Raw genomic sequence first — 265984 nt, forward strand, 5'->3', positions numbered from 1 at the left:
ACCACTCACATAGATGGATATATCAAAAGGTCCTTTTTATAGAAGAAATGTTTTGCTACAGAAGAATGGTCAGACTGGCTTGTTAGAAGTAGTGACTTTTATGAGTACTCCCTCTTTTTACATGAATATGGATGTTAGCAGTAGAAATAAGGATTGTCACCACCTTTCAGATTGTGTTTTGCTATAACACCTTTAAATTAGAAGAACTGGAGACCCTGTGGTTTTATCTGTATCTCCATCGCTTGAAAATTGAATTACAGCTAATTTTAGAAACAAGTTAGCCAAGTGCTTGCTGCAGGACATTGGTTAAAGATAAACAAAAAAATAATGTCCTATATAAAATATCATTGGGAATGTAGGTTTAGCTACCTGAGTTTGAATAATTTCGGTCATAGCTACTTGTAGGTGAGCCTGTGGCATTCACTAGACCAGGCTGAGCTAATCAAATGAGAAGACCTTTTCTGGCCTAGACCAGAAGACTTCCTGATTAAAGAAGTGTCCTGTGTTACACAGTCCATCAAAGAGACAGCACTTGCCCAAACACAACTCCCTTGGTAGCATAATAGAAGAATATCTTGCTTTTAGACTCCATGGTGAAAATGGTTTAGCTGGCATCATGGGTTGTCCCAACAGAGTCTTTAAGATAGTTTTCATATTTCCAAATGTAAAAACCTGAAACAGTGGTGAAGGAGGTTAGTATTTATTTTTTTGGCTCAATCAGCTAACCTGAAAAGAGATGCCTGTGAAGTGAGTCAGGAAAGTAGCAAAATTCCTGGTTGTAGCTCTTGGAAATTGTTGCAGAAGCAAAGCCAGGTTATTTTGATACAGGTTGTGTTATCATCATAAATGGTCTGGAAAAAACATGTTAAGATGTGGGTCTGATTTATTCTAGGACCTAGAGTTCAACTTCAAATCCAAATCGGGATTAAAAAGGACTAGAGTATTCAGCAGGAGATTTTTGGCTTCAAATGATGGAAATAGTGAGATCTAGCTGGCTTTGGTGATAGGCCAGGTTTTTAAATCACCTTGATTTCTGCACACCTCCCTTTACAGATAATTGAAGCCATATTGTGTTACATATATGCAGCATAAATTTATATCAGTAGCATGTCTTTATCCTGAAAAATTATTTTTTTCCTGGTAACTGAAACAAAGAAGCTCCTTTTTTGGATCCCTGACATCTTCCAGCTCCTGTCAAACAATCTGGGCCTAATCTGAATTCCAGTGATGAGGAATAAGCTGATATTTTGCTTACCTTAGTGAATGAAAGGTTAATTCTGCACATCTAAGTTTTATACTGCATGCTAGTTTGTTAAAGGCATTTTACCACACAGCTGGTGAGGGATTTTCAAAAATACAAGAGAGGCCTGTATGTTATTTGTTTTAACTTTTCCTTTCAACTCTTTTTTTCATTAAGTTCCCAGATGACTGCACACTCTTGAATGCAGCAATCTGTTTAATCTAGTTTTTGCCTTTTCCTGTTTTGCTGTTTACTTTTCGTTCCATGCCAGTAGCTATTGAGGCAATACTGTGAGTCCATTATTTGTTTCAGGCATCTTGGAATATGTGTTGGCTTTGCTCTACTTATGCATGCATGAGAGAGAGAGGGAATAAACATATGTGGCCAATTAGTTAGCACACTTAAATTAATGAAGAGCAATCTATGGATCTTCTTTTTCTGAGAATTTGGAAATACTGAGAACATTTGCCATGTAGCCTTCAAAAACTTCAAAAGCAGCTGTAAGGTCACAGTCTAATACTCCCTTCTGTTCACTCGTCTTTTCTAAAAATATTTCCCAACTTAATCTTCAGTGTATGGAACAGGAGGGCAGAGGGGGAATGGCAGTGTTTACGACCAAAGTGCAAAGATGAGGAAGAAAATTAAATCCACAAAAAAGCAAATCTTTTGATCTCTGCTTCATTTTCCTCATTACGAACTTAACAGTACCAGCAGTTATGCTTTAACTAAACACTGAGTTTATGGACCCATGTCTCTGTCTACAGATAAGGGGAGGTCAAGAGGAACTAAGCTAATGCTGTCTTTGCTTTTGCAGATTTTTTCCTTGAATTGGGACACCCAAACAAGTCAGTGGGAGTCTAAACACCACCAGTGATTTGGGTGTGTTCCTCCCTGTAGTAGGTAAAATATGATCAAAGATGTCTGCTCTGGATATACACAATCCTGATAGGAAAGGGTCTCAGTAATATCACAGGTAAAGGGGCCTCTAGGATCCATGAAACTTGAAAGAAAAAAATCCACAGGAAAAACAAGAACAGCAAAATTAACCCAGCTATCAGAGTTTGGAAGGAAGGGTAAAATAGGTTTTTGTATGGTTTTTATTTTATTATGTATTTTTGGTTCTTCAATTGTGAAAACCCACAAGAGTCAAAAAAGCTGGAAAAGAAAGGAGGAGGGAGGCTGAGGAGGATGCCTCTATAGGAAAGCTGTCTCTCAAACCACCCTCCAGAGCAGGGGATAAAAACTGTTTCCAGCAAAGTTTCTGCCTCTACAAAGGAGAGACTCATTTTTTTTGTCCCATCTCTTTACCTTCATAACTAAGCTTACTGGCTCTTCCCCACTGAAGTAGTTCCTTGTCCAGTTGATAAACACATCTATCAGTTGTTAACTCTACGAAGTGATCCCACCCTCTTAATCACATTGCCACTGACCTGGCTTCACAGATTTGGTTCGTCTTCTGTAAATCCAAACAGAGGTATCGAGCTGAGCTTGCATGATGTGTCCTGACAGCCTCCCAGTGCTCAAGGGATGCCTTGAAGGGTCCTTCCAAAACACTAACCTGTCATACTTCATCCCCTAGGTGGGATGACTGAAGTCCTCTGAAAACCCATGTGTACCAAAAAGGAGTTCAGGTATGCAATGAGAAAGTCAAAGACCAGAGGTCCCAAAGAAAAAATAAAATTTCCTAGTCTGCAACTAGCACTGATATCATCTGAGGAAAACAAAAAGTATCCTCTCTTTCTGTGCTTTCTTACAAAGTGCAGAAAAATAGCCAGATTATACCATCCCTGAAACTACTGGGACATACAAACAAATAACTTGGTACTGGACATTAACGAGAACTTACATTGGGGCAATACCCAATGGGGGAAATAGCTCAAACAGGTGCGTGTATTGGAGAAGTAAGGCATGTCCCTTACCACTGTTGGTCATTTATAATTTAAACTCAAAGTACACAACTAATTCTGGACTAGTTCCAAAAATAAAAGCAAAAAAGCCCAGGTCCTGAGAAGTCAGTGTGCGGGCTCTGACTGACATTGGCTACAAACTTGCCTGGGTAACCAGCACAGAATCGAATCTGGAGTTTAGGCACAGACAGATCATTTCAAACAGTCCTGTGCTTAAGCAGCACTCTTCACCCTAGGGAAATCTCCCTTCCAAACACTTCCATCGTTCCACATGGGCTTTCTTTCAAAGTTGTTGGCTGTTCTCAGTGTTTTTTCTTCATCTTTGCTCTTTCGGAAGATTTTTGGGATGTTTAGGGAAGCTGCTGTATTCATTTTCTCAGATGTTTTGAGTTCTGAAAAGCTTTCACCTGCAAAGGATTTAGCCTGATGAGGCATTAATTACAGCTTTATTTGCAGAAGAAAGAGAACTGTATACAAAGTGAAGGATGCTGGGCTGCTTCTCAGACTCTAACATGAGCAATCCTGAATGGAGATCTGTTAAAGTGTTCTGGATATTTGCATGTCAGCAGGCAGAAAAAGCAAGCAAATGCAAATGAATGTTCCTGAAAACAGCAGTGGAAAGCAAATATTTTTTTTTTTTTACATACCCTAAAAAGACCTTGTTATAAGGATCACGGTAGCGGGAGTCCAATACCGAGAGAGAGGCACTAAACTTCCAGAGTAGGTGATGACAACTGGCCATCTCACAGCAGTGGAATCGGGACCCTTCCGTCCTTGGTCACAACCATACCCCAGGGCAGTTGGCTGTGGCACCACATCGTCACCACTTGGCAGGTGTAGCGTGGTTCATGAATACATAATAAGAGAGCAACCTTAAAGTAGCTGCACTACTGACTCTATCTAAAGTGAGATTTATAATTAGACTAACCGGTCTGGGACAGTTTGGGGGCAAGTGGAGAAAGGATATATGGAGAATTTGCCAAAAAGCAGGACAAAGATGTTGAGAAGAGTAGAGGGCTAACAGGCAGCAGAGAAACTAGCAGAGTTCTCCTCCAAAAAGGGGCAAATAATGGACAGAGGCAGCAAAGACAGAAGTACAACAGAATACACAGCTTTGCTGTCTAGAGGGACCAACTACTTACAGTGTACCTACAACAAGCTAGTTGTCCATGACCAGATTCTTCTTGCTTAGACTCCACTGAGATCTGTAGCTCAGTGTTTTAATCTAGCTTCATCTCAGCCTCCAGAAGGATTTAAGCTTTAGAAAGCTGCTCTAGGTGGAATTTAGGCTGCATAAATCTGACTGCAGGAAGCTTTGCTGGACCACAGAGTGTGTGGTTTGCACACACACGTGAGTGCATGCATGTGCTCCTCAGGGAAGTAAAAAGAAGGAACTGAGGCAGCAGACACATGACTCAGGGTGTGGGTGAGCTTGGTCATATAACCTCAGTATTGCTGGATTATCAGAAAGTTTGGATCTTTATTCTGCAGCAGCTGGGCAACGTCCCAATAGGAAATGCTGCAGGCAACATTTGTGCTTAGTGGTCAATTATCCATGGGAGCAGGTACGGGGTTAGTGACCAGGTAGGGTTTCACACCTGTCAATAGGGCAAACGCTGTAGCTGCTCAGAACTACATAGCAAGAGAGAGGAAATAATACAGCTTTTTCTGTTCTAAACCACAAGTCCCTGCATTCGAACCGATGGAGAGTTGTCTCCCTTTGGTATGGGATGTGTGCCTGGATGAGATGCGGTTCAAAGTCATGTTGCTGCATCTGCTTAACGCATCGCTGTCCTCCCCTTCCATCCATGCCTGTCTCTGGGCTGCAGCTCACCAACCCTGCCTTTGGGCCACTGCTTCTTGTGCCATTTAAATCAATCATGGATTTACCTGGCTGGAAATGGAAAAAAAAATATATATACATTATATTTATATACATCATGTGTTTTTTTTCTAGGAATGCTGCTTTTCAGCCAGATCAATTTCCTGACCTGACTCCCAGCATTGATACAAAATCCAAGAGGACCAGCACAACCGAGAGGACAGAGCACAGAGGTACCAACTAGGAGTGAGGGGCAGCAATAGCTGAGGTCTGAATTGCTGCCAAAGACTTTGCATCATGAACCTACAGCTGGAGCTGTGTTCTGGGGAAGAAAGCTCAGCCTAACCATATTTGTACTCTGAACAATGCAGAAATACCACAGGTTTAGCTGGTTTTTACCTCTGCCTTTGAACTAAAGGGCATGAATTCAGGTTTACATCTTTCACCCAAAGAAACCTTATTAAGCAGCTTTTTTCCACCAATATAATTAATCAGGAGATGGCAATAGATCACTTTGATTTCAAAACCCATTCCTCTCCTCTTCCTGGACTGTCAAGGCTCTTCCACATGCCGTGTGTTCTGGGCAGCTATAGTCTCTTGTTTTTAGCTATAGGTGACAGCAACACAGCTGCTTTGAAGTAATCCCACTAATAATGTCTGTTAGTCTCTGAAAGCAATTGGGTGTTAATAATCTTATCTTAAAGTTTGCCTGCCTAAAATTTCTTCTGCTCTCACTTTCTTAGCTTTTACTCTCTTAACCTGTGTCACAAGTGAAAAAAAACATCTGATTATTTGATTTATCCCCCGAAAAGTACTTGTTTTTCCCTTCTTTAACATTATCTTTGGGATCTTTAAATCAGTTCGCTTTAAGTGTTTTCTCCATATCCTGATTAACATAGCTAAGTTTTTGTAAGTTTTGGATGCATAAGTTACAGACCACAGGAGGTTTTGCTTTTAAATTCAGCGAAATATATTTAAAATACTCAGGTGCCATTTTTTAATTACTAAAATGGAGTCAGGAAGTCAATCAATGAATGGAACTCAGCAGTTTTCAGGATCAAGTTCAAGCTTGTAAAAAGAGATGGGTTACTAAGACTTGAAAAGAAAAAATTATCTGAAGTTCAGATCTTTCCCCAACAAGAACAACTGTAGCGCTCTCTCTTTCAAAGCGTAGCATTCTACAAGAAATGTAAAGTAAGATACGGGCATATCTTAAGCATTTGTTGAAATTAGCATTCTGTTCTCCACTGGATTTTCTTTGTGCCAGACAGAGCTATGCTTTTTTTCAAATAACTTCATCTTGGACCCAAATCCTGCAAGTGCTTACTTGATTACTCTGAATACTTCAGAATAATCTCATAACTGTCTCATATAATGAACAGTCAAGTCTATTTTGAATAAATTAATCTTGGGGCAAAGCTAAATAGAAATACACACCTCCAACACTCTGAAGGATTGATGAGCTTTTGGATTAATCTCTAGGATTTTAGGGCCAGTAAGAAGAAATTACCAATATCGATTGATTATTGCTTCCAAGTAAGTGTATGCTTTCATGAGGAATTTATGTGAATCCCATTACAGAAAAGCTGGAATCCCTATTTTATAGTTACAGAAGAATCAAAACACCAAAGGGCTAAGGGAGCGGTGTGATGACACAATAAATTTATCTTTTGGATAAGAACAGGATTAAAAAGTTCTGCCATGTAAGACCAAATATTTATGTGGTTTAAACTCTCTGCCAGTTCCAGTTTTTTAAACAATTCTGATGGATTAACCTTGAACAATCCGGCTTTATGCCAGATCAGGCACTGTCCATTGCTTCCATCCCAACTATCCATTGAATCCCAGAGTAGATGCAGGGTTAGCACAAAGGTGTCACATTGACATGAACTGTGCCGTGCACTCAGCCCAATTCAACAGACATGCCTGCTCTGGGATAAATATGCTGAGAAGAAATCTGGAAGTCCACAGATCCAGTATTACCGCTCACGTAACCGTGGCTTTACAACCTTGACTGAGATGTGGTCTGTGGTAGTGGAGACCATGTCTCTTGGGGTATTTTTGCTCTTTCCCATCCTCATCCAGCACCAAGCAGAGCTGGGAGAAACCAGAGAAGTTATAAGCATGATGGACCACAGGCTGTGAGACCCTCAGGATGTTTGTGAATTTGGCACAGTAAAAAAGGCTCAGTAGTTAAAATGGACCAGGGGAACCCAAGTGGCTTGCTGAAAGCATGGGGAGAGACACCAAGGCAGCTTGAAAAAAGGTGTGTTAGGTGGCATGGGGGCAGAACGGGTGGCATGGAAATGCAGAGGAAGTTGGACTTTTGGGGAAATCTTAAAACTATCCTTTAATTTGGGTCTCTTATGAGCATCGCCAAGTGTTTAAGAGTCTGAAAATTGACCGAAACCCAGGCACAGTGGTGCTGCCTGGCTGCAGCGAGGCCAAGTTCTTGGCCGGGGACTGACAGTCATGAGAGCTGCAAAACTGCCCTGTGAGATGTGTGGCTGTCACCAGCGAGGCAGGGTTAACCACATACCCCTGCACCACATCTGCTGGGAATCAGCTATGCAAATCTAGCAGGTAATTTAATTCAGAGAAACAGAAATACGTGCTCCTTGGTGAGGAACTGGTAAAGGGCACAACCCAAAGCACGTTGCTCTTTATGTTGCAACTCTATTTCTAAAGCTGAAGTCATGTGGGGAGAGGGGAATAAGAAACATCTGAAATACATACACAAGAACTTTGTCAATTCTTCCAAAATGTCTATTATATTTATTTAATCTTTATTGTACATGGTGTAAGATTTATATTACAACAGGAATGCCTGGCATTTTCATGGCATCTTTCCTCTGTAACAACTTTCTTTTGGAGATGACACAGCACATCTATAAATATCCATCGATTAAGACGCACACAATCATTGTGTGGGTAACGAAAGTTATTCTATTTGCTTTCCTGTCACTTCAAGATTTGTTTAAATCACATGAATCTTCAAGGCTTAAAAAAAAAAAAAGATAAAAAAAATTTAAAAACCAAACCAACAACAAAACCCCAAACAAACAAAAATAAGAGCAAAACCCACACAGCAGCAGAAACCTGTGAAGAATCCACCTGCCTTGTTATTTTAATGTGCTACAGTCATTCCTCCAGCTCTGTATCAGCTCTGCAGTCAGCCTTAAATCAGACAGAAGTTCATCTTTGACCTGTCAGGCATGGAATGACTCAGGACCTATGTGGAGACCATTCCGCATCACTGCACATCGCAGCTCTGGTCTGCCAGGGTGCACACAATAAGGCAGGAGGAGAGAGAGCTCGCAGCCTAGAGTGCCTTGGTTGGGGTGGTTGCTCCTCCCTTGGTCAAAAACAATTCCAGGTTTTGTTGATCTTTAGGGCATGCTGCTAGATCTTCACTTTGTTAAAAGAAGTGTTAAAAATGGAGAGAACTTAGGTGTGGTAGTGTGGGTGACAGAGCATGATGGAGAGGTTAAGCCTGGCTATTTATTGTAGATAAAAGAAGTAACAGAATTATAAAGTAAGCGTTATTTTTTAAATTATTCTAGCCTGAGGCACAGTTAGCTGAAGAGATTTTTTCAAAGGCCATACCAAAACATTTAAATTCTAGACTCAATTATTTATCAACATGAAATTGATAGATTATCTTGGGTATTACATTTTAAGTCTGGAAAAATTAGCAACTTGGTAAACAAGTTTTAAAATGTGACTGCTTTTGGAAGTAACATGTTATGTATTTCCATGCAGTTTTGAGGAAGCTCTAGGAAAGGTCATTGATGGAGAGGAATCTGATGTGGAGTTTTATTAAATTGTTCAATTCTTTTTTTTGAGATACACTGAAACTTGTTAATTTTGTTTTTGCATAAGGTTCTCCCACCTGGCATAAAGAATATTGTTTTATTGCAGATAAACAGAGCTTTTGAGGAGATCTGTCTCACTCCTTTGAAAATCACCATGTTTCCATGATGGACTTGTACGTGCGCACAACTGGGCATCTCCGTTCAAGAGCAGTGAGCCATTTGTGCATTTGCTGTATGCCTTATTAAACTGTTGGGGTTTTTTTTTTATTTTTAATCTCTGAAAAGCCAGACTTCTGAGCCACCAGTGTAGCTTCCTAATCACAGACATGGAAACTCCTGAACTTTAACTAGCAGTGTTATCTAAGTAGAACTTTTTCTGTTTTTCCTGGGTGCTTTTTTAAATTACTCTGCGGAAAAATCAGCAATAATGACTGTTTAAAAAGCTTATATTTAATGCCTTGCTATTGCAGAGCAAACCTGCTGAATCACTAGTAACAGTTTAATTCTAAAGCCGGCAACGTTTCTGATCGATTGCCCTGTATAAAGAAATCTCCACATTGCATCTGTATGTAATTAACAGTAGATAAGGCTGTTCTGTTTGAAGGATTTTTCTTCTTTTCATAGGATTTGCGTTGTGCCCTGACAGATTTAAAATTAATATGAATTTTTGACAAAACACTGTCTGTAGTATGCAGTATGAAGATTCCCAGTGTGCAGGGAAAAGCTTTCATGGTACTGCTAGACAAGTCAAAATAAAGAGCAGAAACTACTCAGGAATTCACTAGAAACCTTGGAGGGAGCTAGGAATAAAAACCTCCATGTGTAGTGCTTCCATTCGGCAAGAAAAATAAATATTTACTTACTAAAGCTTTTATTTCTAAATTGTCAGGTGTGGCTGCCCTTTACAGGAAAGCGGGTGCATGACTGGCAAGGAAAAAGAAAAAAAAAACAACTGGCAAAATAAATACTGTGAAGAGGAAGGAGATATAGCAGAGAGGAAAAGTACTGTGATAGAAAAGAGCAATGGGTCAGCAGAAGTTTGCTGGTATGTGCAGAAGTGACATCTGATTTTATTTTATTTTTCTTTACAGTGAGAAGAAACTATCAAGCACATTTTTAAGTCATTCCTGCTTGTATTTTCTCCCCCACTTCTTCCTTTGTAGCTTTTTTTTTTTAAAAAAAAAAAGACAAGATAAATTGCTAGTTGTAAAGAGTGCTGCAGGGGAAACACTGGGGATATAACCCCCTAATTATGAATTTCCTGAATGTGCAACATGACCAGGAGCAACTGGACAGGATTAGTGCTGTATGTTTCATCTCCAGCTGTTTCATGAATACCAATCTACAAAATCTTCCAAGAAGAACATTTTTTTTTTCCTGTGGCCTTACTTTTGACTTTAACAATGCAAGAATAGTGCTTTGTTTTCTTTAGAGCCTGAACTGAAACAAGAGCTTTCAACAAAACAAAAGCAAAGCAAACCTAACAAACCAAAGAACTGCACAGTGTTGTTAAGAAGATTTAGCTGAAATATTTGTAAAATATCAAAAGGAACATCCTTCTCATTGGCAAAAGAGGAACTAACACTGCGGAGATGCGTGATTGTGAGACAATAAATGAGAGTATTTTCTTCTGGTGCCGTGGTCAGAAATTATTGTTTTGAATAAGCACAACCGGTGTGTAATCTTCATGGCAAGCTTCTCGAGCTGGTTAAGCACCAGTGCTCTTTGGAAGCTCTTGGCAGATGGGAACTTATTTGAACTTATAAAACTAATGGAGATGAAAAAAATGTAAAAAATGCCCTGTGTAAGTCCTCAGCTTGCGAGCAGAAAAATTCTGAAAACAATGGTGCTTCTCATGGAAGACAGGGCAACAGGAACATTTTCTTTCCATGACACTTTTGTGAAGCTTAAGAAATAACTAATAGAATAAGAACCCTGACAAACGAAAACTTTTGGTGTGTCAGAAATCACATCTTGAGAATAGTGGAACTGGCACTTACGGGGCCTCTTCTAGATGCTGGTAAAGTTCCTGGGTCTTTTCTGTCTTTTATAATAGTAGAGTTTGACTGGGAATATTTATTGCTTAGTAAATAGTCTGAGAGATTCAAAGACCAAATTAAAGACTTTCCTGTTAAATGTAATAAAAGGATGTCCAATAGGTAACTGGTTTTATCACAGACTGATGTGCAATCAAAAGTTATCATGCACCCCAATAACAAGGGAGGTGGCTAATTTTTATTTCAGAATCTTGCAGTGATTAGTCCTTTGATCTTATCCCAAGAATAAGATTGTTGGGGCTTAATTTCTGCACATGTTATCGAGCATGAGAAATACTGACCTGTGTCCTAAAAAGGGAAAAAGGTCTGCTAATCAATACCATGAATACAAACTCCTCACCAAACTCCATCAGTTCATGAATGCGAAAACATGAATATATGCTCAGTGAATAACTGGCATTCATTTCCTCTAAATAAGAGAGGTACAGATAGAAATCCTGGTTCGTGCTGATGTTTACATGCCCTAGTTTTTTAAAAAGAGCGTCCTGCAGAATTTTGGATTCCCCACAGTAAAAGTGACCATTATGAACTATGCACTATGCTTACCCAGATCTTCTTGCTTGCATCAGTCTCCACAGGGCACTATCTTGAAAATCAAACACTGAAAAAAGATTGAAGGAATTCACTGTGGTTTAATTTGTACAATCTAATCTGCATTTAGATTTCATTTTTTTTCAGATAAAAGAGTGAGAGAAGACTACTGTGATCAGATAGTGCTGTACAATTTTGAGTATTGAATTGTTTAAACTGCACCAGCTTTAATGGTTTGTGATACATAAAAAGACGAGGGCCCCAAAAAGGGTTTATCAACAAGAAAGAAGTGATTGTATGGTCTCCCTTATTCTGTGGAAGGAGTAAGCTAGATGATCACAAGGGGGAGGGAGGAGAGGTGCTACATCGTTTTGTTCTGGATGTTTTTGGAAGGAGATCACCCAGTTGTTTGCCCTTCCCCTGGCAGTGAGGAATGCTCACCCACTCTCAGCCTGTGGCAGGGTCACCTGAGGGGTTTCTTGCCCAGTGTGTCCCTTTTCCTCCGTCCAAGTTGCTGCTGGCCCTGAGAGTAAGAGTTTGAACCCGGAGCTCTTGCTCTGGGTGAATGCAACCTGTTAGACACTGAGCCCTGAGCCAGCCCACCTCACAGCCACTCAGGGCTGTAATATAAGCGCATGAAGAGAAAACTCTGTGTGCTACAGGGTATTAAAAATGACTGAGGGTAGTACACCCCAGGTAAAAAACCAAAACAAATAAATTGCTCTAAGCATTCTCTGTCTACTGTCAAACAGCACTGATGCAAAGATCTCAGCCTGCCGCCCTTCAGAATACAGAACATGCAGCTTGTGGGAAGAGTAAAAGTTTAACTCAATCCCATCAGAAACCTGAGGGAAAGCATCCTGTGAGAATAAAGACCATCTCTGAAGCCTTTACGATGGTGTTTGATCTCTGAGGCCTTACCCTGCTTGTAGGGACAGTTTGTACAGGGACCTCAAAGAATTTGTCACCAAATGGGATGGGATGGCTGACAGGGATGATGGCAGAATCCGGAATTTAGAATAGGTTTGGATCCAGCCCCAGTCAACAGTGCTTAAAGTGTTGCTGTGTGATGGGTAAACAATCCCTGCTTGAAAGGAGTTCGGGGTTTCTGCCCATTCCTGGTGCATCTGCAGGTTGGGAATGACTGTCCTGGGGACATGGGTCCAAGAGAAAGACCAAAGAAGGAGACAGCATTGTCCTTTCATCCCGCTTCTCTGTGACAGGTGCACGTGGGGAGTTGGAAAAGACGCGCTTTTGTGTTTCTGATGCCAATTGTTTCCTGAATAAACAAAAAGATCCCACCGTGATAAAAGAAAAACATGTCTGTTATTGAAAAAAAAACCCACCAGACTCATCAAAACAGAAAAGTTCATGGCTTTGGTCTGTATTTATTTGGATGACGGTTTAGGTCAGTCATTTTCTGCAGGGTAATTTGTTCATCCCTTCTGTGTCACCACTTAACCTAATCCTTTTCCTTTTTCAGGGGCAAAAGATGTTTCCTCCTGGTCTGATTAATGCTCTTCCTAGATGAGCTGGCTCAGGGAGTAAACCATTAAAGAAAGAGTTTTATCTGTTATTTATGTAGGAAATTTCTGAGGAAAAGCGATCCCTGCTTCATTCTCCCCTCCCTCTTCCTCTGTGTGTGAACCATGTCCGACTCCCACCGAATGACTTAAAAGCTGCAGTTCACATCTGCTCCTCCTGTTCATCAGAGCAGAGGGGCTGAGCAGAAGGTGCTCCAAGGAGAAAGCACGCGTTTGCTCCAGGCCCAGGTTGGCTTCGCTCTATTTTTTGTCAGTTGGGCCACTTCTGCGGTTCCAGGTGAGACTGGAACTGTCCCCATGCCTCTGTTTTGGCTTTCCGAATGGGAACATGCTCAGACCCAGCCTTCCTCTGACTCATCTGATAGAAAAGCAACAAATCAGTCCTGGTTTCCTTTCCTTCCTCTCCTCCATTTCTTTTCATTTTGCTTTCTTCAGGTTTGAATTTTGTTTACTCTTCAATTTAATTTTTTTTTTGTCATTTTCCAACTCCAGTCAGTGATTTTTTTTTCCATTCTAAAGAAACACCTTCACTCCCTCTCTCTGTCCCTTTCCTCTGTCTTTTTCTTCACAAAACAGTCTACAGGGCTGAGTAAAGGCTTTACCACCCTAGTGAATAATTAATCTCATCTGACTCTGTAACTCAATCCAGGATCATCAAAAAGTCTGCGTGTTTTGGGTCATTAATAAAACAAAACATTTTTCTACTTTTAGATTTTACTCCTTACAAAAGTTTTTGCAATTAATGTTGAACAATGCTTAGTGCTGGCTGACCATTTTACATTGAAAAATCTTTCACAGGGGAAAATGCTAATTTGTTATTTTCATAGGAATTATCTATTTCAGATAATTTTCTTTTTTTTTTTTTTTTCCCTGTGTTTTCGACATTTAAATAAAAAAACCCAGCCTATTTGGGCATGATGTTTTCATTTTACTGAACTTTTCTGCCAAACCGAGTTTTCTGTAATGCGATTTTCAACACAAAGTAGAACATCAAGGGCTCCTATGGGAAAAAAATGTTTCTGCTGATATTTTAATGGAAGCTGATGAAAATACACCTGGGCTGCCTAAGACTCCATGGGGCTTTCTAATTTCTGCAAGGAAACCTTGCTCTGGTGGATAAAGTAGATCGGCCTCGGATAAAAGCTGTAGGGAAAAATAACACTGAAGAATATAACGATGGAGAGAACCCAGAGCACAAGATGTGTGGGTGATGAGCTGTTGCAGAGGAAGGTTCGCTACCCGAAGGACCAAGGCCAAATCAAAAGACCCTTCACAGTGTGGCTGTGATCTGTGGTGTGGGTGAGGCTGAGCCCTATTTTAAGCTTTTCCTGTAACTAGATTAAAGCTCTAGTCATCTTTCCCACTTTTTTTTTTTTTTGGATGCGGTTCTGAGAGGTGGATGACCACTGTGGTTCCTCAGGGCTCTCTTTCAGAGCCAGAGGAGATTTAAATAAGTCGGAGCGTTTATCTTAAACTCTGAGAAATGTTGCCTAAAAGTTCTCCTCCTTACTCCCAACCGATGGAAATGTAGGAACGATCACACCGACGGGACCAAGGGTTCTTCTAATTCGGTGTCTTGCCGTTGCAGCGACCTGCAGCACAGGTACCATACAGGGATCCCAGCCTGGACGAGCCATCTCCCCAGTCAGAAATGGCATTTTTGTGACAACAGGCTTAGTCCAGCTTCTGCCACGACGGCAGAGGCCGCTAACTGGGCAGGACGAAGGCTCGGCGGGTGATTCGTGTCTCGGGGGCGACATCTGGCAACGAGCGGCGACGCAGGAATTAGGGGGGGACGAAACGAAACCGGGAGCTCGCCGAGGGGACCGGCGGCCGGGCCAAGCCCCTGCCAGGCGGCGGAGCCGGCGCTGGGCACCCGGCGGTGCGGCACCGCCCGGCTGGGACACGGCCCCGAGCCACCTCGGCTCCCCGTCCGCCCCGCCCGGCTCCCCCCGCCCGGCGCCGGGGGACGGGGCGGAGGCGGCGGCGCGGGGCCGGCCCCGCGCGGGGCGGAGCGGCTGCTGGGCGGGGCGGGGGCAGGAGGGCTGGCGTGCCCCGCCGCCGCCCGCCTCAGCCGGCTTTTCGGCGGGAGCCTCTACTCCAGAGTGCGCGGTAGCGTGGGCCGGCCGCGGGCCCCATGTGGTGCCGACATCACTGACATGGCGGAATCCCCGCCGAGCCCTCCTGGCCCTCGCTCCAGCTAGCCGGGACTCACCGCCGCGCCCGGCCCGCCGCCCCGCACCAGCCCTCCGCCAGGTAAGGGCGCCGCGGCGTGGGGAAAGGGGTCCCGGGCGGGGAGCCCCGCGGTTCGGTTCGGTTCGGCGCGGCGCGGCGGGCAGCCCCGGGGAGCCGCGTCCTCCACCCCGCGGCGCCGCTCCCGGTCCCGGCTCTTTTGTTCGGCGGCGGGGCGGGAGCGCGGGGCGGCGGCGGGACGGGGCTGCGGCGGGACGCGGCCGCGCTCGGCGGAAAGTTTCTCTCGCTGCTCCCCTCCCCGCCCGGTCCGCGTCGCCGCGCCCCGGGGCCCCGCCGGCTCTTCCCCTCCGCGGGGAGCTCCGCGGCGGGCGGCGCCGGGCGGGCAGGCGGGAGCAGCCCCGCCGCGGCCCTGCGAGGGACCGGCGGCGGGTCGGGCCCTCCAGCACCGCCCGGTAGTCCCGAGGGGCTGCCGGCCCGGCCGCTGTCATCGCCTCCGCCCGGCCGCCCTCCCCGCGTACGGCCCGTGCGGCTCCGGGGGGAGACTCTGCGGAGCGGTCGGTGCTGGCGCCCGTGCCTGCGGGGGCCGGTGACACGCGTGGGTGCGTGCGTGGCGGCGGCTGCCCCCGCCCCGCGCCAGCTCCCCCCGGGGAGCCGTGTCCGTGGGGCGGGAGGAGGCAGCTCCGCGCCCTCCGGCCGTGCCCGGAGCGGCCCCGCTGCCGGGCAGGTGGGGAACCCGGGGCTCCTCCTCGGCCCCAGCTCCCACCCAAAACGTCTGGATCCAGGGGGCATGTTGGAGAAAAAGCTGGAGAAAGACGCGAGCGACTTCTCCCGGTCCCGTCCTCCCCGCCTGGCTCTTGGCTGAGGCGGCTTTGGGAAGGAAAACCCTGGAAACTTTTTATTTTGCTTGCCAGACACCTTTTTAAAATGGCATACTACCAGGAGACGGAATGAAAAAAAAGAAAAAAAAAAGTAATTTAAAAGCTTAACTTCTCTTAGGTTGAGACCACATCTGCATCCCTCCCCGCTGCCTTCCCCCCCTTCCCGATTCTCAGAAATGTTCTATTTGAATAAGGTTTTGGCTAAGGTTGTGCGGCTTGGAGTTAAATGTAGTGAACCATTTATCCCATCTGTGTTTGTAGAATAAAAGGTGGGGGCAAGCCTGCCTCTCTCCATATTAGTAATTTTATATTTCATTTGCATTTCTCTGTGTGAGTACCTTAAAGTACTGGCCTGACTCCTTGAAGTGGGAGTTATCACAGATGGGGAAACTGAGATATGGAAAAATCGAAGTTTCTTGTTTCGTGTCTCTTTTTGTTGTTTTGGATAGGGTTTTTTGGTGCGCTTTTTTGTTGTTGTTAATTTTATTTTTTCATTTGAACTCTGTGCTAGATCTGTGAGAACAGAATTCACGTATGCCGGTTCCCTGTGCTCTAACCGCGTTTGCTGTATCCCCCTCACCGCTTACCCTGCAGAACCCAGGGCTCAACCAGTACCTTCCTGAAAGGTGCCAAACCAGTTTAACTCGAGCTTAACAATGTGCTAGGTAATGGGATTTCAACCTTGCATACATTTAAGTCTAGAACACTGTTTCTCAACCATTTTTGCAGCTGAGCTCACTTAAAAAAGGTTGAGAGTGCCAGGCCTGGCAGTGCCTGGGTGCTTGTGCTGCTCTGGGGCTCTGCTCCATTCTGATGGGAGCTGCTGGTCTGGACGTGGATGACGCGATGTGTGCTTGGCTGGAAATCCAGATAACGGCATCGTTTCTGTAAACCTCAGGAGCCAGTGATGTGCTGTTTCCTCCGGATGGAGGCATCTTGTTCCTCTCACCTCCTCCAGCCAGAGTCTCGCCCACCTACCACCCCTGCACCTTTCTCAGCGGTAGGAGAACATGCTGCCAGTGCTACCAGTAAGAAAATGATTCTTGGCGGTGTTCCCGGGGTCATTTCGGGTCTCACACAGAGACCGTCTGTTAGTGCTTTTCTCCTGATCTTCAGCACTTCGTGGTTCCCTCTCGTTAGTTTTAAAGCAGTTGTGCTTTGTGGTTGTATTGGGACCCTGCTGTGACAGAAATGTCTGCTGCCCCAGAAGTGTCGCATATTGTTTTTCCCCGTTTATTATCTTCTAGCTAGTTTACGCTCATAATATGGCTCAGGGATGAGTCTGTATGGAAGTTAATATATTTTACAAATTTTTTTTTTTTTTGAACTATTGGGACTCATCTGGTTTGGGTTTGAGGTCAGTGCTGGGACAGCGATGAGAGGGGTTTTTCATACTGTTAGCCTGTAGTTGGCTGAAGGATAAGAAATGAAGAAAGTTAGCATCCAAAATAAGCTGACATTCTACTATAGCCAAGAAACCTGGAGCTGTAACTCCATACTGCAAGCATTTTATCTTTACTCTAGGAAAAGTTTGTAACTTCCAAACTGAAGTGAATTTATTCTGGCACTATTTTTTTTTTCCTACATATGGTATTTGGTGAACTGAAAGATGATTTCTGCATCGTACCTCTTTCTTAGCAGAGAATTTTTTTTTTCTTTTCACTTTACAGATTCCTTTAAGTTCTCTGATGAGAGAAGCAGTTAAGGGCAGTTAAACTTCTACAGTTCATAAATCTGTGCAAGAAAATATATACAGATCATGCAGCAAACTTCTGCATGTGCGCGGTTGTATTCGTGAACTTTCTAATTAGTGTAATTGGCTTTTCCCTCAAAAATGTATGTTGTCAGTCTGCTGAGCGCTAGTGCAGAAGCAAAGTTTGCCGTATGAATAAATGTTTGTAGCGTGAGGGTCTTAATTGCTACAAAATACATATAATTACATGAAAGTTCCAGACCCATACACAGCTGACTAAAACAAATTACTCTCCACAGCGCTTTTCTTCTCAAGATAGTTTGTTACTCCTCTCAAAAGGAAAGACGTGAGGGAAGATGGAGTGACCTGTGGGGAGCAGCAGAACTGGCGGTTTGGGGTGCCCTGGGAGAGCATCCCAATTCCTCCACCAGTGGTGCTGTGGTAGTGGGTGTTAAGTCTGGAAACTGAGTGTCCAAGTGCATTGGAACGGTTTTGTGCTACGCACTGCAAGTTATTGAAGTGCTGTTGGTTTGCAACAGGCTTTAGTGTACAGCAAATAAAATAAACTGCAGAAGAAGCTGGCAGACCTCTATGTAAACCTCAGTTGTGCAAAACACCAGCGAGGCAAAGCGTTTCTCAGACGTTGCACAGACGACTTGTGCCAAGGTGATCTCTGTGCCGCTGAGTGGTGGCAGTGGAGCAGTGGGGGATCCTTTAGGAACAGGAGTGTCAAAAGTCACGTTGTTTATGGCCAAGGTTTAGTGTCTCTCTGTGATCTGTCCCTGGAGGTGGAAGGTATGTGGGAAGAGGGAAGTTCTTCAAACAAGGCAGTGGAAATAGGAGATGCTGGGTACACAGCGGTAACAGGCCACCTACAGGCAGGAATGTTGGTGTCTCAACAAGCAGATAACTCCAAATATTTTCCAGTGGGGATATGGTGGTTTGCATTTTTACCAATTTATTCTAAGCACCTCTTTGCAAAATTGAAGTTTGAAGCTCCGTCTCTATTACAGACAGCCAGGAAAAAAAGCACGAACTAATTAAACATGATTAATTATGGAATTTGTAACAGTGTTGCGGAGATTAGTTCCCTTTCAAGAAATACTGTTGCAGATGTTAGATCTGTGCTCTGCTCTGAATGAAAAATGACGATGCTATTGAGCAAGTACACAAGAAAAGGGTAGTCTCTGTTAAAGTCTGTTCCTGAACAGGAATATGCCTTGGAAGTCCCAGGTAGTGCGGCTTGGAGCAAATCTTCACGGTGTTTTTAATTGGGAAAGGATGGCTTGCCTTGAGCTCAGAGGTTGAGACATACCGCTTCTCCAAAGACACGCTTTCTGCCTTTCATCTAAGGAATCCTTTGCTTACAAGTAAATTGTGGTGTTTGTTAGCAAATAACAGACCAAAAAGCCAACTACAACAGCAACTGTATAAGAAACATTCCTTATTTGTATTTTTAGTGACGACAGTTTATACTGGTGGTATGCACTGAAAGATACCATTTGGATACTCTGCTTCTTACACTGCAGCTACGTGTGTTATTTATGTAATATGAAATAACAAACAGTTCCAAAGTAATTAAGTACACACTTCATATTATTTTTTTGAAAAGGACAAAGATCGCAGCTAATACTGATATGTGGCATTTGCTCGTTCTGGCATCTGCTTCTACTTTCTCTGGAAGCTACTCAGTAGAATGACAAGATGGATTCAGGACTGGAGTTTCTACTGCTGTGTGGTGTTTTTCGGTTTTGGCTTTTTTTGTGTGTGTTTTTTTTCTTTTTTTTTTTAGATTTAGGACAACTGAAATCAAACATTTGAATCCTCTGGAGATTAAGGTGATGGGCTTGTCTGATTTCTCTGTACTGACTGAATGTATAGCTATTCTGTGGCAGCAATGCACATACCTTAAAGCATGCTTTATATGTAAGTCTCTTGTAATTGCCTTATACGTAACTATGGACACTTCTATTATTAGGTTCTTGCAAAGGACTCTAATAATAGAGCGTGTGTATGTATGTATTTAAACATATACTTCATGCTTTCAGGAATGTTTCGTATGGAATGTTTTGAAAAGAGAAAAAAGAAATTGCTCTCAAGAGGCTGTTAATAAAAACTTCACAAAGCAACAATTTTAGATGACCCTTGCCACCCTCAAAGATCCTTGGGATGTTGTGGACAGATTTCCCCACGCTTTTAATGTAAACTAGGATAATACCAAATGTGTTCTACTTAGTTTGTAGCTAGTTTTTTGGGCCTCTGTGCAGCTGTGCCAATTTTACATGGTTGTTCTCTGTTCTCTGCTCACCCACGAATGAAATGCCAACACTTATAATCTAAATCCCTGTGTTATCTTTTGCCCCAAGTATTTCTGCATGATTTTTCCATCAAGTCCAAGACTGTAGTGAAGTAAGATGGTGCGATTCTTTTCAATCTTGGGAGTAGAGACTTGTCCTGATTTGTTTCAGGCTGACCTTACCGTTTTGTAAGACTAGTTAGCTGCCAGAATTTATTCTGCTTTATAAGTTGCCTTTATTGTGGAAGTATATATGCCTATTCAGTGGCAATTTCTGTAACATAAGTGACCTTATGCTTAATGACACTTGAGCTGGTGTAGGTATGTTATTAGGTATTATGCATTGCTCTTTGCTCGTTATTTATTGATGTGGAATACTGCAGCAGAGAAAAAAATGATAGCATTTGTGGTTAATGAGAGCACTGAATAGGGTTCCTTCTGGTGAGCCTGTTTCTTGCAGACTCACATAATATCAGCTCACAGGAAGATTTGCTTTCCCCATCATCTTACTAGCAACAGTATGGCAAACAGAAGCATCACTTTATTAGAATAAATTAACAGCAGAAGTGACATGGTTGGTTGGAACTGCAGAGGTTGTGGATTATTCAGAGTGTGTAATGCCTGAACTCAAAAGCCTGAATAGTGGCTTTTGTCTGTAAGTACTGATAGAGGTGGTGAGGTTGAAAAGCAAAAGCACAGCTCGGGCTTGACTTACTTCATGATGCATGTTGCTGCACCGTGTTAGTATTTTGCCTTTCATTTGACGTTTTAGTATCAGGAGCGGCTTAGATTGAAGTGGAAAGTGGAAGAAAAATCATGCTTTTGTGACAAGATAAGGCAAATTGGGATATACCACATACCTGATCCTTCGAGATCGGTTTCAACTGAATGCAAGATTGAGACCCAGCTGAATATGTGCATGTGAGTGTTCTTCTGTCCTTCTAGTGGAAGGGTGGTTATGTGCTCAGTGTTCAGCTTTGAGTTATGTGTTTGGGTAAACTGAACAGTTAAAATGTTGGTCTTCCCCAGTTCTCAAACCACTTAACTTGTATTAATATATCATTCTTTTGTGAGTTACTCTAAAGCTCGGAGGAAATGATTTTTATCGCCTAATTCCAGTAGAAACCTTTTTATTAATTGTATTAAAATTTGAAAAAAAGGGGTAGAAAGTAAGCTGTTGTTTTTCACCAAAACATGTTAGTCCTGTTCCTCTAGTATACAATGCTGCCTTTAACTGCACTGCCTTGGAAGCTATAGCTTTTAAGGTGAGAAACTTGTTCCTATTCAGTTGCATTGACTGAAGGATGACAAAACGTTTTTTGAGGGCTGGTTTCCACTGAGTCATCCTCCAGGCTGGGCAGAGGGGCACTCGGCTGCTGTCAAATCTTCTGCTTTGGCAAGTTAACTGGGAAATTTGTTTTCCAAGCCTGCCTTGGGAAGTGGAGAACTACAAGTCTTCATTTTCTAGTGCTGGAAAGTGTTAGAAGATGTGACATCTCAAAGAAAAGAAAATGAAAGAAAGCAACTGTTTCTTACTCTGATTTTTTTTTTACAGACTTGGCTCTGCTTTAAGGAGTTTTCTCATTCCCAGGACTTCTGCTTTTCTCAGTGTCTGACTTGCCCATCCTTTCTTTAGCAAGCTTGTTCATTAGCCATCTATAGTCTCTGATACTAAGACAGGGTTTTCCTTTTAATTATATCTCCATATGATTCGTGTTCCTCTGTTGGTTGCACGGATGTTAGAGGTGATCCTCAGCCATGCAGTGAGGTTACTTGTGTTCTTGCAGTGCAGACCAGAGACTCGGGGCACAGCGTTTGGTGTTGCAGAAGAGGTGCCCTCCTGAGCCGCCAGTGCCATCTGACAATCCGTGTGTGTGGGGAGCTGAGCAGCTAGATGCACAATACTTCATTTGGCACAATGTTTTGCTCTTTGGCTTTTCTTGAATGCTTCAGATGTGGGTGAGGGAGGGGCTGCAGATCTGGGTTTGTGGCATGCTGCATTCCCTTCTGTCCTCTTCCCTTTTGCTTCATGCTCTTCTTCACGCAATGGGTGTGACGTGCGGCCTTTGCATGACTAAAAATGCAGGCATGTGGACGCAAAGCTGTTGTATGGGAGGAATGTGTCCATTCACATGGGTAGTGGGGGTGTGCCCAGCCTTACAGTCAAGGTGGCCGTGTCTGGGCTCCAAGGTGGGTACAAATGACACAGGAATGCTGTGGTATACGGTCTCCAAGTACTTCAGAAGAGTCCAAGTGGTCTGATGTGGCAGGACCATGGGACATTGCTTTTGGCTTATCGGTTGAGTCATTGTTGATGGTACCTGCCAGCCAGCTGTGCAGGGAGAGAAAACCTAAGTGTGTCTTTCAAAAGCTGGTTTGAGGAATGGGTCAGAAGTCTTCTGGCTTGTTTGGTAAGGGCGTTCGTGGATGAGGAGTGATAGGGAAGGAAATGAGAAATCGGAAATGTGGTAAGGTGACCTCATGTTTTTGATCTCATGTATGAGAGGGACCATTTGGGCACAGAGGTGGCAATGTTGGGAGGAGTTGAGCTGTGAGTGGCTTGTAGCACTGTGAATGGTCTCTGGAGACTAACCCAGGAGCAGTCTGAGCTGCAGGGTGGTTGGTGGTGTTTGTGGGCAGGAGAAAATAATCTTTAAATATAATAAAATATATATGTAAAAAATATATATAAATAATCTTTAAATTAAAAATAAGTTATAACTTTCTGTCTGTCGTCAGCTTTTACTATGTTTGATATCTGAGCATGCATATACATTGTCTCCTCTTAAATGGGTGACTTTATGTGGTTCGGAGGAGGAGAGAAGATGGCACCAGTATCACAAATAACGCCCTGTATAAACTCTGGAGTCTTAATAACATTTAAGATTCTGGATCAGTACGAAATGACTTGATAGATGAAAGACTGATCCACTGCTGGCTTTGCGCATCATGACCTTGCAGGTGTTCAGCTCTACTCTGAAAAGTTCAGACTTATTTTGTACCAGCGGGAAGTGTGTCTTAGATGTTTTGAGGATAAAGGGTTAGTTTTGTAGGAATTCAGTGAATATGTTGGTACATTCATGAGTCTAGCTTGTTTGAGATGAAAGTTTTCCGGCTCCTCCCTAATCAGAGGTTAGTGACTAAGGGTAGTATAGATGCTCTCCTGGTCTCGGGTAGTGCTGGTGAAAGGAACCCTGCTCTCAGAATAAGCAAAAGTGAAGCATAATTTTCTGATACTTTTGTGTTTCACTTACACTCACACAGGTACCTGTGGTATGTCATTAAGTAACTTTCTATTTGGATGTTGTCCTCTGAGTTTATTTGTTATAAACCTAAATTACATCGTAGTTCAGCTGCACCTCAAAACAACAACAACAGAAACCCAACAAACAAACAAAAACTTTAAAGGACCAAACCAAAATGACTTCATATTTCATGTTCTGGTTAACTTCAGATGCTGTTGAGGTAACACTGTCTCATGTTCAGAAGTCAGAAATATCCTGTGGATTTTGCCAGAAGCACAGGTAATGTCTCATTGCGTGACTTGCACTGTGCTCTGCGGCACAAAGCTCTCGCTGCCATGCTGGGAAGGTAAAGTAGGAAGCAGCCTGTGGCTCATTTGGGTTTTTTGCTGCTGTATCATGTTGTCCTATTTTGCTTTATGAAGGTCTAGAGCCATAGTCTTACAGGATTTGGTACAGAACATGTAGGTTGCATTATTGATAGCTGGCCATAACTGATACGCAAGAAACCTTATGGCTAAAGAGGGCAAAAAGGTCAAATTTTAAGGTCTTCAGCAAAGCAAAACTTCCACAGAACTTGACTTAAAATTGCAGAAAAGTTATCTGAGTTGTTAACGCTGCTCACGCTTACAGTCAGCCTTAGTGCTTGTTTCTTGTGTGTCAGCTGGTGGCAAAATTAACTTCTTTGATTCTGCTCCGCACATATTTATTTTTGCAACTCCATATTGCTTATTAACTTCACTGGTGCTTTTAATGACCGCACAAAAGATAAACATCCTCTGGGACTTTGTTAGACACACAGTGTAAATTGGTTGTTGCTGATTTAAAGCCCGTTTGTCAGGTCAGCGTGCGTTGCAAGCAGCTGTATGCCCACAGCTGCTGGGATATCTGAAATTGTTACCTAATTTAAGTGTCTCTTTTCTCCAAGCTCTCACGTGTGTGGTGTTTTATCTTTATCCTTTCCCCTCTTGGTTAACAGAGCTGGATGTGCTTGTCCAGATGTTCCAGCTGCCCCGTTCCGTGGGCAGGAAATGGTGATGGGCAGTTCTACCCAGTGCGACCAAAAGGGCCTGATCTCTTCCACAGCAGCCACCTCTGGTTTCTGGAAAAAACATACGACTCAAGTCATTCAGATGCTTCTGTAACCACAATCTATTTAACCTAGAAGGCGGCTACACTTTAGTTTTTATGCATCTGAATAGGTTGCTTCAGAGGATACATGAGAGCCACTATGTTACTATAGAGGCAGTATTTGTGGATATAAAAGCCTCAAGTTAGACATAAACCGTTTCACTTCCTTTTGGCATTTCTTGATCATGAAGTCAAACAGGATGATATTATGCTCTAAAAAGTTGCTGTAAAATTTTTCAGTTTTTCATGCCTTCTAGACTACTACTATGTGTCCCCGCTATCAGATCTGGGTCCTTTCTCATCTGTCTTAATAAATCCTTATTTCCCTGTTCCCTTCTTCCTTAGATTTTTCTAGACTACAACATATTCATTTCACTGCATCCTGAATTGTTGGGTTAGTGTAAAGGGACAGAGGTGAATAGATAAATGGTTATCTTCTGCAATGTGAGAGTTGGGAGGTAGAAAATACAGATATGTGAAGACAATGGAAATAATAATGAGGGAATAGTTTTGCAAGTAGAGCAAGTGTATTATTTGTGGCCTTGCCATAATTTAAAATTCTGTGGTGGTCTGTAAATGAAATATAAGCAAATATAATAATATGCTTTCTCATATGATTGAGTTTACTTAAGTAGTCGATAATACCACCTTCGAACAAATTTGATAGATCCTTATTACAGGCAGTGATGTGGTTTTACTGCAGCTGCGAAACTGTGGGCAGGGCCGGGGAGGGACGAGGTGCTGCTTTGTCTGGCCGTGGGTTAGCGACGTGGCAGTCGGAGACCTGTCCTTTTGCTTCGGGAGGGAGATACAAAGGTTTGGCGTGGTGCCTGGACCAGCCTCAGATGGGGAGAAGAGGTTTTTGTACTCAAGTTAGAAAGTATATGGGGATGGCAGATTGGATCTGTCAATTTTCCTCCTTTTCTGTCCTCAGGAGAGTTATTTTCCGTTAATTATATGTATATATATATTTTTTTTTTAAGTATTGTAATTATGTCTCGGTGTCCTGGCTCCATAGATCAAGCGAGGTTTAAGGACCTTCTGATGGTTCCCTGGATGGCCACACACCTGCAGAGCTGGCCCAGGGGTGCTGTCTGGGCAGAGGGCTTGTTGCTGCCCATCTGCCTGATCTTATCGCATGGCCAGTGCAAGGCAGTTTGATGGAGCTATGTGCAAAACTGAGGCAATTTAAATGAAGAAAATCTTACAAGCTGACTTCCCATAAAAATTTAGAAGAGTGCTTGACAGGTTCTTTAATGAGTATTTTATGTTAGCTATATACCAAATAAAGTGTCTCTGTTTTAGCATTTTTATACATCCCTGCTTTTCTCAGAAAAGGTTTCACAGCATTCAGCAACCTGTGCATTTTTGAGAAATGCAGAGGGATTTGGCAGGTGGAAGGGAAAAACAACTCTATCCGACTCTTCTCTCATCATATGCAAAATACACAGTTGGGAGAAAGAAGCAGAAAAATACCACTTTTATCTATTGTCTCTAGCATATTAGACAAAGATTTAACATGACCGCTGTATGTTTTTCGGCTGACATCATCTCTTCCTGACCTTTGTACTTGATATTAGCACTGAAGTTTTTTTTTAATTGGATACAGAGACATTGCTGTGCAACTACTTGCGCTGTTTGACCGAAGTGTGAGTGTGGCCTGCTAGTGGTGATACAGCCTTGAAAAAAGGGTATACACCAGAGGGTGGATCTTTATTTTGCTTTTAATAGACAGGGGAAGGGAGATTGATACTATTTTGCAAGTCTTTCCGGGACTGCTTTTGGAAAACGTGTACATTCTGATCACTTGCGTTGGTGGTAGATAGATCCGAAGTGGTAGAGTTGCAGAGGGGAGTTACAAGCATGAGTGGAAGTGTAGAAAGCCTTTCTTGTAAGATGAGATGGAGAAATATTTAACAGGAAAAAAGTTCCAATGATCTTTACTATATCTAAATTCATCAAAGGTGTAAACACTGTGAAGGCGTACAGGGCTGTTTAAGACAAAAGCCAGTGTCAGCCCATGAACTCATGGGTGCAAGCTGTCAAGAAATAAAAGCTTTTGCAGCATTTGATCCAACAGCTTAGTCCAAAACCAGTCCAGCTATCCGAACAGGAGGCATCTTATGGCAAGCAGAAAGACCTAACTAATTTTAATGTATAGTGCTTTATGCAAGGCTGTGAAAGAATCTGTGGCTATAGCATTTTCATATATGAATAAGGAGTGTACAAGTGGCAGACTGGTGTTGAGGAAACGGGAGGACAGAAAAGGACCTTCTGTCCTGGAATATCGTATGATGAAAATACTAGAGGCATTCATTGTGACAGCAAAATTTATAAACCCGATCCGTATTTTTTAATACATTGACATAATCAAAATACTTTTTTCAAGTCTGTCTCTGCTTGAGGTTGTATGTGTGTAGAGCTGTACAGTATTGGTGCAGAAACTTAGATATGGCTGCAGTCACGGTGGAATTTCACTCCTATATCCTGCTACTGATACTCATTTATATTGGTAGAAGGTGCTGATGAAACATAACTTCAGGAAAGGAGATGGGCAGCTTTCAAAGAGATCTGAACATCAGGTCAAACAATATAAGGTGCTTTCCAAAACCATTTTGTGAAAGTGGTGGATCTCTTACTGGAGTGAAGCCCGGAGGTTTGCATCCAAAACTTCACTAATGATAATCTCTAGGAAGGAGCATCTTAACTTCAGGATAATCACAAGCTTCAAAACAACATCCGAATAGAAGATAAACTTTGTTTATGCTTTGGCTTAGGGGAAAAAAAAATAACAAGATCAGTGCTTCACAAATGTGAGTTTAAATATTTGAAAATCAAAATGTCTGAATTTATATTTGCTGAGATAAAACGGAAGTTATCCTCAAATACAATGTAGCAGGTTGGTTTTGTTTCATTGTATTTTTTTTCTTTAAACAGTGAAATAAACTGGTGAACAGATGTGCAATGCCAGAGCAGAAATATTTTCAGTAATACAGAAAGGAAAATCTAAATTGGGTCACCTGCAACTTCAGAAGTGGCTGTACAAACAACAAATTACTAGTTATGCTTGCACGACTACCCTGGAAAAGGAAAAATCAGCATATAGTGAAGGCATTATCTAGCTAATTGCTTGGTAGCTACATTGAAATTGCTTTAATACTGGCCTGTGTTGTTCCCTTTCTCAGCAGAAGTGCTTTTGTCAGGCAGTAGTTAATGTTTCTTGGAAGGAGGAGGATGCAGTGAGTCCTTTAGCAGGCTTTCATCCTCTGTTCTCCTCTTGCAAGGAGTCGTCACAGGAACTTGTTGACAAAGCTGTCTTCTGTGACTGAACCAAGGTTTTGGTTTGGGTTTTTCTTTTTGTTTCAAATAGTCAGGTTTTACTTAATATATTATCAACGCTGTCTCATTTAAGCTTTTGTGATGTGCTTTCATTTCTAAGCTACTTGGGGGGGAAATTGTTTTAATTATCTTAATGCAAGAAGAACTGGGAGCTTGTTTCCATCCATCAGTGCTGGAGACTTGAAACAAAGGCCAAGCCAACTTCCAGATGGTGGCAGGTCCTGGATTCCAGCCACTGTCCAACACAATTCAGTCTATCATGTAGCTGCTTACAAAGCAGCTGTTTGCCTGCCTTATTAGCACGGACTTTGCCTTCGTTAGCAGTGGGTTGAAGGAGGAAGGTGAAGCAGGGTGGTGGGGCAGGAATAGTCCCTGTGGAGTCCACGGGCTTTGGCCAAGTCTCCTTGCCAGCGACGTAAGGTTTGGCTTGCAAGTTCTCCAGGGTTATAAAACGCCCAGCTGTTGACTTTTTAGAAGTTGTGTGACTGGGCAGCTGAGAACTTGGATGGGCTGGAGGATGAGCTGTATTGACAGAGGAACAATGGTTTCACAAGCACCCACACGTACTCCCCGCGCCCCCCTTTTGGGGCCATGGGTGTGCACTATCTGAAATCCTGTCCCTAATTAAAAATCACAATAAGCCAGTGCATTAAAAAGTGGTGTGTGTTTGGGGTTTTTTTGGGTTTTTTGTTTTTTTTTTTTTTAATTTAAAAAAGAAAAAGTCTCTGGCTGGGGAGTTGATTAAATGACTGGGAATGGCATCTCGCATTGTGACCACTTGCTCAATCGTGGTCGAGTTAGTGCAAAGTATGTCGGAGTTGATTTTTGTTCCGATGGGATTTCAGCCCAGTATGGCAGGGGAAGAATTAAGGTGGGCAGTAGGAACTAACTCCATTTGAAGGGGTGAAAGTGCTGGTGAGAAGGCAGGAGCTGGCTGGAGGAACCTGGCTGGGAATAGGGAAGGGGGAGACGGGGCAGGGGGACCATCCTTGGAGCCCAGGCAGCAGCAGCTGTCCGCGGGGTTTTATTTAATGGTGGCCGTATGTGGGTAGCTGGGTAGCGTGGTTTAGTTTCAGTCCCACCCATGATTTGTTAAGCATTTCCTAATTTAGGAAGATCTGTATGAAAAATTTTGCAGTGTAAAGCTGTAGCTGTTAATGTGGACTGCCAAACAGATCCTGTGAACTAATTAGCGTTACTGGCCAGAATGGGCTGTCAATTTCAGTAGGAAATCATTAAGTAGACATCGGTGAATAACCAGTGTGATAGTTCCTTTGCTCTCGGGAGATAGCAGAGCACCTAACAGAGGCAATGCACTTCATTATCCCCATTTTACAGCTGAGAAAACAAGACACGGAGGTGAAACAACTAGAGATACTTGTTTATTTGGGCTTGCTCCAGCTCAGGCTGGACTCGAAATCTTATTAGTGGTCTGCATGTGTCCGGGGGCTTCCCTCCCCAACACGGGACTTGACAAGCCCCCAGCAGTGCCTGTGTGTGGTTCCAGTACCTCCGAAAGTCTCTCCTGGAGAAGGAATGCTGACAGTTTAATGTGGCAAGAGAGCAATAAGTATTTGCCTTCTGTTTAGTATATCACATTGTATCTGTAGGAAATCTTTGTAAAAGGCTGACTTGTTATGTGTAAGGGAGGTGGAAATGGTTTTCTTACAAATGCCAGCTAAGTTTTTGCAAGCTAATAAAATTGTCAGGCAGTACAGCATATGCTTAATTTAGTAAGGTTATAGTACTTTTTTAGAAAGGATAAAGTTATCCTGGCTTGCTTGTAACTTATATTTCTGGTGGGCACATGAAGTCACACTTCCATAAGATGAGGAAATACTGTTCACTCCCCCATCTACTCCAGTAGCTAATCTTTGGATTTTTGTTCTTTATGTTGTGCCCAACTCTGATTTGCCTGGCTCCTGCTTCTGATCACTGGTTCTTATTTAATGTCCAACCCTTGTTGGCCCTGGGACTGTATGAATAAATCTTACACGGTGGTAGTAAATCCTGCTGGAGGGCCATGTTTTGAGCGGTGGGTACATCTGCACCCACGGTATTGCTGGTTCACAAACAGCATTATCAGCTCACAGATTAAACTGTGGTCAGTTAGCTGGCCAGCTCTTAATACGTTGACGATATTTCGTTTTGATTGTGTAGTGCTAACTCTCTTATCAGTGTTGGGTGGTACCAAGTCAAGCACTGGCTAAAGAACATACATGTGCTAACACAGCTATCTTGCCAACCAGAGGTGTAATCTTGTCCGAGGGTGTACTTGGGTTCGTTTGACAGGACCTGTTTTATATAGAACAACAATGCTGATTATGTTCATATCTTTGGATTCCTTATCACTGGAATCCTGCATTGACTTCTGATGGTTTTATCTGGAAGTAATGCCTTCCTAATGGGAGGTAATTGCACAGGTGGTCCTGTTCCCTCTCAGCTCCTGGTTCTGGATCAGCGTGGTCTCCATTCCATCCCACCACACTGGTGTGTCCTGTAGATCAGGCTTTTCCTTAAAGCTCAAATCAAAACTTAACTGCAAGATTCGAGGGCTGACTTGGCCACTGAGGTAATTCACTGTTTGATACAAGTGCATTTTTTGCCTCTTTCCAAATACTGAGTGGAAAAACTTGTTACATGCCCTTTTCCTGCATCATTAGCCCTGTTTTCACTTCTGTTTTGCAGTGGGGTTATACCACTATTAGATTTCAGTCCTTCCTAGTTTATCTTTAAAAATCAGCTCATTTTCTGTTTTCATGCGAGTCGTGATTTTTTTTTTTTTTTTTCCTGACTTGTCTTGACTGCAGTCTTGGTTTCACGCACCAGTTTTCTGTAGTTCTAGTTCACTCTCATCGCTGTCCTTCTTTCCCTCCTTTACCCCTTTTTATACTGCATTACATTTATATTATCATTGTTTTACCACGGAATCAGGATGGGCTATTTGCCAAAATTTTGCTCCTTCTTGAATGAGGGGATCATAATTTCTCTTTCATAGTTGTCTGTCTTTAAAAAAAAAAAAAGCTTACAATTGTAATGTACATAAATTTTCTTTCGAGTCAATTTTTTGTCTCAATTCTCACCAGTTTTGCGAAATGAGCATTTGTTATTTAAAACTTAAACTGCATGTACTAACTCCAAATAATCTCCCTCTAATGTTTGATTACTGAGGTGATTCAAAAGCTCTCATGGGGTGATCCTGATGGGTCCTGCGAAGATGAAACTTCCAGCTGTTGCGTGTTGAGTGTGCAGGAGTCAGGAAGATAAGAAAACACAGAGGTTTTTTTCACACATCTTATATAGGTTCTGTGTGTATGGCATAGGGAAGTTTTGTTTGCTCTTTTGAGCTAGGTTTGATTCCCTTTGTGGTGTAAATCAAATAATTCTCTAAATACATTGTAGGCAGTGGAGGAAGGAAATAGTTTCACAAGTGTTTGCCATACAGAACTTGACCTCAGTTCAGTAGTTAAACATCACGATATTAAAAAAGCAGGTGCTGCGAACCAACTCCGTGTGTAAGCTGATAGATAAAATGCTACAGATGTACCTCAAAGTGCAAATTGGTGGCCTGATTACACAGCTCTGTGTTAGTGCTGGTACTAAAAGGTCAGTCCTGCCCCCAGCTCCCTTTATTCCTTTGGCTGCTCTTGTTTTGGCTCAGTGAGTTGGACACCGGGGTTCATCTGAGCACGGATTAACTTTAGATCCGAGTTGTGTGCTTGGGCTGGTGCTGTCCCAGCAGGCAGAGGGTCACCGCGGGGTCTGGCCTGGTCTTGGGCTGGCCTCAGTCAGCCTGTCCTGAACCTGTGCTCAAACAAGCCAGCTGTGGCTTTTAAGCTGAGCCCAAACATCCAACCTGTTGGAAAGGGTCCAGAGGAGGCCACAAAAATGACCAGGGGGATGGAACACCTCTGCTGTGAAGACAGGCTGAGAGAGTTGGGGTTGTTCAGCCTGGAGAAGAGAAGGCTCTGGGAAGACTTTGTTGCAGCCTTTCCGTACTTAAGAGGGGCCAATAAAAAAGGTGGGGGCAGACTTCCTAGCAGGTCCTGTTGCAATAGGACAAGGAGTGGTGGTTTTAAACTGAAGGAGGGGAGATTCAGGCTGGACATGAAGAAATTTTTTACAACAAGGGTGGTGAAACACTGAACAGGTCGCCCAGAGAGGTGGTGGGTGCCCCATCCCTGGGGACATCCCAGGCCGAGCTGGACAGGGCTCTGAGCAACCTGGTCTGGTTGAAGATGTCCCTGCTCATGGCAGGGGCTGGACTGGATGAGCTTTGGAGGTCCCTTCCAACACAAACTGTTCTATGATCTTCCTGGTTCCACACCACCTCCCCAGCTGTGACAGCACTTTCCCCAATGGGCAGGGATGCTCCTGCTGAGGTAGGTGTGAGGGGAAAGTGTCCAGGCCAAATGGAGAAACGGTGTGTTTTGCTTTGGCTTTAGTCTTTTAGTACTTGCGCTGTTTGAAATCCGAGTGTTGGTGATCATTCTCCCTGTCTGCTAGTCTCGTCCCCTAACCACCCCCTCCCACCCTAAAGGAAAAGGGATAAGGGAAGGTAAGTGCAAAAGTGTTACAGGTAAAATCTCCTGGTTTCCTCAGTGCTCTGCCACGCGCCAGCTTTCTCTTAAGAGCTCCTGTAGCACACCTTAGCAAGTGATGTGTCAGTTAAAAGAACAGCTCGACTACCTGGCTTTGATTTAAATTACTTGTTCTCCTTCAGTGTCCATTTTAACTACCTGTCCCAATACCTTAATTTCTTCCTACTTTGAAGCTGTTTCTGCCATTTGTTTCTCTTATTTGAAGAGATGAGCTTTCCCATCCTCTGTACAAAAGGGTGTCGGGGAAACCTCTTCCCTTTTTCTCCTGAAAGGCTTGAGGTGGAGATCTTGTCTTCATATTTACTCATTGCGAAGCACGTTGCAATGAGTAACAGCCACCTAGCCTTCCCGGAACAACGTGTGCTGCGAGAGCACAAATATCCTGGATCTGCAGAAGAGCTTTCCCACAAGCAGAGGGACATCGTGGCTGCTCCCGCACACAGGGTGTCCCTGGCAGCCCCCTGACCCGCGTCTCTCCCGCCTTGTTTGAATTCTGCATTAACTCTGCGTGGTAAGAATATCTCCTAATTACTTGCTGCTAAAATTTGGCATTTAATAGCTACTTAGAGGGAGAGCTTGTATGGGAAGAGTTTATAGATAAAGGTTGGTTGTTGGTTGTTAATTAAAGTCTGTCTCTTGTCAGGGATAATTAGTGCAGCATTGGTAAGAGATAAACAAAAGTTCAGATGGAATACAGCTGAACTGTAATCTGCTTATGTTAAAGCCTGAAATAGTGTTTGACTTGAAGTGCTTGACCACAGATCTTTGACTTTTGTCCTTACTGGGGGGAGGGATAGTGAGCTTTGAAGTGCAAGCACAGCTCGAATGCCGAAATACTGAGGTATGAATGAATAACAGAAAATTGTCTATAACAGAGATATCTATATTGCGTGTTGGAAACCAGGCACTATACAGAACTGTTAGATTATTAACAGCATCTCCATTTAGTAATGTCTTGGTTGGAAATCTCAGCTTCTCAGATGCATCCAAAAAGAAGCATGCCAAGATACGGAGCAATGCTTAATGAAGTCTGTTTGGTTTTTCTACCCAAGAATGTAGCCCTTAGATCATGTTTCCCATATGTGTGTGTATATATAGAGGTCTGCCCTTAAAGCAATGGGCTTAACTTAATTGAGTTCAGCTGAGTTTATGTAGGTTCACCTATGCTATCACTACACTTACACTGTTTTTCTTCACTTGCATCATCGGAGACGTGGTTTCAGCAGTAGGCTTTGTCTTGCCGAAGGGTGGGTGAATGATTTAAATGTAGGCATGAGAGAGAGCTGGGATGCCGGACGCAGAATGGGAAGGTCTGTGTAATGCAGAAAGAATTTCAAGCATCTCTTTGGTTGATTCTGTGTTTTAGACTGCTGCTAATGTGGCTTGATGGGAACTTACATGTTGAGTGCAGCTTAAGGTTTCTTATTCCTAAAAATGGTTCTCTAAAGTCTTCCCAAAAGTCTTTTTGAATTGCCAATAATTGTACTTAAGATGAAACAACCCAAGAAAGCCCCATATTTTTGCCTTTATTATATTAATAAACCCACAGAGAATACTCCAGCATTGAATCTCTTTTACTCCTAGTGAAAAAGAGCCCTGATCCCATCCGATTAAATTTACACTTTCCTACTCAAGGACTGAATTTACCGTGCTTGGTATACTGCACTGAAAATGCATTCTTTTTGCTCACAATTGGTTTGATTTTTATAAGGAAAAACATAATTGCACAATATTTGCGAACACTGTAACAACGTTCCTCTGCAAAATGTAGTGCTGCTATTTCCAGGACACACAGAAAGACTCTGAGTGCTAGGTTTTTGTTACTGAAGTAGTGATGATGATTTACAATGAAACAAACAAACAAACAAAACCAGCTTGTCAGAAATGGACATCAGAACCATCCATTATATTTGTCGCTAAAGTTCTATGTAACTAAATTCAGAAAAACATCTGAGGGGACTCTCTGTCCTCTGAAATGCTCCATTATCTTTTTCCTTTCCCTCACCTTCCTACTGATGCTTATCTTCTGTAGAGATTATTCAGGTTAGAATAAAAACCGGAGTTGGACAAACCTATAGGTAACCTTTTCTCTGCACATCAGCATAGCTTCGTTGTTTTCAAGGTATTTGTCCCTAAAACTGTTTTTAGGCTGTTAAAATGACATGGTCAGTGATCTGATAAGCTTCAATGGCTTGTGTTTAGAGTGTACATTCATGTTTGATAATGGCAACTGATAGCGTTAGAGAAGGTTCAAGGGACAAAGAAATGCGACACACCAGTTTCTTGGCTTTAATGATTTTGGAGGTTGAGATACTGCTTTGAGAACAAAAGCTGAGGATACAGGAGAGTGTACGACTTGCATGAATATCGGAGGAAAACTCAAAAGCCTTCATTTTCTTGATGTCATGTGTTTGAATTTTGTTGCATAAAATTGTCTGTGAGGAAGCCTTAAAATCTTGTGAATTTGGTTCGAGTTTATCCGTTAAATTCGGTGACCGAAAAGATCTCATTGTACCTCACCAGACAGATTTTAACCCTTGCGTTTGTTTCTTAATTTTTTTTCTCTTCAGTATTACTCAGCAGTGGTGTTTAATTGGATTGTTCAGACTAAGTTAGGAAGTGGCATATTTTTTGTAGTTCTGTATTGTACACTTGAAGTGATGGTATATAATTAGACGCTTCATTTTGCTTCCATTTGACGTCTTTTAACTAATTAGTTACTTGGGTTGCTTTATTTCGCATTACTTTATTTTCAGTTGATTAAGTACACTTACTTAGCTTCTCTGAGGGTACAAAATTAAGAACATACTAATTGCACAACAATTTTGGCATGTGCATATTGCCTCAGTGTCACCTAAGGACAAAGACTTCTCTGCTCGCCTCGCTGGCTCCCTTCCCTCTGTGCCCCGTGGGCAGATGTGTCAGAGCAGACGCCGCGCTCCAAATTCTCTTCTTCGCTCCTACGGTCTAGTCAGAGCTTGTTGGCAGTGTCTAACATAGGTACTCGCCCTTGGACATGGCTCGATCTCAGCCTTTAAATGTTGGGAACCACTAGCTCAGTGACTTTGGAGAATCGGTGGTGGGACAGCAGGATGATCTTGAAGGAGCAGAGACCCAAAAGTATCGTGTGAATTATGTCTGGAAACCAGTGGACTTCATCTGGGAGCTCTCATGAGGTGAGGGGGCAGTCGGGGAGTAAACCATGATTGTGGGTATTGAACATCAAAGAAATAATGCTGTGGCTATAAAATATTTGAGCGTAATATTTCTAGAAACAAGTTTTCCCCCAGGCATGGAGCGGTCTGGAATAAATGTGACTTTATTATGAAATGCTTGTTCTGATTTGTGAGTAGATCGAGATGTAATTAGTTTGGATTTTGGTTTGACCATCAGTTATTGATGTGAGACACTGAGTAGGATCTAACTTGTGCCAGCTAACAGGGTAAAGCCAACAAAAGTGAGAAAAAAACACTACAATTTTACTTCTGTTGTTTCAGTGCTGACTGAAGCCTGACTGTGTCCAAGCATCTGGTGTTTGGACAAGATACATACTTCTTTCTGCAGAGTTGTTTTTCAAAGGGAATACTTACTTCTATAAAAACTGGATCTGTGGCCATAGTCGAGTAAATATCTTTAGGAGTGCCCTGCCACAAGAGGAGGTGCAGGAGGTTTCTCTTGTGAAAGTGATCATTTATCTCTTCGATCCTCTGTAGCCGTTTAAAATTATATCTGTATATTTGTATTTGGACTGTATTAATAACATTAATATACTTACGTGTGAGTTTGTGTTAAAGGTGGTGTCAAGGTACCTACCAGGCAACGGTCTTGGGTGTCGTGGTGGCCATTGGGTGTTGAATTCAGTGTTGCATTAAATCAGGTGGGGTTGGGAGAGTGCGTTAACATATATGTGCTATCGGGACATAGGGTCAGTGCCCAGGGACCTTACCTGGTAATGGGCCTTCTGTAGCCGTGTGTCTGATGTTGCAAACATAATTGACTGAAGTGAGAATATAATTTGGCTGAGGCTGCATTAAAACACTCTGGACAGCATGATCATTTATGGGGTACTAGAAATGGTAGCTGGTGTTACTTTGAAGTCTTCTACAAATGAAGCATTAGTACCCTCCAGTGAAATCACAGGTGGGGATTTGGTGTTCTTACAAAGAAAAGGGCTATTTTAATAGAGAATAGCAAAGATGTAAAGTGGAAGTACTACTTATTACCAAGGCTGAACTTGGATGTCTGTTTATGAGAAGAACAATAAATGGCACTTAAAATCCTTTAGAGAAGTGTATTTTAAAATGACCCAAGTGTCACGGCTGCAATTTTGTGCTGTCAGAATTTCTGCATTTTTTTTCTTGACATGCTTGTTTCTTTCGTTGAAAAGCCATCTTCATTCTGGGGATGGCAGCCTTGACTTTAGCTCAACTGCTCCTCTGCGTTTCTCTTTGGGTGTTGGCTGTCCTCCTCATAGGGAGGGACAGCAAGCTACTGAAGTGTCAGAGTGCCTTAAAGGGTTGAATCCTGATTTTTAACACAAGTGATTTTTAAGATTTGTCTGCTTTTGGTTAAGTGATGTAAGGTACTGACTGCTAGGAATATGTTAGGCATCAATCATTGACTTGGATATTGTTTCATGGGGCTTGAAGCTGGTCAAGCAGGGAAGAGTTGTGTAGTAAGTTATAAAGTGACTATACCGCAATATCTACATTGTGTAGTTTAGGTAATGTCATTAAAAGCTTAAGATATCTGTACAGTCACCGTTGCCTCCAAAAGCCCTATTATGAGCATGTTCTTTTGGCTCCTAGTTGGCTGCACAGGGCACCCAGCTTGGAGGTGGACTGGGTGCCAGAGGCTGCAGCCCCACGGCCCTGTCAGCCGCTTGACAACCTGTCAAACAAACTTGCTTTTACAGCCACGTGTCCCTTACCATAACTTTTGGTCTGTTCCAGTAAACTAACCTGTTGTGTAATGAGGGTGGCCGGCGGAGGTCCCTGATGTGGTCTGGAGCTGTGCTGTTTGTCCTCCCTCCCCTCCTGCCCATGCAGCTGCCTGCCGCAACCGGGATCCGGCTCTGGAATGGGACAGGATGTTTGCTTTTGTGGAGTGCAGTTGTTGAGGAAATTAAACGAAGGGAGCGCTTGAAAGGCCAAGCCACCCACATCAGATTAGGCCATTAAGATGAGGGTTGTGGGCATATTTTAAAGCAGCTTATCAGGAGAGGTTGGGGAGGATGTACTCTCGATGGCTGGCATTGCTTGGAGAGCACCGTTGCGTCTCTTTGGACTGCAATGCGGTGGCTGGGGTTGAGTACAGACAAAAGGGAAATCTTAAGGAAATCTGAAGGGGCTGGTTTATCGAAAGGCGTGAGGCTGCAGCTGCCAGAGGGGAATGTGTGGGGGCCCTTCCTGGCCAACCAAAGGCGTTAATACCCACTGACAACTGGCCTGTGCAATGACAGGTAAAGAGGAATGCACAATATTTTAAGTATCATAAAGCTGGACATCCTTTGTTTGGGATATTTCCTGTCCACAAGAATTCATTTTGCAACAATATTATTGGCAGAAAATCCACAAAATGGAAGGGAGGAGGGAAACTTGAGCATTGCAGAAGATAAGAAGCTTCTAGTTTTTCCCCATATTAAGTGAGGAAATAGGACAGCTTTGGAGATCCAAATAGTACCGATATCTTATGTAGCAGTAAACCACCAGCATGCCTAGTTGCATATTGAATAGTCATTGATTTGCATTTATTGCTAGCAACAATGTTCAGCAATTAGCCAATAGATCCTTTAAAAAAAAGAGACTTTTGCTCATCGTGATTAAAAAGGCATTTACTTCCAAGGAGGGCTGAGCCTTGGGACAGGGGTAGCCAGAGCAAAGCACTCCTGACTGACTTTCAGGCTCCGTTGCATGTTTTGTCTTTGCGTTTGTAATGAATTAAAGCCTAAATCATAAAGTAGGATTTAACTGGTGATTTGTGATCTGGTTAATCCTGTACTGAAAGTAAAGTGTACTTAGGGTGGCTGCTGCCCGCTCCCCCAGTGACTGCCGAGAAGGCTCGGAGCTTCCTGCTATGAAATACCTTTGTCAGCCGGTTTGTATATGCTTCCTTCTGTAACCTGCAGATAGAATTCACTTGATCTCATGAAAGTGGCTGCATATTCTGGGATAGCTGTTTCTAACAAAGACCTACAGCTATTAAATACAATGAGAATTTGTTGTTTACCATTTTTTTTTGTTTGTGTTTCTAGCAACAAATATTTTCATAACAGATTCAGTTTGCCCATAGACATATATCAAAGTTAGCAACATATATTTAGCAATTTAATAAAACTTACAGAAAGAAGGCAGCGTAATGAAGAGGTGAGGCATTAACAAAGTACCCCTGTTCCTATCTCCCTGTGCTAATAAGAAGAGAAGAGAAGGGAAGAGAATTTGGTAGGTGTGTGGAGTTCTTAGGCTTCTGTATTTGTAAATATGAGGATTATGGTGTGTGTTAGACATCTTAACCTGTTTTCTCTGCATCCCCAGAACCCAAGAGAAGGCTTGGAACACCTCTGCTATGAGGACAGGCTGAGAGAGCTGGGGTTGTTCAGCCTGGAGAAGGTTCCAGGGAGACCTTATACTATTGTATGATTCTAAACCAACACTGAACTTACCATGCTGAGATTGCACTTTTTGAGGCTGGAGTAACATGTTATAACAGAAATCCAAGTTGATGAGAACGTTTTAGTCGTGGTGCAAAAATTATCTGGAATCTTTGGTATGTGGCAGTGGCAGGAGCCGCGCTCCCTGGGACGCTGCTCTCTCGAAGCGAGTGTGTGTGAGGCTTTGGGGCAGGCACCCCATGCTCTGGGAGTGGAGGACACACTGTCAGCCTACAGGTTTTTGCAGCAAGTTAAGTCCAGGAAAACCAGAGGGAGAAATGGAGAAATTGACTTTTTTTTTTTTTCCTCTTTACCACTTTGCTTTACAGTCTCCAGTAATTCTTTGAACTTGCTTATTTCTGAACATGGTTTAGGCATTCTAAGGATAAGATAAATAAAGGTAATTATACCCATTATGCAGATGAACACATAATGTGTGTATATGTACATATATCACGGTTCACATGATGATCTCAAACCACTGTGATTAGATACGGGGAGAGTAAGACCCTGAATGTAGATTACAGGAGATAAAGCTGCCAGGGGAAGCTGTAAAAGTAGTTATCGTATTTATTGTACTGATGAAAAGTGGCCTGACACTATTGTGCTAAACAGAACCCACCTCTTTTGTTTTGTTTTTGAGGCCACTGGCATACCTTAAACTGCTAAAGTTTGGATCCAGCAGTGAATTTCATGCACCTGTTCTCCATCTGTGTGACTTCTCGCCACTGATTAGGTTTTTTGAGTGTGGTTTAAAAAAATCTTTTTTGTAACCACTACCTTGTATTTGGCTATCTGTTATATTAAATTTAACGTAAAGTCTAAAATAAAGACTTTATCCTTTAGTCTGCCATACCTATTTATATTTGGGATAGGGAGCTCACTTGCTTTAGTTCTACATTACCGGTTTCCCAGCAGGTTAGTAATTTGATAACAAATGTAGATCCGTGTTATCATATCAGTTATAGATCTGACAGCTGGCATATAATGCTAAACTGCACTAAATCATGTTTTTCCCATAGTGATCCTTCCTAGAGAGGGAAGAGTGACTTCTGGGAGTGGGTTTCCAGTCTATTGGCTGGTCTAAAATTTCTGTCAGTTTGCCAGCTAAGTAGCTCTGCTGTTAGATACCACCACGTTTCTGCATTTTTGGTCAGTTTTTTTGTTAATCTTCAGGAATTCTTAATCCTCTTACAAAGCATGAATGCTGAAGCATCATCCGGATAAGCAGAATGCAGTCAGTGATTGTACTATCGCTTTCTCTTTGATTTTAAGTGCTTTCTCCATATTTAACAGATAGGAGGCTCACCCACTCATGTTTATCACAAAAAGGAAATTGACTTTCCTTCTTACCAAAGTGAGTTTCCCTAATTTAATAAATTCAAGAATTGTTCAAAAAAAGCCTTCAAAGACAAATGCACTTCAGTGTGTTCTTAATAATAAACATGTTATAGACTGTTCAAATATAGGTGAGAATATCTCATTCATTACTTCTGACCAAGTACTCTCTGAGATTTCTGCACCACTAATGTATATGGATGAGAAAGAGGAAAATCAGAGCATCCACCATCTCTTCACCTACAAATTAAAACACAAGTTGTAGCAGGTTGAGCTTATGATTGAAATGATAACAAGTCTTGTTCTCTTCCTGGAACACAGAGGACACTGGGAGTGAAGTGACTTGTAATAGTGCTGAATTTCATACTGCTAATTTTGGAGTTTTTAAAGCTGTAACAGGCAATGATTACTTCTCTGTGTAGAGCTGTAGCACTAACTGTTGTGAGGAGTTGCTTTATGAAGTGTAAGGTGTCTCTGGCACCTATAGGATGGTGAGGAGGTGCGAATACACCAGCAATCTGTGATTTAGAGTATTCACATCAGGGCTTGGTGCAGCAGTGCTTAGGAACACAGGAAAAGATTGGAGAAGAATCTTACGGTTGAAGGTTCATCTGGGGCAATGGAAAAAATTAGTCAGAATTCATTAAGGATGAGGGAATTTCCTTAATGAGCATCAGGAGAAGGACAAGATGCTGAACAGCTGTTTGGTATTGGGGGTTTCCCAGCAGCACGCTCTGTTGCTTATGTACTCATCAGCAAGTTGAAACAACTCTGAACACCCAGACTGTCTTCCTGTACCATCCTGGAGTTATGATTAGGGGCTAGAGCGAGAAATGTGAGGAGTATGTTCACATGACAGAGTGTGAGCGCTTTTTTCTGCACAAGTCCATTACTATTGAGAGTCTTTATTAAAATTGTTGCGTGGATATGTCATCTTCTTCCCAAGCCCCAAGAGGAGTATGCTATGGTGTAGATACAGAATAGTATCAGTAAGTTTCACTTTTGTTTTTTTTAAACCAGATATCAGCATGTCAAATGATGGAAAAATATGTACACTCCCCCTAAAAATTAGAGAAGGTATGAACCCACTTGAATCTCTGAGACCTGTGAAGCTCTTTGCTGGAAGAACAGCTGGGGTTAATGGGTAGGCTTTTGTCACTGATTAACTGTGTTCCATATTGTTAAGGTGGGTGTCTGTATGGACTCTGCTGTGCGCTGCCGAAATGTGACTGAGTGGGGTCAGAATGTAAATATTAAAGAATTGAGATTGTACTGTACTTTCGGTGATAGTGCCTGGGTGTTCCAGCTTATTCACACAAACTAAGTGTGCCTCGATAGCGCTCCCCTGGGTGTTAAAGCAGTGGAAAAAAATCTTATTGGGTCTTGTGTCAGTTACACCATTCAGGTAAAATTGAGCACAACTAAATTTCCCTGGGAAAGGTTGTTTCTGTGCTAGTGCTGTCAGGCTGTCTACATGACTCTGCAGACCAACGCCTGGTTTTGCTGATATTCTGAAGTTTCCGCTTCCACTGTCAAAGATAAGATGCTGTCAACCCCCATTTTAATTTTGTAGATGTATTTATGTGTATATAAAAATACTCCATTTCTGTATTTGATGTGGAATTAATTCTAAAAGGGCATAAACGTAGGGTAACATTCTTTGCTTCATCAGGATTTGTGCGACTTTCTCTTGTAATGGGCAAAGTGAGGTGCAATCCAGGAAAAGCCGAAGCCTGAAGACTGTCAGGACACATGGTGATGAAGAAGCAGTTTATATTTATGCAAGATACTGTAGAAAACAGACTCTTAAAGAATTAGCTATTCTTGTAGGCTTGGTCTTTTTCTAGTTTGGACACATCCAACTAGAGTTTTGAGGGGGGATCTTCCTATATTTCTGCCACTTGCACCTTTTGTTCTCAACCGATTATTGCAGTTCTGTATTATTTGTATCTTCTCCCTAACCCTGCAAAACCACTTACCTTTTTGAAGGCTGCTCCCCTACACCCCATGTACAAACCAAGTCGAAGTCCACTTCTTGAGATTCAGGTTTGCATCTTTTTAAGATGCAAAGCTAGTTTTTTTTCTCTGCCTTTCCCAAATACTTCAATTTTTGAATTCCTGCTACAATTACAAATGAAATATTTTTGGGATAATGTGGTTTTGTTGTTGTTTGTGTTTTTTGTTGGTTTTTTTTTTTTTAGTGCTTTTTAATGCTTTCAGCCTAAGCTCACAGTAACAGCAAGCTACCATCATGTTTTCTCCTGTTTTGGAACTACAAAAAACAGTAGGGTAGGATATTTTGGATGCTATTTTGCAATTAAAAACCCAAAGAACCAGAAGCAATGGGTTGCATTTAGATTCATCCTTTTGGGGTTATTCCCAAAGGAGCCTGATGAGCAGTGTGCTCTGAACTGCAAGGTGTGTGCCGCTTGTTCTAGGTCTTAGGAGAATTCTCATCAATCTAATTATTTTTCATATGATGAAGAATTTCTGAAGTGTAAGGTTTGTTAATAATCTTTCCGTACTGCTATTGCATCTCATGTTCTGCCAACGCTGAAAGCTGTAGTATCAAAGTCAGTAGGTGAAATATTAGGAAATTTGAATTAACAAAGCTTTATAGCTTATTAATGAGTAACTCCTATAACTAGGAGTTCACAGGGTCGGGGCTGTTGCCGGCACAGGGGAGAGCATCTCACAGAATCACAGAATGTTAGGGATTGGAAGGGACCTCGAAAGATCATCTAGTCCAATCCCCCTGCCAGAGCAGGAACACCTAGGTGAGGTTACACAGGAAGGCGTCCAGGCGGGTTTTGAATGTCTCCAGAGAAGGAGAATCCACAACCTCCTCGGGCAGCCTGTTCCAGTGTTCCGTCACCCTCACTGAGAAGAAGTTTCTTCTCACATTTAAGTGGAACCTCTTGTGTTCCAGCTTGAACCCATTACCCCTTGTCTTACTGTTGGTTGTCACCGAGAAGAGCCTGGCTCCATCCTCGTGACACCCACCCTTTATATATTTATAAACATTAATGAAGTCACCCCTCAGTCTCCTCTTCTCCAAGCTAAAGAGACCCAGCTCCCTCAGCCTTTCCTCATAAGGGAGATGCTCCACTCCCTTCATCATCTTTGTGGCCCCCTGGCGATGGGCCACGTGGCCGCCTTTCAACCAGCGCTTTGGGTTTGGGGTAATTTGTTTAAGTAACGTCAGAATGCAAGAACAATAGAACTTCATTTCTCCTCCAGTCTGCATTACAAACTGTGCCCCATTGCAGGTTACAAACCCCAAAGGTTTTTCCTTTTAAACCATTTCATAGATAAACTTTGAGCTTTACAGCTGCATCATTTGGTATATTCAACATCACGGAGGCTCAGTACTTTCTCTCTAGATGGAGACTCTATGTTTTCCCATCTTAAAGAAAACAAAACCCCCTAGTACTCTGTTGCATCTAAAGATTCAGTGGTTTTGATTCCTTGGTGCTGTATTATCAGTGGAGACAAAAATCAGATACCTGTAGTAGTAGAGGCTTATTTTCTCTAAGGTGCTGGATAAAAAAACTACTCAGTTGAAAACTGAACAATTATTTGATTTTGTGTGTGTGTGTGTGGTTTCCTTTTTGTTTGAAGGTTTTAGGTTTTTGTTTGGTTTTGTTTGTTTTGTTTTGTTTTTTTAATAAATTCGTGGCTTGCTCAAATTAAGAGAAACCTTCTGAGGTAGTATACTATGTTCTTTTTCGTGAAGCAGTTCAGAAAAGCTCTGTGAAAGTGAAGGATGGGGAAACAAAACTTTAAATGAACTTTTTCCCCTGATGTTGAAAAGTTGTAGAGTGATGGGGTTTGGATGGTGGGTTTGGGGTTGACTTTTTTGTTAATCGTGCAGTTTAGGCACTTGGATCCTGTGAGCGCAATGATAATGGGCTCAGCTTTCCCTCTACGTGAGAAATGTCTCCGGCAGCCATCCAGGGGTGCTCCCTTGCAGCGGCCGCTCCGTGTGAATGCCTGTTCTTCAGTCCCGGGCAGAATGGGAGATCTCTCCGGAGCTGGTTCCCACAATAACACAATGAGCCACTTTGTCAGCGCAGCGTCAGCCCGGAGTCAGGTTAGCGGTGAATGGCGACAACGACAAAGTTTGCCTTGCACAAAGGTGTGCTGAAACCTTGTTGTAAATGGAATTTGGTATGCATGCTTTTCAAGCACTGCAGATTGATATGATAGATATCCTTTTTTTTTTTTTCTCCTTTGGAGCTTCATTAGTGGTAAAAAAAAAAAAAAAGAACCCACCTCACCCCATTGATTTCAGTAGATTCTCCACTGCACAGGAACTCTAGCAGAGATAACCAAGGTCTTTGTGATATTATTGCAGAGGGATGATTATTTGTGAGAGCAGAGCTGAAGGGGGGAGGGTATTTATTGCCGAATGTTCTGCTTATCAACCTCTAATCGTGATTAATTCTTTGGCTATTAAATAGAAGAAGAAAGCAAACAGATGAAGCGTACGCCTTATCTGACTTGCACCTTTGTGCTTTGCCTGGAGATTTTTGTGGGCATGTGCATGGGGTCACAGCCTGATCCTGGGGAGTTCAGGACTGATGCATCCCGCTAATAAAACTATTAAGAGTGCATAAAGACATACCCTAGTGCAAACGTGTGCAGGATTGGGGCCAAATTGTAGACAGGTGTAGGTCTGCATTGAAGGAGTTTGGTCATCCTCCAAGCAAATAGTTGGAATAACTTGGTATTTGCTTGAAACAGTGTTTAAGCTCATTGAATATCTTCTGTCACATTGTGAGTTTCACTTACAAATTGCTTTTGTCAGAGGCAATATAGAGTGCAGGGAACCTGAAAAGGATTGTTGGCAGATTGGGGGGTAACAGATGGAAATTTTGGAACACAGTAGATGCCGAGGGCAGTTGTTCGAGTATCCTACAGCTGTCAATGGATCAGCACCCAGAACTCTTACTGAAATGTTTCTATGAGGGTAGATTATCTCTTACATTTTTGGAATTGCATAAATTAATTTACCTTTTAAAAAAATGTTTAAAGTAGTTGCTATTTAAGGTATTTTGTGCCAGGGCAACTTTTATAATTAGACTTTAAGTGTAAAAACTTAATGTGAATTAAAAGAAAAAACAAATTGTGGGGAGGAAAAATTGACCATTGTTGTGCAAGAAGAGTTAACCTCAGCCTATTGCTGCTCAAAAGAAGTGCAATGAAATGCTGTGAGAATTGTGTGCCTGAGAACTTTTCTATTTTTGCAACTATATCACTTAATCCAATTGAAGGAGGGGAAATAAAAAGGTTTCTTGTGTACTTGTGAGTCCCTTTTATCTGTTGTGATTAATACGGAGGAAGGTGAGGAAAGAAAGATGTGCAGGCTTGGAAGGATAGGAATATAAATAGCCAAAATGACTAACTTAATTTTTAGATTGAAGAAAACACAGACACACAAGCCCAAATGGTGAGAAAGAGTTCTATACAAGTTTTCTCTGTTTCTAGCGTGCTCTTAGGCCAGCGGTGCAGGCTGTAACCGTGGTGTGTTTGCGTGTTTTAGAACCGGTTCTTGAGCAGCAGATGAATTTGCAGCTGTAATACTGTTTGCACAAGTGAGATTGCTGTTAAGTCATTGGATTAGCTCATCTGCCTGTGGCTTTGCTTAGCCATATCTAATATAAGCTTAATAAAATTATTAGGGATCTATTTAACCACTGGTGTATTTTATTCACTGAAGTCTAGCACCATTATGTTTTCACCCAAATATGACAGCCTTTGGGGCACATGGAATGAGGATGGGCCGGCTTTTCCTACACAAGTTTTCATGAGAAAACCAAGGGGGGGGAAAAAGAAAAGCAGTGATGTGAAGTTTTCCTTTGGTAAAAGACTCCTTTGTGCACCAGCTTGCTTTATGCTGGTATTTCACCAGAGCTATTATATGCTGATTAGTTGGACTTGCCTTGAAATGAGATACTCCTGTGGGATGCTGTTTCACCTGATTTCCCTGTTCTTGATGCTTGCTTCTGGTACATCTTTGAAGATAGTTGGTTATTCTGCTTTGTCCCAACATTGAGCTCGGGACTTTTTTTTTTTTTTTCTTTTCTGTAGTTTGCCTGTTCCTAAACTATAAATATTTCCTGTGAGGGGTATGCAGCTGGTTGCATTGCAAAATTGTTGTTCCTTAAAATAATGGAATTTCAAATCTTGAAAATGTGAGGTCAAATTATAGGTTTAAATAAATGCAAACTACCGAAAATCACCATATAGTTACCCTTTGGATAGCTGCCTTAGAAATCTCACGCCAGTGTGAGGAAAAACACTTAACTTTCCTTGATCCCCTATAGAATTGAATAGTGCTGATAATGCCATCTTTAGAGATGGAATGTACTAAGGACATTGAAATGTGTTGTTACTTAAAATAAAAATAAACTAGAGGGGAATAAACCCACTGAATTACTGTGGTTAAGTTTTAAGAGGATGTTTATGCTTTTCAGCCTAGTGGAGATAGGATCCAGCTACTGGTGGCCTTATTGTCAGTGAACTGGCACAGAGAACAAGCAGCAGGCATTTTATTGCCTCTTTGTAAAACACCAGTGAGCTTCATAGGTATGCATTCCCTCTAATCTGTTTTCTTTGTCATAACAGTTTTTAAAAATTGCATATATTTCATCAAAACTGTTAGAAGCAGCCCATCTGTTTGGATACTTTCAAATTAATCTACCATATTTGCAATTAAACAGAGAAAGAATGCTTTCAGGTTTCAATCGCTCTTCAGACGGATGTGATTTAACTAAACTAATGAACACACATCAGACAAGACAAATTCCAGACTGTTTGTGCCTTGACCAACCATCTGTGTGCATACCTCCAGGTACTGCTCATGTCTCAAGGGGCTTTTCTACATGAACAATTATTACCACTCCTTTTTGAATTCAAGTGGCAAGCCATGGCAAGAGTCTCTTGAAAGCACCTATATTTACCGCTCTGCTTTTCAGTGAAAATATGATTGCGTTATGTATGTTTTAATTAATCTTAAATTTCAACGTGTGCTGTACAAAATACAATAGGAGAGCGGGGTTGTGTGTAAGCACTTTCATCTCTTGCATGCAAACACCAGCATCGACAGTAATGTGCAGAAGCAGCACTTCTCATTTGGAGCCTTCCTAGTGGGTCCTGTACTCCTTCTAAATTCTTAGTGTCTGAGTGTGTGTGCATACAATTAAGTTTATGGATGTGTGTATGCATATTCTGTTTGTACATACATGCAATATTTTCCCTAGTAATTTTTCTCCGGTGGATATGGTTCAAAATATCTCTGGAAAAAGGATCCATTTTTTCAGCTGCATAATGAGCAACACTGATGTGATTTGACATACCAGACTTTGATATGATTCCTCAGTTAGACTTGTGAACTTCTGGAAAATAGCAAATGGTTCCAAGACTATTTCCTTTTATGGAATAATAATCTGTGCTGCAGGTAATGGCTGCAGCTAAACACAAAAGGATTTTCTTATTTTCATTGCATTTCACTTTATTTATTCCCTTAAGTGAGACTACTTCTAGAAATACTTGAGTCTTGTGTTTCTAAAACCACGTTTGACTTCTCGGTGGTAAGCGGGACTCCCTCTGACATGACCCATGATTCCATACGTAGTTTTTAGCCATGGCAAGACCATTTTTAGCAACTCCTGCTTCCTCTTGTCCCAGGTATAACAACACAAGTATCTGAGGGTCGATATAGCACAGTGGATGGGGGAACCTGTCTGTGTTCCAGCTAACTCTGCAGATGATGGTAGAGGGTTTGGGCTGGTTGTATTATTAGGATGTGGTTTGGAGGATGCAGATCAAATATCACAAATATTTCCTCCTCTAGTCAGAGGACTGCCAATTTCTGAACATCCTTCTTGCAGAACCTGGTTTGCTCCAGGACAAGCCTGGGGCAACAGCTGGTGGGGAGGAGAAACAGTCACATTTTAAGCGACTGCTGGTCATTAGCACAGTTAGATCATCAAAAGACTTTGACTTGTGACATCACACCTGAACTAGCCTTTCCCATCATTTTAAACTACCAAGGAAGTTGCTGATGGGTTGGATTCCTTCTCTACTCAGTGCATCAACCACTGTGCAAGAGAAGATCAGCCATTACATGTAGAATGGTAGAAGAGGGGCTCGTATACATACACCTATAAAACTGGGGTAGAAAGGAGCTCATATTAGACTATATAACCTGATTTTTTTTTTTAAAAAAAAAAGGTTCTGACCCAAGCCTCTTCTTCTCTCTGCAGCCTCAATGGGATGTGTTTTATGATTTTGAAGAATTAGTGGAGAAAACTTCTGTTTCAAGAAAGCTATATTTTGTTGGGTAATGGGTTCTGTCATCTTTGAAGCCACTCCCAATGTTGTAGCATGGAGGGTGTTGGTCTCTTCTCCCAAGTGACAAGGGATAGGACAAGACAAAATGGCCTCAAGTTGTACCAGGGAAGGTTCAGTTTGGATATTAGGAAACCTTCCTTCACAGAAAGGGTTGTCGGGCATTGGAACAGGCTGCCCAGGGCAGTGGTGGAGTCACCATCCCTGAAGGGGTCTAACAGACGTGTAGCTGAGGTTCTTAGGGACATGGCTGAGTACCAGATTTAGGTTATGATTGGACTTGATGATCTTGAGAGTCTCTTCCAGCATAAGTGATTCTATGATTCTACAACCAATGTGTTACGTAATTTTCTTCACGAGGGACTGGACACCTGTGTACCGTACATGCCAAGACTGTGTAATTTCTGTGGTTTGTTATAAAGGCAGGATAGCTTATGACTACTGATGGTGACAGTTAGACATTTATCCTAAATTTAGGAAGGGAAGCTTGAGCACCAGCAGGCCTCTGGCTTTCTCTACTAGTTGCCATTGCTGAGTAGCATTTGAGCTTAATCTCAAGGAAAGCAGTTTGAGAAATGTATGGACTGGTTCGGTGATGTGGCGGGGGCCATGGTCACAGCTGGCTCAGGAGGCGGCTGGGCCACAGACAAAGTCCTTGTCATGCCCAAGGACAAATCTTGTAGAAAATTGGAGTTTTTGTTTGCATGTTTATTAATTGTTGCTGCATGCGCTGTTTGGGCTTGTGTGTGTGTGCATGCATGTCTGTGTATGAACTTCATCATGTTGAAATTGTAAGGTGTGTTTTTTAGTCTGGAAAGAGAAAATTTTTCCTGTTTTTAAATTTTATACTATGTGTGTTTTAAATATTTTCTACAGTAATGCTAGGCTTGAAGGTGGTGTAGCCTCTTACTCTTTATACAGTACGTGCTTCTCTAATCAGTCAGAATAACCCTAAGTAAGCACTGCATGAGTGCAAACGTGTTTACTCCTGGAATTTTTTCTATATTAAATAAACCAGGATATTTGGCTCTACTAGGTATCAGAAATGTCATCTTTGTAGTACAACTTTCATAGTTCCAGATGATTCTGATAAAAAAGAAGAACATTTTGTTTAGTAGTTTTTAATGGTCAGCTGCAGAGGACTGTGTATTCAGAGCTCCTTTTGCTTTTGCCAGGTTCTCTGAATTTGTCTGCTGTAGCTGGAAAAGGTTCTTCGGCTTTGTAAAAGACAGAAGGCGGGGGGGGTGTGGAAATCACAAAAAGAAAAATGTTCTTGGCTTATCTCCCTATTGAATAGCATGGGTAGAACTTTCTAGGAAAAGTAGGACTTTGGTATCTTGATGCAGTTCGCACTGCTTTTGGAATTTCAGGAGAACTCCGACGTAACCTGTTGGGTCATATAAATTCACCATACATGGACATTGGTTTTTAGATAGTTACACTTAGTTCTTCTGTGTGTTTTAGTTTTCTTTCTAGTTCCATGTGCAGCTAATTTATGTATTAGTTATTCACATACTGAATTAATTTAATCATCTCTGAGTAGAAGACCGCAGTACTGAATTGAAAATTGAATTTGTAACAGTAACTTGCAGACATCAAAAGGCTTGGAAGTTTGGTTTGGGGAGGGAAACATGAAATTTGAATTGTTATTTCTTCTTCCTTGCTCTACAGCAAGATGGGAAGCTGTGATTTCCCGTGTTCCTGGAGGTAGCAAGACAGGGAGATGCAGCCTTTTGCTCCACGTTGGCATTGCCGTGGTCTGTCCCAGCCAAACCTAGGGAATGTAGACGCACAGGAAATATCTTTTTTAAAATTTAAATATAGTCAACTTTCTAGACAAAACCCCAAATTTGAGTTAATACCTGGGGGGGAAAAAAAAAAAAAAGGCTGAGAGTTAGTATTTGGCAGTTCATATTTTAGCTAAGGAAGAGTTCTCATATCCTGAAATGTGGCCTGGCTCTTTTGAGTCCTTGTCTGGTGTTTTCTTCCAGCAATGTTCCTGAATTTACAGGAAAAAGAAAACGCTTGTGTTCAAACCTCACCTTCTTTGTATTAATCAAGTTTGCTTACATGAGCAGCCCCTGTGGGGGGAATGCTAGGGTTTAGGAGGGGTGTGAATGCACGGTAAATAAATCTGTTCTAAGTAGGATGGATGAGCAAATAAGCTAAAAAAGTGCATGAAGCCTTTTCCAAAGGCTTTGGCTTCAGTATGAGGTCTGCCAGTGTCACAGTAGCTGCTTTAACTCCATCTCATCTAACTCTGCACAGTGTACATCTATGTGAAATACTGCTAAAAAAAAAAAAGGCCCGTGGCCAACTGTGCCATGTAGCCAGTACTGTTGCTGGCATTACCTATGGTGGGGTTGTACCAGTCCTGACAAAGGAAGTCCTTCTTATTTCTTTTTCTTCTTTCTTTTTTTTTTTTTTTCCCCTTTTAAGTGAGGCAAGTGTAGACATGGCTGTAGTGACAAACCATTAATAAAGCAAAAGGAATGCAGCTGCAAGACTTTAAATAATGACATGTAGCAAATAAATGTCAACATATTGGTTGTTGTGCCTGGAATGGAATTATTACTAGGAAAATATGTAGCTTCAAGCTACAGTCTGGCTTTTTTTCTTAAGAAAGTAGAATTGGCGTGATGCTTAAACTCCGTTAAAGCTGGAGCTTTCAGATTTGGACTAGATTAACATGTCAGTTATTTGGGGAAGGGAGCGTACTGTTTTCCATGGGTTTAAAAGAGTTCCTGTGAACATTTCATTCTTTTAAAATCATCTTAATTAAGTTTTTTATATATGAATATATATACACAGAAAAACTATAGATACGTAATTACATGTATAGCCCATGTAGTTTGAGGTACAACTGACTATTGACTAAATCAACCTGTTTGCATTGAAAGCTCTGATGCCAATCTTCTCACTGGTGCTCAGTATTGGGCTTTTTCAGTCCTTAATCCCAAGCACTTAAGAAATGGTTCAGAAACTCACATTCTCTTCTTCATAATAATTCTAAACAAACCAAACCCCAAATCGCACTGCCCCACTCCCTTCTCTCCACCTCCAAACCCCAATCCTTACGAATATTGCTTGTGGACTTGGATGTTTGTCAAAATTAAAACCTGAGACTCTGAAGTAATGAAAAGCAAAAGGCTTAGGAAAAAGCTCCAAACATTGCAAAACTTCAGGGAGAAAATGCATTGAGCAAAGCTTCTGGGCTGTTGGACAGATTTTTGTAGCCCACGTAACGGTTAGGTCAGAGCTTTGAATGTCTAAGCCAGGGAGGCTTTGGTCGCCGATGGACCCGTGCTGGATCAGAGAGTGGATCCTGCGGACTACAGGAGGATTTAGCAAGTGTTCTATTCCTTACTCCATGGCTATATGCACTGCAGGGCAGGTTATTCAGGGCAGTGGTGACAGCAGGACTAAACCACTGCCAGGCTCTGGAACAAAGCAGTCGATGCAGGCAGGGGATGGGACTTGAAACCCGGCTGTGGATGTACCGCCCTCCTCTTAACTGTGCCTCAAGCTTTCTGAGAACTTCTGTCCTGTAATTAAGTCTCAAATAAAAGGAGGGTTTTCATTTAAAGATGGATGAAAATAGATTGCCTCTGTTTACTTCTCAGTGCAGTGATGATTAGAAAAGTGGTGTTTTCACACAGATAAGAACATTTGGAAAAAGCTGTGAGAGTCATGCTAAATTTGGTACTGAGATAAATTAAAAGTGCTGGTCTTGAGATGTGTGGCTGAAGGTAACAGGGCTAAGTTTGCACATCTGAAGAACAAATGCACTTTTAGTCTTCTGGTACTACTTAGATGTGAAGGGTCAAGAACAAAGAGAGAGATGTGAGTCAGTCTGTGTGGGCACCCCATCAGTTTTAAATCACCCAAGTGGTCCTCTTCAGGAGCTGGAGTAGCAGCTCCTGGTCAGGCTGATGTTTCTGATCATTGAGTGGCTCTGCAGGTGACAGGGTTGCCATGAACTCTGGAAAAGGTCAATGAAGACAACATATTTCAGCATGATTCCTAGCTTAGTTGTTTAAACCAATATTTTTAAAATGTGAACTTAAATCCTAGCAGCACTGGGGGGCAGAGCAGGTGTGGGGTGTCAGGTCTGCAGTCCACAAAGTTGGTGGAACTGCTCCAGCCCTGGTGAGGTTGGCTCAGCCCTCAGTTCCCTCCAGAGCAGGTGAATTAAATTCCCAGTTTATGGCTCTGTGGTCAAGCACTCCATGTAAATACCTGATCCCACAACACTGTCCTTGTGAGCAGGGATTTCCCTGTTGCTCTTTGCCAAAAAATCCCCTATTTATACTCTGGTGGTCTTGTGCCAGCTGATTACTTGGCTGTTACCAGTCACCTAAGTCGCAGCATGTTTTTTTCTAACTTGAATTTGTGATGTATATGAAATGATTTGGGAGGACTTTGGCATTCTCTGGCATAAGAGGTACTAAGGAGGCTGCCCAATTAATGCTGGACCTGCAAGGTTGCTTTGCTTAGGAGTACTTGTGCAGAACTATAGCTAGATTATGTGATTAGGTCATCTATCTTATTCACTAAAGAACTGACTTATTGCCCCATGAAACAGTATGATGGTACTTTTAATGCTGAATTAAGACTTGCTTTTACAAAGCAATTCCCTGTGGTTTTAGTGATGCTTACATATCACAGCAATTAGCCGTCAAGGAGGGTGTGCTGGAAGTGGTGTGTGATTCTTCACAAACTTTCAGGTGAGATTTTCCATCCTGCTCTGTGGTTTTCTGTATAGCACAAAGTGTTTAAAGCATGGGGATGTGCTGTGCCTCCTGCTCCAGTAAAAATCTTTCTCCGTTGGATCATGATTAAGTGGAAATCAGGCGCCTGCTCTTTGTGTTACAGGTGACAGTTCTCACTGTCCACAGGGCCCTAGAAAGAAAATAAAGGTGTTTGGCTTTGAACTGTGGATATTGAGTGAAAGTGAGGTGACACTTTAATCATGCAGATGATGTATTTCCAAGAGCTGTGGTAGCAAGCAGGATGCTGATTTTTAGGAACAGAGCAAATCTCATTCTAAGTGTCTTGGAACTTGCCCATTTCAGCTGTGAGATGAGGGCTGGGCATTAAATCACGGGAATGAGTGGAAATCTGGCTAGTTGTTTTTTTGAAGTCTTGCGTGGAAACTTGACTTCCCATGCTCTTGATCTGACAGTTAAAACCTCTGTTCAATGCCTCAGTTTCCCATATGCAGCCTGTTACAAAAGCAGGTGTACTTAGGTTGCAAAACACACACAGATACCAGTGACCCTCTAAACTATAAGTGGGTTTTCCAGGGTCTTTAACTGATGCTTCTCTTGCAGGAAGCCCGTTGAGGAAAATTCTCCATGAATGTACGTCACAATGATGATGACCGACCAAATTCCGCTGGAGCTGCCACCGTTGCTGAACGGAGAAGTAGCCATGATGCCTCACATCGTGAATGGCGATGGATCACAGCAGGTCAGTCAGTTTATTTAAACCATCCATTTTCTGCAAAGCTATTTCTTGGCAACTGAGGGATTTTGAAGATCAAGAAAGTGGTTTTCCCTAGCACTGGGGAGGGCAGAGTATTTTTTTGGAAGGCAGAAATCTGCCCTTACACCGGAAACACATTAAAAGCAATGCTTTAAGTATACTGTTAAATTTAATGTGATTATTTGCATATGTGTTCATTGAAGTTAAAATGATGGATTGAAACAATGGATATAAATGCTATGGATTTGAAGGCTTTGCAGAAAGTTAGTCTCGTGATAGTATCTATGAGATTTTAAGGACTTAAAAATGCTGAGGTTGTAAAAAAGGGAAAGAAGGAAATGGAGAACTGAAGAAGAGTCCTGTGATGTCTGCTGTTCTTTGCTTATCTAAGTGTACTGATCCCAGCAGTCCCATGTATTACTCTGTGCTTCATTATAACCTTCAGAGAAGCAGAAGTGAATTTTGAGTGGGCTTTTGAAGGAAGGCAAGTTTATAGTTGCTTCCATATCTTTCTGAGAGAGGTTCTCTAACAAGGTTGATCAGTAGGTAGAATGATTATAAGACCATAAGGATGCCTTCATGTCAGGATATAGCCTGGAGGTGGAAGCTGATAAGTTGGTAGGTTCACAAACCTGTCATCTTGGGTTAATCTTTCTCTTTGTAGAACATCTACCCTAGCGATTCTTTTGTGTTATTCAGTTTGGTTCCCTCCTGATTTGAAAAATTTCAGCAAAATATTGTAATCAAGATAGAAAAAAGCTGTCCTTCACAACTCAATATAAAATGTCGTTCTGTTACTTCTCATTCCATTGATCATTTGTTCCTCCTCCTAAGCTGTGTTTTAAACTATACCATCCTCAAGAGAGAGAATAATTTCCGCTTTTCTTGTAAGCCTTTAAGTCTGTCTGCTTATCTGGGTTCTCACTACAATGCAGGATTTCATTGCTGTGATTTTTTTTTTTTTTTAAGTCATTTCTGCACGGTGTACTTCAACTTGAAAAAACAGAAAAGAAAGCTTTTAATGGCTCTGCTTACTAAGTTCAGTGTTCATATGCTTGAGCAAAGGAACAATCTTATTAATATTGGATAGGATAATTGTTCCTTAAATATGCCTTTTCTTCCTTGCAGGAAACCATTTATCAGGTTAGACTGTCCAGTGGGTCCTTTTGTATTACAGAAAGAATAAATGAAGTCTTCTGAGCCCTCCTGTGAGATGTGACTTTAAGTCCAATCTTTGAATTTTCCCATCAGTGATGACTCTGCAGCCTTGCTTGGCAGATGCCTCCACTGCCTTTAAACTATCTTATCTAATATTTTGGGAAAAAAGAATTGCTGATGTACTGGAAGTGTGTTACTCTTGCTTTTGCTGTGCTTTACAAATATGACTCAGCAGAACAGTTCTGGGCTGGGTTCCTTTGCTGCATAAATGTTTGTTGGATGATGGCTGTAGACCTCATTACCTTATCTCTTTAAGTACTTGTAGCTGGAATACCAGTTTTCGTGAGACTACCTTGGTCTCTCATCTAGAAAGCTTAGCTGCCTTAATGCTTCATCATTTTCATCCTATTTCTGAAGTTTTGGTTGACGTCCTAACTTCTTAAATGTACTGTTCTAAAATGCAATGAAACTGGAATAAATGCTTTGTTTGATCTATGCATATAGCAGCTGCAAATGGATTATGTTGTGCTCTTCATGTTATTTCTGATGTAACATAGAAGTGACTGTTGCGTGTTTGAGATTTATCCTAGTTACTTGTAAGGCAGGAGCAGTCTTTAGATTTGATTCATGTAGGAATGACTTCCTTGATAAGGATGGTTTATATTGCTCCATAAATAGGTGCTAATTTTGTGAAGGCATGTGCTTTTCCAGGGTGTAATTAACATGTCTGCTAGAAGCTGGTGGGAGCTGAGGCATGTGGAGTTTTCCACACTACGATGTGTCACAGCACACATCGTGCTCTGGAGTGGGCAGCACTTGCCTCTGATGAGATGCTCTGAGTGCACTTGCTGTCGTTCACCCTTATGTGTCACAGGACACATGAAGCCTCAGCCGTGCCAGCACAGCAGAGCCGTGCTGTAGGCTGTACCTGGCAATGCTGGACTTCAGAGAAAAGGCTGTTCTCAAAAGACCGGTTCTTATATATGTGGAAAAGAGCAGACTGGAGCTGATAAAACACCTTAGCTTTTGCAAGCAGTCAGATGGAGAGCGATGCAACAGAGAATTCTGCCAGTAAACAGTCCTGTATTGTAAGACAATTGCATAGGAACATTCATTTGTTTTATCTTCCTGGGGATAAGTGCTGCAGAGCTAGGAATGCCTCTGCCTGCTTGACAGTAATCACTCTTCTCTAGACTACCCAAAATGGCCTTTCTAGCACTGGCCTTTTTTTTTTTTTTTTTTAAAGTTTCCCACACTTCATTTCCACTACTGCTGACTGTATTTAGTGCTTTCATGTCCCTTCCAGAGCTGCTGCTTACTCTGTTTCTGCTTCTAATCCACTTGTAACTCCTGTGGGGAGTCAGGGAGTGATAATTAACCTTTTGGTCCAAGAATTTCAGTGGTTTCCTGTAGGTACTCCACTGCAAGCTCTAAAAAACTGGGAGTATAAAGTGGAGGGGCAGCTCGCTGTGCCATAGCACGTCTGTACAGAATGCCAGGCAATTTAGCTTGGGAAGTTTTATTTTGGCTTGATTTGTTCACTGCACCTGCAGTGGTGTAGCAAGTTTTCTGCTTGCCCGCTCTTTGTAAAGGTGTATTTACCGATCCCTGTTTTTTCACTGTTTGGCTCGAGCCCAGGCACTGTACATAGCTCTGTTTGTGCTAGTTCTTGTCTTTTAGGGTCACACACTTTGAATAAGGGAGGATGTGAGGAACAAGTTTTGGTACCTGCCTGTAGCACAACAAGCCTGTGTGCTGTGCAAGAGCTTGCAAGTGTTGAGCTGGCCGGGTTTATACTGCACCTGCACAGGGGCTGAGCTGAGGGATTGAGCTTTGTGCCAAAGTTTAGAGTTACTTCTTCATAATTTCTTGAAATTTTTTCTCTATATGCTTGTAGGAATGCCCTTTTAGATGGGGGGGGGGGGGATATGTACATATGTAACGCTTATTTCAAGAAGAAAAATGTTTATATTATAACTGGTACACATCAAAGATAGCTGAGCAGAGGGGCATCCATCCATGAAAAATAAAGGATGATGAAATTTCCTTCTATTTAAATATACTGAGTTTTAAAGCTGATTCAGTAGTCTTAGAGAAGGCATTTAGACTAGAATGGGTGGCAGAGGAGTTACTTTAGCAAACTGATGGCCAGCGTTTGCTATCTAGGAAGTCTCTAATATGAACTTTTCTGGAGGCATTTTAACTGAAGGATGTTGGGCCAACTGGGAAGCGGTTCTCACAAATGTGCAATGAAACAGAAATTGATAAATCTTCATTAATCTTAAAATGTCTTGCTTATCAGAGCAGTTTGTTACGCAAATTTACTAATTTTTCTGTTACACTAATTTACTAATTCCCCCAGCTGTATGAAGCATGATATATCTAAACAGAGAAAGGAAAATCTACCACAGTGGAAATGCTTAAGGCAGGGTTTTAGTACACCAAAGCAGTGCGAGGGGCTGTTTGACCTTAGCAAGGAAAAGGTTCTTATAATGTAGAAATATTTTAAAGCAAGCATTGGATTGTATTGCATCACATGGATGCACAGGTGATCTGCAGCAAAGCAGTTAGGAGATGGTGGTCTGCTCTGAAAGCGAATTTTTTTCTGTGCGCTAAAAACCTACTTGTATAAGTAAACAAACACTATACAAAATATATCATAGCACATGCCCTTGGTCCCTACCAGATCACATTGTCTGTATTTGTATGAGACTGTTTACCCACAATGTATATAATTCTATATTCCTGAACCTGAGCTTTAAGCCTGTGTTAGACTTTGCTGGCAGGTTCACTGGGCTCTTCCCCTGCTCCCAGTAGACACAAGAGTTGCATAGTAGGAACAAGGGGACATGAGTGACATGGGTTTGGCTTGTCATGAAAACTTGGTCTGGACACAGCAATTATTACCAAATTGTGTGTGTGATTATAAATATTTACAGTAACTATGCAACTTAGTAACATTAATCAGTCTTAACAAATGTGACTTTATAATAACATTCTTAAATGCAAAATAAACCAAAAAAGAAGTGTGTTATGGAGACAGCAAACTTTCTCTGACAATGCGGCAGGTAAGGCTGGGCTTTGACACCGAGTGGGTTAAACTGCTAAAGCAAACATGCAAGTACTTTTTATGGAAAATAAAAAGCCTTTGGACTGTGCTGCTGTCACAGGCTCCAGCTTTTCAGCTGTGAGGAGGCCAGGAGACTGAAACTGGTATGGGCTGTCCTCGGACCGCAGACCATACCCTCGTGGTGCTGCCAGGGCCACCGAGCGGCCGCCTGGGCTCAAAGTGACTTTTCAGGCTCGCTCTCCTCTTACTGCTCTCTCATAAATCTGGGGATGATGTGTATTGGAAGAGTCACAGGGCAATTAAAGATTGTCTGTGTGTGTTTCCATTAAAATAAAGATGTTATCTTGAGATTTACTTTTTTTATTGCTTTCCTCAGATTTTTTAATTAAAAGCTTCAGAAACAATGTGTTCTCATGAAGATCCCTTGAGTAGAAAGAAACGAGAAAAGCTGCATTCCAGGCTGCAGAATATGGTTTTGCTGTTTAGGAGGACATGGGAAAAAGAAATCTTTGAGTTAGTTTGACGTATTTAGTGTATATAAACAAAAGAAGTCACAGTGTGCCTTGATATTATTTGTGCAGGCAATCGGGACAAATCAGGTCATTGGCTGGAAAATGCCCAGTATCTAATACTGGATGTGCACTCTCTCTGGTTGCACCAGGGGAGGTTTAGGTTGGACTGTGTAATTAGGCAAGGATAATGCTGTTTTAGTTTGTCCATCATAAACAACAGCTGCTATTTTGGATATAATCTTGAGAAAGGGTTTTTAATGTGGAAGCCCAAGGAATTATTTGCAAAGCACAACTGCAGACGTGCAAACACAGGCACTTGGACTGGAGACTGACCTTTGCAATGACTCCTTGAAGTGGAATTTGTAAATCGGAGCCTTCTGATAACCAACCCTGGGATAGACACGTGCCTTGTGTAGTGAGAGGAATCCCTCTCTCACGATCAGTCTTTTATCTGCCATTAAACTCAACTCCTCACTTTAGGGAAAAGAGATTTTTTTCATCTACATCAATCTACTCAGGATATATATAATATTTTGAGCAGCTGGACCAAGTTCTTCCAAAGGTGTGATGGTGCACTAGGGCATCTGGTTTATGTTAATCAAATGTGTTAATAAATAACCTGCCTTAATGCTGCTGGTTTAGCCAGATAATGCAAATGAACTAATGAAATACTTTTATGATTCTTTGCCTCTTTGCACTCAGGTTTCTGGTTTGTTGGTTGGGCTTTTTTTTAAACTGAATGACACTGCTTTGCTCTGGGCTTCTTTTGATGGGCTTGGATAATCCACGCCTGCTCATAGCAAAAGAGCATTTAAATGCTGTCACTTAAATGTTGATTGTTTGGAGATTAGGGATGGAATGGCTTTGTGCCTCTGATCTTTTCTGAACAATTAATTGTACTCTGTATGCTGGACCAGATCCACATGTTTGCAGAAAAATTATTGTTGCAGACAAAATAATGGTTTCTGTGTGTCATTTTTCTGATTTCCAGCTTGTGCTTTAAAAATGTAGCTGGAATAATGGGTTTCTGTAGGATTACAGTAATCCTATAAGGTCATCTAGGCAATAATTATTTTATGCATTTAGCTTAAGGAATTCAGAAACACAACATTAATTCAAATTATGTCTTTCCAGATCGAATGATTAAATTCTGCCTACAGGTATCCCAGAATATAAAGACCAGACTTAAATTTAGAGAGAGTTTTCACAAAAAGATACAGATGTAGATTTTCAATTTATACCAAGGTTAATCCAGTTTTGGATTGAATTTCTAACAATGCAATGTTAACAGAAATGTGTTTAAAATATTTGAGTAAAAGTTTCACAAACAGCAACAGCATGGGGTAAATGATCACTGGTTCCCAGTGAAACTCTTCATTAAAGAAATAAATATAGATCATAAGTTTTAAAACTTTGACTATGGGCACCTGAAATTTAATAAAGATGATTATAAAGTGCACTGAACTGGGATGTGTTTTGGTGCTTCCTGGTCTTTGTAATGTTCCTATCATCTGCAGAACTGAGCAATGGGAGACTGGGGTGGTATTTTGATTATTTTAAAAAAATAGTATATTTGTTACTAAATAAATAGTTTATTACTGGTTCTGTGTGCAACTGTTGAACTGTGTGTGTATCTATGGATTTTTCTTAATGATATCTGAAGGATGAATTTTTAAAATTGCAACGGGTCAGTTCCCCTTATGCTGCAAAAAAACATTCCTGTGAACGTGAATACCTGGTATGGCTTCGTGCTGCATGCTGGAGTTTATGTGCTGTCTGCTCCTGTGTGCCAGTTGTCTAAAGATTTGTCTGTGGCTATCAGCATTTGGCCAAGTTAAACACACTGTCAAGAGTTTGGTGGTGGAACGCGAAACCATAATTCTCACCTGCATACAACTGAGTTACATCTTTATTTCAGCTCTGAAAACTTAGGTGATGCTTTAAATCTCTACTGGCTCTTGGACTCTGCTGGTACCCAAAGATGTAGCACACCAGTCTGTTCCCTCCCTGCCCCCATATTTCCTCCAAAGTAAGGATAACATAGTTGTTAGGTTGGGGAAATTTAATTTTTGAAGATCACAGTGCAATAAATGCGTTTTTCTTTTGGCAGGTCTTTTTGGTTCAAGTTAATCCAGGTGAAACCTTTACAATAAGGGCTGAGGATGGAACCTTGCAGTGCATCCAAGGTAAGAGGATACACGGGCGTGTGGATGAGTATTGCTTGCATTATGGAAAACGTCTTCTCTCATCTCTACAAAAACATGATATGCAGTTTTGGAAATACAATGAAGCACTTAAGATTGACAAGCTGCAGTCATGGCTGCTGTACATGTTACAGGACCTGAATATCTTGTAGTTAGTCATGAATTTCTTGCAAGTACAGGAGATTTCTCGCTGTTCAGTCATTTACCAACATTTATATAAATGCACATAGTGAATACAAACGAGAGATCCCAAGTTAGATTGAAAACTAGTAACAAATGAAGTGGATATCTATGGAAAAACTATTTTGTTTTCATACAGCCCTTGGGAGGGACAAAAAATGAGCAGGGGAAGTACAGACATTGCAGAGTGCTTAGAGAAGTCAGATTGGTTTTGAGCAGAATTTTTAATCTGTTCTTTAGAAGCAGAGCTGGTTAATTATGCAGTTTTGAATAAAAGCATGTAAGCAGTCATATGGTGTTTTACCTCTTGGTAAAATTGTGAAAATATGATAAATAGTGCTTGTCTTTTTTATAAGAGAGAACCCACACACAATCTTTTAACAGGTCTGAAAGGAGAAGCAACAAAAGACCTTTCAGATTGTATAATAATTACTGTGAAGAGAGTTTCTAGCTAGCAGCAAATACAGCTTTGAAGTGAAGCAGATGTTTCCCTAGGTATGACGCTGTCTACAGTAAATACGGGAAGGTTAAACCAAAATTTAAAGGCAATAGACTTTTCATAGCTGTACTGCTAATACCTTTTTCAGTGATATTTTTTTGAGCTTATGCCGTTATCTTATTTTTCTGAGAAGGGAGGTAGGTGGTGTTGCCTCCCCCATCCTTTCCAGATCTTACATTAAGCAGTGATCTCAGTGGGCTATTTGTTCAAAAACCTTTCCTAAAAAAAGTAATAGTAATTGGGGGGAAAAAAGTCAGTTTAATAATAACTGTATAGCTAGTGAGTTGCCCCTGTATTTTGACTGAATTTCAAACCTACTCAAGAAAGAGTCTTAGAGTGCATCGAATGTTAAAATTGTACTGCTCAAAAATGGCTATGCTTTTAATTAAAATTTGGATTACAAGGGACTGCTTGAGATTACCTTATCCAACCTGCTGCTGAAAGCAGGGATAGTGTTAGAGGTGGATCATGTTGTCCAGCACCTGTGGTCTCTGAGGATGGAAGTTGCTCCCATAGCAAAGAGTTTGTCCTTTGAAGTATTTGAAATTTCCCATCTTGCATTCTCTTCGTGTCTTTTCTGTGGCGCCTCATTTAAGCAGTGGGGGAGTTGGTGGTTCTTGCTTGACATTTCATCCCCATGGAAATGAGGAATTAGTAGTTGTTTGAGATAAATGGTACAGAAGCTTCCCTGAACACCATCCAGATTTATTCACTCTTGATGAGCAATAATAGCAGCAATTTAAAACTGCTTGTTACGATTTACAGCCATCGTGCTGTGTGGTAAGAAATTGGTCCACGTGGCGATTAACAGAGGAATAAAGCTGGCTTCTCCTTTCATTTGAAATGAGTGCTTTATATTGGTTAGTACATTAAAATTTTCCATTACAGATATAATTATGATACCATTTATTTATAATTTTTTCATACTCAGTGTTGTTCAGACAGGGTATTTAACCTGAATGCAACTGGAAACCTCCTGGTTCTGTATTCCCAGTCATTTGACACATTTGTGCCAATGGGGTTGGTTTGGTAATAATCGGCAATCTTTCATAAAATTGATTTAGAATTTGTAGCGTAGAATTGTCTCCTTTTTTTTGGTAGAGCTGCAGTATTGACCACCAAAGCACATGTGTTTATTTGTATACACTCTTTAAGTTTGGTCTGAAAATTCTGATATTGTTTTCATGCGGAAGCTTCAACCCCTACTTGGTTGTGAAATACTTACATTGCTGAAATGAGTACATGCTTCAAACACAGAACACCACCTGACTGTTTTGTTGCATTTTTCTTTTGGTAAAGCTCTATTCACAGTGCAATTTTGGAATGTAATAGCAATCGATCACGGAATAAACTTTAATCAGCCAGTAAATATAATAAGATTAGGATTCATGACAGTTCTGTGTTTTCTGTGCTCTGAGGTTATTGTAAAAGATGGGCTTATGTGTGCAGGGGTTTTGGGAATTACACCCCACTTTACTCCACAAAATTTACATTTGTGGATTTTTTTCCTGTGATAGAGTATTCTGTATGTTTAAAGGTTAATGTATTCCCTATACGTGGGGCAGCACTCAGAATTATCATGCATTTTCCTTTGCTGCCACGTTGCACTATGATTAGCAAGCTACAGAATAATTTTAACACCATGTTAAGGCGGCAGGAAAGTCTCTATTTGGCCAGTGTGCACACCTGGTCTGTTGGAGAAATTCAGCCTTTGAGGACAGGTGTGTATGGCACGGTCCACATGTTGAGTTATTTTAGAGAAGCATCTGAGCGGTTCCTCATGCTTTCGCTGGGACTGGTGTTAGCAAATGACTTCCAATGGCTTTGCCTCCTCCATCGCACGTGGTAAGAGAGATGCTGTGGTATGTGACTTTTGTAGCCTTCATAACAACAACCAAATAAAGGAATAAAGAAAGAGGTTGTTGGAGATTAGTTGAGATGATTTTTTTTTTTTTGGTAGTTGCTGGAAGGTGAATCAAGCAGGAACATGATGCTGCCTGTGTGGGCAGGAGGCAGCTCCCCTGCCTGCCTGGGGTGTTAAACCCTTGAGTGCATGATGAACATCAAGGCCGCACTGTAAAGCGGAAACATAAAGCACATCCTTTATTTGTGTGTGATTGGATGACCAGTCTTTGTTCCTTTAAAGCCATGTGCATATTAATGACAAAGAATTAGTGTTCTTCCTCCGAAAAATCACAGTAACCTTGGGGAGCAGGGGGGAAAACCAAAGCCCTGCTCATCCTGTGCTGCTGCCTGCCCGGGCTCGGTTTTGCGCTCTAACTGCAAAATTTGTACCTCTATGGTTGGCTAAAGCATGTCTGATTTAGAATCTGAATTCAGTATTTTTGAGAGATAAAATATGTACATGTGCTGTATCATCAGCACTTCAAAAACTGATATTTTTATATAGTTTTGACAGATAATACTTCATAAATACTTCAATGTTTTAAATACTTCATTTACTTTTTGCCTTTTTCCACTTAATTTTTCACAAACTCAGGACTTGGCTGCTGGTAGCTCTGCAAGGAAAGGACAAGGGCAAGACATGCTCACCCATTTCTTTGCTCTACTATTTCACTTTATATGAAAGATTGCTTCTAGCTGGCACTTTGGGGTTATCACACTAAATGAAATAAGGAAGCGGGGCTAACGTGGATCTGATCAGCTGCAAAGTGGCACCAAAACAACCCCATGTGTTTGAAAAACCTTTATTCTGCTTTCTGAATTTTAGAATAAAATAGATTGTGGGTGAATCTGACGTGTTTAGGAAATTCCCTTTTCCCCAGTGACCTGATGTGATAAAAATTGGAATTCCTGGTGTATTCTGTCTTAGCCCATTCTGTTGAAAATACCCTCTCGAAATTTAGCTCTAATCTTTGTTCAGTATCACAGCACTAGGCTTGGAATAGCGATGCACAAAACTTGTGTGCAAAGCAAACAAATATGCTAATGAAATTACGCTTTAATTGTAGCATTGCATGGGTGGGGGATTTTGTTTTGTTTTTCAAGTACAAGATACAGATGTGAATGGCATGGAAGGGTTGTAGCTATGCTTAAATGTGAATATTTGTGTAGTATAGAAGAATATGAATTGCATTTGGGTGGTTACATTTTGAAATGAAAACAGAGTAATAAACATACAGAGTTTACTAATAGTGATATTTGTTTCAAGTGATATTTTCAAGTGTTTTGCCATTGATGCTGAACATGAAGCACTCTTGGGCCCTTGCTTGTTCTTATCTTGTAAAACAAAGAATCCATGAATTAAATTTCAGTGCTGCTTTTTCCATAACTCTAAAAGAGAGTAAATCAAACGAAAGGCCAAGAAGAATGCTAAAAATCTAGCAGTGGTTTCTCAAATGAAAGATTTCCTGGAATTATTATTCCCTTAATTTCGTGGGTGGGCGTGGTTTGGTGTGGTAATGCAAAGGAATGGATATTAAAGGCTAAATAACTGCAGTTTTTTATAGGAAGAGTGTGTGCGTGTGTCAGTGAAATAAGGCTGTGTCTTGTCTAAGCAAACCAAAAGTCCTTACCTTTTTTTTTTCTTCTCTAGTTTGAGATCATAAATGAGGAAGTGAGTCAGGTTCTTGGAGGGAAGGAAAGAGTTGAAAATAGATGGGATGTGGTGTAAGCAAATGAGAGAGAACTGTGGCATGCTACTGGGGGGGACACAGAGGTGCCAAGATGAGGGTCGTGAAGGGCAGACATGAGGGAACTGGTCAGTGGATGTTGGATCAAACATTGGGAATGAAAGAAGCCTCAGGAGATGGAACGGAATGATAGAGGTTCAAGCTGCAATTTTGCCTGTTGCATCAGCTGCTGCCGGTGTCCCCCCCATCACTCCACAGGTGCGGAGGCAGGTGGTGGTTCCTCGTCTGTGCACCTGGTGTGGTTGCAGTCTGATGTGAAATAATAGCAGCACCCTAAATCATGTTACTTTGGAGAGGTTTCCAGGAGGCCAGAAGTACGCTTTAATCAAAGGGCAGCTCGTGACATCTGAGGGGGGAAGGTCTGTTGGGGCCTCAGGGGAGCTGCTGCCTGTGCCCTGGGGAGAGCGGGGGGGCCGGGCTGGGGCCGGGTCTGCTTTCTGTCCCTAGTATCTCCTGAATCATCGGCGTCTGGTCCTTGGTTAAGTTTAAAGAAATTAATTTATGACTGTTTTCAAGATATGCTGAAAAACATTGCATTGATCTGGAGCACAACTGTGGTGAGGAGTGTCTGAGGGACCTGGGGCTGCTCAGCCTGGAGAGCAGGAGGCTGAGGGGAGACCTGATTGCTGTCCGCAACTGCCTGAGAGGAGGGTGTAGTGTGGAGGGCGTTGGTCTCTTTTCCTGGGTGACAAGTGATAGGATGAGAGGAAATGGCCTCAAGTTGTGCCAGGAGAGGGTTAAATTGGATATCAGGAATAATTTATTCACGGAAAGGTTTGTCGGGCGTTGGAACAGGCTGCCCAGGGAAGTGGTGGAGTCACCATCCCTGGAGGGGTTTAAAAGGCACATAGACCAGGCTCTTAGGGACATGGTTTAGTTCTAGAGTTAGGTTAGGTTATGGTTGGATTTAATGAGCCTGAGGGTCTCTTCCAGCCAAAATGATTCTATGATTATACGGTCAGGACATAAAATCCTGCAAAATGAGAAGAAACAATGTCTCTTAGTGTCTGTCCTCTGCCTGATGCTGGCTGGGTGTCTATATGAGGTCAGCCACACTCCTGGGAGACAGAAGAAGGGCTTGTGGAGACACATCTGCCAGGGTGCGTGGGATGGGATGGGGCGGACATCCTTTGGCCATGTGAGGGAAGGGAGGGCTGAAATACAGGGTGAGCTCTGGTTTCCTTTCTGCTTGTTTCTGCTCTTTCCAGCTGCGTGCTGGTGTGGAGACTGGTGACATGCTACGGAAAACCTGCTGTAGGAAACACAACTTGATCGCTTTGGTCGTCAGGGTTTGGAGCGCCACAGTCCGCGTGTGGTGGTGCTTTAAAATATAGCTCTTCTTTCAATATTAAATAGCTTTTGTTTACATTTTTAAATTAAATTTTGGTTCAATTTCTTTCTCTTTTACTGCAAGGGTTTTTTTCATCCTAATAGATTTTAAAACATAATTATTACTACTCATGTACATCATTTTACTTGACTTGGGGCACTTGGTGTTTAGATTTAATATTTGAGGAGGAAGTCGGGCCTCCAATACCCATTGGCATCCTTGGTATATCAGCACATTTAAATGAGTTTTTTATTTATTAGACTTCTATTAATGGAAAAACAAGGAATTATCTGCACAAGCATCCTTCAGAACAAAACCGTGGTGGAGGGCTATAATTGGGAAGAATCCCACGTTGCTCTTTGTAATTCCAGTCTAACCAGCTCTATTGCCAGTCAGCAACATCCTTTTGAGACTTTGTCACCATCTTGTAGCTTGGGTCACCTCAGTGTGGTGGCAAGTGCAGCTCTGTAGCGCTGCCACGTCCCCAGATCGGGATTCAGTTGTGTCCATCCTGTTGGGATGTTATTTGTGGTTCCCTCCATAGTTTTTCAAAGGTACAGCTACAAACCACTAGTACTTAAGCATACAATCATAACAGATATTGTTAGCGTAGCCGTTTCTGCTTATTTTCTCTTTGTTGCCCCATTATTAAACAGAAAACAGCAGAATTTGCAGTGGAGCCTTTTAAACTCCATGTGATGACTCCACCTGTATTTCAGATAGGGACCCTTTGGCCTTTTAGTGTTTGGTCACCCTGGAAAACTGAAGTCCTGATTATGCATCATCTATTCCTTTCATTTGAAGTAAATTACTTTCACTCTTCCATGCCTTTGTGAAACTTGTGTTGAAACCTATGAGAAGAGAGTGCAAAGGGATGCTAACTCATAGTAGCTTTTTTTTTTTCCTTGTTAGTGTCAGAAACACCGATCTCTTTCATCTCATAGGTTTTGTTTTTAGCACACTATGTTAAAGTATAGGAAACCCTGTAAGAAGCCGGAAGTAAACAATAGGATGCTTTGTTTACTGTGCAAATAATCTTGGCTTTTCCATTTGAAATCTGATAATGCTAAGAATAATCATGGAAGGTTTTTTGCACGTGTGCCGATTAAATCTTGAATAAGATGCACCTGAACTGGTAGATTTGGTGTATGCAATGTCTGGTCCTTTAAAAATCCCCTTTGATTAAAATATTATGAATTGGTAGCTATTATTTAATACAACTCCCCTGATACAAGACAAAAGAAAAGAAAAAAAAAAAAAGAAACTTGACACATAACTGAATATTGATTTGGCTTAATTTTGCCAAATCCAGTAGCGTGAATGTTTTATAGCACATGCTGTGGGGAGGGAAAGGGAGAGAAATATCACTGAAACTGGAAATATTTCTGAAACGCTGAAATGTGGAGTCTCTAAGCGTTATGTAGGAGCCTTGCTAAGGGTCTGCATCCACACACGCTCTCGGAGGGATGGCCGCAGCCTTTCCCGACCCGGCAGCTCCGCCGTGCCCTGGGAAAGCTGCATCTGCCCCACCAGCGGGATGTGACCTGGCAGCACCGTGTCCCGCTGACGTGGCCTCTGCGGAGGAGACGGGCAGGGGATGGATGAATCATCGGCAGGATGAGAAATAAATTAAGACGCCAGCTATTGCAGTTTGCAAGTATGTAGAAACCAAGTGTCCCGCTTCACAGTGGAATAACATGTAAATAAGCAGAGAAGCAGTTAATGAAGTTTGTAGTTTGGTAAAAGGAAGATTTTCTTTTTGATTTGTTTGGGGGTTTTTTGTTTGTTTTGGGTTGGTTTGTGGGTTTTTTGTTTTGTTTTAGTGCCTAAGAATCTCCTGCCAGGAAATGCATTTATCTCTAGAATTAGGACAGCAGACTTTAAAGACAAACGTTAGAACATACAGTCTGGCCTATAATTTCAAACTTTTTTTGGTTTTGGACTTGTATTTGAGGTTTGTGTCTGTCCTTATGTTACTTGTGTGTGTATAGATATGTCTGAAAGGATCACTAAGTGTGGTACATTCAAACTAATTTGAGGGAGACTTGGAAAGGCAGTGTCTCATACCAACATGCTATTAATTTTTAAATGTGTCTCAGTGTCTATGGATCTTCTCCCTAAAACACACAGAGCCTATGTGAGTTAACAGCATCAGCAGGAACGCTTGAGGTGTCACTGTCAGTCCTACTCAAATGCAAATAATTCTCCAATAGTGGACCTGGTATGTTCTAATCAATGGTGTCAGGGTTTTAAAATCCAAGATCCACATTCTTTACCCAGTCTACTTGGACTACAGACATTGTGAACACCTTAGTCAGTTCTTTTAGTCTCTTTTAAGTGTGTTAGTGCAGCTATAGTTCTAAATTAGTAAAGCAATTATGTTTAGATTTTTTTAATCTGAGGCAATTACATTTGTTGGCCAGAAGAGTCAAGAAATTATTCCATCAGCCTTATTAAATTCCATTACTGTTCCTTGCAGGCAAACGTTTGGTTTCCTACACTTTTTATTCTTTATCCTCTTTGATTTTGGTTCATGTTTGGTTTGTATAGTCAGTGAAAGCTCTTCATGATGCAACAAGATTGGCAGTGTTACGATAAAGGTTAGCATTTACATAATAAAGCTAGCACAAGCTGTTGCAACCAGAAATAGCTCTTGGTAGAATTTTATCCAATGTGTCTTATCCATTTTTTTCAGTCTCCTGGAAAGGAATAAAATACGAGGAATTAGGGAGTAGGACACCAAGGATAACAAATGTACAGGTATCCTGCCCTTATTATAGTGTGAGATTTGTCTCAGATACCAGATCTGACAACTTGTGTGTTTAGTGTGACAAGCAGTGGGATGCTACTCTTAAGAGGATGCAAAGTGAATTCTGGTAATTTAAGTCCTACCTGTTCCTCTTGTTCAAAAAACCAGAAGTAACTTCTGTGGCAACTGACATTAACCTTGATTTAAAGAGAACATATTATCCAAATGAGAGGAGCAATTAACCCTCCAGGTTAGTTCTGCCACAGGCTCTTTCCACAAAGTTTGTGAATCTTGTTGCCGTCTATTTGTATCAGTAGATTTAACACATCACTTTGAGGAAGAACCTCAAGCTGAAGCAGTATAAATTTGTTGTATTTAACCAATTCTTTAGCTCAGACTTTCTAGTGGAGAAGACATTATCTTTGTAGGATCATGTTTTTTCCCAGATTCTGCTGCCTTTTAAGGACTCAAGGTGTGTATTTGGTAAGTTCGTTCTTCAAATGCGAGTGTCTGAGGCTGGGAAACCCTGATGCTGTCTGAAACAATGCTCCTCCTGCCTCTAATGAGATGCTCTCTGTGTTTTAGTAAATCAAGAACCATTTCCTTGCAGGAAAGAAATATTATATTCTCCACCAACCAGGTTCTGCCCGTTTTATAACTTTTATTAACTTCATGTGCTCCGTTGTGACTGCCCGAAATGGGCATAGTGAATGTTTTGATGATATTTATAAAAAGGCTGAGGTGGGCATTTCTTTCCGTGTAGTCAGGTTGTTAACCCAGGGAAACAGACATAAGCAGCACACTCTAAACGCAGCCTTTTCCTGAGTTGCTATTTGAGGGGTGAAGGGGGGAGTTGGAAAGAAGCTTGGTAGGTCTTTCCAAATACTTGTACATAAAACTTCAGGAACCACAGGTGAAATTCCCTCCCTGAGGGAGGCTGAAGATACACTGTGTTCACAGCTGTGGCAGCAAGGCGGATTGTCTATCAATTAATCATGAAACTGAGGTAGGAGATGTGGATCGAGGAGGTGGATGAACCACATGATCACTTAAAATCGTTACAGGGCTTTTCTTATTGTTGTGTTTCTTATTTCTAATTTTAAAACAAATCTTAACTTCGGTAAGTAAAAATAATGAATCGACTTTACATGTCTTAATGGTAAAGAATGTGAATTGGATTGTTGGTTTTGCTGAATTTGAAATTGTATTTATTTCCACCATAAAAAAAAATCTGTAGTGGTTTTTGGAGGCCGTACCTGAATCAGCTGTTGATTCTGCTGTTGTCAGATTTTTTGGGTTGGGTAGCTTTCACTCCCTTTTCACTCCCTGTAAGTTTAACCTCTGTTATATAGTATGTGCGATCATATCCTTAAGAGTCTTGTTTGTTCCTTCTGCACCAGCATTTTCTTCTAGTCACTGCAATATGGTGGGTTCCGTACCTGTGACATCAATAGATCGTTTTCTGTATCATTAATATTTTCATTAATATAGATATGAAGAATAGATGTTATTAAAAGAAACAAATCACAGAGTCAGCTTTGTAATGAAAGCATCACTGGTTTCAAAACAAAAAGGAAAGAAAAAAGCCTGCCCAACCACATTATCCAGTTTGAAATTGCATAACTCTGGACAACCTTGAAGGCTGTAGAGTACCATCTACTAGTATCAGTAATAGTTATCTAAAAAGTAAATCTAGAATCTGAATTTGCATTCTAAAGTATTTAAGGCAAATATAATCAAAACAAATGAACCTACACTGTGGGTTACTCACTTAAACACTGCAAAACTCAGTTTAAATTTTTCCTTTCTTCCTGGGTCAGAGAGCATCAAATACTACTTAAAATTCAAGCTACTCCTAGAGATGAGTGGGGGTTTTGTTTGTTTTGGTTTTTTTAATGTTCAGCACAAGACTGAATTCTCTGTCATAATATGTACAATTTCTTTTTTTATTAATGTACCCTCTGTGTGTTAAAACATTAAGCCGCGGGGTTCTGCAAATGCTTTGTTTAAAAGCTGTGTTTGATTATTGCTCACAACTTACTGACTTTCTGAATATATTATTAACAACAGTGTGGGGTGTGGGTTTTCCCCCCTCCCCCTCTGCCCCGCACTGTCTTTTTTTTGGTGGTTTTGGGTTTGGTGTTTGGTTTTTTTTTTTTGGTAAGCTTATCCCTCTTGTTTCTATTGGGGGTGTGATGGGGGATTTGAGTGTAGATGGCTCATCAGAAGCCCCACCTTCCACTCTGGGTTGCTGTTAATTCTCTGACAGTACCCACTATAAGAGGTTTTATAAAATATTCAACAACACAGAAACATGTTAACTCAGTATCCATGGGAAGTATTGCAAGTTATTAATCAGCAAGGTTTATTTTTAATTCTCCTGGCAAGCAAAGGGCTCGTGACTTCACAGGTATGGAAGAAGGAAGCTGACTAACCTGTGCAGAAACCCTGGTGAAAGGCTTTGTGTGCAGAAACCCTGGTGAAAGGCTTTGCCAGCAAAATGTATTCTTGTTATGTTATGGGAAGGCTTTGCTAGTTCCAATGCTGGCCAAGCAAGAATCTTTTATTTTAGCTAAAAATACTTGGGTTTTTCTGTCCATACAGCTCTCAAACTTTGCATAAGTAACTGTGTGGCCTGTAACTGTGTCCTGTTTATCCAAATGTCACCTTTTAAGTGATGTGCATGTTAAGTGAGGCTATACTGTGTTATTTATAAAAATCTGGCCTAAAATTCCTAGAAACTCTTATGCTTTTGATTATCGCTCCTGCTGCTGCTAAGGGTCAGTCTCTTCAAATGCCATCTTGGCTGGGTTGCTGCAGATGACCTTGGCGTAACAGTATGAAATACTATTTTTATCGCAGTAGACGATATTATCTCATCGCAATGTTTTTTTGAACGCTTCTAGCTGAATTGTTTTTTATGTTGGAGCCATGCCTGGAGAGGGGACCGAAACACAATGCCTGTCGGTCCCCATTGTGTGAGCCAGAGCCTTCCAGTTTGCTGGCGGGGCGATGGCGAGTCGGCTGGGAGCGAGAAACTACCAGGGTCTGTCCAATCCAGTTCCCAGTGCTTGTTGCCTTGAGATTGATATTAGCTCAAACTTTTTGATTTTTTTTTCTGAAACAAGTATTTGTGCATGAGTGTCCATGTATGTCTGTGTGTATATATATATTTATGTGCAAAGGTGTACATACGAATATATAAATATAAACAAATAATTATTTTTGTATTTGTGTTTATATATGGTCATTTCATCACCTTAAGGCTGTTCCTCAGCTCTCTGAAGCTGATCCAAGCGTCATTCTACTCTTGGTGGAAGTTTTCTAGGCTTTGATTACAGCACACAAATGGCAAGCAAGTGCCGTTGGGTGATTTTTTGCCTGCAGGATTTTTCACTGAGGGTTCATTAAGATTACTTAACAGCTTAGAAGTGATTTGCCTCCCTTGGGGGAGAATGGTGATATTTGGAGTGTTTATCAGTCATCTGCAAAATGGAATGAACGTAATTGGTGGCTAATTGTTCGCAAGAACTGTGAAATACAATTATGAAGAGTTAAACTGAAACCGACTGTGTTTATGAAATCTAGCATAAGAAATACTATATTAATCCTGCCTCAATACCAGGAAACGCAATTAGTATAATTAAGACTATCATATTGTAATTTTCTTGGCGACGAGATGCTTTGGCAGGCGCTTTCCTCTTCCAGTGCGTTCCTATCGTCGGTGCCTTCTGCCACCGCTGCCAAGGGAATTATAAAATCATTTTGTTTACCCCTGTCGTGGGATGCAGGAGATGCGGCTGCTGTTGAGTGCAAGAAGTGTTCAAGCTCCTGCGTTTCAGCTGCTTGGTTGTGGTGTCGTTTCATAGCTTGTAATGAAAAGTAGGTAAAATAAATAGCTTCATCTTTTTGTATTTAAGTAAACCTAAGCATGTTTAAATTGATTTTAGGAGTAGAAATCATAAATATCACCATTCTGGTAGGGAAAACTTGAGCAGTTATGGACTGGCACTCTAAAATTAGCTTTTTGTTGAGTATATATTTCTGATGGATTTGTTATGCAATGTGCCCAGGTCTGAAAAAAATTGGTATGCAACGTAGTTGTTATTGTTGCAGTTTGTATGTCACTGCTGTGAATGCATTCAATTAAAGGATAATCAGCATAATGCCTACTTTGAGTTCTTCTTAATAGTTTAATTGCTTCTCTGAGTTAAATAAACACTTTATGCTTGTTTTACAAAATTTTCCCTTGGGAGCTTGTCACATGGAAGTGTATGTGCATGTATTTATTTTTTAAATAAGAAGAACAGTCAGTTATTTAATTAAGCTTCTCCTGGAGTTCTCTTTTGGGATATTCTCTGTTCTTATGAACTGTTCGAATAACTAATGTGTCAGAATAGACTAGGTAAGAGAGTCAGTTTCCAGTTTGTCAATTGGAAAATCAATGTGCATGTTAATGTTCCAGATTATTATTCCAAGGTCATCCAGGTGTCAGTCCTTTGTGGACAAAAATACCTATACACATTTTTCTGTACTTCTTGGAATGCCCGGAGCCTGCAGAAAATAGAAGGGATAGCTACATAATATTTAAAAGTCTTCATGTCTTTGTAAAGTACCCTCACTCCAGAATACTTGTAAGGGATATTAGGTATTTTGGTTTTTTCTCCATTACCTTCTAGAAACTGCCTGCTCTGCCAGAGTACTAGAGTTCACTTCGAGTTTGTTGGAATTTGGTGCTTACAGAAGGACTGAGCAGCACGCAGTCTGGCTAGCAGGCTCCTTGGTGAGCCTGTGCCCCCTCTTCAGCAATGACATTATTTAGAACAGGAATTCGATGTTTTCCTGATAGTTTCCTAGCCAAGGAGTCTTGGCTTGCAAAATACGTTTGGGGAGGGTGCAGTTACTATATGAAGAGATTCTCCCCTTCCTGCATTTAGGGTATTGGATACGTTTCCTTCAAATGGTTTTAACTGCTGAAACAATTTATATGCTAGTTAAGATTTCATTTAAAGAAACCTGTTCTAAGTGTCTGCTAAGTGTCTGTCTTGTTTCTTACCTGGTAGTGAAATGCTTGCTGCCATTTCCAGATGTAGCTCCTGCCTCATGCTGCTGTTTTTAAATACTGTGCTAAACACTGAACCCGATGCTATTTTTGAAGCCAGTTTTGATGATAAACACTCAGTTCAAGAAGGACAGGGAACTGCTTGAGAGAGTCCAGCGCAGGGCCATGAAGATAATTAAGGGAGTGGAGCATCTCCCTTATGAGGAAAGGCTGAGGGAGCTGAGTCTCTTTAGCTTGGAGAAGAGGAGACTGAGGGGTGACCTCATTAACGTTTATAAATATGTAAGGATGAGTGTCATGAGGATGGATCCAGGCTCTACTCAGTGACAACCAATGATAGGACAAGGGGCAATGGGTGCAAACTGGAACACAGGAGGTTCCACTTAAATTTGAGAAGAAACTTCTTCAAAGTGAGGGTGACAGAGCACTGGAACAGGCTGCCCAGGGAGGTTGTGGAGTCTCCTTCTCTGGAGACATTCAAAACCCGCCTGGACGTCTTCCTGTGCAACCTCACCTGGGTGTTCCTGCTCCGGCAGGGAGATTGGACTGGATGATCTTTCGAGGTCCCTTCCAACCCCTGACATTCTGTGGTCTGTGAGGAGAGTAATCTCTCCAAGGGAGGCTGTGAATGGCTGTGCATGGGTGGTGATGCTGTGCAAATAAGGTGTTAATTATTTATGACCAGAAGGATATATAGAGAAACTTCATACTTGGCTGGGTCTTATTTCAATGGGCAGCTTTTGGTGAGTGTATAAGTAATGTCAGAATTTTTCATCAAACTCTAAGTTTAAAATGGTCTTTGGAAACTTAGTTGTATCTCAGAACATGGTAAGATATTGAAAGAACTCGTGGTGAGGCATGTGGAAGTGGTAGACGTAATAATTGTGGATGCAAATGCTAATAGTGTTTCAGCAGTTCCAATCAAGCAGAAACATTTGTTCTGCAGAACATAGGGAAGCATCCTGAGTATGTTTTTGTGTAAGCTGTGTGTTTAAAAAAGCAAAAACCACAAAAAAAATTCTTTAAAGTCTCAGTCCTGCTGACATTAGCTGGATTTTTCTCCTCCACTTGAACAGTTCCTGTGCAAGTGAGGCTGAACTCTTCAGAAAGCTGAGGTTTGTTCAAATGCTTTGCAGTTTCTTTATTGGTGTCTTGTCTTCACTTGAACTACGGCTTTTTATGTGTTCAAACAGCATAAGCTTACATTTTCCACATGGTGAGTCTAAGACTAAAATTGTTTTGTTGACAAGCACAGCAAGTTACATGAATTAGACTGAATTTCAGTTTTAAGGCCATCCCAGACACCTGAGCATCAAATTTAGGTGCTCTGGTTTGTATTGCATAATATACACAGAAAGAAAGGAATAGAAGTTAACAAGCCAATATATGGCCTTTACCAACTGCTGCTTGTTCACATAGTTATTTCTATTCTATATATAGCCAAAAAAGCTTATGCATAAAATGAGTTAAGTGAATAAGGCAGCTATTTTAGGCAGCTATTTGAGCCAGCTGCTCTGCTAGAAATACAACTATAGCTATTTTCTAACCCCAAGCTGTGTAGTTGCAGTATTCCTTCAGCACTACTGTGTCTCCTCTGCTTGCAGCTTTTTAAAGCCCTTGTTTCATCATTTTAGGAGATATATTGCGAGGACCATTTTGAGTATCCAGTGTGGAACATTATTTTTCTTGCTTTATTTTTACTTTAAGATGGATGTGCCAGGCAGGCATAGTGGTTAATCTTATCTGCCTGGGTTTAGTGAGTCAGTAAATGCAGTTTTTGCAAATGTCTGGACAATTTTAAATGGAACTTTGTATAATTAAAAATGTAATGATAATTATTAAAGCGGTAGTAATACTGTTTCAAGTACAAATGCAGTTAGAGACTGAAAAATTGCTTTTCAAGCCCTTAAAAGCTGACAGTGTGCAGTGTCACTGATAAGGAACTTGGGTCTCTTTTTAAGCTGTGTGCATGTCCCCATTGCTGTCGTAAGAGATGCTCATGTTTTCAGCAGTTCGTAGCGGAGGTTCCTCTCCCCACATTTCCCACATCAGTTCTCACTCCAAATCATTTTTTTTAAAAGCATGAATTTCTGGGCAGAGATACCAGTGAAAATTGTATTTTTTTCCTTGTTTTCATTTGATTTGGTTTGCTGGCATCCATTGACACTGTTTCAATATACAAAAGAGACTCTCAAACCTTTCTGCCCCTCTCTGATTCTTTCTCATTTTTGTATTTTAGCAGCAACTTACTAGATCTTCCAGAATCTCTAACCTATGTTCAAACCTTTCTCTTAATGATCTCTGAAAAGTGGGATGATGATTCATCTCTAGCTGTGATTGTGCATATGTTGCTTTTCATACAGCTTTCAGCTCAATTTAATGGCTACTCTGTTTTCTAGGACTCTGAAGTGCTTTTCTCTTTTGGTCTTTTTTGTACGGGCGGAAGAGGGCTAGCCTTTACTGATAAAAACAGCAGTTGTTGTGGACTTTGGAAAAGTTGTGGCTTGATACAGATGACCTGACCTGATGGACCGCTGCTGCTGATAGACGTGACCTCATGATGTCTTCTCCACCCCTCACGTCATTTCCCACTGTCTCCTTTGCCTGATGCTGGCATTTGCCTGACCTGTTACCCTGGTCAGGAAGGGAAAAAGGGAAAAAGTGAATAGTTTTTCTGTGATTTAGTCTGCTCCCACAGTCTAGAAGCAGATAGGAGGGGGAGAAGGAGGTAAGAAGGAGGAAGCAATGCGAGACTGCCAATTTAGTGGCACCAGCTCACAAACCTATTTACTCAGTCACTAAGCACTGGAGTAGGAAAATAATGTGAGTTAGGAATACAAGCCACATGTTACAAAGGTTTGATTGCAAGAAAGCCACTTGGTGATTTTTGTTCAGCTTACATAAGCTTTTAAGGGCCTGCTTGCACTGCTTGTTGGGTGTGTGTGCTGCAGGCTTTGGCCAGCCACAGGCCCTCAGCCCCTGGGCACTCCAGGAGAGCAGCCTGGGACCGTCCTGTCTTTCAGATCCTTTTTATTGTTTCTTCTGTGTACACCCTGTCCCTAAAGAAACCAGCCACTGTACTTGATGTCACCTCAGGCTTCTTTCTACTGTGAACCACACTGAACATTTGCTCAGCTGCCCAGAAAGAAGTGGGAGCTTCAGATGCCTGAGGGGGACTTGAGCAGAGAAGGTGCCAGGTAGTTCAGCTGTTGCTTCTGTCCTGTGGACAAGCTCAAGATCAAGCTCAAGCTCCAAGCTCAAGATCAGTGCATCCCGACGCGCAGGAAGTCAAGGAAGGGAGCCAGGAGACCTGCGTGGTTAAACAGGGAACTGCTGCGTAAGCTCAAGTGGAAGAGGAGGGTTTACAAATCATGGAAGGAGGGGCTGGCCACTTGGGAAGAATATAAGGCTGTTGTCAGAGGATGTAGGGAGGCAACTAGGAAAGCTAAGGCCTCCTTAGAGTTAAACCTGGCGAGAGGGGTCAAGGACAACAGGAAGAGGTTCTTCAAATACATGGCAGATAAAACTAACACCAGAGGCAATGTAGGCCCACTGATGAACGGGGTGGGTGCCCTGGTGACAGAAGATACAGATAAGGCAGAATTACTGAATGCCTTCTTTGTCTCTGTCTACTCTGCCGGAGGCTGTCCTGAGGAGCCCCGTACCCCTGAGGCCCCAGAGGAAGGCAGGGCAATGGAGGAGTCTGCCTCAGTTGATGAGGACTGGGTTAGGGAGCAATTAAGCAATCTGGACATCCATAAATCCATGGGTCCAGATGGGATGCACCCGCGGGTGCTGAGGGAGCTGGCTGAAGTCATTGCTGGACCGCTCTCCCTCATCTTTGCCAAGTCTTGGGAAACGGGAGAGGTGCCTGAGGACTGGAGGAAAGCAAATGTCACTCCGGTCTTCAAAAAGGGCAAGAAGGAGGACCCGGGCAACTATAGACCGGTCAGCCTCACCTCCATCCCTGGGAAAGTGATGGAACACCTTATCCTTGGTGCCATCTTAAGACATATCAAGGATAAGAGGGTCATCAGGGACAGTCAACATGGCTTCACCAAGGGGAAGTCGTGTTTGACCAACCTCATAGCCTTTTATGAAGACGTAACAAGGTGGATTGACGATGGCAGAGCAGTGGATGTGGTCTACCTTGACTTCAGCAAAGCATTTGACACCGTCTCCCACAGCATCCTCACGGCAAAACTGAGGAAGTGTGGACTGGATGATCGGGTAGTGAGGTGGACTGCAAACTGGCTGAAGGAGAGAAGCCAGAGAGTTGTGATCAATGGGGCGGAGTCTGGTTGGAGGCCTGTATCTAGTGGAGTGCCTCAAGGGTCAGTTCTGGGACCAATACTGTTCAATATATTCATCAATGATTTGGATGAGGGAATTGAGTGTACTATCAGCAAGTTTGCTGATGACACCAAGCTGGGAGGAGTGGCTGACATGCCAGAGGGCTGTGCTGCCATCCAGCGAGATCTGGACAGGCTAGAGAGTTGGGCGGGGAAAAATTTAGTGAAATATAACAAGGGGAAATGTAGAGTCTTGCATCTGGGCAGGAACAACCCCAGGTTCCAGTACAGGTTGGGGAAAGACCTATTAGAGAGCAGTGTAGGGGAAAGGGACCTGGGGGTCCTGGTGGACAGCAGGATGACCATGAGCCAGCACTGTGCCCTTGTGGCCAAGAAGGCCAATGGCATCCTGGGGTGTATTAGAAGGGGGGTGGTTAGTAGGTCCAGAGAGGTTCTCCTTCCCCTCTACTCTGCCCTGGTGAGACCTCATCTGGAATATTGTGTCCAGTTCTGGGCCCCTCAGTTCAAGAAGGACAGGGAACTGCTGGAGAGAGTCCAGCGCAGGGCCACAAAGATGATTAAGGGAGTGGAGCATCTCCCTTATGAGGAAAGGCTGAGGGAGCTGGGTCTCTTTAGCTTGGAGAAGAGGAGACTGAGGGGTGACCTCATCAATGTTTATAAATATATAAAGGGTGGGTGTCACGAGGATGGAGCCAGGCTCTTCTCGGTGACAACCAACAGTAAGACAAGGGGTAACGGGTTCAAGCTGGAACACAAGAGGTTCCACTTAAATGTGAGAAGAAACTTCTTCTCAGTGAGGGTGACGGACCACTGGAACAGGCTGCCCAGGGGGGTTGTGGATTCTCCTTCTCTGGAGACATTCAAAACCCGCCTGGACGCCTTCCTGTGTAACCTCACCTAGGTGTTCCTGCTCTGGCAGGGGGATTGGACTAGATGATCTTTCGAGATCCCTTCCAATCCCTAACATTCTGTGATTCTGTGATTCTGTGACAACTACTGGCAAGACTCTGCCTTTTCTTGGAGTTATCTGGGAACCACTTAGTTCATTTTCAAGGAAGATCGAACAGACTTGTCACAGACCAGTACAAAGAGGCTGTCCGTGGAGTCCCTGCTCCTCCCTGGCCCTGACTCAGGAGCTCTTTCACTAAAAGGTGCTGTGTCAGGAGACAATTCCTCCTTGGTTTCAAGAGCGATTAAAAATTCTTCCATTTAAACAGTGGTCTTTCTCTCTCTATTATTTGTCTTGTTCTTGTGTCCAAATACCAGGAGAATAACAGCTTCTTTTGGACTTAAGAGAGCTTGGCACATCTTATTGTAAATTGAGAAGAGGAACACTAGTTTGCTCTGCTCTTGGTCTTCCTGACTAGCTTGCAACTTGATCTGTGTGTTTTGTTGCTTCAGTGCACCCACTCTATGGGAAATGCTTGTGACTTCTATACCTGCAGCATTTTTCCACATGAAAAGTCAACAAGCCTGCCACCTTGACCGGCAGCTGTGACTGATAGTAGCCCAATTGGCTTAGGAGAACTTCTTCCTCAACATTTCAGATGGCATGTTTTTAATTTCTGAGCTCTTCACTGTGCTGTGGCTTGAGTTCAACAAGCAGAGATTCTTCTGATCAACTCAAATAACTAGAATTTTTAGGATTCCTGGGATGCCATAATATTGAGTACTGTGAAGTTTTTGTGGTTTGGGATTTTCTTGGTTTTGTTTTTTCGGACGTGGACATCTACGTCCCTGTGAATGGTAGAGTTGCAGGCAAACACAACTGGCCATGTACTAACTACTTTTCCTAAAGACATGGTTGTTTCTGGACAGCCTCCAAAGCTGCTTAAAATACTCAGTTTTCACAAAAGTGAAATAGTACTTGGCATCATCTTCCTGAACTGATGCTTTATTGAGATACAAGATAACTTTTCAATTGTTCTCCAAAATGTGTTTTTGCTGAAGAACCAGATGACAATGGATCATCCAATACAGTTTTTGTGTTAAGTTGCATTGCCTGCTTGAGTTTTAAACAAATTTGATCTAACTCTGCCAAATGCTTTTGAGGTTTTTGATTATATGAGTTCAAGAATTAAGATAATAGAAATCTCCTTGGTTGTCAGTGTGGATCTTCAATGACTATAGTTTAATCCTGAAAACTTTTCCTTTAGAGAATTACCTGTTTCTGGTGCTTGGTTTGTCAGGGGCTGCCTTGTAGCTCTTGTTCGGGTAACCTGTAAGCATCCATATCTCTTATCCTGTTAATGCTGGTGTTCTCAGAAGTAAGGTATCTGTAACCAAATCTTACAGAAAGTGAACTGATGTTTACGGTATAATGTCAATGAGCGTTCGTGCTATGTTCTTTATTGCTACAGGGGACGTTGATAAAACCTGCTTTCTAAAATGAGTGAAGGAGGGAAAGGCATATGTCTGTCTTTAGTGTCACTTTTGTTTCTGAAGTGGAAATAAATATCTTAAGTCACTGTACGTTTAGGCAGGGAATCCACGTATTTAGATTGCTAAAATAAGATTTTTTTTTTCTTGCATGTTCTTTTCAATACACTTACCAGGTGTTACCTGTGTTGCTGTGGCTTAAAAAGGTATGAAAAATTCTTTGCTAGTGGATTCATCTTAGGAAAGACATTGATTTATTGTATGCCAGCTGACTTGAATTATCTCTAATTGGCAGGTCATTAGTCTATTAGTCATGTTAATGGCTCAGTCTGCTAATGTTCATTCTGCATTTGTGTTCACAAAACCTTTCTTACCTTGAAGTATCCTTTCTGGCATTCACATTAAAATAAAAATACAGCCACCACCCCTGTGCTGGGTGATGCCCAGCTTCACAGGCTGACTGTGGCTGAGAGTGATATGTGGATCTGGAGATGGTAAATCTGCCTTTTTCTTGGTCTGTGAGGCAGAGAAACAACTAAATTGATGTTTAAGCATAAACACATGTACTATCTGTGCATGTATGAAGTTTTGCCCAAGAGCTTCCTGGGCATTTGTAAAGGTGCAAATTCGTCCATCAGATGTTTCTGTTTATCCTTGAACGAGAGAGCCTGAAAAAATACATCTGAACAGAAGTTTTGCATATCTGTGAATTCATTTTCCTTTCCAGTTGGCTGTTCCCCTTTCCCCTTTTAAGTTACCGCTACTGCCTGAAGGCTGGAAATCTTCTCCTTGGCCTTTAAGTGTCTTGAAACTTGATGGTTTCTTTTCAGTACAAAATACCACCATCAGCTTCATTTCACTGGTGCACATGCTTTCCTACGATGTTAACTGTTGTACTGGGTCTGCTGGAAGCCGAGGGTTTTGTTACCTGCAGACAAAGGGAGGCTCCTCCCAGGTGTCTGCCAGCAGCAGGACCCGGCTCCCCACCTGGGCTCACACACAAAGGGACTCTGTCCCTGGCTTTTTCTGTGGCTTTACAAAGTCTGAAAGCTGAGCTCTGTGGGGAAAACAGACACAAATTCCAGGTTCAGATTGCAAGGCGGGTGTTTTGAAGGGGAGCGGTGTTGCACCTGCAGCCTGGTTTAAGATGTTATCATATAGTTACCATCTCGGCAGACTTGGGGCTTAATATTTTGTGTTTGAAATAACTTCCTAAGAGGGAACATATTTGGTGTAACATCACTTTCAGATTGACAAGAGGGTGGCATGGAAAACTATAACCTTGAGCATTGAGATGTTACTCTGATTTGCAGTTAGAGTCTAGTAAGGACCGATGATAATTTATGTTCAAGCAGGGAGGGGGATTATAATATTTTCCTTTACCTAGGGCTTAAATTGGAGCATGTGGTGGTGCTAACTTCTCAGTGTTGCATGTCTTTATGCTCAGTCAGCACTAGCCTTGCTCTCAGCTTAAGCTGAATAAACAGTTGGCACATCTGTCCTTTTTGCCAGTGGGCAGTTGCCTTAATGCCAGAACACATTTTGATTTACAGTGAAAAATACATACATGGCAGGGAGAAGCAATTTCTTTGACATTCTGTGAAGCAGAAACAGCTGCATTCAACATGTTAATTTATTTTTTTTTTTAAAAGCACAGTGGCATCTCCCTTGATAATCAGAATTACAGCTGAGCATGAACAGCAGGGCATAGTTCTGTGGGGAGTCACTTAGTGAAGTGTTGCAACACAGATTATCCGACGTGAAACAGCTGTATTCATTACTAATAGAGCAATTTGACAAAACACCAACATGGATTTTTCCCACAATAACAGATGTGTTGCCACCCCCCTCCCCAGATTGCCAGCATCTGTGCGTCATGTCATACTCCTAGGTGCGGCGTTGCCATATAGCCTGCCAGAATGGATGCGTTTGTTTTAACCGTATGATGGAATAGTTCTGTTGTGACTAACTGGGATCCATTGGCTGGAAATTTGTAACAATTTGGAAGAAAATGTTTCTGCCTTCTTATTACATAATAATAATGTTTTGTGGATGCAAATGTATCTTCGTTTCCCAAGACACACCAAGCACATCTTTCTTTTTTTGTTACCGTCTGCTGTTAAACAGACAATAAAGGATTAATAATTCATTGTACCCCTCCCACGTTCTCCGTGAGAACAGTATAACTGTTGCTTAACTTGCATAAGGGAAAATATATGTTACAACAAAATAGTGAGATTCAGGACAGTGAGAATCCATTTCCCTTCTTTCTCCACCTACATAAGTCAATTTGTTATTCCATGTTTAAGTTCTCAGTAGAAACACCCATGATTACTGTGATTTGTTTACAATTAAACTAGCGTATAATAGAGGCCACCTAAATATATGAAATATAATTAGAAAGAATATTGCCTTGGGGAGGTCGTTGGCCTTTGAAGTAAGAGGAAGGGAGGAGGGAGAGCAGCAGGAACTGTGCGAGGAGCTGGGGGAGGCACACGTCTTCGGACACTTCAGAAATAGACCTTTGAATTATTTCTGTTATTTGTTAAAAATAACTAACAGTCCTCCCTGTTGAAATGCAAGGTATTGAATAGCAGAATGTGATCACAGTTACTTTTTAGAAGACAGAAGGATACTTCTCTCTGCACATCAAAGCACAGAGACAATTTCATTTCCAGTGTCCCTGCAATAGTGTTTTTCTCAGCCAACCTAACATGCTGAGACTTGTTCAATTTTTCAGATTTTTTTATTTTGAGATTTTTCAAATATTCGGTTTCCACACCTTAGAAGCAAATAACTTTTAAGACTTTGTTTTTGTATTAGGCTACCGATCATTGTCACTAAATGTTTTACTCGAAGTATATTTGTGAGAAATAAATGAAAAGCACAGAAAGTCAGAAATTGAGAATCTGAAAAATCCTGTGGGCTTTAGGAAACCAAAAATGAAGTAAATGTGAGACAGTTTTGCTTCTGGTTCACTTGTTAGGCTGATGAATGACCGAAGACTTTGTGTTTCATGTTACTTGAGGCAGTTAAATGAAAAGAGGTCAAGGTGGACATCCAGCCACCTTGGTTCCCTCCATAATGATATGGGCATCCCAAAGCGTGTGTTGGGCAACTTGAGGCATGGACGAGGATGTTCCTGGGCATCTCAGCAGCCAGAGTTTGGTGGCATGGGTCTGGATTAAGGTCTTTGCAAAGACCGAGTTTGTGTGAAGCTGGTTGAGATGCTCAGTCCTTGCTCAGCTCTTCTAAGGAGGCTCCTTTGGTGTGAGCTCAGGAGCACTGCCCGAGTGGGCGTTTGGGAAGGATGTACTATGTTTTCTAGAGTGGTAAGCATGTAAGCCGTGATACTCCATCAGCTAAACACAATATAGTTAAGGAAGAAATCTTTCACAATGAGGGTGGTGAAACACTGGCCCAGGTTGCCCAGAGAGGTGGTGGATGCCCCATCCCTGGAGACATCCCAGGCCAGGCTGGACGGGGCTCTGAGCAACCCGGTCTGGTTGAAGATGTCCCCTGCTCATGGCAGGGGGTTGGACTAGATGAGCTTTGAAGGTCCCTTCCAACACAAACTGTTCTGTGATTCTAAGGTGTAAAGAATGTTTTTGTGTCACGGGCTGGTAATTTTGGGCATCTTCACTGGCAAGTGATCGGGAATAAAAAAATCTCTTCTGAGGATCTTTTAAAATCTTGAGAGTGTGAAACAGAGGAAAACGAAAGAGCTTTCTAACGTGGACTTCTTGGTAGGCCAGCTCTTGCCGAAACAAATATATTCTGGTTACAAAGACTACAGTTTCGGGCAAACGAGGTCATGTTGCAGCCTACAAGCGATGCCTGGGAAAGTCCTAGTGGGATGCAGGGGGAGGCAGCAGGTAACGGCTTCAGCGACTCCTCCGAGATCGACAGGACAATACCCAGAGAGCTCTCAGCAGATCAAATGCACTGCCTGCTTTCATCAGGGCAGCGAGATAGCGATCGCTGTCAGCCATGCGGCTGGCACAGGAATGCCGAGAGCCTTGTCAAGAAGGGAGCCTGAAAGAAACTCTTTCAGCACGGTCATTTGTCCCTCACCTTGAACTTTTTCAGCAGATGTTAAAGTCTTAATAATGCAAATATTTGTTAATTAAAAAAAAAAAACTGACTTGATACTTGGAAATAAAATTAGGTGAAAATATTTTTCTGGGTATTCCTGCTTGCAGGTTTTATAATTTGACTTTTTAGTGTTCAGGTTGCCAGGATAACTTGCTGTGTTCCTTTAGTAATGTGTCCTTCAAACTTGTTAACTGAACCCAGGCTTCATAAACATGGCTGGGGAGAGAAAAGTACGTTGTTTCAAAACAGGACAATATCAAACAAACCATTCATTTTGAAGTTAGCAGAAGAAAATAGGGAATGTCTGCAGGTGGTCTTTCATGTTTTGGTTTGGAGACCTCTATTTTCAAGAACGAATATGAGTAAGCTGGACCAGCTGTCATGGTAAATACATACTTCAGGCAATATATCCTGCATTTGCTGAGGTGGATTAACTAATTTCTCTTGGAACTCCCTAAGAAGTGTTGTCAACATTTTGGATGTATAGAAGGCTTTGGTGGGAGAGTGTGTGCAACTGGAAAGCAGCATCTCTCTGATGATCTAACGTTCTGACGTTTGGCTGATGCAAATAAATGTATAACTATCGTTGTCTTACTGTGAGTTTATAATCTGTGAGAGTGCTCGGGAGCTTGAAGGCATCATTTTTCTTTAAAAGCATAGCTGTTTCTTTTTCAAAATTTGTTAGGGCTTTGTCTACTGCCTGTGTTTTGTTTCAGCCTTACTAATAAGATTATTTAGCTTTGACTTTTTAACTGTTCTAGAATAATGATTTTTAGAAGAGACTCTAGAAACAAAAAGTACAAATAGGAAACAAATTTCAGGTTTTATTTCATTATTCTGCCAAACTGTAGAAGGAAATGCACATAAAGTATAATATAAGAATTTAAATAATATTTGCTTGACTTGAAGCATAAACTGATAGTTTATTTAATGATAATACCAAAAATTAAGGAAACTGCACTGCAGCATTTAACTCCATTTATTTCATTACTTGTGTGGTGTTTCCCTGCATAAAGAATGTGGGATTCCTTACATACATCTCTGAAACCACCTCCTTCTTTCAAAAAGTTCAGTGAGGTTGGTTTCTACAACTCCTTCACATCTTGCCACTATATTCTGATAGTGGGTTGTGATACCAGACATTCACTTAACATTTGTGGGTTTATTTACACCTTTGATTTTTCTTTTCCTTCAGAAGCTTGTTATAACCTTAAAAAAAAACCCCACCATAGCTGCGTGCCAACAAATACTGTTAGAGACTGACCTAAGCCGTTAGACCAATAGAGTAGAAAATGAACTCGGTGGCAGAGCTCCTCAGTTTATCTGCTTCTTGGTTCAAAATTTCTTGTGTTTTGTTACTGAAAGCCAAAAAGAAAGAATGTAGCAACACTTGTAATGCTTTGTGTGCTGTGTGGGGAGGTGGATGAGCATCCTGCAAGGTCAGTTACATATGTTCAAAAGATAATATATATAATCTCCTTTTACTATACTAAACCAGTCAGCGTAAGATATTTGCAAGAGATCTTGGGGTGAGAACTCCCTTGTCCTGTAACAGTTGGTAGGGCAGGAAATGGGTGTTAAAAGGCAAGAGAAAGGTATCTTTCTATGATATGGGTTTACTTATATAGTCTGCATACATGTGCATATATTAGCATATTATATATGATGCTAGTGAAGACTTCAATGTCATGGACACTAATCACCGTGTTTAAAAAACTTTACTTGTTTGTTTAGATTTGTGCCAAGGGGTTTTGATGCCTGTGGGGATTCACCCACCTGGTGAATAGGGAAGCACAAGTTTTTGTTATCCTTTATTTGTGGAAGTAAAAGATTTACAAACATTAGTTGTGTATTGAACCCTTTTATATTCAGTCATGCATTTAGTTGAATGAGAAGTTGCTACATTCTTGTGCAAGCTCTTTGAGGAATAATCAGCAGTAATATTCAGCCTTCTGTAGTTCAAAAAAAATAGAAATAGTATTACAAGTTTTAATGGCTTCTTCTCCACTTCCTTTGTGTATTAATCCTGTTAATTTTTAATCTTCAAATCCGATTTCAACCTCAGGCTGTTCCTTGGGGTTTTGTGACAGCACTGTATAGAATTGTGTTCTTGCTTTCCAATTTCTTAGGGTGAGCAGTGAGAATTAAGGATACCTGCTCTTCATCTGGGTGATCACTGGGGAGACTGTTTATAAAAATCTTAGAAACTTTCTTATGTCTACGTCGGATGACTCCAAAAATAGTATGCACATCTCATCTGCATGCTAACGTACCGATTTGCTTGTCTGTTCAGTGCTGGTGTAGGAAATGTTGCAGACTGCTTGAAATTGGTCTTGCAGCTCATCTTTTGTGAGCCCATGAAGTCAAACAAAAAAATCTTAACTGCACCTGTGTCAATGGTTGTATTATCTTGAATGACATTGCAAAGGTATCTTTGCAGGCTGGTTCACTTCACCTGAAATTCAAGCTGATTACTAGCTACTGCAAGACAAGTCAGGTGAAAGTATAATGTTAGCTGCTGCTGTAACAGCGTGTAACCCAGAAACACTTCTGAAATCACACGCTCTTAATTCTCTTCCATGTTGTCTTTGTAATTCTGCATGTAGCATCGTTTCTATAGCTTTTCTTCATCTCATCACATTTTCGATTTTAAGACAGTGCTTGTAATTTTCTCACTTTGCACATAGTATGAAATATGTATATAATTATGATACATGTTGAGTGTGTATGTTTGCACAGCATGTTTTTAGAATGTCATGAAAATATTACACCATGCTACTTAGTACAAAAGGGAGCCTGAACACTTATCGAACTCTTAAGACTTCAGATCTTTCTCTTCCATTAAGCACTGCTTCCTGTAAGTAGTAATGTGTAAAATACAATACACTATTCCTTAGAGCAGCTTGTGGGTGTTTATGGATTTTTTTTTTTTTTCCCCCTGTTAGTAGATTGGCATACCTCACTTGCAAACATACCAAATGCAAGCTGGGACTAGCTTGGCTGTTTCCATTGCTCTCCAGTTAGATCCCGCAGCCCGTGGACTGTTTCAGCTGGGGATGCAATGCACGTTGTCTGTAGGTCAGTGTAGGCATCTTTGGGTGGCTGAACTGTGCTGGAAAATGCCAAAATTAAAATCTCTAGCCTGAATTGAAGAGGGAACGGATGAAAATCAGCAGTTTCCCATTCTCCCCAAAATGATCAAAATATTGTAGCTGTATGAGAGCTTCACTTGTGTTCAGAGCAACCCCCCTCCCTCGATTTCCCTGTTATAATTTTCTCTCTCTCACAGACGTTTTACATATAATTTAGAGAGTGGAAGTGTTTTACTTAGTGTTCACCGGTGTGTGATATTTGGGCACTGATCCCAAGGGGAGAGAGTTGGTTCATGTGAGGTGGGTCTGAGCTGGTGGGAGCTCTGGGTCCCTCCTGGCACAGATCTGACCTCGAGTGTTTCACTTCCCAAGGATGTGATCAAATAAATTGTAGAGAAAGGTGCCGATACCACCGGCCTCCTGCTTGGGAGCAGTTCTGTAGTGGGTGGGCCAACTTTATTGCAGAAAATAGGTGAAATAGGTGCAGACTGGTGGATGGTCAGGGATAATTAAAGCTCTGCCACAGCAACAATTTGAATGGCAGAGAAATTGCTGCTTGTTTCTGTTTCCAGAAGGGTCACTGGTCACAATGGAAAACAAGATATGTGCAGTCTTTCCCCACAATTAAAAGCAAATCTGAGAATTAATGTACATTCAAGCTTTTATTAATAGAGGAGACCTTTCCACTTAACATTCTCTGTTATTTTGCTGTGAAACACAATCTGTTGATTTCAAAGGCTTTTTGACCCTTCTTATTTCATAACGTTTTATCTATAAAAAGGCCACATAGCATTATTCTGGCAGGAGGTTTTAGACAACTCTAATTGGGACTTTAGTTGCTGTTGCCCTGATGCTGAAATGATGGTGCTCAAGCATCCAAGGAATTCTAAACACAGACTGGGGATGGTTCCTAGGGACTGCGTACTCTTGCTGTGATTTTTCTGTAACAGCAAAAATTCCCTGGATATTTACATAGCTGTTGCAAGTGTTTGCATAAAATCTCTGCTGAAATCTGAAATTAGCTAGCTTTTAAAATAAATGCAGAGATATTCATTTATTTACCAAAGAGAAAAGGTGTTTCGTAAATGTTCTGCAGTCAAAGGAGGACACTGGAATGAGACTGCTGAATATTTAATTTGTTTAATGCACAACTGTCACTGTTAATAGCTTTGACACAACTAAAAGCTTTGCTCGTTCAAAAGGCAACAATTAATAAACAAGATGAAGTTTTAAATACCAGAGGAAAAGCCTCTATTTATTTTCAAAAATGTGTGGATAGTTTTCTCTCCAGCTTGTGTATGTGTAAAAGTACCTGGTAGTTCCTTGAAAAAGTGCTTGCCTATTTATTCTCATATTTACAAAGCAACAGTGATTTAATATAAATAGAATTTAGGGGAATAATGAGCTTTATTTTTTCCTATATGAAAATACAGTTTATGTATTCTTTAGTGCCACTTGTAGGAACAGTGCTTCTTAGGAGGAGAGCACTGAAAAATGGCTGGTTACATTTTTATTTTAATGTTTGGAAAAGGGTGTAATCAATTATAACTGTTTTCTGTGAGTAGCTCCTTGGGCAATTTATTTTCATTGGTTTTTGTTTGTATGTGTAGGGTTTTTTTTAACTAAAAAGCCCTACCTAGGGACCAGTGGCAGGATGGAGGCAACCAGCAACCCTCCTGTAAAACAGCACCCGCTGAATTTTCAGCCCTTTTGCCTGTTGCAGGCAGCTTTATCAGCAAGACGACTCTGGTGTCTAACAGCTTCCACAGCTCCTGTGATTTGTGGTTTGTCTGTCATCTCATATCACACTTGGCCAGTTTGCCTGCTGCTGCATGTGCAAGATGATTGAAAATAATTTTCTTGCATGTCTCAGTAAAACCCAGGAAACTAACAGAAGTGTTTTATAAGAACTCAGATATTTTTCGCATGCTTTAAATGTTCTTGCTGAGCAAAGTATCATTTAAATGTCTCTTCTAGCTGAAATAGGGATGCACATAGATAGCACTGAATAGTATTAACCCAGTATAGACAACTTTGGGCAACGTTATACATTTTTATGATGCATCATTAAATTAAATAGTATTACCTTTTAAAACAACATTCTGACAAAGCTTTTGCTTAATGCAAAAAAAAAAAAATTTTGTGCTAGCCGTAGACACAAACCAGAATAATCTTGTACTCGGTGAGGAACTGCTGATCAAAGACTGATTTCCAAATTTGTTTGAGCTGTGCTGCTATCCTGACACTTGGGAACAGGGTTAGTTTGTTGGTGTGGCTGGAAGTCTGAATGTCTCCTTTATTTAGTAACCACCGACCTATTTAACATTCATAATGCTCGAACGAAGCATGTGCACGTCTCTTCTCCTGGCTTAACCTCTGTATGCTTGTGGTACCTTATACCGCTGGGACTGTAATGTTTTCTTCTGAGTAGAAGATGCCTCAATCCAGTCAGTACATTTTCTAAGTTTGGAATCTGATGGGGTTTTTTTGTTTGTTTGGTTGGGTTTTTTTAAGCCTGGAATCACCTAGAGCACCTCTTCTTCTAGAGTTATAGTCCTCACAGTGTTATCATGGAAGTAAATTTTGAGAAAATTTGAGTTGAGGGTAATTAATGCATCATTCCACTGAGACAAACTTGTGTTGGCAACACTCCCAAGCATTAGGGAACTTGGGTATAGAAAAATACCTCTTTATATACAGGAGTGCGAGTGTTACCAGCAATGCTTGGGCAGGACAGGATGGGCACTTCTGCTGTACTTCACTGCCTGCAAACTGGGGCTGGTTATCATCTGTTGTTTATTAAGAGCTTTTTCATAATTTGGCCTCTATTCATTATTGAAAATAAAGACATCTGGTATATTTTCAAATTAGTACGTGGCAAAATACAGCCTGTAAGATTAGTTTCGATAATTTTATAATGCTAATTCCTTCAACATCAATGGAGTTGCGCCTGATTTACTCCAGTGTGGTCAGTCCCCAGATGGTAGAGCATGGTTCCCTAAAGCCCTGAAATTATCTGATTATAATAATTTTAATGCTGATCATGAGTAGCAGTGGTACAAAGTATCCAGCTATACTGTTGAGAGCTTAAAAAGATCTTTCTTAATAGGCTTTCTTAATGCAGTCTTAAAATTTAATAAAGCAAAAAAAAAATTTCACCGTTCAAAGATGAATGCAGGCCAAGTAATTTTTATCCAATGGACTTCATTAAATAGTTGTGTGCTGTTTGATTGTATCACCAGTGACCTGCCAGGTTTATGAGCTCTCATTAATGACATCGAGTATTTAAAAGCAACACTTTCAAGAGGAAAGCTGCTTTACCCTTGGTGTTGCCTATGCTGGAGGAAAACTAATAGGTGGCAGGATTAAGTTTCCAAAACTGAAATGTCTCAAAAATTGTTACAAGATTTTGCTTGGTCTTATGCTTTTTAATCTTTCTTGTATAAGTTATTCACACAGTATTAATAAGTGTTGAAACAAATTGTGGCAAAAGTAGTTTCCAGGTGTTTTCTACCTGGTGTTCTTCACATTCTTTTCATGCTTGTTGGATACATAAGAAACGGGCTGCCATGAAGTGGAGTAATTAACAGATCATAACTCACTTAACAGATGTTGAGTAGAAACCCTATATTATGTAAACTTCCTTGATTATTACAACACATTTCATACTGTTTGGATGTCTTTGGTTTTTAATTTTTGTATTTTTACGGAGCCCTTAAAGGTAGCACTTCCAAGGCTTATGCTTAACATTAAAACTAAATGATTTTTGCTGTGGAGTTAAATCATAGAATAATTTCGCTTAGGTGGATCTACAAAGGCCGTGCAGCCCAAGCCAGTCACACCGAGCAGGTTGCTCAGGGAATTTTCCAGCTGTGTCTTGAAGACATCCAAGGATGGAGATTCTACAGCCTCTTTAGGCAACCTGTTCCAGCATTTGATCACCCTCGCGGTGTGTTTTAATAAAAAGAAAAGGAAAAAAGGAAAAAAAAATTCTTTATTATATCTGCTTGCAGTTTCCCATGATCCAATCTGTGTCTGTGCTCTCCCATCATATTGCTGTGCACCTCTGAAAAGACTCTGACTCTGTATCCTCCGTGTTCTCTGCAGTAATGGATTTTCCTTTAGTTACAAAAGCTATTTTATACATCTGGACAAAGGGACAGTTTGTAGTTAAAACCTGGGCTGTATTTCCTTGAAGACCTTTCTGAAGGTATATAGCAGCCTGATGTTTAGAAGGTGGGGGTTAGCATGTGGGTATTTTTCTATTCCAGTTGCAGCCGATCTACTTCTGTCTATACATATTAAAAGAATCCATTCAATAACATTTTGAAGTGCTAAATATTTTTAAGGTTTCTGAAGTCTGAGAATTACATGTGTTTAAGTATCTTGCTGGATCAGACTAATTGTATAGATTTATGTAAGTAGATCGACAGGTTCACTTAGCATACTAAAAATAACGAGGCTCCCTCAATTAATTCAGTGGGAAACTCGATACTCGTTTTCAAAAGAAGGGCAATGATTTTGTTTAAAAAGAAATGTGATGGCATGTTATTACTTGTGGGTATGTTTTTTTATAAGTCTGGGTTGTGCAGTTTGCAGCAGCTTCCTTTAGATCACTTACCTTCCCATGCCAGAATAAAGGACTATGTGCTGTCTTGGGTTCTGTATTGGAATTTCCCCAAATAAATTTCATCTGCTAATTTCAAACAATTTATGGTATCTTTCCTGCTGCGAATGTTGTTTTCCTATTGTTCAATGTTAAACAGCTCCTGCCTTTAAATCCAGAGCTTGTTTCATCTCAGCGGCAGATTGTCACCCATGTATGCCTGGACCACACATCATTTGGTGGCAGTATCCCTGTGGACATGGTTTCCTTCTCTACTGTCTCTCTTCTTTTGGGGACTATTATATATTTTACATTTCTGAGCAGTTTTTGAAAGCTGTTGCTTTGGAGATGAGGAAGAAGATAACTTATCCTAGTATGTCCTTTTTAGCCAGGCACGTAGTTTCTAGACTCAATTTATTTTTAAAGATGAGGCAGTGTTGAATCCTGTACTAGAAATAAGGCTTCAGGTCTAATAACTTGATATCTCCAGGGTGAAAAAGTGATCAGTTGGTACTGCTAGATGGCTCTTAGTTCATGTGCAAAATTTTTTCTTACTTTAAGTGCACTAGCACCTAAATGCAGAAGACAGATAATTTAGGTGTTTGCATATGTATCTAAATGTCTGGATTTGCCCAAGAGTAAATTCTTAGTGGTCAGGTGTGTTAATCTAGGCTTAATGCCTAGCATAACTTAACATTTGAAAAAGAGGTGAGTAAAATAGAATGGAGAAAGCAGAAGAGAGGAACTAGGTAACCTTGCCTGTGAGGCAGGCTGTTCTTGTAGAATAATTTATATATAGAGAGGTTTTTTACTTACCTTTCCCCTATTTCTGTGTAGTAGTTTGATGATAAAGGGCTTTTCCCAGAGTTATTTTCTGTTTGAGTTTAATGTTAGTATGGAGATTAAAGATGTTTGTTTTCCGTTGGCTTAGTAAGTCTAAATCTAGCCTTTGAAGTCAGCGCATTTGAGATTCTGTAGATGAAAAATCAACTCTTTATTTGGTAATCTACCCAACACCCTTAGACTTCAAGCTTAAATAAAATGCTGCCTCTGCTACAAATGATGTCAGTGTTGCCTGAGGTTTGTTTAAGCAGAAAGCTGAAGTCAGCTCAAACAAAACTTGGCAAAAGTGGGATGTTTTATTCATGTGCATGGTTTGAATAATATCCCAGAGTTTCCGTGGTATAATTTTGTTGCACTTTATATTTAAAGAGACCCCCATCCCCCTCATTTAGAGAGAGCCCTTCAGTTGGGCTTGATTTTTAGGCTCACGGTGAGCGGTGTATTATTGCAGTGTAAATATAGACTTTTTCCATACATAGAAGCTGTGCTAATGTTTCTGGAGCTCTGCTGATGATCTGTGCAGAGTGGAGGGCTGTACCTGAGAGACACAGCGCTGCCAGTGAGTGGCCTTGGAAATTGGGATGAAAATTTAAAAAAAAAAAAAAAAAGGAGAAAAAAAACCAAAACCAAACCAAAAAACACCCATATGTTTCAGGGCTCACACTTACCTTTTTCCTCCTGCTACTCTGCACAATGCCTTTTGAAGCTGTCGAGAAGGAATTTACTCCTCTTCATCGAACAAGCATGTCAAGGAGTTTATTAGAAGGTGCCCAAACTGTATGTACATGCCTTTGAGTCCTCTCTGTTCCTGCTGGGTTTTTGTTTCCTCTTCCCAGCCTCCCCTCCTCCTGCCTTGGGAAGCAGTGCCTCCATCCCATCTTCAGGTCCTCATGGTCCCTTCTCCCAGTGTGTAATAGAACAGACTATTTCAGCTGGAAGGGACCTACAGCGATTATCTAGTCCAGCTGCCTGACCAATTCAGGGCTGACCACAACTTAAAGCATGTTGTTAAGGGCATTGTCCAAATGCCTCTCAAACACTGACAGGCTTGGGGCATCGACCACCTCTCCAGGAAGCCTGTTCCAGTGTTCAGCCACCTTCTCGGTGAAGAAGGGTTTCCTCATGTCCAGTCTAAACCTCCCCTGGTGCAGCTTTGAATCCCCACACGTCCTACCACTGGATCCCAGGGAGGAGAGCTCAGCAATGTCCATCACACAGGCTGTATTTCAACCCAGGGAAGGTGGCACTGGAGGAAGTGTTTAACTGTTTGTGAGCTCGAGGGGTTTGTACTTTTGACAGCTCAGTTCTCCAAACACTGTGCATGCTCAATGTACTCCGGCTAAAGACTGCAATAGGTGAGTAGACTTTGCTGGTCATAGCTGCTGGAAACCAACAGTGGGCTACAAGCTGGAATCAGAAGCAGAGGTCTGATTTTGTGCTGAAGGGGGAAACCTAGAGATCAATAAACTCAGATATTTTGGACAAAGGATAATGTTGATTGTTTAACCTGATACCGGCCTTAGGACCAAGCATGGTTGTGTCAAGCCTGGTGGTTGTTCATGAACAACACGTATCACAGTACAGCACAGTAGAAAACCTCTCCTACTTTTAATCTCAGAATTATCCCCATCTGAAATCCCAACCACAGACAAGCCACAAAACCAAAAAAACCCACCTCCAGCCCAGCTACTAAATGCACTGGGGACAAGCATCAGACTTGGGATGGTATGTGGGACTAAGGTAAAGTAAGGACTATACCTGTTTGACTTTGTGACATAACCTAGTGTGTTCAAATAGTGATTTTTCTTGTGTAGTTTGTAGTTTTGTGTTTCTTTCTCTGATACTTTATGAGTCTATTTGAAGTAGGATGTTTGATTAAATATGTAGAAGTTGCAGATCTCTCTGTTAGGATTGTGTTAATGAATTTCAACAAGTGCAATAGTTAAGATGGAGACAAAGCTAATTAGTGCCATTGATGGCTTGGCGGCCTGGTGCCATGTGTCAGAGTCTCTTTGTATCTGAGAGACTTCTGGGTTCCCTGCGGCAGGAGCTGAGGCTGCAGCCGGCGCCGGGAATGGAGCTGGTTCCTGCAGGATGCCGTGAGGTGGAGCAAAGGGAAGGGAGAGCAGATGTGAAGACTCAGTCCTTGTGTCTTCACCCTGGCCAGGGCTGGAGCTCCTCACCGCTGGCTGACGGGAGGCTGACAAGTGTCTGTAAATACCCCCATGCTGCATTCTGGAGCAGATGTGCTCAGGAGAGGCAGAAGCTCTGCCCACGCGTGCAGGTCCAGGGCAGGCTCCCACCAGGCGCTGGTGATACTGTGCAGAAGCTGACACTTGCTGTTGCTTTCGCCGGGGGTGATATTTTAGTTCTTAATATCCACTGCTTACTTGCAGGAACACAAATATTAATATTTTCCAGTCTGTTTGTCACTTGGTGATTTTTATTTGTTGCTTTAGAAACATTCAAAAAGCCATAGCATTAGGAATCCGATAAGTGTCCGATGACAGATTGGTAATGTCGTCCAGAAGTTTAAGCTACTAAAGATATACTTAAATATAATTCCATGGCATTTCCTCCCTATTTTTCAGCTTTTGAGTATTTTTTTGGATCCAAACCTAGTGCTGAGTGGAGGGAGACAGTTGTTCTTTTTCTTTTTTCTTTTTCTTTTTTTTTGTGAAGCCTATTGAATGGTAAGCACGGCACAAAGAGGTGTTTGTTCTGGAGCCTGAACCTGATGGGTTGCAAGAGCCCTCGACAAGAGCCCGTGGTGCTCCGTGCCGCCGAGGCACAGGAATGCTGGTGTTTGCGGAGGGGATGGCTGGGCTCACTGTCCAAACAGATCTCTGCTTGCCAACTGGGAACATATTGCAGTCTCTGTGAGGCACTCCATCACGGCCTGAATAGCTCCTCTTGTGCTCAGGCTTTCTGAATGTGAGAGAGAGAGAGAAATATTCCTTTCAGCCCGCTGCAGTGTCAAAAAACCTTTAGTGACTGTATGAGAGCATTGCCTTAATGCAGGGGTTCAGGAAGGGAAGGAAGTTGAAAAAAAGGGACGGGCTTTTTACCATTTTCTGCTGTATTTTTAGATTTAAACTTTTATTTTACAACAAAATGTTGCTGTATCTCTTTCTTGCCAAAAAAAATATGTAGATTTTTAACATACCATTCAACTTATTTTGAAAAAAATCTTGGCTGTCGCTAACAAGTTCATCATAACACTTTTCCAAGAGGCTAAAATAGTGTCTGTAAAATAATATATTTAATCTTCTAAGCCTTCAGTTGTAGTTTGTAAACATACTTCTGTATTGGAAAATTACCATAGTAATGCCTGATTGTACAGCGGCATTTGCTTGGACTGCTCCGTTACCTGTGCAAGTTCATCCAGCGTTAGAGATTTTACACAAGCATGACTCTATGCGTCTGATATTCAGTTGGATAGTACAGATAACCATATATGATTTTGGTGAATCAATCTGAAAATTGCAATAAGTAGTATAGTAATTTGTGGCTCTTTGTAGCACAAGTAAAATTTCACCCTTGTTCCATTCCCTCCCCCGAGAACCGTTCTCCCATTCCCTAACTGTATTTATGTCTAACTTAAGTAAACATGGATTATAATTCCTTTAAGTGAACTGCTCATCTATTTTTGTTTTCAAAATGCTTCACAAGCAATTCTGCAGTTCCGAAGTTAGAGAGCTTTTTACATGGAAGGAAAAGCTGATCTGAAGAGTGCAAGTTGCTGGAGATAAAAATGGGTTTTAAAACTATATGAAAAATCTTGAATTTGCCGAGTCCTGCTTGGAACTTTACGGTGTGCACGTTCTCTAAGAAATAACAAGAATGTGTTTGTTCTTAGACTTTTGTGTGCGGGAGAGGGAGGAAGGAAGGACTTTACTGCTGTCACTGTTTGTATAGTGACAGCTCATTCTCAAGACAGTATTGACATGAAATGTAGTCGATCATTTATAGCGAGAAAACTTCAAAGAAAAAATTAACCATGTCTGAGTGTCTATAAGCTCTTCACAGTATATTATAAATTGTTGGTGGAAGTTAATTCACTCTCTGAGGTTTACATAGCTTACTGTACTATAAGATGCTGATAAAATATCCTGATATGGTGCACAGTTCTATACAATACCTGTAAACGGCTTTGGTTAATGGATCCAGTGTAGTATACTGGACTATAAAATATCTGTAAGTGTTTGATGTTAAGAAACTTATCTTAAAGCAGGAAGAGTTGAATTGGAGTAGCAATTTTTAACAGATGATCCTTTAACAAATTTGTCTGGATAATCCGAAAGCCCAGTTTTAAAGCAGAGTAAACTGTAGGGAAGTGTTTCATTATGGCTGCATCCTACCAAAATCTCATGTGGACCTGGCCTTTGTAGGAAAAATGGGCTGAGTATGCACGTTTATGGATTATCTCCATATATCTTGTACCACCAGCTAATACAGAATCAGCCTTGTGGATTCCAGCTGTGGCTTCTGCGTCACATAGCAAGACTGATGGCTGTAAAGATGGAACTATGATTTATTGTGCAAAGGTGTGAGTGTCTCCCTTTGGCATTTTAGAACGTAGCATATTTTTTTCAGATGACTGGCAGCCCAGGGGCAGAGCAGCCTAGGGTAACTTCCTATCGGTTGGCCACATGTTTGCTGTAGGGGATGAAAGAGGATCCTGGAAAGTGTCTTTATTTTGTCAGGTCTTTTAAAGTCCTGGTAGCCAGTGGCATGGTGGTACCAATTGTGACATGAAAGCCAGCGTAGTTTTTACATCAGTGTTATCAGAGTTTTCACATGAAATATTTTGATTCTGACAAACTCATGGGGTTTTTTTATAGGAAAAGCTTAGTTGGGAAATTTTCAGCTCACTTCAAAGTTGTGGCTTAGTGATTTGACATAGTGATATCCTTTGTTTTGGTTGACTGTTAGAAATGTGAACATTTCATTGTGCATTCAATCACTGGAAAAGTTATTTTCCTACGTGTGTCATTGTAGGGCATTTTGCATTGTTCAGAACTTTACATAGTGTGGCTAGAGTATTATCACATGGAATAGATTGAAATCTTTCACGATCACAAATTTATAGGCTAAAATATCACTGGTTTTAATTTTTCAGAATTATTGATCGTATGCATGGTAGCCTTAGTGTATGTAAATACATGTATATCTGTGCACAGATGTAGAAAAGAGAGAGGCAAAGGAGGTAAATCATTAAAACATATGGTGTGGAACAATATTTCTATGATGCTGACACAGCAAAGTTTTTAGAAAAGATGATTTCCCTAATGACAACTATATTCGTTTAATGTACCTCAGATGTAGGGCAAAACGCAGAGTGACAAATGACCTTTTTCAGAGAATTCTTTAAGTTGTTTTCTTTCGCTCTGGCTCTAGATTGTTGTGTGTCTTGGCAAATCTTGGGTATTGAGGGGGAGTGATCTGGTGGTTTCCTGATTCTTTCTCTTGCTGTTGATGTGGCAGTATCTGATTGTTTCTCTTCTTTGTTGGGCTCTCCTTTAAAAGCAGGTATTATAGCTTGCAAGATAATGTACGATGGGGCTGAGAGGTTCTTGAATGCCATGACATGCAAGATGTAGACTTTTAATACTAATGTTTCTCCTGACAAGTAAGTGAGGTGACTGTAATTCCATCGTGCTAGATTGTCCCACTAGCTCACATCTGGGGTTCAACGTGAAATATTTAACATTGCATGTTCAGTTTCTCTGGCTAAAAATAATGTCAGGTGGTGGTATTGCCTACAAATCAAAGGCCAATTTGCTTTTCAAGGCCGGGGTAACCTGCACACGAAATTTGGAGTTGAGGAGTTTGATACAAAGGGTATGCAACAGAAACTTCAGTGGCTGCCTGGTTTTTCAGCAGAAGGAAAGGGGGTGAGAAGCTCATGGTCAAAACTTGGAATTCTTTGCATTTGAAAAAAAAAAAAAAATCACTGCATTAGGTCTTCAGGGATGCTGCAAATGAAAGCAAGAAGCTTATTGAAGAAAGACATGCCTGTGACATGAAGTATTCTTTTCTGAATGCATCACATTTTGGGGGCAGAAACCCATTTCTAGGTCTGAAATAAAGGCAGCAATCTTAGAAGTGAGATAGAGGTTGAGGAAAAGTGCTCTGAGCTTAACATAATGAAGCTAACCCATTAAATAAAGTAGAAGTGCATGAGGAGTGTTTCTCCAGGATGTTTTTTCTGATGTTTCCAACACAGTTGTAAAACCTTGTTGCAATCTTAACATCAGAAAGGCTTGTGGTAAACAATGCAGTCTGTAACCAGAAAGGTTGATGAGGTGTAATTTCTGTAGACTTCCAAGCAAAATAAGTGTTGGGTTTTTTTTTATATTCTCCAGCGATATTGTAATTTCTCTAGATCATTTGCTTTTTAGCCACATTCTATGATGCCTGCAAATTTCAGCAACTTCTTGATGTGTAACTGCTTGAGCAAATACAGAGGAAAACAGTTGAGTCACGAGCCTGAGACCCATGAGAATAGATCTGAAGCCAGAGTGATGCGGTGTTACAGAAGCAGGGCTTTCTTCAAGCGGTGGAGATTCTGAGTCACCAGCACAAATTGTTTTCATTATTTCTATTTTTTTTTAATTGTGTGCTGGGACTCAGTGAGTTGTTTTCCTCACTACTAGACAAATACTGTTGGATGTGCAGCAACACTGCCTCCAGGTACTCCTGTCCCTTCATTGCCGGTGCTGCCTGATTGATGGGGATCGCTGAAGTGGTTTAGAAATAAAAGCGATGCCGTTCAGTGCTTGACCCCGTACAAACAAAGCGGTTTGTTTTGGAGCAGCTGAAGGGATGGGGTTCAGGTGGAGAAACACCTTGTGCTGCTGCAGAGACTCTTACCAGAGGCACCATCATCCTGACCGTGGGGTGAGAGTCCCAGGGCTGAGCCTCTCCCACCAGGCTGTGGGGACACTATATGATGTATAGATCTGGCAGTCAGATGCATTTTTGTTTTTATGCTTTCACTAAGCTGGAGGAGCTTTCTAGGAACGGCTCAGGTGGAAGTGAGAAGAAAGAAAACAAAGAATGTGCCTGTGGATTTTTTTCTTCCTTTGATAGAGAAGCACTTTGGTTGTGGGGGCAACACGCAAGTCACGCAGTCATCTCTGCGTGTGGTTTTGCGGGCGTAGAAATACCATTCGCACTTGAGAGATTTTGAACAGAAATGATAGTTTCTACCTTAGAACATGAACATTTGATGATTGTTTAGGTACAGAAGTGCTAGTAGGAGTGATTTTTCTTTCTTTTTTCTTTTTCAGTACTCAAAAATAATCTATATGAAACAAGGTGGGTAAGACTTGTGTTTTAATCGGTCAGATTAAGTCAAGGCTACTGTGCTCCCCATTTCTGTCTGGCACACACAGTCCTTGCCCTTGTTAGCACATACAGTCCTGCAGCCGCAGGGACCAAAGTTATAACTCAGAATTTTTAGCTTTTGAAAATTTTATATATTTTTTTAAAAAATAATGCACTATATATATTTTCTTAGCTGCCCCTTCCCTTCCCTCCCCTTGCTTTTTAAGGAGAGGTACTGTAGTATTGAATTTGGACTCTTCACTTGCTGAGATGTTAGATCCCAACAGTAGAGTTCAATTACTGAGAAATTAAAATAATTCAGTAGATAGCTTTTACAGCCTAAAGTTGTTAAGAGGAAATCAAGAGCATTCCTTGAATAGTCGCAAAGAGGATAAATGCCTCTCCCTGCACCCCACTCGCTTTCTGCACATTCCAGACCCTGTGGTGGAGTTGTCATGGTTGGGCTCTGCAGTGCTGGGGTGATCCCTCTGGGAACCTCGTTAGCCTGGCAGTTATGCCATTAGTGTGATTATTCCAATGCAACTGCGCCCATGGAGCCTCCTGAGCGGAGGTTCTCCTGCAAGGCCGGGCTTTTCTTCCTTGGCTGGGATGGACACGCTGGAGACCTGGAAGCCACTGAAAGGAAAACTTTTTGCACATATGTTTGAAAACTTTTTTAATAACCTCTGTGTTATACCAAGCCGTATGTTGTTCCCCTAAAAAATTGCTGAAGGGTGATGCCCAGTTGAAATGCTTACTCCCTGGAGGACAGGGCAGTTTTAATCTCCAACAAACTACACGATGAATGTTTTGTATGGTAAATTAGTTTCATAGTTGCTATAGCCAACAAGAAACTCCATTTATTGCATTTGAAAACTTAGAATTCAGTGTCAATGATTCTCCTTCCTTCCCCACCCCCATGCGATAAAAAGTGCTTGTTTGTGGCAGGTGGATATTAATTGCTTTGTTTATGATGAGCACATTCGAATAGAGAAATTTGGATGATTCACCGAAGTCCAGGATCCAAACATGTCAGGAAGAAAACTTGTCAGCCCCTGTCATGATGACTGGTGGCACTGTCTCAGCTCTAGGCGGGCAGTGGGTTTGAAAGTTTTTGCTTTAATTTTCACTGGCTGGATGATATTTCTTGCTGTGGGTGGACAGGTAAAGAATAGCCATCGCCTAATTACTGTCTCATTTGGGACAGGTGGCAGAGAACGCACAGTGTAACTTTATTGTTGGCTTGGTTTTGAGTCTGCTGCTGATTGTACAGTCCTTTTGGTGTTGCCATGGGAATGCAATAATTATATTATGAATAATTGGAGCATTTTCTTCTACTACTGCAGAAAAGGGATGTTGTATAATTATTGCAACCTTTAATGGAAGTTGTGCTCAAAGCCACTTGCTTAGCATTTGTATAAACCTGTTGCACATAACAAAACTTTTTGCAAAAGGGAATGTCACTTCATAAATGTGCCAGAAAGTGAACACATGCACACACACTCCCCAAAAAGCATTGACATAGTTAGAACGTGTTGAAGAGCTCTTTCAAAATCGCAGAGGCAAAATAATGTCCGTAGTTGAACTTCCATGCCTGATGATGTCTTTTGGCTTTTTGTTTGTCTTTCTACAAATAAATAAATTCTATTGATACCAGGCAAATAGCGTTGCATAGTATGTAAGTAATGAAGTTGTTAATAACTGGTGCAAAAATAAAATAATGCTCATTTTGTGACATGCGTTTCCCCTAGAAATAGTTAATTGCTGCGTTTCTCTCATTTCTGAGTTCATCTCTGCGGTCTCTTTTTCTGTCTTGGAGCTTCCTGCAAAGGGCAGGCTGTGGTTTTCTGTGCAGTGTCTCTTCCATCTCACCTCTCTTGGTAGTACTGCTCTCTGTTCATCCACTGGCTTTCTGGCGTATTTCTATTATAAAACAAGTGGTCATGCAAGGGGAAAAAATTAGTAGATACAAGGAGGATTTTTTCTTTTTTTTTTTTCCCCCCCCAAAGTAGAGTATTTTTCTATGCAATATTCTACTGGTCTTTAAGAGTCCAAAGATTTATTCAGGCTTTAGTATTGCCTTATGACCTAAACCCTATTCTGGATTTGTGTCCAGTTACGTTCCGTCAAGCTTCCCGTGTGACCCTGCATCAGACATCTCATTTTTTGTCCCACAGCCACACTTGTGAAGCCCCACTCCAGCCAGATGTTCTGGGGATGGATTTGTGAGTCCTTGTGGGGTAACATGGAGCTGGGTCACAGAAAAGCTTTTGTGCTCCTGCTTCAGATGTTACGGTGTCATCCTGGGCTAATGTTCATCATGAAATGAGTGTCTCTCGAGTTTCAGGTTATTGTGTTGTGGCTTGTGTGCTAATGGATTAATTTCAGATGTTTTCAACTTAGTTGGTTTTTCTCTTTGTTTCCAGCATAGTCCTAATTTATTTAACAGTATTTGCCATTCAAGTCAACTGATTTTAGACAGATGTTTGTCTCTGGTGTTTTAGTCTAGACATCTATGATTTACAATCTGAAGCCCATCTGAGGAATTGCCATGGGAGTATGCTTATTTTCAACGCTTGAAGTATTGCAACATACTCTTTGCAAGTGTTTTTGCAGTAGCGGCTGATGAGCCAACCATCAGAAAAGGTCTATTTTAGCAAAAGAATCCCACTTGTTTGTCCAGATTAGGGCAGCAAAATACTCCATTTCTGTTCAAAACAACAACAAAAATATTCCAGTCCAAAATGCTGCCTGTAAATTGAAACTCTAGAATCATATGGGCCTATTAAAAACCAAACAAACAAAAAACCAGGGAAAACCCACCCGGGAATGTACAAGAATAGCAGGAGACATGAAGAATCTACCTTGCCCATCTCCATTCTCTGTGGCTGAACAATTATACTTGTTTAACCTTTCCTAATACTTCAGTATTTGTGGGACCAGGTACTTGTCCCGGGCACGTCTTGTCCCCTCCCAACCCCACGTCAGGAGGAGAAGCTCTTGGTGCACAAGGCTGTTAATGGAGCCAATTGACTTCATTTGGACCCTCTTGTTAAATTAGTGAAGTGTGAGGAACCCAAAAAGCGAGGTGTGCAGGATGGCATGGGAGGTCCTGCAGGTGAGGAGTGAGACAATTCTTTATGCTCTCAGTGTAAATATCTCAAAATGCAATGCACTTAGTGTTTGAAACATACATTTGCTGTTTGAAAATTTATTAATTCGTAGTTCTAAAAATGAGAATTTAACCTACTTTCCTCTTCAAATTCGGATACAATGCAGCCTCTGCGTAACAGCTTGTAGCGCTGAGATGGCTCTGAACAGGGCATGTTCAGAGCAACTGATGCATCTGAGTTCATTTCCTGTTTTTATGGGTTACTGTATTATTTCTAGAATATGCCCCAAATCAGAACGCAACATCTGGGAGGCACACAGTGGAGAAGAGCATGCTGCGAAGTTAGAATCTCTTGGTTCTTATATTGAAGTGTAGAGTGCTGTTGTTTAACTACAAATTGAATGTACTTGAGCCTTCTGCGATGTGTAGCAGGTCAAGTAGCAAACAAAGGTAAAATAAACCATTTTTCAAGGGTCTTTAGTGTAAACAGCAAAGGTCCTGTCATGCAAATAAGCCAGAAAAAGTTCCTGGAGCTGTCTGCTTGATGTGTTTGCAACAGATTTCTGAGTATTTTGGTTTGATATTTGGTTGAGTGAGTTTGCACATGTTGAATGCATCAGTCAAACCCAGACTGTAGACTGGAGATTATTGTAGGCTCTGTGGCTGTAAGATCCAAGTAGTGAACATGTAAATCAAATACACGTGATTTTAGTTTAATGTTAATAATAACGTACTGAAACGCAGACCAGTCCGGTTTTTATAACCTTATTTTTTAAGTGCTTATGACAAATTAACTTGATAGTCTGGGATGGGGCGGAGGGTAAAAAGCTGTTATAATTTGTGGCTTCTAATGTAGTCAGAGGATTTAGAAAGGATATTGAAAAAACATAAAGCAGTCATAGAAGTTGCAAAGGAGTTTAAGAAACACATTTTACCCACATCGAAAGCGCTTCGGTTTCCACTTTCAAACCCCCTGTTTGCATGGACAGATTCAGGTAAATGTGTTCAATGGCTAAGCCATACAGGAGACCTCAGGCTGATACTTTTTTTTTTTTGATATTTCATTTGCATCTAAATAATCATTTGATGCATGATCCAAGATCATTTGAAATCCATGGGGACATCTCTGTTAAACTTGGGAATGTTTGGTAATGCTTTTGTACTGCTCTTATAAGGTGAAGGGAATTACTTCATGCCACTGAACTGTGATCTGGGTAGAAAATAAACAATTGAGGTGCCAGGCAATGTGAATGGTCGTGTGGTAGACATCCTTTTATTCACATTAAAAATATGACAAATATGTATGGATAAGCTGTATAAAATGTATATGCTGCGTGAGCTGGTGCCATGGGGATGGCCAAGTGCTGGGCACTTTCATTAACCCTGCACTTTGGTAAGCGCTATTGATAATGTTATTTTTGCATCTTTCATGACCCCACCTATGGCAGGTTGAATATAGCATAGGTAGGATTTTTCCTGACATCTCAGACCTCTCCAAAGGTATTTTTTAAAGCTGCGGTTTTATGCCCTCAAGCACTTAATATTGTAAAAACTGCTCCTTCTTTTCTCTTTAATATGGAGTTGTGGAGTTGCTTTCATCTACAAATTCATACTCATCTAAGGACAAATATTCATATCTTGATCAGCAGCAAATTTAAGATCCTGTGTCCTAGTAACTTAAGTAGACACCTGGGAGTTGAATCTTCTGCTGCCTTCTACTGTGTGTGAGCAGAACTGAGTTAGCACCTGAATTAGCTCTTCTCTAGGAGACACTGCACCTCAAAATCATGGTGGTATGTATATGTGAGAGCTCTTTACATCCTACTTTAAAGGTTTTTATCAAGTGGCCTGACGTACTCATGTTAGCTTGGCCTAACAAGCAGTTTTAGGCTGTAGCTGAAAGGCTGGGAAAAATGTTCACCACACCTTTACTGCAAAGGAAGGAAGATGAATGGAAGAATCCAGGATTTTTTTTTTAAATTTTATTTTCCTTGTCATCACCTTGTTTGGTCCGTAAGCTGCTTTGAGAATAACCAAGTGGAGGGAGAAGACACATGTGCCTGACGGTGCAAAGGGGTCTGTTTGTGCTTATTTCATTGAGGAAATTGTTCCGGAACAGCTGCTCATCCATGTGAAAATGCAAACCCTTGGGTCCTGGCCAAGGTCAGCAAGTCCTGGGTCATTTGTTTTAGTAAAGCAGCCAATTTGCCCTTTAATTATCTTTCATTTTCGTTTGGTCACACCTCTTGCTTCAGAGATTTGCTTCCTGAGAAGCACCCTATGTAGTGGAAGATGTGATACCAGTTTTGTTGTGAATCAGAGGAAGGCATAATACTGTTTCATGAATTACTTATAACTGTTAAGCTTTATAAAAAATAGCACATTTATGTGGCTGGATTTAATTTTCTAATTACCTAGTGCAGTACGTTCTTGTTATTAAAATACACAGGATTCTTAAATTTCAAAGCAAAAGTGCCCAAATCACTAAATTTCTTGTTCTCTGCTAATGCAGGTATTGCAGTGTGAAATGTTGTTAGTACATGTTTGCTAGAAACAGGGCCGAGAAATTCCTGAACTTCAGAGAGTTTTCAGTAGCTGGTCTCAAAATGGGAACTTCGTAACAAAGCCTGGTAGGGTTAGTAATCAGCTACGCAAAATGCTCAGTAGAAATGAGGAATAAAACACATGCCCATGTGCTGGAACTGGATGTGAAAAATACTCTACAGTGGGTGGTCATAATTTAGTAACAAAGGGAGAAAAGCAATGCTCTATAAGCAGTGAGGAAAGGAAAGTAATGTATTAAAATTACTTCTTTGGCCTATAATGCAAAAAAAAAAAAAAAGGAATATGAAAGATGCATTGCTATAGTTGGAGGAACTGAAATGCCATATTTTGGCTTCTATAATTTAAGGACAAAACCTAATTAAACTAAAGCGATCTTTAATGCGTGCATAAAAGGTCACTCAGGAACAAGAAAAAAGCACACCGATTCCAAAACTGGTTTTATACAAGAATTTTAAATGTGTAATGGATTGCAACCAAAGCTATAATTAGCCTTGAAAACCTTGGGATGGAAATTTCTCAAGAAGATTGTGACATGATTCCTGAAGGAACAAAAATGGCCAGAAGAAGTGACAACCTCTTGGTGGGGGCACTGAGAGACAGAGACTTGCTTTAATCTGCCGCTTCACACAATAACCCGTTATACAAGAGGGGTTAGAATGATTGTTGTCATTTTTGTCAGACTAAATGTGCAGGTGTTTTTTAAAAGGCTGCAGATTTGCAAAACCTTTTTGGTTATCAAAAATGGTTAAAATAATTAGCTTCCGCGTGTCAGAGGAGTGACAGAGCAGTGCAAAGAGGGACCATGTGGCGAGGAGGAGGAGGAGAGGCTCTTACTGTGCCAAGCTGTTCGTTAGCTCTGCCACAATAGGAGACCGAGTCGCCTCTTTTACTGTCGCTTAATTATTAATACGTGTTATAAATATGAAAACTTTGTGCTTGTGGAGCAGGAGATGAGTGTGGTCTGTCACCTGCCTGGCTGATGGACTTGGGTGCCTTCTGACTCCCCTGCTTCTCCTCTTATTTCAGAGGTGGGGGATTAATTTCCTTGCACCTGCATCTTGGATGGAGCCAGCTCCAGCATTTTGGGGCAGCCCTCCAGAAGCTGATGGAGACGCTCTGTATTCACGGTGTCTGCATTCAGGATGGAATTTGGGCTCTTGCTTTGTCAGTGAGAAGTGGCCAAAGCTCTTCTGGCTCGGTTTCGTTATGAACTTGGGAGACGGCCTCTGTTTGTTAACAGGTTTGAAAAGTATTAGAGCGAGCTCATTTCAGTGTACAGCATCTGTGTTAGAACAAACTGCCTTTTTCTCATTTAAATTAAATTTTGTATTGAACCATGAGTTTCAATTAAAACTTGCAAAGTTCTAATTCCATAGAGGACACATTACATATATCCATCCTGTGAATACAACCAACTGAGGAACATCCTTCTCTAAATGTCGACTTTTTAACAGTTCAAAAATATTTGACATAACCAAAAATACTCAAAAAACCCGCCACCAAACCAAAAAAGTTTAAATTTTGTGAGTGTGAACTGGTAAGTCATTTCATTGCAAGAATCGTCTTTAATAATTCCTGAGACTCATCATGCTGTGGAGATGGGGTCTGTATTTTAGCCACTACCACTTGAAGTTGTTTTGATACTGTTGATGAGAGAGATGAAGTAATGTATGCTAAAGTCATTTGGCTAACCTTGAAATCAAAGCACTGGAAACAAAATCTAGCTGCAAATCACTAGGCTGTCGTTCTTTTAAAACCTGTTATTCAAATGACTTTAACAGTTTGTGGGTCATACGAAAGGTTAAGAATTGTCTTGCATGGTGCATGTTTTGATGATAAAACACAATTTCATTTTTTTTATGAAGTGGAAGTGTTACAGTCAACAGTATCAGTGTGGGAGTTTGATTTCTTCCTGCAGGTAGATCACAACTCCATATGAGCAGCTGGCACAAGGTTAAGAAGGATAGATATGAGGCATGCTGAGCGAAGTGTTTCTCATTTGTTGTATAGAGACTATCTGATCTGTATGTAGAAGCTCCACAACTGTTCCGTTTTTGAATTTGTTTCCAAGTCAGAGTACCTGTGTTTGAGAGAGACTGGCTAGAGCCAGTATGACTATAACTAGATTACATTTTGGTGAGGGGCTCAAACAAGTTGAACATGAAAGCTTTAGTCTATTAAGCAACATTTATATGTAATATTTAAATTACTGTTTGTTTAAACTGAGGATTTTTGATTTCATAATGACTTTTTTCCTTGCAGTTTTTCACATTTGAGAAGTCACTGACAATGAGTCGTGTAACAATGTTAAATGTTCATTTTACCTAATCTCAGGCATGTTCCATCCTGAAGAACTGAAGAGTGTTTGATAATCCAGTGTGTATTGTGTCTCCCAAAAATGTGTGTTTATCGGCATTGACTGTTACGTACAGATGTACTGTCCAACTTACTGTGAAGTGAAACTTGGCAGTGTATATAGACCGGAGTAGATTCAGAGGAAAAAATATAAAACCTTATTCTTCAAAAGAAATTTTCGGAGATGTTTTGATAGGTAAAGCACACTTACTCAACATCTATGAGAAGTTCCTTTTGTAACCAGTTGTCACTTCCTATTTTTGATGGGTTTAAATAGAGCCATTTAAATGGCAACTCCTGCCAATAGTTGCTTACTACTCATGCTGATTTTTTTTTTTTTTCCATTCACACTAAAATTATTGACTCTCTGGGGAGATATATAATGTTGAAAGGACTATAGAATAAGGTGAGGGAAGAGAACACATATGAGCTGAATAAGAAGTAATATTGACTTTTTTTTATTGGGGCTGTAGTATAGGTGAAGTTCTCTACATAGTTAAATATAGGGAAGTATGAAGAGCCTAAAATGACTTCTTTTAATTTAAACTTTGGAGTTTCTATGTGCTTAATACACTTGATAAATTACCATATTTCAGATCTAGATGTGACGGGTAAAAACCATATATGCTGATTAGACTATAAATAACTGGATAGAGAAAACGAACCAAGATCAGAGGAGACCTAAATAACTGGGGCAGATTCCTGTGAGTAATTTGCATTTTGAGGGGCTGAGAATTCCTGCTTATTGTACGATCAGCAGCCTGAGGAGTATAAAAATCTAGGTAAATAGAGAATGACTTCCTGATAATTTAATGTGGACTGGTTTTGCTGGTATCAGACAACAGATTGCGGCTCACTTTGCTGTTGGGAATTTCATTAGATTTGTCTAAACTTCAGGGGCAGTCACTTCTAAAGGCCATTAGATCCCATCTTTGCCTGAAGTGCTTCGTATGTTTTAGTGTTTAGCTTCCTTGTCTAGAATGTGATACGATTTGGAGAAGTTAGATGGCTTCTCCATCAGGTAAACTAATGAAGTTGTCTTTTGCATTATTAGTCAAAGCTAAAATTCCATTTACAATAGCCAGGTGCAGAATTGTCTCAGCTCTTTTCAAGAGTTTGACTGTGAATATTTTCTTAATCCATGGCAAATAGTTAGTGTAAAAGGTTAATGCAAACATTTGAATATGTAATAAGACAGTAATGAAATTAACTTTTCTTTTTCAAAGTAGTAAACTCTCATTGCAACCATCTATCTAATGTTTGGGGGCTTCATTTTATTGACTGTTCTGTGTGATGTTCCCAGTTTTAATGGCTGAATCAATGAGCAGTTGAGCAAGCTATTTCCATTTTATCTAGATGCTTTCTTTCAGCTGTGAGGCTCTGTTTGCAAAAGTCAAATGGTTATGGCACTTGCTTTGTTATAGTTGTACTCAGTGCCTGAAAATGGAACTTGCATGTTCAGGGCTGGATTTCGGAGTGGAAACCATAAGCTTCTTGCTTGTATAACCACATTCCAAGGTTAGTCTGAATAGCTGAGATAATGAATTTGGTCTTTTGTGCATTCTTAAATAGATAGTTTTTCACATATGTGATTTTTTTTTTCCCTACATTTGGACACTTTCCTTGGGAGCTGCTTAATTCCAGGCTGCACAGTTTCTGCTTTGTTCTCCACTCCCATGCCTTCGACAAGAATAACTTAACCAGATTTCAATATAGGAATTGTGGGCTGCTAAAGGACATATTGTGTTACTGCTTAATGCTGTATAAGTTGATCAGAGGGTAATATAAAGTCTATGTTTTTAGTTGTTTTATGATGAAAATATTTTTTAAACTGAATATATGGTAAAGTCATTGAACAATGATCTTATTCTCAGAATGGTGGCGCAAGGCATTTTCCATATACCAGAAATTAGTGGAGCTGCTCATTTTGTTATTGCAGGCTTCAAAAATAAAGCTATTTTTAGCCTTTCTGAGCAATTGTGCGTTTTTTTTAACTGAAAAAAACTAATATCTTATTTCTCTTTCTATTAGGACCAGCAGAGGTTCCCATGATGTCACCCAATGGATCCATTCCCCCTATTCATGTGCCTCCTGGTTATATCTCACAGGTATGCTTCCTGAAGAATTAAAATGTGTATAAAAGCAACAGCATTGATCCATATAGAGAAGTCTACTTGTTTGAAGTTTAATTTAGATATCTTAATGAAAATTGTAATACACATCTTCATACTCCTTCTCTTTACTGACAGTAGACGCACATTTTTACAAGTGAGCATGTGTGCGCACCTTCACACACCAGTATGTACATCAGGTTTTGTTTTTTTTAACACTAGCAAAAGTTAAGCATACAGGTTGAGCCTATATGTGCAACTTCTCTCCTTCTATTAGCCGATGACTTAGTGACAGTCAGAAGGGGTAGAAGACTGATGGAAGTGACAGAAGAAGCCGCTGTAGCTGTAAATTATGCTGTTGATCCTCAAGATCTCCCCAGCAGAAATCCTGCAATGTATTGAGAACTGGGGGGTTTGGTTTGTTTTCAGAAATAAATGTGATTTAATTATCTGTTTATGTAAAAAAAATTGAGAAAGCCTTTCACAAAGCTGTTAGGTTTTGGAACTCTTGAAGAGCCATTGCTATTCTATGTAAATAACCATTTCAGATGACCAACTTGTTTGTGTTCCTTCCATCTTCTGCTGAGCTTAGACTCCTTCTGAAGTAATAAAGAAAAAAAAAAAACGAAAGAGAAAAAGAGAAAAAAAGGTTGATGTAAGGCAAAATAGCTGTGAAAAATACAATAAATCAAATAATTTCACCACTTTCATTGAGACCTGAACTGGACTGAAAGCTTCATTAAACGTATACAAAGGATTTTAGATATCCTTGATAAATAGCATATGAACATTTGATACACATATTCTGGCATCTCGTTAAGTAGAAAATAGATGATGTCTTGGGATCCCTTCCCCGCCTCAGGAAACATGTGAGCTTGTGTAATTCTGAAAAATTGTGGATGGCGTCATACTCAAATCCCACAAAGTACTGCAATTGCTCTGTGGTATTTTAACTTTTGAACAGCATGAAAACATGTCTCGAGTGCAGGGGACCCTGTTACCAAGCAAGGAGAGAAGGAGGGCAGGACGGCAGTGTGGTCCAGCGTCCTCCTGCTCCCCAGGCATCCCGGGGCGGGTGGTTGGGCTTTGCTTTGCGAGAGCGTTTGCAATGTAATACTCCTCATGGGCTCACTTAATTGAATAGATTGACCTAGATCATGCAGAGGAATTTTTAAAAGATTTACTCTTCCTTTGAAATAACTTTAACACCTTTTTGTTATTAAAAAGTTTATACCTCTCAGCCCCTGTACTGAGATAAATGGTTGGGTGTAAGTGAAACGCTTTCCAAACCAGAGGGATGAAATCTTCCAGATGTATCTCTGTCTGAACCCAGCTCCTCTTTAATGCTTTTTGTGGGGCACCATAATAATTCCTCTAAAGCAGCCTTTAAGTAGTTTCTTAACAAAAACAAACAAACAAACAAAACCAAAACAAAAAACCACCACAAAAAAACCCACCACCCAACCCAAAACCCTCTTCTGAAGAAATTTTTCCAAGGAGCTGGAAAATATGTTGTAAAGTTTTAGGGGAAAACTCTATTTAGTGGTTTTCGGCAGCGGAATGTGTGTTCTGCTGTGTGGCGACTGAGCCTCTTGCCTTTCAGACTGCTGCACATTAAATAGTAATTGGAAGTGTGTAGTAATCAAATTAGCTCTTATTGTAGTAAATGTCCCTGCCTTATTTGCTCTTGCTTTTGTCTATTGCCTCATAGTTAAAAACTCTAATTTATGATAAACAATGAGAACACAACTTAAATTTAGACTTTAAAGTGATACAGCAAAGTAATGCACTCTTGAGATATGAATCAAAATATATTTGTTTTTATTTGATTTGTCCCTAAAGTATACATTGAAGAGTCAGAAAGCAGATACCCCTGCAGAAAAGTAACGATGCCTATTAAAAAAAGACATGAAATCTTCTTTTCCGTTTTGTTATGCCAAGCCTGTTGTAGCTGTGAATATTAGCCTTAAATATTACAGTAGTTATCTAGTGGTTGCAATCCTAGATTAAAATGATGCTTCGTTACCTCTTTGGTATTATGAAAACGATCAGCAAAAAATGGGCAGGAGGTTGTGTGCCCTGCAAGATCAGCTCCACTGGTAACAGTGGAAAAATAGTTAGATTCTGTTTCTAGACTTTAAGGACAATATTAGTAGTCGTGACTAGAAGCCAGGTTTGGTGATGTTAAGGAGATGTTCCTAATGATGAGGCTTAGCCAGGGTAGGAAAAAGTCCAGGGAAGTAATAGAAGACAAATAGACACCACCAGTTCAGATCTTCCATGCTATGGTTTTACTCTCAAAGACTGGTTATTTTGCATTTCCTTTTCAGCAGATGCTGCTGAGATGCTGTGCATCTCTGGCAGATGGAAACTCTCGGATCAGAGTTCATGTCTCCACAATTCTTTGTTGGCTAAGGGTTAGTTAAATATAAAAGAGAAAAAAAGTTCCTTGCTCTGTTCTTGGTGGACAATATTGCTACTGAGAAAGTTAATTTTGGAAGGTGGCATGGTAGAGAAATTTGTATTAAATGCTTGCAAAGTCAACGGTTTTCGTTTCAACTGCTGGATGTTGATGGACAAGAAGGGAGCAGCTCCTACAACTTGGTCAGGAGCTGGGCACAAGCTGTTAATGTCTCTTTCAGTTCTAAGCTGTGGATGGAGCTGGTTTCTTCCACAGGAGCCCTGGGACCATGCCCTTGGCTGGGATGTCCACATGAGGCTATATGCCTTTGGGATCTGTGGCCCAATTCCTCTTCTTAGCTCCCAGAGCAGTCCAGCTGCCTGGTGTCAGCATAATCTGAAGATTAAAGATCATGTTTTGGATGCCAAGCTATGAGATTTGAGGACAATCTCATGGGTTGTTGTTTCTGCTTTTCACAGTGTATGTTTGAGAAGAGGCTCGAAGGAGGATTTGGGGTGTTCTAATAAGGAGAACTAGGGCAATGGAAATATCAAAAGCTCTATCGTGTACTTGTTTGCCAAGGGCTATTGGCTGAGAGCTGCTCTCTCTGAAATAAATCTGGAGCAATTCCACTGGAGTTTGAGGAATTGCTCATGTGTAGCTGGACATGAAAATTTGGCTTGAAACTCCACTTCTGATTTTATTTACAGAGCTGTTAGTATGTGTTCTCTGCCACAGGTATTTTAAGGCTAAAGGCCCAGCTTACTAGTTGCAGTATGAAGTATGCTTCATGCCAGTAAGACTCCTTTTGTCAGGAGGTAATGTTGTGGTCGTGTAGTTTGAACTATACAACTCAAGCCATGGTCCTGCAGTTCAGTATTCCTGCATCAGGCACGTTACATTTGACAGAACTAGAGCGTAACTTCTAGAAAGAAAGACTTCTAGAAAGGAGTCTTCAAATGACATTTAAAGTGTTAGAAAATCCATCACATTCTCAGGAATCAGGATTTTGGTCTTGGATATATTCTGTGCCCTGAGAGAGGTGTTCTCCTCCGAAACCATGTTTCGGTAGCATAAGCTTTTAGCTGCAGACTTTCTGGTTTTGTAAGGCTTACTGCTCATGGGGATTCTGTGTTTTGTAGACGGCGATCGATCAAGTCATCCTTTAACAAGATGATCCTCGCCAACACTCTGAACAAAAGGAAGGTTGTGCAGATCTCGTATTCATATGGAGCAAGCCATAAAGTGATGATCCTTTTAGGTTCACGAGCATTGGTCCTGAAGATCTGTGTAATTCTAGATTTATTATATCCCAACATTATTGCCAGCATTGTAGATGTTCTTCTGCCTATTTTCCAGATTCAAGGTACAGATTTAATACTGATGTTTGTATGTGATGGATGACAAAGATAGTGATGCAGACTTGCCAGGGCTGGTATTAACTTGGGTTGGCATCTTTAATAAATTAAGTGAATAAATAAAACATTGACATCCAAGTTCCTTGCAGATGAGCTCATTCTGTACTGTTTTCTGGTACAGATTGATTTATGAATGAAGTTTCATCTTAGTTTATGAAATTCCCAAAGTATTGGTCGTGGTCCACCCAGTGGCCATGCTCCAAATGTCCTTGCTGAATCTAGCCTGCAAAGTTTAAGTGAAATAAGAAAATTTTCTTGAAAGCAAATGGAAATTAATTCCATATTACTATATTATACCCATTCAGGAAACATGTGTTACAGGATGAGAGTGATTGTTTTCCTTTAAGTAGAACTCACAAAATATAGGTACAGTTAACCCATGCAAAATTAACTTGCCTGTCTTTTTCCTGGAGGTATAGCATTACATTTCGATGGAGAAAAGTGAGAGAACATGGAGTAGTGATGTACTTTGAATATGTGAATTATCTCTAGTTAGATTGTGTTTTCATTGCTACAGTGGTATCTTTAATGTATTACAAATAACATTTAAAATGGTGTTCTCAAAATGTGGCAACCGATGAGGGAGGCAATTTTATTGTATATGAGTATGATGTTCATCCAGATTATCTTGAAAGATCGCCTATCTACCTCACTTAGCAATTAAGGTCCCTAAAATACCAGGGCGGGGTGGGGGGGAAACAACAAACATAAAACTATGCTATAATAATGTTGTTATTGAAGTGGCATGCCAGTTACACCAGCAAGCACGAAAAATAACAGCAAAAGACAATTTACCTGGTAACTATTTGAAAAACACAAAATAGTGAAAGTTTAGCTCTAGGTGCTGAATGACCAGAGAGGTATGTTTTCTGTAAATATAAACTGCTAAAATTAGTAATGGCAATTACTTTTAATATTCGAGTTGCATCTAGAGACCTCAACAGGTATTAAGGTTTCATTGCTTCTGGGCACTAAAGTAGAGACGGTTTAGCAGACAGTGTGTTTCCAGATGAATTTATTATCTTCATGACAAATGGTTTTTAAGCTTATACAAAGAATTGCAGATTTCTTCTTTAAACAGCAAAGTTCAACCTCTCTGCTAAGTTACGTGACTTACATTAATGGATCAAAACTAATTTGCTCTTTCATGAACTGAAACTGTTGTCTCCCACAATGGCACTACCAGAATCCACCCACTGCAAGTTTTACAAATCAAGAGATATCTATAGTCTTAGCTTGTGCTGGTTTTATAGCTATCTAATGCATATAATAAATAATAGATTGGATTACCAATTTTATGATCTGTTAAGTACACAATAGGCTATTTAAAGATTGTGTACAGCTTCAGAAATTTACATATATGTATCTCTAATGTGTAGTTTAGGCATGAAATGTCCTGTAGGATACGGAAATAAAGTTTTGGTTGTGTTGGTTTTTTGTTGGTGTGTGGTTGGGTGGGTTGGTTGGTTTGTTCTTGGTTTGGTTTGGTTTTTTTGTGCAAGGTCTCCTGAGTTTCTGTATTCATTTGGAACACAGGGACATGAGGCAACAGGAATGCAGTCAGCATTCGTGGCCTGGGAGGAAAGAACTGAAAGATATTAATGTTAAGTCACTTAGCTTTTTGATGAAAGTCATTTGGAAGGCTGGCTCATCCCCTGATCTCTGGCTTTTCTCTCACTACCGCTGGTGTTTTATAGTTTCATCTAGCAGGATAATGTCATCAAAAAGGTATTTGAAGGAAGTCTGAGCTTTCCTTGTAGCTCTCTAGAACATAGTTCAGGAAGAGAAATCCTAGTAATTTTAAAGATGGGTTTACACTGAGTGCTGCTACAGAGTACAAACTTTCTATTCTTTAACATATTTGTCTTTCACTAGGGCACAAAATATATATGTAGCCTGGTCTAGATGCAAAGATAAGAGCATATACCCACCATGGAAGACTCAAGTTATCTCTGAGGCTTGGACTAGTGAAAGCCGTGATGAAAAACTGTCACATCAAGATGTAGAAACTTGCTGTCTCTAATTAGAGCGTGATCCAAATCTAAGAGAGTGAAGTCCAGCATTTCTGTATGTGGTCCTAAATAAGTAGTTCTGTGTATCCTGTATGTGCTAAATGGAATAGCATTTTCCTCTTCTCTGGGTTTTGGAGTGCAGGTTTCAGAGCTGGTGCCAGGAGGCAGAGTAGAAACAGTAGCAGGAATGGGAGGCCTGAAAATGCAGCAGTTAAATGGGTGTGATAGTCTAAATCTCTGAGGTTCAGCCGTCTTTTGAAGACTCTGTAAAGTCTTCGAAATTTAAAGCTAGCAGATGACAAATTGCTAGTTGAGGCTGTAAGTTTAGAAGTTAGGATCAAATATGTTAAGCTAAACAATTCCTATTCTGGTTACTCAGCATAGCAAGCAACACATTTTTTTTCATGTCAAACATCAGTTACAAGTGAGGCTCTGTAGGAGGCCAGCCAGCCCACAGAAATTGGCCGTGTCTGTGGTTGCAGCCCATAGCTAACAGGCATAAATTCATATAACTTAGGGACACACGTGGCCTAAGGAGGGCATTTGGTCAGCTAATACTCATTATATTTTACCCTGTGACAACTCATTCGTCCCTCTGCAGCAGAAAAAGTGTGCCCATGCCATGCGTGGTTGCTTCACTTCAAGGTGTACAGAATCATAGAATCATTTCAGTTGGAAGAGACCCTCAGGATCATTGAGTCCAACCATAACCTCACTCTGGCACTAAACCATGTCCCTAAGAACCTCATCTACATGTCTTTTAAACACCTCCAGGGATGGTGACTCCACCACTGCCCTGGGCAGCCCATCCCAACGTGTGACAACCCTTTCTATGAATAATTTTTTCCTAATTTCCAATCTAAACCTCCTCTGGCGCAACTTGAGGCCATTTCCTCTGGTCCTATCACTTGCTACTTGGGAGAAGAGTCCAACCCCCTCCATGCTCCAACCTCCTTTCAGGCAGTTGCAGACAGCGATCAGGTCTCCCCTCAGCCTCCTGTTCTCCAGGCTGAACAGCCCCAGATCCCTCAGCTGCTCCTCACCAGACTTGTGCTCCAGACCCTCACCAGCTTCGTTGCCTCCTCTGCACTCTCTCTCTAGTACCTCAGTGTCTTTCTTGGGATGATCATAAACAATTTTTCTTTGTGGTTCAGACTAAGACACCGTGATGTGATGGGAGTCACTGGAGCGTAGCAGGGTCTCTTCTTCTGATGCTGCTGTGGGGGTAGATAACTCCAGCTAATGTTGGTGGCAATCAACTGAGAGCAGCAGCATCTTATGGCAGGTGCCCTTGATGCACATTCACTTATACAACACATTCATCATGTGTATTATTCTATCCATGTGTCAGTTTAGAAAAAATTAGGTTTGTAACAACCTGTTATATGAAACTAAATTCTGCTTCCTTTGTGGTTTTCTACCTTATGCACGTCAATGTGCTGTATCAAAAGGATAATAATTGTTCTTACACAGTTGTATTTTTATGTTCCAGAAGTGGCAGATTTTTTTTGAATAAGCTTCCAGAAAAGCTTGGCTCTTAAGTCTGGACTGAAATTTGGCTGGTTGACTGTTCTTCAGAAATATAGCTCTGGAAAAATTATAAGCTGAAAAACTTTTTTCGGCCTAAGCACATTTCCACCTTCCTAGATCTGTTTTTACATGCTCTGACTATGGCATTTGGGGCCAAGTTATGCATATTCCAGAGCTGATTTCCACAGATGTATAGACCAGCTCTGTAACAGAAAGAAAAACCTTTTGCCATATGATATGTCTTGCATAGATACCTGTTGTGAACAGAGCAATTCTTTGAAAATTGTGTGTCCACAGAAGGGGTTCCTGCAGAGTACCTGTCTGTGCACACCTGCAGCCTCCCTGCAGTGGCAGTACCAGCTCATTCCCAAGCGTTACTAACTCTGTACTCACTGAGAGTGCTGTCAAAATCAGTGGTAGAAATTTTATGGGCAGAAGGTAAAGTTGGTCCCAATAAGTATTGTTGTTTTAGTGCTTTCTGTTCCTTTCCTAATTGTTTTACTCCCTAAATACAGGTTATTTATCTCTTAACCACATAGTTATCGGTAGCAGCAGAAAGTCTCACGGTGATTAGTGTGGCTCTACTGAGTCTCCAGGAAAAGCCACATCACCACTATGATTACTTCTGCTGATATTAATTTTAGAAATGTGTATTCATGAATAAACCTAAGGACCAACCATTTGCTGATGGGAGAACAAACTGTAAACAGTTCTGTTTTAAAAATATGTTTGGTTCAGATGCTGCATAACATACTTATTTTCCTGCCTTCTCTTTCAGGTCATAGAAGACAGCACTGGCGTCCGGAGGGTGGTGGTTACCCCCCAGTCTCCAGAGTGTTACCCTCCCAGTTATCCTTCAGCCATCTCTCCAACCCATCACTTACCTCCGTACCTGACCCACCATCCCCATTTTATTCACAACTCTCACACAGCTTTTTATCCTCCTGTCACTGGACCTGGGGACATGCCACCACAGTTTTTCCCACAGCATCATCTTCCCCCAACAATATATGGAGAACAAGGTGAGCTGGACAGAAGATACTGGTATTGCACACCTGTGTTCAGCAAGCCTTAAGGGCTAGTGAAACCAAGAGTAGAAATTAATTGGAGAACTTGTAGAGTGGCTTTGTCTACATGGATGGAACCTTGTTTGACATCCAGAGCAAGGGGTGTAGCCATCAAGAGTGCAGCAACACAGAGTAATCCTACGTTGCAACACTAGGTTGCAGAAATAAAACCAGTTTTAACTTACTTTGTAAATACAGTGGGGAAAAAGTATCACATCCCATGCTCCAAACTAGGGACATGAGTCATGCCAGCCACTCGTACTGTGTCAGGATGCAGCCTTGTATAGAAAACCAAGAGAAATAATGTGTCAGTCCTGGCTTGGGAATGAGGGTGAATGGGGAGGGCTGGATCCCAGCACCGCTTGTCGTGGTCACTCCCAGTGGGAAAAGCCGGACACCGTTTCCTGTTGGCTGTAATGTGCCTCCTACCCCCCAACTGTGGTTTTCCAAGCAATAACAAGCTTTTTCTGTTTGTTGTTCTGTTTGAGACTGTGCAGTAAGTCACTGAAAAGCATTGTCTGATACCAGGGAGTAGCATGGCAACCCTAATCAGGCCATGAGTAAATAATTGCAAGAAAAGGAGTGAAAGGGGCATATTTCTGTCTGAACTATACACTCTTGTGTCTCTGCTGGCCTGGAGATAAGTCTTTGTGTAATCTGAAAGAGGGCGTTAACCAAAAAAGTAATTGGCAAAGCTACTTGAGATGTTTAATGTGGAAATCAGTTCAAGATTCATGGTTTAATGTTGCCGCTGAACTACCTGGACCTGAGACCCTTTCTAAAGAATATGTTTAAGCCATATTACCAGAAGTGAGATTCTGCTGGAGTGGAAAGGAAGAGGCAGAAGGAGAGAAAGGGAGGTATCGATGGATGCTACCCCTTGAAGCTTCTGTTGACCGACATTGTAGCATGCTGATTTTAGGCAGTTAGTTGCTGTAAGAATATAACTGTGATCATGTAGCTAGATAAGTAAAGATGAAGGCCAAGATGCACTGAAATAAGAAATAAAAAAGTCTGGCTAGTTGAAACAACCTGGAAAATGGTCATATAGTATGCGTAGCAATCTCAACTTACAGATAAGGCTTGCAACAGCTGGGTAGGATGCCTGTTTGCTTCAGATGTTTATACGATAACTTCTGAACAGATGTAAAAAAAAATAGGAAGAATATATCGAGTACCAATTGTTACTGTGCTAATGAAGGCAAAACTATAATTTTGACATGAATTTGTTCAAGCTTCAGACTCAAAGCGTAGTGGAAAAAGGAAGGCTGAACTACAGAGAAAAGCAAAAAATACTCTGATTCCTGCAAACTGACCTGTCTTAGGTTAGAGATGGTCATTCTTGGAGGGGTGAAGAGGGGATTGTATTTAATGAAGTGTATCTGAGGTGTACGTATGATATTTCTCAAGCTCTTTCTAGACTGCTTTACTTAGCCAAAGCTTCCACTTCGTGCTGCACTTCTCTCCTTAGGCAGGCACAGTTGACATGATTGTAAAGTCTATTATACTGGGAAATTAAATTGCACATAATCAGTGATGGCAGCTTGAAACCAGGGCATCTTGGTTTATTCTGTCCAGTCAGGCCCTGGGGAAGAAACTTCTAAATTGCTGTGAACTTATGAAGGCTTTTTCCTAAATATTAGTCTCCCTGGATTTTTGCTTGAAATCTGTGTTCCTGAAAGACAAAGACTGAAAAGGAGGGGAAAAACTTGTCTTTCTAATTGCTGTATTTTATTTGTTCACATGCACTCATGCAATGAGTTTAAAATCTCTAATAGCAAATGAGCGCACTTACAACGATACAAAAAATTGATCAGTCCTGCAAAAAAGCTTTTTTGAGAAAGAAATCTTTGGTTTGTTTTAAAATCTATCTCCAGGAAAATATGGCATCATTTCATTTGGAAATGGTCAGGAATTTGGTTTCCTGAAAAAACTCAAGTGATTTTTGTTGTTCTGAGTTAACGTGGCTGAATTATTTTGTTTCAGAAATCATACCACTATATGGGATGTCCAGCTATATTACCAGGGAAGATCAGTACAGCAAACCACAGCACAAAAAACTCAAAGACAGGCAGATTGATCGCCAAAACCGTCTGAATAGTCCTCCTTCCTCTATCTACAAAAGCCATATAGGCAGCTGCGCGACGGTATACAATGGTTACGCGAAGAGCCACAACGGAGCGAGCAACGGTGGCAGCGGGGGGGCTCCGGCGGTGAAGAAACCGGAGCGCAGAGCAAGAAGCAGCCCAAAGTCAAATGAACAAGACCCACATGGTAAAGACAGTTTTATTTATTTTTAATTCCTTTTTTATTGCACCTCTCCGGCTTACGACCGCCTATATATGGATCTAGTAACTATGCCAAAAAACACTACCACCCACATGTAAAGACAGTGTTAATACAGTGTGGACTTAAATATAAACGTTGAGCTTGCTGTACTATATTTCTTTTGTAAGATGAACCAGTTGCCTCCCCATCTTTCATGACTACTACTCCCTAGTAGATGCACCATCATTCTCTTTTTATCTGTGGGGAGCAGAAATGCATTTTATGGGCAAGTTCTTGGTTTTCTTTTGCTTTTCATACAGGGATCTTGACAATTCACTGAAATCCTTATGGACAATTGAGCTGTAACCAAAACCTGACTATTAAGTACCACTGCTTTGCATCTGCATAAATGCAGTAAACTTTGTGGCAGTTGCACTTCCCCCTGCCACACCATGCCCTGAAGTCACTGTCAGGCTGCTCTACAGCAAAGGTCATGGTCAAAGCAGAAATAGGAGATAATTTTTCGTATTAAAAGAAAAAAAAAATACCATGGACTCATGTGTGAGCTTTTTCACATCAAAGTCTATTGTTACAGTCCTGCACATATGCCCATACAACAATTTTTGCAGAAAGGTTGTCATGAGGGTTTTGTAATGGCTTCCACCAAGCAGTAGCCTACAATAAGTTTCCACTTGATATTTGTAAGCTTCTAATCATATCTGCTGCTTTATATTTACCTTCTCTGTTTATTCTTGAATTATTTGGGGATTTATGGATTGGTACTTGACTAACACGGCCATACGGGTAATTGGGGTGAGAGTTAAAAGCAATCTGGGAACAGCTGATAATTTTGATTCATGCTGCTAAAATGACAGAGCGTTTAGAATAGCCAAGAAAAAGAATATATGGGAAGCAGCAAGTAGCAAAGCTGTTTAAACTTAGGCTTTTTCTGGGTGTGTATCGATTCAAGCCTGCTAATAGTTAAAAATTTGATGGCGCTGTGTTGCTGCTTCCAAAGTTGCAGAATAGTCTGGAAAGTCTATAATGTGTGTGTGTGTATATATATATATATTAAAAAAATAGGTAGAGAATAAAAGTCTTTATTTAGAAAAGCACTTAGCCAAAAAACTCTTAAGGGGCAAGTAGGAATGTATGAATTTAGAGTGAAACTCAGAGTAATGTGAAGGAGAACTGGAGCCGATGGGGCTGGAGGAGCCCCGTACACAGCTGGAGCAGACACTTGCACACCCCAGATCCCGGTTGCTGCAGAAAACGCTGTGCATCTGCATGGTGGCATTCGTGATGGGGAGGTGGACAACAGGCATTTCTATTCTTGCATTTGCTACCTCTGTGTTTTACGTAAATGCTTGTCCTGCTACTTGTTTCTCAGTAGTAATTTCTTTGAGGGATGTGTTGCTCCTTGCTGAGCACCTCCAAGCGATCTCTGCTGCAGCTGCACTGAGGTTATTACAGATTACTGCAAGAATAATATTGAAGAAAATATTTAGCATACAATGCAAGGAAAACTCTACTTTTTTCCAAGAAAATGTATGACATAAATCACAAGACATGAGATATTTAAGTTAACAATGTCCTTTTCCATCAAATAAACGCTCATTGCATGTATTATGCCTGTGACATTTAACTAAGGGAAGGCAAGGAAAACTCTGCCGTGTGTCAATAATTTACTGTTTCTTTCCAATATTACAAGAACTGTGTATTTTCCAAAAAGCTGATTCAGCACTTCTAGAAGAAACGGGGTAGTAGCACCATCAGCAGTACTAAAATCAAGTAATGACTTGGGAATACTTTTGGTTCAGTCACCTCTACAATTGTGGATCCAACAGGTGCTCCCCTGTGCCACTCTGTGCTCTGTACAGCGTGATGGTACATTAAAAATACATTGGTGTTTCTACTATGTGCCTTTGTCCCAGGCTGGCCCTCTTGCATGGCGTCAGGAGCTCTTTTTAGTAGGGAGATTACAGATTGGGGATATAAATACGATTTCTCTGGCCTTTTCTATTGCCAACATTGTGTCTTTATGATGGGAGGTGCACTTGTAAATAAAGATTTCTCGTTTAGGCTGGAAATATGCCATTTTGGGGTGGGGGGGGGGAAGAAACTTATGTGTATCTTGTAACTTATAAGACTTATAGTGGTCTGAAGAGTTAGCAGCTATTCTGAGCACTTGTTGTGGTAGGATGGAAACTGTCTTAGTCAAGAAGAAGACTTGGAGATATGTTGTAGGGATTCTGATTTAAAATATAAACTGTAGCTTTTCTGCAGAGCTGTTTTAAAACCTGAAAGGGAGAGGAGGGATCAAGGTTGGGTTGTGGGTATTTTTTTTTTTTTTTTTTAATGGAGACGCCTTGCCATGTAAAAAGAGCCGTAAGCGGAAATCCTGTCCCATTCATGCTGTCCTTTATGGATTTCAGTCTGAGTCACTTCCTTCTCATGCACTCAGTGGTTCCCTTCATGGTCATGCAATGATCTGGTAGTTTGAGAAGTTTTGTGTGTGGCTGCAAGTACTACGGGAACTCAAGCAGTTTTGAGCATTCTTAAAATGCTTTTGCCTATTTGCTAATAAAACATATCTCTATTTTTCCCCTTCAAATCAGATAGTTGCTTTTTTTTTTTTTCCTCAAGTTCTTCAAGCTTCAATGAGGATTAAGATAGCCAAAACGAAACGTCAAATGGGTAAAAGTAGAAAGCAGGAGATGGATTGTTTTGTGCATCCTGTCCAGGAGCTGGGTGGGTGCTGGGAGCTGGGTGCCAGAATAAACAACCCAGCCTGGGCAGGGAGGCAGCTCTGGGGAACTCACGTGCACCTTTATGTAAGCGTTCCATAAAGAATATTTTTTGTGGTGATTTTGAGAAGCTGACTTGCTTTTCAGCTGCCCAAAGCAGTGCTCAAGTGCTGACTTGGTGTGCACTTTATTACTCTGAGCAGCTGGTCTCTTGCGTGTGGATTTGGCATTCTTTATGTATGGAGAAGGGAGGAAAAAAATATTTGAATTATTTAATAGTTCAAAGAGTTGTTGTAGGCTATACATAGATCATAAACTTTTGTAGTACCGTTGCCGTATGTGTATAACCAGCTTAAAAATTCAAAGCTATTGCTTTCCTATCACTGAGGTTTTGTAAATCTGATTTTATACGTTGCCGCAGCTTTCAGCTATTCCTGAAGGTGAAAACCGTTGCCTCAGATGGCTCATGCTCCTGCCTGCATCCTGATGGACATTTCTCAGCAGATGTGGCTCACTCTGTGTGCTTGTTTCTTTGAGGTGAATGTGTCAGGAACGTGTGGAAAATGGGCTTAGCAAGAGAACATTCTAACTCTGGTGGTTTTAATGTGAAAACATCTTTAAAAGCACTGAACTCAGCAAATCAGGAGTTCTGAGATGAAATAAAGTTGACTGGTGTGGCCAGCCTGGGCTGATGCCAGCCAGCACCGGTACCAGCAAGGATCCCTGAGCCGTGTGGGGATGCAGAGTGGGTGACAACATACAGAATGAGCAGAGCTGATGCTTGTTTGATACAACCCTATCCTGCTCTCCTCTACTTTTTAATATTTAAAGATGTTTAGGAAAAGTGGACTTTTTTTTCTATTTTTGTGGTTTTTGGGGTTTTTTTTTGTTTTGTTGTTGGTTGGTTTGTTTGTTTGTTTGGGGGTTTTTTGTGTGTTTTGTTTTGGTTTTTTAGTCAAGCTTTTTTAATCCAGAACCTGTGAATTAAAGGGAAATTGAGGGAGCTGTGATTCAATGCAGACGGGAACCAGGCAAAGTTCCTCTACTTACTCATTCTAGATCCTGTTAGTTCATTACTATTTTGGTCCTGAATCTGTTTTTCAAGCTGATTGGACTGTGTATGTATCTCTACCTATATATCCTATAGATTCAAAAGTTAAAAGAGTAGTTTTGTCACTTTTGGTCCGTGTAAGCACAGGGGCTGAGCAACAGTATGGCAATATATGTGACTTTTATGTTCTTTTAGCCAGGTACATACTAATAAAGACCCTTTTTATATCAATGTAGAAATGTTCTGCAGGCACAATCGGTCATAAATGATTCTTCTGCTGACGTACAAAATACCCCCACATAAGTCCACCATTCCTGGTTTCCCTAAATGTATTTGCTTTTATAATATAAGGAGACTTAACAAGATTGTATTCTGAAGAAAACCTGTCAAAACCAACACGGTGATTTTATTAGTAACAAGGAAAAAAACCACTCTGAAGACTAAAGTACATCTGTCAGGATAAGTGAATTTTAGTATTATACCAAGTAATGGAATGTGAAACAATATTTACTGAAAACAGATGTGTTCAATCTTGTCAGTATAGATCAGCATTGCATAGGAAATCAGAATAGCATTAGTGTTCCTACTGCATTTTCTTAATAGTTTCAGCAAATAATACTACTTGGCTGAGTTGTTTAGACTTGCATCGAATTAGAAATATATACTGTGTGTTGTGTGCATGCTGTTTATCTTAGTTTTAATAAGTGAAAGGAAATAGGATGCATTAATTAGGGTACTAGTCTGAACTTAAGAAACCACAGTTAATTTGTGACACGAGGGAATTTCCACTGTGATATTCTCCTGTCTCTACTTTATCTCTCCGATCATGACTGAGTTTGTGGTTTTGTTTGTTTCTATTGGGAAATATGCCTACTTCTTAAACATCCTTTATGTTTTGTATATTCCCTAAAATAATGGGCTGGGAAATTGTTGGTCCAGGCAGAAAACAAAATGGTTATGAATTTCAGATACTTCTGGTGTTAAGTCGCTGAGAATATACCTTTGTGTGCCAGAGTCAACTCCATTAGCTGGGCCACACAGAGTATTTACTAAACAATTTTTTACTTAATAGTCAAATAAGTAGCCACTTAAGTGAGCTCTATATAGACGGAGTATATTAGAAACATATTGACATTATGCAGAGTTCAAGTAAAGTACATTGCCAAGTTCATGTCAATCTGTATGCATGCAAGAATTTATCCAAGCCATGCGTTATTTATAATTAATTTATTCAGCAAAAATAATTGCCAAGATGGATATCCAGCATCACTGAGAAAGTCACTGTGTTAAGGAAGAGAAACAAATCTCTCTTTCCTGCCCAGTCTTGAAACTTGCATCATGGGGCTTTGATGGGGAAAGATAAAAGCTAAATATCACAAATAGACCAGTGATTCTGGGAAGCAAGTACGTCCTTCCTCCCTGAGCCCTTGCTCTGCCGAGCTCCAAAACCAGCAGCATTTTGTCTAAGTGGTTCCTTCTGGTACATCTTGACCAATTCTTTTCCCAGAGTTGGTTTTTTTTCTTTCTTTATTTTGCACTGCATGCAAAAATAATTTCCAGGAGTTTACAAGCCTATGGAAGTCCATCAGCATGTGAAATGTTGGGAGCATGGAGGTATTTTCCTGCTGCATCCACGGGACAAAACCAAAGTTTATGAGAAGCCTGAGAGCCGTGGTGGTCCTACCTGCTTTCACACCACATTGCTTCATTCTGGCAGAAGGATGTTTCGTGCTTGGTTAGCACAGGGTCCTGCCAACTGGGGGGGCTGGGGCAGGGAAAGAGGAGATATTCACACTCTATTTTTATCCGCTTATCTTGAAAGACCAAAGAACCAGCTTCGTAACTTAAGCACCAGAAGCTGTTGATAAGAGATTCTCTTCATCAACTAAATGGGAGCATCACCTCTTAATTTAATTGCACAATATTCTCCCATCTTCAGTCTCAGCTGCTTTTAAAGGTGAACAAAAATGTGTCCAACTTGGTTTCATTCAGACTTTTTGTAACTGGAATGCAAACAGACCACCAGGGTAGCTGTGGATCTGTATGATCCTGTGTGGTTATGAGGAGTTGGTCTCCTGGGCATCCTTGGCTCTCAGGCACAAATGGGGCAGAATGGGTGACTACGATTCTGGTGACATTTACAATCTCAACACAGAAGCTCAGACAAAATAAAATTCAGCTGAAGCTCCCTAATCTTCGTAAGTGTGCTAGCCTGCCAGAAGCACAGCTCCAAGTCTGCTTAGGAGAGTGCAGGGTGTATCTAGTAAAAACTGGGGAAATCTGTGTCCAGGGTTCTCCTTTGACATGATTGGTGACTCAGAAGTCCTTGGTGGCTGGAGTTTTTCCCCAAGGCCGTTTTTCACGTCCTGATCAACCCCTGTAGACTCTCCTATTCTTCTCATCTGCTTTCATCCCTGCCTTGTCTCGTGTTGCCAGCAGGATCTCCTTGGTGGGGGGAGCTGGATAAGATATCTGCTCCGTGATTTATCGGGAAGTTGGTGCTGAATGACGTAAGGCACAACCTCTTCCCCCAGAGGATCTTCATGTTATCTCAAGAATACGCAGCTTCTGCTGCAACTGACAGTCAGATCTAGAAGACTGAAATCTGAGACTTTTTTCTAAGAGTTTACGTAATTTATAGATATCCAACCAACAGAAAAAAAAAAAAGTATCAAGTACATTTTCATCTTGCTCAGTGGTTAAATCCCTGTGCTGGGGAGAAGAGCTACACAAAGGTCTCAGAGCTTCAGAGCGAGATAAACGATGTATTCTCACCAGTTAGGAGGAGATAACGAGGACCACTGACAAAGGAAGGGAACCGTGTTTCCCTTATTTGGAAATACCTGGGACATTGAGCCAGGAGGGAAGGGGTATTAACAGAGAAAAGATAGAACATTTCCTCCCTCTGGCCTGTAAAAAATAAAACACCTTTAAATCTAATAATTTAATGAACAACCCTTATTTGTATACCCAGATGTTCCGAATAATGCCTGTCTGTATATTCATCTGGATTTGCAAAGGCAGTGAAATGAAATTTCATGTCCTGACGAAGTTAATGCGGTCTATTTACCCAACTCTCTTAGGCTGTGCTACAAAACCCATCAGTTAGTTTTCCTTTTATGAGGAAGGGTGGAATTTGATTTCAAAAGTTTTTGTGACCCGTCATATATTTTATTTTATGGGGGAAACTTTATTTTTAGAAATGCAGGTGATGCTTTGAGTATTGCAATTAACAAAAGCGATAGACAGTTCTAAAATGAAGCAACTATTTCAGTTTTCTCTGAGGTTTATTATAAAAAGATATTGTCCTGAAGCTTGAGTTTGGTGTTTTGTTTATTTTTTTCTGTAAGGAGCTGTGCTTAGAAGCAGCTGGTTTGATTTACCGTGATCCATGTGACTTTTGCCTGAATTTCATCTCAGCAATGAAATCCAGATCAAGTTGGAATTCCTGTAGCTTTGTTGAAGCCTTCCCAACAAGCTGTAATCAGGTGGATATTTCTGTGGAATATTTTAAATATTTGGAAAGATTCTCAGTGGCAAATCTGGTTGTGCAAATATCCAGGATTGTATATTGCCCTTGTCCCATACAGGACTGCTAAATGCACAGACAGTTCTTCCAGCTCACTAGTAGTTAATTGGTACAGACCTTATAGATCAGGTTTTTTAGACACTCTTGAGTTCACTCTTCACGTCACAGGCTTGGGGGGCACCAATGACATCATGTCAGCTTTTTTTACATTTGTGTTGTAGGAATTTAGCACTTGATCTTTATTAAATGCTCTGTTTAATGTAATTCTAGCTCATACCGTTGTAGTTCATCATTCAGACTCGACTGCAAAACAATTTAGGCTGGGATTAGTCGAGTAAATTGATTGCCATCTGTCATGAGGAAGATAATTTATTTCTGTTCTGCTGTCAACCTATGGGTGTTTGGGTTGATTTAAAGAGGGGAGTGGAAGCTCTTTTTGTCTTCCCCATGTCTAAGCTGTAGTGCCTGGGCTGAGTGGAAAGGAAAAAATGTTCTTTCTTTTCCTGGATTACTGCAATCTCCCCCCCCCACTCATTGCAATCTGATTATCTCATAGTTTTCATCTGGAAAAATAGGTCAATAATTGACATTGGAAACAGAAAAGCTAGGCTGGAGTTCATTCAAAAAATATTGTGCCTCTGCAGCCATTCACTAGGTCGGTAGTGAAAAATCCCGGTGAAAATCTTTGCATTCCAAGCATTATAATTTGGAGTGACTTTTTTTTCTTAAAAACAGACTTTTCCTGTAGAGTCTAGCCTCTTTTACAAACTTACAGATCGTATAGGCAGTGCCTAGAAATAAAATTTCTGCTTTAATGTAAACGTTAAGACAAAATCAGGAACAGTGAACAGTTGACACATTTTCTGCGCTCATCGTTCTTCAGAGAAAGTTTTCCCTGCTTACCTTCTTGTAAAGGATGAACAGCTCACTCTGACTCTTTTTTTTGACAGTGAAATAGTAGTTATTGCTAAAACCTAGCATCCCAGAATACTTTTCATTACCCTTGGTCAAATCTAAAGACAACATTTCTTCTTTGATTCAAGCGAGACTGAGGGCAAAATGAGTTATTTTCTTAAAGTTGCTTATACTATAATGGGCAGCCTTATGCCTTTGCATTGGGAAGTGCTCTGCTGCCTTCATATTGTTGTAGCAAACTCCGTGGCTTTACAGGATTCATTGCCAAGGAGGTTGTTAATTTTGGCTGAGGAGCGCCCTTTAATCCCGACCACGTTTGGAGCTCCTATTGGAGTCTGTTTCAGCTGTACTGTCTGATTGTTTTCCTGTGCAAATATGCAGTTTTGCAGGTTATTTTGCTAGTTTTATGTTTGATCAGGAAAAATGCTGTTATTGTGTTTAATGGGCAGATTATCAAAGGCTTTTACTGGCAATTTTTTTGTATGGTCATATTTTTGAAGGTAAAGAAAAAGTAAGTTTTGTTGTGCGTTCAATACTGGTGCCATTGTCTCCCTATGCATTGGAGACAGTATTTCAGACAAAAAAAATATTTCCTGATTGGTATGGGGCAGCAGTCACAGGAGTTAAAACCCTAGGCTGGTGACACTGGAGACTTGGCAAAGTCTGTGTTTGATGGGGAATGTGCTTCCCACCTCTGCCGCTGGAGGACCTGCTGAGGTAATGCTCGTTCAAAACCAAGAAACACAAATAATTTCACTTACATTGTAACAGTTCTCTCAGTGGTCCTTACGCACCTTCCTGCTCCTTAAAGCAAGGCACAGGAAGGGACAATGATTAAAAGAATTCCTTAATTGGAGAGGTTTGATGTATCATCTTTAACTATTTACTTTGGTCTCAGAGCATCGCACTCGGTGAACTGCAGTGGGCTTAAAGGGTAGTGGTATCTAATGCTCATCTAAAAGGGACAAGACTAGAGAAGAAAAACTTATTTTCAAAGTCTGTCTGTAACATCTGACTAGTGGTATTGAGTGGCGCTTGCTGGTACAAATTCAGTGTGGACCCCATGGAGCGTGAGGAGGCATTACCACGTAGTGCATCTCCACCCGTCTCGCACACGTGGATGCTCACCTGCCTGCTCCAACAGGAGTTTTGCCACCTTAGAGCGCTTTGAAATTGTGCTAATCAAAATCAACAGAAATGTAAATAGTTATTCTTGGTTAGCTACTCCTGTATGAATTGGCTGTGCCATTTTTAGGAGTGGACTTGACAAAAAGACGGAGCGGTGGCCACTGCCTGTGGCAGCCTGCTAGTCAGTCAACCCTCGTTCAGCTGCAAAGCTTGTGCTGTCTCCTTGTTCCCACATAGCGTGCTGGCTGCTGTTTAATAGCAAAAGGGAAGCACCTGAAAATTAAAAAAAAAAAAAAAATCAACACAGAAAATAAGCTAAAGCAAGTCAAAAGTATGAACAAGAGCACTCCAAGAAGAGGTCCGGTGTGTAAGCAGTTTGTTGTTCCAACGGATTCATCTTGGGCTTTCTCTGTTTCTGTGGGTTATGTCATTGTTTAATTTGGTGTTCCTTCAAAACCAGCCAGCTGCAGCCATATGCAGCACGTTGCCTCTGTTATCTTTTTTGTGAGATGTACAAAGCGCTTTATTAAGATGTAAAATGTATGTGATAGAGATGGAGGGGTTGCTGTATTTTACTAAGAAAGCCCTTTTCTGCCTTCTAATGGACCAACTGTGTGTTCACAGTAGGAATTCGCTCAGATCTTTAGCCAATAAAGTAGAAGTTGTTATTGCTGTCTTCCAGCAGTAGCAGCAAAGCAGCAGAGAAAAACAAACCCGATATGTCACTTAAACTCCATTTGTCCCTTGCATCCAGCATTTTCTTTCTCTGTAGGTTACTACTGATCTTATTTTCCTTGCTCCATCTCAACAAAAAATAGACATCAAAATAATAATAGGGACAGGGAGGATTGAATGTAGTTACGTATATGTTTTTAAAACATGTTTCAGCAGAAGGGACTTTATTACATGCATCCGAGTGCTTCTACACCTGCTTGATGTGAAAACATTGCTTATCCATGTGAAAGAAGGATGGCTTCAGGTATTTTGGAGTATCCTACCCCGTTGGCAGTAGAATAATGAGGCAGGCAGGGGAAAACTGGCAGGTGAATAGATATTGACTATGGCCAGGAAATCTCTGCAACACGATTGAATTTGTGCCTAAATTACAGTGGTGTTGAGGCAAACACTATCCTTTGCTTTATGTCCTGGTGAGTCAGGATGGCCTGAATTTTGCTTTTTTTCTTATTTGAGATCTGAAAATGTAAGTTTCTGGGTTTATGCGGGGTTTTTTGTTTCCTTTGCCTTCAGTTATTCAGGGAGTGGCTTGATTTTGATTTTTTTTTCTTTTTTTTCTTTTCTTTTGTTCTGCCTACATACGATTTGTTTTTAAGACCAGATACTGCAAGGTAAGCTCATAGACATCACGTAAGGCATTTTAGCAGAAGGACTAGCATAGCAACAGTGGGAAGGTGCTTAGAAATGGAAAACGTGAGATGCTCTTGCACAGCAATTTTTAGAGAATGAAAACATGCTTCAGTGATTGGATTTTTTTCTTGAAGTTGGATAACGTCAGTCTCTCTACCTCGGACATGGGAGCTGCAGTCACGTTTTATCACTAGTGTTTTTATTAGCTTCCAAGTAATTAGCAGAAATTCGAAATATGTAATATTTAGAAATCTCATCCTGGTATTTATAGGCGTAATTAATAATCTTCCTTGGTGTATTATATTTCAGTATGGTGTGATTGACTGTTTTGAATAGAAATATTTCTTTCACAAGTTTTTTATTTTAAAAGGGCTCCCTGTTTTGCCCATTGTGGAAGTAGTGCTGAGAAAAGTTGTATAAAGCGCTGTGTGTTCAGTGTGACACTGGATTTGTTCTCCTCAGCATTACAGGGGTTGGCCAGCACATTGCCCATCCATGACCCTGCCCTGCGCTGGGCTGCCTCCCTGGCAGACTGGAAAAATGCATCAAACTGGATTAGGCAGCAGTCTGTCCTAGGTCTAATTTTATTCAATATTTTCATTAAGGACTTGAAGGATGGAATAAGGATTGATGCTTATTAAATTATAGTCCATATCAGGGTCTGACAGGGTTGAGAGTGCTTGGTGGGTCAAGGGGGAGGGAAGGGGGACAAAACAGGAGGAAAGCTCAAATGGCCTTGACAGAAAAAGTTTGATCAAGACAAAAGTACTGCATTTCAGCCATTCCTTCTCAATCCTACTTTTTTTTTTTTTAATTATTATTATTATATGGTAATTCTGCACAGTAGTTCTGGGAGGTATAGTAGACTACAAAAGCCAAGATTCAAGTTACTCTATAGACAAAAGAGAAAAAGTAACCTCAAAGTGAGCTCTGTAAAGGGATACGTCACTCCTCAGTTGGTGCTGCTAGGGCCAGGGCTGCTACCGCATCTGCAGAAGGATGGAGAAACAACCTAAGAAACATTCCAGAAGGCAGCAGTAAGTGGGATCTGTGATCTGGTAAATACAGGTAAGGAAGAAATGAGCTTGCTTTGTTTAAGGAGAAAAAGTGGATGTGAAAGGTTGCAATGATGACAGTGGTGATGAACTCGCCCGGTATGCAGGAAAGAAGTAATAAGTTGAAGGTGCAGCAGGGGTAGCTGAGAAAAGGGGCTTCCCAGTGATGGAGAGTTAGGTACTGTGGTAGATGGCCTAGCCAAGGAAGTCCCGGTTTGTATGACTGAGCCGCTGTGTGGCATCTGCAGTTTTAGGTTTGTTCTTGTGCAAGGAGTTTTTTAGTGTACGTATCTACAATTCTCTGAAATGAAAAAGTCTGTGTGTGTTCTTTGTGTACGAAACTTTGACGCTGGCAGGCAGTTCACAAAGGAGTTGGGCTGTGCTTTGAAGAGTTCATTTTCTTGCAGCTCGTAGGTTGTGCTATACGTGACTGATAAAAGATCTTTCCTAGCATTAAAGCCGGTCACAGCTCCAGTAAATCTGGAACAAATTCTGAGAAAGCATGTCATGTTATGACTGGCATATCTGTGAGCATGGAGCTCTGCTTGAGAATTAGACTAAAAGTTTGCAAAGTGCTAGTGCTGATGTCATTCCCTTGGAATGGAAAGGCGGTTGAAACAGTAAATACTTTCTGTGGCCAGAAGCTAAGTCTTGAGCTGGACTTTTTCCTCTCCGCGAGGGAAAGAATGCAGAACAAACCTAAAATGTGTATTTGCAATGGGAAAATCTTAATTAGTTTAGAGCTTTTAGCTATTTCAAACCATTTACATACACAGCTGCTGTTCATGCAAACATGAAAACTATTCATGGCAACTTCAAACTTACCTTGAAATGGCAAGTATTTTTTCCTGTTTTTTAAAGCTGTGCTTGGTGTTCAAAAGTGTGATTGGAAAGATCTAAAAGTTATATTTGTACTCTACGTGCAGAAGGAAGCATAGACACAGGCTAACAGAAGCATGTAATAAAAGGCTTTTAGTTCAGCAAGGCTTAACATTGAAACCTTTTTAGCACCAAACGGCTGCTGGGAAAGTGTTTAATTTTTAGGGGCATTTACTCTTGGCTGTATCTGTAGAGTTTTGGTTATGACCCAAAACTCTGAAAAAGGGGAGATGACCAAAATACAGAGACGTGGTCCAGGTCTTAACAGCTGGCTTGTCTGCTACAAAAGGTTGGTCTGAAACATTGGATCCAAATAACCTACAGCCTGGGAATGAGAACCTAATGCTGTAGCTTTGGGACAGCTATAATGCCTCTTAGACACTGAGATGTACAAGATAACAGGACCCCACTGAGCATTCACAAGGAATTCATCCCCACCCCCAGCTTCCTCCTAGGAGGAAGAGTTTTGCCCTGGCAGATGTGGGGAACAGATGTTGAGAGGAAAAGTTATAGCGGGACAATGACCTGAAGTGTTAGTTGGGCTTTTTCTTGGTGTGATGGAACTTCTGTTCCCGATGGCAGAGGAGGAAAGCAGCACATGTCTGCTCCTGTCTCTGCAAGCCCCAGCATTAACGTCGGGGGTGACATAAAGGCATTTATGTTCTTGTGTCAGATACTCAGTGCTCAGTTAGCTGAGGAAGAGACAGGAAGGGACAAAGATTTAAAAGCAAATCAGCTATCTGTTATTCAAGGACAATTAATGCTAAGGCAGTGAATCACACTCAGCCACCCACCGCCTTTCTCAAGCAATTGTAGGTGATTTTTCTGAATTTTAGTCTCCTGTTTTACATCAAGGCTTCTCCTGTTCTTCCCCACCTTTCTACCACTGCATCTCTGATGTCTGGGAGACACTCATCATCCTCATCCCTAAATGTTCCAGTGAGCTAATCTAGTTGAAAATTCCTCAGTGGCTGATGAGTAACTATAATAGTAAGCTAGGAAAAAAAGGCTTTTTACCAATTCTGTATTATCTGCGTAAAACATATAAGATACTTGTGTTTCTTTTCCTCTCTATAATTTTCTATTTCAGAAAGATTTCTACTCTTTGACTTGGGAAAGATGGTAAGCTTGATGCTTAATGTGGTATGAGAGAGGTTGGCAGATAAAAACCAACTTCCTACTGAGGAAGAGATTCATGACAGGTCTTGTTCTCTTTTACTTCATCTAGCTCAGGAGACTGTGAATAATTATGTTTATTATTGAAAAGGGATCAACCATCCATAGAAGCCTGAGAACTTTTATGGCTTTTGAAATGGGAAACTAAGTGTTTGAAATATTATAAGAAGGTGAAAATTCTGGAAGCTGCTTTCTTTCTCCGAAAAAGGTTGGCTTCAGTCTTATTAACAAGTTTTTTCCTGGGGCAGTTTTGTGTTGCCTTTTTTTTTTTTCTTCATATATTTCAGACAGAGGTAGGACTCGATGACCTCTCCTGAGGTCCCCTTCCAACCTGAGCTGTTCTCTGATGATGTTTATTGCTTTCTGTCTTTCATTTTACATTTGCTCTGTTTTCATAGGGCATTACCTATTATTCATGGTGGGGTTTTTTTGTTTTTAATTCAGTGCAGGATTCTAAGGCACACACTGTGCTTTCCATAGGGTACACTGATTTCAGAGCTTGTGATGAAAGGACACTTCTTGCTGTAGACGTTGCTTTCTTTGCTGCTGTTCTTATAAAACGATCCATGGCACTGGCAAGTCACCAGCACAGGGTCCCTCGGGGATACCTCAGCTCTGCACATGGGGAAGGGGCTGGTGTGTGTGTGCGGGTCATCGCCGGACCCTGCCCAGTCCTGTGCATGAACATTTGGGAGGTTCAGCATGGGAGACATCTCACGTGGTTGGTCAGCACATGTGCAACATCTGATTCAGCCTTTTCTTTAGAAAATGTGGTGCAGCTTCCATCCATATATGTGTTATTCATCAACTTTAAATTCAGTTCTTAATTTTTCTGCACTCACGTTGTCACCTTTGATCTGTGTGTGTCCCATTCTCTCTCTCCTTCGCCCCTAAATCTTTGAAGAAGACTTATCTTCTTCCACCTCCAGCTTATCTGTATAAACTCTTGGTGACATAAATGTCCACGTTGTCAAAATAAATATCCACATGTCCTTAATAACTCAAAGCTACAGAGTGTCTGGTTCTCAGAACCTTCTCCTTGTTAACAAGCTACATATATGACAAGCTAATATAAAAAAATTTCAGTATTAGGACTCTTCATTGAGAAGTCTATTGCACTTTTTTTTTTTTTCAGTTATTTATTTGCTGGGTATACCCATCTCCCTGAGGTCTTAAAGTCAGTTCCTGCACTTGGGGCAATTTGAACCTTCAGCCCTGACCTGCAAGGGTCAGAGGAATTAGTTACTGTACAAAGCGATCGTTTTTCATGGGAGAGGGAAGTGTGATTTCTTTGGGCTTCAGGGTTTATTTTCCTCTTCTGCTTAGTGTGACACAGATAGCATCCTTGCTAGAAAGCAGAGAGAGGAAAGAAAATTCAGTCCACATGTTTGGAATTTAAGGTTGAGAGTGATTCACGCTTAGCTTCTGGGGGTTGTAATTAGGGGTGACATAATAACCATAAACTTTCAATAAAATAGTAGCGGCATTTTTGTTACATTCTGTATCTGCAGAAGCTGCTTCTGATTAGCATCCCTTCGAGATAAGCCTGCAGGACCTCCTCAGTTTCCAGATCTGGATCCTGGCTTTTGTGGCACAGTCCTACTTCTGTACTGATACTGAAGGGAACCCCGAATTCTGAAACAACCCAAACTTTGACATTTTCACTTGGATCAGCATCGCAACCTTTTCCTTGGCTGTTTTACTCCATATGTGTAGTTTTCAAGTCAGTATACGCTGGCTAAATCCTGACAGTTTATGTACTTTATAATACACTCTAAGGGTTATCTACTATGGAAAAAAAGCAATCATGCTATCCTCCTCTTCTCTTGAGTTATTACAACTCCTTTTCCAAGTGGCTGAGACTAAAAGGAATCCAAGAATACATGGAGCAGTTCTGTCATTCTCACTCCACACCAAGGTGCATTCTTGTAGGGAGAGATGGGCATTTACACTGGAGTTCTGCCATCAGCATTCAGCCAATTCTATTTTTTTGGCAGCTGAGCACATGGAATTTTTAAAAAGATGTACTTTTTAAAACAGGTCACAGACAAAAATAAAGACACATTCTTGGGCTACGAGAAGTAGGTCAGGCTTTGGGGGAATCATTTGTGAAAGCTGTTGATCCGATCTGACCAGTTTTTCTTTATTAATATTTTCTTGCTACCTATGCCAAATTTGTATGCTTTTTATAAAGAGGTCCTGTTCATTTTGCTTTAGGTGTGGTGTATTCTTTTGCTTTGGTTAGCAAACTTTTTACATTAACATTTAAGAAAAAAGAAAAAAAAAAAGAAAAAAGAAAAAACATGTTCCTTGTTTTCCATTAGAGAGTACTGTAGTGGAAAGTGAGGCCTCTCTGTGCTGCAGTCCAAAAGGAATAAAGCTGCTTTGTGTCACCTCATTACTCTAAGCTGATGTTTCACCTCAGGACTTTTTTTTTGGGGGGGGGAGAATGGAGAAAGGCAGATTCCACTGCTCAGATGATCACCTCTGCAGTGCCTTCTGTGCTCAATTAATCCATCTAAAGTAGGGGGAGTATTTCACACCCTGCCCTGTGTGTAGCCCCTGCACGAGCTGCTGTACTAGGCGCAAGACTCGGGGAGGGAGGATGGATGATGCTCGTCAGGCATCCCAATTAACCTGGTGTGACTTTGTTACCTCTGCAGTTAAAAGGTCGCTGTGAAAAGAGCTTTGAGCGTTACCTGAGAACAGCATTTAAGGACAGGCAGCTGTTGGGTGGGTGCTGGGGCTCGGGGAGGCACCCTGCGTGGCGTGGCTGGGGCAAGGATGCTCGTCCTCTCCAGAGCCCGGTGCTGTGGCAGGTAGCCCGGCTCTACAGCCCATGGGGCAAGGATGTGTTTGGTTGACAAACCAGGATTAGGTTCAGCAGTAATTGAGCTGTAGAAACACCTGGACCTCTTCCACAGCCGAGGTTTGGAAATAGGGTGGTTTTGCTCTGTGAAAGCAAATTCCAATTAATAACATTGTTTGTGGAGGACACCTCTACAAATAATCCCACCTTTCTAAATATCTGCAGTTACTGCAAGTTTCAGTCTCTCCTTTTCATAATTTTTAAAATATTAATCCATGTAGCTGCATACCTTAAATTTACAAGAGCGAAACAGCTGATGCTCATGTACAAGTAATGTCTCTGTCCTATTTACAAATTCTTGAAGAGTTTTTGACATAGCTGACATTTTTTTTAAAGTTTGGTAATTTATTTTTCTTCCTATTTCCATGTTCTCTATTTTACAGAATTTGATTCAGAAACGAAAAGAGTTCAAGATGTTCTTTCTGGAATGGAGAAACCACAGGTATGTGATCCCAAATTACAATGCACACACAAATAGCAAATATGATAAGTAGATTGTGTCACAACATACCGGTGATTTCACAGATCACCTCTGAATTTTTTCCCTAATAGAATGCGTTGCCACTGTATATATCAAACTCATTTTGCCAGGATATAAATTTGAAGCATCTTTTGTGCTCGTGAGTATTTCTGGGATCTGCCCACTACAGGAATTGCCCCAGTCTCCTATTTCCAGAAGACAACTGCAAGTATTCACACTGCCGTGGGGAACCCAGTGCACTGGGGTGATTTGCATTGCTCTTTCCCCCTTCTCTCCTGGGTTTAATTTTATTTGTCATGAGCAATTTATGTCTATAATCATTATTAAATTAAGGTAATCCTATTACTCAATGGCAATTGCTATATTCTAAGTTTGTCTGAGCCATAAAAGCATGTGAATTGTCATGGAAATTGAATCACCGTACTGGATGTGACCACAGTCAGGTAAGGTCTAGTGATAAGCCCTTTGAATATGATGGTTTTCTAGTTTGGTATGTCAAATGAAAACCAGAAGGGTATCATGGATCTAAATGAATGATCCAAACAAGCTCTTGAAGAAGGAGTCCTGAGGCAGATGGAGATGGCTCTGCTTTGGGAGCTTTACCTCCTTGGCTCTGTTGGGGCTCAGGCCTTTCTCTGTCCAGCTGGAAGTAAGCAAATTAAAAAAAAAAAAGAGTTGGAAAGCTCATCCTAAAGACTGGATTCTATAGTAGCTGATAGAGGCCGATATAAAGAAGATCTGCAGTGGGAACATGAAGGGGTGGCTGTTCCTTAGATGCAGAAGTGATGGAGCTCAGGGAGAAGCAGGTACAAGCACAGACTGAGTTTTATTTTTGGGATCTGTCCTCGTAGATGTTTCTTTTCCGAATAGATACGAAAGGTGTTCGGTCTTAAATTGTCCATTGGTAGGTACTGGATCCTACTCTTGTGGCATCCACAAGAGCCAGTTCAAAGCTGCCCAGAATCTAAACCAGACCTGCAGAGATGATAAATACCAGGGGGCTGCAGCCCGAGTTTCTGTTCACAGGAAGGAAAGTTGCTTTATTTTTTTGTAGAGACAAGTGATGATACTAAGCTGAAGAAGAGTGAAGTGTTTCTGGGAGGTCAGAAGGGAAGAAAGTGCAATTATCACAAAATTAGTCTAGTTTATTGTACAGAGTGAGGCAATATTCTGTCAAGGGTTATATGAATGTTGCTTATCTGGTAAAATATCACTGCTAGATACCTTTTACAAAGATCTGGAGAGCTGACATTAAAAATGTGTTATTTCATACTTATGTTTATAGAGGTAAGGAGAGGAGCTATTTGAGCAGTTTGCAGGCTTCTGAGCTCTGTACAATTAGATTTATGGTAACCAGAGCACTTAAAGCAGAGGGAAGCAAAAAACTACCAGTAGACTACCAATTTTCCTTGAATTATTTCCCAAAATAGGAATCTTTAAAAAAAAAAATCTAAAACATGAGAAATGCTAGTTCAATGACATTTAGTGAGAAGGTGCTGGGGATTATCTATCGTTTTGTCTGTAACTTTGACATTTGTGAGTAATTAAACTCATAGGAAACTCCCAAACCATTAATTGCTATGAATGATTATGTGTGTGCGTAGTCACTCTTGTATCTGATAGAAATACATCATATTATGCATAAATAGTCAGCTGGACCATATTTCTTGGTGAGCCTTACGCATATGTGAGTGAAAACTAAAACAGCGTATAGAAAAAGGGTTGTGTAGAAAGAAGTGACACAATTAAAATGAAAGAGCACAGAGCAGTAAGTCAGTGGCAAGCTGAGGGACGCGATGTCTGCAGCACGTGGCTTTGATGTGTCCAAGGGACCAGCTCCCTCTGCCATCCGAAGCCACCCGAAGGGATTAACCCTCTGAGCAGCTCCTGCAGGACACTCAGACATGGTATTGCTTGGAGACATCTTTGAAGCTTGCCCAGTTAATTCCGTGTGACAAAGTCTCTCGCATTTCCAAATACAAAATATACATGCTTTTAAAATTATTAATTTATAAGAAGTCTGTTTTCAATAGTAGGTGTTGTCACCTGTTTGAGAGACGTGGAACCAAACTGTAAATTTAATCATAGTTTTATCCCTTTGACAGCAAACATTTTAAAAGAAGCCTTTTACTTCCCCCCACCCCCATGTTTTTATTGAAACTGAAATATATTTTTAATTTGCATTATTGCAGACAAAGCAAGCATTCTCTGAAGCAAATGCCTTGGTGAGGGAAGGGAAACTTGATTCTGGGTTTCCGAAGTGGCGGGGGGCGGCATCGTTGCTGCCGCGGGGCTCGGGGGGGACATCACCCCCTGCGCGGAAACGCTGCAGGACCGTGCAGTTGGCGCTCAGATATGAGTTTGACTTTCCACAAGGCAGCCTGCTCCTGCTGACTTGCTCTGCAGCGAAACTCATATTTAATCATTGGGATTTTTGCCTAAAACTGCAGGATTAGAGCCATAGTTTAAAAGCGAAATCTCGACCCAGTAATAACCGTGAATTCATTTGACCCCCAGGTCTTTCAAACGTTGCCCTCGGGGGAGTAAATGAATGTTGCTTGCAGTGTAGTTCTCACACATACAATAAACCCCCGAACCACACGATGCCTGTGAATGCTAACCCGGAATTTGAAAGATAATGAAAGTTGTACAGAAACATTGTTCATTACCTGAAAGACGGGAAGGACCAATGTTCATCAGTCTTGTAACCTTATTAAAGTAGTGCAGGAGTTGGGATTCTTTCCCAGGGGCTTTTATAAAATAATTATTTACACCACTGAGTTTTGATAGCAGAGAAAGCAGGCGTTTACTGTGTAAACTGAGAAGTTTTCAGAAACTAATTAACTGTGCTTTTCACTAGACCTACAAAACTCCTTGTGGGAGAAGCTTTTGTTAGGTCTCAGCTAACAGGCTGAGCCAGTCCTGTCCAAAGTGAGCACCGCAGTTTTGGGGACAGATGAGACAGGCTGATGTAACTGGAAAGCAGCACAAAGATTTACTTGCCCAGCCTGTGAAAAGGTGCCCTGGCTACTTATATTTCAGTCGGATGAAATAGGGCAACATTAATGAACGATAAGCTGGTTTTTCTTTACTTAGAGCTAAGGATTTATGTCTGGAAGTGCAGTCGTGACGTTAAACCCACTGTCCTGATGTTCCTTACAGCGTGGAAAGGACTGGTCCGGATCTGTTCGGCTGCTCATTATCTTTTGAAAGGTGCTCCTTTTCCCAGTTGTAAGCGAGAAAAGTTGGAGTTAAAGCTACTGAGCTGGTTTGCAAGTGCCTACTTGTTATTCTCGGCCTATCATAACCCCATTTATTTAACTTATTCTTTTTCGCAGCAAAGCTAGTGCTTCCTGTGCCAGGTAGGAGTTCCTTGGTAAAGCGGTGGCTTTGTCTGTTCAATCAGATATTGAAAAGATATGCCTTTGGCGGATAAACGTGATACAATATTGAACCTGTTAGTGGGCAAGCAGCAGATAGGTTTATCTCCAGCCGTACAAATAAATCCGTTCCCAGTCCTCGCGCTGACGTGCGCAGCGCTGTTCCGCTGTCTATACCCAGGGAGCGCATAGATTTGCCTTTTCCGACTTTATCATACAGGCACTGACCACTCATTTGCTTTACTACACTTGCTGTGTGTACTTAGTGCAGCTAAGAATTGTATTTGATGATTTCTGGTGTTGGTTTTTAAACCTCCCCCAGCAGTTACTGCGTACCTAACAGCCAGCAGCCACCCTCAGTGCTGCACCAGTAAGAAGTTAATGGTGTAACTGGAGCAGCTTAGTGACTGGGTTTGGACTTCTATCCTCTGTGTGGAAATGTCTGCACACTTCAGAATAATAATCTAACAGTTTCTAGCAGTTAGTCCAGAATATACTTTCTCTTATTTTAAGGAAACTATGAAAGAGCTAACTTCTCACAGATTAAGTTCATGAAAGCCCAGAGTTTTTGCCGTACGCAGAATATATACGTGTGTCCTTGTGAGTAGTCATAGAGAAAAACATTTCAATAGAACATTGGCAGGATATCATGCCTCCAGCTCCAAGTCTGTCTGAATTTATGAAAAACAATTGTGCAAGCCTATCTCCATAATAAAAGCAAGTGCGTGTTGATGGGCTGAGCTGGCGTAGTAGTAATGTATGTTAAAAAAAGGTCTGTTTGGATCTTACTATCCAGCTCTCTGATCAAAATATTATTCAAATGAAAGACTTATAGCTCTAAATATCTTCTTTTGCAATTACATTCACATACACATGTATATATATTTCAAAAAATTAACATACCTGTTGTATTTGAGTCATTCAGGATTCTTATAAGCTATCTAATCCACTATCAGTATTCACTGGTCCACGTTTTTGAAGCAAACATTGATATCCTAGCATTAGAAAAATGTGACCGGAGCAAGAAATTGCATGAAAATTCATACAGGAATTTGCATGTTCTTTTTTTTTGTTAAAAAAAAAAAAAAAGCTTAATGCTGCTTAAAACTTCTTGCCTTACAACTTGTTTTTCATGTTAGGTTGAGCAGAGGATTTATTTTTGGCAAGGCTTAAGTACGCTGCTATAAATTAAAATCTTAAACACAATACTCGCAAAAGTTAAAGTTGAGATGAGGCGTTTCATGGTGTCACCTACTTGTCAGTCTGTTAAGAACAGATTTATGACTTGCTCAGAAAGAATCTACTTGATATATGGGTATCGCACACAACAGTTGCAATGCTCTTCACCTGGAGGCAATGTGTTTTCACCTGAGAAGTTAAATATTCTCCATTATCTAAAGATATCCAGAAGCCAGATTTGTAAACAAGCAGTGCCGAAAGCTGATTGCTAATATTTTATTACCAAATCGTTTATGGGTAAGGTGTTTCAATTGTCACAATAAAAGTGTAGGAAATGTGTAACTAAGCACCTGCATCATTCATCTTACACCTTCTAAAATAGCAACATTTTGCTTTGTGTGTTGGAAAAATGTGTTAAAATGATAGAAACAGTGAAACGATGTGTAGGAGAAATGAATAAAAAAATATAAAACCTTGTGCTTTGATTCCTCCTCATGAAAGCTAACTAAAACATATTCTTTACGTTTTCACTACAATTAAGAAAGAAACAGTTGCGTTCACTGTGGGAAGCGGAGAGTTTGTTGCAGAGAGCTTGAGACTAAGGAGGCTTTGGGGCTTCCCTGGGCTTTTCAGAAGGCATGCATAAAAATGTCGTGCTGTCTTTCCAAGATAGCCAATGAAACCATTGGTTTTTATTTTTTGTTTTTGTTATGTATGTTTGTTTTGTGGGGGTTTTTGTTTTTCTTGTGGTTTTGGGGTTTTTTGGTTGACTCGGTGGTTTTGTGGTGGTGGTGGTTTTTTGTTTGGTTTGGTTTGAGATAGTGGTGTGGGGGATTTTTTTTCTTCTTTCTCGCTGGCTAACAGCAGGCTGTTTTCTCTGGGAAGCTGCTGGTGGGTACGTGCAGCTGGTGAACGATGCCTCTGGTGAGGAAGGCGATGCTGGTTCTGTAAGCTCGGTCAGTCTGGAGTTACGTGGACCTGCGCTTTCAGGAGGATACAGCTGCTCTGGTGGGAGTGGTAAAAGTTGGTTTGGTGCTGGGGTTTGAGGTATTTTTTTTCATGTTCTACTAAAAGACAATCCTCACCCATCTGCCATTGAAATGTTGCTACAGAGCTGTGCCCAGGGGTGACCGTAGACCATACGTGCAGTCTTTCTGCACAAAGTGAGTGATTTGTGATGTAATTTTTAATTGACAGGTTGGACTTCTGTTGTGAGTCTCCTTATACTTTTGAGTCAGCGTAACCTTGCAGATTGAATTTTGTTGGGTTTTTTTTAATTATTATTTGCAATTGAATTATTGCTTTTTCAAATTAGAAGAAGGAACAGGACGACTGAAAAAGCTGTCATAGTTTTATTGGATAATCTTCCTAACAAAAGCTTTAGAAAAGTAATTGTGTACAAAACAATCTATCGCATAAAGTCTTTGTTCCACTTCCCTTTTGGTAAAGGTCACAGCAGCAGGTACCTCCAGAATGGTGCGAGGCATCTTTTGCTGGATGCCCAGACAATGACGAGCCAGCTTACTGCAGGGTGACATCTCTCTGGATTCCTCATCTGCTAGAGATTAGTTTATGCCATGAATCTGTATTTTTGCTTGTGTTGTTCTTGACCATTTCTAACCCTTTACTTTTCACTTCTAGCTCTGAAATTTCCTTTTTACAATAGATGGATTGTGAAGATGCAAGGAAGAAGCAAATACTTAGAGGGTAGTGTTTTTCTTGGAATTCAGAGTAACTGATGTTTCTTTTATAGGTTACAAATATTCAAGCAAGAACAGTTTTACTTTCCTGGTCACCTCCCACTGGCCTTCTAAATGCAGATAGACACAACAACGGTTTGCCTTACACCTGTACCTACGAGGTTGCCTTATCAGATAAAGGAAGGGATGGAAAATACAAGATAGTTTACAGGTAACAGCATCGTTTTTACACTTGTGTTGCTCTCAAATTGTGTTTTTGTTAGGAATAAAATCTCTGAGCTTTTCAGAGTGTGTGTTGGCGTGTCCATCAGTCGCAGAAAAAAGGCATGTTTGAACACCCTGTAACTGCTCCCTTGCTGTCCCGTCAGCCCCCCTTGCTGGAGGAGCTTGCAGGGAGCTGATCGAGTCCATGTCACAAGGTCCCTAATTGCCATCCCCTCCCACCTCCCTGGCACATGGCAGATCTTGCATACGATGCTATTTCTCCCATTACCAGTGAAAAGGTTACTTTTTCCTCTCATGCTAAATGTCAAAAGCCTTTTTGTGTGTAGCAGGCAGGATAGCTGCCTTCCTAATGGGCTAAATTTGTGTGGACTTGCAGAATTAAGAACAGTAAAGCCAACGAGCAAAAGTTGAGGGCTGTTCTGCTTCGTAGCTTCTTAAATGAGCAGAGAAGGGAACACACCGATCAGTAGGCTGTAGAGGCTCCTCGGAAAAACCCAAATACTTGGCTCTCAGCAGTGTTCAGTAAAAATTCTGAGGGATTGCTCTCTCTCTCCTTCCAGGGATCCTCTGAGCTCATTCTGTGATCAAGTACATATGGTGTTTGCCTTTCTTTTTCCCCGCTAATGACGTCTAGGATAGAAAAATTTGAGATGTGACCTTGGCTGTTGTGAAATAGTTAATCTTTCCCAAATCTCATTAAATAGAGTCCAGGTGGTACAACATTTATGGAATTACCGCTTGAGAGCAAACTGTCTCCTTTCTTAAAATGTCCTGTGAATTAGAGTATTCCTCCTGGTATGTGGAAGGCAGATCTCATGAACTGTCTTGGGTAATATAAAAAGAGCACGTTAACCAAGGAGATACTGCCTGATGTATATATTTTTTTTTCCCTCTGGTATTTACACTAGCTGTTTGTGAGCCAGTGTGAGCATCTCTATAGATTAATGTGTGCTGCTGAGCTCTTAAAATGGAAAGGAGACTTTCTAGAACTTCTTGTGCTTGCTGATGTGATGGCTGCACATTTTCTCTGTGTTATGAAATGTTGTGCATCTGTTTTAAAGCTGCTAGTAGTAATCTGTCTCCTGCTGCTGGCCAGAGTGCAGCCATTAGCTTAATGTGGTACGCACCGTCACGAGCAGCAGTAATCATTATTACTATAGGCAAAAGAAAGTCTGCAATATGTTTAATATATTGTCTTTGCAAGGAGGTGCACTCATTTCAGAGGGGAAAGGAAAAAAAAAAGAAATTCCACAGCATTGGACTGTATAACAAAAATAAGGTTTTTTTGGTGGGTTTCTGACAACTCAGCAGTCTTGTGCTTTCTGATTGATTTGTTCTCGAGATCTCCCTGTGTTTGTCCAGCTATCTATGAAATATTTCTTTATGCTAAACTGAGAATTTTCTTTTTTCCCATATTTTAATAAAATCGTGAATAAGCCAAGCACTGACATGAGTAGGCCATTACTTATTAAGCACTGACCTGTACCTTAATCTTCACAGAACTGGCAACACATGACTGAGCCTAGTGTTTATTTACCAGCAAACAAATCGGGGGAAAAAGAATAGCCCTAACTACATTGGCTACATTTGAAATTAATAGGTTATATGCTAGCTTTTTCCTAAAATGTCTGAAAGTCTGTGCTTTTACTTTTATTGGTACTGAAAGAGATCTGGGTCCAGCTCTTGGGGCATTTATTAAACGTCTCCTTGCTGTGGTCCACACAATGTGATTGTGGAAGAGATAGCAAATATGTGTAATGGTTGTGCAAGAAGCTATACGTTTTCCTCTGAAGTTCAATGGCTTACTTTTGTAAAGTATTTTGAAATAGCGAATGTGCAGAATGTATAAAAGTGATGTATCGATTCTGCTCCTTTCAGCTCTGGGAAGGTTGAAAAACTTTTGCTTTATGCAAATATCAACAAAATGTAAGGACAGCATTGAAATAAACCTATATAGCCAGTTCACTGTATAAATTGGGATAACTCCTTTTCTCTTATGTATACGCAGCCTCATGAAGTTTTCAAGAAACATGAACTGTGTTGACAAATTGTTGGTGTATTGTTTACTACTGCTTTCCTGTGCTGGGATGTCTTTTTCTTCTTTCAAATCATAATATGAGGGAGTCACTAGTCACTGGAAAATCACTAGCTGTGCTAAATGTGATACTACTTTTTCAAAACTTACTGATGTGTTGGTTTTGGGGCTTTTTTTCTGCAGTGGAGAAGAACTAGAATATAACCTGAAAGACCTTAGGCCAGCAACAGATTATCATGTCAGGTGAGTTAATGTGACTATGAATGTGACTTGTATATAAATTCTTCAGTTATATGAGAATAAATGTGAAAGTTTTTCATCTAGCTGCACAGTGTAGCTCAAATTTCATGGTCACCTTTGTAGGTGTTTTTTCAGTGGTTTCTAAATATTTTCTGATATATTTTATCTCACACGTCAAGTTACAAGAGTGCTTTTTGAACAATACATTTTCTCTCATGTTGTCATTCCTACAGTAAGAGGAGAAAGACATCTACATATCTGTTTTTCTGTCTGTATGTATAATAGGCCTGGAAGTGCTTGTGTATGAAAGTGGGATACCTCAAGCTTCTTAATTTCTCTCAAGCAACTGGTGTTTCTTCAGTTATTATGACATAGGTGTGCTGGCACTGAAAGTACTCCAGCACAGTTTCTTCATAAATACTCCTTGCTTTGTGAAATAAATATGCTGATTACGGATCTATCTGACCGTAGTAATTTTAGCATTTATTCAAAAAAAAAAAAAAAAAAGAATTCACAGGGGCCTGTCTTGATACCTTGAGAGCGTGTTTCTCTTTGATTCTAAAAAAGGTGTTTTACACATTTATTAACACATTCTTGGTTTTGCTCCCTGATGTTTTTTGTCTGTGGTGTTATCTGCTCGCATTGCATTTTTAAAAGACTTTGCTTAGGAACCAAGGCTTAAAATTCACATCCTGTTCACTTAGGCTCAATATCCTTTTAAAAAAAAAATCCTTTCGCTCATGTCTATTGTTTCCTTCTGTTTTTCTAAACAAAGGCTAGGATTGGCTTGCTTTTTCATATCAAGGCTGCTACTGTTTGTAAAACTTGAAAGAACAAACACTTCACATTTTGGCTATAAGAATGACCCAACACCAAAATGTGTCTGCCTTGCTTTGGCACTATAACTTCTTTATTTTTAAGGATGTTCTCTAGCAGCGCCCTAAAATGAACTTTTCAAGCACAAGACCAGAAGGAACTTCTTGTAAATAAGTGAAAGACCCAGGCTCCCAGCCCGAGCAGACAGCGGATGGTAGCGAGGAGGAGAAGGTTGTAAAACATTGTTCAGTTCCTGCTCTAAGCATCTGAGCATCACTTTCCACACCAGCTCCAAACAGCAGCACAGTCACGATGTGCAGCGTGGCGTTGGGATCTCGTGCCATTTTTAGGGATGTTGCGGGTATTTGCTCCATGGCCTGGCTGACCTCTTTCTCCCTGCCTGCAGCTCCCTCCACCTTCCTGCAGGTTTGCCAAATTATCGATTGTTTGTGCACAGTTAGCAATAGCTTTTGTTTAAAAATAAGTGACTGCCAAATAGAGAGGTCAGACTTCAAAAGCAGCAGCATGTATTTGTAGCGAAGGGAACTGACACTGAAAAGGCTGGCTGTTTGTTTTCCGTGGCAATTTTTCTCCACTGAAACTGTTGCGGATAACGACTGTGAAGAAATAAATCTGTTAAGTGAAGAGATTTATGAGACCAGCAGTTACTCGACAGATCGCCGTGGGTCTCCTTAACCTTGGCAGCATTTCTCAGGGCTTCGTCTTCCCACAGACAAGCTGTTCGTGCTTGATCTGCCCCGCTGGGCACCCAGGACAACCTGTTTTGCTCTGAATCTACCTCCTGCGTTCCTTCAAGTTGTATTATTTTGGTACCTTCAGAGATGTCTGGCTCAGTGTTTCAGTGACTTGCAGAAGATGCTCGTTAAGCTCATTTTTGCGTGGTTGTATTCTGCGGTGGTGTGTTTGATGCTTAGCTACGCCGATGTCCAGCACACCTACACACCACTTGCCAGGTGCAGACTCAGTTAATTGCCTTTGTTTGCACTCCAGACTGCTAACAGGTGATGGGTAAAACCACACTATAGCAGCTCTTGTGAACCTCCCCCTAAAGGTTTGATTCTACGTAGGTGGGCATTGTACAGAAATTACTCTTATCTACTGAAAACAAATTTAGAAATTGCCCTTTCTTAAACTCTTCATTCAAATACACAATAGCTACAGCCAGCTCAGAGGTCATCGTCTGGTCATGGTTTGAACATTTCTTTTGAGTAGAAGACTTCCAATCTGCACTTTTCTTTCACTGCATGGAAAATGTGAATGGAAAAAATAACACCATTAATTTTTCAGAAAAAAACACCTCGTGAGGAAGTGCTCAACTATATTGTATTCGCTTACCCACATTATTTGGTATTGTATATCCCCCTCTGTGCTGATATAGAGGATTTGCCTGAAATCAAATTTTCTTAGAAGATTTTTAGTCTATCAGAGCAATGTTCCTGAGCTGTGTTAGTTCTAATTCATGGAGGTCCACTAAGTATTGACACCTGAGCACTGTAGAAGCTTGTACCCATGGAAGGAGACCAGCAGTTACCGCCACTCACATGGTACATGTGAATCAAATGTATTATAAACCACCCATTGAAGTTTATACCTTTTTCTCGTGAGTTCATACTTTCTGTTGTATTGTGAAGAGGATTTTAGCACAGTGTGTGGAAGTCTGGCAAAAGGCAAGGAAATAGTTGTGGAAAGAAAAAATGATGATAACTCAGTGGTCTAGGGGAATATTTGCACAAAACACCGTGATGTTCCTCTTCTGCTGTGAATTTTTTTGGCAAACCTGTATCAAGTGAAGCAATGACAGCCCCTGGTCTGTGAGAAATCTGTCATTGGTGGACAGTATTGTGTATGCTTTGGTAGTCTATTTGAGGCTGAGGCAGTGCTGTCTCATCTTGTAACTGTCAGCAAATTTATAAACCATTTGAATGTTATTTCCAGGGTATATGCGATGTACAACTCAGTAAAGGGATCCTGCTCAGAGCCAGTAAGCTTCACCACTCACAGCGCAGCACCAGAGTGTCCCTTCCCACCCAAACCCTCGCACAGGACCAAAAGCTCCTTAACCTTACAATGGAAGGTGGGTAATGCTTGGATCGGGCAAGAAAGCAGTGAAAAATAGAGTTTACTGACAGTGAGCGTAACATTTGAAAATAATTGAAAGCTGAGACAGTTGTTTTTTCAGTAAGGGACTTGAACTTGCTCTACTCTGACACATTCCTCCCCGTGCACTGATTTGAGTTTTAAAATGTATGTGTTTCATTATGTCCAGCTTCTTCTCGGTATTTGTTAAGAGGTTGCCAAGCTGTGTGCAAACCCTAAGCTTTGGTTTTTCTTTAAACTCTGAAGTCATTTGCCTGCGGGGAAGTGGTTTTATCTTATTCCCCGAAATCACCTTTTGTTTATTTTTGTTCATAGGCACCCATTGATAACGGTTCAAAAATCACCAGCTACCTTCTAGAGTGGGATGAGGTAAGTAGTAACTAGTTGAAATAAATACATAAATAAATGGCACTCAGACTTTACAAGGATTTGCTGAGTAAAGAGAAAATAATTACATACAGGGGAGAGCAGAAGTAGGCAAATGAAATCCTGATGGCATTAGGCAAAGAGTTAGAAAGGTGAAAGAGACAGCGGGGGGGAAACTTTTCATTCACTGTATTTTATGCAAAGGCAATGTTATGCTTCTGTACTTTTGAAATCTAACTTTTTACCGCCCATTTAAGGTACCTAATTTCTTGATTAACATTACTTACTATTTAATTACTTGTAATGTGTCTGAGAGTTCCGTTTGTGATCTTTTTCTTCTGGATGCCGTCCCTGCCTCAAGGGAGAAGAGGCATCGTCACGCAGCCCTTCTTGCAGAGAATGTATTCAGGGTGTCCCTGACATAGTGGCAATTAGTCTTCTTCCAGACACAGAAGGAAATAAGTTCTCTGTCCCAAAGATCTTACATGGTTAATGAGCAGTGTGCTGTTGGGGAGAGTGCCAAAAGCAAGATCTGCTGGGGGGTATGTTCTGGTTCCTCCCTCCAGTCCTTTCTGCCTCCTTTCCATTGTGCAAGCAACATTTCTATGGAAAGCATGAGTCAGTGAATATCATCTTTGAAGGAAAAATTATGTATTGGGTGACAGAAAAGGCTCGGGCAACACGTAAAGAAAAAAAGGTGATGAGTCAGGAAATGAAGAGTGCGAAGGGTGTTTAGTTGTACAGTCTGAAAAACGTCTCTTGATATCCTAAAGGGAATATTCTGTTATGAATTGTTTTCCTTCATTTTGCTAGTAACGTGTTCCCAGGTCATTCTGCTACATGTTGGATATTTGGAACCACTCACTGTGCAAACACTGTTCAGTATTGCAGCAAGAGAGTCTATATGATGAGAAACCCACTGAAGTGAACTGAAATTAAACAATAATTTCAGAATGGCTTACTGTCGCTCTCAGCATCATGGAAGGGGAAAGGTCATCAGTGAAGAAGAAAAAAAATCAGAGTGTGAGGTCTGAAAAAGGAGATTAAAAAGACATTTCTCCGAAAGGATGGGCCAAGATGATCCCGTTCCACCTTCTGGGACACCTTGACTGTGCAGTTATGATTTCTTGCAAGGCTTCCAGTAACTTGGGAGCCATGGGAATGTAACAGCACTGAGCAGTGAAGCGGTGGAAACATGAATAATTCCAGCCTGCAAAGGGAAGGGAAGCAACAGAATGTTTTGTCAGAAGAAAAACCAACAATAGACCATTAATACAGTGCAAATTCTTTTGATGTTAATTTTGTCCACATGGAGCCTAGCCATGATTTTGGATATATGTGAGAGAATTCTGCTCGTGTCCTGTAAAGCCTTTAATACTGAGTATATCCCTACAGTCTCAGCTTCAGAAAGAATTGTTAGGGTGTCTGTTTTTCACAAGGCAAAAGTTGTTTGGTGTAGGCTAGCTCGTATACCAATGGGGAAAAATGAAGGCATCCTGATTCCCATGGCCTATCTGTTTTAATTACCTGGTTTTCTCGGTTGCAGTCCTGAAATCTGTGATCCCAGTGGATAGCTAGCCAGCAAAGATGAAAGAATAATGGCCCTGCACAAGTTATTTTGGTACATCTTCAATGGTTTGACATGACTCCTGACTGAAATGTAGTTATCTGGTTGTGCGAGAGTTAATGCCACAGGTGTAGCTTGTCTGAAAAAATCTTCCTCTGATATGAGACAGAACTGCAATTTTGAGTTGCTGAATTAAAACTTGCTATTGAGGCTTATTAAAGACAAAGTCTGAAGATACAGGCTGGCTGTGCCTGCATCTGCAGGAGCCTCATCTACCTGCGACAGTGAACTTGGCAAGCTATTCCATGCAATTTTTCATGTGCCATTGCAAGCTGTGGCTCCGACATAGCGTGCTGTTAGCTACCAGAGTTACGGCACCCAAGTACAAAAGAGAATTCACTTGCAATGTCCTGTTCCTTCGCACTTGGTTGTGTAAACTCCACATAAGCAAAAGCACCAACTTTGTTACAATGCCACACTGTGTCCTGGTGAAATCAAGAAATAAATATATCAGGGAAGAGGAGAACGCTTGCCAGGTGGCAGCAAACGCTCTGCCAGATCTCAGCTAGAGCTACATTCATTAGCTACAGGGCACAGAATAAAATATAAACATGGGCAAATCAGTGATCAGAAGGAAATTAAATTGTGGCTGCAAAGCAGAGGGGACTTTGCATGAGTAGAGAACAAGAAATCTATCCAATGGTAGTTAGAAAAACGCCTTAATGTGTCAGTTTGCCTTGAGAAGTCAAGTCCCTTCCTAGGGAAGGACAGCATGCAAGTGAGCCTTTGGAAGCCCTTGCAGCACAGAAGTGATGAGCAGATCCTGGAAAATCGTTGCGCAAAGGCTGCAGACCCGGACCACAGAAGCAAAGTTGTCATCAGGCACGGGAGCCGTGGGGAGCGGTGGAGGTGGTGGAGCGAGCGGGTCCCGCTGTGTCCCAGGCACCCTGGCCTGGTCCCCAGCTCCAGCCATGCCACCCGTTCCCACCAAGGCAGGGGCTCCACGTGGTGCGTGATGAGTTGTCTCTCAGGGGAGACTCAGATCTTGGAGCATGTCAGATGTTCAACAGTATCTCAACTCATTCCTTGGGTTTTTAGAAGGCAAAGTCGTAGTTTATAGCAGCTACAATGCAGCCAGGAATTTAGATGGCATCACTAGTATATGCAAAAAATAAATAGTTGCTGTAAAACGACAGCAGAAGCAGCATGTTTGACAGCCCTAGGATTAGGTGAGGTTGTAGTTTGTAGCAAGGGGGCAGCATCTCATCTCTTTGTGGCTGCAGCTGGGGAGTCCCGCAGGGCTGAGGTGCTGGGGGGCTGCCTGGGACCTCATTAGACAAGCTTTAGATGAAACACAAATGAGTGGCCTTTGTTTCTTCACTGGAATTAGGTGTGTTGTGTTCTGACCTACTTTGATGAAGATAATGCTATGCTGCTTAAGATGTGCCAGTCCTACCCAACTTCTTCTTGTTCTTCACTTTAGTTCTGAGTTTGGGGATTTTACCTGACCTACAGACTCTGGAAAACAGAATAGTTGGTAGATAAAGCTATTCCTGTTATTTCACGTTTTTCCCTGCTATTTGGATTAAATTGTTCGTAACATGGCTGGCATTATATGTTATTTAGAAAACACAAATACTTTCTTTCTCAGTACTGAAATAGGTCTTTGAATTACAGTTGTAATGTCTTGCTAATAAACTGTTTTAGCTTAAAATGCATAAGAACCATGGAGAATGATCTTCATTCTTTAACAGCAGAGTAAGAAATCAGTTCAGTGAATTGTCACTCAGATGAATTGGATGTACGCTAGCAAAGTTTCCGTTGACTTCAAAGGAGTTAGGATCAGCCCTCCATGTGTTTTGGAATGCGGTAGGATCTGGATGTGCCCGCACCTCAGCTGCTGCGATTGGCAACACTAGTCTGAAAACAAAATCTGTTAAAATCCACCTTCTGACCCTTTTTCTATGAACTTTACAAACCTGAACCCTTTGAACTTACAAACCTGAACTAGGCAATTGATGACTTTGTGCCACGAGTGATTATTCAGCCTAAGTAAAAGGCTAATCAGAAAAAATAGCCTTAAAAATATACCAAACAGAAAACATCACTGTAAAGGAGGTGATGCTTTCTCCCGATGGCAGCATTCGTCACAATCAACTAACTGTTAACTGCATTGAAAAATGCCACTGGCACTGCTGTAAGAATCAGACCTTTGTTACTAATTAGATGTGAATTGATCACTCTGTGATTAAGTGGTAGTAAATAAATGTTTCTCTTGTGCATATGGATAGTGAGAGTGTCCTGTTCATTCTCTATGGGAAAGTAGAGGCCTGTTCTGAGCCAGAGACGAGGACATCCCTCTGATGTGGTGTATCTTGCTGTTTTGTATATAACTCAAAAGCACCTTTAATTCTGATCCAGTAAGCACCTCATTCTAAGTTGCTAAAGAGAGAAACTCATACAATACCACACTATCTGATGATTTGATGATGGAGAGTTAAAAATTAAGTTAATATATAGATAAATGGAGACAATTTTGTTCTGCCACAAAGTTTTAGGCTTCTTGAGGCTAGCAGAGGTGTGCTCATTTATACTCGCTGACAATCTGTGCCCTGCATCTCAGTGACGCTCCACCAGAATTCGGATACAAGCTCGTGCTTGGACTTGTGCATGTTCACCTTCCTGCCTTCTAGATCTGTTCAATGCCTGTGTCACTTCTAGGAGACATGCAAGGGGAGAGTCTTGGATAAAACTGGGTTTTGTGCATATCTTAAGGGTGTTTCATAGATCCCATTCTGTCTTCTAAATGTTTGTATATGTAGAAAATTCAGTCGTTTGTATAGGAGCCTGTACAGTAAGTGCTTTGCAGAGATATTAGGGTGTGTTACAGTAATTGTTGACATTTTGAGCCGCAGCTTTTTGTCAGATTGAGTATCAGTCTGTTGCTTTTTATTGCCCATATGAATGAAACACAGAAGCTAACGCCTGCAGCCAACTGCCCCCTTCCCTCCTAGTTGCAGATCTGGTGCTGGCAGCTTTTATTCAGTCTTTTGCTGTGAGCTCTTGTGAAGGACCATGCTGTGGTTCTGCATCCACTGTACCTGCAGTGGCCCGTTCCTTCTTTTGTGTTTATTTACTAGGTCTGCTGCAGGGAACGCAGCCAACAAAACCTATTTAAAATCTCATAACCCTTGTCTCAATAAATGCCATCTCCAAGACAAACTCAGACACTCTGTTTTGAGTGTGCAGCTTGAAATTTAGCTGAAATAGCAGGCAAAACTCTTAAAAATTGTCTTAAAATGCTGTGTTATATTATTGTACAAATTCTACTGGATTTGTTGAGCTGAATTGTTCTTGTTTCCTCAGGCAAGTCCTGAACATCACAAGATGGGTTGTCCTCATGAAGAACGGGGAAAGCAGACTGGGGAAAGCAGGGCTAGTAAAGAAGTCAGACAGTGTCTGCTCTCTCTCTGAAATCCGTGGATTAGAAATATTTGCGGAAATGATACACTGTATTTTAAGCAACTTACGAAACATTATTTAAAGGATTAAAACTTGGATGCCGAGCGTACAAAGAATAGGAGAAGGATTCTGGGAAAGCTGTAAGAGTCTTGGGTGGCAGCCAGTACCAGCCTGCCAGTTGTTCCTGTCTATAATTATGCCAGCATTAGTGCTTTTATAAATCTTGGGAGGGAAAGAGCGGAGAGACTATTTCCAGGCTATTAATGCCAGGATAATTAGAAATATCGGCCAGCCTCTCCAATTAGTGCCAATAGAATCCAAAATACCAGCCAGTCTGAGTAATTTGAGTACCAGTTGGTCTCTGAGTGTGTCTGGGGAATGTACCATACCCGTTCTAGAAGATAAATATATACAATATCAGAATTTGTGCTGTTAGGAAGTTGAAGGTAATGTAAATGTTTGGCAATCTCTGCAAAGTTTTAACCCACCAGTTTGACAAACTGGAGTTTCCTTGGTCCATTGCTCTCAGTTCAGGCATTGTGCTGCAGGTGAGATTTTCTGTGACTTTTCTTTTTAGCAACCCATTGCTGTTTGTCTGTTCGTTAATCACATACTTAGAATTTGGTCACTTTGTTCTCTTGGAGAAAAAAACATAGGGAAATTATTTTAAAAATACTTTCTTAAGCAGAAAACAAAAAGAAGATCAAATGTTTTCAAGTGGCTTACAAGTAGTGAAGTCATTAAAGAGTTAGAGAAAAAATAATTTAATGCATCTAAAGCTATAAAAGAGAGTTTGAATAAGGAGGTTTACGACAAACATTTTACAGAGTTCTTCCTTCTGTGTTGCAACCTGACTGAAAAGTTGTAGCAATTGATAGGGACTGGAGAATAAGCGAGTGGAAAATGTGTCCTACTCGGCCATTTTTGAAATTTTTGATGATGAAGTGATGTGTTGACCATGGAGGAAGGACAGTGCATGGGAGGACAGGCAGAGCTCAAGGAGGCAGCAGCAGGTGAGGCTACACCTGTAGAAATAATTTTCCTGATAGTCTGCTTATGTGTAGAAACAGCGTATCTCCTGTCAAGCTGGTGTTTATCAGGTAGAATAAGTAGTCTTGTCTATGGGCAGATGTGAATTTTACCAAGATAAAATAAAAATTAAGAATTGTAGAGACAGGTGCCAAAAATAATAAATGGCATAGCAGAGCTCTGGCACCAGAAGAGGTTGAGGAGATGGGTATAACTTCATCTCCTGCACCAGTTTGAGCCCAGGGGTGTGCTCTGCTTGGCTTTTCTTCTGGTGTGCTTTGGGGTACTCTCTAATGTTACTGTCCATTAATTTTGCATTCAGGTTTTGAAATTAAACCTCCTTAAAGCTGCTTCAAATCAGGTGAATATTATTTATGTAGAATTGAGCGGCCTAGGCCCTTTCTCCTGAAAGATTTCAAAGTGACCACTTCCCGGTGTGGCATAGGGTGAGACCAGTTATTCTCCGTCATCTTGGGGTTTCTGTCCTGCAAAAAGCTCAGCTTTGTTTTCACCCTAGGGGCAGGGGTGTCAAACTCATTTTTACCAGGGGCCATGTCAGCCTCACGGTTGCCTTCAAAGGGCTGAATGTAATTTTAGGACTGTATAAATGTAACTACTCCTACCAAATCAGATTGGATTGAAAAGGGTTTGGTTTTGTTTTAAATGTGGTGGGGAGGGAGGGAAATTCTGAATGTTCCTGTCCTTGGCTGTGCTGTTTTATACTTAATGTACCTGAGGAAGGACTTGGGAGCCAGAGAGATGTCTCGATACCCTCTCTTGCTGCTGCCCTGTTTTGGTTTTGTCAGGGCTCGTCATTGCTCCAGGTCACGTTGATGTGCGAACCTCCCATAAAATTCAGCTCTGGCATCCAGGTCTCTTAACAAAGCTGCAAACTTCGCATCAAACCCTCTTTGCTCATCACATGCTGCTTGCTCTGAGCCGACAGGGACAGAACCCAGAACGTCAAATATTCCTCTGTGATGGCTGGATCAATGTTGCTGAGCAGAGGGTTGTCCCAGGCTTGTCCCTCTGAGCACAGCGGTGGGGTTGGTGTGGGCAGTGAGGGCCCTCTGGTGGGATATGGAATATTTCAAAGGACCAGGCAGGGCTCACATAGTATTCGAGGTGCAGAGGGCAGCACCGGCAAGAAATGTTGGTTGCAGCTTTCCTGTGCGCCTGTGACCGCATCAATCCGGAGATGAATTTCAGCCTTAGTTTGCATGCTTTTTTTGTTAATAAGTAGGAGAAATTGCATTTCAAGCAGAATGACAGAAGCTATAGATATCTCACGAAGATAATCTAGAAAAAGGAGTAATCTGACAGCAGACTCTTGATCTGTATTATTTTAGGTAGCAGAGCAATGCTGTGAGTGTCCTACACAGCTTTCTTTGCACAGTGCTTGTATGAAAGCATCTAATTCTAATACCATTTAACAGCACTTTTTAAAATAAGAACTGCATTATTTTGTTTCATAGCTATCCAATTACAGATTGCTCTCTTTCTAGGGGAAGAGGAACAGTGGTTTCAGAGAATGTTACTTCGGAAGCCAGAAGCATTGCAAGTTGACTAAGCTTTGTCCGGCTTTGGGTTACACCTTCCGATTAGCAGCTCAGAATGACATCGGTACTAGGTAAGTTATGCCAAGGTGCACGATTTCTTGAGAAAACATGGTAGTTGAAAAGTTTAACTACCAATAACAATGTATACAAAGAGGGATTTCTGTGGGGTTGCTTGTTTTTTCTCTTTATGGTTTTGAGTTAACTATCTGACACTTGCTCTATCGTTACTGCTTTAGAGTAAGTCACACTTTCCCTGGTGGTATCATTCACCTCCTGGGGAATCACCAGGTACCTTCAGCATTATGAGATTAGCCTAAGAAGATGGGCTCCTTTTGAGGTGTTAAATGATGTTTTGTGGTCTGTTCCTAATACAAAAAGAATACATCTGTTATGTAAAATTCCCACTAGGGACCCCTGTGAACCAAGAAAAACAAGCAAGAGGAAGCTGAGCTACAGATTTTGAAAGGAATCTTGATATATTTATTTTTCTGGTTTAAAGCAAAGCCCTTCTGTCTGTTTTCAGCAGGACAGTCCCTTCCTTCTTCAGCAGGACTGGCAGGGCTGGCTGATGGGGTGGGAAATAGGGGTGAGAGAGCCAGGACTGAGAGAGGACAAACACACCCAAGGGCCCGGCAAAATGGGTTTCAAGTTTTACTTCTTTTACACGTGAACAGATGCACTCAAATGAAGATGATGAGAAATCAGACTTATTGCAATCCTCAGGGAGCTCCCAGGGAGCTGAGGACTGGAGTGTGCCCAAAGAGACTGCAGGGGCTTGGTGCTGCTCTGCTCACGGAAGGAAAATAGGCCAGGAAAAGTTAGCTGTGAAGAAGCTAAACATCCAGTGCTCTTGGTATACTCCTTTATTGTCCTTCTTAGCTAAACAGGATCTAATCATTATTACAAGAAGGACAGAAAAAGAAACACTAGTGGTATATGACAATATGTTTTGCTGAGGGAGATTCCTGTATTGCTCTCTCTTCCAAAACACAAATCTCTTAATACACAGCTTTTAAAAGTTACTTTGTTCATGTTCCTGTATTTTCCCGATGAGATGTGCTGGTACTGTTCAGGTATGCAACTTCTTGCAAGATTCCTTTGCTCCCTTGAACTGGGGAGAGGGAGAGAGAGACTTAAGCTGCTGAGTGTAAATGGAAGGGGACTGCCAGTTTTTTGCAAAGGTCCCAGTTTTGGAATCTTATTTTTACCAGATTCCAGATTTTTAAAATATCTTAGGGTATGCTTCAACCTTTCCCCCTTTATATTTTGTTCTTCTCTCTTTTTCTCTTTTTTTCCTTAGGCTATTGAGGAGGGAGTGGACTAAGAACTGTATTTATGGTCAGCTGCTTTGTGTTAATCTGTAAGATAAACACCAGAAGTACATGGCTTATTTTTATTGGCAGCACTCAAAATTATGACATGATAATGTCGTCTAACACTTCATGTTATAAAATGGTTTCGGTTGATTGTAATGCTTGTGGACTATTTAGGATTATTTTTGTCATTTGGATGTTAGTTATAGGTGGATTTTTTTTTTAACTGTAAGAATATTTCATCCAGTATGTTATTTTTGAGGCAGAAGATTCGGAAAAAGGAGACGTGGCTTTTTGTGTGTATTAAATTCATGCAATGACTTTAAGGAGCAAAATATATTTGTACTTTGGAAACGGAGATTTGAAAATTGCAAGAACGTTACCTGTAGTTGAGAGCTCTGATGAGCTGAAAAATCACCCAAATCTTGTTTAAAACATTGCACATGGAAACATCATCTCAAGTTCAACATCCAGAAGTTGAAAACTTGGGGCTTTATTTCTTATGTTTTAGTTCCCCTTTGTTAAATAAGATTTTACTGTACTTCACAATTAACACTAAGTTAATATTTTTGAGTCAATCTAATAGTATTTTTTCCAATGTTACTGTGATGAGATCTGTAAAAATGACTGTGAGGACACATATAATTCTGCATTTTTTTCTATTCTTAGTTCTTAAGCACCAGTTAGGTGCGCATCTTTTCCACCTGGGCAATTTTAACATTATGTGAAATATTTCAATATTTCTCCAAATACACTGAGGTTTGGTTTGGGGTGGGAGTATGTTGGTTGGTTGATGATTGATTTTTTTTTTTTTTTTTTTTTTTTTTAAAATATTCCTCCGTCTCCTTCTCTGTTCCTGTGCAGTGGGTACAGCCAAGAGGTGGTATGCTACACTGCAGGTAATATTCCTCAGACCCCTTCTGCACCAAGGCTTGTTCGAGCTGGTGTTACATGGATTGCATTGCAGTGGAATAAGGTAGAAGGATGTACACCAGAGGAAGTGATTTCTTACACCCTGGAAATTCAGGAAGAAGATAACGTAAGCACTGCGTTACTATAAAGTATACTGCATGGCTTAGATTGAGTTTTCATTTATTAATTCAAGATCACTGAGAAGATTGTGGATTGCTACTTTAGAGGGTCTTTTAGAAATACTGGCAGGATGAAGCTGTGTGATTTGTTCTGCTCCACAGGAGAATTATAGATCCTTAGCTAAAAATCCATACCGTTGTCCATGATTCCTTTACAAAGCTTCCCAGGAGTCTGTAAGGTGCAGGGCAGCTCGTCCTTAACCAGTTCGGTCTGCCGTGTCCTCACCTCTGTGGTGTGTGCTTGCATTCTGTCATCTATCACTTCTGTTTCTGTAACGTGTTGAACTGTTGTGATTGGTTTTGTGCTTATATTACAGCAAAATTGTATTATTCAGGTCAGTTGCACCATTCTTCTATAAGGAAAACTGTTGTGGCTTTGCAGCTTAAAAGTACTAGTAGTAGTAGTAATAATAATAATAATAATAATGCCCTTGACTATAAAGCCTATTTGCTATAATGTGTTCTAGCTACAAACTGTATTACAGAGAGCATTTCCTCAGACTCCTCAGTTACGGGAATTTGTTTGGGTTTCTTTTTTTCTAGGATAGCGTGTTTCACCCAAAGTACACTGGAGAGGAGCAAGCCTGTACTGTGAAGAATCTCCGAAGAAGCACACAGTATAAATTCAGGGTAAAATCTTTCTCCTATTGTCATTGCATAGTATTTTCTGTGTTAGGTTTTTTCCAAGCACTGTAGGGACCTTTTAGTACTATCTGCAAAATTGAGCTATCAAATACAAATGTATCTTATACTAAGACTTAAAAGACAACTTTGGTTTAATCTATTTACTTTTACTACAGCAAATGCTCATTGCTCAGCCTTTTTGAAACAGGCATGGTTCTTGGTACTGTATACTATCAGGCATGATCTTGTAAAAGTGTGGCTCAGGGCCTGAGGTGGTTGTAGTTGGCTGTATTGCTCCCCAAAAACCTGATGTGTGGTCACAAAACCAGTGTCATTCTACAGAATGGAGAATGTGCTGTAAGGAGCCCAGCAAGCGCAGCTTCCTTCCTCAGCTCAGGGGCCTTAGGTTTGTGTCGATTCAAAACCACTTGGCTTCTGTAGGTCTTTAGTATAATCAGGAGCAACAAAACGAAACTTTACCCAAAGACTCATTTAAATCCTTAGAAGCTTTGCATATGTTCTTTTGTGGGACAGAAGACCTGGTGAAGTTGCATGAAGAACAACACAAAAAATTGAAAAGTTGTTGTGGTGTTGCTTGGAGATGCCTTTTATTTTAGCATTGTAAAAGCTGCTGTAGCTGTCTGAGGAAAAGGATGGTCGGTGCTTCTCTGCAGCCCTGCTTTCAAATTAAACGTGAATTTTACATAACAGCATTGGTATGAGAGCAAACTTGTACACTTGTATCAATGGCCACGAACAAATCTCTGATCTGACACAGTACTGACACATTTCCTTGTTGCACGTGGACCAGCATTAATTAGCTATGGAACTTTGGTTTTGTTTGGTTTGGTTTATAGTTTTGAGGATCCATCCCCAAATACAGATGCTCTGGGATCACACCAGTGTATTAAAACTCACAATGGGGTCTATCTGGCAAGTTCCAGGCTTCTCTCTTAACCTGGGCACAATACGGTTCTTTGGGGAACCCCCTTAATAGTAAAGAATTAAGAAGGAAATTTAATTTATGACAACGTATGCTTACAGAGGAGACACCCAGCTGACGTTTTTTATGAAACAAAGGTTGGTTAAAGTGAACAATGGTAGTGTAATATGCTGTTGTAAAGGCGTTTGTTCGGTATTGAGTGAGGGTTTGGCACAGAAGGGCAAATTATACCAAACATGACACGACAAGGTGCTGAAATGTCATTCTCTGAAATGTTTGACATGCCAGTGTGGAAGGGAATCACCAATAGCTGCTTCGAGTGAGGTTCCACAAAAAGCAGTGCTGCTGTATATACTATTTCATAGTTTTATCAGTGACCCGGAAGCAAAGTTTTATTTTTATTCCTAGTAAGACGATGGGGGACGCTACGTTGGGAAAGCCATGGCTCTGAAAAAGTGTTGAAGATCCTGCTTGAACAATCAATTTAATATGAATTTTCAGTTCTTGCCAGCTAGTACAATCTTTAGCTGTATAAATAAGGGAATTTATAAATGTTGCATTACATTTGTAGATCACACTGATCCCTTAGTAACAACTGGGATATTTGTCTAGCTCATGTGTCTGGTGTTCATGGCAAGATGTCTTAAATTGGAGAATAGTCAGAGAAGAACCAAGAGATGAGACACAGGAGTTGATCCTGGCTTTAGTGTCTTGTTTAAAGCAACCATATGAGCTAGAGAACCTCAATTGCATTTTTGGCCTTGAAAATTACAAATTGTTTTCCTCAGACGCCTGTGTTAGAGGATAGAAATTCTGAGAATAACAGAGCTTCCCAAGTGGAAAAGTTCCTGCTAGCTTATATTTACAATTAGCAATTATAATACATATTTTATTACTCACTTCTTTGGCAGCAGATCTCTGTCCCAGAGACCAGCATGAGCTAATACAGCTCTCAGCAGCCACAAAACATTGGACCGTTTGGGGTTTCTTGTGCGATCCTGATCTGCACAGTCTCCTGGCCGGGTCCTCGTGTCTTCTCTCAGCTTAGCAGCCTTCTCCCTGAAGTCAGCAGGAGGTGTTCTTGAGTGGAGATGAAGGATTTGGCTGAGAAAGTTTACTTTGTGTGCATTCTGCTGGTTTCCGTGGCTGTAGATTACTTGTTTCTTGTTTGCATGTCATGCTACTTAAGCTTTTAATTGTGTGATTATTGATACTATGAAGTAATTTGTTTTAAATAGCAATTTGAAATAACTCCAAAACAAAAATAGCATAGTTATTGTTGTTATTTTCATCTTTTTCAAGTAAATAACTGCAAGTTGCCATGTGACTGTTTTAAAGGGAAAAACAGAAGTGCTCTTATCTTAAACATATCATGAGTTATTGCTAGTGGAGGGAGAGGGAAAATCAATGTGGTTTGTTAAGAAACAACGTGACAATCTAATATCTGTTATTAGAATCCCACTCGCTTTGTTGGGAAGTGACGTGTTTTCCAGATTGATGATATTTGTGCAATTACTAAAAGAAGTCTCTTGCAGAACTGTCAGAAAAGCAGTTACGGTAAACAGCGGTGAACTTGTTGTGGTTTTGTTTCAGCTGTTTGCTTCTAATGTGGAGGGAAGGAGTTCTCCCAGTGAAGTGCTGGTCTGTACAACAAGCCCCGACAGGCCAGGACCTCCAACCAGACCTGTCATTAAGGGACCAATAACATCTCATGGCTTTAGTGTGAAGTGGGGTAAGCCAGCTCAGTTTGTCATAGCAGAGCTTTTTTGGGTTATAATAAATGAAAATAAAATTATGTAAATATGTATTGGAACTTAGAATTTTTTTTTTTTTCATGCTGCTTCTCAGTCCAAAGTTGAATGTGTTTGGAGAGTTTGGCAACTTAATTTTTTTAATATTTTGAAAGATGTGTGGAGATGCTTATGCTTTCAGGATCAAAAATGTTTTGATTGACTAACTGGCACTCAAGTGCATCTTCAGGCTTTTCACCTCCCATTTCATGTCCCATTGCAGCATCATCCACCTGCTTCCTTTATCGATGGGACAAGCCTCCATTCTGCATCTCCTTCAGTGCTTTTTCCATACATACTGGTTGTAGCATCATTATCCAGGCACATTATTCTGACTCATGCTGAAAACATGGTGCAGTTAGTGTGGGGGAGTTTGTGAAGGTGAAGGAACAGAATCAGAAACAGGTTCTGTAATCTTTTTGTTTTATTTCACTCAATCTTGATTTACTAACAACTTGCCCTATGTTTTCAGATCCTCCCCAGGATAATGGTGGTTCAGAAATCTTAAAGTATCTCCTAGAGATTTCTCAAGGAAGTCCAGAAGGTAAACTTGAAAGAAATTGTCCCCATTATGACTACGATAAAGTAGTATTGACACTTTGGCCTATTATTGTTATTATCATTAAAGCACTAATACTGTATGTCTGATTGAAACAGAGTTACATACTTGCAGCCTTAAAACGTGCAAGGTTCCTGGGACAGTTTGGGTTGGATTTTGGGGAGGTTCTGTTGTGATTTTTTTTTAAGTATGCTCTTTTTCTCTAATACTGGTGAAATTCTAGGTTATATGGCTGAACCTACTGTTTCATTATATATTTTTAATATATTTTAGAAATATTTATATTTGTAAGTGTATATATGTGTCTACATGTATGTATGTCTTTGAGCGGGAATAATACTCATAGTAATATTAACACTAATGACATCCCTGAAATATATCATTTGTGGAAGACAACATTAAGGATTTTCTTTCCTCCTAGACACTCGTAAACTTGTTGAATTATACTTCTCTAAACCTGGATATATCTCGTTTTTTAGCAAATCAATGGGAAGTGGCATATAGTGGTTCAGCTACAGAATATACCTGTACTCACTTGAAACCAGGCACTTTGTATAAACTCCGGGCATGCTGTATCAGCACTGGCGGACACAGTCAGGTAAGTATTATTTAACAGTAAGGACTATTGGGTTTATGTTTTTCAGGGATTTATCTGCTATTTTTGGTAAAAAGATTTCTGCTTTAAGATGAAGGTGAATATTTTTCCTGTAGCACAGCAAAACTACACTGATTGCAGTTAATCTTGTGTTGCAAGTTGCTGAATTTTAGAAAAATTCTATGTGTACCTGATGGGGTTTTTTTCAGGCAAACCGCAACTTAGTGAGATTCAATTTCCTCAAAACTGATCTGTAGTTATTTATACTTACACTAGAAAAGACCATCACGTTTATCTGATCTGGCCACTTGCTTGAGAAAGGCCACGGACTCTCATGTACATGAGCCTGTACTGATCAAAGCTGGTGAGTGAAGATGCAGTCAGGGTAGTTCATTATAACAGTTAATTACATTTTATGTGGCTGAATTCTTCTTTAAATTCTTGGATTCCATTCTCCAGTCACTGATTCCTGTCATTCCCTTTTTTTGATTTAAAATCATTTCAGCACCTACACTTCTATTCCCCTTCCTTTTTTTTTTTTTAATGATTGTGTACATTAGGACTTGATATTATTTTAGAAACAAGGAAAACTAAAATAAAGAGCCCCACATCAGAAATTTCTCTGCTACAGTTTTGAGAATGCTAATAAAAGAACTCTATTAATTGCATTTGTAAGTAACATGCTTGAGATCATCTCCTATCCTGTATAGTTTATATAAATTCCTAGTAAATATCTATTGTAGAAACCAATTTATTATGCCACTTTCTAATCATGCCTCACTTTATAGGAGGTATTTGTACCGGATGGCTAAATTCAGCTCCTGTTCTTTTCCAGTGCTCTGAAAGTTTACCTGTCCGTACGCTCAGTGTTGCACCAGGTCCCTGCCGGCCACCAAGGGCTTTGGGGAAGCCGAAGCACAAAGAAGTACAGCTGCAGTGGGGTAAGGCCTTGGAGCATCTCACTGCTGAATGCTTTGGATCTCAATTGCTATAAAGTATCAGCTCTATTAGAATATCTATCGTTTTATTACGAAAACACTGTGTGATTCAAGATCTTTTTGTCCTTTGCGATATTGGCTTAGCAGAAGAATTTTGCTACTCCTAATGTAGGACTTCTCTCAGAAATCTGAGTTAGAATATATTGAGGATTTTGGGTGGCATTCAAACCGTGATCCACAGTATAATGCACACAATCCATTGGACACCTGTAACTTTGCAAAGGATTTGGACATGACCCTGAACTCTCAAAAATGCACATTTTTAGAATACAGAGTACATGCCAGTATGCAACAGATTTTTTCTTTACTATGATAATCTTGCAGCATCCAAAATTCTTTGTGGCATGGTTCATTAAGCTAAATTCTAGAGCAATACCATTTCTAACTGGCAATTACATCTCACAACCAATATAAAACTCTCCCTGTTCATCCAAGACACCATGTTGTTTCCTGGAAGACTGTAGCCCTTGTGGTGGAGCACTGCTTTTCAGAACCCAGGCAGGCTGATTCTGTGGTACTGGCTTGTAATATAACATGCAAATATTATCAAATACATTGTTTTCTTAGGGAAAAAGGTGCCCACAACAAAACCGATACAGGCACAGAAAACAAATTCAGTTTCCCCAAAAGCCATTATTCCAAGGGAAGCACAGGGTTTAGATCATTGTGCAGAGATTTGGAATCTCATAGATGTTGGCAGTGTGACTAATGAACTTTGAGGATGGCAGTTGTTCATATTTCTATTGGGTTTTAATAAGGCTTTGCCAGAAGTCTCCTGTATAAGTGATAGTTTTGGAGTGTCCGTGACCCACCTCAGGCCATGGCCAGCAGCCAGGATTGGGTCAGACACCCACCATGTGCCTCCTAATTTGCCTGTGTCCCAGCCAGAGTTTATTCAGCACTAGACCCACTCTTTGTGCAGTTTTCTATACCTTTTCTCCTGCCTCACTGACCAATTTTTTGCACAAAATGCCACCTTTGATATTGTGGGAAAGAAGCAGAGTAGCTTTTTTTCATCCTCGGAAGGGGATGGTAGCCACTGTCTTCTGCTTAAAAAGTAGCTGGGCACCTCCTGGCATCAAACGCAGCTTCCCAGGGGGAAAGATCATCACCTTGGGGGAACTGCTGCTCTTCCACATGATGATCTGACCTGGTGAATGTTTAGACTTAAGACTAATTTTATTCATTTGCTTTAAAAATGTCAGTCCTGTACACAGTCTGATGGGGACAGACCTTTTAGAAGGGCTTGTTAGGACAGAACAAGGGGTAATGGTTTTCAACTAAACGAGGGGAGATTCAGGCTAGACGTGAGGAAGAAATTTTTTACAATGAGGGTGGTAAAACCCTGGCCCAGGTTACCCAGAGAGGTGGTAGATACCCTATCCCTGGAGATATTCAAGGCCAGGCTGGATGGGGCTCTGAGCAACCTGATCTGGTTGAAGATGTCCTCACTCATGGCAGGGGGTTGGACTAGATGAGCTTTGAAGGTCCCTTGCAACCCAAACTATTCTGTGATTCTATAGCTGAGATACTGCATGTAAGGCGTCTGTCAAAGAGGAAAATCATTGCTGATACTTTGTGTGTCTGTGTGCGTGTGTGTATATCTGTGGTACGCAAAGCAAAAAATTAATCTTCCTGGTATGTGTCCTTATGTTACTAATGAATTATATTGTTTCTTGCTTAGATATCCCTCCGTCAGAAAGCGGCTGTCCCATCTCAGAGTACAGCGTAGAAATGACAGAACCTGAGGAAGTCGTATCTGAAGTGTATCACGGTCCTGATCTGGAGTGCACCGTCAGCAACCTCCTTCCCGGAGCAACGTATGGGTTCAGAGTGAGAGCTCGGAACGATGGTGGGGTACGTGCCGGAGCCGGCTGTGGCGCTTTCTCGCTGGAGATGGTTCTGTGCCTGGGATGGGCGATGGTGGACAGTGCTAGTGCTGGTGATGAGAAAGGTGAAAGGGAGATGGGCAGAAGAAAATAGAGCATGAAATGCTTTAAAGGAACTTTTGAGGAAGAGCTGCGGTTTTGAATCTGGCTTTTAGAAGGAGATTTAAGGTACTAATACAATTTGACTGGCCAAAATCAGCTGGACCAAAATGTGTAAAATCCTTGCTAGAGTAACATCTGCTTACAAGGAGGAACCTATTTATTTGCCTTCCACTGCATTCCTTCTTTCTTTTTTTTTTTTTTAAGTCTTAACCATGTAAACACAAACACTGAAATTTCACTCAGTTATTTATGTATTTTGAGGGAAAACTTGCATTTTTGATGGATTTTTTTTTTTAAATACAGTCTTTATAGATATGATTATTATTCTGTTATCTGATATCCTTGGAAGATGTACCTTTCCAAATACATCAGAAATTCTATCTGATGTCCACAGAGATCTATTGAAAGATCCTGTTGATTCAGTGAGGTTTGGGTTGGTTCTGCTTGCCTTTATAAGAGCATCTTTCCAACATTTTTTCATGAAGTCACTACCAGCAACAGTACATGTGTATTGATGTGTTTGCTCCCAGGAACTCTTGATGACAAAATATAACATAAAGGCTTAAAGTTATTCACTTACAGGGAGAAGTTTTGTTAAAACTTAACTTAGGTATTAGAAAAATATAGACGACTGTTAAACTGTTTTGTCTTTAAAATACCCACTATTGTATTTATGTGAAAAATGAATTAAATGCACATGGAGAGATTTGATTTGCTTGCTGGAATGCAAATGATTGCCTACCTGGTAGCCTTGAATTTATGATACCTTGACTTTTTTTCTTTTTTCTTTTTTTTCTTTTTTTTTTTCTTTTTTTTTTTTGGCGTAACAGTGTTGTAATTTGCAAAGCATTTCTGATCCTGCCCTTTGTTAAATGAGAGGGTCAGTTTTCGTTTGCTTGGGGTCTTTTGCCAGATGCAAAATGGGAAGGTGTGCTTTACCAGATGCAAACACCTTTCTTCCTCTCATTAGGTAAAGAAAACAGCAGAATTCAATAAATTAGATTTAAGTGTGCATCCTTTTTAATTCAAAGCAAGCGATCAGCGTTAGCCTTTCTTGACAACACAGACATGTCTGAGAGGTTTTCTGGGGTGCATAATTTCAGTGTTGTTCAGCCTTTTTAGTGGCTCATTTTCTTTCATATTTGCCTGTATTGCATTCCAAAATAAGTAAATGTCAGTGTCTTTCCTCTAATTGCTTCCAGCGAAGTTCCTTTGTTCTGGAGAACCATTTCAAATTAGCTTGGGGATGTACTGAACAAACTTCATTATCCCACTCAAGTGGCCTCAGAAAGGCTATTTCCACTGGTGTCTCTCTCCTGTCCTTGCACTGCTGGTTGGAGCCAGTTTTCCAGACTCTTAAAATTTGTCTTCTCTTTTGCTAAATTGCATTTAAATTATCCTCCTGCCAAGGGCTGGGGAGCTGTCTGAGCAGCTGGCTTGGCTGCCCGGGCTGGGGTTCCACCATGTGCTACCCTTTCATAATTAACGTGCAGACATTTTATATAAAATAAGCTGGATTTGGATTCTAGTATGTGCTTTAACTCTTGCTGTGCTCCTGCTTATATCCATGAGAAGCCAGTTATGCCGGGCTACGGTACAGACACACAAACATATTATTTCAAGGTAAGGCAGGGACATAAATTGTTCCTCAATGACTTTGTTGCTGAGTGCACATTCTCACTCTTGGGTAAGTTGGAGGTGACTTATGCTTTCATGGGCACTCACTGCCACACAGGCGGGTGTACATGCTGTCTGCTCGTGCCTGAGCTTATCTCACATTTTAATTTTGCGGTAATTTATGTGGTCTCATATTTGGTGCTGAGCGTTGGAAGCCCAGTGTATCTCTGAGAAAGTGCATTGCATTGAAAAGGTTTCTGCGTGCTGTTCTTGAAAAGCCTCTGAGGAATGCGAGATGGGTGTACACTTGTATATTAACATACAGATGCCTTGTTCCCCTCTAGTACGGGCCATATTCGGAAGCTACAGAAGTCACCACAGCAGCGGGGCCACCCGGCCAGTGCAGAGAACCTTCCCTCTCCTTCCTGTCCGACACACGTGTACTGGTGAGCTGGGAGGTAAGTCAGGTGCTTGTTTACTTTTTTAATAAAATCTTGCTAATCCAAACTGATATGGTCACCGTAAAACTTTAAAGTTCACTTGAGAGCTATTCACTGGTTTGGAACTTTTTTTTCTGCAAGAAAACCATATGCAGGAACTCTTCTATTGTAGCAAATCATCTCTACTTTCCTCTTTAAAGAATTGCATAAAGTTGATCATGACTCATCTGGACCAGGGCTCAGACACAAGACCTCCTACGCTGGCGTCGGATGACAGAGCACTGGTCGGGCAGAAGTGTTCTCGGCAGGCTTTTAGCATGTCAGTGTGCCCCAGGGTGGAACTGTGAAGGCAAATATTTGAATTTGGCTGAAACTGGAGTCCCTGGCATGAATTTAACTCTGCACAAATGCTTACGATGTACTTTTTTTTCCTCAAAAATTGTTTGTTTCTTCCTCAAATATTTACTTTTATTTTAGTTTATGTGCATTCCTTCCCCATTCTCCAGGATCTTAGACACTGGAGTCTTAAAATAAGTCGTAGCTGAAATGCTGAGAGGTTGATTGGTGTCATTAAAAAAAAAAAGTTATGTGATTACGACAGAAAGGGAAGGATGTGGTCATAAACAATGTTTTGATATGGAGCAGTGAGGCTGTAGTTCAGCAACAGACTTTGAAAACCTTGCAGCCATTCCTGCATCTGTTGGGTCCCTCCATAAAATGATGCCTCAGGTTAAGAAGAAGTTATTAATATTCACAAGATGCTCAAATATATTGATTGTGCTAACAAGTTATCTAGATATAAACGTAATCAGAGTTCAATTTTATAATGAAACAGGTGCATTTGGTGCAGTTTGGGGGTATTTGTTAATATTTCTTGCAACATTTTGTGATGCTAAGCTAGATGTCACACTAAACTTCTAAATTTTACCTTTGAAATGAGTGTATGGACAGGCATTTGCTCTCCCCAAGCATAAGTAAATGCAGTGTTTCTGGTAGACTCTGTATTTATATGTAGGATATATTTGTTTATTCTAGCTAAAAATGAGGTTGTGGAAGGAGTAATATGGTTTGCAACGGTTAAGAGTCTTATCTTTTTTTTGGCTGATAGTGATACTGTATGAATATGAAGGAAAAACAGTGGAGAACTGTGGAGGTTTTTTTGTCTGGCTAGAGAGCAGCGTAGTGCTTACTGTGCCTTTATTATACGTAATTTTAAAACACTGGCTTCGTAGTTCTGAGTGTTCCTACTAAAAGAGCTGGAAAGTCAGACGCAGAGAAGCCCGTGTGCAGGGTGGTGGTTGTGACGTGCAGCGATGCTCTGCATTCTTTTGCTGGAAATCACACCTTGCGTGTCAGAATCACAAAGTCTTTGTGGTGTCCTGGACCACGCTTCTGCACGTAGAGCAGCGGTTCCCTGAGCTGCTTCAGTCCACGCAGAGCAGCTCCAGGCAGTTCTGGTAAAACACAAAATATTTTGGCTTCAGAACTGTGCTGTTACACCTGCACTAGCCCATCTCCAGAAAATTCAGGTATTTATTCTGTGTTCCCCTAGACTTCAGGATGATAAAGGGATTGCTGAGGACATACGGATCCTATAGGTGGCTTTTTGTGGACGTTAATGTACCCAGGTCCACACTCCCATGTCCCACACTGGGACCATTAGCTTGATGGGTGACTTTCACTGGAAACCTCAGACCAGCTCCTTGCTTGCTGAGGTTGCTCTTTTCCAAGTGACATGAGTAACTACTCCAGGCTTGAAGGCAAACTCCTCCAGAGCCATGTTTTGTTCACTTGGCCAGACTGCACTAGGTTGTGGCTTTTTTGTGTTCTCCATGGTTGTGCTTCTGCCAAGCCAGTGAAGAGACAATTTATTGCCGAGCGTCCTGATGAAAAGCAAAGTAACCACATACGCTTTCTCATTTCTCTGAATTTCTATCAGGTAATTTTTGTGCATAATTGGCCTATTTCAGTAACCTTTTAGGGAACACTAATTCAATGTATTTCCATTTGCAGCAGTAATGGTGTGTTAATGTAAAAATAATAATGTTGGGTTTTTTCCCCATGGACTTTATTTCTTACACAGGGAAACACAGAGATCCGAAGTGCTCATTTCTGAATTGAACCACATAAATATTTGTGTTGCAGAGTCCTGAATGTTCTGGTGCTGACATCTCTGAATACAGATTAGAGTGGGGAGAAGATGAGGAATCTCTACAACTTGCATATAATGGCCCAGATACCTGTTTTGAAATAAGTGAATTGTCAGCAGCAGCACAGTACTGCTGTAGGCTACAGGTATGGCAGTTATGAGGTTTTGCGTGCATTGCAGTCTAAGATCTAAACTGTTTCCTTCCACTGTGTTTTTACTTTTAACGTTAGCCACTATGAAGTTATGTGCTCTCTCAGACGGAATGTACATTTATTTTAAATAATGCAGACTGTTGCTATCTAACGGAACAGTTTAGATTCTGCACAATTCAAAGTGATAAACAAGGGAGTTGGTATAACTTTAGCTCTCGAAAATTGTTCTCATGTTTCATGTGGTTTATTTTCAGTGAGTAATGCGTTTAACAGCCACCTTGCCCTCTGATATTAAAACAAAACTATAATGTTGTAGACAATTTCCCCCAAAAAATATTATTTCTTGGTAATAAGATGTGAACAACATCTACCTCCCAACTGGATGTTGAAGATTCCCTTAGCTTAAATAATAAACTCCAACATTTGTTTCATTTTTCAAATAAAGCAAACCACCTGAGTAGATTCTTATGTATATAGGAGATGGTAGCTGCCAGAAAGCAAGTCCTCTTCTTTACCATTTTGTCTCTCAGATTTGTAAAACTGGATCTTATATAGCGTCTCTATGCAATCTCTTTCTTTGATCTCTTTCTCTCCTATTATTTTCAGCAAAAATGAACCATTAAAATATATTTATTGTATATATGGAAATACAAATAACAGCGCTTTCTCTCCTTTATGTCCACTGAAAAATAAATGTAAAATAAAGTGGGAGTGAAGTAAAAATATTTTTGCCCAAGATACTCTTCCACAAGATTTATTTGTATGTGAAGACAGAATACCACCAGTAAATCCGACCAAAAGTTCATGTACCCACCCAGCTGGCAATGCGTGGACCACCCAGGGTCATTTCTCTGATCAAGGACAACACGCTTCTGTGGAGTGTTTCCTCCTTCTTTATTTTTTTTTAACAGGACTTTTTTTTTTTTATTTTATTTTATTTTATTTTTTTTTGTTTATAATGAAGTAGCTTTTGAGCAGCTGGCCAGGAGCCAAGGCCCCACTCCTCTAAGTACACTCCAATGTATATTCTGACTTGGTCAGAGCTGGCCCTATATGTTACACTCACACCATTGAGAGAAGGGAATTCAAAGAGCATGTGTGAGGGGCTTGGAAGTGTGAGCCAGAAAATGCCTCTTGCTTGTGCAAAGGGAAAATATTCAGCATCTGCTGGGCAGGGAGGAGACCATGAGACTGCTTCTGCAGGGAGCTGAAGGAGATTTTCATGTTAAAAATGGAAACAGCCAGCTGTATAGCATCTTTCATTTCCAGTGGGCCTTCATTTTAAATTACCTGCCATGAAAACCTTGCACAAATCTAAACAGTTTTTAACATAACCAATGTAATTTATTCCATAGGCAGATGTAAAATAGAATGCACAGCAGCACTAAGACATTTCATCGAAGTTCATGCATTACTTTCTAGAGGACTTCATCCTCTAGATCTGATCTGTGTATTCTATGGAGAAGAATTTGTTTTAAGATACACTGGAACATTTAAACAATTGCAAAAAAAACCCCAAACCCATGTATAGCAGAAAAAGAAGGAAATGCAAACAGTTTCAGAAATGTTAGTCTTTTTTTTTAAATAGGGAAAATAATAGCTGTTTGTCTTACCTGTTAGCAGCTTTAACAGAAAAATCTCTTTACTTTTTAAAAACAAAGATTCCCCAAACCACATTTACTCTGCCTTCTAATAAACACACAGTATTGCTATCTCAATCTGCACTAACTTAATAAAAAGAGAGAATTGAGGAATAAGGCATATGTAACTGCAGGGCAGACAATTTGTCTTTACTATTGCTCAACTTTTTTCCTGTAATGAATATTCCTGAAAATAATTGTGGCTTGTGCAAAGGAAAAGATTGTGTCACTAGGGAGGAGGAGGGTGGGGGGAGAAGTATCTAGGAAGCAAAGAAGAATGAAATTCCCATCAGTTATGATGATGAGAGTGTCCAATAAAGCAGTTAAAAGCACCACTAAAAATTAATTGCTTGGAGCAAGATACAGATTGCCAAACACTGGTTTGGAGGCAAGACGAATAATATCATTGGCAGACGACAAAACAAGGCTCACTTTTATCAGCTCTAGGAGCGCTTCACTAAATAGAAGATGTCCCTGGAGCAGGATTTGTTTTTGAAGGGCTTTTTAAAGGCTTGACAAATCTAACTTCATTTAATCTCTTTCTCCAATTGAACAAAATGCCTCCTGGAAAAACAGAACATGGCTTTGATTTTGTATTATGCGCAGCAGAAATAAGTTATTCACTACAGTTAGGCATAGATAAGAAAGCAAACAATTGTTTGACCTGTCCTTTCCTCGCCATCATAGTCCTTCTGTCAACATCGTAAACCCAGGTTTTCTAATTAATTCTAAACTGGTGGGAAACTCTGGGCTCACTTTTCCAAACGCAAAGGAAATGTGGATGGTGGATGATGCTGGGCAATGTCAAAAGCTGCTTTTGAAGGCCTGGACCTCCTGTAGTTCAAGCTGTACCTGATCTGCTGTCATGAGCTCTCTGCGTAGCCAGTGGGCTGGCAGCATGCTGGGCTGGATCAGGACGATCAAGGGAAGGTGGTATTATATTTACTGCCCTTTATGTGCCATTCCTGAGAGCCTGGAATACTCTGTCCAGTTTTGCTGCAAGAAGAGGTTGAAATAGAGGTGTTCAGATGAGATATAAAGAAGAAAGTCATCACTGTGTGGGTGATTAAGGATTTTTAACAATGGTCCAGAAGGGCTGTGTGATCCCCGTAAGTGGAATTTTTCAAGACCAAACTAGACAAAAGCCTGAGCAACCTGGTCTGTATTCAGCTTTGACCCTGCTTGGAGTAGCAGGTTGGACTAAATGTGTCCCGAGGTCCCTTCCAGCCTGCATGGTTCTGTGATTGTGTGCACAAGAGCTTATAATAATCCCGAGGAGGTGATGTCAGTCATCTCCTGCGTCATTCCAGTGCAACATATATGGCATTTACCACTGATTGAGCATCAACTGGTAAAAAAACAGGTCTGTACAATTGCACAAAGTTGAGCTTGTGAAGACAGCAGCCTCTGTAATTAATGAGCAGAAATGGGCCGGATTTCGAAGCATGGTTTCCACTGGGATCCTGGATCTGTGCATCAAGACAAGAAACTTGATAATGGCTTGTTTTCCTCTCTTGTGGAAAATACTGAGCTGTGTGCTTTGGTGGTGGTTCTGGGGAAATCTGAACCATAGACCTAATTCCAGGCTAGTTCCTATATTCCTGTATCAGAAACCTTTTAGCATGAAATTAGCTATTAATTCTCTGCATTAGGAAGCAGGGTAGCTCTCCACAAGCCAAATGCCCCTTATGTCTAGGAGTGCTCTGCTTGCATAAAGCATTTGTTGTTGCACTCTGTGGTGTACTGGGGTTTTTATACAGGGTGGCTCAAGGATTTCGGGTAGCCAGTTTGCTGAACAACGTGATGTCACCTATCACTGACAGCATGATGACTGTGACATTTTCCCTTACTAAATAAAGTTTACTGCTGATAAAAAGGTTACTGTTAAGTTTGATTAAATAGCTATTAGGGAGAAGAGAAATATTCTCCAGTTTATCTGAGAGATATTCCTGAGTCACAAAGGAAGATATTAATTGCTCTATTATAGGTAGAGGCTGTGAACCTCATTTTAGAGAATAAGCCAATGGTGCGTATTCTCTGAAGGATCCATGCAACAGCTCCAGGCTGCACAGTTCATTATTACAAACTCGAGAAACAAGTGAAAGAGAACACTTATCCTGTAAACTTTTTAAAATTATTATTCTTTTCTATACACACAGGCCATTAACCAGGCAGGAGCTGGACCCTACAGTGACCTGGTAACCTGCAGAATCCCCGCATCTGTGCCTGAAGCTGTCTCTGTCCTCTCCGTGCTGGAGGACGAGCAGGTGGATGCCCAGCAGCTCTCCCACTCCGTGTGCCTTGTCCTGAACTGGGAAGAGCCATGCAATAACGGAGCTGAGATTACATCCTACAACATCGACCTGGGTGACATCAGCATTCCAGTAGGAAATGTTACAAGTTACGTTATCAATGATTTGCTTCCAGAAACCCCATACCGGTGAGTACAATTTGTTTGGTGTAGCACACAGCACTCGGGGTGAGATCACACAGCTGAATTTTACATGGGAAATGTTTATGGCATGTGAGGTTTGTGTTTTGTTTCATTTTGGGGGGGTTTTTTGTTTTTTAAAAAAGCTAGGGAGCATAGAAATCTGCAGTCATTCCCTTACAGAATGAATTGTGGTACTTCACATTCAAATACTGCTCTTGCCCCCCAGCCTTTTTTCCCCATTCCTCTCCTTCCATTATCGCTGATCTCTCCTGGTTTTGTAAGTTGCTCTGCTAAGATAGTGTCATGCTGATAAATGAATAAATTCAAAAAATGGGAAATAACTAAAATTAGAATGTGACATCTCATGTTTTTTCAGGTGCTTATCAGTATTATTCCAGGGTTTTTTATTATTAACTATATTGATCCCTGTGAGGGGACAGCAATTTGCACACAATGAACTTTTATTTGTATACCTACAGCTATTTTTTATTTCTAGGATATAGAGATTAAGTAAAAGATAATCTGAGGTTAAAAACAATTTCTTTATGTTCGTTCAGATTCTGAATTTCTAAGTGACCTGGACTAGATGATCTCCAGAGGTCCCTTCCAACCCCAACCATTCTGTGATTCTTTGACCTTGACAAAATTGTATTGTTATTTTAATGTTCAGGTTAATATGTTTTTCCCTAATTGCTAATTTTTAAAAAGATATAGCTCCATGCAGGCAATGAACAGCAATACAGACAAATATGTGACAAATTTTATCGTACTGTTCTAATAAAAACTGAAATCTGATTACGCAATTATAAAATCAGGCATGGTATAGACATAATATAACATTTTTCTTTTTTTTTCCTTTGTTTTCAGGGTCACAATCCTACAGATCTTCTAGAGTTTAAATGAAAAGTTGATTTCTCTAATTTTATCATGTACTGAAAAAGGAGAACTTCTGGTAGCAAGCATACAAATACATGTACTGGAAGTTATTTAAAGCAAGGGACATATGTTGCTTAGAGTGGCTAGTACAGTGGTTCCTGATCTTTGCCTAGAATATCTAGGTTTTAAAAACATGTAGCGTAAAAATAAAAATGTACATTTATTTAAAGAACAAACAAACAATCCCCTCTGGCAGTCTGAAAAAAAGGAGGCAAAATAGGAATCTGGTGATTCAGAAGCCCTCAGTTCCAGATCACTCATATAAATCCAGGAAATGTGACTCCGTTATTGTTGTCTCTAGTGGCTTGTAACACCGTGATCCTTTTTGGCAAAGGCGATAATGAAGTATAAGCTTTTTCTTGTCTTCTACTGTTTATCGAAGATCCTGGTTTTGGGGTCAACTGAAGCTAGCGTTGCTGTCTAAGGAGACATAACAATCTTCTTCCCTCCTTGTGTTGTCCCCTCCTTTGTGCCAGCAAAGTGCTATCGTGCCATTCCAGACTGGGAAGACTGGTCTTCTTGAAAACTAATTGTGTTTTTTACCTTGTAAATGGGTAGAGAGAAAGGAAGAGGAGGGAGAGGGTAGGGCCACCTCTTCTAGCACCATGTTGGCCTAAGCTTGTTCACAGTGTTTTCTGAAAATACTGCACATGAGTGAAGCTGCACAACTCTTTGAGCCAGTTCAGGTTGTTCTTGTCATTCTTCTGACCTCCCTCCATCTCTGCGTTCTCCCGTGTTTCTCACTCACTGCTTTGCATCAGCACTGGTGCCTGTGTGATCTTACCCTAAGCCAGACTAGGGAACCCAACTGATTGAAGGCTGACCAAAAACCTAATTAAACTATTGAGAAGTTGAAGAGTTTGTCTGTTGACTGGCTACCCAGCTGGGGAATAGCATCATCTTCAGGCAGTCTCGTACACCCTGATTTCTCCTCATATGTTCAATCAAGAGTCAAAAGCCCTAAAGCAAAATGTGAGCTTTGAGCAACACAATCAAGGCAGCCAGAATAGACCATCTCAGTTCTTCACTGAAGTCTTCCTTCTTCAGTCTCTTTATTTAGCTGGTTCTTGGTTGTCTACAGCTTCCTTTAGGAAAATGTCCTTGTCTTCAAAGCCTGGAAATGGAGATACAGAATGAAGGGAATCATGCTGCAGTCTTGTCCATGAAGCTCTTACTCCTGCTGCCATAGAAAGTGTTGTTACACTGAGATAGTACTGGATTTTTTGTACTCTTATTTCTTTATTTTGTAAAAAGCACCATATTAAATCATATAATTTTAGTCAGGGAGTCTGCTTGTTTCTGATCTAAATAAAAAGGCTAAAGCACAAGCATTATCTGTAACTGTTATAAATATTGTTGTAAGACTAAGTTCCTACCGAAAAAAAAAATATTGTGAAGAGCACAAACCAGCGGATGACTAATCTGATATAATAATACATGAAAGCTCTTTTCTTTAATAAGAGAAAGAAACCCCCAAATCTTGCATCTCATGCCTGTCAGGGAAGACAAGTGACTGCAGTTGAGTTGCAAAAGCACCTCATCTATAGTTTGAAGTATTTTTCTGCCAATAAAAATAGATGTGTGAAAGTGTTTTTGCTATCGATTGTTAACTCTTTCATTGATATTTCTTCTTCAAGCCTATCTTGACACATGTCTTTCATCAGGGAACATCTGTGCCCTGATAAATGTATCTGCAGGAAAGGTATTTATCAAGCTGCATGCTAAAAGGTGGTGGGTTTTTTGCCCTCTCTCTTTTTTTTTGCCCTCTCTCTTTTTTTTTGCCCTCTCTCTTTTTTTTTGCCCTCTCTCTTTTTTTTTGCCCTCTCTCTTTTTTTTTGCCCTCTCTCTTTTAATCAGAAGAATGTTTCAGGATATCACTGATCTCATTCTCTCAGTGTGTTCACCAATGGTTTTTCTTTTTGTGTCATCTTTGTTTAACTCATCTAGCTCTTCTGTCTCTCAAGTGTTTATTCCATGCTGTGTTTAAAAGCAGTGAATGTGTTTTCTTCCAGGCCTTGTTTTTCCTAGACTAAACAAGGCAAACACTACTGGGGCTGAGATTCTGAACTCTCTTACCAAAGTTTCAGCAGAATTTCAATTAAATCAGTAAAGGGCTTATATGTTTTAGTTGCATTGGAATTTCACTGTCAATGTTTTTGTTTGTGGGAACCCAAAATTGAAAGCGAACCTTGGTTATTATGAATCCATCAAGTCCAAAATTGGAATGGGACGTTGTTTTGAATAGCAGTGTGATTCTAACAGCATGTATGTGTGTGTCCACACTGTTGGACTTGTTAGCTTAGGTCTGGCGTTGCTCTGCTGCTTCCAGCTTCTGTGTGGGAATGGCTGTACCAGAGCAACTCGGGTACACACCGAGCAAGCTCTGGGCTCTTTGCGGAGGTGGGCTCGAAGCCGACAAGTTTGATGGTTTCTGTGCCTTAGTAGCAAATCCAGCCAGCCTGCCACAGGGAGGATTCACATCCCAAAATACACTCGAGGCAGGAGGAACTGGGGCATGCCTCTGCCGTGCACAGGGCTGATTTCCAGAGGACTTCTCCAGTGTCAGACACAGACCAGCACTGCTCTTGCAAAAAGCAGATGCCTCCCAAAAACAGCATGTAAACATCGCTGCTGGTGAGCAGCTGCAGAAATATGTCTGAGTTCTGCAGTCTTTCCACTTTATTGACAGTCATGAAGCTCTGGAAGATCTGACTATAGGGTAATAATACTTAGACTGGTTTTCTGTGAATTAATCTAGCTAGAAGTGATTCAATAAATATTCCATAATAAATAAGTATTCAACAGTAATAGAAATACCAGTTTTCTGATACAATCTGTTCCCAAGCTTTGCTCAACACTTTCCGTAGTTACAATAATTGTGCTAGGCTGTTGGAATATTTCACCGCAAAACAACTTCTGATTTTTAAGAATGCTTATTCTCTTCTGAAGTTCCATAGTTTATGGAAATACATAGCAGCCTTATTAAGTAGTAGTAGCAACACTTAAGTTTAATTTGGTTTAGGAATAAAAATTCTAGACATTTTCAGTTTCTAAACTGTATCGAAGGAAAGATCTTCCAAGATGAGGAGAGAAGAATGCACGTGGATGATCAAGTTAGCAGCGCTTAAGTGGGTTATAAAACAAAATTTATGCTTCACAGTGTAAAATGAAGTCTTGCTCCAGCCCCAGAAGAGTGCAGTCTGAGTGGGGATCTGCAGGCTGTGTGTGGTTACTGCCTGGTACGTTCAGGCTGATGGCATTTTCACTCCCGTAGGTTTCCAAAGACATGTGTATTGCAACTGGTGGCATTCCACTTATGGGAACTAGCGAGTCAAACTCTTCTCATGTCAGACTCCAAGATTAATTAAAAAATGATTTTTCAGTTTGTTGGAATACTATACAAAGGATTTTGTGACCAAACTGAAAATAGCATCCTGTTTAGTGTGTTTATTTTCCTGGGTCAAGAATCTTCTAAGATAGAATGGTCTGTTAAAGATCTTTTAATGATTTCTAAATTTGCCTAGTCTGGTTTATTTTTTTCGAAATGTTTAAAAGATGCAGTGGGAAAATGTGAGAATGAATACAAAAATTATTGGTCCAGTGTCTGCAGAATTAGGCACTATCCCTAAATGTAGTCTTTACATTTAAAACAAACAAACAAAACAAACAAAATAAAAGAAAAACAAACAAACAAACAAACCCCTTTCAAATTGTCAGATTGTAAAACCACTTTTCCAAGATGGTGTTTGGGGTATTTTAACTGAGAAACCATTAGTGAAAAAGTTTAAAGGAATTCAGGGAGTGGTTTTATTGCAAATATTTCTGCATGTCTATATACCACTTTTACACAAAAGTAAAGATGTTAATCAGAAGTTGATTTTTCCCAGTGTCAGTTCTGTAAACAGTAATTGGTTTCCACTTAATCGTGGAAGTTACCTAACCCCCTACAGCCGTGCCACCCAGTCTTGCTGTGCTCCAAAGTGGGGAGGTGGCGGGGGGTGCGTGCGTATCTGTGTGTGTCAGAAGGTGGGAGCAAGGACACCACGTAGCAGATGACAGCAACAACAGATGAGACGCACATATTTACCTTGTGCAAATACCTGTCAAAGGGAAGACAAGTAAATGCAGATATATGTTCATGCACATACCTAAAAATCAGCTTATGCTTAGGAAATGTGATGTGCTATTTGAGAGAGATGGGTTTCAGTCACTGCTTGTTTTCAAGCGTGGTAGCTGCCGTTTGGAAATGAGTTGAAGATACAGTGCGTGAGGACAGGAGAGGCTTTGTTGTTACTGGGACTTTAGATAATACAAAATAAAACAAACAAAAAAAGGCTATGTGCTCTAGAGCATGTTGCTATAATCAAGCTACAAAAACAGTAGTAGCATTTTGTAATGTAGCTGTTACTGTTTATGTGCATATACTAATTTAGTGGAAATTCAGGCAGTTTTAACTTTTTTTACTGGAAAGACCATTAAGTATTAATGTAATTACTTTTCAATCTGAAGCAAACAATAACATGACATTAAATCAGTGCCTATATTGATTTCACTTACGATACTGGAAAAGCCTGTGGTTCTTTTTGTATCCAATGCTTGTATGCAGCAGTTGCAGAAGCAGCTCTCACTAGAACTTTTTCTTACTGTTTTGGAGGAAGAGGGTGAAATCACCCTTGTATAGTGTTGTAAGGTGGTCAGGATGCATTTCCTGAAACTCGAAGGAATGTTAAAAGGAAAATGCAGCTCCACACCACACAATACTTTACCTTTGTTAATGATTAGGTCAATAAGCAAAGGTTTAACCACACATTTACATGACTGTGTGAACAGAGTGCATTCTTACAGCGTACTATTACTTTAGCTGCCTAATGAGTAGATAAGGCTCTGTTATTTTTCGATGTGTTTATTAATCACTTAATTATTTCTGTTCTTGTAATTGCAGAAAATATGTTTTGAGAAATTTTTTTTTTAATGATGCTGTCCTCTGGAGGGTTTTTTGCAATTGTTTTAACTCTGCCTAATCTTTTTCTAATGATAGAGCTGAAAACTTGCTGTTCAAAGCAGTTGTTTTTCATATGTTGTTTGTATGAACTTACATCACTTTATGTACTTCAATCAAAATAAGTAGCTTTGCCAACCAAAGACAGTTCTGTTTCTCGTCTGCTTTCTCCACGCAGGCAGCCGCAGGGATACGGCAGGTTCTGCTCTTCTCCCTTCTCCCCCATCACCTTTTCCAGGGGGTTGTGGCTTCTTCATGGCCGATAGTTTTGAGGAGCAGCAACACTTCTTGTAGAGAGTCTTTTCCCATGAGAAAATAGTAGACTGCTATACATGGGATTTCCAAAGTCAATGGCATCTGTGAGCCATCTAAACTAGGCTCATCTGTCTAAAAACACTGATTAGTTTGCCCATTCCTGCTTTCTCTTATTTTCATTTTGATTTAACAAACTTTTGAAACCTTTCAGGCTTGTCTGTGCCCATATTTCTATTTACATAGAATCTCCTATTTAAAGTCCTCAAAGCTCTTTTGAAATGCATATTTCACATTTTTGTTATGATGTTGTTGTTCTTGTTACCATAGTAAGAGACTACTAGTCCTCACTCATTTCTATAAGCAGATTCTCACTGTGCAAATTATTAAAATAAGGTGCAGACAGATACGAGAGGGTGACAAAACAGAAGCCAAGAGTCGTTATCTTAAGAAAGAAACAGAATTTAGAAGACTGGATCAGTCTTAAGAATATTTCTAAATTAAATCTAGGTAGGTGAGCTGCTTTTCTCTTCTTCTGAATGTGATTCAAATATCTCAAGAACTTTTTTGCATCTTGTGAAAATGACAGGAGTCCAACTTCTATTTGTTCTAATAGGTAGGTCACTGATGGTTAATATTTCCACAGTTTGTGGAAGGCCTGTGGAAGGTTTATGGGTTTAGCATTCTTGGTTAGCTCTTACCAGTAGAATTTCGTGCTTTAATAGTGTGCTTTTTGAGATGTTGCACACAGGAAAATAATACTGTTCTTTGGGTATTTGCCAAAATGGAGGTGGGTTTCGTGGCAGTTACACCGATGCTTTCACTTAACGATTTCACCTTAGAGTAGCTTGTGACCTTTGATAGAAAACCACAACACACTTCTGCATTTTATTTCCTCATAGCTACACACATCATGTTTTCCAGGTGTCACTGGTATCTGAGCTGCTGTCCCTTGTTCATGCAGTTAAAGGGACTGCTACCAGGTTCTGATATTGCTTAGCCAAACCTTCTCACTTCTGCAGTTCTTACAAGATAAACAGGATGATGATACTTGTTAAATTTACAGAATTTTTCATTTGCCAGGTCACTAGTTGCAGTCAGGTCCAGGAGGCTGTTTTGTTTCTTGAGACTTCTCTATACCAAGAACCTTGTGAAAGTGTTTTATTTAACATTTACCTTTTTGTTGTTTGTTTTTAGGATCAGGATCCAGGCTGTCAATGAAATTGGAGCTGGACCATTTAGCCACTTTATTAAAGCAAAAACCAGGCCGTTACCACCCTTACCTCCTCGGTTAGAGTGTGCTGCAGCAGGTCCTCAGAGCCTGAAGCTGAAGTGGGGAGACAGCAGTTCCAAGCTGCACGCTACCGATGACATGGTCTATATCTTGCAGATAGAAGACAGAAATAAAAAGTAAGAGAGATGAATCTTTTCCTCGGGTTAATGAAAATTAATTCTGGTTCATGATAACACAGTTGTGAATCACAGTGAGAAAAATGTGTATACAAGTGTATACGAAATGTTGTTCTAGTAGGTATTCTGTGCCTGTAGTCTAACCGAGCAAATTATGTAACAAAGCTGTTACAGTTATTATAGAACAACCAAAATCAATGCCGTACTGTTGAAATTTTAGCAAAAACCTGGCCCCTCTGCCAATAAAAGTTAATACCGAGTTTTATGGTCATAGTGCTTTACCCTTTGGTATATACAGAACAAAGATACTGCACCCAACGTGCTGTGTGTATTAATAAAACAAACAGTTACAAAATCAGAGGTCTAGGAAAGGCAAACCTGAACAGAACAGGCAGTTTTGGGCAACATGGTGCTCAGGATTTTACAGCTGTAATAGTTTGGAGCATTAGAAAATACAAGCTTGGCATCAGCTTGGTAGCTACACAACAATTACAAAATAAGCATGCAGAAGAGCTCATCCACCATGTTTCAGTTCCCTAAAATTTTCTTCAAAGCCATGAGAGCTTTCGGTGTTTGAGAAACACAAAAATGAACAGTAAACAGTCGGTGCTCAGCAAAAAGTATTTTCCCGGGCACACTTTTTGTAGGAAAAGATTAGCTAATGTATCTCTGAAGTTGCAATGAGACACATCCAGTAAAAAAAGGGAAGGAAAGAAAGACTATATGTAGTATTGCCTAACAGTCTGAGCTCTTCAATGAATAAATATCATAGATGGCTCATAATTTACTAAGAAACACTCTTAACTAGTTTAATTAGGTAAAATAACTGGCATATCGAGTAGATAATCCTTAGAGACCTTCAGAATGGCTCGTAATTCAGTCTGAATTAGCACGATTCCTTTAATTTAAATAGAGCTGTGCTGAGTTTATGCCAGCTGAAGATCTGGCCCAAAAGCTCTAATTGTAAGTAATAAAACCACCATGAATAATGCCTCAATACCTCCCAGTGTCTCAACTGTACTGATGCAGAGAGGGCCTGTGCTCCCCTGTATTAATACTGAGAGGTGTCCGATGAATATAAATGCCCATTTGAAAGTCTGACTGATAAAAACAGTTTCTTCAGGGTGCGATGGTGCTTGGCAGGAGCCCATCACCTGCAGCAGCGTGTGATCAAGTCAACTCTAAAGAAACATCCAACAGGCTTCTCGTTTGCTTTCACGTAGCACTGCAGGTAGGATGGTGAAGAGCTATAAATGGTTTTAAATCTGGTTTTATGTTGGAGGAAATAATGTTTCCTTGTAAAAATAAAATACATGTTACCTGGCAGCAGAGAAGAAAAGCTTTTTCCCCTTTGCTTTTGGCACAAGGCTTTAGCATCTTCCTTTGCTTTTGCACAAACTTTTCCCACTGCAAATGCTCTCTTAAGAGCTGTTAATTGGGAGAAATTTCCACTTTTTACTCTGCTAGATCTTCTTAGCTTTACATTTGGCTTATAGTCCACATGAGCTCCCAAAAATGCGGAGAAGCTACTCATCTACATTGCACTGCTTGTCTCCTCCTTGAATGGAGTCCTTGCATGAAATGGCTACCTTTGGCGGTTGGGTTTGTAGCAATTAGTTCAGATAATCCCTGAAACGAGCCATAGCCCTGAGCCCTCTGGCCAATGAAGCACGTACCAGCGTGAGCACAGGAGCAGAACGGGTGCACGGTTTGAGAACAGTTGGAGCTGGCAGGTCTTGGCAGTAAGATCTATTTATTTCTTCCTTCTTTGACAGTCCCTTTTTGCTCCCCATTGTGTGCATCGATCACAATGAGAGACGTTCCTGAAAGGATACGGCAGCAAAGTTTTGTACATTCAGGAGAGCTGTCATTCCTAATGAACAGAGAATGGCAGCCCACACATGAATTGGTACAAACGGCAGTTGGTTGCAGAGGTAGGAGGTCTTATCTTAGGTCATTCCCATAAAATAAACCCCATCATGACTGAGGGGTTACTCAGTCATGTGTATACTTGTGAAAAATATTGGGAAACAGTTTTTGGAGCATCACTGGCCTCTTTAATTGTGCCATGCTCTAGCAGACTGATGTACGTAGACTGTGGACACCTAATGGAATAAATGCTCGTCTCTGCTGAAAAATGACACCAAATGAATTATCTAGAAGGATATTTTGGAATCTTTTATGGTTTGAAAGAGTTGTGGGAAGGTTCCATGGTATCCCCTCTGTTTAGAGATAGCACCTGACCAGGGGAGAGGCTGTGGTGTAAACATGGATAACTCAGAATTAACCTCTGTCATACCCTTAATCTTTTGAAAGATGTTGTTACTGTCTTCTCTGAGCCATCTGAAATTACTTTTATCTGAGTTATATTGAACTCCCTCAACTCAGTAGTACAATTTTCACTTCTTCAGGCAATCTGGGCATGCAGTTTGTTTATTTTAATGTTGCTTACTGGAGAGTTTTATAAGAGGGGTTAGCTTTAAAATGCTGATGAAGCATTTTCACAAACAAAGATGAAATTACTCATTTCTTTTAAAAAAAGGAAGTTGTCAGTGAGTCAAATTCAAACCCTGATAGCTTCAATGGCCTCCTTGTAAGGATACAGCTCCAGTTTTATGCAGTGATAGTCAGCTTGTGCTCTTGAATGTGTCTTGGTCATTAAGAATTGTTTTTAACTTTTCCATGCTGTAATGAGGTGTAACAGGCCAGTTGTTGGAGACTAAATGTTTCATTGATTGCAAGACCTGTGAACCTAAATACTTGGAAATCTCCCATCACTGATTAATGTAGGGGCCTGAAGAGGTATGCACAGCAGGAATGAACTTGCTTTAGCTCTCATTTGCTCTTCCGTGTCTGACATTTGGGAAGATCAAATTAGCATCTCTTGTCCTTTCAATTATGTGTAGCATTAAGTGGAAATGAAGAAAAAAACCCTGTTTCTAGAAAGCACAGTACATGGGAATGTTAGTTGAGAGTAGTTAACCTTTATGTAAAGGGGACTATAAAATTTCTTTATTTTTTAAATAAGCTAACCATTGTGACTTAATTTCCTAACTCTAGTAACGTCAAGAAAATCACGTTAATCAAGTTGCACTCTTTTCCAGAATACTACGGATTTTTTCTCTCCAAGTGAAACAAATGAACTGAATTATAGTAATTGGTTTTTTTTTTCTGTACTGGTAATTAGTCTGTAGTTGTTCCTACCACTAATTAATACCTCTTAGTGTCTTAAAATGCTTAGAAAATCCAGTCTGAAAGAGAGAATTAGCAAGTACATTATTAGTGGGTCATTTGTCAGTTGCTTGTGGGTCTTTTAAATGTTGTAGTAAACATGTTGCATTTGAGGTGAACTCTGATTTTTTTTGTGTGTGTATAGAATCAAAATAAAAATATTTATAATTGTATTTTAAGGGAGAATCACTGGTAAGGTTGGCTAAGAAGCAACTTAAACGTATTCTTTAAGAATATCTACAAAGCATCATCGACAGTTCTTAATAAGAGCGCTTTTGTAAGTGAATCGTAAGAGATGGTATTTACTGGCATTCTAAACTGTAATTGCTTTTGTTATGGTTATTTGCTGAAGAAATGAGTTATGACCCCTTATCACTTGGTAAACAGTGGTATTTCCCTTTCATAGCATATGAAAGATCATTTTTGTGGGTACCAAACTGTTTTAAAATATTTTGCTAAACTATACAGGCTTGCCATTTAAGGAGATATTCTTCAATATAAGTGAAGAATTGATCACAAAATAGAACTTGCCTAATGACTAAAAATATTAATTGGGCGCAGTCATTGTGAAAACACCATTTTTCTTCTTAGGCTGTGGATGTCCCAAAGGTCACAGACATACATTGATGTAGTCCTGGAAACTTCTAGCGACTCCAAGGAAGGAAAAACATTTGTCACCAGATAGCACAGTCCCTTAAATTAATTTCTTCTACTTGGAGAATTTTACTTTAACTTGAACATGTATTTCGGAAGGCGTTACCCCTCGCATCCCTCCTCCCAGCGGTGCCTGTTGTCCTGGTGCCCACAGCAGAGGACATCTGAGCTGGGAGCTCGGCAGGGACTTGGTTGCCATTCATGGCTCAGGTTGTCCTTCCTCGCTTCTCTTCGGGAAGTGGTGAGTGGAACCTTTGGAATGTGAGCAGGGGAGACAAGAAAGATTTTCCATTTTTCCAAGGGAGATGTATCATCCCATCCGCTTCAGTGCCTGCTAACCCAGATGTTAGTGGTGCTCCCTGTAGTACTGTCATTGCAGTTGCACGGTGAGCTACGTCACTGCCTATAAAACAAGAGGGGAAAGTATATTATAAAAATCTGCACCAATATTTTCCAAGGTGGGAGGAACCAAAAAGCCCTTGCCAGGAGGTGGTTTCCAAGGAAAATTAAAACGTGCTTTGAATAATAAAGCCGGTGCAGAGATGTAGATGGGCTCATTTTTTCTGCAGAAAGGCTCCAGGTAGGAAGTTCCTGGCTCTTCCAGTGATTCTCCCACCCTTCTGTCGTCTTCATCCGGTGGTACTGGCAGCCTTGTCTCCCCAGGCATGCTCAAGTGGTACGTAGGAGAAAAAACTGTTTTCCCTTTTTTCCAGCACATGGAGACAGCCTGTCACAGTGTCCAGTGCCGTTTCCATGGCTGTGGAAGTGGAATGTTGTATCCAATGGTTTGCTCTGAGTCTTTGCAGAAAGATAATGCCAAGTACGGTCTCTGTGTGTTAGGACATGGTCAGATGTATGGACCTTGCCACATATGTTTGCTGGGCATTAACGTGAAGAAAGGTAGAGGAGAAACACAGAGGAATAAGTTGCTGCCTTTGCCCGATGACTAGCATAATCATTATCTCGTTACTGCAAGTTTCAAGCAGTCTAATTAAAAATTTTTTGCACTCATTATTTGATCAAGACAATTTACACCCATTTTAGCAGCAATTACTGGTATGTATCAGGCCTACTGGCTTGTGAAGTTCTATTAAAATATGAAATGAGATACATTACCATATCCTTGCAAAACCTGCAGGAAAAATAATTTTCATATTGGGTAAAACAACGATGAAAGGAAATTAAGAATTAGCACCAAGACATATGGCATGCTACAGTTTATTCTGCAAGCCAGGCTAAATAGAAAGTTTATGTTCAGACAAGTCTTTCAGACGCTGTCTTCCCTTCATACTGTTGCATTGTGTAGATGAGTATTGCTGTTAACAGTAATATTTCTGTTTAGAGTATTCTGAACAGATACTTGGGGATTTGCAGTATGAAAGAAAAGAGGAAGGACTGTTCCAAGTGTAAACAGCTTAACTTGTTAATGTATTCCAGCTTTGTTCCTAGAAACAGGAGTAAAACACCATTTTTTGTAGAGATGAGTTAACTGTGTGCGTCATCTTTTGAGACAAAGTGTGAGAAAACCATGTTAAATGTTTGAGATTAGATGTTTCAGATGTTAGGAATCTAGTGAGATGCAGAATTAGATGCTTTTCCATAACTATGTTCAAAGAATCCCTGGTTTGGTGGGAAAATTAGTAGTTAACTACATAGAAACACAGTGGACCAATTTCACAGAATCACAGAATCACAGAATGTTAGGGATTGGAAGGGACCTCAAAAGATCATCTAGTCCAATCCCCCTGCCAGAGCAGGAAAACTTAGGTGAGGTTACACAGGAAGGCGTCCAGGCGGGTTTTGAATGTCTCCAGAGAAGGAGAATCCACAACCCCCCTGGGCAGCCCGTTCCAGTGCTCTGTCACCCTCACTGAGAAGAAGTTTCTTCTCACATTTAAGTGGAACCTCTTGTGTTCCAGCTTGAACCCATTACCCCTTGTCTTACTGTTGGTTGTCACCGAGAAGAGCCTAGCTCCATCCTCGTGACACCCACCCTTTATATATTTATAAACATTAATGAGGTCACCCCTCAGTCTCCTCTTCTCCAAGCTAAAGAGACCCAGCTCCCTCAGCCTTTCCTCATAAGGGAGATGCTCCACTCCCTTAATCATCTTTGTGGCCCTGCGCTGGACTCTCTCCAGCAGTTCCCTGTCCTTCTTGAACTGAGGGGCCCAGAACTGGACACAATATTCCAGATGAGGTCTCACCAGGGCAGAGTAGAGGGGAAGGAGAACCTCTCTGGACCTACTAACCACCCCCCTTCTAATACACCCCAGGATGCCATTGGCCTTCTTGGCCACAAGGGCACAGTGCTGGCTCATGGTCATCCTGCTGTCCACCAGGACCCCCAGGTCCCTTTCCCCTACACTGCTCTCTAATAGGTCATTCCCCAACCTGTACTGGAACCTGGGGTTGTTCCTGCCCAGATGCAAGACTCTACATTTCCCCTTGTTATATTTCATTAAATTTTTCCCCGCCCAACTCTCTAGCCTGTCCAGATCTCGCTGGATGGCAGCACAGCCCTCTGGCGTGTCAGCCACTCCTCCCAGCTTGGTGTCATCAGCAAACTTGCTGATAGTACACTCAATTCCCTCATCCAAGTCATTGATGAATATATTGAACAGTATTGGTCCCAGAACTGACCCTTGAGGCACTCCACTAGATACAGGCCTCCAACCAGACTCCGCCCCATTGATCACAACTCTCTGGCTTCTCTCCTTCAGCCAGTTTGCAGTCCACCTCACTACCCGATCATCCAGTCCACACTTCCTCAGTTTTGCCGTGAGGATGCTGTGGGAGACGGTGTCAAATGCTTTGCTGAAGTCAAGGTAGACCACATCCACTGCTCTGCCATCGTCAATCCACCTTGTTACGTCTTCATAAAAGGCTATGAGGTTGGTCAAACACGACTTCCCCTTGGTGAAGCCATGTTGACTGTCCCTGATGACCCTCTTATCCTTGATATGTCTTAAGATGGCACCAAGGATAAGGTGTTCCATCACTTTCCCAGGGATGGAGGTGAGGCTGACCGGTCTATAGTTGCCCGGGTCCTCCTTCTTGCCCTTTTTGAAGACCGGAGTGACATTTGCTTTCCTCCAGTCCTCAGGCACCTCTCCCGTTTCCCAAGACTTGGCAAAGATGATGGAGAGCGGTCCAGCAATGACTTCAGCCAGCTCCCTCAGCACCCGCGGGTGCATCCCATCTGGACCCATGGATTTATGGATGTCCAGATTGCTTAATTGCTCCCTAACCCAGTCCTCATCAACTGAGGCAGACTCCTCCATTGTCCTGCCTTCCTCTGGGGCCTCAGGGGTACGGGGCTCCTCAGGACAGCCTCCGGCAGAGTAGACAGAGACAAAGAAGGCATTCAGTAATTCTGCCTTCTCTGTATCTTCTGTCACCAGGGCACCCACCCCGTTCATCAGTGGGCCTACATTGCCTCTGGTGTTAGTTTTATCTGCCATGTATTTGAAGAACCTCTTCCTGTTGTCCTTGACCCCTCTTGCCAGGTTTAACTCTAAGGAGGCCTTAGCTTTCCTAGTTGCCTCCCTACATCCTCTGACAACAGCCTTATATTCTTCCCAAGTGGCCAGCCCCTCCTTCCATGATTTGTAAACCCTCCTCTTCCACTTGAGTTTGCCCAGCAGTTCCCTGTTTAACCACGCAGGTCTCCTGGCTCCCTTCCTTGACTTCCTGCGCGTTGGGATGCACTGATCTTGAGCTTGGTAGAAGCAGTCCCTGAATGTTAACCAGCTATCTTGGGCGCCTTTACCTTCAAGCAGCCTTGCCCACGGGATTTCCTCCAGCAACTGTTTGAAAAGGCCAAAGTCGGCCCTGCTGAAGTCCAGGGTTGAAATTCTGCTCGGTATTCTGCTCCCACCACAGGAGATTCTGAACTCCACCATCTCATGGTCACTGCAACCAAGGCAGCCCCCCACCTTTACTGCTTCGACCAGACCCTCCTTGTTAGCGAGGACAAGATCCAGCAGCGCACCTCTCCTAGTCGGCTCCTCCACCATTTGCATCAGAAAGTTATCGTCAATGCACTGGAGGAACCTCCTAGACTGAGGCTGGCTGGCTGAGTAGTCCTTCCAGCAAACATCAGGGTAGTTAAAATCCCCCATAACAACCAGAGCCTGTGACTGTGAGGCCACGCTCAGCTGCCCATAGAAGGCCTCATCAACTTCCTCACCCTGATCTGGTGGCCTGTAATAGACACCCACAACAGTATCAGCCCTGCCAGCCGGCCCCTTAATTCTCACCCAGAATTGTTCGTATGTTTTGATTAGTGTGCATCTGCAGTCGCTTCAGACGTCACAGGTGTAACTGAGTATTCCAGACAGTAGATCATAAATAAGAGCAGCATCCAGACCAAAGATTGTCACCATAACAAAAGCTATTTTCTGCACATCCCTAACAACCTCACAAGAAAAATAATGCCTTATCAGGATAATGACTATTTAATATCTAAACTGGTAATTGGGTTTCAGCTTGAAGCAACAGGAACTTTTTGGCCATTTTTTCCAAAAGCTCAACTGTAGATTCCAACTTCATTTTGCTGAAGTTGGTAAACTAGAGACTACGCTTGGCTTCCTTAGCGAGCTGTGCTGAAACAGATTACTGAGGCAGCCAAATCAGTAAATAGCTCTGAACACAATGTGCTGAATGAGTTTCATTTTAAGGTTCATAGACACTGTTAGTTGCTGCCATAGTTGGAAAGTGGATCGTAATGCTGCACAAGGAAGATAAAAAGCATGTGGCTGTAAGAGCGTTAGTTTGCTACCACTGAACAGTGTTTTGTTCTCTTTTGTTTTTAGCTTTTTTAAGCCTGCTGTTATTTATATCTACCGTTAATTACTAACATATTTCTGTTGCAAACCATGGTATTGGTAGCAGCCTAGTAATCTAGTTCTTCTTGACTGTATAGTTTCAACAGGCCACTGGATGCTCTCCCTAATTTCTCCCAGATCTTTCATTCAAATGCTGTTAATTCACGTTAAGTTGTGCTCAGCATTGTCCTTCCTGTCTGTTTGTTGGCCTCTCATCTGGCTGCACACAGGAATCATGTGAGGCACTTTGCTGATCTGTCTTCCATTCCTCCTGAATGTGCCCAGAAGCTCCTTCCAAAAAATATAATTCTTCTTGCTATGTGGGAGCTTCTGTAGGTTAAGGCATCTTCATTTTCAATAATTCCAGGCATCTGACAAGTGAATATCTGTGGTAAATATGGATTATGTGATCGAACTCAACAGCAGATGACAGATGATCTAGTAGAAGCAAGCTAAAAATTGTTTTTCTGCTGCAAGTACTCTTTGTCTAGCCTGCAAATGTGCTAGGTAATTAAGTGAAGAAAACAAAACTCTTCTCATCTGACTATTATCACTTCTCTCCCTTTTTCCACGCTCCACTTAGTTTTGCTTTTCTAAGTATGAGGAAGGAAAAATTGCCTCCTTCAGTGGGTCCCGTTATTATGCCTATAAACAAAAACTATATTGACAGTGCATTGTGGAGATTAATTTTTGACCGTACTATGTACAGGCATACATTATGTCTTCAGAGGAGCCAAGTACATCTGTTTTGGCCACACCTCAAGTTAGGACTGGAAGGTGGGGTTGGGGGAGGTTGTGGGAGCACAAAACCCTTTTGCCCAGGTGTTTGGCTTCCCTCAGCACCTACCTGCCAAAGGAGATGATGAAAAGTGGCTTGGAGAGGTGCCGCAAAGCTGCCATTCAGCCAGCAGCCCTGAAAAGTTTGGGTCAGCCTGCTACTGGGGTATGGGAATGGGGGATGCTACCGATGGGCAGCTTTGCTCTTTGAGCTAAAGATTTTAAATACAGCAGAGATGAAAAAATTGTGCTGCGACTTTACTCCTGTATCTCTGCCAGTTTAACTGAATAAAAGACCACTCTGTACTCAAGGTGTGGATCAGAGGGAGATCTCAAGGTGTTCATGGCTGGGGAAGGGTAAGTGAGCACGTTGTGGGAGGTATTAATTAGTTCTTTGTACTTTCTACTTAGCTCTTGACTTCAGGGCTCCTCTATCAACGCCTGTTCTCATCGTTCCTCTTTTAGTGAGTTAATTGTGTTCTACTTCTGACATCTAGGTTCAGTGGAGATTAATGACACTTTTTCTTGCATCAGCAGGAGCAAGCTTCAACAGAAAGCCGAGAGGTGTTAAACCTCCCGATCTGCTCTGGTTGGGAGCAGGGGTGATTGGAATGCAGGCAGATTGCAACACGGCAGAGCACGACGATGGGAGCGCTGGCCTTGCTGGAGATAGGGACACAGTGGAACACTGTGGTCTTCAGGGATCGGAGCCGAGTTTGTGAAATGAAGTGCAGATGCGGTAACTGCTGAGAAGCTGGGCCCAGCAGAGGGGCTGGGCAGCTTTTTCTCTGTTCAAGTGCTTCAAAAAAAGGATGTTCTCCATCTTGGGGGATGAATTAGATGCTTTTGTTATGAAGCTGTGCTTTGCTGGTTGCCACATTGTAATGTAGGGAGCTGCTGGTGGGGAAAGAAAACCACAATAATCAGTGAGTGTTTGATAATGTTCCTTAAACAAAATAGAGGCATGATGTAAAAAAGTAGTTGGGGGCTATAATTGTGCAGATAACAGAGATGTTGCAGTAATAGTATTAAAAGAGCTGTTGGTTTGTGAAATTTATGTACTTTAGTTTCTGATTCTGCAGTTGCCTGTGTACACTGAAACAAAGCCTCAGGTCGCCAGGTCAGACCAGTGCTGTATTAATGATTTCTCTCCAGCCAAAAATGTGGCAATTCACCACATTTTTCTGGGAGGCAGTAACAGAATCATTCACATGGCTATTTTAGCCTTTCTACGTGGCTTAAGATTGCTGTCTTATTTAGTGCTGTATGGTAGATTTTCTTTCAAATTGAATTGTTGTAAGGACAAACAGGTTACTAAAATGTAAACAAAACCCAGGAGTTTGAAAGGGAACCTGTTAATTAAAATGTGCTGAGAACTAATGAGCAGAGGTAGAGCGAGTACATTCATATTCCTGTGCTCAACTGGAAGTGACTGAGTGGAGGAAACAAAATAGCTGCAACACATAAAACATTTCCAAGAAGATCTTCACTGACAAAAGAAAGTATTGATGAAAAACTAACAGCAGTGGTCTCTCCCAAGCAATCATTCTAGGACATTGTGTTCTCTCTCCTCTACTGTGTGTACGTAAATGAATAATCCGTGACCGACATGAGAATGTCTGGGAAGGGGATAATTGGGATTGCTCGAGTGAGCTGAGGGGGAAGTTACCTCTGGGGAGTGTGTCCTTCCCTGGAGAAAGTTATTTTATTTTCCTTTTCTGCTGTTACTTTACTGGAGAGGAGAGGCAGCACCGCACCACGTTATATTTGAATAATACAGATTTACTTCTGGATGGTGCAAACTTTAAAAAAAAATAATGCAACTGTATTGAGAGTGCCATTAACCCACAGAGGTATTCTCTTTTCAAAGACAAGGTACCAGTTTAAGGTATATGGCCTTTTAAGGTATACAGTCTTTTACATTCAACTGGGCAAACCTCTCGGAATTTAAAAATTTTTGGTGCTTATTAGCACGTTTCAGGGATTCACAGGAGTGGTCTGAGCAGGTAGAGGTTGGAGAATGAGCATGTTGTATTTCTTCTCACATTCATTTTATGAAGGATGTAAAGCTCTGTTAGGTAAGTGAAGTGGGATGCAGGAAAATGTCCCCCCTCCCAGTGTACTTCAGCTGTCACTACGAAAAGCCAGAAAGATTTTTCATGCTGAACTTTGTTAATGACCATCCCACAGCATCTCAGAAGGAAAACGCGTTCTCCATGTTCAGATGGAGAACGGAGTAGAGGCTGGAAGAAGGTGAAAGGGAGGGAGAGAACATGGGAGCTTTTCTATATGCAGGTAAAGTCAAGTTTTAAAGGCGTAAGAGATTAAGTCCTTGCAAACAAGCTCAAAGCTGACTGGTTCTTCAGAAAATGTGTGGAACACAGCCTGGATAAAGCACGATGAACAATGTCAGGCTTGTGAAGAAGGCAAAGATAAATAGAGTTCATGTTTGTGCTTTTAAAAGTATCTTTAGGTTTAAAAAATCAACTTTCGATGATATGTACAAATTGTCTGTCTTTAGACAATTTTTAATATACGCAGACATCACAGTAGCAATGTGCAATCGCACTGACTGGTTCAACTTTAAGTTCGTTGTGGTCCTTCAGGAGAAGGCCTGCGAAACTGAAAATAAATCTAGGATAAGTCTGCAAGTCTATAGCCATCTACAGCAAATAACTACACTATTTTTAAAAACAACAGAAATAATTCTGGTGGAGTATAAAGTACCTACTTTATACATGATGAAAATACTACATTATCAAAAAATCACTAGTATTTTGGAGTTGAAATGTTTCATCTTCACTATGTTTTTTACATCATGATCTGCATCTTCAAACACAATTACAAAGCAGTACTGTCATAGTAAAGCCTAACAGCAATTGAATTTGATTGACTTAGTAATTAGCCTTTCTTCTTCCAAAATTGGAAGCCTTCTTTCTTCAAAGATGGTTGAATCTCAGAATTTTAAGTGTGATTCCATTGCAATCTTGTGTATTGAACATGTATGCAAGCTTTTCTGTGATGGTTTTTGCTTTCATTACAGATGTTTTGTGAGAAAGAGATAGCAAAGTAAAAAAGGGTGGAGGTAGAAACCGGGTAGGAGTATTAATCCAATTCCCAAGTGACGGGAGGAGCTCAAGTGTTTTCCCAGATCACTTTTTCTATGTTATGTAACGTTAATCATACTCAAAAGGTGAAAGTGTAATTTCAGGACTGAGGCATTGGTATTCACCATATAAATACGCCTACCAAGTGTACCATAAGCCCAGACTGGGGTATGGGTGTGCTTGTGTGGTAGCTGCTAAGGTGTATTTATCCTCCCTTGCTCACCTTGCTCCACTGAGGACTAGAAAGAGGGCATTAGTCTAAAATACTGCATTGCATCTTTTTTTTGCTGTCTGTTCCCCTTGGATCGGGGTCAGAGACAAGTCTCGACACTTCTGTGAGTACTGCAGTGGTTTCTGAGCCAGCTGCCTGATAGAGCTACAAGAACTGGAAAGGGAGAGACGTAGTAATCTTGTCTTTTCAGTCTTAGTGCTGTCCTAAATATGTGTGCTTTGTTCGTCATGCAGTGAAACCCAAGAAATTTTATTCCATGAGAACAGGTCTGTGGTAGACTTTTGAAATGTGCCATAGCTGCTTATGTGAGCCTCAAAAATATGGAGTAGCAGTCAGTCTTTAAAACTGTGTAAGCGTTAGGGTGAAAAAAAAAAAATCTTCTTTGGAAATTGTTTCTAAAATCTCCTCTTAAACTTGTGGCCATAGATCTTTGATTTCCAACCAAGGTGAGGGGCTCACTAAAACTCTGTGGGTGTAGGAAGTCGCATTAGTCCTCAGAGTACATTTCCAGCAATTTAAATTACCAGAACATTTCTTTTTATTACAGATGATTCTTGATCTCTCTGTTTGTACTTCTGTGGATTTCAGTCATAATGTAATATGAATTGATTTCTGTCCCTGAGAGCTAATGACAGACCTGGTTTCTTTGAAATGCTCAAATTGGTTATACTGTCTCATGCGAAGCCAAAGGACTTATTATCCAGGACAAAGCAAGCACCTAGATTGACAAGTCAAAACCAAGTCTCTTTCTTGGCTTCCTGGTAATTTCAAATTGGCTGAAATGGTTAAGATATTTGACAAAGTGTACTAGATCATTAAAAAAAAAAAACCTGTGTGATCCTAGACAGTGAATTTTATGTTCTCCAGATTCAGAACTATTGCAAGACCTTGTTTCCCCAGTGGGGACGAAGCAGGTTGATTCCAGACACTGGGTGCTTCACTCTCATTCTGCTCTGCACCCAGGGCTCAGGATCTGTTAGAAATTGGTGGCTAACATATGACTATTACCGAAAAGCATTTATCTGAGTAGAACAATTGAAACAGAAGTTAGATTCTCTCTAGGAACCTGTACCTTTTCCCTTCGCTTCCCTTCGCTTCCCTTCGCTTCCCTTCGCTTCCCTTCGCTTCCCTTCGCTTCCCTTCGCTTCCCTTCGCTTCCCTTCGCTTCCCTTCGCTTCCCTTCGCTTCCCTTCGCTTCCCTTCCCCTTTTTTTTCTTTCTTCTTCTTTCTTTTCTTTTTCCTTTTTTTTTATTTCTAGATTAATTGACATTGATTTTGTTTTGCATTACATTGTTGGATGTGTTTGTGTGTGCTGATGTTTGGTGTTGCCAGTGGAATTATTCTGGAAGTTGCTTCTTTAGTGCCGTGTCTCGTTCTCAGCCTGCACACGAGCAGAGCTCCTGGGCTGCCGTCCTTTTCCATCCTCCTTGTCTCCCTCACGTATTCTCTCTGAATTTGTTTCCATCTCTGCTGTTTGGCTGTCTTCAGTCTGTAAACTCTTCAAAACTGGGAAGTGTGTAATACATTACACATGTATTGTGCAATCCGTATGTTCTGATTTAAATAGAGTTACTCTGGCTTAAGATGGCATGGTGAGTGTAAGATGTGGTCTTTGGGTCTTAATGTGTGAATACAGTCCAAATCAAGCAATAAAATATTCAAAGTATTAATCTGCTGTTAAATATACTTTTAAACCAGCCCTGCACACAGTGTGTTGTAGCAGAACATGGGTTGAGCCAGTTTTGATTGCCAGTTAGTAGGAAATGCATTGACAGATGTTTTTCCTGATAATTCTCATAACCATTTTGCAAGGTAAGTAGTAGTTGCCAAAGGGACAATGAACTTCTGCGTTCCCTAACCTGCTAACCATTGTTAGTGTGTTAATAACGTGTCATTTTTATACTAGCCTTTAACAGCTCTGCAGAGCACATTGTGCCAGTTTTCCGAATACGGATACCTTGTGCTGATATGTGTAATAGCCAGAAGCATCAGTGCCACTCCAGTCTAATTACATGTTCTCGTTTTTATTGTTTCCAGGTTTATTCCCATTTATAGGGGACCAAGTCACACGTACAAGATACAGAGGCTGACAGAATCCACTTGTTACTCATTCAGGATACAGGCGGTCAATGATGCCGGGGAGGGACCTTTCTCAGAAGTCTGTACTTTCTGCACAACTAAGTCAGTCCCACCTGCAATCAAAGGTATGTCATACTTTTTTTTTTTTTTTTACATATGCATAAGTAACATGTAATTATTTAAGTAATTGGTAAGTATGCAGTGAGTTTGTAAGAATTTACATAAGTATGAAATAAGTTTGTGCTGCTTGTACATTTTTGTGAATTGTGAAATTAGTTACATTATGGTGGGAAGCTAAATTATCACCCAAAAAACATATGAACAATATAGATATGATACCAACCACTGTTGTTGTACATAAACTGTTAAAATGCTACTGCTAACAATAATGGTTACCAAGGGGTTGCTCTGGATACTGCAGCACTCCAGTAAGGGATGTAACAGCTTTAGTATATATGTGTACATACCAACTTAGGCATTAGTAAAGTTGCAGGTTTTTTTAAGTTGTGTAGGTGATGTTCAGCTTAGCACTTCAGAGTTTATTTTTCCTTTAATATATAAAATTAATAATGATCTTTCACATACATAAAGCATTAGATTCTTACTCAGCACATGTTCCTCTAGAAGAACAAAAGGCCTAATTAAATTAAGTTTTATAATGAAAAGTCTTTAACTGTGTATGTTTTGGCCAAAGTAATTTTGCTCCTTCCTTCCAAGGAGAACTGTTACAAAGGCAGCAGATTCGCTGTATCGGCTGCAAGATAAACTGAGCTGAAATCAGATGCACCGTTTTCTTCTGCATGCTTAAAACTCCTTTGCCAAGCAGTACCATTTACTGTGAGGAACAGCAGCTGTTAGGTTGTCAGAGGTTTCATTTGTTCAGCTGTATTTAAAATCTGGCTTTGGTGATTTCATACCATTCATGATCAAAGATTTAGAGGGGGGAAAACACTGCTGGGGTGTAAGTTCCCTTGTCCCTGGGTTGGCTGCTCTGAATCACACCCAGCAAGAACAAGTCTCAAGCACAGAGAGAACATCAGGAGATTGGCTTCACTACCCTAAAATCAGTGTATGTGAGAATCCCACCTTTGTTTTTATCTGGATATCCCCTGGGTTTTGGCATTTGCCTCAGTGCTGTTTCGGGAAGGAGATATCTGTATGTATTTAGTGTCAAGTTCAAGGGTAAAAATACCCATCAGTGAATTATCCTGATTCCTAAGATATGCCACCCAGCAAAGTGAAGGGAGCTCCCGCTGGATGGACCAGGCTAGCGTAGGTGAGGGTAGCGGGGACGATGTGCTTCGCAGCTTCAGCATCTCCACGTTGTCCGAGTGCCGGGGCACAGGCGCCCGTCGCTCGTGGATGCAGAGTCCGTGTTGCCGTTGCTTGTCTCAGCTGCTCTAAGTGGATAAAACTAGCAAAGGGATGCCAGCATGTGTTGTAGTCACTTTTTCATTTTGTTAGATAGAAATCCATTTTATTAAATTGGGATCTCACCTAGGTTTTTGTTTTGAACTCCCTGCCTGCTGGTTTAGTTCCTGTTAAATATGACTCATGCTCTGGACTGAAAGTCAAGCAGTTAAGATATGGTGGAAATACCGGGTTGTGCGTGGGCTGGGACCACAGGTACATGACAAAATACCAGCTTTTACAGAGAAAAGGGCACAACGAAAACTGCGCTGGTGAGCAGAGCTGTGGGGAAGTAATGCTATAGGGAAAAGAGATCTGTTGAGGCAAAATGATGGTGTTGGTTCCCTTCCACGTTCAGAGCAATACAAAGGAATGTAGATGATAAACTTAGTACACTTCTTCATGTATCAGAAGCACTTGTTTATTCTCCTATAGAGTATCCCAGTTACCCACTTAGTGATGCCAACCCTAAAACAGCATTATAGTTAATGACAGATTTTTGTCTGACACTTAGAAAACACGTGTGTCAGGGTGAGGGATGGAAGGAGCAGGGAAGATAATTGAGAATGTTGTCAGCTGAGATTAAGGCATCTATTATCAGTCTCTCAAAACAGGCAGATGTGCAGAGGGAACCAAATGGATATTGATTACATTTGGGTCCACGTATGATTCCTGTATTCCCCTTGGGTGGCGACAAATTAGTCTAAATTCATGTAATGTATGCAGCAGCAGCATCTGTTTCTTTGCTAGACTCTCCTGTTGTCTGTTTTCGTAGGGCTGGGAGTCTGTATTGCCTTTAACAAGCTCACGTGCTTGCACGTGCACATGTTAAATGCTTGGTAAAGTGTTTAGCACTGTGTTTTTTCTCTCTGATTCTTTTTGTTTGGTTGGTTTGGTTTTGCTCATATGCTTGCTTGCTCTGCCTGATCAAGAGGCGGGTGGACCCTGGTGCTGCTGAAGTTGTTTTGATGCCTTCCTGTGACAGATGCTTAGTTGTACATATAAACGTGCTGCTCGGCTCACCTGCGAGCTTGCTGTTGGGCATAGTTCAGTGACTTTTGGCTTTCAGCTGGTGAGAGATCCTCTCCCAAGGACAGCAGCATTGTAACAGCTGGAAAATTGGTTTTCTGTAGAGTTTTGGTGGAATCTCTAGTCTAAGCCTGCCTAGAAACAGCAGGTCTGACCACCTGAATGTCAGGCTCAGAATTAGATACCAGTCCAAGTCTTTAAAGTTATGCTTGTACTTTTGCTTCTTTGGTTGGACTTCATCTCTGATACAGAAGATTATTAGCTTCCCTTCTCACATTTGTCCTCCTGTTTTTCCTGAATGAAGTGTATGATACTACTTCTCTTTTTCAATGATGCATAGCATGGGAGGAAAATGCAGGCGTCTCCACTGGCACAGGTGTTTGCTCAGAACTTCAGGCAATTACTGCTTTTATTTGTGCCAGCGTAATTCGTGCGTTGGCTTCTGCTTTGAAAAGATCAGTACACAATTGCCATTGAATTGCAAAAGTTCGGAGTTTTTTACCACATCCGCTTCCGCTTTCTAGTGGCTCATACAGCAGATAGATGAGAGATGCTCTAACAGCTCGCTGTCTTGAGGAAATGATCTGGGTTCTACATTAAATTTCTCCGGAGCTTGTTAATCAGCTCTAAATTTCACCCCAGTTTCTATGAGCAGCAGTTGTTATTGTTTAATACCACAAGAATCCTGAACTGCTTAATCACACAAGACTGTCCTGAAATAAATGTGACTTTTGAGTGCCTTAAAAATCCAGCACAGTTTTACTTCTTTCATCCAGTGGTGATAGCAATTTGATTTTTAGCCACATAGATAGAGTCCAGATTATGTGCTACTAGCCCTGTGATGTCCCGAAGTTCTCTTTTAAAAATGTTCTCATATATATTACAATGTGCATAAAATGAACAAGATTTCAATGCAGTCTTTAATTAAAGGTTAACACATCTAATTTTATTGTAGCCCCTCGAGTGACACAGTTGGGAGGAAACGCCTGTGAAATTACCTGGGAAATGATCCCATCCATCAAGGGAGATCCTGTTAGTTACGTTCTGCAGGTACTGGTTGGGAGAGAATCTGAATACAAGCAGGTAGGAAAACAGTTTCATTTTAATAGTGCTAAATTGATGATATAATGGAAATGTTTTTGAACACTGTCTGTGCTGCTTCTTTCTGCTGTATTGAATTGCAGCCTATGGTGGCGTGTCATGAACTATGGTAAACACCGAGTCAAAAACAAAGGCTGTAATAGGTTGGGTTTTCCTCCAGGGAGTATATAGAACATCCTCATCTTAATGGAGTGATGTGCATTCTGTCCATAGTTAATCACTATTTCTAACTGAACTAACCTTTGAAAAGTTACAGTTCTGTCCACCCACGCTTTCTTCCCAACTGGCTGGTGCTAACCATTGTCTGAAGATGAGAAGATGAAGTAGGCAGATTATCTATCATCTTTGTTCACTAAGCCAATCCCAAGTCCATCCATCAAGGATTTCAGTCAAGTACCCAACTTTTAATTGGTTTGTTCAGCCATCCCATCCCTGTCTAAGGTTTGGATGCACAGATGTGTAACTACTACATATCAGCTGCCCTACAAAAAACTGTGTCTGTTCTTGTGCCGTGGAAACAAAGTGAATGAAATACGGCTGATTCTTTTTTCCTTGTCTATCGTGATTAGAGGTCACATGGGGACGTTTCCCCAGAGCACCTGAAACAGAACACCTCGTTCACAGCTAGATCTTTTATTTCACCTGTCACACCTCTGACGGTGTGATCTACAGTGCGCTTCATTTGTGCCCTCTCCTCTCCCTGTCCTTTCTTTCATTGCCATTCCAAATAAGTCCAGATATGGGCATGAGATATGTTGAACCTTAAATTGAATTCTTAAAAATGTAAGGTAGTACTTTCCAACTGTCTTTGCTCTTCTTCAGTCTATTTTTGAGTGTTACTGCGAATGAATGAATTATCAAAAATAACATAAATAAATGCAAGACAATTCGTGTGGGTGCTAAAGATTCAGAAACCTAACTATTGTTTTTGTCGGGAAACATCTTTGGTGCTAGTACAGGTAATAAAACCTCTGTATACGTCAGTGGTAAGTGGATAAGTGGACCCATTTTGCTGTTGCCTGATTTACAAAGTAGCCTTGATGTGTACTATCCGCGTACAGCTTTCCTGAGCTTAGCTTCAGTGCTTCAGATGTTCTGGATGTCCTTGGGGAGAAGTGGGCAGGCTTCATGTTCCTTTAAGGTAGGTGATGGCTTAATCCTTGCAGTCAAGAAATTGTGGTATGAAAAAGCTCAGCAATAAAGGGAATAAAAAGTACCTTCAGGGTCTAAAGTTGGAAGTCTTCATTTCTCATGAAGCATGACCCTGCTGAGGGGTGTTTTGCTTGAGTTTTTCACAAGTGACTCACCAGAAGCAGCTCCTGGCTGGGATGCTCAAAGCTGACACTGTGACTTGTGTAGTCGGGCTGGCTGATAACCGGCTGTGGGAAACAGAGAGAGTTCTGCTGTTTCACAGCCTCAGAAATCAGTTTCACTAATGAAAATGATTTCTCTTCGTCACAGATGGGGGTGTCTTCTCGCCCTGGGGCACATCATGGACTTACTGCTCATGACCTGAGCTGCAGGAGCTGTATGCGTGCTCATAGCTCCTATTATATAAATAGGAGATAAAATACATAAACATCTTTCAGTGATTTTTCTGGCCGATGCATTTCACTTCACCTTTGCTGTGGCATGCATGTGATCACTTGCTACTCTTTAGCTGAAAAGTAATTTTAGTCATATGTTTATTATGTTTTAAGTCTAGCTCCTAAATTTACTTTTAAATCTGTTTCGTTCCCTGCAAGTGACATATATATTCAGCATATGTATCTCAGGGGCCATATTATATTAGAAAAGTTTTGCAAATTGTTTTAAAGGGTTGCACAAATGAATAATATTGTAGATTTTCAGGCTATTAAATACACCCATGAGAAGGAACAGTGTCATAAGCGACTGGAGTTTCTACAGCAGTCGTTACTGTACTTTGCATGAACCAGGGATAGTATAGGTGGATAAGAAGGAGCAAAATAGCTGCATGAAGTATTTTTTTTATGTCACACTGGCATGGAAATAAATGCAACAAATACCTATTTCAAGCTATTTATGGGCTATGCAGGACCTTATATCACGTGTAGGGTTGCTCATCCTCAGGTGCTTTCACCTTTGCTCACCCTCCAGGAGGGTTCTCTCTGTTCCGTCACGTCTGCCCAAATGCAGATGAGAAGAGTTTCATAGAATAAAAATCCTGTTTTAAAATTACCTTAAAATTGAAACTTTTCAACTAATGAACACATAAAGCTGCTTCGCTGTTACAAATCTGTAATGCGCTCAATAGATCACATTATTTGGAGCAGTTTAAAGGCAACTATTCAAAGCAAGGCCTTGAACAGTTTCATCTAGTTTTGAGTCTGGTTAAAACAATAACAAGTTTCTTACAGAGAAATCTGTCAGATGAATTAGAAGAAATTAAACCTTTCAAGTGGGCATGTGTTCTAAATAGATTGTAACCAGTCTCTGATTCTTGATCTTATCACCATGCAAAATAGGCTTTTATTAATTATTAAATCCACTGGTCATTGCAGTGGAATGCAACAACCAGGTAGGGTTATCTTAAACTTTCCAGTGTGTCACTTACAGGGCAATTGTGGCTGTCACTTTTATTATTTGGAAAAGATAGAGGGGATTTGGAATTACTTAATGACACTGGTGAAATTGAGAAATACTTGCCTACAGGAATTCTCCGAGCTGTCTGGCTTGATCAATAGCATCAAATGCCGTAAGACGCTTCAGTGGCAGTTTATTACTTGTGATGATACTTTCATGGAGGGAGCCAGGCAAAAAACTCATCATGTTTTTATTATGTTCTCAGGCACCTAAGCAGAAAAGCTGTATTTAGGAACTAAAAGTGATAAATTGGATAGCCACTTTACTTTGACTTGTTGGCCACCAAGGCAAAATGTGATACACATAAAAAGTATGCTGCTTTATACAGTCATATTTGGTTTAATATTTTTTTAGCAGATTTAAAGACCTAATACATAATTGTCAGATGAATTTTTTTACTCTGCCTACGTGAAGTCCATTCGCAGAGTGTAACCATGTTCCCAGGCAAGGGTGTATCTCTGTGCTGAGGACATCCCATGTTGGCTTAGCCTGGTCCTGCAGACACTGTTGGAGGCAAAACGGAGCTGGAACCCGTCTTGTCGCTGGGTGCTCCCTGCAGGCAGCTGGGGACGATACAGAAGCTACTGCCACAAGTGAACAATATTTAAGCACAAGAATTTTTTTGCCTGTTGCAGAGAAAGCACATAGGTCCGCTCGTGCTAAATACTCATTCAAGCATTGAAAGCAGGAGAGTTTCCACCACCTTCCTAGTTCTAGTGCAGGAAACGTTTTGTCTTTATCATTATAAAGTGAATTTTAATTCTCATGTTTAGTGTAATTTGACTATTTTTCAAACTTTCTTTGAAGATGCCCTCCTCTCTTACTTGACTGTCTGGCCTTTTTCTGAGAAGTGCTATAGACAGCTGGCTTGAGTGAACTTGATCATCTCTACTTATTAGACCGTAATGAAGATACTAGTCCTTGACTTAGCCAAACTTAGCTTCCAGTTACACTGGTATTCACCACCCCGACAGAACAAAACAAGTAAAAAACGGTTTAACTGGACAAGTTTTTCCAATGCAGAGACAGGTTGTATATATCTCATACCTAGTGTCTATTAAATGTAATTTATGAAGCTTAGATTGTAAAATTTTTCTTAAATGTCGTTATTTCGATTTTACTGGATTTTTATTTTGTTTTAGAAGTGGTCATATTGGTTGCAAAGGTTCAGTTATGCCAAAGGCACGTAGAGCTCCTCTGATTATACATTTTGAAATGAAATTAATAATTACAACAGCACCAGAAAACATACCTTGCTTACATCTGTTTTGAAAGGATAGATGCTTTGAGTTACACTGTCTCAGAATCTAAAGAAATAGGAGTTAGGTAGGTCTTCAAAGTAGAATAATCCTGACTCTGGTCCTGTGGAAGAACACATCATTTTTTAACTATTTGCTGAACCTACATTTACATGCCAAACGCCTGCATCTTTTCTATGCATGGTCATTTATATTTGGGAGTAAACTGAAGTATTAACCACCTAGAGGATGTAGCATCGATGATGGAGAAAGTGGAGGACCGTTGCCCTCAACAGTTGGGTGTTAAAAATGGAATTGCCATTGGAAAGTAGAGTAGCAGAGCCGTTCTTGGGATGAGGAACTGCAAACAGATATTTGAACCTTTGTATTATTTCTGTGGACCACTGCAGCACTTGCAGTTTTGTTTTCCATGAAATTACTGTATTACTGTAACTTAGTGACTCACTTCTCATTGGCATTGGGAAGACAAGCAAAGACGACAAGAAAGGCAACAGTGCATGTCTGTGGTTAATCACGGAGATTTATGGTACAAATTTATTGTATTCCTGTCACCTGAGCTCAAGTGAACTTCACATGACTGTTGAGCATACTCGAGGAAGGTAACAATTTTATTTAAACATTGCTGCTTGATTTATGCCTCTGGGCCAAGAAACAGGAGCCAGTTAGAGGACTTCTACTTTAGTCTGGAAACTCAGTCACCATCATTCAAACTATATTAGGAAAACCTGTGAAAGTTGAAAAGGAGGGGAGAGAATGAATGAAAGGAAAACCTTAAATCTTGTCCTAGACCTTCGCAAGCAATCAGCAGCCACCTTCCTAACAGAGGGATGAGTTTCAGGAGCGAGCATGGGCAGGAAAGCTGGACTTCTAAGCGGTATTTATCTGAGCACGTCTATTCTTTTTCCTCCTCTATTTCTTACTCTGGAGTAGCACTCAAGAAGTCCTCTCTTGGCTCAGGTTTAATTTAGCTCTTGTTACCCTTTCCCTAAGTGGTTTTTACCTCTGGGAGGGCAGCGATGCTCTCAGCCTTCTGGTCCCGCCAGCAGGAGAAGGAAACCAGCTGCATGAGCAAAAGAAGAAGTAGCTGAAATTCAGGATTTTTTTTTTTTTCCAGCAGATACAGGCACTTTGACACGTTTTTGATTTCATAAAATACCTGTTTCAACAACCCTCTCTTATATAAATTGTTGACTCGTTATTTGTTTTCAGAGTTCGTAAATGTTTCCAGTGGTCTTTTTCCATTTAAGTCGCAAAACCGTCTCTCAGATCTTCAATTCTCTGTTTTCCTTCTCGTATTGTGACTCATGCTCTGAGTCATGCAGTACCTATAATACATTTGATTAACATAAGTATCTAATGGGTTTGGATTGCTAAAGAACCAAATACAATGCAACTGAGAGGAGCTTTTTTATACCTTAATATTTTATTGTTTCCACAATCTGAAAGTGTAATTTGTGGCGAAATTGCTGACTCTTGAGAGGAATGTGAGGAAAGTACATTAAAATAATATATGTAACCAATTTTACGATTATACAGTGAATGTCTTCCAATAACCTTAGTTTGCAGATTTTCTTCCTTTTGGGGCCAAACACAGTGCTTATGTCTTAGATATGTTTTAGTCATATAGTCCCATTTTTAAGAGTATGGAAACATGTTTGTAGTATTTATCACACCGACAAAAGATGAGTATGTCTTATGGTTGATATATTGGCTGAAATCTTGGCTATCCTTGTGTGCATTGACTCTGTTGAACACTGTCTTGAGACCTGTCACAGTGGGACATCTCTTAGATAGTCTTCCACATGCCTCTGTTTCTCCAAAACTTGCATTGACCTAGTGAGTTCCATCCCTTGAGATCTGCAGAAGTGTTTCCTTAGGAGACTCAGGCTTCACCTAACTTTCTGGCCCAAATCCTTGCAAAATCTAACATGTTATGTTTTTGAATTGTTTGATGCTATGGAAGGAGGAGGTTGTCTTGCTCTTTGTGTTTGACCATGTTTGCTGGTTTGTTTTGAAGGTGTACAAGGGAGAAGAGACCACGTTCCACATCTCAGGCCTTCAAGTCAACACAGACTATCGGTTTCGCGTATGCGTCTGCCGCCGGTGCTTGGATACCTCACAGGAACTTAGTGGACCTTTCAGCCCCTCCGTTGCCTTTATGCTTCAGCGAAATGAGATCATGCTCGCAGGAGAAACAGGAAGCCTAGATGATCCGAAGATGAAGAGCATGATTCCTACTGATGAACAGTTTGCAGCCCTCCTTGTTCTTGGCTTTGCAAGTTTGTCAATTATGTTTGCCTGTATATTACAATACTTCTTTATGAAGTAGAGAATTCAATGAAGTTTAAGATACAAATTTAACTAATGCTACGCATTATAATCCACACATTTATTCAGATATTTTTTTTAAATCCTTTTGTTCTACCATGCATTTTATATACTTCTCTTGTTTTTACAGTTCTAGCTTGAAGAAAGATAAATCAGTGTTTTGATGCACCTTTTTGAAATTCAAAACTAGGAAGTGGTCAAACTGGAGAAACAAGCAAACCAGATACCAAAAGCAAGACTTTTTTTTTTTTTTTTTCTCCTTCCTTCACAGTTTCAAAATTGTCACCAATTTGCCTTTTCAATGTTGATTTGGGGTGTTTTTCACTGAAGTTTTTACAGTCTCTTGTTTTATCTTACTATTTAGGAAATTTTAATCATGAGTCACTTTTTTTGTCTCTTCTTTTTCCTCCTAAACATTAGTCACAAGTGTGTATAGTGGTAAGACTAGAACACAGTGTTAGTCAACAGTACCAGATTTTCCTTGAACAGTATTAGCAGTGTTGCCTATGAATTGTTCACTACATTTGCCCCAGTTTTTTCAAGATAAAATGTAACGTTGTTATTTTAACCGTTTAGTGCATTTAAATCGGAACAATATCCTGCAGTCAAAAAACCTTAATTATGTTATTTTTACAGTTACAACACGATAAACTGCCTGTATAAGAAATCAAATAACCAAACTGCATATAAATTATGAAGCATTATAGATTTTTTTACCATTTTGATTACTAGCAGTAATTTTAATTAAGAGGGCATTGTGCAATAGTTAGTTATTCCCATGTTCAGCTATTTAAAAGCTGCTTTAACTTGTCTGTTTGTCACTGTATATAACTATTCCTAATCTAATACTAGATATTATTCTATTATATTCAGCCGGATTTATATGATTAGAGCTGGTGACAGCTTACTGCCTCTACTGAATTAGGTGAATTACATTCGATGTAAGCAAATTTAAGTCAGTTAATCTTTTTTATTATTTTTGGAGGGGTATTCGTTTCATGGAACTCTCTTGGAGGTATCAGAAATGAGATCTGTTTATTTTAAATGCCTTAATTGGGTGTCTGTGCTATTCTTACCACAGGGCTAATTGAAATTACTTGGTACATGGCAAAATTCAGATGAGAGTCCTGCAGAGGCATAGTCCTTGCTCTGATGGGAGTTCCTCCCTCCTCCTGCCCCTTCCCCCAAACACATTTTAATCCATCAAGATAATAGATTTTTAACTCTTGAGTCATTGGATTATTTATATTAAGTCACCATTGTGCGAGTACCTCAGGGACATAAGTGAGCTGGAGGTGCAAATAGATTCCAAAAGGGTGCAACAGACACAGTGTATTTCCCTGCTTCTCATTTTTGTATATTTTTGCTACTTGGTTTTGCTTTTGTTCTAGCTATTTTGTGCTCTGTCTCCATCGTCTAAGATTCAGTGTCTTGTACTAGCATTATAGTCCCTTAACCAAAGTAATGGGGAAAAAACAACATTATTTTTGTTTTAGGTTTATTTATACTATATACTGCATACAGTACTTTAATTACCAATTACAGTGCAATCTTTTATTTATTGTTAAAAATAAAAAATAAAAAGTGTACTTATGTACTAATCCCTCTCCCTACCCTACCCGTAGCATGTTATATTTTGTCTGTTTTATACTGTTGTACTTTAGGTCAACTTTTTACCTGGCAGCATTCCTAGTATTATTAATCTTCTTACATTTTCTTGTGTTTTTGAAGATGGGAGCATCTAGTACATTAAATGCCAAAAAAACATTATCAGTGATTCAAACGTTTACATGTATCCAAAAACATAATCATCTCTGGAAAGAAAGTGCTAAGATCAATGAATTATTCTGTGTGCCTCTCTAGATGTAGCAAATATTAGAAATGTTCTGTATTTTGTTATTGACTATGATTAGTTTAATTTAGCCTTGCAAACTAATGGCATTGAGCTAAATATATTTTTTTGGTTTTGCCAAAGTCATGGCTTGTCAAATTTATTTACATCTTATTTAAATTCATTTGTGATATGAAACTTTGTGACCTTGCATCTGTATTTTGTGAGCAAAGCGTATACAGCTGTTTTCAATTGAGGGGAAGAGAGTGTATTTTTTGAAACAATGAAAAGACCGCTAGTTTGGAAACCCAGAAATTTGAATAGATTCCCTTTTTTTTTTTAATTTTTGGAATATCGTTTCAGCAGTGCTGCTATGAAATCCAAGCTTGACACCTTTTTTAAAAAAAATAATAATAATTTTTTAAAAAAAGAAAAAACCCCCACCTTGCTTTAGATTATTTGATCAATTTTGAAAGTTTGAAATACAAATGATACTAAAAGCAGCAAGCAGAAGTGTAGAGAAAAGCAGTTGGTTACACTGGAAGCATTTCTGTCGTTGCTAATTTGTTTGGTGTCCCTTCTAATCACGGTAAGGAGAACACCCAGCCCAGCCCTGAGGTTATCCCAGCAAGTGTTCTGTAGGAGTTGGGACAGGCCCTAAACAAGGTAATTTGCCATTCCTTTAGTTTGTATATTCTGCCATAGTGATTGTCATTCATATATTAACAAAGAAAATAAAGCATCACAGATGTTTAAACCATTCCTGGTTTGATTTCCATCATCACAGAGCCGCTGTTTGCTGATGCCTTGTCTTTTCCCGTACATCTTTATATCCTTTATATCCTTTGATATAAATGTAATAGCCGGCATTGAATTTCTGCTCTCAAAGAAATTATGAACAACATAAAAAAAGGTAGAATTAAACACTAAATATTTAAAACCCTTAAGGAACGAGAGAGATGTTTTTATATTGTTCTGCCTTTTCCTTTATGAACTTGAAATGTTTTCTAATCCTGTTTGTTGGCTACAGTAGCTCAGTATTCAGTGTCATGATTGAAAAGTGCCCTAACTGAATGTGTATGAACCTTTTCCTTGCACAGTTCTTTAAATTGAAAAAAAAAAAGTTTTTACCTCACTGTGGGAACATACATTCCAAGCTTTTCAACTTAAAAAAAAAAAATCATAAGTTTTCTTGTATTGTAAATTTTAGACTATTTCATATGCATTGTATTAAAACTGCCATATCAATTTTAATGTATAGATTTTGCAAATACTACGCTATGTATGTAAGACTTAACTGTATCTGTAGTGTATATGTAATATATTTATGCCCAATAAATGTTTTAATTCTTTCTGATATTACCGAGAGTTTCTTGATTGTGTTCACGTGGCCCCTTTTGGGCAGGTCGGGTGTTGCCGCAGCCTGAAGCAGGAGTGAGACCCCAGGTTTTAACTCGGCTTGTTTCTCATTTGTAATTGGAATGGTTTGGGGTTATTCATGAAGTGTGTGTTGGTGCACTTCAGCAGCTTATGGCATTATCTTTTCTAAGACTGAGCTTAGGCTTAAGTGTCAGACAGCACCAGCTGCAGCACTGAGCTCTGACTGCTGCCCTGCACTTGGCTTCCCTTGGCAGGGCCGGCTTACAGTCAGCAAAGGCTTATAGAAATAATCCTGAAGTCAGGTTTTCTTGGTGTTTTAATCGGTTCTTTTAAATAGCCTGAGTGAACATTTAAGGATGGTAAAAATATACCTAGATTTGTTATCTCTTTGTAATTAAACACTTGAAATATCAGAACTTTTCACTTATTTCTTAATTATGTGCAATAAATTCAATTACTAATCAGAATTGATCTACCATGTATACATGTTTCTTGGCAAACACTTCAATGTTTGTTCTTTAAACAGCTTTTCTTCAAATCACTGCATAAATACATCATTATATTTATTTAATTACCCCAATTTGCAACATGAGTGGGTTTTTCCTATGGAAATACAGTCTATTTTTTTTCACTTGGTTGGTCAACTTTTTAAAAAATTTATTTAAAGAGTGCTTGCCGAAACAATCTTTTGTCTATAGAATACTAATTGCTGCTTTGATATCGGAAAAGATCTTTTCAATATTCCCTGGTTTATGGTGTTACCATCCGTGTCCACAGAGATGATGGAGGATGGTTAAAGCTTGTGGGAGTGAAGGAGGATTTAGGTATTTGCTGTTTGAGCTCTGGGTGTTATTTTGTGATGTTGTATCCCACAGATTTGGTGCAGAGATGCTGGGTCTCCTTCCCACACCCAAACTAGGCAGACATGGGGTAAGTAGCACTAAGTTTCTGATGGATTTTGTTTTAGAAGGAAAAACAAAGTGAGTTGTAACCAGGTTTGGGCAATATTTTGTTTATTAATAACATCTCTTCCCTGCTGATACCTGTTGGGAGAAAAGTATCTGCTTAGAAAAGTTCTGAAATAGCGCATGGGCTCATATTTTTAGATAGTTTTGCGGCCCTACAAACAACCTTGAGGCTGGTACAGGAGCTGGATGTGGACCATGGCACATCTTGCAATTTGAGCAATCTCCAGGTCTGCCCGCAGCCAAGCGTGGTCACTGGGTTGGTGGCTGCTGTTTCTATAGCAGCAGCAATTCTCTCTCTTCTCAGTAATCAAAGATCCTGTGCAAAAACAAAACGGGTAAAATTTGTTTTGCTTTTGACTTCTGTCACTGTTGCAAGTTGGGAGGATGTTTGGTTTGGTGGGGGGGAGTTGAGCCCCATTTAAAGGGGGTCTCTGTACTAGAAACCAGTGTATCAAAGAAAGGGAGGTAGGTCTGAACTCCAGCCTCTGTATCAGGGGACCGAGGCTCTCCTGCCGCTCCCTCCTGTCTTGAAACACAGCAGAGGTATTTGAAAATACTCCTGAAAATTAAATACTTCGGGAGCTCCAGCTAAGAGGCCTGCAGGGCATGCTGTATAAAACAGCATCGCCCAAACTGCTCATCCATGGTGGGCCAGGACACCAGTTGGGTGATTAGAAGCAGCTCCAGTCTGTGTCCGTCTCTAATGAGTGATGTAAATCACAGTTCTCTTCAACAGCCCCAGTGTGGTACAAAAAGAGACCCGTTCATATTTTTAAGGAAAACTCCAGCTGCAACCTAATCTTTACCCACTTGGTGCCAGACCTAAATGTATCCTTCAAGATCTTAGCAATGTTTGAGCAATTTACGGACTTGAGATGGGGTGATTCCTCCCCCAGCATTAATGACACCTACACGAACCTGATATTTTGTTAGACCTGTTTGCAACAAAAGGCATTAGAGAAAAGTTATAAAGAAATTATTGTGGAAATGTGATATATACATCATATTGCCTCTGCAAATCTTTGTCTAGAATTATAGAATTATTGCAGAATTCATGATGTATTGTGATTTGTTGAAGTGGTTTAGAATTACATTCTTTGTCCTTAATATTCACCTGCCTTGGAGTGACGGTGTAAATGTCATCCCTTATTCTTTTCAGAAATGAGAACCCACAAGTAAGTGGAGAGGAGGATATGGACGTTTTGTTTCAATATCTTTATGGCTGAGCAGAAAAAGCCAGCTGAGATCCTTTGAAAGGGCTATTTCACTGGTATTACCTTTAATAAGTTCTAAATGATTGCACCTGTTTCTGCTTTTGACAATTGCTCTCTCACAATGTACAGATTCTTGGCTGGGCAAAATAAAATTAAAAAAAAAAAACAAAACAACCACAACAGGAGGTTTTGCAATATGCTTTCAAACACAGTGGATTAGCCTGCTATCTGCTGTTATTTAGCTGAATGTGCTGTTATTAGTTTGAGTAGTTGTATTTATTGTACTAATTGGTGGCGTAGATGGTATTGCATGCAATCAAAACTATTTTTAGGTCTGCTAGCACAATTAATAAATAACTGCTTGTGTCAGTGCGCTCAGTGGATGGCATTTCTTGGTAATTTTATTAGCTCATCTCTCTCACTTCGTGTCATATGAAAGCTATTATTCTCTACAAATAAAATGGAGCAAACAGTAGGGATGCAGAAGTCTTGTGAGGATTAACATACGAATAGAGTTGAGAAACTCACCCTAATCCAGTGCAAATATTGTATTTATTAATTTATAACTCAAATGCCCTTCTTACAAAATGCTTGAAACTGTTTGCGGTGTCCAGGGTTCGGAGGGCTCTGCAGCAGGGCACACGTCACTGTCCCAGGGAACACGCCGGGCAGGATGCTGCCCACCCATCGCTGCAGCGTGTCGGGTGGGAAAAAGTGGGTCTCTGCAATCAGCAGGGCCGAATGTTCCCCAGGGTGCTGCTGTACAGACTTTGTACTGTGTTAGGTGTAGCTCTAAAATTGTGATTGCTCTGGATCGCAGTGCTTAAGGTGCTGCCGCTCCTGTCTTTGCCTTCTCTCCAGTGTTGGGCATTTTCTTCTGCACATCATAGCTCTGTCTCATGTCCTTGTTTAAAGTGTGATGTGATTGACTTCAGTGTTTTCAAATCAAAAGCATCATAGCTGTACAAACCTCTGATTACTCTCTAAATAAGCCCTGCCTGGGCAGCAATGGTGTGAGCCCCTTCCTCTGGCTTATGTCAGCCCGTCTTGCAGGAAGGGACATTTAATTCAGGTCCCACCACAGCCTCTGGCAATGGCATTCTGGCTACATGGCAGACTCCAAATTACACCAAGATGTGAGAAACCAGGCACGAGGCACAGCAAAGACTGAAGAGAAAGCAGCTAAGTACAAACCTCTTGTGGTTTTTGACACTGCAGCAGGAGTATCTGGTCCAAGGTGACTGTCGGAGTCTGGGGCAGCTGAGGACAGCGGCTCTGCGAGTGGCATCAGCAGTGCAGGTTAGCTTTTGGTGAGAAAGCAACCACTGTTGTGATCTGAAATTATTTTGTTTCCTCCTGTATATTTGCATTAGACAGGAGATGCTTAGGGAGCACCAAAGGCAGCCGCTGGTTGAGGGATGATCTGCATACCAGCGCATCTCCACTAGAGCTGCGGCACCAGACAAGGCACGAAGAAACCCTTGCCCTGGCCACCCTCTTCACAAACTGACAGTAGTTCAGCGGGTTCAAAACTACGCATCTGATCAAAACTAGCTCAGAGGATTGTACCTTTTGCAGCCCCACATTGGTGCCCATGGTACAGCACAGCAAATTTTACAAAAAATCAATTGCATTGTCACCGCTTGCTAAAAATACCAAGGTGCTATCAACTGGGTAGAATGCATGCCCATGTGTGATCATGCATATTGGCTTAACTTTTGGTGAGAATTTGTAGTACAAGTTTTTGCTGTCTTTTGTCCTATCAGCGTCTTAAAGCTATTTAAATCTCTGTACCTTAGAACCTGTCTTGCTGCGGGCGTGTTGCAGAAAGGGCTCGTGGTGTTAGATTCCCTGCCTGCCTGTCCTGTTGAAGGGTGATTTGCAGCACTGGGTCGTTTGTGGAAGGAGGCTGTGCGGAGATGAGCAATGCGAATAGAGGCTTGGAAATCACCATGCCTTTTCTTTCTCATGGACAGCACTGCAATCATGCGAAAATCAATCCGAACATGAGAAAAAAGAAAAGGGAGTAACATTCTTCCCTTTTGATCCAGCAGCATTCAAAATGGGCCCAAATCCTGGTAGAGCATCTCCTGTGCCCACAGAGCAGCCTCTGAAGTTGAGCACGGGGTACTTTATGTCTGAGAGCGATTTTATCTTACGGACTCGCACACGTCACCAAACTTTCATTTTGCTCCCAGTGAGGGAAACGAAGGAAGCGTGGAGAGCAATAAATTGCCTTCATTGCAAAATGTTTCATCTCCAAGTACAGCCAGAGGAGCAGCCTGTAGGCTTTCAAAAAGATGTATTTGTGCACAGAACAAGAGAGCAGCAGATTGGCAATGGGCAGCGTTCAATTTAGATGCTGATTTAGGAGCTGGTAGCCTCCTAGCAAGTGGCAGTCCTGGGGCAGCGCTCTCCCCATTAATGTTTGTTTAGAGCTGACCCCATGTGTGAAGGACGCAGGTACCTGTCCATGAATGCCCACCAAGTGTATCAATTACTTTTAATAATACTAATGTACTATGCTGTATGCTGAAATGACAATCGTACTAAGGCGCAACAGCAAGCAGATGTGACTGCAGAAATCTGTAAACTTTTGTTAATACAAGATGGATTAAATTTGTGTTTTTCTTCATCCTCTTTCACAGTATTTGCATAATCACAATTTAGAGGTAAAAGACAAATCATGATCTAATACTGGTGCCTTGGTTTTTTGTTGGGTTTTTTGTTTGGTTTGTTTTGGTTTGGGTTTTTTTTACCCTAAACAGCAGAAGCCGGGCTTCTGAAAACTGGAACTGTGATTTCACGATCTGATAGAGCTGGAAAAGCTGGACCCCACCATCTAGCAAACTGCTTGGGGTAAAAGTTTGGCTGAGGACATGGGACATGAAGCAAAACCCCTGGGGGTTTGACCTGTTTCTCACCAGAAATCATATTTCAGAGTGGAAAGCCATTGGCAAGCACACCTGTGCAAGGAAATTATTTTGTTCCTGTGAAGTTCCTGGTCTTCGTGCAGAGCTGGGAAGGAGTCTGCTGCAGTACATGAGGTGGGATGTGTGGGGGGGAGGAGATGACTGGAGTGGGAGAGCGCTGTACCACTGCCCTATGTGGATGATGGACCTATCTAAATGAACAGAGAGACTTCATGTTAATGCCCTGTGAGCTTCCAGCTCCTCCGGCACTGCTCATATTACAGCTGGGCAGTGTGTAACTCCAGCAAATAGTGTAAAATGGTGTAAATCAGACCAGATGTTCCCAAGACGTGCCAGCTCCTGCAACTGCATCTGCTGGATATACACCCACGTGGATTATCCAGAGGATTTTCTGGGAAGCTCCAGCATCTGCCCAGCCCCAGGGATGGGTGCAGGAGCTCACATGCAGATGTGAATCCTGCCGCGGATGTAGGTGCTGCCTCAGCTCCTGGTACATGTTTGCTGCTTGTTATCAAGGGTAGGGACACAGAAGCAGGGCTCTGGCAGCATCGCCTGTGTTTCCTTGCTCAGGGTCCTGTTGGCTTAGCTCTCCAGAGGCTGCAGTGTCAGCCAGAGGTTTCTTATTTCCCATATAACGCTTATATTGGGCTACTGTGCTGGGCAGTCCAATGACACAGCTTAGAAACAGAAGTGATGCTCAGAGCTGCGCGCACCAGCCTGCAGCCCAGGGGATAACGCCTGGGCGGAGGTGATCGCGTCCGCACCCCATTGCTCTCAGACAGTGTGATCTGAGCAAGGGGGTAAAATGCCAAGTGTTTTAATTCCCTTTTTATAAAATTGGGCTAATATTGTTGGTTGAAAGCTGTGATGGTAAAAGCTACTTGCCATGCTTTCAGCTGGGGGTGAGGAAGGTGCAGGTAACAACACAAGCATCATTGGAATACGAAGAGTTAAGTGTATTTTTTTTGTACCAAATTTATTTCTCAAGCCAGAATTTACCTCCTCAAGCCGCCCTCCCTCCCTCTTCCCCACACCTTGCCCTGGCCCAGCAGCAATGCAGAGGGAGCACCCCCGGCCACTGCAGATCCGTGATGGAGAGGAGGTTCTCCTGGGTATTTAGGTATCTAACAGCTGCTGCTTATGCAAATGTCATTGGACACAAACTTACATAAATGCTGAATATCTGTCAACTGAAAATTTGATATGTAAGTGCCATTTTTCCAGTATATTTTATTTTTGGCAAGAAATACAATAGGACATGATTTTCTGCCTGTGTATGCCTCCATCAAAGGTACTTTTCTAAAATGAGTGAAGCTTTCTGGTAAAGCACTTTTGACCTATTTCATCACCACTTTAACATATTGCCAAGAAATAAAATGCAGCCAAATTGCTCCTGTTTATTTGTGAAGCTGTGATACAAATCTAGAGTCAGAAAAGCATTTAAAGCTTGAGCTGTTTAATGAATGAATCTCCAGTTATTTCCTATACAGGCTTCTCACACGTGGTCCAGTGAGAATACAGCAAAATTTTGACTCATAATGCCCCTATATTTCTTTTTTTTCCAGTCAGAACTGGCAAAGTCTGTTCCTACAGGGAAGAGTTTCCAGAAATGCAGCCTGTGGCTCAAAAGCCTGCAAGAAATCTTCCTGCAGAGCTCTCCTGTCTGCCCCACTTAATGAACAGCCCAGCTCCTGCAAGGGTTCTTGTCTCCCGTGAATGTAAAACAGATCTCAAAAGCCGTGTCCAGACCCAAATTGGGGTTGGAGGGACACCTGTGTTCTTTCAGAACTATTAAATCTTGATTGCACTTTTATCAGTTCAGTTATTTCTTACAACTTGGGCACTCACCCTGGAGGCAAGCAATGCCAGATTCATCCATCAGTGTTGGTGGGGAGATACGTACCATTTTTCTGGAGGCATCTGGCAACTGTTGATTTTATGATACCAAAGTGAACGTTACTCAGGTGATTTTTTTTTTTTCCTTGTTTTCCAGTTCATTATGCACTGGTACCTGTCTGAAGAAGCAGACCCTGTTCACCACCCAGAGCCAACACATACCAGTAAGTGTGACTCCAATGGCTTTAGCATTTCTGTATAGAAAAGTTTTAGTTTTGGGGAAGCAAAACTAAGAGATGGTGCAGCGCCAACTGCAGGAGTGACAGCTATGCACTAAGTGCCTGAATGTTCCCAGCTGGATCTGAAATATTTTCCTGCAAGAGTCACAGGAAGGTAGCTACTCTAATAAAAATGTGGGTAGTTGGCTAGATTGGGCCAAATGTTCAATGACTTGCAGAAATAAGTCCATTTCTTAAGTGAGAAGGAAGGAAGCCTGTCCTTGCTCCTAATAAGCAACCTGTCCCCTTCCTTCTGACTTTTGTAACCCCGTATTAAACATTTTAACATTCCATTCTATACACGAAGTTGTGGCAATTGCACAGTGTCGGTATAGTTAAAATTTACAGTCTCTCCTGATGAAGTGTTAGGTTGAATGAAATTATTAGTATGTTTATCGTTTCTATGCAGAAATTAAATGCTTCCACATAGGGCTTTAATGTTATTCTGTTTTAAAACAAACAAACAAAACACACACCCAAAACAAAACAAAAGTCTAACTGAATTAGCTATGCCCGTTTTGAAAAGAAAAAAATGTAAAATCCAACAATGCAGCTTCTTCTCCAGGTCAACATCTCTGTGGGACCATTCTGGCCCTGCAGAATTGCTTCCTAGAACGGAGACGCAGGTTTTATTGGCAGGGAAGGCAGCAAGCCCGCGCAGGCTCACCCATCGTGGGTGCCATCACCCGCTGCTCCAGCCTGGTGCCATCACACGAGCTCCTCTACCGCCACTGTCCCGGTTATAAAGGGTCTCATCACTTCATTTCTTTTTCTGTTCACATTTAATACCACAGACACAGCTGAGATTTGAAACGACGTGTGTGATCGGTTCATTTACACAGACATGTTAGTAGTGAGTTCGCATCTTCACAATCTTTTCAAGACTCCCAAATTTCTTGTTTCCCTGAGTTGTGTGACATCTGCCATCAGGCCTGTCTATCAATGAGCGAGAGAACAAAATGGATAACAAGGTGGGAGATGATACTAGAGAACTGCTGTTTGTTTATCCCTTAATTTATAGGTTGACATACATCAAACCTGTGCCCGCTGCGAGTGCTGGGGTTGGGGGCGAGACAGGCTCAGGTGCCACCCCAAGGAGCAGCAACCAGCCCCCTGGCCCCAGCAAAGCCCTGGGTGATGTAAAAAACACAGTATTTACAGAAGAGGCCAAAATCTCTTTTGAGTTATACCTGAGCAGTCAGCTAAAGGTGTAGCAGGTGAAAAATGGCCCATCAGCAATCACGGGGTTTTGAAGACAGCTGGACTTCTGTGAACAGACAATTCATTATGGAGAGTCAGTTGTGGACCAGCTGGTAATAAATACTAGAACAAAATAAATAGAAAGCTGCTGTTGCACATTCACGCTCCAAAGCTCTTATTAGCTGGACCACAAAATCTACGTGCTGGTGTGACAGTAGATGCAATATAAGCCAAACTTATTAGCATAAAGGATGGAAAGTTTTCTGGTTTGCCTTTTAGTGGCATACTGAAGTTAGAAAAATCAATTTAATTTAAGATTTTATGGATCAAGTATGAGAATGTGTCTACCTGTGTCTTTTAATGGAGAATTTTTCTATTACCTTGTCAGGTGATGGCTAAAAGTGTTCTCAATTTAATACTGCAGTGAACTAGTACAACTGTACAGCGGGCTTTATGGGGGGATGTGGTGCTGGTAACTGGCTGACATGCTTTAAACAGAAACAAGTGGAGGTTTGCAGGCAGGAGATCTGTCCTCAGCACACTGTGGGGGTACAGTAGTGAACAGCATAGGAACAGGTAACCACAGACTCGTTACAAATATTGAAACAATTGAAAGCTTCCAAGTTCAAACGCATTGAGTTGTTCACAGTCAAGCTGAACAAGTACAAATGATTTAGCTAGTAAAAACACAAATATTACTTTGGTGGGAGACTGCATTCCATATTTTTATAGCATTACTGCAGTCCTGACAAGTCAGCACTGTCCTTGTCCCACTGATATATATTTTAAAAAAATATTTCAGTGCAGCCATGTTCTAAGCCACTTCTGTGAAAGTATTTTGTTTGTTTCCTTTCTACTCAGACATGACATGAAGATCATTTATTTTTAGCATCTTTAAAAATTATCCATTTTATTTCTCCCTTTTTTTTAATAAATCATTTTTCTCACTGAGAGAAAAATGTTAGTTTATTTAAAAATCAGGATTACGAAAAGTGTATCAAATTCCATGTTTACTACTCCAAAAGGTAATTCAATTTTTTCTCTCTAGGGTCTGGTTATATGCTAGCAAAATTCTTAACAAAACTAAAGTCAACTCTGGAAAAATTCAGCTTGAATTAGCTGCTACTGAAGTCACACAAACTCTTAGGTGAACTGGGCTGCTTTGCCTTTTAAGAATGGTAAAGCCTAGCTCTCCTGCTAAAGTCAGTGCAAAAAAATACATGGTCAAAAGCAGCAGAAAAATAATACTTGAGTGTTGCCAAACTCTGTGACCGTGTCTCTCCTTTTATAGTCTCAAAGTTTAGTTATTTTATTTTAAATCTTTAACTGCCTGTGTTACATCTTCCAGCAAATCCAGATGATGACAAAAATACAGCTTTAACATTTCTGTTTGTGTTTTTCACCCTTTTTCTCTTTCCTTATGGCTCTCTGGGAGATACTGGTAAGTGATGCTCTGCTGCTGGAGATCACGTGTCATGTGAAAACACTCGGTTCTGCCCAGGCACGCGAACTTTCTTGCTTTGTGCTGGAGAGTCTTTTCTTTGGAAGGGGTTTGAGTCCAAAGAGCCGGCAAGCAGCGACTCGGTACTTCTTGGACATGATGTTGTAGAGGATGGGGTTGATGGCTGCGCTAAGGTAGAAGAGGACAAAGGACACCAAGTTGCAGTACTGGCTGATCACTGCGATCTCCAGGGATCCGACTTCAAATGATTTGGAAAATAAATATCGTCCTACGTGAAAAGGCAACCAGCAGAGTATGAAAGCAAATACCACCACAACTAAAATAAAAACAGCAGAAGAAATTGTGTTAAGTATGAGTATTAAAATACAGGCAATTATAATTCTATTTCTTTAACAAATCAATCATAAAGTGTGAAAATACATCCTGTAAGTTTTCAGTTTCGTGTCTCTCACTACATTCTCTGGGAGTATAAATTAGCAATACTTAATGCACATTGATCATATCTAAACAGGCTGCCTGTAGACTGCACGACTATCGGAGGTACTTCTGAACTACAAAACATATGTTTTTGTAAATACAGAATTAAATAATCAGGATGCTGACAAAAAATAATCATTTGCAGTGTTTAACAAAAGCAAATTATATATAATGTGATAGACTTAACACTGTGGTCCATAATGAAGAATGGAATTGCTGGGAAGCAAAATTGTTGAAGGCAAAGGCCCAAAAATATAACAAACCAGTGTAGAGCATGTATGTCAAGGTAAGAACAGACAGCAGTGCATCCCTCCAGACTGTCCATTTTTTGGAATGTGAGTTATTCCAAGAAGAGTAAAACTAAATATGTAACTGCATAATTATAGTTATATCTTTGTATCATTGCAGTATCACTATGGTTGCATTTAGATATAAATATGACATATGCAGAATAATAGAAACATGTGTATCTTTGAACACTGGCTCATTTGAATTTCCACCCTAGAGAAAGGGAAACTTTTTATTTCCTGTGTGCTATTGACCTTTATTTTTCATATTGCTTTGTGTGTACCTATTAATACAGCAGAAAGAGAAAAAACAAGAAAACTCAAGCAGGGGTTTTTGACATTCTAATTTTTACCAGTTAACTTGTTCTCTTGTATTAGCAACCCTGCTTGCTCATGTCAAGTCACAGCAGATATAAAATTAAAAGAGCTAAGGGGGGTGACTACAGGCACCTTTCCCCAAAAATCTTTCTGAACGAGCATTCCCGTTTGAATAAGTACTTATGTAGGACTTGTGGTGGACTCTAAAGTACAGAGCTGAGATTCAGATCATCTGTTTTCCAGCTCTGCATCTTCTTGAGCCAACCACTTCCACATTTTCCTCAGTATCTTCACCTACAAAATTCAGATACTGTTTCCTTAGCTCATAGCTATGCTCTAGAGTTTAATCCACGTAATGAATATTACCGTAATTACCACTATGAATAGAATTTTAAGCATAGTCAATATATTCACATGTGGGCATGCATACCCCTAGTCAGGCTTTCAACAATTTGATCTTCGGGCATGCAGAATCGCATGGATTTCAATAGAAACAGAACACGATAGCTCCTTTGTAAGTCAGGCTATACATTTAGGTGTTTAATTATGGACCTAGAAGTATAACCTTTCTCTACAATTTAAAAGAAGTGTTGATGCTAATCCCATTTACTTGATGTTCCATGACTTGCTAAAGTCTTACAATGTGCCTTCTAAATTTTAAGCAGAACATTAAAACCAAGGAGAGCAGACTGCACTGAGCATCTGCTGGTACAGAGCCCTTAGTAACTGCTTTTCTTTCCAGCCTTCCATCAGACATCAGACTTTTATCATTTAGAGAATATTGGCTCTCTGTCAGAGGACACTCTTGCCACTGTCTTGCTGTTCTCGGACCTTGTAAAAGAAAAAAAAAAAAAAAGGGCTTCTCAAATATTGTAGTGCTTGTGGCACTACTCCAGGACAGAAATAAACAGTTAGTATTTCAAAATTCTTTGTAGTTAAGTGCACAGAAATATAAATATTGTAGTAATATATGCTAGCAATTTATTTATTATAAGTAGACATTCATAATCCTGAAACACTAGAAGTGTAAATGATGAATTACTTCCAAGGTCACGCTTACCAGACTGAAGTAATTCTACTGATCATAAAATGTAGCTGAAAGGGCATGAAGAATGCTGCAGGTCTTATTAATCTTCCTGCTATTGCATAGTAATAAAGCAGGACATGAACAAAAAATCAGTTAGGCTCCCATTTAATAATTAAGGAACTTAGGACACGCTGCCACCTCTTCATCTAGCTCATTAGCCCATCACTTGAACCTGGCTGAAACGAGCACAGCAGAGCTGCTGCCCATGAAACATTCTCCATGCAGAGCATCTCATCCCCACCAAAATCCATGGGATGACTTGCACTGCGGAGGACTTTTTGCTTGAAGAAAACTCTGCAGCAGCAGGAGGATTCTGCAGTTTTCAGACACTAAACTGCAGAACAACTTTTTGGTTTTGTGCATCAAACTCCCACCACATGCACTGACTTAGTATGTTAAAATTTGTGCTTCTGCATGCCAATAATATCTGTTGTTTAAACCATTCAGCAATGTAAATATACAAAGTTAGGAACGACAATGTCTGTCGTCTGGATCCTGTTTTCTTAAAGTCAGTGGGAATTTACAGGATCACAGACCTCAAAGGAGACACAGTGCTCCCTGTTCAGCACATGCTGGTGTTTTACTCATATAAAAATGCAGATTAAGTTTCATAAGCTTAAAGAGCCATCCTAGTAAATAACTCAAATTTGATAAAACCTTCACAGTCTTTTCATGTGAAACTGAAAACTAAGTGCACATCACATCCTGCAGCTCAACTTCATGGTTTGAGAAGGGGTTAGTTTTGTTTAAAAGTCAAATAAACTATCCTCCTGTAAATAACATCGGTATCCACAACCAAAGAGCAAAAATGTTCAAAAAATCTCCAGGGCACTAGCTAATGGTAACTGTAGCATTTGCCCTTGTCAGTGGTTGTTGTTAACATTTGTTTAACTGTTTGAGAGTCCCCAGCTCAAATCAGTTAGAAATAAGTCTAACGAAGGGGGAGAATTATTCTATTAACACATTGAGGTGCAGCCCTTTGTATGAAACATGTTCAATAAATGCTTTCCTTTAGATGGAACTATAGGGAACTACTAGAACTCTCTCAGTCTTTCTCACACACGCAAACATGCATATCCTTTGGAAAAACAGAGCAAGAAGAGTCGTACCTAACATTTTCACAGTTTGCTTGTTGTTCTTATCCCTGATGACAGCATTTGGACCGATGTTCTTTCTCTTTCTCCTCCAGAGCTTCCTCCCAATGAGGCTGTACAGCACGGTCAGGCAAAACACGGGCAGGAAAAAGAAGATGCTGGAGGTCCAGACCATGATGGTGAGGAGCCCCGAGCGGATGGCATACTCCGTGGCTCGGCACTCGTTGGTGCTCAGGGGGTTAGTGCCATTCTCATGCTCGACCCCCACCAGGACAAAGATGGGTCCGGCACTAATGAAGGAGACAGCCCAGAGGAAGAGGATGACCAGCTTGACCTTCCCCTTGGTGATGATCACTTTAGCTCGGAGGGGGAAGCAGATGGCGACGTACCGCTCCACGCTGAGGGCAGTGATGTTGAGGATGGTGGAGTAGGTGCAGCTCTCGCTGATGAACTGGAAGAGCTTGCAGAGGAGGTCCCCAAAGTTCCAGGGCCGGTATTGCCAGAGGCGGAAGAGGTCCAGGGGCATGCAGAGGAAGATGAGAAGGTCGGAAAAGGCCATGCTGGACAGGTAAAAGTTGGTGGTGGTCCTCATGTCCCGGAACCGCGACACCACCAGCATGGTCATGAGGTTGCCGATGATCCCGATGACGAAGAGGAGGACGCAGGCGACAGTGATGCCGGTGAGCACGGGCGCGGGGAAAAGGTGCAGCGGGGGCTCGGCGCCCGTCCGGTTCTCCGCGCCGCGGCCGCCCGCGCTCCCCTCCCGCATCCTGCCGCCGCGGGCTGCGCATCACCGCCCGGCGCGCCCGCGGAGCCGCCCCCGCGCAGCCCGGCCAGGGCCTCCGCTGTGCTGCTCGGGCAGGTGCGGAGGGCGGGGAGGGACGAGCCGGCCCCGCTCCGCCTCTCTCCGGGCGCTGCTGCTCCCCCCGGCCCCGGGGAGGGCTGGCGCTCGCCGGCGCGTCACAGGAGACGTGGGCGCGCTGGCTCCGCGGGTGCGGAGCGGTCCCGCGCCCTCCCGCGCTGCCCTGAGGTTCTGCTGTGGATCCGGAGCCGCAGGGATGAAGAACTAGCTCAGCCCCGCAGCGCAAACCCCCGGCGGCTGCCAAATCCGCACCAGCATCAGCTTTTAAACTTTCTTCGCAAGTCCCCCGCTTCAGGAGGTTTCGCCCCCGGCGTTGCTGACCCGCAGGCAGCGGCGGGCAGGCGCTCCCTGCCTGTCCCCAGCCCGGGTTTGGCTGCCCGCACCGCTCCTGCCGGCGCGGGTGTGCTGGGCAGGTGCGGTTCCCACTTGTCGCTGTTGCAAAGGGCGGTTGTGCTGTCTGAACAGCGGCAACTTCCTTTTCTTGGTAGTTGCAGCGCGTTTTCTCTGTGCAGAACAAATCGGTGATGTGCAGGGATGCGCAGCCCCACGGGGTACATGGGAACGTAACGATGGGTGCAGAAACACAGGGAGAGCTGCAATCGCTGTTTCCTCGTGTCGTACCTTTGCTCTGCCCTTGGATCTTGGCAGGAGCCCGGTAAGGCTCCAGTTGAGTGAAGCTGCAGTAATCACCCTCTTCTATATGATTTACCTACAATTAAATTTTGATTGAGCATGTTTCTGCGGTCCTACGCTCTGCCCTTCACAGACACATATATCTGTGTGTTTCCCCAGCTGCAGACTCCTACATAGTGCTACAGGATAATGTTGTACCTGAGAAGAAATAAGGTGGAAGCAGCACAAGGTGAGATGAGGGACAGTAAAGTGACCCCCAGCACACCAGGAAAGGGGGGTATCTCTCCTTCTTTCCAACTTGTCCCTGCAGAGTGGGTGTGCTACAGCACAACCATTTTTCACTCTCGTTTTTCTACCTAGAGGGGCTGCATCCCTTCCCTTGTGTGCCATCTTTCAGGTAGCAACCAGTGCTCTGAATCCATGTTAGCATCTAGCTTAATTCATCTGAGGTACAGTTTTATGCTGTTTTTTCAGAGTGCATTCACATACATGCATACACCATCTGCTAGCACTGCTATTTCATAGCTGCAGAGCTTAAACGATAGAGCACAAGCGGGTTGTGACACGACACCGTGTGACTCTGCCTGCACCTCTGAATGTGCCTCTTTTCTATAAGTTACTTTCTGTAATAATGCAAGCATAAGCCTTAGTGCTTTGTCTGTATCCTAATTTGGATGATACATTTTTACAGTTTCTTTGGAATCCCTATTTATCATTCCCACTCTTGAACTGTGAGACAGTTTTGTAGCAAGTTACTCAACAGTTGCTAAATTTTATGGAGGATGGCTACACATTAATTGCAGTTGAAAAGAAGAAAGAGCCTAACGTGCTTCCCACTTTGTTTATCTAACTGCCTATATAATTGTTTTTTATGTTTCTGAAGAAAAATGATGAGCTGTATGCCACCAATGTGCAGTTATTTCATTTTAGAATTTTGTGTCCAATCTAATTTAAATGACATTGCATTATATTATGGAGGAGCTGGTGACTGCTTCTTTATTTAGGCTGCCAAATGCTTTGTGTTATTATAAAGAATTATTTGACTCTTCCCCCTGGCCCGGCGATGAATTCTCAGACCAGTGGCATTAGCTCCAGGATGTTGATATTTGACAGAAAAATGGCCTGAAGCTATAAATGTGACTTTTCTGTGTAGAGAGCATCCTTCATTCTCATGAAATTCTTCCAGGTTTTGCTGAGCTGTATCTTGTCATAAATGATCATTTCCCTCTCCCCAGGGAGATAAAAGCTTTCTTTCATTTTTTTTTTCCAGAAAAAAAGGGTATTCCTTATTAAAATAATACTTGAACTCAAGTGTGTGCAGCAAAACCAAGTAGCCAAAAGTGAGGTATCACCAGATTTATATACTCTGGACAGCTTGAGCTTGTAATGCAGCAAATTAACACTGAAATAATTGAGAGTCTGATATCATGAGCCACTTGGATCAGAAATGGCAGTTGTGCTTTGAATCCAGGAACATTGAACCTCTTCTTATTTAAAGGGCGTCATGAGTCAAGGGCTTCTCTGGCTGCTTTTTCTTCATCGGGTCAGGGCCAGAAAACGAGTCAGCTGAGAGAGGGGAAAAGCAGCTCCATTTTCCTGGTTCTTTCTGATTTCTTTGGCAATTGCAAGCCAAGTTTTGATGGGATATAAAGAACTGACATCCCACAAACTTGCATGATAATTAATTCCTGCCTCTGCTTTGCATATGCTGCCTTAACAACTGCAGAAAAGGTTGAAGCAATTGATGTTATTGGGATGAGAGAAATTGAGAAAAAGAGGCAGAAGTTAAGTCCTTTTTATTCAGAGTTTTGTCCACTAACTGGGGGTATGAACAAACCAGATATTTTAAAAATATTTTTTAAAAATCCCACATTATAATGGACATTTAGCTTTCGTGGAGCTCCTAAAATATTTGTGCTTCTCTTCAGTAGCTTTAAAGCTGTGTTGAGCACTGGAGGTAAGGTAGAAGAGGGTTTCTGTTTATGGAGTTTTGAAATCTCTCTCCTATGTTCCATTCTTTCCATGCTCATCCAAGAAAGTTTTAATTCTTGTTTATATCATTGTTTGTTGTCATGGAAATATCTGAAGGCTTTGAAATAGAATGGTTATGGTTTTACTGTGGAGAGATGAAGAAAGTGGAAAACAGGCTTCGGGGGAGAGATCTCCCCTTGAAAAATGATGCATCTCCAACAATTTGCAGAAAAGCAAATTCAGTTTCTTGATTATATCCAGGGGCAGAAGATGTTTTGCCTTTTCTTATAAATGTATTTTAAGAACAGAAGGTAGCATCTGGTGTGTGCTTTCAAAGGTTACGGTTTAGCAACTATCATCAGCAAGCAGCGCTGATGAAATAGTGGTAATCCAACTTAATGACATCAAACCCAGAATGTGTTCAAATGACTTACAGTTGCTTATATGGCAGTAAATGCCTGCAAGCAGACTTCAAAACAGTGCTAGTTTATTAATTAGCAAAGCTGTGCTCAGTTCGTTGTGCCGCCAGGTCACACTCTGGGCATTAATGTCCCTTTGTTAGACTTGTTCACCAAGTGGAGAGAGAACGTGGTTCATCAGTCACAGGTATGTTTACTCTGGGTTATAAGTACACAGTGTTAATTAGATAATTTCTAGCATGAGAGTAATAGGAGAAGTATCCTGCATTTTTGATATATATATCATTGGACATTCTCTCTAAAGATCTCTAGGGTTTGACTCAAAGCTCTCCTGGCTTTGGAGGGAGATGCTCACCTGACTTACCTATGTTTATTAATATTCATGATGCCTTGAGCTCTGTTAGTGCCAGAACATGCAGGGTGGGATTGCATAGTTAATTATCCCAATTTGTACTTTCTCATTGATACTTCTGTCTCATGTTAAATGGGGAGTGATAACTTGGCTCAATTCACTAGCAAATATCTGCAGTTAATCCACTTTGTCTTTGCCCAGTAGTTATATGGGCTAAATACCCATGACTTGATAGAAATTGAGAATAATATGAGCCAAAGAATTCACACTCAGACAAATTTTTAAGTGTCTTGAGGACAAATTTGTGCCTTGGATTCTATTGCGTTTAAACTGCCAGTTTCTGAAAGGCAGTTTGAGCAGCTTTGGATTCTCTAATGTTTGTTAATGCTATGAGTGGTACATATGTGATGTGTTCAGTGCAAAAGTGTTATGTGTATCAAAGACAAGGACTGTGATTTATATTAACTCTGGTAGAACAGCCCATAGAAATGGGGAGCTGCTTAAACTTAAAGGTTTCTGCCATAAGCTGCAGTGTCTCACTCACCACGAGCAGTTTGACAGCATCTCTGTCATGACTCAGTGTCCTAACTCAATGTGACCTCCAAAACTTTCAGAAGAAATTAATGAAAATATCTGTATAGGTTTGGGTTATCTGTGGAAGCACAGTGGTCAGGCAGTTAACTGTGGCACCCTGCTAATCAGAGGGAAAGGAATTATTTTTTTAATGTGACATAGTGTGCAATTTCAGTCTGTTAATGCAAATGAAAACAGAAAAGTAATGGAGAACCGAATGTTGGATAATTCTGGTGAAAATTTCTATAAACTTCCCTGTAACTCTATGTGGAAAAAGCCCCCAACCTGTGAAAAATGGATCAGACCCAACAATATCCTAATCTACCTCCCATTTCTTCTACTGAATGGCACAAGGTGCCTTGGAGGGATGAATGAGATCTTGTCTCTGTGCTTGTTCATGTTTTATTGATCACCACATTCAGTCTTTTCTTAGACCCTGATATTTACATGTAATCTGAAAACTAAAATTATGAGTCTCAAAATCTCAGTAACTGAATCAGGCTTTTAACTGTTTGCATAGAGTACAGCAAATGCATCCTTCATCCTGCCTGGGCGGTGAATACTGCTGCAATACAAACAATAATAATTACATTTATTAATACCAGAGAGAGGCAAAAAATAAAAGTCTGTTTCCATGAAGTAATGAAAGGTAAAATAAAAGTCAGTTAGCTGGCCTGTCCTTTCCCATGGAAACACCAGAAAAAGAGAGAGCCCTCTGCTGAAATAAAAGCAGTCTCTCTGAATGGAGTAATTTATTTTTAAAATCTGCGGGCATCCTTGCAATCTGGGGCTGTGGTCAGGGGGGCTGCTCCTCCCTGGTGATGGTGTACTGGTTCCAGTGGGGCTCGGTGTGCACAGGGAGAGCTGCACACACAGATCTACTCGTCTGATTACCAAGGGTTGAGGAATGCCCATCTATTCCAAATAAAGCCTAACACAAACACCAGGCGAAATGTATTTAGATTATGAGTCCATTAGAGAGGCAAGCATCCTTTTTTTAATCACGTAGATGTGCAGTGTGTGGAACAGCGATGTGGGGGTCTGCCAGAGCCCAGTACAGTGAGAATAATATTGGGAACTGGTAAGAGAAGGCGATGTCAAAAGGAACACAGAGAGGTGAAACGGCCCATGGCAGTGGCTGAGGTGGGGGCAATTTTCCTGGGGGTTTGTCCCCCAGGGCCTATCCCACTGTGGCACCAGCTACAGCTCCTCTCTGCAGGTGCAGGATGGAACCAGCCCCTCTCCTGTCTCCGCGCTGGGGGCAGCATAGATGGTGCCTTCCTGCCCTGTGGAGTTTCCAGGGTCTGCTTGAGTTTCTTCCTTTTTTTCTGGTGGGACAATTTTGAAAGTGGAGTGGATAGACCAAACTACCCCCTGTGTGCTCTCGAGGAAGCGACTGCATTTGTTTTCAGCGTTAGGGGAGCTCCAGTTTACTGCTGCTTTACAACATCTGTGTAAATGGTCTTCTAATACAGTTTGGTAATGGATAAGAATTAGATATTTCCATACTAAATAGATTTCCCAATGCTTAAGTAATTGCCAAAGCCCTGGAATATGAGAAGGACCTCAAAGGCAGTGCTCAGGGTTTTGGTCATGAGAGCATTTTCAGTGTTTTTCTTCAGTGTACTGCTTCCAGATGCTGTTCACCAACTAGGGTCTGGAAGTCCATTCTATGGCGTTGTACGATATGGCATTGCTCACTCGTTTGAATGACGTCCTTTGTGTTGCAACCATTTGTGGCATTTAATGGATTATAACTGATACCAACCAATGTCAGAGAAATTATTTCCAACTGGGTTGTCATTATAGAAGCCATAGGATTACACCAATAATCACTGCAAGATGAAATAACTATTTACTAAAAATGTTTTATATAAAAGGTAGAAAAATTACAATATTCACATGTTACCACAGCCTCCATCCACAAACAAAAATTTGCTACATTCGCCTTTCAACGTAAAGTGAGATGAAAAGTATGATTCAGGGTGCAAATGTACAAACAGAAGTCGCTATATCTTTCCATTCATCTTCAAGCGTGTCCTGTCAGATATTGCTTGATAGTTTCTCTCCAAGACAGTATCTGGCAAGCATGCCTTTGGATTATTCAGAAATGAAATAGGATCATTTGGTGTGATCCCTGCTGAGATATGCTCTGCGTGCAGAGACCAAGAGTACGTACATTTAGAGAAAAAAGGAAGATAATGCCAGGGAGCATTCCTCAAGCAACAGCTGGCATGGTGCTATATATTGAGAGCTGAGGAGAGAACTCGGAGAAAAAAATATCAGCGTGTAATAGACAGTTTGTCTTAACATCAGCAGCAAATTTCCGGAGTCCCCCACAGTTTCCTTCCATTCCTTTCTAGCAGCCACGACTCCTATGTTACATGAACTGGTCCTTAGTCCTAAGGGAGGATTTCTGACTCTAAACTGCCACCAGTAAATCTGAAATACTTTTCCACAGTTCAGATAAAATTTCTTTCAAATAAGCTCCTGAAATAACATTTCTAAACACAAAAGATTAAATTTTCAGTATTGCTAAAAACCACCTCAAACCTGATAACATGGGTCAATCCTGTGCTGAGATCAAGAAGCCCAGTCCATTTGCAATGAGAACTTACAAAGCCAATTTCTCCAATGCAGCAGACATCCAGATACGTAGGGAATGGCTTTGTTCTCTCTAGCCTTTTCTGGCAGGCAGAAAATTTCTGAATTAAATACTGAAATCAGAAAGAAAACTGTAGACATATTTTCTGTTCTCTGTTGAAACAGCTGATTTGAGAATGAGGCAAACCCAAGTGTTCCAGTAAATGATGACAAATTTCACGTATTTGATTACCACTGAAAACAGCATATGTGATGCTATGTTAGAACAGCAGACAAAAGTTAAAACTCATCATTTTAGGCTTACGGCAGTGTGTTTCTTTGCCCCAACCTGTCCAAAGGAGGCTATTCCTGAATTTTTTTTCTTGCTGCTCAAACACAGGTATTTAAGTGAAGCAAAGAACCTCCTTTTCTGAATGACGAAATAAATGCAGGGACTCGTGTCTATTCATTTCCTCTTGTTGGCAGAGTAGTAAGATGAATGATGTGTGTTTACTCATTAGGCCCATATTCAAGGTCTGTACAGTGGTTAATTACCAGAATGTGGAGGTGAATGTGAGGGTACCCACAGCAATCTTAGCGTGTTGAAAAATAGACAAGCAGATTCTCTCCTGGAGTCATTCTTTTGATGTAAAGTAACATTTACAGAACAATTGTCGTCCTTCCCTTCCAATTTTTTTTTCCACTTTCACCATCTTTTCCCTACTGTTTACTCTGAACCTGGTCAAAATGCATTCATGGTGCAAACTGGTACCACTCCACTGACAATGCCGCCGATGTGCTGATTAATGCTACCTGATTTATGCTGTGGATCCAACCCACACAGCTTACACTTGCAAATCTCTTTATCTCTTTTTTCCTTTTTTTTTTTCCACTATAAAATAGTTCTACTCATAGAGTTAAAAAATACAGTGGCCATGGTTTAAAAAAAAAAAAGTTATGAAAATTTGCCACCCATTCTAAAAATGAAAATAAAAACAGCATTACCCAAATTGCAGTTCTTGTTTTAGCATGGATAGTTGTAAGTTTTCCTTAAAATATTAGTCATCGGGGTGTGTTATTCCGTATTACATCCTACCAAATACAGGCCAGTACAAATAAACATGGAAGAACCATGTCATGCTTAATTTGTGGATATGTCTAATAGAATTCAGTATTTACAGAGAAACACCTTTTTTCTGGATCAAGTACTTGCTGTCAACAAGTGTAATGGCAACTACATCACCGAAGCTATTGGAAACCTGGTGAGATCTTTGCAGCACAGCAATTAGGTAAATAGGCACTGTCATAATGTGCTGATCAAAATACTGATTGATTTCAAAACCTCTTCTGTGCCATTTCAGCAGCTGTTTTGATGTACAACAGCCTGATTAAGACAAGCTAATGTGTTTACTCAAGCCATGATCCTGAAAAATGCTTAAGCACGTATTTAATTTCAAGCATGTAAATACTCTGATTTGGTCAGACTGTTCATGTGCTTAAAATTAATTAGGTGCTTAAGTGCTTTGTTAGATGAGATGAAGATGTGCAGTTTGAGTTTCTGATGGCCTTTCACTCTTGCACAACTCAGATTCAAACAAAAACTTCCGGAGTAATTCCACGGGCATCAGGGAAGCAGGACTTGCAAAGGCTCCTTACAGGAGCTGAGATATCCAAGACTGGGTCCCAGTGGAGGCCACAAATAGAATCTGATCTCCAGTCCCAGCCTCAAGCAACCGGACCTGCAGCATCCTCCATCACGCCTGCCGTGGCTGAGCTGGTGTGGAACATCTCTGCAGCGGTGGTGGCGAGGTCTAACCTGCCTGCGGTTCTTGGCCAAAGGGATCATCTGTGGCAGGTGACATCCTTGCATGTCCCCAGCCCGGCTGGGCAGCGAGCTGCGGTGCTCGTGCCCGCACAAAGTGTCACCATTGGCAGCGGCTGCTGCTCCTTCCCGGCTGCTGGGAGAGTATTCGGTACGGTCAGACCTCAAGCTGAGTGAGCTGAGAAAGGGGAGCCTGGTATTGTTGGTATCGCTACAGTGTTTGCTTATTATCCCCTGTTTTATAGAATTTTAAGCTGGTCCTGACCGGGAAAATTGGCTCCTTTGGAGCATGGTTTCCATCTTTTAAGCAATCATAAAGGCTCCAAAAAAACTTGCTTCTTTGTCCATGTCAACTATGTCACCATTACTGACGGAGACGAAAATCCTGTCCTCTCTTTTCAGCTGAAACACGCCACCTTGGTAGATGGAGTAAAGTCCATATTCTGCCTTTTTAGACCAGCAGCTCGTTCTTGCACTTTTCATGAGCAAAATGGGCTCTGGGTAATTAGTCAGTTTGTAAACATATTGGACAAGCTGTTTGGGGTTCCTGATTTGTGCCAACAAATCTGAATCCTCGTTCTCGTTTTCACGGAAACGAAAATAAGTTTGTGAGTAGATGTAATAAAAGCCTGTTTGGGGTATCACTAACTCGCCATTTCTCAGCTCCACATTGTAAAGGAAAGAGTGGCCTTTCCTTGACGATTCCCAGTTGTTTATTTTTTGCCCATTCCCTCTCCTGGGTGAGGAATCTACTGGAGAAAAGAAGAGAGAAAATGTTAAATTAAAAGCCAGTTAGTGAAGCCAGGTGTCTGCTAGTCAGGGAGCCTGGTTTTTAACAACAAAGTAATGAAACCTGCTCTTCCCAGTGGCTATTAGGTCCATTCTCAAAACACTTTGAAGGTCCAGAAGTAAGCTGTTCACATGAACTATTTTTAATTTTTGTGCTCCCAAATAACAGAAAAATCATCACGTTGTTCCCTAGTAACAACGTTAAAATATCTATTTGTGTCTGATAGCCTCCAGAGCTGTAGAAACCCTACCAAGCCTTTCACTAATATGGCCTGAATGTCAAGTCTCTCCTGTCTCTGTCTCACATTTCTAATGGGTCTGTCACCATAGCAGCTGGGACTCGCACAACTAACAAAAGGAAACCGAAGGAAAGAGGAAAATTTAACATTAAGAAGAAGGATATTAACTTTTTTTTCCCCTAATGAAGGTTCCAGAAGAAACGTTAGAGAGGTACCCACAGGGGACAGGCTTCTCCCTGTTCTGCGAGAATTGGCTGCAAAAAAGGTTGTCTGGGGCAAGACGACTTTTTCATTATTTGTTTCTTACTATTAACTCAACGCATGTACTAAAAAGTGTATGTAAGCACCAGGCTAGCAACCAGAGAGTAATTTCTGTGATCTTCAACTGTTTTTAAAGGTTTTTCCTTACTGCGTGGGGACAGGGAATTCTTCCTGTTGCTGTTGCCCGTCAGATGTGCCGCGATCCTGTTGATGGGACCACGCGGCTGCTGCCCATCGGTCTGCGACAGTGTCAGCGCTCTGTCAGCTGAGGGGAGATGAGAAAAGGAACCTCACGTTAGGAGGGAGAATATTAGCAAGCACTTCTGTCCCGTTCCACCTGATTTTAAGGCATAGGTATGTCATTTTTTTTAATTGACTAACTCAGACTGAATGCTATATATTGGCTACTAAGGCTCACATTTCTCTTGTTCTCCTTGACGTGTCTTTATATGTCTCTTTTTCTCCTCCCTCCCGCCCCAAAGTTACCAACAGACACTTTAAAATAACTCACACTACCAAATTTTTGCATTCGTGATCAGTATCTTTTATGGTTAAGTATTCATAATCTTTACTCTGAATTTCCACTTGGAGGTTGTAATGCTTTTGTTCTACGTGTTTAGAGCTGTATGAGCACCAGCAGAGCTATTCCTGAACTGATCTACACCTAGAGCAGTTCAGTGCTGCTTGTTCCCAGCAGAGTGGATTGTTTAAACGTCCCTGTAAGACTGTGAGACCGAGGTACAAAAGCTGAGTCCTCTGCATCCACCCTGGTTACCTTGTTCTACCCACTTGACCATATTTCTGGCTCCTGAAAATGTGCCTTGTAGTAATAAGTAATCATTTTTCAACGACTTGCTGCCAGTACAAGATCTTAGTCAGTGTCTTCTGCACTTCTAAAAAATTCCTCGAGTCACTACACATCAGGTGCCACAGATAATAAAATTATTATAATACCGTTGACTGCAGATATGTTTTCCTCGTAGCTTCTCGACATCATCTGCCAACGAACACAGAGAAAATGAATTAGTTTGTCAGCAGAAACTAATAGGTGCAGGAAAAAGACACTTTTCTCAACCTCACGATCAAAGGGTATTCTGGATTTGATCAACAAGCAAATAAAAAGAAATCCTATTCATTTGTTATGATAAAATATTTCTGTGCTAAGGTCTTTTATGTAATGAAATACATGGGAAAACTTTTTCAAGAGAGCTCAGCCATCTGGGCTTTTAGTGTGTTGGAAAATCTGACCCTCATGCTTTTCTCAAATAAGAGGAGATACAGTGTACAAGCATCAGCTTCAATTTGCAAATACTTGGCAGTGTGCACTTCTGTGGGATCTTAGCTCTGAGAAATTAAATTTCATTTTCATACCTCTATCTGTCTAAGCTCTTAAGCCAGCATATTTTACTTTGTGCATTTACCTTCCTTGTGACTGCTTGCTGATTCCTGAAATGAACTAGTTTGGTTACCGACCATGGTGCAGCTGCAGCAAGCTGATGGGTTGAGATGATTTACCTGGGTGACAAACATGGGCCCTGTATTGCCACTTACTGATGGGTTCTGACCTGCCACATTTCTATTTATCTATCTGTCCATCCATCCGTCTATCCTTTATCATTATTAACATTATTATCGTTAATTATTATTTCTGGCATCCAGGCTATCTTTTTTTTTAAGCAACCAGGGAGCTAGTAGTTACATTAGATGTGTAAATGTCCACTAAATAAAAATGTGTTTTCTTTATGCAGAAGTTCGGGGACTTTACTGGCAGAACTTCCACCAAAGGAACCAAGACCTCAGAATACAAATAGAGGATCTGTTTTGGGCTCCAAGATTTGCCAGGTAAGTTTCAATCAGAAGTGGTTTTTTATGGATGAGCTTTTTTATGTGCTGGAGATTTTTTAAATCATTGCAGAAGATTTTAGCCTTTCTGATTTTGCAGCCAGGCTTATTTTCTTTTCTGTGGCCAAAATTATTTGTATTGTAAGTCATGCAGTAGACGGTGTTCTCTGAATGCTGAGCTGGGAAGGTGCTGTGCCCGATGCTGTGTGCTTGCTCATTCTTTCCTCCCCTAATATGAATCCATTACACAGCTCATGGCTAGAGCATTCCTCGGGCACCTTTTTACCTCTCCCCGTGTTACATTTCGTCTCATCTTCTCATACCACTTTCCCTGTATTTCCAAAGAGGGAGTGATGCTTCTGCCAGCACTATAATCTCTATGATCAGGTAGAAAACAAACTCAAGTCAAGCACTCCTACACTGAGATAAGCCAACCTGTCACTGAAATTAGCTTAGTCAAAACTGATTGCCTTATTATTTCCTGAGTCTAGTGAAACCACTGTCATGGGTTTTTTTCCTTCAGCACAAGCACTCTGCAGCTGAAGCTGTGGCTTGGCTATTGCTTTGCAAAAAAACAACCTGAGACCTTCCCTTTATTCTGCTATTAGGATTCTTCAAATTGTAATATCATCAAGCTGCACTGTTCAGCACGTTGGTTCCCAAATACCTTTTTAATTAACTTTCCCAGGTGCCACTTTACTTGCCAGCAGGGGTCAGCCGCTCTGTCTTCGCTTTCAATTAGATCCAAGTTTTGGATGAAATTTCCCATTTCCTCCCCGGTGAGACAAGCGATGCTGCTCTTGGAGTACGTGTCCCGGAGCTGCAGTGGAAGGGAAAGCCAGGAATTTTCAATTGTGGTGTGCTTGCAGATGTTCAGCTGTGGTATGTCACTAAATTCAGTATGCTTAGGAACATTCTTACTTTCCCTTAAAACATTTGCCTGTATAGTACAAGTTATGACTATAGAGACAGCATGCGTAATTCATACTGATTTTACATATTTATTTAATGAAGACAGCATACCCAATATGCAAAAAATGTATTTACATTATGTCCACGGACATAAATTTGATATCCAGCACTCAACTAAAGAAGCTTTGTGAAAATTCAATGCCCAAATCACTAATGATGTGAATTCTTTAGTTTCTCTAGTTCTGTGTGTTAAAAATATTTCTTTTGCACAAGGGATTTTTCTTCACAAATTACTGAGGTTGAAAACAAATACCAGACCTAAAAATATCTTCCATTCTGTCTTTTCAGCCAATGCTACTTATAATCCAGGCTTCTGCTGTTATATATCCATACCATACCCATCCCGTATGCAGCTTGGTGTCTCTCCATAACTCTATTTGACTTAGTAGTCCAGAACAAGGTCCAGACACCAGACATGACATTTGAGTCCAAACAAAATTATAATGCTGAATGCTTGTGACATGGCCCTATATGTCTATATAGATGTCTATACCCTCTAGTCACAGAGAAAGCACATTTTCTTTTGATAAAGGGAGTTTGAAGAGAATGGCAGAACTGCTGGCTCCCAGGGAACTTGGCTGGGAGAGTTTATACCATAGCAGAAAGCTCTTCCCAAGGGCAAGGCAACACACACAACTCCAGCTGGCGCTGTTGGTTAATACAAGAGCACATAACCTGTGCCGTTGGTTAATATAAGAGCACATAACCTGCTCTGCCTCCAGTCCATGCCAGCAGAGATCAGCTCTTGTTTTCTTTGAACGCTGTTGCTGCTGCATCAGCTCTCATGTAAAGACTGGCAAGGTCGCTTGTGCCAGCAAAGCACTGCAGGAACTTGGCAGAAAGAGCAATCAGCACTAAACATGCCAAGCATTCAGATGGACTTCTTGTAACATTTAAATGCCACTCTTCTTATGTTAAAGAAGATTGGTTTGGTTTGCTAAACAGATACATTTATTCTACAAGTACCAGTTTCAGCTGTCCTTGAGGCTGGGGTATTAAAAGCAACAAATTGAGTCACCTCCTCCTTCAAACTCCTTGCTTTTCCTGCCTGTTAGAAAACAAAGGCTTTTAGGGAGAGATTTCATGCGTCAGGATTAGGAGAATTCACCCACATTACCCTGGCAAGTCCCACCTTTAGTTCGCAGCAGCAGACCTGATTGAGTTTTATCTACGACTTTAAAGGATTCTATACTTTTTGTGGGCATCAAAGTGAAACAGGGCCACCACTATGAGTGTTTATGAAGGTTTCTGTGTCTTTGCTGAGGAGTATGGTGATATTCTTAAATCAGGTTTCTTGTTTCAAGAACTCACTTAAAGTGATTACAGTTATGTGCTTATTAAGGTAAGAATACAGTTAAAACTAAGGGCTCTGACAGATTTAACTATACGAGCTTCTATAACAAAGTAGTTCGATGAGTTTTAAAAATAAATATGTGAGCAGATGAGATATTATTTTTTTCCCTTACCAGATCTGCTACAGCTCACCTCTGAGCTTTGCCCTCCAATCTGGAAGCAAACAGAAATCAGAAGTATTTTGAAATCCTGAGGGAATGCAACCTTGTCTCAGCACCATATGGTACTGAAGAATTGGTATTTCTGCTTTATGGGTAGAGAAAGCAAGGCATCCGTGTGTTGTAAGACTTACTCAAATGAGGCTTATCTGTAGCATTGAAATCTTTGAGGGCCCAAGTCCTGCAGGAGCCCTATCTTGTAAACCTTCTCTCCTATTCTAGGAGTAGTACACGGGCTATGTTTTTGCCACAGAAGGAAGTCTGAGGATATTTTCCTTGCAGCCCTGTATCCTGGAGCATAATGAACTTTATTGTGCTTGTGTCTCAGCACTTCCTCTCATGGCAAAACTGTTAAACAAATGGTCATATTTGTAACCCTACTCATATTACTACAGCTGTAGAGAGACAAACTGCTAATTATACATCATTCTTTTCGTGAAGATATTTACCTGCAGTCTGTGAAGCCATAATAATTTGGTAAAGGTGTAGAAAAGCAGATATTGTGAAAAACAAAGAGAAGAAAGATGGGTGGACGAAAACCCCAGTTTATCTTTTGAGATTTATTCCAAATGCACCATGTGGATGTGGGGTAGCAGACTGTTTCTAGATAAGCTTTTTCCTTGTTTATTGTGTACCAGATAGCACATGCAAGAATCTGTGTTAAGGTACCCCCTCCAGGGCCAGCAACCTTACTTTGTAGCCCAGCAGAATTTCAGTGTGGGCAGATTTATAGCTTTTCACACCAAATACAGGCTCTTTACGCTTCAAAAACAGTGAGTTGTATTTTGGGCAAGTATCACTAGATGTGGTTGTGTCCTAGGTGTACATATTTGAATAGAAGGCAGGGAAAGATAAGTGTGGTTACTAATTACTTACATTGGCAAGCTTGTTAGCAAAGGACTCTGAACTGTATGCATGAAGAGACGAGAATGCATTTATATATTTTTCTTCATTGTCAGTATTATGTAACCCAAGTTCATAAAATTAACACATCTCTCTGACTCCACCATTATACCAAATATGGGACAACCACAGCTATGAACTTAGCAGGAAAATCTGTTTGATAAATTTCCAAAGTATGAGCATTGGCTCATATTGTAGAATACTGTATACCCTTTAGCATTCGCTTCAGAGACTTCCACATCTCAGATGACTCCACCTACTAAATTTGATGTGGAATAAATGCAAAGGTAACATAATATTTTATAATTATGCGATATTTTCTGAAGTTGTGCAACCACAGTATACTTAACCTGCAGTTAGGTTTACCTTTGTGCCAGGGAGAGCAACATACTGGTACAACTTACAGCAGGATTGTAAATTTCGTGCAAGACACTCAGGTAAACCCTGAGTCCTAACCAGGACATTAAAGAAAAGCAGGACCACACACATAAAGGCTCATTGGACTATCAACGAACTGTGATTTTCTTGGAATGCAAATCATCTTTTGCAGGAGGAGGAAGGAGTTAAGCAGCAGGCTTATGAAGAGTGGCTGCAAGGAGCCCAAAGAATCTAGACTACACAATGGGTATTTTACAATCATTCTGAGGAATTCAGTGGTGTTTGCTGTCTGGGTGAAGTTCCTTTGGGATTAGTCACTGTCTTAAAACTAGGTATTTTCCTAGAGGAGGCATTTAAAAGGCACCTCAGTTTTGTCTGCCTTTTTCCCCTGTTGTCTACACGAATATCCAGTTGACAGAGGCTGAAGCTGTAGTCAGGGCCCCGGGCGCTACTAACGTGCTGATGAGGCACCGCGATGTGATGAGACTGCTAGTTTGGCGCTCTAATGAAAAGAACATTTGCTACTTCTCTGCAAAAAAAACCCCCTATAACTTAAAAAAAAAAAAAGGCAAAAACTTTTAAATTGTTCTTGCCTGAAGAGATTCTCTTGCGTGCACACGCACGGCCCAAGGCGAGCCCAGACAAAGGACCAGGCTCACGGCGAAGCTCTTTGTCTGGAGAGGGCTCCGCTCTCCTGCACAAACACTTCAACTCCCTGCAGCTCCGCCCGTATCGCCGACAGTCGCTCTCTGCACAGAGCAAGGGTTCCATCTGTCCATCCTTTTCTTGGCCAAAACAAAGGGAGAGAAAGCGAGAGAGCGGGGTCCCCCCGGCTGCCCGCCCCCACCAACCTGTTTGAGCTCGTTGGTGAAGTAGAGGAAGGTGACGGCCACGCAGACGGACTGCAGGAGCACGGCGGCGACCAGCACGGCCCCGCAGGTCTGCCCGGGGCTGGGACCGGCCGCGGGCAGCATCATGGCCGGGCACGGCTGGTCCCCAGGCAGCGCTGCGCTCCGCGCAGGGGAGGCGGCTCCCGCCGGCGGTGGAGCGGGCCGGGCCGGGCTCGGGGCTCACCCGCCGCTGTCCCGCGGCGGAGTGCGGCCTCCGGCAGCCCGCCCGCTGCACACCCCGCTCCGCTCCCCGCCTCCCCGCCGGCCCCGGCCCCGCGCTGGCGGGCGGGACGCCGCATCCCCCCGCCCCGTCCTGCCCCGGCCCGCCGAGCCGCTTTGCAGCTCCTGCCTGCACCCCCCGAAGTGTGGGGGGATAATTTCCCAGCCGTCAGGTTTCGCAACATTTCTGAGCGCCGTGGTGGAAATCGGACTTTCAAAAAGGCATTGTGCGCGCGTTTCCTGACTCCAGGCTGGGTTGTCTTTTTCTGTAGCTCCCGTAGCAACTCCGGTAGCATGGCAGAAACGTGCCGTGAGCTCCAGCCCAGTGCTGCCATTGCAACCCCTCCGCTACCACTGCTTCTCCCCCCATGCTTCATGTCACAGAACATCAACATCAGGTCTGTGGGAACAGACGTCTTAGCAGGATCCGTTACGGCTGGACAAAGGGTGATGGTTTTAAACTAAACGAGGTGAGATTCATTCTAGACAGGAGGAAGAAACTTTTTACAATGATGGTGGTGAAACGCTGGCCCAGGTTGCTCAAAGAGGTGGTGGATGCCCCATCCCTGGAGACATTCGAGGCCAGGCTGGACTGGGCTCTGAGCAACTTGATCTGGTTGAAGGTGTCCTGGCTCACTGCAGGGGTTTGGACTAGATGAGTTTTGAAGGTCCCTTCCAACCCAAACTATTCTGTGATTCTACATTTCGCTCTTTCTTTATCTGAAGTCACTTTGGGGGTTGTTTGGTTAGTTTTCAAACCTCTAAGACTCCTTCTTGCGAACTGTTCTCCAAACTTGTTGAGCCCAGATAGAAGTTTTCCGAAAGCGTGTGCATGATTTAGGATGTGTCCATTGACTTTCACTGGGGTTTTGATAGCATCATCTCACACAGACTGCGGATTATAAGCAACTTCATCATTATTTGCAGATGCTTTAAAAACCAGCAGAGGTAGCACTGGTAAGGTCTGCTGACAGTGCAGTCATGGAAAATGGGGATTTCAAATCCAGGTGCAGAGACTTGAGTTAGTTCACTTCCACGCTGTTGCTGCAGGGTTGTATGAAATTTTGGCCCCTGTCCACCATCCATAACCTGAGCACCACGATGCAGGTGAGAGATCTCAGTGCAATTACAGGGCAAAATTAAAACAAAGGTCTCTTCAACTCTCCTGACTATTGAAAAGATCTTGAGATGAAGTAACTGCATTTTATTCAACTATTTACAGGAAAATTAATTGTTTTTTCTTCCATCATAATGTAGAAAAATGATCCTTGAATCTCTGTTTAACGTGGCAGCAGGCAGCTTATTTGTCTGGCTCTTTGCAGCATTCAATCTGTTTGCCAAAGCAGTCCAGATTTGTGTAATTCCAACACGTGTCAGATGGGGAGGATTAACATTTTCTTGAAAGTGAGCTAATGATCTCCTCCTATGACTTCTGAGCAAAATAAATGTGACATTTTGGGCGTCTTCTGCTTTACAGCATCCAGACCCCATTCTGAGCAGAGACTCCTGTTCACTTATACTTAATGCAAAGTAGCTCTTTGCATCAGCTTCAGAACAGAAGTTTCTTATAGTCTTTAGCACATGCATGAAAAAAAATCTTACCAAAAAAAAAAAAAATCTGTCTCCTACTTTGTTTATCAGGGTTCATGAATTCGTAAGAAAGAAATTCCATCTGAGGGAGCTGTGTGAAGAGTCAATTAAAAGGTGGTAAACTAATATGGAGGAAGATTCCTGCCTGCTAAGAGAGTTTGTACAAATTTTCATTCCAAATGTTCAGGGAGATTCTATCTCATTTCAAGGAAACAAAACTTCTTCCAGTGTTTCCTTTAAAAAAGAATAGAAACAAAAGTGAAAGGAAGCCCAGGGCACTACAAAGCACTCTTCTGGTTGTTGACAAGAAGTTGGTATTTATTTAGGAGTTGGTATTTATTCAGTGTTTTTCCAGCCTCATCATGGGTTTTTCCCCAGCCTATGACTTGTAACAAAACTACTTTTGTGGGTAAATGTACCAATTCGTGGTTTTTTTTTCAAGAGCCATGTACTCAGCTTGTAGATGTCTACCAGGCATGGTCCATGTCCCCGTGACTCATCATCTGAAGTCCTCCATGGATAGTTCTTATGTTTCCGATTAAATACTTGTTTAGTTAGTGTCAGTGTTGTAAGGCAAAATTAATCAAGTTTGTTTTGAAAAGAACAATGAGGAAAACAGTGAAAAAATCCACTCAAATCTGTCTCTTCCTAAAACCATCAGGTGACATTTCTTTCTGAAGTTTTCAGATCTTAAAATCTCATTGTACAATGATAAAATGTTTATGGGTTTCCACACTGACATAGGATACTATAAGAGTGAAACTCCAACCATTTTCACCATCAAATACACTTGAAAATCTTTGCTACTTTCAATGCTTGCTTTTCTACAGTCAATTTTTCTCTCTAATAAGTGTAAACTTATACGGAAAAGAATTTGTTTCATAAGTTCTGAAAGCGTAAAATTAGTGTTTTGATGGAATTTTACTGCAGTAGAACTGTGGGATCATGACACCAATGGGAAGGAAAGTCGTTATCATCCATTTAAACAAAACCAAGTTCTGTGCATTTGTGTAGCGCTGGACTGAAGCAGCTCTCCAGCAAAACCTTTGATTCTTCCTGGCTTCTTCATCCTATGAAAGCTTACTCAGTAAACCATTTAATTAGAGATAAATCTTTATCTGTCCTGTGGACTCATGACCTGTGTTACTTGGCGTGTCAAGGAAACACCTGGCAGTGGACCTGCCATGCTTCTCCCCCAGCAGTGTGACTAGTAGGAATTTGTAATGGCTCTGAAAATGTGTAAAAATGAAGGGAAAAGAAGGGTGTCTTGGAAAAGTCCTTAGCTCCCATTCCTCACTGATTGCAGTGACAGGGGCAATGAAGATGTTTTCAGAGGAGGATAGAGGTTCGCAGTGTTTATACTTCTCCCAGGGATGCGGATGTCGTTGCCACTGCTGTCACCTCCTGCCAGCCCCAGCGCAGCTGGTCTGGTCTCATTTTCCAAGTCAGAGAAAGCAGAGTTGACTTTCTGGTACGTAGCAAGTCTCGATGTTGATTTCTCTGCCGAGCAGCAAAGGAGGTTGTGTTTTTCATCACGGGTATCAAAGCATGTAATTGTAGTGCAGTATTTGCAGAGCGGGAGCTCAGCCATTCTGGAGAGGGGAGCAGCCTGACAGTTGTGCTTTCTGGCTTCAGCTTTCCACCTCCCGAGAGCATGGCTCAGATTGAGCTTTTTGTCACTGAGGATGCTGTGGCCACTTCAGTCTTCCTTCACAAGCTAGCTCCTAACTACGACACCAGAAGCCACCTGAATGCTTCTGTTGGTTTGGGCTTTGCCACTTCAGCTGTTGGCTCATACCATGAAGCTGCTGAATATCTGGCTGTAAGAGCAGAGGAGGAAATTCCCAAAGGGAAGGGACAGTCTGTGTGTACCTTTGCAGCCACCAAATGCCTGCATGGGGCACTGCCATGCTCTGCTTCGGGGGCACAGGCCATGAACAGCCTCATCCTGCAGAGCCTTCCGATCAAGTGGGCACAGAAATTGTGATTTGCAGCAGCCAGCGCAGAGTTAACCCTGCTCAGTGATCCTCCTTTTTGCACACGTGCCGGACAGATCACATCTTGGCTCTTGCGGTTTGTTCATTCCCTCGTGGTCCATGTGCCAAATTCAGACCTCATGTTTTACTGTCAGTTGCAAGCCACTGCAAATTAATGAGTTAATTGTGATTTATAATGTCATGGGATCAGAATGAGGACGTGTTTATCAGTGCAATGCCCTTTTTGCCTATGGTGTTACACGAACAACAGCAATGGTCTAGCTGGTTCAAAATGCACCTGTGAATTAATTTATTCAGACCTGACACGTCTCTTTTAATGCCCCAAGCAGTGGATTTGATAAATAGAGCAGGGAATATATGTGCATACGCATGCCACACTCGTTTTCAACAATGCTGTAGTATTAGCACTCTATCTCTAACTTTGGATCTCTCATTTTTAGTTACCAAAATACTTAATCTTTTGCCTGTTAATGTACTCTACATATTTTAAGCTTTTTCATTATGTCAGTTATAAAGGGGTACTTCCAAAAGTATCGTGTCCTTTATGAGTGCTCTTCATCTTCAAGAGAATTAGTACTTCTTTAGCTTTTGACTGAAAGTTTGTACTTATCCAGTTCTTGAGTGCAACAGGAGAATTGGCAGCAGTATTCTCCACATTTGTACCCTTCACAAGACCATTAACCATGGATTTGGGGGTTGTTGGCAGCATTTCTGGAAACTCAACTCTTGTGCTTAGAATTATTTTTGCTGAAGAAAGGTTTCAAAAAACTTCATGTTGGAATAGTTTAAAGGACTTTATCATTAGAATAATGTATCCATGGCTATATGACTATACTTTCCCGTGTCTCCTTAGTGATCACTAAGGTAGAAGCAACTCATTTCAGCTGCAGCTCCCAAGGCTGGATCTGGCCATCCAGCTATTACCCCATTGCATGACCAGGCTTGTGTGAAGCACCAGATGATGCTAAGTCCCCCTTGCAAAGAGCGTAAAGGGGATGTTTACAGCCACTTGTAAGTCTTTTTCTACGTTATATTAACCAAGTGATAATGTTGAAACAGGTTCATTGCAGCCCCAGCTCCAGAGGGAGTTAGGAGGAAATCCATAACACACCTAGCTGCCTCTGCAATGTTTCAGAAAGAGGAAGAATTGTCTTTGGCACATACCAAAGCCTTGCTAAGCAATTAGCTTAAGCCTTGAAGCATGAAATTTGATTATCTTTACCATAGGTGAGTGACTTTAACCTCCACTGAAAATAGAAGACGAATATTTCTCTTCAGGGTGCCAGATACGTATGCAAAGAAATAATTTTTTTGGAAACTTCTTTGTGGTAGAGCATCTGTCACATACCTGTCTGTCTTTGCCCGGGTTACACTTTCCTCCTGGGAAAGGTTAAAAGCAATACACAGGGTCGTAAGTAGAGAACTGAATGAGATTTCTCCTTTCTCTCTGAGGTACCTGCCATTTGCCCTCGCTGTGCTGTCAGCATTGTGGCCAGGGCTCCTGCTCGGATGTGTTCTCCCAACTGCCAACAAAATGCTCTGGGTGCCGAGAAAATGGGCAGAAACAGCTGGGGATGACTTTTACTTGCAGGGAAACCCTTCTCTGTCCCTGTAACTAGTGAAAAAGGGCACAGTGGATTGGATTGTATATTTGTATTGTATTAATTGGATGGACTGTTTTCTCTCTTGTGATTGAAAAAACATGGAATGAAGTTAAATTCTCTGCTCAGTCCAGCAGAATCTGTTTTCCAGCAGTTTTGGTTTGGCTTGGTCTACAACATATTTAATCCATATTGAGTACCCGTGGATTTGTTTTTGTCATGAAGATATACTAATGAAAGTGGTAATAGGTTGGTTTGTTATTTGTATCCGCTACACATATGCATCTACGGCAAGAGCATTGTGTCATGTAAGGTGACACCCATTGCTGTGTGTACACTTTCTGGGTTTATTCACTCTGCGTCCTCCTGTTGTGGGGGTTTTGGGAGTGCTCAGCGGCTGTGTTCTTCTGGGGAGTGCTTTTGGATATATATACTGGTGTCTGTTTGCGTTAGCCCTGACACAGACACTGGAAAGTCTTGTGGACTGCTGTGATCCGTGGCACCTGGACCTGGCTCCTGGATGACTGCTGAAGTGCTGCGCTACTCTAAGCTAGATACTTATTATTGTAAGACACAAAGGTTTTTCAGCCATTTCTTTTAGGCCTATTGAAAGACTTCATGCCAGGAGCTAGAAAGACTCACCTGTTCGGTCTGTCATGCTGTGCAATTAGTATAAAAATAGGCAATAAATATGAAGATAATCTGGCCATGAATATGCAGCTATTTAGCCCTGAGTGAGGGACTCGGAAGACGTTCTGGGAGTGGGGTGTAGTGACTCCCACACAGGAAACACTTTTAAATCCTGCAGTGTGGCGGTACCTGGACCATCTCAAATTTGGTTCTTTTCTGATTAAGAGCTGGGAATTCAGGGGGGCTGCAAGAGCTCAAGGACTATCCAGGTTATTCAGGGCTTGACAAGGCTGTCCAGAGTGTTAGAAGAAAACTTGAGAGGCTGGTGAGCAGGAAACACATGGCCGTGAAGTCAGTGCAAGGCTGACGGAACTCGAATTGCTTGTGCAGATTCCTAGGGTATGAATTAGTTGAAGCAAAGCTAAAAGGAAACGCTGGCCTCAGTGAACACGCCAGTGATATCACAGTGGTGATAAAAAATATGTATGCTTCTATGTTATAGAAGGTATTGCATAAATGTCATGCAAACATTATAATGGAGTTTTGTGTTTCTGGGTCTTTGGTGGCCAGTTTCCATTTTCAGTGACACTGAACAACAGCGTCAACAGCGTTTTCCTTCTGTCCTGAAAACAGGGTCATGATATAGCAGGGAGCAGAAGTTCCCCATACCTACTGGCCAACAGAGTATGAAAACAGCTCTGTGTCCAGGTTGCCACAGGGATGGAGCCTGAATTGGTCAAGATGGGAAATTTTACCAGGTGCAAGTTGTTTTCTTGGGCTTGTACGGGACTGAAACTCAGTAAACAGAAAGGGTTTGAGGAGGAATAGAAAGCGAAGCTGTCTCTTGGGTCAGTATGCATTTTAGTTTCATCATTCCTACTCTAAAGTTGTGTAATATTTAACTGAAAAACATTTATAACTATAACAATATTTAACTAAAAGTAAACTGCAGTGTACTTCACTGAGCTGCAGTGTATTTACTCTTGGGGCTAAGTTTTTCACTTTTCCTCACTTGAATTTTAAGTTAAGTTGACATCAATTTGCAAAACAAGAACTTGAGTGTCTGGGAATAAAAACGATATAACGAACACTCCCCTAGCCTCTTCAAAGCAGGATTTCCTGATTTACTTGGGAAGGAAGCTGGAAAAGATTCCTGACAATAAATAGCTTAAATCTTAAAGTGGAGAACATAGCATTTCTTTAAAAAAATTCAGTGCTTTAGAGCTGTGACAATGACAGTGATAGCTGCATGCAACCCGGTACCTCATTCTGGGCAGCCCACAGCACTTGTTTTTCCCATTAATTTTTAGCTAGCGCTGAGATGTGAGTTAATACATGAGTAGTCCACCCAGCAAACCCTGGAGACTTTTTCATATCTCAGCAAGCAAAACATCTCCTACTTGTGTATTCAGCTCAGTTCAGTCATTACTCTTATTTGTCTGAACACCACAACAATATCAGCAGACTAACTACTAGTCTGGTCACACAGACTTGTTAAGTAATTTATTGACTAGAAAGTTTATTCAGCTAATGCAAATAAAATCCATCTGAAAACAAAATGTCCTGAAAACAAAATGTAAGATGTCAACACTTAGAAGGAAAGTACCTTCACAGAGGTGCTTTGAGTCCTACCGAAGTCCCATCCATTGCCTGTATCCCAGGTGTTGCCTCAGACCAGAGCACACAATATTCAGGAATCCCTACGGTTTCAGATGGTGCTTCCAAGTGGATTTTGGGGGTTGTTGGGTCTTTCTATAGCTGGAAAATAGGAGCTCCTTGGATGCTGCCCTCACCTTAGTGTGACCATAATTTCTGAATGGGGTAAAAGCAGAGAAGACCAGGTCATTCAACAGGAGGGAGAGGCTGTGGGAGGTAACGCGTGGGGTGTGCACAAGGGTCCTGCAGTGGTTAGAGGCTGAAGGCTTTGAAAATCCCCACTGTCCTCATGTCTGCAGAGGAGCCAGGCAAGCCTTGTAACCCTCTCAGACCTCCCCGCTCTTGCTTATTTTACCAAGGTGTCCTTCCCGTGCTGGGGTTGGCCTGGACAACTGTCAGTGGGGCCACCATGAAAAGATGAACCACAGAAGAAGGTAAAACCCACTTTTTAAATAGTCTGTGTTGATTCTGGGTGTTCTGGGAGCTGTTTAGAGCAGGGACACCAAAACGTAGGAGAGACACAGCTGAAAAGATGTCAAACTGCACAAGGGCAGCAAAGGATGGGAAGGAAACACTTAAAACAGTTTTCCTGCCAAAGAAAATGTCCATACGATGACATCATCTTGATATAATTGACCTTTTTTAAGGCCCAGATCCTACAGTTTATAGGGGTTGTTAGATGTCATAAGGAAAAGAAAAAAAAAATTTTTCAGATTTTACAGTGGAGGAGGAAAGATTGGCAATAGAGCAAAGGCGTGTCCTGGAGGTTCAAATATAAACCCAGATATTAAAGGAATCCAGACTTGCCTGTGAAATGTTTCACAACAGTAAAACCATTTCAAAACTTTTTATTGATGGATGCTGAAAACTTGCACTGGCAGAATCATCACATGAGATTGCCATGGAGAAGACTGTGGAGGATGTTTTTGTACTTATTAAAGATACACGGATGGACACAGATGTGGAGAAGCACAGCTTGAAGTCTACGTTGCGTGTCAATACGATCTGACTGGGCAAAACATTGCACTTTTTTAGTCTCCTCTTCTGAATAATTTTGGTTTGTGAGTATATGCTGGTTAAGCTGGTTAAGGATTTGTGAGGTCTGGGATAAGAAAAAATTGGAAATGTTGCAACAGAATGTTTACGTGAAAAAATTAAATACAAAAGTATTTTCTTTATAACTAGGAAGAATGATCACCAAAAGGCACTTGAAAAATAATTGATGACTGGAATCAGCAAGTAAAACAGTCCTTCAGCACAGTTAAATTGTAAAGCTACCTCCATAACTGACTTAATTAAAACAATTACCTAGGGGCTTGCCTTGGCTTAAAACAATATGTTCCTTTCTATGACTTTTGGAGGCAGCTGAACTTGGTTTCCTCAGCTTCCATAAGGCTACTGTCCAGTAATATATTTGGCACAATTAGATCCTTAATCACCTAGAGAAGAAATATCACTACATAACAGCACACCTGTCAGCAGAGAGCCATTCCCAGCACAGAAGGTAGCAGTGAAACATAGTGGTCTCATGCAAAAGAGAGTGACTCAAGGGCTTAATTTTAAAAAGTGGACTTTAATGTTGCAGATGCAATTTTGTGAAAGAAAACCACCAGCAGACGACAATATGGCATCACGGAAAAAACTGCTCGCTCTCAACCAGCTGCAGTTGGGGTCAGCGGTAGGGTGGGATGTAGTAATCGGATATGACACCCACAAAGACATACAAAGCACAAATGGTGAATGATGCTTATGAGAGACGCAGTGAGGTGCTAGATGTGTTCACTCCTCAAAGAAAAAAAGCTCCACTTCTCGCTCATTCCTTCTTGCTCCTGGACCCATGATCTTGCTGTTTAGCTTGGATGAGCTCTGGTGCTCATCAGAGCCAGTACAGCTCATTAACCCAGCAAAAAGCCAGGCAATTATCTTCTGGGCTGGAAATGAGGACTGGCTCAGCAAAGAGCCCACGAAGCGCAGGGCAGTGCAAGGAGAGGTGGGAGCCGGTGCCATGGTGAGGACGACCCTTCCCTGGCCACGTGAACGGCTCAGCTGCCCATCCAGGAACAGCTTTAGCTACACCAGCATCTTTTTATCAGTGTAGGGGTTGAATCTGGCTCATCTCCAGGCTCTGGTTTATTTTAAGTAAATACTTTCAAGAAAAAAAAAAAAAAAGCAACAACAGCAAAAACCACAACAGGCTCAGTGAATGGCTTTCTAGTCCCTCCTGTTAAGTTTTTGTAGAGAATTGTTCAAACTGCTGAAACTCACCTGTCAAACAGATTGGTGGGAAAGATCTGCCTAATGCTTCCCTGTTCTGAAATACTCATTTTGGAAAAGAACTACTATTTATGAGAAACACAATACTAATTTCTTCCTGTGAGATTTTTCTTTTGTGGTTTTGCTTTCGTTTTCTTTGTTACTAGCAGTTTCATGTTTAGCAGTGCTTCTCCCAGAAGGAAGATGTAAATGCAAGCCCCGGCTTAACCCACTTTCTGTTTTTGCAACGAGCTACGTTTCGAGGTGCCTCCCAGGCACTAGAACAATATGTCCATGCCATAGTTTCCTTCTGAAAGGTCTCACCTAGGGCCAATTGAGGGGCCAGTCAGAGACAGCTTGAGAGACACCATCAACAGCTTCTCTGAGGGGCGGTTTGACCATCCCAATGGCAGTATCACTTTACAGCTCCCAGACCCTTTTTAACCAGGTTTGAGAGAAATCTTCTTCAGTTCCCAAGTCTGGTTTATGGCGTTGTAACGTGAAGGGTTTCACTGACGTATTTAAGAGACAAGGTGGTGCAGAGCAGCATGAGAAACCTTCATCCAAAGCTGTGGCCTGAGGTCCCTTTGAATGAAAGGAAGAGCTGGGGTGATGGGGCAGTCATTCACATGCCTCCTTCCACCTTGTTTTCTGAACCAGCTTTAAACTCCACTGATGTTACTCCCTGCCAGTTCCCAGCTGTGAAAAGGAGATTTGGATTACTTGGGGTAACACAGCCCTTCTTCCCTGTAAGGTGTTTTAGAGAGAGAGGTGGAAAGTGGAGCCAGGGAAGGCAGCCTCATGGCTTAGCTGTGAATATCATGAGGTCGCTGCGAATCTTTTGACGCTGCAGCTCAGCCCTTAAAATAGGAAACATAGGTCCTTTGAACTCACTGTTATCAACTGGAATAGTAGAATGGAGCGTGAAATCACAATGCCAATTTGAGCAGTGATATTAATATATAGCCCACCATGTTTGCCAGTGCTACTGTTCTGCTGATTGCTGATGGATATACAGATTTGATTTAAATTACAGGATAGCAGAAGACAATGAGCTGCTGTTACAAATGTAGACAGAAGGGTTATCAGGGTTGACTCCACCAGGATTGCCCAAGAGGAGAGAGCGAGCACACTGGAGGTGTTGGGAGTGAACACCCAAAGCGTACTCAGCTCTGCACGCAACTACATTTCCTTTTCTTCAATGTGTCTTCTTAAGACACATTTACCACCATTACCTCCCTATCACAAATAAGAGGTGCTGTTTCCATTTTTCTGTCAGTTAAAACTGATAAACTGTCCACAAGCAACAGATGTTTGTTTAGAGAGCCCTTTTTTGTAGCTTGCCTATGGAACCTATTAAACAGAAATTTGCTCATCTTCACAAAATATTCATAGGGTGGAAGCTGGTAACATTTTATAAATATTCCATACACAGCCTGTTTTCTTGTGGTTGTATCCTCCTTTGCTCAGAAATTTTCTCCAGGGTCACTTGAGGATGTAACTGAACATGCACAGCAGCTCTCCCCAGCCTGCCATGCCTGCAGAAATCTCAGATTGGGCACCTACGTCCACCTTCAGAGCGAATCAATTTTGGGGAAAGAATTGCGCACATTCCTGAAGACTGATGTGTACAGGTATGGCAAATCAGATCTGAAAGTGCTTGACTGCATATGTGCCTATTGTACGAGTGCTTATATTTCTAGCCCGAAAATTGTAAACAGAAAAACAGTGTTTCTACTTGTAATCTGTTTGTTTTCTTGTGCTTATCTAGCGTTTTGACATAGCTCCACAGACGTTTATTCCACAGGGAGCACAATAGCTGGATGGGGATAGCAGAGATTGCAGATAATACCCTTACAAAGCATTAGCAGGACAATGCGGTAAAGGCCTTTGAAGTTACCCACAAAGATTTCAACATCCCTGGGTTAAGTAAGGTGTGTAAATATGCATTGAGAGCAGGGCAAGGGCTGGGGTCTGAGCCTGGAGGGGGGCTATGACAGCAGGAGATGGAAGCAGGAAAGTTTTGGTAAGAAGGAAAGCAGATGTGAGCACATTGTTTGTAAAAACCCCTCCCTTTTCAAGCACTGTTTCCTGCCTGCAGAGGAGGCTCCCTGTTGTTTTGAAAGGACTGAGTCAAGTCCCAGTATTTTCAGGGCCACAGCTCTTGAGGTGGGTTTTGATGCTTCGTCTAGTTGAATGCACACAGGAATCCCTTCTCTGCCCCAAACAAATGGTGATTTTCCTGCCTCTTCTCTGAGCTGTGTAGGAGTAGGCTCTTATTTAAACAGGATCAAAGTAGATGTCAGCCCAGATTCAAGTGCCAGTGTAGATTAGCAATGCTCCATCTCTGCTAAACATGACCCTGATACCCATCAAGACAAAGCAGCATCACAGAAAGAACAAGAGCAACAGGGAAGTTGCAGGAATTGGAATCGGGTCGATTCTGTTGCCTTTGGGAATTTTAACCCTGAATCTGCCACAGGGAAAAAGAGCTGGGAGAATTTGGTGCAACAACTCAACAAATTGCTTTGGATTTTAACTTTCTTTGTGTTAAAAGTGAATCACTTTTCTTCAACACTGAATCTTTTTGAAGGTTAGAGGCAGTGAATCCACAGAGGCATCATTGCCTAACTCAGACAAGAACCTGTTGCTAATCAGAATAGGTTTAACGACCTCCTTCCTTCTTTTGAAGGTCTCTGCTTCAATCAGAGAGGTAACATTGCCAGTGAGCCAACTGCCAGGGGCTCTGGATTATGTTTCTTAAAATGCAGTACAGGAAGTCTCCAGAATTTTATAAATGTTCCCGAGGCAAGATTTGCAGGAAAAAGCAATAACTTTTGCTTCATTTGCACTTTGTAAATCAAAACAAGGGCCTGAAGGGTGAATTGCATTCCTCATTTGTTACCCAGGTTTGCTGCCTGTCTGATTTAGGCTGTGTCTGATCCTCACAGCCATGTAACGGTTTTAAATCTGGACGCTTGTACGTGAACAGAGCAGGTCAGTGATGCTCTACGTAAACACATGACTTAGAAGAGTGCAATGAGTGGAAGTTGTGTCTTCAGCTGGACATTTAAGCTGCCGGTGCTTGCCTGCATCCCGCTAGAAAGAAACTTGTGAGTTGTTGGTTCTGTTTGTTCCCATTAGAGCCAGCCCAGGTGTAATGTGTTATATGAGGCAAGCCTCCAGAGGCCGACAGCTCTTGTCACCGCTCCTGATGGAGTGCATGGAGAGAGAAAAAAATTCCTTCTGACCTTATGATTTCATGGTTAGATCTGGCAAGGCTGAATGGCTGCATCCTCCCTGGAGCAACAGGCTGCCAGGTCCCCAAAGGTCTTAAGAGAAAACATCTGGTGTTCCCTTCCCTTGCTTTTGGGTTTTTCTGAGCTATGAACTTCTTATTACAGTTTTTAGGGCTGGAAACTTGCTTTTGTTTTCTTTAATAAGTATACATTTATTAATCGATGCTTGATTATTCACTTATTTCCATGAGGTGGTGTTGCTGTAGACAGTAAACTGCATCAAACAGGTGGAGATGTGTGGTCCAGGGAGAGACCTGCCAGGCCAGAGCTCCTGAGAGCTACACTGCGCTCTTCGTCAGATTTCTTCTCTGACTTTAGCCAAATTATTCAGCTTTTCTGCCACAGAGTGTCCCTGTCTTCAAGGGGACCATCAGGTGGAAGAAATCCCAGCACTCATCTCCCCCACAGCCAGATTAGGAAGAATTCATGCCTGAAGAGCACTTTGTGAGAATTGACTTTTAAGGCTGAATTATTGATGCCTTGGCAAACCTCTGCTTTTTTGCACAGGGAAGTAATGTCATGGGAAACAGATTGCTTAAAAACTCTACTAATCAGATAAGCCTTGCACGTGGTGCTGCTCTGGACTTAAAAATCTCCATGTCTGCATAGATATGGAGGTGTATAAACGAATGCACGCTACTATCTAAATATACATATATTTGAATACCTGCACACAGCCTGTGTAATTCATACCAGCATACAGTAATCCTGGTTTGGTGCGTTTTGCGAAATTTTGTTTATTGTGCTTTAAATACTCTGGATAACATTCATCCCCAGAGAGAGAACTACTGTAGTTGAACCAGTAATCTGTTTTGCATGTAAGATACTTGATATTAAAGTTTCCTAACATAGAGAAAATATTTTTTCAAGCAAATGCAGTTCACTATTTGCTAAGCACGTAGCTCTCCAAAATCCCTGTCAGGTTACTTTGCTTCTTCTGACAGCCTGGAGCAGAGGCGTGATATATGTGTATTTACACCCAGTTCTTGCAAAATCTCTTGTTTTCACCTCTTTCTTTTTCTCAGGTTCGTGTAGGTAGAAGACATAATGTTCAACCTGGCTTTCAAAGTTTCTCACCTAATTTCTGCTCTTTGGTGGAGTCTCAGCAGTTACAGCGGAGTGCAAAAGTCTTATAAAGGTAAGAGAAAGTGAGCAGGGTGTAAGTGTTGGTGATCAGGGATAAGACATCTATCTCCTGAACAGAAATGTCAGGTGCAGGAAGCATCAGCTCAAGTAAAGAGAAAGGCCTTAGGCTGTGTTTGACTTAAGACACTACTAATTAATCTAAAGGTATCAGTGCTGCCTAATGTGTGCAGTTGCAGAAGGATTGTGCTTTATCCTGACACAGGCAGCACCAGCAACAGGTCAGCCGATGGTCAGCATCGCGCTCCACTAGTTCATTCGCACAACCCTGAATGCTTCCAGAGAAGGAACTTTTGTGCCCCAAGGAACATTTTAAAGATGTGCGTTATCTATTTATGAAATCCAGTTTTCAGAAGGCAAAAATATATTTTTCTGAAGCTTTTCTTCCTAGTCATGGTATTTTAGTATTCCTGCGATGCAGTTCAGACTAGCAAGTGCACCGAGCAGAGGGAGCACAGCTTGATGTTTGGGCTGTGCTGTTGGCAGCTGAAATAATCTAGTCATGACTTGCAAGCTAACTGTTATAAAATCACTGTTACTGGATAAACACGGAACATCTGGCTTTCATCCCTTATAACAGCACCTTTTTGAGTGCTCACAGGAACGCTGATCTGAACTGAAGATTGTAAAGTAAATGTGCAAGTCTGTAAAGATGCTTAGAGACCTCTGCGCTCGAGACATCATCAGCAGGTAAACGCACCGAGGCTCAGCTACACAGGCAGTCCCTGCAGAAATCACAGAACTGACACAGAGGCATGATTTGTGCTCGGAGACTCACCCAGCTAATGAGATTATCGTCAAGCCAGGGAGAAATGTCATGTCCTTCAGGAGCTGGTCTTCAGTAATAGTGAATTCCCTAGTAGTAATACAATGAGAGATCTATTGGAACAAGCACTGCAATGTTAGGGTGCAACCTTACACTGAAGCAAAGAACTAATGGCTTGTTGATGCTGAAAGGAGACTGTCCTGTCACTCAGCTGCTTGTTCCCACTGTCTCCCTTGAACTGTCACTCACCTGTCCTTGCCCTGGGCCAGGCCACAGAGCAAAACAGGAAGAAACAACTCCACACGCACAGAGACTAGAATTTTTTGGCAGTTTGCGCTCTCGCTGGAGTTTCCCCAAATGCTTTGTTTTTACAGCTGATGATTTTTTGGGTTTGAAATATGTGCGAGTGTCTTTGGGACCACGCATTGGACGTGGTCCTGCCCTCATTCCAGTTCATAGCAAAAGCCACACGAACTGCAACAGGAACAGGCTTGTTTCGTGGCTTACGGCCTGGAAATACTGTACTCAACGCAACGTGGCTTTCCAAACCTGGATGTGATTGGCAGCATCACTGCGGTGTTTTGTTAGGCTAGATGGCCAAATAATCTGTGGAGAAGCCAAATACAGACATGTTTTCTTTATAGTTAGTAAAAAATCTTTAAAAAGCATAGTGAAGAGCTGCCGAAGTTTTGAAACTCGGGACATAATGCACATGCAGGAGAGTCCACTGTCAACTGGTATAAAGGGGTGAAACTCTCTCAAGGTTAATAGAAATATTTCAGAACACTAGCAGGGAATTCGCCCAGCTGTGCTTCAGCTGCTGCCATGCAAAGCCCTAGAGAATTGGGCTTTCTCCAAAGAAACCGTAAGCTCTGCGGTGTTGATAAGCAGGAATACCTATTTAGTCTGTCTTCAAACAAAAGTTCACAGGACTCAGATGGATGAGCGAATTACTCTGCTTAATGAATGTTAAGCAGTTTTGAAGTTATTTACTCTGGATGGACTTGGAGATCAAACAGGAGAAAACCCACCTTGGCTTAAAACTCAAGGAAAGTACTTACCTTTTACTTATTTCACCTTGCAACTCCGATGGACTTAAAACCAAAGCTCTGGTAATGCGTTTGTGTATTTTTCCAAGCCCATAAAGATAATCTTAGCCCTAGAGGGCTTACAGTCAAAATCGTTACCTTGCAGCTCCTTGTGTACACACAAACTGCTGTGCAGCGCCAATGGAAACAGTGCGATAGTTCACCTCTGCAGGTACAGAGCTGGGCACAGATAATTAAAATGTGGTGCCACCATTGGGTTTGTAGGACGATCTTTCTGTTTCAAAAGCCATTTACTCATTGCACCTGTAATCACAGAAGGATCTTTTAGTAATGCATCTTGAGACCAGTGTAGGGAATGGAGAAGTGCACCCAGCAAGATAACTCTGTCTGATCCTATTCGTCCCTGATAACTCTGCACACAAGCTTTCTCACACTTGTGTGAAATGTTGATGTGGAAGCAGGAGACTGGGGCTCCAGCCCCTCCTGACATTTTCAGTGCATTTCCCAGGCCTGTTTTTCCATCCTGCATGGTAAAATTAATTTTGAAAAAATCCTGAGTGAATTAAACTGCAACACAGTGATCTCCTTGCTCAACTCATATTTGCTGTCTACCTGATTTATGTTGAAAAGAGGCACTTGGGCATGCCAATTATCCTGTCTTTTATTTGCCTTGTGCATTGAGCCTTTGGCTACTAGAATTAAGCTGGAAAATGCAATTAAAAGCATTAGCTGTAGCAAACATACCACAAAATATCATTATATGCTTGACAATGTTCTCCTTCATATTGTTAATCCCTGCAGATCTACCTGTGCTATTAGATTTCATATATGGATTCTGTTTTTCTCAAAAGACTACATTAATTGGAATGAGCAAGTTGCATGCCTAATTGTGTAAGAAAAGAAAAGGAAGATGTCACCATACTGGAAAACCTCACCTGACTTTTCTTGGTAAATATGGTCTGAACTTGAACTTGAATTGAACAAACATTATTCAAGCTTCAAAATGTTTGTGGATAGCTAGACAATGTTATTAGATAACGTTTTTTAGATAAACAAGTGTTTGGCTTGGTGCACCATGGAAATTATTGCGTATAAACAAAGTTGTCTTCAATTGTGATGAACAGCACAGAGGGGCAGCTCAGGTGATGGTGATCTGGGCAGATCCTTCCCACGTACACACCTCAGCAGGGAGCACGGGCTTGTGAGCCAGGCTGGCGATATCCTCCGAGGAGCAGACTTGGGCAAAAGGAGTGCAAATGTCCCCCACTCTTCATTCCCAAATTACAATAAATGAACAAAGAAAAGCAGAATTCTTAAACAGAATGTAGTTACAGCCAGTTGGAAAGCGAGGAAGTGCACTGCTCTTTAACACAACGCACACATTACCAAGGTTCTTTCCATGTGAAAATATCTTGAGAAAAAGAAAAAAAAAAAAGATAAAAAAGCCTGAAATGGTATTAACTGTGCAAACTCAGGTTACTTGCCTTATCAGTGAGTCTGAGAACCCAAACTTGCCTAACACTAGCTCCTCTAAAACCACTGAGCTTTATGGCCTTCTTTACAGTGAGAATGTGTTAGAGTTTTACTAATTGCTCACAAAACCCTTTAAAAAATACGTCTCTCAACTTCTGATAGAAATGCACCATTGCAAGAGGGACTTGCTGCCTCTTTATTGCAAAGTCCTCACAGAAATCCCTGTCACCCTTAATTTAAACCTTCTTTCTACCTGTGCCTGCCACCAATAAAGTGTTTCCTCAGGAAGCAAACATCCAAAGCATGAAGAGGTACATGCAGGAGAAATAAAAGGATAGGGAGGAAAGATGAATTCAGAGAAGATCTGTGGTGACATATCTGCGTCTCCAGTTAGGTGGTGAAGAGCAGATAGGCTGGTACCTCTGCAGAGTTATAACAGATGAGGCTGGAAAAAGGTGATTTTTTTTTTTAACTAGCCAGGGCCTGCATTTCCAGCCCTGCGTGCTTTGCTCCATGCAAATAAATGCCTGATGCGTGAAAATCCCAACAATAACAAAAAGCTGTAATTACAGGCATAAGGTGGAAGAACAGTTTTAAGAACAGTAATGTCAGCAGTGGTGATATCTCTGACTGTAGGTTGTTTGATTGCAACATTTTACCCCTTCTTGGTAGTCCTGATAAGGGTTGTAAAAGTGTATAAAACCAGGCAACTTTGCCCAGCTGGACTCATTTCACTTAATGATTATTGCTCAAGGTGGATCAGAGAGAAAACAGAAATGAAACTTTCTACACTCGGGGCAAACAAAACTTCAGATACACAGGGTACTTCAAAGCACCTAGAAGTATTCTCTTCCTTAATTGTCAGGCATTCGTTTTTTGGCTGGTGAAATCCAGATGCCTCTAGTAAGGTTTTTCTAAAGAGCAAGATGTCCTGATTTGCACTAGTTCCCAACATTTCCTGAGATCTGTTTTTAATGGTTTTGTAAGAGTGATGCTGACCTCTCGTTCACAGCAGCCCAGGCTGAGTCAGAAAACAGGCAGGGTGTTTTGGCCAGCCTCCTTCCTTGTTCGTTATGAGCAGCAGAGTCGTTTAATATTTGAAGCACTCTACTGGAACTGCATTGGCTCATTTATTTGCAAACATTTCAGGGAAAGGAAAACAAGCCGAGTGGTGGGGCAGGGCAGATAAGGAACAGCAGTCCTGTGTTCTTTTTCCCTTGGCTGATTAATTTGTTGATCTTGCAGAAAGCACCGAGTCTGAAAGTTTTAACCTTACTCACCTGTGTTGCAGTTTGCCTGTTTGAAAGAGCATGGTAAAATCCTGTTTATGCCAGGCCGGTTTGTTTCAGTTACTGCTCTCCTTGCTCTGGTGTCAGAGGCTCCCTCACCAGCAAATTAGATTTAAAACCCCCCTATAACTGCATGGGAAAAAAATTTTATAAAGTCTTGTCTGAGTTAGTTGTATCCCTATTCAAATCCCATGGCAACAAAGCTCAAGAAATGCTGGGTGCTCACAGATCTTTATGGCTGGGGCAGCAGCAACCCACTGCTGGGGTCTCGGAGCTCCCTCTCCATGAGCCTTAGTTAAGGTCCTAAAATGCCAATATGTCAGTCAGCTAATTTCTTCCTTACGAAATGGCTAAGCCTCCTCAGCTGCTGTGGGGAGTATAGTATTTTCAGAGGACTCTGCCTGCTCCCAAACCTGCAGCAGCTTGGGTGTTGTTGGACACCGTCAAGGAAGAAAATAGCAAACCTGCTCCGTCAGTGCAAGTGCCAGCTCACGATGGCGTGTTGCCGTATTTGCCTGACTAAACACGGCTGACACGCTGGTGAACTGGTAGGTTATGCAATGCATTGCACAGGTAGGCTATAGAAAACATACAGTTTAAGAGAAACACAGGCAGCTGCATGCCGGGCAAATCACAAATCCCAGCCTTTGGCTGCTACAGCTCCATTCGGAAGCAGAAGAAGGGCTCGGTGGGCTCCAAACTAGCTGTTTGGATTAAATTCAGCCTCTTCCTGCAAGCCTAAATGAGTGAACAGTGAACGCCCTCGTTGTTTTGTCTCAGTGTTCACAAAGGGCTGGCATGTGCCCAAGCGCTGTGCTGTTCCAGAGAGCCCAGAGAAGTGTCCCAGGCGACGGAATTCCCCCAGCCCCACCTGGGAGTCCCCCCAGCCCCGCCATGGGCTGGCTCTGCCCGTGGGAGAGCTGCTGCCAGGGCTAGTGGAGGCACGAAGGTTCAGCCCAGCTCATCTCCAAGCCTTGCTGGTTTTTGTTGCTTTTTAAATTTTCCTCTCCCCACTCAAATGTTCTTCCCACACAGTAAAGATCCCCTGGCTTTCAAGATGTCACTTAGGAAAAGGATTAAGTATTCAAAGGAAAAGCATCTTCTGCTCTAACTTGCTTTTCATCTGGAAGAAAAAAGTCTGGAAAATTTCCTTGTGGATCCTGGCACATATTAGCTTTTAATGATTTCTGTGCCCTGATTGATTTGAAGTTGAAAGATAGTTGGTTTTGCTCCCAGCTCTGGAAACCGCACTTGAGTCAAGCTGTGTTGCTTGGACACATGCAAGTCAAGTTTGGTGACTCCTGTCACGAAGACAAGAAGGTGCTGGGTTAACCCTGCTGCCCTTCACTGATTACGGGTTAGTAAACACGTCTGTTGAGGAAGTTTCAGGAGGAAGAGCACCCAGCTGTGTTGGGTCTGCTGGCTTAATATGCAAACAGTAAATGACTTTTCACAGCTCAGGAGATACTGTTCTGGGCAGGCATAGGACAGGTCCCATGGTAAGAATAAATTCTACTCAGGGTAAAGTTGCATTTCAAAGTGATACTGAAAAGTAAGTTAACATTGGGATTTACATTTTGAGGTAAAGGCTCAAAGAGATGGAATGGGTTGCTGATGTAATTAAGCATGTGTATTTGCCTCAAGGTGACTGGTTAGGGGACTTTTTTTTAGTTCTTGCTTAAACTCAGACACTCCCTTGGAAACTCAGGTGAGAAGATTGCCAGCCCAAGAAATCAAGATGATGACACTCATCAAAACAGGAGGCCCAAATTCATGCCAATAGCATCAGTTTCGTGGTCTTAAAAAAAAAACAACCCACAAAACCATTATAAACCTAGAGCCAGTCTATAATCCTTAACGAAGTGGGTTTAGGTTTGTACTATTGCAACATATATATGCATATATATGTATGTGTCTGTATGTATATATATGAATATAATTTACAATACGTAGTTCCTTAGAGCAGATGTAAAAATACACATTGGCTCAGGCTAAAAGCTTCCGTCTCACCAGCTTCACCATATCATTCATGAGCAGTGCAGTCGCACAGCCCGTCTCCCATGTCCCAGCCCCCAGGACCAGATGACTGTGCCCCCTGCACGGTGGGACCGACCCCCCCGTGCTATGTCACCCCGTCCAAGCCGCAGACTAGAAACATGCACAGCGAGAGCCAAATAACCACACACAGCCCAACCGGTTTTCAAAATCTGAACCAATAGCAGCTAGATCACCTGAAAAAAATCCTTAGGGCATGCCAAGAACTGAGAGAGATGCATGCTGAGAACAGTTCTGAGTTGCTTGGGGGTTTTTGGGGGGCAAGAAGTCTGAGTAATTTCCCATTACTGTGAGTTTTACGCCTTGTCCATGCATGAATTCACAAGTCAGGCGCTGGGTTGCCACAAATGTTTTTTGGTTCAGTTCCTGCAATAATGCTTGCTGTTTTACAGTGTGTAGAACTCTTCAAACGAGTCTTTGTTTTAAATGCTCCCTCTGCTGGCTATAGTGCGAATTATATTTTAAACAAAAGCCTCCAACTAAAATTCGATTGTAATGAAATTACTAGGTTAACAGTAAAGATTCCTTTTCTTTATTCCTCCACCATACTCTGACTCCCACATCTCGATAGGACTGAGTGTTCCGCACCTGTCCCTATATTGGCACGGTGTTTGTGGGAGAGGTGGTTTTCGATGACACCAATTATTATTGCTGCTTTAAAGCTCTTAATATAAAATATATTCTCTCATTTAACAAACTCTGCCTTTGCTATATCCCTAGACTTTCTTACGAACCGAAGTGCTGTGGTTTATAGAGATTCTGCTTCAGAAAAGAACAAATGATTTTGATGGAAATATTTAGTGTTGTCTTGCTTATATAAAGTCAGAAAGAATTATTTAAAATATAGTTTCTGTAAGAACAGTTTTAAAGGACCCATTGCAGGGTCTCTTTTTTGTTTTCTTTTACCTGTCTTCCTGTTGAACAGTTGATAAACACTTTAAAATGCTCTAGAAAATAATTGTGAAAAATTATTAAATTCAAGTTAGGGGTAAAAACTTAGTCTTATATAAATGATGTGCTGCCAACTACTTAAACAACATCTATAAAAGAAATAAATGCCATTGGGTTAGTGCCAGAAAAAATGGAATGAAGAGCAAGGAGAAAACCTGTGCCTCCCCTGGGGATGAACAAAATGAAAGGCAGCCCAGCCCCAAGAGTTTTAGGAGAACAGCCCAGCCAGGAGGGTATGTATGGCACAGTAACACTTGACTTAAGATGCCTCATGTACTCATCTCATGCCATCTGAAGGTGCTGTTGAGGATTTTGTGCCAGAGACTTTGTCAGGTCTCAGGTGACAGCTCAGAGTCCTTTGGGTGCTCGCTGTGCATCCTCCCGCAGCAGCACCCAACGCGGTGGGGAAAAAAAAATGTTCCGTGGGGCCCAGCCTGTTTTTAATGCATTCAATTTAATCAAGCAGGAGTATGGCTCCTGCTGATTTAAAAATAGGCTCAGAAGTACTTTGAAGCTTTTTTGCCCAGCACTTTTTTTTTCAGCAGGGGGAAAGCTTTATATTCTGTGAAAGTCACAGGACCCTGCTGGACAAAATGGCAAACCCCCACATTAGGGTATTTCAAAAGTAATACTGACATGACCTTTCATAAGTGAGAGAGCAGGGGAAGAAAATGGGTGACAGTTCAGAAAGAAAGAATGTGAAAGGAAGGCAAATAGGAATGGAAATGGAACTAGGGCTTCCACTGGCTACAACAGTTTCACTGACCTCTGCTAAGTGAAAACTCAAATTGGAAATATTGTACATTTTGGGAAAAACAGAACAACAAAACAACTAAACAGAAAAAAACCACAACAAAACACACAACAACAACAAACAGTGGTCCTGGAGGGAAAAAAAACCAAAACCAAACAAAAAACCCACAAACGAAACCAACCAACCAATCAAACCACAAAACAAACAAACCAACCCCCCAAGGCCCCAAACAAACAAAACCAACATCACAGATCTATTTCACTTTATTTCTTTGTTCTTCTTTTTGATAGCGCATTTCAATCACAGCTGCTAATTGCATCTTACAAGATCTTTCCCCTCCACTGGGAAAGAAGCAAAAAATGGTCATGCATAAGATATCGAATGTATTCACATCAGATTTGTTGTACTTTGGAGTT

The 265984-nt window shown here is 41.2% G+C and overlaps 3 protein-coding genes across 5 annotated transcripts; 1 reads left to right on the forward strand and 2 right to left on the reverse strand.

Moving 5' to 3' along the window:
• The first annotated feature begins 15008 nt into the window (after positions 1-15008).
• FNDC3B (fibronectin type III domain containing 3B) lies at positions 15009-212612 on the forward strand. 2 transcript variants are annotated; one of them, XM_065639992.1, is made up of 26 exons: positions 15009-15172; positions 53965-54103; positions 60969-61044; positions 111259-111335; positions 119478-119721; positions 121753-122040; positions 139132-139190; positions 145542-145699; positions 147932-147991; positions 150761-150899; positions 151238-151291; positions 158852-158976; positions 161083-161257; positions 161853-161939; positions 164470-164608; positions 165139-165210; positions 165705-165823; positions 166656-166761; positions 168503-168675; positions 170771-170884; positions 173012-173161; positions 176967-177247; positions 184626-184838; positions 199706-199872; positions 203142-203269; positions 209168-212612. In XM_065639992.1, exons 2-26 carry the CDS (start codon positions 53993-53995, stop codon positions 209477-209479), a joined length of 3627 nt encoding a protein of 1208 aa, XP_065496064.1. In that variant the 5' UTR covers positions 15009-15172; positions 53965-53992; the 3' UTR covers positions 209480-212612. The 2 variants fall into 2 exon arrangements, with proteins under 2 accessions (XP_065496064.1, XP_065496065.1); XM_065639993.1 differs by lacking the exon at positions 15009-15172 and adding an exon at positions 23466-23500.
• A 9979-nt stretch (positions 212613-222591) lies between these two features.
• On the reverse strand, positions 222592-226612 carry GHSR (growth hormone secretagogue receptor). The gene is made up of 2 exons (XM_065640324.1): positions 225859-226612; positions 222592-222896 (listed from the first exon to the last, which is right to left on the reverse strand). Exons 1-2 carry the CDS (start codon positions 226610-226612, stop codon positions 222592-222594), a joined length of 1059 nt encoding a protein of 352 aa, XP_065496396.1.
• A 5727-nt stretch (positions 226613-232339) lies between these two features.
• TNFSF10 (TNF superfamily member 10) lies at positions 232340-243112 on the reverse strand. Of its 2 annotated transcripts, none has more exons than XM_065639991.1 (5): positions 242805-243112; positions 238857-239009; positions 237302-237344; positions 236496-236612; positions 232340-235807 (listed from the first exon to the last, which is right to left on the reverse strand). In XM_065639991.1, the coding sequence occupies exons 1-5, from the start codon at positions 242928-242930 to the stop codon at positions 235362-235364; spliced, it is 885 nt and encodes a 294-aa protein (XP_065496063.1). In that variant the 5' UTR covers positions 242931-243112; the 3' UTR covers positions 232340-235361. The 2 variants fall into 2 exon arrangements, with proteins under 2 accessions (XP_065496063.1, XP_065496062.1); XM_065639990.1 differs by having other exon boundaries at positions 232340-235810.
• Between the last annotated feature and the right edge of the window lie 22872 nt (positions 243113-265984).

The sequence above is a fragment of the Caloenas nicobarica genome, chromosome 8, assembly GCF_036013445.1.
Source record: "Caloenas nicobarica isolate bCalNic1 chromosome 8, bCalNic1.hap1, whole genome shotgun sequence".
In the NCBI taxonomy this organism is placed as follows: domain Eukaryota; kingdom Metazoa; phylum Chordata; class Aves; order Columbiformes; family Columbidae; genus Caloenas; species Caloenas nicobarica.

Bases quoted from the DNA above. Each gene is read 5' to 3' on its own strand.
- FNDC3B (XM_065639992.1), top strand. From the start codon at position 53,993: ATGTACGTCACAATGATGATGACCGACCAAATTCCGCTGGAGCTGCCA. The intron at 165,211-165,704 runs GTAAACTTGAAA...CTCGTTTTTTAG, and splicing joins TTCTCAAGGAAGTCCAGAAG to CAAATCAATGGGAAGTGGCA. The intron at 170,885-173,011 runs GTAAGTCAGGTG...TTTGTGTTGCAG, and splicing joins GTGTACTGGTGAGCTGGGAG to AGTCCTGAATGTTCTGGTGC.
- GHSR (XM_065640324.1), bottom strand. From the start codon at position 226,612: ATGCGGGAGGGGAGCGCGGGCGGCCGCGGCGCGGAGAACCGGACGGGC. The intron at 222,897-225,858 runs GTACGACTCTTC...TTTTTATTTTAG, and splicing joins GCAAACTGTGAAAATGTTAG to TTGTGGTGGTATTTGCTTTC.
- TNFSF10 (XM_065639990.1), bottom strand. From the start codon at position 242,930: ATGATGCTGCCCGCGGCCGGTCCCAGCCCCGGGCAGACCTGCGGGGCC. The intron at 237,345-238,856 runs GTATTTGGGAAC...GTTCGTTGGCAG, and splicing joins TGGGAAAGTTAATTAAAAAG to ATGATGTCGAGAAGCTACGA. The intron at 235,811-236,495 runs GTAAGGAAAAAC...TCTTTTCTCCAG, and splicing joins GAATTCCCTGTCCCCACGCA to TAGATTCCTCACCCAGGAGA.